This window comes from Dromiciops gliroides, chromosome 2 (genome assembly GCF_019393635.1).
Source record: "Dromiciops gliroides isolate mDroGli1 chromosome 2, mDroGli1.pri, whole genome shotgun sequence".
Classification (NCBI taxonomy): Eukaryota; Metazoa; Chordata; class Mammalia; order Microbiotheria; family Microbiotheriidae; genus Dromiciops; species Dromiciops gliroides.
In genome coordinates this window covers 638,049,593-638,334,597 of record NC_057862.1, presented here as the reverse complement: position 1 = coordinate 638,334,597, position 285,005 = coordinate 638,049,593, and the positions used below count along the sequence as shown (strand labels likewise).

At 45.0% G+C, this 285,005-nt stretch overlaps 7 protein-coding genes across 14 annotated transcripts; 2 read left to right on the top strand and 5 right to left on the bottom strand.

Annotated features, from left to right (window-relative positions):
• Window positions 1-13,427: 13,427 nt before the first annotated feature.
• NRN1L (neuritin 1 like) lies at window positions 13,428-17,523 on the bottom strand. Its single transcript, XM_043988171.1, has 3 exons — window positions 17,399-17,523; window positions 14,803-14,965; window positions 13,428-14,510 (listed from the first exon to the last, which is right to left on the bottom strand). The coding sequence occupies exons 1-3, from the start codon at window positions 17,472-17,474 to the stop codon at window positions 14,216-14,218; spliced, it is 534 nt and encodes a 177-aa protein (XP_043844106.1). The 5' UTR covers window positions 17,475-17,523; the 3' UTR covers window positions 13,428-14,215.
• Window positions 17,524-18,787: 1,264 nt separating this feature from the next.
• Window positions 18,788-37,742, bottom strand: EDC4 (enhancer of mRNA decapping 4). 4 transcript variants are annotated; one of them, XM_043985344.1, is made up of 29 exons: window positions 37,453-37,742; window positions 33,858-34,014; window positions 32,463-32,574; window positions 31,818-31,917; window positions 31,110-31,299; window positions 30,678-30,825; window positions 30,006-30,110; window positions 28,531-28,640; window positions 28,259-28,342; window positions 27,954-28,067; window positions 27,763-27,865; window positions 27,419-27,599; window positions 27,242-27,314; window positions 27,052-27,143; window positions 26,584-26,780; window positions 26,347-26,435; window positions 25,895-26,048; window positions 25,378-25,811; window positions 25,059-25,160; window positions 24,678-24,830; window positions 24,493-24,529; window positions 24,097-24,274; window positions 23,401-23,556; window positions 23,184-23,299; window positions 22,914-23,079; window positions 22,612-22,798; window positions 20,343-20,562; window positions 19,802-19,965; window positions 18,788-19,457 (listed from the first exon to the last, which is right to left on the bottom strand). In XM_043985344.1, the coding sequence occupies exons 1-29, from the start codon at window positions 37,535-37,537 to the stop codon at window positions 19,265-19,267; spliced, it is 4,200 nt and encodes a 1,399-aa protein (XP_043841279.1). In that variant the 5' UTR covers window positions 37,538-37,742; the 3' UTR covers window positions 18,788-19,264. The 4 variants fall into 4 exon arrangements, with proteins under 4 accessions (XP_043841279.1, XP_043841282.1, XP_043841280.1 ...); XM_043985347.1 differs by having other exon boundaries at window positions 25,378-25,772; XM_043985345.1 differs by having other exon boundaries at window positions 27,954-28,049.
• Window positions 37,743-42,768: 5,026 nt separating this feature from the next.
• On the bottom strand, window positions 42,769-68,031 carry NUTF2 (nuclear transport factor 2). 2 transcript variants are annotated; one of them, XM_043987555.1, is made up of 6 exons: window positions 67,937-68,026; window positions 67,195-67,243; window positions 49,043-49,167; window positions 46,784-46,855; window positions 46,598-46,696; window positions 42,769-43,304 (listed from the first exon to the last, which is right to left on the bottom strand). In XM_043987555.1, exons 3-6 carry the CDS (start codon window positions 49,139-49,141, stop codon window positions 43,191-43,193), a joined length of 384 nt encoding a protein of 127 aa, XP_043843490.1. In that variant the 5' UTR covers window positions 49,142-49,167; window positions 67,195-67,243; window positions 67,937-68,026; the 3' UTR covers window positions 42,769-43,190. The 2 variants fall into 2 exon arrangements, with proteins under 2 accessions (XP_043843490.1, XP_043843489.1); XM_043987554.1 differs by lacking the exon at window positions 67,195-67,243 and having other exon boundaries at window positions 67,937-68,031.
• A 6,291-nt stretch (window positions 68,032-74,322) lies between these two features.
• THAP11 (THAP domain containing 11) lies at window positions 74,323-76,293 on the bottom strand. Its single transcript, XM_043989555.1, has one exon. The coding sequence runs from the start codon at window positions 76,144-76,146 to the stop codon at window positions 75,247-75,249; it is 900 nt and encodes a 299-aa protein (XP_043845490.1). The 5' UTR covers window positions 76,147-76,293; the 3' UTR covers window positions 74,323-75,246.
• Window positions 76,294-100,070: 23,777 nt separating this feature from the next.
• On the top strand, window positions 100,071-109,125 carry CENPT (centromere protein T). Of its 3 annotated transcripts, XM_043981367.1 has the most exons (14): window positions 100,071-100,137; window positions 101,111-101,237; window positions 102,731-102,818; window positions 103,609-103,711; window positions 104,020-104,107; window positions 104,184-104,323; window positions 104,509-104,557; window positions 104,806-104,954; window positions 105,794-105,940; window positions 106,205-106,486; window positions 107,092-107,194; window positions 108,004-108,171; window positions 108,352-108,456; window positions 108,638-109,125. In XM_043981367.1, exons 2-14 carry the CDS (start codon window positions 101,134-101,136, stop codon window positions 108,759-108,761), a joined length of 1,650 nt encoding a protein of 549 aa, XP_043837302.1. In that variant the 5' UTR covers window positions 100,071-100,137; window positions 101,111-101,133; the 3' UTR covers window positions 108,762-109,125. The 3 variants fall into 3 exon arrangements, with proteins under 3 accessions (XP_043837302.1, XP_043837301.1, XP_043837303.1); XM_043981366.1 differs by lacking the exon at window positions 100,071-100,137 and having other exon boundaries at window positions 101,061-101,237; XM_043981368.1 differs by lacking the exons at window positions 100,071-100,137; window positions 105,794-105,940 and having other exon boundaries at window positions 101,061-101,237.
• Window positions 109,126-109,730: 605 nt separating this feature from the next.
• On the bottom strand, window positions 109,731-143,728 carry TSNAXIP1 (translin associated factor X interacting protein 1). Its single transcript, XM_043985343.1, has 16 exons — window positions 143,325-143,728; window positions 128,990-129,089; window positions 126,864-126,970; window positions 126,123-126,249; window positions 123,355-123,448; window positions 118,152-118,348; window positions 117,539-117,674; window positions 116,717-116,886; window positions 116,007-116,166; window positions 114,938-115,068; window positions 114,551-114,676; window positions 113,856-114,017; window positions 112,924-113,033; window positions 112,179-112,305; window positions 111,503-111,609; window positions 109,731-110,046 (listed from the first exon to the last, which is right to left on the bottom strand). The coding sequence occupies exons 1-16, from the start codon at window positions 143,375-143,377 to the stop codon at window positions 109,827-109,829; spliced, it is 2,127 nt and encodes a 708-aa protein (XP_043841278.1). The 5' UTR covers window positions 143,378-143,728; the 3' UTR covers window positions 109,731-109,826.
• Window positions 143,729-144,088: 360 nt separating this feature from the next.
• On the top strand, window positions 144,089-273,435 carry RANBP10 (RAN binding protein 10). 2 transcript variants are annotated; one of them, XM_043981034.1, is made up of 14 exons: window positions 144,089-144,344; window positions 145,905-146,016; window positions 166,226-166,278; window positions 234,149-234,316; window positions 249,655-249,677; window positions 253,410-253,594; window positions 259,208-259,320; window positions 263,077-263,185; window positions 263,357-263,505; window positions 264,718-264,913; window positions 266,381-266,505; window positions 267,435-267,580; window positions 268,270-268,381; window positions 270,087-273,435. In XM_043981034.1, exons 1-14 carry the CDS (start codon window positions 144,104-144,106, stop codon window positions 270,215-270,217), a joined length of 1,863 nt encoding a protein of 620 aa, XP_043836969.1. In that variant the 5' UTR covers window positions 144,089-144,103; the 3' UTR covers window positions 270,218-273,435. The 2 variants fall into 2 exon arrangements, with proteins under 2 accessions (XP_043836969.1, XP_043836968.1); XM_043981033.1 differs by lacking the exon at window positions 144,089-144,344 and adding an exon at window positions 151,325-151,423 and having other exon boundaries at window positions 145,921-146,016.
• The last annotated feature ends 11,570 nt before the right edge of the window (window positions 273,436-285,005 follow it).

The following is a 285,005-nucleotide window of genomic DNA, read 5'->3' as shown; positions in this document are numbered from 1 at the left end:
ATAATTAATCACTGATAATTATTATTTACAAGTTCACCCTTTCCCCCAGGACACGTTCACAGGAATTTTTCAGAAATAATGAAATATTTTCATTCACATTACTCTCAAAAGCACAAAACCATTTTTAAAATGTTAGTAAGTGGGGCAGCTAGATGGCACAGTGGATAGAGCACTGGCCGTGGAGTCAGGAGTACCTGAGTTCAAATCTGGCCTCAGACAGTTGACACTTATAGCTGTGTGACCCAGGGCAAGTCACTTAACCCTAATTGCCTCACCAAAAAAAAAAAAAAGGAAGGAAAGAAACATCCATTTACAAATATACATATATTGATTACATGCTTAAACTTGTTGTCATTGATGGGGGTATCAAAAAGTTTGGAGATCACTGACTTGATGACCAAATTCTGTGATTCTATGAAATCCCACCCCCGACACTTAATAGCCACGTGATCCCATAGTCTCCCCTCTCTGAACCTATTTCCTTATTTGTAAAATAGGGATCTCACTGGTAGAAGATCAAATGAAATAATGTATGTAAACTACTTTGCAAAGTTTGATGTGGTATATAAATTTATTCTAGAGATCCCATTTTCTTCCTCTATCTATCCAAATTCTACACATCTTTTAAAGTCCTCAAAAGCTGCTCCTTCCCTGATCACCCCCAGCTAAAAGTTACCTCTCCCTTTTCTGAATTCTGATAACATCCATACTGCTTACTTGGCATTTATAACATACTGCCTGCATATCTACATGTATCTGTGTCAAGCTTCTTCTCAGGATCACCTCCCTCCCCATCCTCTCCTCCTTTGGTCCAACCTCAGAAGATGAAGTGGCTCTTCTCCTTGCTACTATAAATGGCTTAGCTTGTACCCTTGAGCCCATCCCTTCCCATTTCCTCCAGAAGCTTGCCTTTGCAATCATCCACCCTTGTTCTAATTTTCAACTTCTAATCTGTTGGCTGCCTCCTTCCATAGAAAGCATACAAGCAAGCCCATATCCACCCCTGTCCTTAAAAACCCCTTTAATTGATCTAACCCTGGAACTATCACCTTATATCTCTCCTCCCTTTCACAAACCTTTAGAAAAACCTGACTCTAGTCTTTGCCTTCTCACTTCTTGGGTCTTTAAAATCTGTGTTCTGGGGACAGCTAAGTAGCTAAGTGGATAAAGCACTGGCCCTGGAATCAGCCCTGAAAAAAAAAAATCTGTGTTACAACATGTATGAATTAATGAGGGTGAAATGACCAGAACCGGGAAAACGATTTATACAATAATCTACAAAATTATAAAGACAAACAGCTTTAAAAGACTTTACTCTGCTCAACCCAATGACTAATTACATGATAAAGTATGAGACCACCAACAGCCGACAGGAATCAATTGTCAAATCTTGTTGACTGCAGCTCCTGGATATAATTTGTCCCCTTCTCACCACTGGCTCAGCCACTAGCCCTAATCATCACCTCTTATGTGGAGTACTACAGTAGTCAACTGGTGTCCTTGAGTCAAACCAATCCTTTCTACAATCCATAGAGCTGCCAAATGGATATTCTTAATATTCAGGTCCTATTATATCACTCCTCTGCTCAAGAAGGTAAATGACAAATTATTTATAGCCATACAAAGCAAGCAGGTAGATAGAGTGTCAGGCCTGGAATAAAGAAGACCTGAGTTCAAATCTAACCTCAGACACTTACTAGCCATGTGACCCTTGGGCAAGTCACTTAACTTCTGTTTGTCTTAATCCCCTAAAGAAGGAAATGGCAAACCACTTGAGTATCTTTGTGAAGAAAACCCTGTTAAGGGTTAAAATTCTAGCTAAACTGTCTAAAATATCTAATGAGTGGTCGCCAATAAATTATAAGCTTTAGCAAGAGTTAGACTTTTAAGCATTTATTAAGGAGAATAAGAATTTGGTAAAGAGAGAGAGAAAGGCCTAGATTTCTATCTATTAAAGGGAGAGCACATTTTTAGCTCCTTTCTCCGCCAGCGTCCCCAGGAAAAAAACAGGGAGACTGAGCGCCAGTCTCTTCCTTCCTCCTCCCACTAGCTCGCGTCACTTCCTGACTCCTGGTCTTGCCCTCAAAGACCTTCCCTTCATGGGCAGAACTCTTCTACAGTAAGTATCCAGCAGGTGGCGTTATTCCAATCGTTACAACCCCATGGGCAAGCATTGGTGTGCTGTTCACCAGGTCACAAAGAATCTGACATGACTGAATGACTGACTACACAACATCAACAATACAAGGCAAAGACTGCCCAAGAGGGAAAAGGTAGAGGGAAAGATCCCATATGTATGAAAATATTTATTGTTGCCCTTTTTGTGATAGCAAAGACCTGGAAGCAAAATATGTGCCCATCAACTGGGGAAAGGCTAAACAAGCAATTACAAATAAGAACATTTTAGAGAAACTTCGGAAGTCTTGTAAGAACTGATACAGAGCAAAATAAGAACTAGCATTTGATAATGGATGTTCAAATAAGAGGTTCTGGAGACATCTCAAACTGAGGGTGTCTGAACCTGAACTCATTACCTTTGGCACCAAACCCACCACTTTTCCAAACTTCCCAATTTCTGTCCAGGATCCAGGGTCCAGGGTTCATAACCTTGACATTATCCTGTAGTTTAAACTCCCTCATTCATCTATCCAGTCAGCTGCCCAATCTTTGGGTTTCTACATTTACAACGTCTCTCATATCCAAACCCTTTGCTGCATAGCCACCCCCTCAGGTCGGGCCTTTACCATCTCTTACTTAGATTATTGCACTAGCCTCTTAATGATTTTCCCTGTCTGTCTCTCCCCACTGCAGTCCATCTTACACTCTGTGGCCAAAGTACTTTCCTTAAGTGCAAATCTGACCTCATGATCCCCCTTCTCTATCAGCTCCACTGTATTCTTGTGGCTTCTGGGACCAAACATAAATTCCTGTTTGGCTTTTTTTTGTGTTTTTTTTGTGTGTGTGTGTGTGTGGTTTTTTTTAGTGAGGCAATTGGGGTTAAGTGACTTGCCCAGGGTCACACAGCTAGTAAATGTTAAGTGTCTGAGGCCGGATTTGAACTCAGGTACTCCTGACTCCAGGGCCGGTGCTCTATCCACTGCGCCACCTAGCTGCCCCCTGTTTGACTTTTAAAGCCTTTCACAACCTGGCCCCAAACTTATCTTGTTATCCTCTACTTGTCTTCCCATACTCTGCCATCCAGCCAGATTGGCTGCCTCTGTTCTACATGTGCTCTAGCACACACACACACACACACACACACACACACACCCCATGCCTGGAACATACTCCATCCTTACTTCTCTGCCTCATAGAGTCCCTCTTCACCCTTAAGTTGCAATTCAAGCATGATGCCTTTCCTGTCCCACCCCCAACTGAGTAGTGCCCTTGCTCCCAAACTACCTTCTTCTATTTAACCACTGTTGAGTAAAGGGAGGAGTCCTCCCTCTCAAAGCCAAGTTGGCCACATCTATACCCCTCAAGGGTCCCTGAGAGTTTGGGGGTATTCTCTTCTTTAAGGTTCAAGTTATTGCTGGCTGTTTTGCCCCAATGTGAGGCATCAGTGACTAGTGCCCCAGTTCCATTTAACTAAACAAATTAATTTTTACAAAGAGATATTTATTTACTTTGTATTTAAAGCAAGAACAAAACCATAAACATTTCCTCCAGCACCTTGGACAGGTACACACTCTCTCCTGTACCAACGAAGGTAGGGAAAGGGGAAGGTAGGGAGAGGGAAGGGGAGAGGAATAAACTCATAATTTAGTTCAATTCCTCCACAGCATTGGTCCCACCAAGTTCATGTCCAAACAAGTCCTCATCTCAGCTTCTAGTGGCCTGGATCCAGAAGGTCACTCCCTACTCCTTGAAGCATCAGTGAGAGGTTGGCTACAAAGTCCAGTCTGGATTCTGTGACTCACTCCCTTGACCTTTCACAATTCACAAGGTTGAAGATTCCACTCCCTTCCCTTACAATGGAAAAGAATAAACACAGAGGCCAAAGACCAAAGCCAATTTCTCAAAGTCACACAGCCTTGGTGGGGAGAAGTCCCCAAGATCTCTTTCCTTCAGCATGGTCTCTTCATGAAGAGGTCAGAGGTAGCAGAAGCTGATCTGCCTTTCTGTAAATGTCTCCCATTGCAGCTACACAGCCAGTCAGGGAAGAAAGCAAAACATTTTCTCTCCATCATGTGGTTCACAGAAGGGAACCAGGGACAGAATGCTAGGTAGGCTTCCTACTTCCCCTTCATAGTGGCCCAAAGCACTTTACTTCTAGGTATGTCATCCTGATTCTTATGGAAAGAGGCCTCCCAGCTGTTTCCCCATGGGGAAGTTGCATCAGTTTGAGCAACTTGATGGTATCTGTGTGGAATCCAGACCCAGGTTACATTATGTCGTATTTATTTCTATTGAATCACTTGGTATTTATGCAATATGTATTTTCATATGTAATTGTCTCTCCTATTAGAATGGAAGTCCTTGTCAAGAAGTACAGATTTTCATTCTTTGTACTTGTGTCCCCAGCATGCCTAACACATAACAAAGTGCTTAATAATTGCTACTGATTGGTAGAGAAAAGAACAAGTAACTAAAGGAAAGCAAGACTGAACGACTTCAGACCTCTGATTAATGCACTAACCAATCATGATTTTGGAAGGAAAATGAAGCATTCCTCCCTCCTCTGCTTCTCAGGAGAGAGATCAGTGAGTCAGCAAGTATTTAAGTGTTTACTCATACACTGTACCAATCACTGGGGATGCAGAAAAAGGCAAAAACAGGGACCCTGCCCTCAGTGGGTTCATGTTTTAATCTGGGGAGACAACATACAAACAACCACGTTCAGAGAAGATAGTCAAGGGGAAAGGACTGGTGGGAGGAGGAAAGGCATAAGGAAAGGTTTCCTATAAAAGGGTGCCTTTTAGGGGCAGCTAGGTGGTGCAATGGATAAAGCATCAGCCCTAGATTCAGAAGGACCTGAGTTCAAATCCGGACTCAGACGCTTGACATTAGCTGTGTAACCCTGGGCAAGTCACTTGACCCTCGTTGCCCTGCCCAAAAAAAAAAAAAATTGCCTTTTAGCTAAATCTTGAAGGAAGTCAGAGGAACCAGGAGGCAGAGGTGAAGAGGACAAACTTTCCAGGTACAGAGAGCCAGGACACCAAGTTGGGAGTGGTGTCCTGTGTGAAATATTGAGTAAGTCAGTGTGGCTGGAGAAGGCTGAGTCTAGAGAGAACAGTCAAGTGTGGGGAAGGAACCAGGCTATGGAGAAAGCCTCAAATGTCAAACAGGAAAAAAGTTGTCATCTAGAGGCAAGGAATGAGACCTACATCAGGCATGGCCAGTGAGTTGATTTATTTTGCTTAATTACATTTACTAGCTACAAAGAAGGGGTCATGTGTGGAGTGAGTTAAGGTGAGGTAACAGAGATGTAAAACAAAAGAAGTATCAATAAATTTTAAAATATAAAGAGGAAAATAAAAAGGGTCAGAGAAACAGGTCAATTTTGTTTAATATAATTTTTTAAGCCACACAAGAAGTTTTCTCTTTTGTTTGTTTGCATGGATTTGAATGAGTTTGTGCTGGTTAAGATTATAATAAAAGGGGCAGCTAGGTGGTGCAGTGGATAGAGCACTGGCCCTGGAATCAGGAGTACCTGAGTTCAAATCCGACCTCAGACACATAACACTTACTAGCTATGTGACCCTGGGCAAGTCACTTAACCCCAATTGCCTCACTTAAAAAAAAAAAGATTATAATAAAAAAGAAAATATTCCAGAATAAAACTAATAACCTGTAAACTAATAAGCTGCACAGGTTCTCCATATCTTTATTTATTTATTTTGTGTGTGTATGTGTGTGTGTGTGTGAGAGAGAGAGAGAGGCAATTGAGGTTAAGTGACTTGCCCAGGGTTACACAGCTAGTAAGGATCAAGTGTCTGAGGCCAGATTTGAACTCAGGCACTCCTGAATCCAGGGCCGGTGCTCTATCCACTATGCCACCTAGTTGCCCTCTCCATATCTTTATGATAAAATAAAAACTCCTCTTCAGGCTATTGAAGGCTCTTTAACTCTGGTTCCAGACTCTCTTTCTAAGCTGATGACATTACTCCCCTCATCTACTCTACATTCCAGCCAAACTGACCTACTTGCTATGCCACGTAATCTCCCACCTTTGCTCCTTTGCCCAAGCTGTCCCTGTTGCCTGGAATGCTTTTCCTACCCCTTTACCTCTTGGGTCCCCTAGCTCCCTTCAAAGTTTAACTCAAGAAGATGGTGGAGGAAAGGCTGTAACTTTCAGAGCTCCCAACACGATCCATCCACATATCTTCAAAAAAAAATGCCATAATGGGCAGCTAGATGGCACAGTGGTAAAGCACCAGCCCTGGATTCAGGAGTACCTGAGTTCAAATCTGTCCTCAGACACTTGACACTTACTAGCTGTGTGACCCTGGGCAAGTCACTTAACCCTCATTGCCCTGCAAAAAACCCCAACAACAACAACAAAAATGCCACAAGATAATCCTTGAAGCAGCAGAACCCGCAAAAGAACAGAGTAAAACCATTTTCCAGTGAAAGACAGCTGAAAAGGGTGGCAGGGAAGGTCTGCAAAGTTCAGCTCAAGTGTCACTTCTCTCAAGTACCCTTTCATGATTCCCCCATATGTTAGTCCTACCCATTCCAAATGACCATGTCTTTATACCATATATTCCCTACATTTACTTATCTCTAAATATTTTGTTGTATGAGGTAGCTAGATGGCTCAGTGGATAGAGTGCCAGTCCTAGGGTCAGGAAGACCTGAGTTCAAATCTGACCTCAGCCATTTACTAGCTCTGTGAACCTGGGAAAGTCACTTAACCTCTGTTTACCTTAATCCACCATGAAAGGAAACGGCAAACTACTCCAGTATCTTTTCCAAGAAAACTTCAGCAGCAGCATGATCCATGAGGTCGCAATGAGTCAGACATGACTGAACAACAACATGACCATGTTGTATCCCCTTAAAGTATAATCTCTCTGAGGTCAGGGACCATTTCATCTCTGCATTTGGATCTCCAATGCCTGGCACACAGTATGTGCTTGTAAATGCTAGTTTGATCACACAGATTCATAGAAACAGATTTGGAAGAGATTTCACACGCCTTCTAATCAAACCCATGCCTAAAACAAAGATCCTTTTCCTTCAACATCCCAAATGATCAGTTATCTGATGTATTGTTTGAAAACACCCAGTTTTCAGGTGCAGCGAGGTGGCGCAGTGGATAAAGCACTGGCCCTGGATTCAGGAGGACCTGAGTTCAAATACAACCTCAGACACTTGACACCTACTAGCTGTGTGACCCTGGGAAAGTCACTTAACCCTTATTGCCCCACAAAAGAAAAAAAAGAAAACACCCAGTTTTCAAGAATGAAGTTAGGGTGGTGAACAGTACCCCATACTTCTTTTTTTTTTAATTTTTTTTTTAGTGCCCCATACTTCTTGAGGCAATGACCACTGTATTCCACTTTAGGATAACTAGTATTAGAATTTTCCCTTACATTTCCCCTAAGTCTGCCTTACTGCAACCTCCACATATTGCTATTTCTGGCCTCTGGAATCAAGCAGAATGAGTTTCATTTGCCCTCCTGTATGTGATAGTCTTTCAAATACTGGAATCCAGTTATCCTGTGCCCTGCTGTCTTCTCTTCTCCAGGCTAAATGTCCCCAGTTTCTTCATAAGATCTCCAGTAACTCCTGACCCCCTCTTCCCATTATACCATCCTGTCTTTTTATGAGTGATGTCATATTGTCATTTTGTTTAGATTGGGTTAGACTAGGTGTCATTTACTTCCCTGAGTATAAGCTAATTGAGGGCAGGGACCCTTTGGTTTCTGCCTTTGAATCTCTAGCATTCAACACAGTACCTTTCACATAGTTGGTGCTTAATAAATGCCTTTTTTTTTTTTTTTAGTGAGGCAATTGGGGTTAAGTGACTTGCCCAGGGTCACACAGCTAGTAAGTGTCAAGTGTCTGAGGCCGGATTTGAACTCAGGTACTCCTGAATCCAGGGCCGGTGCTTTAACCACTGCGCCATCTAGCTGCCCCAATAAATGCCTTTTAAATTAAATTGAAGGGTATTTTATGTTTTCCCCTAAGGGTTCTGTGGACTATAATTAGGCTACTTTCATTTCCCTGGGGAGACATAAGTTTTTATTTTTGAAAGAGTTTCGGGGACACAGTGGATAAAGCACTGGCCCTGGATTCAGGAGGACCTGAGTTCAAATCCAACCTCAGACACTTGACACTAGCTGTGTGACCCTGGGTAAGTCACTTAACCCTCATTGCCCCGCCAAAAAGAAAAAAACAATAAAACAAACAAACAAAAACCCTCATCTAGCTCACCCCCTTCATTTTACAGATAAGGAAACAGGCCAAATAACCTGCTCTCAAAGTCATATACATAATACTTGGCAAAGCTAGAATTTGAACCTAGTATTGCTGACCCCTCATTTTCCCCATCATACCATGCTCTGACTTTTTATTGTATGAATTATATCATATTGTCATTTTTCTTTTTCTTTTTTTAAATCATAAAAGTATTTTATTAGTTTCTAGTTACATGTAGAGATAGTTTTCAACATTCGTTTTTATAAGATTTCTAGTTCCAAATTTTTCTCCCTTCCTCCCCTCCCTCCCCCTCCCCAAGACAGAAAGCAATCTGATATAGGTTATATATTTATAATCATATTAAACATATTTCTGCATTAGTCATGCTGTGAAAGAAGAATCAGAACAAAAGGGAAAAAGCTCAAAAAAGAAAAATAAAAAAGTTCAATCTGTAACTGTGATTCCACAGTTCTTTTTTCTGGATTTGGAAAGAATTTTCCATAATGAGACCTTTGGAACTATCTTGGACCATTGTATTGCTGAGAAGAGTCAAGTCCATCACAAATGATCAAAACATAATGTTGTTGATACTATGTACAATGTTCCCCTGGTTCTGTTCATGTCATTCAGCATCAGTTCATGTAAGTCTTTCCATGTTTCTCTGAAATCCTCTTGCTCATCATTTCTTACAGCACAATAGTATTCCATTACATTCATAAACCACAGCTTGTTCAGCCATTCCCCAATTGATGGGCATTCCCTCAATTTCCAATTCCTTGCCACCACAAAAAGAGCAGCTAAAGGACATGTGGGTGCTTTTCCCTCTTCTATGATCTTTTTGGGATACAGACCTAGTAGTGGTATTACTGGGTCAAAGGGTATGTATAGTCCCATAGCCCTTTGGGCATAGTTCCAAGTTGCTCTCCAGAATGGTTGGATCAGTTCACAACTCCAGCAACAATGCATTAGTGTTCCAATTTTTCCACATCTTCTCCAACATTTATCATTTTCCTTTTTTGTAATTTTAGCCAATCTGATAGGTGTGAGGTGGTACCTCAGAGTTGTTTTAATTTGCACTTCTCTAATCAACAGTGAGTTAGTGCATTTTTTATATGGCTATAGATACCTTTGATTTCTTCATCTGAAAACTGCCTGTTCATATCCTTTGACCATTTCTCAATTGGGGAATGACTTGCATTCTTCTAAATTTGATTTCATTCCCTCTATATTTTAGAAATGAGGCCTTTATCAGAAATACTGGCTATAAAAATTGTTTCCCAGCTTTCTGCCTCCCTTCTGATTTTGGCTGCATTGCTTCTGTTTGTCCAAAACTTTTAAATTTAATGTAATCAAAATCATCCATTTTGCATTTCATAATATTCTCTATTTTTTGTTTTGTCATAAACTGTTCTCCTTTCCATAAATCTTAGAGGTAAACTATACCTTCCTCTCTTAATTTACCTATGGTATCAGCTTTTATGTCCAAATCATGTACCCATATTAACCTTATTTTAGTATAAGGTGTAAAATGTTTGTCTATGCCAGTTTCTGCCATACTATCTTTCAGTTTTCCCAACAGTTTTTGTCAAATACTGAGTTCCTATCCTAGAAGCTGGAGTCTTTGGGTTTATCAAACAGTATATTGCTAAAGTCATTTACTACTGTGTCTCCTGCATATTGCCATTTTTCAGTTTTGATTTGGTCTAAGAGCCATTCACTTCCCTGAATAATTTTTTTTGACCAGAGAAGTTAAATGCAGATGGACAAACCAAAGCTCCACAAAGATCCAACTACCTTCTGGAAAATGTTGAAATGCAAGAGCAGGAGACACCCCTCCCCCAGACCATAACTGGTCACTGGTTTGCCACCAAACAAACCTACTCACCTTCATAGAATACTTGAGGATTTCCTACCTCCCTCTATGGACCCACAGCTACTAGAGTACAGACAGACATGCTGTCCCTTAGTCCCAGACTCAGTTGGCTTATCTCCCCTGGAAGCAAGTGGGTTAGGGTCAAAGATCTCAAGCCAAGCCTACTTGAGATTTGCCTACTGTGACCCTAGGCAAGTTACTTAATCCTTATCATCCTGAAAAAAAAAAAAAAGATTTTCCTAAATGGTCGCAGAGAAAGGGATGTGACCAAATTAGTCTCCATTCCCTAAGCCCTCTACCCTCCTGGTCTTTATGTGTTTGAGAGCAGAGCCTGGAAACTCTTGAACGATGGGGCCAGCCAGTCTGGAGTCTTGTAGAACAGGGGTTCCAGCACCAAATTGAAATTGGGATGGGTGTGTATTTGAACCAATCAGGAGCCAATGTACTGAGCTGAGGGTCCTCTACAGGAGCCTTCTCTTAGGATCAGGGATCCTAATCTGTTGTAGTCTGGTATGATGGATTTTGAGTAAGAGGACCTGGGTTTGAATCCTGACTGTGCCACTTATTACCTGTGATACCTTGGATAAGTCATCTATTGTCTCTGGGTCTTGATTTCTTTGTCCTTTTTTTTTTTTTTTTTTGGAAGGGCAATGAGAGTTAAGTAACTTGCCTAGGGTCACATAGCTAGTATGTGTCAAGTGTCTGAGGTTAGATTTGAACTCAGGTCCTCCTGAATCTAGGGCCATTGCTTTATCTGCTGAGCCACCTATCTGCCCCCTTCATCTTTAAAAATGAGAGGGTTGTCCAGCAATATCACCGCTAGGTCTATATCCCAAAGACATAAAAAAAAGTGTGGGGGTGGGGAGGGAAGGACCTATTTATACAAAAATATTTATAGCAGCTCTTTCTGTGGTGGCTAAGAATTGGAAATTGAGAGGATGCCCATCAATTGGAGAATGGCTAAAAAAACTGTGGTGTATGATTGTAATGGAATATTATTTGTGTTATAAGAAATAACAAAAAAAAGGAGAAAAAAAGAAATAACAAGCAAAATGATTTCAGAAAAACCTGGACAGACTTAAAAGAACTGATGCAAAGTGAAGTGAACAGAACCAAGAGAATGTTATACACAATAACAGCAATGCTGTACGATGAAGAACTGCAAATGATTTAGCCATTCTCAACAATACAATGATCTAAGACAATCCCAAAGGACTAATGAAGCATGCTCTCTGCCTGCAAAGAAAGAACTAATATTGTTTAAATACAGACTGAAACAAGCTATTTTCACTTTCTTTCATTCCTTTCCTTTTATTCATGTCTTCTTGTACAAAATGACTAATATGGAAACATTTTTCATGATTGCATTTGTATAACTTATATCTGATTGCTTACTGCAATAGAATTTGGAACTCAAAACTTTAAAAAAAAACAAATGTTTTAACATGTAATTGGGATATATAAATACACAAACACACACACATATATAAAATATGTTATAAAAATAGTGACAAAGAATTGGGGCGGAAATGGGATACTTGTGCTAGATGGTGATGATAAGCTGGCATTTATGTAGTGCTTTAAGGTTTGCAAAGCACTTGACATATATTCTCATTTGATTCTCATAACAACTGAGAGGGAGGTGCTCTTATTACCCCATTTTATAGATGAGGAAAGGCTGAGAAAGGTTAAGTGCCTTGCTCAGGGTCTCACACCTAATAGTGTCTGAATCAGAATTGGAACTCAGGTCTTCCTGACTCCAGGTTAGGCACACTATCTACTATGCTATCTAGCTTAGATCATTTCTAGGGTCTATTACAGACCTGGTTTCTTCCAGCATTCTCATCTCCAGACCAGAAATTGTGATGAGGGCTATAGGCTAGGACCCCTGTGGAAGTTAGGGCCATAATCAAAATATTTAATGACTAGACAGGCTTCACTTCCCCAACCTCTCAGACATCAGAAAAATCAGATTTATAGTAGGAGCAAGGAGATCCCTGGGAACTTTAGTTCCAGACTGCAGGTTGTCCAGCCAATAGCAGGGGCACTGAACCATGCAGTGGCCCTAAAGCCAGAGGTCCCTGTGAGCCTAGCAGGGCTGTGTCTATTTGGTTATATTCCCCTAGTACAGAGGCTCCAGAGGGTATTCATTCCTTTCTCTAGCACAGAAAGTCAGTTCTCTAAAAACCATCTCAGCTAATGGACTATTGATAAATAATTAGCTTTTGTTGATTGTATTGATCTAGGTGGGCCCATCCTCATTAGCATTTTCCCTGAGCCTGGGCTGTTGTTATTCCTGCCTTCCTTCTTCCCCTCTTTCACCCAACAGAAAGAGGAAAATCGTTTAGAGTGGACCAGATGTGATGTCAGAAAACAGTCCCTTCCCCTCCTTTGCTCTGGGGACAAGCAAAAAGCACACAGCAAGTGACTTCCACCCAGTTATATTCACTCAGCAGCCCTCATCCTCCTTAGCAACCTGGGCCAGTTTATTGGGGGGTATGAGGAACACAGCCTGCCCCATCCTGTTCAGCCAAGCCTTTGTACATCCTGGCTGAGGGAGGATTCATGAAATGGAGCCAGGGAGGTTCCCAGGGGTACTCTTGTTTGTCAGTGGAAAATGCTGAGTTCACAGTCCCAGCTCTGGGGAGCTAGCTGCAGGCCCCAGACACATTCCTGTCCATCCCTAACAGGGAATTTTTCTTCAGCTTTTCATGTCCTTCCCCAACCCAGGACAGGGTAGATCAAGGCCAAGGTCAGAACTGAGCACAGCTAGGACCCTTCTTGCTTCTCCTCACCACACTCCAGCTAAGTGTAGCACCATGTTCTCTGCTTCTCATCTCCACCACAGCACCTGGCACAAGGATGGGCAGCCTCAAGGCAGAAGGGGCCCCTCTAAGATTATCTTATAGACAGGAGAATGAGGCATGTAGCCGGTCAGTGTCTTAATCAAGGTCGAACAGGGAGTAGGCAAGAGATGGCATTGAAACCCTGGATCTTTGACCTACTCTCTCCCTTCTGCTCCAACTCCAGACCTCACTCTCTTGCTCTCTCTGCAGGCTGCATGTTGGGAAATAGCAGTTGCCCTCGCAGTCCCATTCAGTCAAGCCGTTCCAGCGGTAGAGGCCTTAGAGCAGGCATCTCCTCAGAGTCCTGCCCACAGGTACTCTGGGCAGCAAGTGCTCTCGGCAGGTGGTCAGAGGCTGCATACCTCAGGCATCTTAGACTAGACATATCTTTGAGCCAGACAGGCCCAGTCATAGGTCAGACAGATGCCCCAGACAGGTCATGGACCAGATGCTCCAGACCAGGGACCAGTTCTAAGGCTAGCACTGGAAGGAGACGACCGTTAGTACAAATATAGATCTTTTTTAATGAAACCAGGACAGAGACTGGATAGAGGGAGGGATGTTATTGGTGTGGGACAGTGTCCAGTTCTGGTCCAAGCGTCCCCAGGCTTTGTGGAATTCAGGGATCCCTCAACAGAGGCAAGGACTATAGACAGAACAGGGCCTGGGGGAGAGGAGGGCTAGCAAGCCCTTGCTTTGGAGAGGTCTCTGCAGCTCCCTACCCTGCTGCTGGAGTCAGAGCTGTCCTTGGTGAGCTGAGGGAGCCCTAGAGAACTAGGGGATTCCTGTTCTCCCCTCTAAATGGGTACCAAGGATAGGGGCATGGGACGTGGAGATGCCCTTCCCCCATGAGTGCCAGGAGCTCTGGGAGGTATTCCTTCCCATAGTTTCCTTGGATAGGACAAGGAAGGGAGGACATGAGCAGCTCCTCAAGACCAGGAGGACCCAGGACCAAGTGGAGAAAAGGAAGGGCCGGACTCAAGAAAGGGGATTTGGTCTTTGTAGCCCTGGCCCCAGCACAGTGCTCTGCACACATTGGTGTTTAATCCAATCATTGGACTGGATGGGAGTAGGTCTCGGGCTTCTCCTTGGGGATGGATTGTGAGGGTTAGGCTCTCTCCTGGGAGAGCTAAGCCAGGGGCCCCAGGATGCAGGCAAGGGCCAGTGCTGCAGCCAACAGCACTGGGGCTGGGGCAGGAGAGCCAGGAGCTGGAGACCCTTGGAGAGTCTCCTGGTTGGTTTCCTCACTGGGCACACCCCTGACATTGCTTGGGGGGAAGGGCTGAGAGCTGCACAGGTCATGTAGGTTGCCCGGGTATTGGACCTTGCGGGATTCTTCTGTCAGTGACTCCCAGATGGCAGTTGCTTCCTGAGGGCAGTTGGCCAGGACCCCGTTGGCACAGGTCTGAAAGTTTTCCCATGACCTGGAAGGAGATGAGGAGGGTCATGAGTGAGCCATGCCAGAAGGCCTTGGGCTGGGGGGGCAGGGGCGACAGTTACTATATTGTATATACATGGTGGGATGACAAAGAGAAGCTGAGTCAAACTTGGTGGGAGTTAGGTCAGTTGGGGATGGGGATGGAATAAGGCAGTGGGGGCTCACACTTGGGAATGAGGGCAGCACCGGAGGACCAAGTGGAGAATGGAATGATTGGAGGGTGGAGGTGGAGATGGAGTCAGCAGTGAGGGACTCCTGTCCAGAACCTTGCCTCTCACCTGCAGATAGATTTGAGCTCGGGGGGTGTGAGGCTGGCCCCCTTGTCAGGCTGCCCACTCTGGACCATACTGTTCCCAAGTTTGATGAGACAGTCAGCAAAGCCCTTGTAAATAGTATCACATCTGTTAGAGGTGGCAGCCATCCCAGGACCTGGGGCCAGAACTGCAGAAAGAAGAAGAAGAGAGGCATTCAGCTGGGCACACACCCTCAACTCCCCCAGGAGCCAGCCCTGTTTACCAGTGCAACCGCTCAGCCCAGGGGATGCAACTCAGGTAGAGTCCTTGTGGCAGAGTCGCTGGTGAATTGCTCAGGGAAGTCGCTTCACAAACCCCTGGGTCCCCCTCTCAATTCAACAAACACTAATCACTTGTCATGTGCACTGTGCTGGGAGTGTTGGGGAAGGTATGAAGATAAAATTGAGTGGTCTCTTCTTTCAAGGAGCTGACAATGAAATAGGGTACCCCAGTGTAACACACACACCACACACACACACACACACACACACACACGCACACATACACATAAGGCAAGATTGACGGAGGCAAAGCAGAGACCCAACAAACTAAGAAAATTTTAGGGGGAAATCACTTCCAGTTGCGGGGAGTGGCTCATGGAAACTTCATAGAGATGTCTAAGGTGAGATCTGAAGGCAAAGGATTTCCAGTAGGAGATGAGGTGGGAATTGGGGCAGCCTCCCAAGAGGGGCCCCTAAAACCTCAATGGGAAGCTGTGTATACCATTCAGGCCATGGGGCTGAGGACTGCCTGGGAGAGTAAGGGAAAAGCTATTTCTTCGTGTCTCTACCGCTCAACCTTCCAGGCTCAGTTGACTTTCCAAATAGAGGGAGAGGGTGGCAAAAACAGTGCCAAGTCATTCTTCTGGTTCTTCTTACATCACTCCTGCTCCTTATACTGTCTGAGTTCTCCCCCAGCTAACTAGGGGGACATGATCCTGAAGCCCAGAAGGACACTTTGGGCAACTTCTGCCTATGGAGTCGGTGTCCCTGTTCCAGAGACACAGTTCAAAATCCTCCCACCCTCAGGCATCCACGAAATGGGTTGGGGCAGGACAGGATCCCCCCTAAGTGGGCTATCTTCAAGCAGAGAGTGACCCAACCCCCTTCCCCAACACAGCCTGAGTGTTGATGGATTCCAGGCAAAGGATACATCCAGGCCTGGGGGTGGGGAGAAGACCTCCACCTCCCCAGAGGACTGAAAACCTTATTCCTGAACCCTTGTCTGATCTCGGCCAGGCCTCCCTCCCCCCTGTACCTCCTCCCACCCCAGTTTGGCCAGGTCATCTGGCTTGCTGGTTAGACTTAGACTAAGGCTCTATAGACCCCTCCCCTCCTGCCCTCTTCCTCCAGAGGGGCTGGGTGGGGAAAGAACAGAGGGGTTTGTCTTGCTGCAGCAAGCAACCACTGGGGCTCCCCAGAGCACAAGCTGGCTATATCCCTTCCCCGCCGCCCCCCTTCTAAACTAGAATCTATTCCCAACCCTGTTCAGGAATACCATGTAGAGGCTGAGCTGGGAAAGGTCATCATGCCCAGCTGTGGCCAGGAATGGATGGAAGCCTTGGGGGTGCGGTTCACCACAAAACTTGCTCGTTACCAAGCTTAGTCCCAGAGGAGAGATAAGGTATCTTCCTCCCTGCTTTGCAGTGGTAGGAGACTAGGGGCCCCTATCATTGCACCCACTGTGGAGCCCCTTAACATGCCAATTAGTTTTGCTGAACTCTCTCCTTACAAGGGCTGGCTAACTGGGGCAGGGGAGAAGAGGGAATGAAGGTGATGTTAAAACAAAAGATATTAATAAAAACTACTTAAAAAAATAATGGTACTCCCTAACCCCTTGGGGAGACCTCCTCCAACTCTATCCCAAACCCAGCCACCAGTCCTTCTACGCTCCCCTCTAACCCCTTTCTCTTCAGATTACCAGTCAACGCGGGGGAAGGGGAATCTGGTGGGGAGGTGGGGCTTTGGGCCTGGATAATAGTAGGTGGGGGGGGGGTAGAGGCTCCTCTTCTGAACTAGAAGAATGGTACCTTCCTCAATCCTTAGGGATCAGCCCAAGCTGTAGACTGGGGAGCAGAGGGAGACTGGAACTGGGCATGGGTGGTGATGGAACGTGTTGAAAACTGGTATGAAGCCATAGCAAAAAAGGCGATACAGGATCCCCTTCTCTGGAGCACCTTTTAAACAGTCCCATCGCCTTGAGACACACCCCGGTGAGATCCCTGAACTTTGGCGGGGAGAGGGTGGGGCAGGGACCACCCAGGGAACCCTAAAGGATGGAGGCGCTGTAAAGGTCTGCGGGATGCGAGATCCTAGAACCACTGATTTAGAGACCTTCCAAAGAGGCTGTGTGACTCCCCCAACGTCACACAGTGGCACGTTGGGGATTTGAATTCCATTCCAGCACTCTTCAAAATGTGGCCAGGGCAGGGAATGCCCAGAACTCTCATGTCCCACAGCCCCTCCTGCCTTCCCCCCAGAGACCATGGCCCCCCACCTCCCTAAGGATAAGTCGGGCACCAGGGGACCAGAAAGAGGGACCCCCTTCTTCAGTGCTCGGCTCGTAGTTCCCCAGGACTTACTGAGCTGCAGGAGCAGGAACCCCGGGAAGGGGAGTGGTCTCCAACAGCTGCGGCGGCGGCGGCAGCAGGAGCTCATCGTCCCGGGGCACGGCAGCGCCGGGAGCCCGCTCCCACCTCAGTCCCAGCGGCTCCAAAGCTCGAGTGCCGAGCCTGCGATCTGCGGTTGGGGAAGCACCACGGCCCCGCCCCGCCCCGCCCCTCTCGCTCCTCCCCCAACCTCCCCGCTCCACGCCCCCTCCTACCGGTCCTCATCTAGACACGCATCCCTGACTAGCTTCTGCTAGTCTATTTCCCAAAGTAATCGAATTCCGGACCCAGGCGTCCTCAACACCACCCCACTACTGGCCCCAGGAAATGTCAATTGGGGGGATCCCCAGCCCCATGGATAATAATACTGCCTCACACCTCTGGCCCCACAAAAGATATTCTCCCCACTCCCACCGAATATCAATGATGCCCCCCCACTCCTGGTCCCACCCCCATGTACATTAATGCTGCTCCACTTCCCCATGATGTCAATTCTGTTCCCCCCCAACCTCAGCCCCACAGATCTCAAAAGGCTGTCTCCCACTCCCACTCCCCCCCCTCACACCCGCCCCCCCACCCCAGGACAGGATGTCTATGCTGGTCCATCACTCCATCTCCATAGGATGTCAATACTACCTGCCCTGCCCCGCCTACCCCCCCACCAGGTCCCATCTCCCTCTGGTCCACACAAGAGCTGAGAAACTTAAATTATGCGCAGGCATCTGGAATTTGTCAGAAGAGCAGAGGTTGAAGCAGGAGGGTGGTTGCCCCAGCAGGTTGGAAAGTAGGGCAAAAGTGCCCTGAGCTCCATCCTGCTGCTAATTGGCAGACGCCAGATACAAGAGACTGACCACCCCCATCAAAAGGACCAAGTTGGGGGCAGCTAGGTGGCGCAGTGGATAAAGCACCGGCCCTGGATTCAGGAGTTCCTGAGTTCAAATCCGGCCTCAGACACTTAACACTTACTAGCTGTGTGACCCTGGGCAAGTCACTTAACCCTGTTGCCCCGTTAAAAAAAAAAAAAAGGACCAAGTTGTCTTATGAAAAGATGTGCCTTCTAAATATACCCCCCCATCCCCCCCCCCTCCCCCGACAGTCAGTGTGCTCAGGTTCCAACTGGTCTAAGTGAAGGTTCTGCCAGGGTCCTGACAGGACAGTGTGGAGGGCCCAGGATAGTGGAGGGGAGAGACAGCAGCCACTCAGGAACTCCAGCTCTGGGAGAACTGCAGGCCCCTTCCCTACCTCAGTTCAATCTTAAAGGAACCAGTCCCCCATCCTGGGGGATGACAGCCTAGGTTTGGCCTACCGTGGCTAAAGCACAGCAAGGAGAGAAACATAGGACACCCTAGCAGAAGGTTTTATCTAAAAAGCATTTAATTGATTTTTCAAGGTTTTTCAAAAACAGAAAGATCCAAATTGGAGGTAAAAAGGAACGTGTAAAATCCAACTCAAGTTATAATAGTTGATTCCGGAAACATGCTCCCTAGCAGATGGAGCCCCGGAGGGGCGTGCCCAGATTCCCCAACCTCCCTAGTCAGAGCCGGAAGCCACAGTCCCTTAGGCCTGAGGGAACAGCAGGGAGAACCCTGCTGCTCTGGAGGCATCACCAGAGCCATATCCCCAAGGTCAGTCAGGGTCAACCAGCTCATGGCTTCTCTAGGAGAGGAGGGGAGAGGAAGGGCTGGCAAAGTTCTGGCTTTGGACTTCTCTTTATCACCAAGTTCCAGACAAAGAAACTCAGTGTTCGTTCCCTCAGTCCCCAAGGCCTGGAGTCACCAGAGTTGAGGACTCCACCCCATCTCCCTCCTCTGGTGGGTGACTGAAGATGCCTGTGTCCACCTAGTTGAGCCCAGGGACAGCCAGGCCCTGCAGCATGATGGTGAGACGCCGGGCGGACTTGCTGAGTGAGTTGTGAGGCTCAGCCTGGAGAAACTGGAATAGCTTCTGCCGCACCTGGGCCATGACTGAGCCCATATGGTCCCTGGTGATGGGGTCACTGTGGTCCAGGTGCATCACAGCTTCCTCCAAGTAGCTATGGGTGAAGAAGAGATTCAGGAGTCAGACGGAAGGGAGGCTCTCCTCGGCAGTGCATGGCCTCAGAGAGCCCATGTGTTCTATGAAGGGAGTATTCTAACCTCCTAGGAGCTCTAAGGTCCCCTGTGCTGGGAGTACGGGAGGCGGAAGACCATAGGCATGCTAACCTCTACCATTCCCCAGTTGGTTCCTGGGGCAAGATGAGCAGTCCAGTTCACTCTGTTCCTGAGGCAGTGCCCAAACAGGGCCCTGACCTGCACGCACGCACACGCACACACACACACACACACACACACACACACACACACATGCACACGCACCCCCCCCCATGCCCACACTGACCTGAATTTGAGCTCTGTGCGGGTTCCCAGGTCAGAGGAGAGCTGCTGGATGAGGGAAAGCAGGACAGGCTGGGACAGGGGACAAGGTGGCTGGCCAAAGACCTGCTGTGGATCCACAGTCTCACACACAAAGAGCACCAGGTTCAGGTCAGCTGCTGTCAGGGCCTGAGGAGGCAGGAAGGACGGTGAGAAAAGATGAGAAAAGTGTTGGGAGGAGGCATGAGGGAAGATACCTGAGGAGAGAATAGTGGAGTGGGAAGAAGGTTGGGGGAGGGGGGGCTGGTACTCGGAGATGCGGGAGAGCAGACAGGTGGTGACAGAGGCCGGGGAAGCAGTGAGTGAACCAGAAGAGGGGGCAAGAGCAGGGAGGAGGGGACCTGGGGTAACGAGGGAGAAGGACAAGAGAGGGCTGGGGTCTGCGCACACATAGCAGAGGATACAGGGAAGGGTTGAGGCCCTGAGCTCAGTGCAGGTCTTCCTGCCCCCCCTGCTGGCAGACCGTGGCACAGTCCCCAGCCAGGAAGGAGGGTGGGTCCCGGTACCTGTTGGAAAGCCTGGTTGAGGTGGCCCTGCTGGAGCATCTGCAGGATGTGTGCCTGCTGGGCCTGGCAGTCAAGGTGGGCGGCTGGGATGGGTGTGCCAGCTGCAGAACGCATGGCCTGCATGATGCTGGAAGTGACCGCCGCCTGCTGCTCCTTCATGGCCAGACTCACTTCCCCCTTGATGATGCGCTGGACCTGGGAGAGGATCGACTCCTGCATGCTGGGAGAAGAGGAAGAAGAGGAAGAAGGCTGAGCATGAAGGCACAGACCCAGGGCTTTCTGCCTTCTTCCAAGGCCGCAGTGACCCACAGATGCCAGGGTTAGCCCTAACATCGTCCAGTCCAAACTTGGATTGCATAAAATTAAAAAGGTTTTATATACATAAAACCAATGGAACTAAAATTAGAAGGGAAAGTTAAGGAAAAAATCTTTGCAACAAGTTCCTCTGATAAAAGTCTCATTTCCAAGATGTATAAAGAACAGGTTTAGATTCAAATTTCTAAGAGCCTTTCCCCAAGTGATAAGAGCTAAAATAAAGTGATACAAATAAGCAGTTTTTAGAGGAAGAAATCCAAACTACCACCAGTAACATGAAAAACTGCTGCAGATCACTAATAATTAGAGAAATGAAAGTAAAAGTAAGTACGAGGTTCTACCTCACATCCACCAAATTGTCGGATGATTAAAAAAAAGAAAATGACAAATTTCGGGGGGACTGCAGGAAAACAGGCACATTAATGAATGCCGTGTTACCAAAAGTTATTACACTGTGCATAGCCTGTGACCCAGAAGTCTTCGGTTTATAACCCAAAGAGATCAGAGAACAAGGAGAAAGAGGACCTCTACGGATGGAAATAGTTACAGCAGCTCTTTCTGTGGCAGCAAAGAATTGGAGGCTGAAAGGATTCCTATCAATTGGAGAATGGCTGAGCAAACTGCGCTTGTTTTGTTGTGGTGGGGTATCACTGTGCTATAAGAAATGATGAAGGGAAGGGCTTCAAAGAAGACTGGGAAGAGTCGCATGAATTGATTTAGAGTGGAGTAGAGCGGGGGAAGTCAGAGTAACAAAAGCATCATCAAGACAAACAACTTTCAAAGACTTAAGATTCTGGTTAATGGGGTGGCTGAGTGGTGCAGTGGGTAGAGCACCGGCCCTGGAGTCAGGAGGACCTGAGTTCAAATCCAGCCTCAGACACTTGACACTTACTAGCTGTGTGACCCTGGGCAAGTCACTTCACCCCCATTGCCCCGCCCCCCCATATTCTGGTTAATGAAATGACCCAGCACAATTCCAGGGGATTACTAAAGAACCTGCTAGAGAGGTGATAGATTCATGATGCATGAAAAAACATACTTTTGGATATGGTTAACACAGTAATTTGCTTTGTCTCACTATACATATTTGTTAGAAGCATTTGGGGTTTTTTATTTTTAATCAGAGGCAGGAGAAAGGTGGGAGGGAAGAGAAATTAAATGCTTGTTAATTGAGGAAAAAAAAGAGTTAAAAAAGATTTAGCCTGGGGCAGCTAGATGGCGCAGTGGATAGGGCACCGGCCCTGGAGTCAGGAGTACATGAGTTCAAATCTGGCCTCAGACACTTAACACTTACTAGCTGTGTGACCCTGGGCAAGTCATTTAACCCCAACTGCCTCACTAAAAAAAAAAAAGATTTAGCCCCAACTTCTCATTTGACACGTGGGGAAAGGGAATGAGCATTTGTTAAGTGATAAATTTACTCTGTACCAGGCCCTGTACTAATAAGCACTTTACAAGTATGATCTCATTTGATCCTCACAACAGCCTGGGGAGAGAGGTGCTATTACTATCCCCATTTTATATATAGTTAAGGGAACTGAGGCACCCAGAGGTTAAGTGACTTGCCCAGGGTCACCTATGGGTAGTAAGCAGCTGGGACTAGATTTGAACTTAGGTCTTCTTGACTCCAGGCCCAGCACTCTAGCCACTGGGCCACTAGCTGCCTGTGGAAGCCTAAGGAAACTGAGGCCCAGAGAGGGGACGTGGCAAGTACCCCAAATCACTCAGCTAGTCTTCTCCAGAGTTGGAAGAGAAATAAATATAAATTTTCCTTCCTACCAGGCACAAAAGCCTCCTTAGCTGGTTCCTCCCTGTGGCCCAGGGTGACTTTAGGCACATCCTTTCACTTGTCAGCCTCCTGGCTCCTCCCCCTCAGGCCACCACAATGGGTCGCCAAAGGCTACGGCATCCGAACCCCCTTGCTTCTCCACAGGGAGTCCTTTCCCCAACTCACTTGCTCACAGCAATGTGGAGCTGGTGCTGGACCTCGGCCCGAACACTGCTGCTCACGGTGGCCGCCATCTGCTCGGTGGCACTCTGCAAGGTGCTCACCAGTCCTCGAAGCTGGGCCAGTACTGGCTCTCGTGCTTCCTGTTCTCTCACCTTCCGACTCTTCATGTGGCTCTCTAACTGCTGCAGGTCTGAAGCGGGATGGAGAGGGAGATTGGTCATGGCTGAAACTCCAGCCTGGGAGGACCCAGACCCCACTGGGGTAGATTCCCTCAGGACAGGGGCCAGACTCTGGCCGTCACTCACACTCCTGGGTCCCCAGCTTGAAGCTGTCATTGATCTGCTGGAACATGGCCTGGCAGCTCTTCTCAAAAGTGGGTAGCACGATGCTCTGGAAGGCCTCTCGGTAGGCAGCCTGCATGGGTCCCTGCAGTGTATCCGCTGCTGCACGGGCGATTGCATCAGTCAGGTTCTGGGGGAAGCGTCAGATGGGTGGCAGTGTGTGTGAATCCCACGAAGGGAAACAAGGCCCCTCCCCGACCCCCAGCTGCAGAACCCCTGGAACAGGCTCCGTACCTTGGACTTGACCAGCTTGGTGACATTTTCCTTGAGGGTGCCTTCCACTGCCGTCAGCTTGGCCGCCACAGTGCCACTGAGCTGGCTTGTCACGGGCTCCAAACTTTTGGAAATGCCTGTGCCAGGGCAGAGAAAGCAAAGGAAGGGCCCCGGAGTTGCTAGATCCCTTTGTCCGTGCACCTCCCTCTGTCATGCCCACAAACACCACTGTACTCACACTGGGGAATGGTCTTCTTCATCTCCTCTCTAACTGTGCGCTCCAGGCGGCCTGCCACAGCTGAGGACAGAGACTGAGACAGCTGCTGGGACAAGTGTTCCTGCAGCTGTCCGCTGCGCTGCTGCCCTTCTGTCAGAGCCCGTTCTAACCGTCTCTCTGAATTGCTGGCTAAGGAACTCAGCCAGCCCAACACAGGTCATGGAGCTTTTTTTTTTTATGGGACAATGAGGGTTAAGTGACTCGCCCAGGGTCACATAGATAGTAAGTGTCAAGTGTCTGAGGCTGGATTTGAACTCAGGCCCTCCTGACTCCAGGGTTGGTGCTTTATCCACTGCGCCACCTAGCTGCTCCCCAAGCCACGGAGCTTCTACCGCCATCCTTCCCAGTCTCTTGTAGAGACTGTGGAAGAAGCCCCCAGGAAGGTGTGTTCAGGGTCCCCTAAAACCTTCTAAGAATGAGCTTTGGGCCACTGGACATTCCCCAAACAACCCTGTGCTATGTGAAGGGCAGATTATTATTCCCATTTTACAGAGGAGGAGAACAGAGGCTCATGGGGTCAAAATGACTTGCTGGAGTGTCTCGGCTGGTACCACCGCTAAGTCTCCAGAGCTTCCTTTGCCATAACTGCTGGCAGCTCCTGGTCCCTGCCAACCCCCCCTTACTGGCCCCATAGTCCAGACCCTGCCGCAAGGATACGCTCATGTTCTTGACGAGACTCCAGGACTCTCTCCACATGGCCCATGATGGAGCTCTGCACCGAGTCCAGCTGGTCCGTCAGTCGCTGCAGCAGCTCGGCGTGACTTTGCCGCAGCTCGGCAAGCTCCTGCTGCTGCCCTCGAACCAGGGCCAGCCACTCTTCGGGAGGTTCTGCTGCCTGGCAGGGGGACATGCATATCACCCTGGGCTCTTCTGGCTGACTGCTCCAGCTCAGGCATGAACTAGGAGGTCTCAGAATCCAGCCCTGCTTGGAAGGCTGCCTTCCGAGACCTCCCAGGGCAAGAGGGAAGTCTTGGCCCAAGAGGCTGCCCAGTTAGGCAGGGAAGGAGACAAGAGGGTCTGGTGAGAGGAAGGCTGGGGAAACTCTGAGCTCACCTGGTGCTCTACAAGCCGGGGACCTTGGGCCAAGTCCCTACAACAAGAAAAGAACGATGAGACCCAATGGCGGGGAACCTACAGCAGATGGGTGGCCGGGAAAGGCAAGAAGACGAGGCCAGGGTTTGGGCCGGGATTTTTTGATCCCCTTGGGGCCCTACCTGCTGCCCTACGGCTCCACCTACCCATCATCCTTCTTGCCCTTTCTCTTCAGCTTGGGTGAGGCCCTGGGAGACCCCTTGGCTTTCCAATCCTTCACGGGTAGTCGTGGGGCCGTTGCTTTGGCCACAAAGCCACCTGAGGTCGAGGCCAAGCTGGCCACCTCATCGTCATGGTCACTAGTGGGGTGGGAAAAGGCAGTGAGCGCCCGCCTGCTTTTACAGGTCCCTGCCCACGCCACCCAACAGCCCCCCTGGACAAGCTGGAGAGAGTAAGCAAGGAGGAGGGTCAGGACTCTCAACAAAACCCAGCCATGGGGCCCAGGGCCTGACACTGACACCAAAGTGAGGTCACTGTGGAGATGGGACGAGAGAGGGGAGGTTGGGGAGGGGCGGGGGGGGCAGCACCTCTGCTCAGCACTGGCATCTTGACTGTCTTGTTGTAGCAGACGGTAGGCATGCCGGTGGTAGCAAGAGCCTTTGTGCTTCTCCTGAACATCATCCCGGGGACTGTGTGGGAAGTTGAGGGTGAGGGAGGCCAGAGAGCAAAGGATCACCCCCACGCCCCATTCATTGGCCCTGTGCCGGGGGCATGAGTGGGTATGAAACAGAAGCCCCCATGCCCCATTGCAGGCCTGTTCTGGGGGCAGTGTGGGGGAGAAGGGCCAAGGCTAGGGACAGGAAGGGGGAGGCAGAGAAGAGCAGGCCACTGCACCTGGGCCTTTACCTGTCTGCCAGGCTGTTGCGGGTTTCCCGGGTGATGTCAGGTGCAGCAGGCCAGGCCTTACTGTCAGGAGCACTGGTGTCCTGGCTCAGCGCAGTCTCCAGCAGGGAAGGCGTGCTCCGCCTCTCCCCCTCCCCAGGGCTCCCATCCAGGCTGTGCTGGGGGCCGTGCTCGGGGCCGGGCCGGGGCCGGGGGGATAGTAAGTGTAGGGCCGAGGCAGCAGATGCCATGCTGTCGGGCTCTGGGCCCTCTGGAGCCGTGGTGCCAAACCCTCGGGGGAGAGCCTCTGAGGCAATCTCAGGGATGTCCTGGGACAAGGCTGTGGAGGCTGAGGAGATGACGTCGGGGGAGCGGGCCCGGGTCGGAGAGGCCTGTGGCACCACCAGGGGCTCTACCTCCTGCAGCTCCAGGGACAGTGATGGGTTCCCTTGTGGGACCTGCCCAGAGAGCTCCCACTTAAGCGTTGCCCATCTCCCTCCTAAGTCCCAGCCATTCCACTTCCCACAAGCTGCTAACCCACCTGGCTGGGCCCCTTGGGAGCTAGCTTATCAGAGAGGCCTGGGATGAGGACGCTGTGGCCGCGGGGACTGGCCTGAAGGCTGCTGCTGCTGCTGCTGAGGGTCAGACTGCTGTCTAGCTGCAGCTTGGGGCTCAGGGTCAGCTCCTCGGGTGGTCTGGGTGAGGGGAAAAAGGCCACTGTGTAGAGAAGTCCTCTGACCCCTATCTCTGGATCCTCAAATGGCACGCTCGCTCGCTCGCTCTCTCTCTCTCTCTCTCTCTCTCTCTCTCTCTCTCTTTTTAAGGAAGAAGCTCCTTTATTGAGGGGATGAGCACCTCTCCCCTGGGCCAGGCCAACCCCACTCCTCCCCGCTACTGCCCCTGGAAGGATGGAGCAGCTAAGGCCAGGGGCTGGGGAAGCCACAAGTAGGAGACGGGAGAGGGTTAGCAGTATGGAACAGCCCTTTCTCTTACCTGGGCATGGTTGTGTCCGTGGCAGAAGTGGTATTCAAAGATGTCACGGCTGTTAAAGAGCTCCCACTGCTTCCTGGGGACACTGTGATCTAGAGAGACATGACATGAGGATGGTACAACAGTTGGCTTGAGAGCCCGAGGGCCAAGAAAGGTCCAAAGTTCTGTGACTTTGGACAAGTTCCTCATTTTTCCTGCAGGCAGCACTGGGCCAGCCCTTCCCTCTGCCCCGCAGCCTACCTGTTGCAGAGAGGCGCTCGGGGTCATGAAGGCATCAGGAGTCATGAGCTTGGGCTTGACCTCATTAGTCAGACTGAGAAAGTCGGAAGGGACAGGCAAGTCGGCGATGCGCCGAAGGTCAGGCTGCGAGCCTTGGCCGGAGCCCTGGCCAGAGGCCAGACTCTCCGAGTTCATCTCTGGCAGGTGTTCTCCAAACCCTGGCAGAGGAAAGAGCACCCCTGAAGCCTGATCCAATCTGAGAACGAAGCTGGACCCCTCTCCCTTGTGCTCTCCTGCAAGAAGGCATGCCCTGGGGCAGCTAGGTGGCACGGTGGATAAAGCACCAGCCCTGGAGTCAGGAGGGCCTGAGTTCAAATCCAGCCTCAGACACTTGACACTTACTAGCCATGTGACCCTGGGCAAGTCACTTAACCCTCACTGCCCCACAAAAAAAACAAACCAAAAAGAAGGCCAAGCCCTACCACTCACCAAAGGCTTCTCGGGCTGAGTGGGAAGGCAGCGGAGCCACCACATCAGGGCTCTGCTGGGGCTGGAAACGTATCTGTACATCCTGCAAGGCCCTGTCAGGGAAGGAGAGCTCAGTCTCACCAGGGCTAGCCCTCTGGAGGAGGCCCCTCAGCTGGGACTGGCCCAAAGGCTTCTGTGGGGAGGCACTTACTTGGTGTGGACACAGAATAGCTTGATAAGTACACCAGCCGCTGACTCCACTGCCCCAGAGCCATGGGAGCCCTCTGCAAAGACAGTGACATGGCCTGAGGTCTGGCTTTTGTGGCTCCCAGAGCTGAGCCAGAGCAGGTGGTGGGCCTCAGTGGGGCAGATGTTAAATCAGTCTCACCTGTGCTCAAGCCATCGCCCTCCTCCTCGGCTGGGAGAACCTCCGTGTGCCGGAGCCGGCAGCGGCTCACAACCTGAATGCCAAAGCTCAGCACCGGGTGGGTAAGCAGGAACTCGGAGATGGAGCTGAAGTAGGCCCTGCCCTCCTCCTGGTTCTGCAGCAGCTCCATGACATACAGCACCTGTGCACGGTAGCCAAGGGCTGACTCAGACTGGGTCTGGGAACCTAGACCTTCCCCAGATCAGGTCAATTCCAGAGAGGAGGTTCTCAGGTGGCCACATCAGGAAGCCACCCCTTGGGAGGTGCCACCTAATTACTGGATCACTTCCCCACCTATCTCCTACCTTTCTCTGCACATCACTGAGGATCAGGTATTCTGCTGAGAGGTCCAGACAGGCCTTGAGGCTGGGAGGCACACTCACAGAGCTAAATATATCTGGACAGAAGCTAGGAGGGTGCAGAGGAGACAAGCATTAGTGCAAAGGGACGCCTGTTCGAGAGGGCAGGGCCCCTTGTCAACACCCTAGCCTCTCACCGGATGGTCTGCAGACAGGTCCAGGACACTGTGCACCACATCTTCAGTTCTCGGTTCTGGTCGGCTCCTGTGATGAGGAACCTCCAGAAGGGGACTCTGCGGAACGAGGAGGAGCTTGGGGGCAGGGCAAGGGAGCAGGCGTGGGCTGTTGGCCTTCTCTGCCATTATCCGCTCACCCTCCCCCAAGGGGCTCACCCAGGGTGACCCTCCCCCCAGCTTCCAGGACCCGCTCACTGCCCCCCAACGACGCTGGCCTGGATCTCCTGGAGGCCCAAAGTAAAGGGGTGGGGGGGGGGGCGGCTCACTCAGGGTCTTGTTTCTTGTGGTTGTCACAGAACAGGAGGCAGGAGAGAGGCCTGCCGTCGTGGGGCTTCCATTCATGGAGACACCTGCAGCCAAGATGGTGGGGAGATGGGCCTGGCCCACAGGCTGTCGCCAGAGCCCCAGCCTCAGCCCCGCCTCGTCCCCAGCTCAGTCCCAGTCCCAGCCTGATCACATTCACCCCTACTCCTCCATACCCAAACAGGAAGCCAGTCTTTACACACCAATCCCCTTCCACTCAGCCAGCTCGCCTTACCTCGGCTCATCTTGGCCCTCTATGTAGATCTGCCAGAACTTGACAAAGCCGTCATGACTCGCAGTGGCTAAGACGGTCCCATCAGGGGAGAGAGCTCCTTCACTCAGGCACTAGGAGGAAGAAGACCCAACCCTTCAGCATCCAAGAGGAGAAGGGGGGGCAGCTAGGTGGCGCAGTGGATAGAGCACCGGCCCTGGAGTCAGGAGGACCTGAGTTCAAATCCGACCTCAGACACTTAACACTTACTAGCTGTGTGACCCTGGGCAAGTCACTTAACCCCAATTGCCTCACTAAAAAAAAAAAAAAGAGGAGAAGGAGGGGATCGCCAACATTCAGCACCATCCTGGGCACACAGCACCAGGAGATGCATCACAGCACACAAGGAAAAGGTGGACTGCATGGACCACTTGTCAGGGCAGAAACTGGACCCTCCCCCCACAGTTTTATATGCATAACCAACAGTAAATGCTAAGAGGGGAATGAATGCCTCTGGCTGGGATGAGTTCATTAGGAGATTAAAAGAAGTTCCAGGTTCTTCCTGGGCAGAGCAGCATTTTCATATTCTCCTTAAGGACCTTTAACTCTTATGAGGTACAGATTCTGTTTTCAAAGAGGCCATGAGCAGAACTAAGATGCAACACTTTCATTAATAACTCAGATGATGAGAGGCAGCTAGGTGGCACAGTGAATAAAGCACTGGCCCTGGATTCAGGAGTACCTGAGTTCAAAGCCAGCCTCAGACACTTGACACTTACTAGCTGTGTGACCCTGGGCAAGTCACTTAACCCCCATTGCCCCGCAAAAAAACCAAAAAAAATTATGATCAGATAAAAGAAATATTAAAAAATAAATAAATAAAAATAACTCAGATGATGGGGGCAGCTAGGTGGTACAGCAGATAAAGCACTGGCCATGGATTCAGGATGACCCGAGTTCAAATCTGACCTTAGACACTTGACACTTACTAGCTGTGTGACCCTGAGCAAGTCACTTAGCCCTCATTGCCCCAGAAAAACCAAAAAACAAAAAATTGGGTTGGGAGGGAGGGAGGGGTGGAGGAAGACCAAGTCCAAAGAGCTAACAGGGTCCAGGCGTGCATTCGAGGGGAAGCGTCTTGAAGGAGATGTGAGCGCTCTCTGGAGCACTGTCCTGGTCAGAGCACCACGGAATCTTACGTTCAGAGAGTTCTGGAAAGACACTGAGGGAAGCCCAGTTCTACCAGTCGCCTTCTTTATCCCTACCTCACAGTACAAGGCCTGGCCCACAGCAGACACTCCAGAATGGGCTCAGCACAGGTACAAGTCCTACCACACACCAGCCAGTTGAGAGAGGGGTATTTCTGGGCCACGCTCACATTTGGGCTTGTGAGTCTACATTGAAAAGAGGTGACAGAGGCTCTGTCCTCACCAATGGCACTGCCCAGGACCCCTGGAAGAGAAGCTCCTCCCACTAGGAAAAGGGCTCTGAGTTCTCACCGTGCTATGGCCCTTCACCACGATGAAGCCCTCCTTGATGTGGCTGACGTCTACAGGCCAAGAGCTGTTGTTGGCTCGGAGAATGTCCAGGTCCCACACCTCAGCCTAAGCAAAGGAAGAATGGGTGAGCCCTCAGAGAAATGGGAAGCGGCAGGCCTTGAAAGCCAGAGAGCAGCCAGGAACATTCTGTAGGTTGTTTCAGAGAACTCTGAGGCTGTCAGCCTGATGTGAGAGGGGAGGCAAGAAGGGAGAAGGAGAGGGAAAGACAGAGAGTGGGGAGAGAGAGAGAGAGGAAGAGGGAGAGAAAGAAATCAAGAAAGAGCAACATGGAGTGGGGGGGGGGAGATGGAGAGAGAGAGAGAGCGAGCAATAGGGAGAAAAGGAGGCGGGGGGGGGGGGGAGAGTGAGACTGTACACAAGCACTAGCTCTCGAGTGAGAGAGTGAGACAAGAAAGAAAGATTATGGCCATCGAAACAAGTCCTGAAGTCCCCAATCCAGCAGAAAACAAAATAAACTGAAAGGCCTGATACCTAAACAATGGAGGTGCTTGGCTGCTGGGAATCCCTGAGAGAGGTCTTGCTAAGCCCTCCATGCTGACAGGCCCTCTCTCTCCCTCCCTCCTCTTCCCACCCCCAGTGGCCTCTAGGCTCTTCCCAGTCCAGGCCCCTTACCCTGTCTTCGTGCAGCAGTGCCAGAGTCTGGCTGCCCTCCTCACTGCTCTCCTCGTTCTCCTCTGGGATATATGGACACCAGATGATCCTTCGGAAGTGATTCAATGGCGTGCCTTCTGAACGCTTAATGTTCACCACAATCTCCTCTCTGGAACAAAGCTAAGGGCCTGGCAGATGCCTGACTCAAACCCAGGCTCCTGGCTCGGAGCACAGGAGATCTCTGAGGAGGTCGGAGCCCCTGGGTGTTCCTACCACCCTCCACACTGAACCCAGCAGGCAAAACCCAGGAGGTGGGAGGTCCTCAGGGAGCTATAGCAGATTATGTGAGAACAGCAGGACCTTTAAATCTGCCAAGTTCACCCAGTTTCAGCTCCCTTAGCCACATGAGAGAGCAAGTCCCAAGCAGAACCCCACCCGCTCATGGAAGGATACTGGATCTTGTTGTTCTCCATAGCCAGGCGCCACACAAAAAGGCTGCCAGATTCATCTAGACAGGCCAACTGGGGTGAGTTGAGGTGAGCAAAGGCTAAGTCGGCCACGCTTCCTGTGAAGCCCTTCAGCAGTGTGCGCTCTGCTGTGCTAACGCTGATCACCCGCACCATGGCCGAGCCATTGCTGGCACCTATGGATACCAGAGGGCATAACTCCTGGCTGGGCCCCACAAGCACCCTCCAGTGCTCCCCGAGCACGGGGCCCAAAGATGAATGACACCAGTCACAGTCTGATTCCAACTCTGCAGGTCCCCAGCAAACACCCCACTTGGTCCCGTGAAAAGCCCCCTGTGCCACACCAACAACAGGTCTCTAGTCTGTCCACTCAACAATGTTCCCCCGCCCCTGCCCTCTCAGACAATTCCTCCAGTGTGTCCTAAAAGGTCAGAGCTAGGATGGGTGGACGGAGCTTGGGGTGTTTCCTGCAGTCAAGCCCTTCTCAGGAATCTTCTTGGGGTAAGCAACAGCCTGACTTCCCAGGCAGAGGAAATCAAGGGCTCAGAGGGGCTGCCTAGGGTCCTGGGGCCTAAGAAAAAAGCCCAGGCGTCCTGCCCGCCCCACTGCTGCCAGATCCCAGGAGCACCTGGCCATGACAAAGCTGGGGAAAGTTCTTGCTGAGGGAGTCTCTGGTGCCGGGGCAGAAGCTCACCTCGGATGGCATACGCCAAGAAGGAATTAGACACAGCGATCAGGTTGCCATAATAGTATTTCTGTTCCCAGTCGTACTTGGCCACTGGCTGGATTTTTACCTGAGATTAAGAGTGAAAAAGGTCCAAGGTCCTGAATAGGGACCCCCCCCCCCACGGAAAGCTTGTTCTCGGGTCTCAGTCACTCCTATTCCCTTATCTCCATAAGGAGAACAGAGAGAGGCCTTCCCAGGCTCCAACCTTTGCCTCTCCCTGGTCACAAGGGGTCTACCAGTTCCCAACATGTCCAGGGAGGTCAGATGCAGGAGGGAAGGGACAGAGGCTAACTGAGTCATGGTGAGGCCCTGGACACCCCCACAGGACCCTTTAATCTTGCAGAAGGAAAAGGAGATGTCACAAGCAAGAATGCAGGCACTCATCACCCCAGGTTTCCTCCCCTGAGGTCAGAACTAGAGGAGAGGGGAGAAACAGGGAAGAGCATTAGGGGTGACCCAAGAGGTAGGCCCCTCAAAGATGGGAGAGCTAGTAGGGATGGAAGAGAGACTGGTGACATCATCGAAGCAGTTCTTACAGGAGGCAGCCCAGTGGCCTCTGACCCCCATTCCTCCCTCTCATGCCTTTTAGGCTCAAATGCCCCCATTCTGTACCTTGTTGCTCCCCCGAGCCTTGCTTGATATGTTGGAGTCACTGCTAGCCACTATCTCCACCTCCTTTGCTGAAATCCCAATGCAAGTTGAGCTGTCATCTCCAGAAAGGCAACTAGATGGGGAAAGACAAAGGAGAGGCCCCACAGCTGTCTCAGACACAGAACTCGACTGTGGGTAGGGCCACCTGCTTTCACCAAGGAAAGGGAGGCCAACCATTTAACCCACCCCACACCTCTGCTCCCACCTCCAGGACCAGCTGCACCTGGGCTGGCCTCAAGGACTGTCCTATCTGTTCCCTACTCCTCAGTGTATCTCATAGTCATCCATTCCTAACACTCCAGGGAGGGGGAGAGGGAAGCAGAGTGGACATGCATCGTCTATCCCCCACCCTGATTGTGTGGGGACTTGGGCAGCACAAATAACAACAGAGCAGCCACTGTAAGCTGGCTCTGCCCCGCTAACTTCCCCTCCCTATGGTCTTTGAAAGTTTCCCAAACAATCTTATGTTAGGCAGTACAAGTGCTATTAACCCTGCTATAGAGCAGAGGTAACTGGCTCAAAGCAATGGGGGCAGGAACAGTTCCTACCTCCCAGGGCTGCTGTGAGGATCAAAGAACATCTGGAAAGCATGCAGCACAGTGCTTGGCACATAGTAAGTGCCATTATGAAGTTTCCAGTGACGCCATTAGCCATGCCATACTTACATGGGGTGGTGTGGGATAGAAGAGGAAGTCAATCACCTTGGTTTATACATGAAGGTCCCAATAGACAAGGCCAGCCCACTGTCTATCTAGCAAGCACTGGCCCAAATACAAACAAACAGCCCCCTTAAAATGAGTTCTCTCTAAAAAACCCCAATACTGATAAATGCCACGCTAGCCACTATTATCACTCTTGTGGCTAATGACATTATCATGCCAGTAGAGGTCACACTCGGGTTTTGATGTGAGCCAGATTTTGGAGGGAAAAGGTGGCTGATATTTGGGTTCACAGTGTACATATACTCTAGTCTGCACTAAATTCTAACACTCCTCCTAACTTTGTCAAAGCGTAAATGAAATTTTAAAACGTATCTTGGTGCTATACTTTGTCCCCTCACTGCAGAGAAGCAAATTCTCAAGAAACCTGAGTTCTAGATACAATATAACTGTAATGAGGTTACCGTGTAGCATTGTACAGTACAGCTGTCTGTGTTGGTGTCTTATTCACCCACTGTCAGTTGCAGGAGGGAAAGATTGTTTCTTATCTAAGCTCTGTACATAGCACAGTGCCTAACCCAGTGCTCTGGCCTCGGGATACGTTTAATCGATGTTCTCTGTACTGGATCAAAGCCCAAGAGGGAGGGAGCCCACTCCCGAGCCCTCCCACCAACTCCTCACTGCCCAAGGCACTTACATGACCTGCTTCTCCTCTAGGCTGGCCAAGGGGGCTACTCTGTGACTTGGCTTGGCCAGTACAGTTCCGTCTCCGGAGGAAAGGGGGTCTGGCACCAGAAGTCCATTTAGATCCCCATTGTAGGAGCTGGACGTCCGCTGGCTCTCTGTGCCTGAGCCTAATGCCAGAGGAAAAGGAAGATCTCAGCTCTGAACTGCTCCAAGGAGGCCAGAGTCCTTAACGTCTCCCCACCTCGCAGCTCTCTGCTTTTGCTCATGCTGCTCCCACCTGGAGTGCAGCTCCTCTCCATCGCTCACCCTTTGAGAGCCAGCTGAAATGCCTTCTCTCCCACAAGCCTGCCCTCAGGCCCAGGTGATGCTTCTGCCCTCTAAATTCCCTTGGCATTTCTTGTCAGTTCTACCACTCACTTTCCTGCCTGGCATTCTCATTTCATTTTTTATGTCTCAATCTCTCTTTTAGAACTCTATATACTCCTTGAGGGTAGGGATGATGTCTCACGCACAGGATTACAAACGGGAGCATAGGTTGAGAGATAGAAGGGACAACATGGGATGTAAAAGACTGAGCTGAGATCTGAACCAAAGACCTCCGACTCAAACCCAGCACACAATTTTCACAATATGAGCCCTCCCAGGAACATCTGTCTGGCACAGAATAGGCACTTGGGAAATATTTATGTCAATTTAGAGAAGATAAGGGCCCTGCCACAAAAGACTGTGACAAATGGTTACTTGATCAAATTAGTGACACTGCTGTTTGATCTCTCTGTAAGTACCACCCTGGGCTGGACAGCTACCAGTCTGGGGGCCTGGCTTTCTCCCTTACTATATTACCTGTTCCTGTGTTCTCATATCACAACTCTCCTCCCTAACACGTAAGACAAAACAAAACAAAATCCCAGATCTCATGGAAATAGCATGAGGAAGGGAACCTTGACTGAGAGAGAGCTCAGGACAAATGAACAGGAAGAAACTGGGAATAAATGAGGAGAGGGAACAGGATGAGTTTACTTGGGGAAACAGGACTCGGGGAAGAAGTGACTGAGAAGCTCAGTGGCTGGCTATGGAGATGCACACACATTCATGGAAACTCTTGGGTAATTTGCCATAGCTGTTTCCTAGACACTAAGCATCTCTAACCGGCTTAGAGCCAAGTCAGGGACGCAGGGCGCCCAGGAGGATTTAGGCACCTGCTCACCTAATTTCAAGGGATAGAAGAAAAGGAAGTAAATGTTACCTATTTTCATGAACAGAAAATCATCTTAACTAGAGCACGGCTTAGCGTTTAACTGCAGAATGAAAGAGGGGAAAGGCTCAAACGACAATAAATACAGGTCCTGAGGAGGAAACTCCTTGACAGGAAGGGAGAGATTAAAGGTGACTACTTCTCATTTTTTTCTGTAGCAAAAAAAAGATAAAAGGGACATAAAGAATTCTGGTTCCTCTGAAATCTTACTTGTAAACTTTCATACAGTTGGAAGAAACGTTTACAGATGAGCCTGTTCCTCTAACAACTGGCTGCCTCATACAAACAAACACAAAAGTCGGTTCCTTCGACAGAAACTCAAGCCCACCTACTCCTGGTAGTACCCAGGATAAACACCAACTGACAGGGATGATAGGGTAGCCAAATTTGGGCTCCACAAAACCACCGTAGGTACTAGTAGTACCCTATGTGAAAGTCAGCCTACAACAACCAGGAAAAGCAAATCAAGCAAACTGAATGGGAGTGAGAGGAGTTCTGCCTGGTATTCCATAGATCCCTCAAGTCAGTAAAATCTCGGACCCCTAGAAGGAAGAGGACCCCACCTAACTAGCCCAGAACAAGGTGAAGCCAAAGACAGACTTGTCAGTGCTGCCTCCAGTGTTCCTCAGGAAGAGGAGAAGATACCTGAGCTCCAACGAGGTATGTTCCTGTCCATCTCCAGGTATGCCTGTCCCCCCAGTAAGACAAGGAAGAAATGCTCAACAGGGATTATTGGAGGATCTTCTGAGAGAAATGAGTATATTTAATCAGCTGAGGGAGGGAGTGGGAAGCCCCATTCCTATGGTCCTTGCCTGATTAATAAGAGGGGCTGTTAGGCCCGAGGATGCTTCTTGTCTGGGCCATGTTAATCAGCTGGTCTGCAGAACCTGAAACAGTTTGCACTTCGTGATCTGGCCACCTCCTGGTTAACATCCAAGATGAATCTATAAAGCTGACCACCCCCTTTCCTCCTCCACCTGCTTCAGTTGGCCTCCAGGAAACACAGGAGTGTTGTCTGTGGCTCCACAGGAAGAGATGAAAGCTCCAAGAAGATGGGAGGAGGCGGAAGAGGGGAGGAAGGAGAGGAAAAGCTCCAGTTCAGTCTGCTTATCCATTTTTGGCTTCCCTGAACAGGCTGTCTTTTCAAAAAGAGAGAATGGGGGTGGGTGGAGATGGAATGGAATGGTAAATACTGCCTGCTAAGGACCACCATGCCTTCTGCCGCAGAAACAACTCACACCAGATGTTCACAAACACCAAGTGGCTGAAGGCTACACACAGCTAGTTGCCCTGGCATATAGGCACGATGGCCTAGAGCTGACCCTCAGAGGCCCAAGAATTCTGTGGATACAAGACAAACCTCTGAATAGCAGTAAGAAATGAAAAAGCAGCAAAAAAACGGAGAAACTCTCCAAGCTCCAAGGGCATCTATGACTTAGGACCTGCAAAACTACTGGATAAAAGGGAACACTTCTTTCCCCTCCACAGGGAACAAGAGGGTCCTTTCACTCCCCAGGGCTCTTCAACACAGCAGGGGCTTAATAAATGCTTGTCCGTTCTATTCCATTCCCAGAGATTAGACGACTGAGATCAACCCTAGAAGGGGATGGAGGTGACTGGAAGAAAAAACTAAGAGTCAGAAAAGGCACCTGAAGAGATCATCTAATCCAGTGCACTCGGTTTTTGCAGGTGAGAAACCCAGAAGCCCGATTTTACAATTTATAGTAGGAAAGCAATAACTCCTGGGCACATAATGCTTTAAGCTTTACAAAGGGCTTTTAACTGTATCTACGGGTATCTCTATCTTATCTGTAAAATTTAATTGAATCCTCACAACTTTGGGAGGTCACTGGCTTGAGAATTATCGTCCCCATTCTGCAGATGGGGAAACTGAAGGATGACAGGCTAGGAGGCTAAGACAAGATTCCAGAGACGCTCCTTCTGCCCAGCTCTCACGGAGGGGGAGGGGCCGGCGGGGTGTCGTGGAACCCCGCGTTGGACCGGGGGTGGGGGGGGAAAGGGGCGCAGGCACCGTCTTCTTGCCTTTCTTTATATCCCCCACCCTACCCCCCGCGCTCAAACCGTGTCTGGTACACAGCGGGTGCTTAATCAATGCTTATTGACCACAGCCTTGGAAGACCCGGGTGAGCATCCCTGCTGTTTCTCTTAGCCGCTGTGTGACCTTGGCCTGGTCACTTCGCCTCTGGAGGCCTCAACTTTCTCATCTGCAAAACGAGGGGCCGGCACGGATGGTCTTCCAACCCGAGGTCCCGGCCTCGCCCCTCGAGAGGCCGGGGTCCTTCCCCCATCTCCTCCCCCTCATCCCTTTCCTCCGCGCGTGCCCCCTGACCTCCGGGTGGTCGGTCCAGCTTCAGGATGTCCCGAAGATGCTGCGTGGCGTCCTCGATGTCGATGCTGGTGCAGGACGAGGCCATGGGGCCGGGCTGCGGGGCCTCGGCTCCGCGAGGGCGTCACCGTCACCGTCCTCTTCCTCCTCTGCCTTCACGTCCTCCCCGCTGGGCCGGGCCAGGCCGGACCGGGCCGCAGGACCGCCGCCACTCCTCCTCCACCTCCTCCCTCCTCCGCAGCTGCAGCGGCTGCCGAGGCTGCACCGTCCGCTCGCTCGCTCGGCGATCTCTCCGCCCCGCCAACCCCACCAACCGCCTCCACTTCCGGTCCGCCGCACGCCGAGCTCCCCCCTCCGCCCTCGGAGCCCGCGCCGCCCCACGAAGGTTCCGGGTTGCGCAGGTTCCGGCTCTGAGGCTGCGCTGACTCGCGCTGCCGCCGCTGCCCTGGGGAAGCCGAAGAAGGCGCTTGCTTCGCCCTGACCCCTGGGCCCTACGATTTGAAGCAGTCTTATCTCAGAGAAGGAGTAGCCTCAGTCAAGTTAAAAATGACAGACCGTGGCAACACGGAGCGACAAGGGTCCTTAAAGCGGTCCAAGGTCACCCAGTCAGTCCAGGGGAAACGACACTGACCTTGGGTTTGAATCCTAGATCCACTGCTATGCCCCTGTGGTCTTGGGCAAGCCACTTCTCCTCTGAGCCTCAGTTTCCTCATCTGTAGGATACGGGTGGTCTCTGAATCCTGATCCTAAGGGATCCTTGATATGGCTTTGGGGCCAAGTGCCTGGGACAGAAAACGATCCCTCGGCCCAAGCACAGCAGTCCTGTCTGTCTGGGGAAGTCTCGTGAAGGCCAGGGCAAAGAACGGGCCTGGACCAACAAAAGACCCTCCAAATTGAAATGGTGCCTTTTAAAAGATTCTAATTCAACAAGAGGAAAATCACAAAGTTTGAAGCCCAGGAACACAGGAAAAGTTTCTTGAAAAGAGCATGGTAGGGGCAGCTAGGTGGTGCAGTGGATAGACACCGGCCCTGGAGTCAGGAGGATCTGAGTTCAAATCCGGCCTCAGACACTTAACACTTACTAGCTGTGTGACCCTGGGCAAGTCACTTAACCCCAATTGCCTCACTAAAAAAAAGAAAAGAGCATGGTAGAGAGCCCAGGATTTGGGATCAGAAGTCCTGGGTCAATCAGTAATTGCATTCCACATTTACTAGCTCGAAGTAGGGGCTCAATAAATGCTTATTCCCTTCCCTTTATATAGCGCTATAGGGTTTACAAAGGACCTTCCCCCAACCCTGAGATTGTTCAAGCTTTTGTACATGAGGAAACAGTCTGTGAAGTGAAAACTTTAAACTTGCCAAGGGCCAGGTGGATAAATGTGATGGAGCCAGATCCTTCTGACTTACAACTTAGTCCTCTTTCCATTATAACATGCGGTCCATCATTCTGAGGGGCAGGGAGGCTTATGTCACCTACTGCCCCTCCGCATATGAATACTAATGAGGCTGTTTTTTCCATACATCTATTTTTGGTTTTGTTTTTTTTTTTTTAGTGAGGCAATTGGGGTTAAGTGACTTGCCCAGGGTCACACAGCTAGTAAGTGTGTGTTAAGTGTCTGAGGCCGGATTTGAACTCAGATACTCCCGACTCCAGGGCTGGTGCTCTATCCACTGCGCCATCTAGCTGCCCCTCCATACATCTATAAAGGACAGAAAGGCAGACCAGACTCATTGGTAGTCACAGAGATGAAAGACTTTATTAATCATCTACCTAATCTAATACCTTATTTTTCATATGGGTAACCTGAGGAGCAGATTAGGGAAATAACTAGCCTGGTCATGGTCACACCAATGGAAGAGCTGATTCAAACAGAGCGACAGACTTTCTTCTACAAGCAGTATGACAGAATATTGTGGCTTAGAGGAACCTTAGGGATCTCCTCCAAAATACTCATTTTACAGGTTGAAGGCCCTGCAGCCCTAAGGGGAGAGGTCACTTGCTCCAAGCCATATAGTTAGTAACAGTAAAGACTGACACTAAAGTCTTTTGATTCCAAATGCAACATCCTTTCCACTATGCCCAGTAACAGTCAAAGGCCAGATGCCCATTGGGGAGTTTCACCTAATTATCCAAGCCCCAAGGCCTGAAAAAGGGAAACTGTAGGTACAGAGAGCAGCCCAATTCTAACTTCTGCTAGATAAGTCTTACTCCTGTACCCAAGACGCTTTCCACCATCCTTTCCATCTGGCACAAAACAAAACCAAACCCAGAATAAATTTTAGAGTTAGGAGACTACAGGGCTTGGAACTTGGTTATCTGAAGCTGGTCTCTAAAGTACTGTATTGGGCATCTAAAGGATTGACATCTGTTTCCAGCAGCACTGTAATCCTCTGCTTCCTCCCCTGAAAAGTGGGATGGTCAACGCCAGTGGTTTCCAAGTCTACAGAAAGGAAAAGGCAAACCAGAGAAAGAGATCCAGAAAACTCAAAAGCAAAGATAAAGGACCACAAGGCCCTTTGACCTCCTACACTGCTACATGCTGGTTATGGTACATGCCTGAAGAAGGTGGCCCCCAAGCAGGGGGACTCAAGTCTCCAAAGAGGGACCTGCCTGGAATGGAATTTCCTAGGGATAAGAGAGGCTCCTGGGTAGCCCAGGTTTGGAGGTTCCATTGGCAACTCTTCTCCCAAGCCTGGATATTCCTCTGCCTTATCAAGTAAGACACAGTTTTGTTTAAAAAACCCACAACACAACACAACTCTTTATTGATTATACATTTCAGGCACAGGTACATCATCGCAGCTGTCATATATAGTTTACAAAGTGACTGTATCGGGTCAGTTCAAAGTAACCAGGCACCCGGTTTCTCCTCTCTGTGTCAAATAGTATCTACAGCCCCAAGTTCTTCAGAGGCATCTTTGTATCAAAGTATACAGCATGTCTGTTTAGATGAGCAACATGCAAGAGCCCACACAACTCAAGAAACTTGTTATCCTAGAAAAGATGACAGTACTCAGCCAAATACAGAAGGGAAACCATGTTATAGAAATGTATGACTTTGTTTTACATCACAGGAATTTGGGGGCAGAGGTTAGTGGTATATTCCAGGAAAGGGTCCCCCTCGCCTCCCCAGAGTTAGGAGAGGATCTAAGTCTGAGGAAGAATCAAGTCAGTTGGTAATTGTTCTACAAAGGACCAGCACAACGTTGGCTTCCACCAATGCTAATGCATTGGGAACTAGCTACATTAAATTGGACCTGAAAGGTCCTTTGAGAGGCAGTGTGGTGGTGTAGAAAGATCACTTGCTTGGGAGTTCTAGGCTAGGCTCTGCCACCAGCCATCTGTGTGGATTGACCTTAGATAGCAAATTTCACATCTCCGAAAAATGAGGGAATCAGACGAGATGACCTGAGGGCCCTTCTGACTTTACAACTGTATAAAATGGGAGACCCATTCAAGTCCTAGGGTGGAGAAAGGAATTGAGGTCGGTTCTGGTCCTAAAAAATCGTCCTGCCATCCAAGCTTGCCCTTCCATTCTCCTAGTTTAGTAGGGGATTTACCATTTAATCAACTTAACAGTTTGGGCTGACTACAGGGACTATTGATTAGAAAACAGAAGCACAGAGGCCTTAATTTGTATCCTCTTGTGGCTACAAATGTCTTCCCCATCTTCCCAAGGATAATGGACTGAGGAATGTCTGGGTTATGCAGTGGTACAATGGGAGTGGCATAAAATGAATAGAAACCAGCCTAGCAGAGAGAATGTGTTTTAAGAATTTCAAAAGTATAAAGCTGCTTTCTACTTCCTTACATGTCTTCAAAATGAAGCTAGAAGCCAACAAAGTAATTAAGCTTCTGTTGCCATCAGAAGGGTATTTTAGGGACAGGCACACAACACTGGGTAACAGGGCCAATGATGTATTGTGTCTCACTGCAAGGAAAAGGAGGAGAGGAAGAAGACAAGAGAGCAAACGACCCCAGGTTGCCTCAAGTCTCCCACAATCCCCAGGCTCACCCCTTAGAGATTTCCTCTCCTAAATCAATCCTGTGCTGGTCTATTCACTATGTAGCCTAGATGTTGCAGTATCCTGAGGATATACTTAGATAGGACTAACCAGCAAGGGCATAGGGTCACTTGTAGCTTAGGGGAAAAAAAAAAATCACAACATGGGCTTTCTCCCTTCACCCAGCTCCAAATTAGAATGGAAAAGGAATTGTTAAAGAATCTGAGCTAAAGAAGCAAAGTCAGCCGACTTCAGAAATGCCTGGGGGTGGATGGAGCTAGGTGGTGCAGTGGATAAAGCACCTGCCCTGGATTCAGGAGGACCTGAGTTCAAATCCATCCTCAGACACTTGACACTTACTAGCTGTGTGACCCTGGGCAAGTCATTTAATCCCCATTGCTCTGAAAAAAAAATGCCCAGGAGTCAAGAGATTCATAGGCTTTTCACTCAGGTAGCCAACTAGGCCAGGACATTACTGGAGACAACAAAGGGGACCCTGGCTGGCAAAACCCAAAGAGGTCTGTTTGGGGATGGAAGAGTAGCTTATAGAACTATCCCCAGATTTATTATGGGAAATGATTTAACCAGTCCTCTGCCCAGGATGACCCCTCAAGAAGCACCTCTGGAGATGTGGCCTTCTAACAGCAATCCTCATCCCTGTTCTGACCCTTTTGCCTTTCGGATGAATGGAAGGGATCCTGATTCTCTCCCTTTTAATCCCTTCCCCAAGGGTTCTCTTACATGCCCAATGAGACTGGGTGACCACTTCAAGCCCATGAGAAACCACCAAAGTCCTTTCTGTAAGGCACTGACCATTAGGACCTACTGGGAGGCATGGCCACAGAGCAGCCCTCCTGGTACCAAGATCTTGACCTTGGGAGGACAATGTGCAGAGTAAAGAGAAGAGACATGTTGGAAACAGCGGGGAAATGCTGGGGAGGCTACATTTATGGGTGCAGGGTAAAGGGAGAGGCCTTTACTCAAATCAGGACCCCCTCCTTCCTGTGCCATCCTGACTCCCCAAACAAGGGTGTACCCTTCCATCATCCCACTCCATGAGGAGTTCCAGGCCTTGGGGATTGGTGTTTCTGGCCTCCCAGAAGGGGGAAGGAATTTCCCCTCAGACATCCTCAGTTTCCAGTGCTTTGGGAAGAGGCAAAGCAGAGGGAAGCTCAGTGTTATGGAGGTTTTCTCTTTGTAAACATTGTTCAGGGGAAAATCAAATAAGAGAAAAACAAAATCAGAGTATGACCTGTTGGGATGTTTATGCCCTGAACAGTCAACTAGTTAAACTAATTAAAACAATTTAAACTGTTAAGAAAATTTTCATGGTTTTATTGTATAATGAGGCATTGGAACATCTGAACAAATCAAGATCTGGGCTGCACACGCAGCTGCTGCTTTCTCCTTCGTTTCTTTGGGTTACTAGAGCAACTTGTCAGTACATTAAAAAAAAAGACAACCTTTTGCATTACTTAGTCTTTCTAAGGCATGCGCTGGTACAACACAAACTTCTCCTGTCAGATGCGGCTAGTCTAACGTCCAAACATCATGCACAACACACTCAAACAGTGATGCCACTGCCACCACACCACGGTGGTGTCCACCCACCGTGGCCTTGTGGGCTTGTGTATGATATTTGGAGTGTTCTGAGGGGCTGGGGGGAGAGGAAGTGTGAATAATATCAGGAAGAGGAGAGAGAAGGAAACAGCGTGGGTGCCTTGGGAAGACGAAGTTCAGCCGAAGTTGTGCAGCGCTAGCCTGAACATGTCATTGGTGCACACCCAAGCATCATTGATGTTCTTTAATAGAAATATCTGGTGGAATCCCATGATGGGGTCTTCATCAGCCTGTGAGGAGAGAGGAAATACAGCTTGGATCAGTACGGTTGGGAATCAGAACCAGCCAGTTCTGAGTTTTCAGAACAAACACCACAATTATGCCACGCTGCCTCCAGGCAAGAGAAAGGTCAGTTGGTGGATTTAGAGTCCAAAGATGAGCAGTGCTGCTTAATACCTACGTACCCAGGGGTCAAGACACTTCTACTTTCTGGGCTTCGGTTCCCAAAGCTGAGGTCCCAGGGGCCTAGGACCAGGTGTTTTCTCAGGTCCTCCTCTAGCTCTAAGTGCCAGGATCCTATTAAATAAGAAATTCAAGGCTTTGCTAAAAGGAGCACATGCCACAAAACCCCTGGCTTTCTGTTTGCCTGAGAGCACGTTATCCACTACCACTACTAGTACTGGTGCAGCCACCCTTGGAGGCAAGGTTCTCTGTGAGAATTGGAGACAACTCCTTGGAAGGAGGGCTTTTCATTCAAACTCAGTCCAGCTTCTGGCTCCAAGTCGATTCACTTAGAAAGAACAATCAGAGACTGAGTATAAATCCCTACGGGATGGAGGGATGAAGGGCCTGAAATTTACTGGTCTAGGGCAGCATGAACTGTCAGATACAGGGAACCACACCTCATGGAAAAGCAAAGCGACAGCATCAGAAGAGAAAACAAGAGGCCAGAAGCAACACATACCCACTTGGGAGCTTGGGAAGGGGGGGGGGGTAGGCTTCCCTTCAGCAGGGCTTCCTTCGACTGTGTCAGGGGAAACAAGTACCGACCCAACAGACAGGCCTCTGGGGAAAGGGCAAGGAGAGGATGGGCACGATCAGTGCATGGGGAAAACAGCCAGGAAGCAGGCCCCTCACAGCCGTCTGGCAGCAAAGGCTGAAGGAAAGAAACTTGGATGTTCCAAATGGTTTTATAAAGAATGCCCTTTGCAAAGGGCCCCCTGGCCCTCTTATTCTTCTGAGGGATCCTGAGTAACACAGGCTTCCTCGGGATTTCGAGCAATCAGCGTAGTTCAGACACTGCCTCCAAACGTGTCTGAAGTGACGCGGCAGGCTGTTTGTATGGACACAGCCTCTACCCCAACTCTTAGACATAAGCTTGGCCCTGCTGCCTGGGCATGGAAAACCCAGAGAGCATATGAGTGGCTCAGAGCTGGTGCTAATGGGGAGGGGAGGGAAAGTAACAGTCACTCCATTTTTTGTTTGTTTGTTTGATTGGCCTGGGAAGGGAAGCAGCGCTCTGAGCTGAGGGAGGGTGGCACATCACTGCCACTTGATATCAGAGTAAAAGGCAGGAAGGTACACAGAGGTCCACCAAGTTCAATAAGCAACTTTGTTTTCAGACTAGTTTGATGTGAGCACCACAAAATCCGAGACAAATCACTCATAGAAGCAGCTCAGGGACATCTGCTGGGAGACTGAGGGCAATGGATGAAGGCTGATCAGGAAGTCCTTTCCAGATCAGAGAAGAGAGAGAGGGGAAGACCTGGACTAGAAAAAGAAGCCAAGCAGGAAGCGAAGAACAAGCTATTTAAAGGGGGTCAAATGGCTAGCAAGTCCCTGCATGAGAAGTGAAGGAGCAGAAGGGACAAGAACGAGGTGCCCCCAGAGCAGCCAAGCACTGACAGCCTAACAATGGGGCACTGCTCCCACGACGGAGGGGGTGAGTCCTCTTTTACAGATGAGTGAATAGACAGGGAGAGGCTAAATAACTTGCCCACAGTCATCCAGACAGGACACGAGTCAGTCTAGACTGCAGCCTCCTGACATCAGACCCAGTGCCCTCCATGGGCTGGGCCAGCACTGTCACAGGCCCGCAGGGGCACAAGCCCCTTCCCCCCAAGCTCTGCTCAAGCTTTCACACGTCTGATCCAAGAGGCCTAGGCCTCTTCCAGTGTCAGCTCCAGAGGCTTTCAGAGATGCTCAAGCAAGTCAACCCTGAGCCTGGCTCCTTGGCAGTCCCCAAGCACCCACAGGTGGAATTCCACTTGGACTTCTTGGGCATTCCTTCTCCTTCAAGACGGCCCTGACTGCTCATTTTGCCCCCATCTCACCTAAATAACTAAGAAACACATCAGGTACCCAGATGCCCAACTAGAACAGGCTGGGGGATGTGTGATTAGACAACATAACTTATGAAAAAGCCCTGGGGATTTTAGTGGAATACTAAACTTATTGAATCAATGGTGTGACATGACCTCCCCACAAACAACTTAGACTGGACTGAAAAAACGAATATCCAGCCTGAGAGGGAGCTAAGAGCCCCACTGTGCTCTGCCCTGATCAGAGCACACTTCAGAAAGGCCATTGCCAAGCCAGAGTTAGTCTAGAGCAGGAGGACCAGGACGGAGAGTCAGTGAGAGAATGTCCTCTAAGGATTAGTTGCAGGAATGGGAGATGATGCATAGCACAGAGAAAAGAAGGCCTGGGGGCTGGGGGCAGAAGGAGAGCTGTCTCTTTAAATCCGAGTGGTTGTTTTCATGTGGAAGGGATAGTCACCTGTGCTCTCTGGGAGCTGAGGCTAGAAGTTGCAGAGAGGTCAATTTCAGCTCTGAGTGTAACCTCCTCCCCGTGAGAGCCTTCTAAAATGGGAATGGACTGCCCAAGTGGGGGCCTTCCAATGGAGAGGACATCGTAAAGGGGGATGAAATCTGAGTTAGACTAGAGAGGCATTGAGGTCCCTTCTGACTCTGGGCATCTGTGATTCTGAAAGACAGCCCTCCAGCCTAGATGCCCAGTGCTCAGTGGGGATGCTCTGCTCAGCCAAGACTCCTAGGACGGCTGTGAAGACAGAGGTATAGAGAGGGAGACATGCCCATAGCAAGCTTTTGAGAAAGTCTGACAAGAGCCCCCAAAACGGCAGCTGTTCATTCTATGTACCTCTGAAGCAGGAAACAATGGAGGGCAGGAGACAGAATAACCCTTATGCCTGTTATCCACAGGCAGCGGCAAGATGTAGCAGAAAGAACGCTGGACTGGAGTCAGGAGACACCTGGATTCGAATCCTGCCTCCGACACTTACTTGCGATGTGACTATGGGCAAGTCACTTAACCTCTCTGAGCCTCAGTTTCTTCATCTGTAAAATGGGGATAACAACACCTGTAGTACCTACCTCACAGGGTTGTTGTGAAGATCAACTGAGATACTGGGCAGAAAAGGCCTCAGAGGCCTATAGACAGCTCTCATCACACAAGGCTGGAGTGTGGACTAACAAAGCCCAGAGCCACTCCAGACACCGCTTCCCACTTTGGGCCCACAAGTCACCAGGAAGGTTCCCATCTGCTATCTAGGTGGCCTGCTCACCTTTAGCTGTCCCACCACCATGCTGAGTATACAGCTGTCAGGGGTGGGCTGGTGGTCCTGAGCTGTGATACTGTGCTGGATTTTCTGAAACGGAAGGCTCTGAAAGAGAAGGAGAAGCAAAGGTGAGCCCCCCAGCCAGGAGTGCAGCCATCTCGGAGCCTCAGCCAGAGAGGGGCCCATACTTACAGACAATTTCTCCACAATGGCTGCTTTGCCTTGGAATTGCTGCCCTTCCCATGTAAGGCAAGAGGCATCAATCTGGGGGGGAAAAAGGCAGAAAAGTCTAGGATTAGGGCCCGAGTGGGTGAGGGTCAGGGGTCTCAGGACTGATGACTGAGGAAACACCATCTCCTCACCACAGCCCCTGTAAGACTCAGTCTAATTTTTGTTCCCCGATGGAATCACAAAGGAATGGGAGCTGTACCCGAGTCATTGTGGCCTGGGGAAAGAAGAGACTGGCTTAGCCCAGCCCCACAGACATCCTGCGCCACCCTTGCTTTAGCGCTGGGCCTGCCATCTGCCCCAAGCCCTTGCAATCCCCAGCCTTCTGGCCGGTGTCCCCACCCCCCAAACAAGACATTCCACCTCTGTTATCCAACAAGTTCAAGTTCTGGGAATCCTTTCAGGGCCATCGTGTTAGTCTTATCTTTCCATTTCACGCGGCTTCCTAAACCTCCCTCGTGGGAATCTGTCTGGGGCTTCCCTTTCCTAAAGAGTTTTTTTCCTAATTTCACACAGATGTTTGGGAAGGACTCCACTACTGAACAAGGAGAGATTCTGCACAATTATAAGAACAAGAAAAGACAAAATTCTCACAGAAATGCTAACAATGCCATAGTCTATAAATTTGCCAATTTAGTTGTGACATATTCAACAGTGTTTTTAAAAAAATCATAGGATCACACTTAATAGCTGTGTGACCCTGGGCAAGTCACTTAAGCCTCATTACCCAGCCCCCTACCCCCCCACCCCCAGTCATAGGATCCTAAATTTGGAACTGGACAGGAGCTTGTGGCTCTCTCGCTCCATCCATTCCCTCATTTTACAGAGGAAGAACATTGGGGCAAAGCGGTTAAGTGCCTGGGAGTCCGTGGTGAACCCAGATCTCGTGCCCACAAAGCCAAAGCTCTTTTCCTTGGAAGCCTGTGTGCTTTGCCAATTCTCCCACCCACCAGAAAGACTCTGTCAATGAAATTGCTGGCCTGACAGTCGGCACTGACATCCAGCTCAAATGTAATCTATCCCACAACCAGCCCCCAAGAGCAGCGACAGCAACAGTTCCTAGTTTTCTAACTCTCGCTGGCTTACAAAGCGCTTTCCTCACATCAACCCTCCAGGGGTAAGCAGTAAGCCAGCAGTTTGGCATTTGGCAAACATCTCCCCACAGAAACAATGTTATAACTGGCAATTAGATTCCTGGACTACCCACAGAAAAAGCTCATTTAACCCATGATGCTCCTGAAGTATCCAACTACTTCATTTAACCATAACTTACTACATTGTTTCCATGGGAAAATGTGTGAAGCTCTTCTCAGCAGAGGGTGTTGGGGGGGGGGGTGTCTTGTGAGCTACATAGGGTAAGTGCTTACTAAATGTTTGCTGAACCTGGGACAGAGAGTATTCCTCTGCACTTCTGAAGCATCTGGGGGTAAAGATGCAGAATTCTGGATGTAAATGACTTGTTCCTTCTTTTTAGTCCCATCGGAAAAGGGAGCTCCTTGGTACCCCTTTACATTTCCATAAGAGGCCCATGTCTCTAGATCAATTACTCAGTAGGTGTTCTAGAGTGTAAGGAAGGGAAGCTGAGGTCAGGGAGCAGGCCGTTATATTCGGATCGTTTCCCCATCAAGACCAGAAGTAACTACAATTTTAGAATGTGAGAGGCCTTTCGTAAGGGGAGCGGGGAGAGATTAGGAGGCTAGAAAACAGTGTGTAGATATTCAATAAAAATTATGCTAAGTCACAGAAGCACAGACATGAAAGAGATATTTATTCAATCCTCTCCTTTTACAGAAGGAGAAAATAGCCCCAAGGACTTCCCCAAGGGCATAGAAGAACTTGGCTGAGTAAGGGGCAATGCCAAGATCAGAACCTGTTTCTCCTTACACTCCAATCTGGGCATCCTGCAGCCTCTGGTAAAACTGATTAACAAGGAGCAGCTAGGTGGCACAGTGGATAGAGCACTGGCCCTGGAGGCAAGAAGACCTGAGTTCAAATTCCGCCTCAGACACTTAACACTTACTGGCTGTGTGACCCTGGGCAAGTTAATCCCAATTGCCTCACAAAAAACTGATTAACATACAATTCTACCTGTCTGGAACTTGGTGCCAAGGGAGGGTGGAGGGGGGGGGGGGGGAGAAGCAGCAGCACCAATGGCTAATGCTAGAGCAAGTTAGCCATCCCCACCCTCAGGAACCCCAATTATCCCACTCCCCAAGCACTTACATATATTGCTCCTAATTGGGTTCTGTCATTATCAAATAACTGGTAGTAATGTTGCACAAAGCTGGATCCAATCTGCTCCCAAATCGGCTTGTCTCCCATTCTGGATCCTCACCTAGCAGCAGAAACTGCAAAAGCAGCAAGACAAGAGAGAATTACATTGGTACCAAAGACCGGACACAAAAGTTTGAAAAGCTCATCACATCTAACCCTGGGCTCCTCTGCCTTCTCCTACACTGGTTACAGAACAGACTCTGATCAAAGATCCCACTCCAAGCCCAGCATCAGAGTGGCTGGTGGATGGTCCTTTTGGAAGCTTCTGCTCATCGTACACAGATTTTTCTCATGTGTATAAACCTACATTCGTGGAACATTTGTTAAGGGGTAATATTTTGGGCTGGGGAGAGAAGGAAAGACTATACAATCAGAAAACATCTCCTGCCGTTGGTGGTCTTACAATGCAGCAGGGAACCCATCTGCTAGTAGGAGTACTCTGGGGGAGGTTCCGGAGGACATCCTCATCAGGACTACATGCAAGGGTAGCTTCTAATATTTTGGTTACAGGACTATCTCATACAGCAACCAGAACCTTCTCTGTTACCCCTGCTAGGACTAATGAACTGCATTCAGAGCCAGCCCACTAAAGGGCTGAGATGAGAAACACCCTATTTGGGAGGCGGCTAGGTGGCAAAGTGGATAAAGCACCAGCCCTGGATTCAGAAGGACCTGAGTTCAAATTCGGCCTCAGACACTTAACACTTACTAGCTGTGTGACCCTGGGCAAGTCACAAAAAACCAAAACAGAAACACCCTATTCGAGACACTTCCAGGGCAGAGCCAAGATGGCGGAGTAAAGGCAGTGAGCTCTCAAACAATCACTCCAAAAAAACATCCAAATAATGCCATAGGACAATTCTTGGAGCAGCAAAACCCACAGAAGAATGTGCTGAAATCATCTTCCAACCAAGGACAGCTTGGAAGGTCAGAAGGAGGGAGATGCTGTGCTAACACAGGAGTCGAGCCCAACCCCACAGTCACCCTGACACAGATCCAGTCCCAGGAAGGCTTCACCAGAGGAGACCCCCAGAGCCTCTGAATCAGCTGCAGCGGCAGTACAGTCTGGAACTAAGCTCATAGTCTGGTGAGAGGGCTGAGTGCTTGGCAGGGGAGAGACTACAGGGGTCTATGCTGGTGTTGAGATAGAACTTCAGTTTTTCACCCCTGCTGAGAACCAGAAGGTAGGCTTGAGTAGCAGTGGCCCAGGTGAGGGAGGGGCACAGACTCCTCAGAGCTGACAACCACAACACACAAAGCTGGTTGATTAGCAAGTTGGTCTGGGGTCATCTACAGACCAGGGAACAGGCCAGGCAACAGGCCAGGCTAGTGAAGAACCTGATGATCCTCCTTAAATCATACCACCTGGGACCTTCTGAAGCTTGGCATAGTGCAGCCTGGAAACAGTCCCCCACTTTAAGGAGCTAAAAGTCAAGTAAAAGAAAGGCAAGATGAGCAGAGAAAGGTGAGGACCATAGAAAGTTTCTTTAGTGACAAGAAAGATTGAGATGCACCCTCAGAGGAAGATGTCAACGTCAGGGCCCCCATATCTAAAGCTTCCAAGAAAAATGAATTGGGGGCAGCTAGATAGTGCAGTGGATAGAGCACCAGCCCTGGAGTCAGGAGTACCTGAGTTCAAATCCAGCCTCAGACACTTAACACTTACTAGCTGTGTGACCCTGGGCAAGTCACTTAACCCCAATTGCCTCACTAAAAAAAAAAAAAAAAAAGAATTGGTCTTAGGCCATAGAGGCACTCAAAAAGGAATTTGATAAAGTTAGAGAGGTAGAGGAAAAAATGGAAAGAGAAATGAGGGTGATGCAAGAAAGACATGAGAAAAAAGTCAACAGCTTGGAAAGCCAAATTAGCCAAATGGAAAAGGAGGTACAAAAGCTCTTGGATGAAAATAATTGCCAGGGGCAGCTAGGTGGCGCAGTGGATAGAGCACCGGCCCTGGATTCAGGAGGACCTGAGTTCAAATCCAGTCTCAGACACTTGACACCTACTAGCTGTGTGACCCTGGGCAAGTCACTTAACCCCCATTGCCCCGCCCCCCCCAAAAAAATTGCCTAAGAATTAGGATTGAACAAACGGAAGCTAGTGACTTTATGAGAAACCAAGACACAATAAAGCAATCCAAATGAATAAAAAAATAGAGGGCAATGTGAAATATCTTCTTGGAAAAAACTGCTGACCTGGAAAATAGGTCCAGGAGAGATAATTTGAAAATTATTGGTCTACCTGAAAACCATGATCAAGGAAAGAGCTTAGACATCATCTTCCAAGAAATTGTCAGGAAAAATTGCCCTGATATTCTAGAAGCAGAAGGTAAAATAGAAATTGAAAGAATCCACCAATCACCTCCTGAAAGAGATCCCAAAAGGAAAACTCCTAGGAATATTATAGCCAAATTCCAGAGCTCTCAGATCAAGGAGAAAATATTGCAAGCTGCCAAAAAGAAAGAATTCAAGTACTGTGGAGCCCCAGTCAGGATAGCACAAGATCTAGCAGCTTCTACATTAAAGGAATGGAGGGCATGGAATATGGTATTCCAGAGGGCAAAGGAACTGTGATTACAACCAAGAATCGTGCACCCAGCAAAACTGATTTTCATCTTTCAGAGGAAAAAATGGAACTTCAATGAAAAAGAGGACTTTCAGGTATTCATGATGAAAATACCTGAACTGAATGGCAAATCTGACTTTCAAATACAAGACCCTAGAGAACCATAAAAAATTGGAGTTGGGGGACATACCTAGGGTCGTGCAGTGGGTGACTGTCTTATGTCTGAGGCTGGGTTTTGACTGGGATCCCCCTGGGTCCAGGGGTGATGCTTTGTCCACTGTGTCACCTAGCTGCCCCATGATGACATCTTTAGGGTTAAATTGAGGGGTATGGGGAATGCACTGGGGGAGGGGGAAGGGCAGAGGTAACATATCATAAAATCCCACATGAAAGAAACAGGAAAGGACTTATGGAGTGGGGGAAGAAATGGGGGGGGGGGAGCAGGGCAATAAATGAATTTTACACTCTTCAGAATAAACTCAAAGACCTTAATCTCATCAGAGTTGCCTCAAGGAGGGATTAACTCATACACACCAATTGGGTGGAGTAATCTATCTAACCCTGCAGGAAAATAGGAGGGGAAGGGGATAAAGAGAGGGGGGCAAAAGAAGGGAGGGCAGATTGGGGGAGGGTACAGACAAAAATGAAAGAAAATAGATAATAGAGTAAATACCATGGGGAAGGAAATAGGATGGAGGGAAACAGTTAACAATAGTAATCATGAAAAAGAGAAAAGGGGTAAAATTGTACAAAAAAATCTTTATAGCAATTCTTTGGGGTGGCTAAGAATTGGGAATGAAGGAAATGTCCATCAATTGAGGAATGACTGAAGAAGCTGTGGTATATGATTGTAGTGGAATGGTATTGTGCTATAGGAAATGACAAACAGGATGATCCCAGAAAAACCTAGACAGACTCATAAGAACTGATGTATAGCAAAACTAGGAGGACACTGTGCATAGTGACAGCAGTATTGTTCAATGAGCAATTGTGAATGACTTAACTATTCTTAGCAATGCAATGATCTAAGACAATACCAAGGGACTAATGATGAAGTATACTATCCACTACCATAGAAAGAACTGATAAAAAGAGCACTGGTGGATTGTACATATATAACCTGGTTGATGTCTTGTGGAGGGGGGAGGAAAGGGAGAGGGAGGGAGAAAAATTTGGAACTCTAAATTTTATGAAAATGAATTTTGAAAACTATCCTTACATGTAACTGAAAAAAATAAAATAAATGTGTGTTGCAAAAAACCCCCAAACAAACAAACAAAAGAAGCACCCTATTCACCAAGCTACTGGAGGCCCCACAGCATGACCTAGCCCTTTCCTGCTTCGAGAAAAGCTATGGTCATTTTTCAGGGAGACAGGTCAGAAGGCAGAAACTATGGCCAACCCCACTAGGTCCCAAGGCCTCTATAGAGGAAGCTGTCTCTTCTATGCTGACTTTCACAAGGAAGACCAAAAATCTATATAAGAGCATTAAGCAAGCTACCCCTAGAATGAGGTTCCCCTTAGGGAAGAGCTGAAGGGCTGGTAGCCAGAAGAGGAGAGGCCTGTGCCAGCCTGCTCGGTAGTCTCTGCTAGTCTGAGGCAAGTTCCCTGGTCCAATAGGCTACAGACCTTTCCTTGTAGTTCTGGCTTGGGTAACTTTCTCCCATCATGCCCCATGGGGATAAGGGAGGCGGCACTATGTCAATGTCCCAGCAGACAATGGAACTTCAATCCTAATAGGCAAGAGATGAGAAAGGGACCCATAAGCCCATCCTGAGCCACAATAAGTGGTTATACTGGCAGCTACAGCCGTCATGAAGCAAATATAATCAGTAAATACCAGGTATGAACAGCCAGGGGAGGGGGGTAGAATGGCTAAAAGACAAGTGGGGGGGCGGTGCTCAGTGGTCTCCCTTTTCCCAGGCCGCAGGCCTGCTGCCACTGCCTTGTTAAGTAGAGTGGAACTGGAAAGAGGCTTTTTCCATGAGCATCTAAGTTTGCCTGGGGGTGGGGAGAGGGGAAAGGTCTGGACGCCTCCCCTTTTCACATTCATTTGTACATAAGTATGATTCCTAAGAGTGGACTATATAAAGTTGATGGATGGAATCCTTAAACTTGGGGCAGGAAGGGCTGGGGGAGCAAAAGGTGGATCTCCTTGTTGACTGCCTGCCTTCCAACACTTCTGGTGGATTCATTTCAGGCCGTCAGGGACGAGGGCCTGGACCAGAGTGAGCCCAGGGTATTTAGCTTAGCCCTGGTCATCCCTGGGTCCCAAGCCCTAGACCCAGTAACCACTTGATGTGAACTTAAGTTGCTTGAGAGGAGACTGGTCCTTTGGCTCCTGGACAAAGAAGGCAGAATACTGCAGCTCACAGGATGCACGGTTTGCTATTCCTCAGTGAGATTTCTAAAAGTAGGTGGCAGCTGTAGGGTGGGGGATCCCCAAAAACCACCTGGCTCAGGGTTCTGTTCTGTGGAAGCACGGGCTAACACACGGCAACTTTTCTCCAAGAGCTGAAGGAAACAGCGCCTGGGCAGCCGCCCGGCCAGCCTGATTTTCCCTAAGCTGGCTGTGCTATTTGCTATGGAGACCACAGGGGGGAGCTGGCTACATTTTACAGGCAGGTCGCTGGCTGCAGACAGGCATGGTTCCTCAGACTTAAATAGGAATAGCCAACAATCCTGCCTGCTCATTTTATAGTTATGGAAACTGAGGCACTGATAACAAACTGCAGAGTCCAGATTTCAGCCCAGATGACTTTTCTGCTGAACCAAGTTCTCAAATCTCCCTCCCCACCGAAGTGGCTGAGGGTTAGCTGGGAGGACAGTTTTATTTTTAGCCAACATGAAAGTATTTTACCAAGCTGGCTGTTCTAAAAATAGGCCCTCCATGCTTGGATAACCAATAAAGCCATGTCTAGGAAGCCTAAAACTGGCCACTATTGAGCAGGATTGCGTAAGCTTTGTTTTAGCTAGCTCACCCACTGGTGAACAAGAAGGAAAAGGCTTAAGATCTATTCAGGTGAATACTATAGACCACTGGATGCCAAGTCCTATCTCCCCTGATCTGACCAGCTCAACAAGTGCCAGGGCCAGGCCACCCACGGGCAACTACAATGGAATCCCAAGCCACCGGGTAAACATGATGGCCTGAAGCACTTCCTATTCAAAGTGGGCACTGGCTCAACCTTCACTGGCAGCCAGGGCTCCCAGACCAGAAAGGCAGGCATCTGTAAGGGAAGGAGAGATGCACGGGGGTCTTTCAGACTGAACATGGCCACCTCCTTTCAAATCTCTCTCTCCCTCTCCCTCTCTCCCCCTAACCCTTCCCCAGGGTAATTCCATCAATTGGGGGAGGGATAACTCTTTCAAGGAGACCTACACTGCTGGACCCAGGGGCACAGCTCCTCATGGCTATATTTATGTCCCCTCTGATATCCAAGCAACATGACTTCCTGAAGAGTGACAGTTTATGACAGCCCATTAGGGCAGCATCTCAAAAGGACTACTTTTAAAAGTACAAGTATGGGGCAGCTAGGTGGCGCAGTGGATAGAGCACCGGCCCTGGAGTCAGGAGTACCTGGGTTCAAATCCGGCCTCAGACACTTAACACTTACTAGCTGTGTGACCCTGGGCAAGTCACTTAACCCCAATTGCCTCACTAAAAAAACAAACAAACAAACAAACAAAAGTACAAGTACTTGGGAAAGGAGGATAAAAGAAAACCCTAAGTATTATCTTTGATCATGTAAAAGAACTTCACCTTCTATTGCACAGTTGTGTGAAGAACTTGAGGTGACAGCCCTAGTCTGTATTACAACTAGAGCTGAGCCAATGCAACATTGTGGGGGGTAGCTGGGCAGCATCACCTGCATCCCACCCAAAGGGGCCTTTTTTAACTGCGCCTGAATTATAGTCACCAAGGAAACATTCAGACAGTGAAGAAAGATCCCAGAGAAAAGCTGCCAGAATAACAAGCAGAACTGTAAAAGTGGAGAGAAGTCTATAAGCCTGATAGATAACTAAGTCCAGCAACCAACAACATTGTGCCAAATAATGGAAATGACAAGTGCTTCAGAGGCAAATGGCTTAATGTGAAAAGGGGACAGGATGGGAAACAATGATTTTTTAAAATCTTATTTGATACTTTTATAGATTAAAAAAAAGATGAGATTGAAGGCCAAATAACAATAAAAAAAAGAGAAAAAAAATGTAATTAGGGAAAAACTTAACAAAATAGAGATATAATAAAACATATAATATTAATGTGTTTTTCTAAAAAAAAAAGATGAGACACCTTTTGGTGGTGGCTAAGAATTGGAAATCAAAGGAATGCTCATCACTTGGGGAATGGCTAAACAAACTGATATATGACGGTGATGGAATATTATTGTACTATAAGAAATTACAAGCCGGATAATTTCAGAAAGATATGGAAAGACTTGTAAGAACTGATGTATAGTGAAGTGAGCAGAACCAAGAGAACATTGTGCATAGAGACAGCGATACTGTTTGATGAAGAACTGTGAATGACTTAACTTTTCTCCACAATACAAGGATCCAAGACAATTCCAAAGGACTGTTGATGAAACATACCAGCCACCTCCAAAGAAAGAACTGATTTTGATGGAACAGACTGAAGCATCATGCCATTTTCCACTCTCTTTTTTTTCCTTTTAATCAACTTTTCTTGTACAAAATAACAAATATGGTAATACTTTGCATAATCATACATATGTAACCCATATCTGATTTCTTGCCACCTCAGGGAGGGGGGAGGGAAAGAGGGATAAAAATTAGAACCCAAAACTATAGATAAAAATGTTTAATACACTAAATATTTTTAGGTTTGTTTTTTGAAAGAACCTGAAACATCAAAGCACAAGTACATTAATGTGGAATGGAGATCATCGCTTCACACTTTTCTAAAAGGGCCATGTTATTGTCTACAGCCTCAAGTAGCACAGGAACAGAACAAGTATGCCAGCTATTTTCTTTTCTTTTTTTTTTTTTTAAGTGGGGCAATGAGGGTTAAGTGACTTGCCCAGGGTCACACAGCTAGTAAGTGTCAAGTGTCTGAGGCTGGATTTGAACTCAGGTACTCCTGAATCCAGAGCCGGTGCACTGCGCCACCTAGCTGCCCCTATGCCAACTATTTTCAAAGGTCCTGTTAGCAAAACCTGGGTTTGCCTCTTAGGGATAAGGCATTTGTTAACAATCACATATGGAGAGGAAAGGTAACAGGACTGATCAATTTAGATATCCAGGGAAGTGTGTGCAGAGAGCCAAGCCTTCGCCTTTTCGTAAAAGCACACTATTTTTTTTTTAATTGTTTGTGGGCCAATGAGGGTTAAGTGACTTGCCCAGGGTCACACAGCTACTAAGCATCAAGTGTCTGAGGCCAGATTTGAACTCAGGTCCTCCTGAATTTAGGGCCGGAGCTTTATCCACTGTGCCACCTAGCTGCCCCAAAAGCGCACTATTTTAAGAAAATAAATGAATTGAACAAGAAGGAAAATGAACTTCCAAACCAAAAGAGCTGGGATGGAACAGCCCTTACTGACAGCAGTACCCAGGACAGGCGTCTTCAGAGGGGCTCAGAAAGGAGTCAATAATCTCCTCAGACAGAAGGCAGAGGGCAACTTTCACAACTGCCGTCACCTCCCTTACTTCATTACTTGGACTGCATGAAATGGTAACCTACTCTGGGTGAAGGGGGCGGGGGAGAGAGGAAGATTTCCCTGTTAATATGCTTAATCTGTAAAAAATCCTGGGGACAACCAAAGAATGAAGAGTGAGGTCTCAAACCCAAGCCAAGCAGCCAGAGAACTATATGTTTTGTAACTTTTAAAAGGCATCATCTCATCGCTTCTCAAAACCTTCAAAGTCAGACTAGTCAAATTACACAGCTAAAAGCCCTTGATCTGATTGTCAGTGAGAGAGGAAGAAATAGGAAGGCACTTAATCCAACTCCTTTTTCCCAAATGACACGATGGATCTACAAAACCCATGGAACTCAGTAAGATCAGAGGCCAAGTCTAGCAGTGTGGCTAGGAACATATAGAAGCAAAACTCAGAATCAGGAGATAGGTCTTCCAAACCCAAAGTCCAAAGGAAAGAGGAAGGCCAAGTCTTTGGAGACATTCAGAATCAACCATGTACCTTTAATTAATAAAGGCCCAGTATTCTATTACTCAGAAAGAAAGGAAATGCTTATTGACCATTAAGTCAGAGAACAAAAATCTGCCTATCTGAGCCAAAAGGTGCCTTACTGTGCTGGAATGGGCTGGTGCTCACCCAGCCTCCTGCAGGACAGCTTGTATTTCCCACTTCCAGAAATACCAACAAGCAAAATAAGAAACAAGACATGAAAAGTGATTTAACCTCATCAAGAGGGCTAGACTAAGTGACAATCGATCAACCAACTAATTTTTTTTTAAGTGAGGCAATTGGGGTTAAGTGACTTGCCCAGGGTCACACAGCTAGTAAGTGTTAAGTGTCTGAGGCCGGATTTGAACTCAGGTCCTCCTGAATCCAGGGCCGGTGCTCTATCCACTGCGCCACCTAGCTACCCCCAAACCAACTAATTTTTAAGAAGCGTATTAGCGGGGCAGCTAGGTGGGACAGTGGATAAAGTACCAGCCCTGGATTCAGGAGGACCTGAGTTCAAATCCAGTCTCAGACACTTAACACTTACTGCCTGTGTGACCCTGGGCAAGTCACTTAACCCTCATTGCCTCACCCAAAAAAAAAAAAAAAAGATTATAGAAAGGACTTTGTTGAATCATTTCAGTCATGTGTGACTCTTTCTGACCCCATTTGGGTTTTCTTGGCAAAGATATTGCAGTGGATTGCCATTTCCTTCTCCAGTTCATTTTACAGATGAGGAAACTGAGGCAAACAAGGTTAAGTGACTTGCCCAGGGTCACATAGCTAGGAAATATCTGAGACTAGATTTGAACTCAGGTGTTCCTAACTCCAGGCCTGGCACTCTATTCACTGCACCACCTAGTTTAGGATCTTAGGGATCATCAAAATTAATCTCCTCATTTTACAGATGGGCAAACTGAAGTTCAAAGTTAAAGCTGTTCTCAGGAGGATATTTCTGGGGAAGGCTGGGATTAAAGGCAAAAATGCAAATGAAGGGAGTTGTGCCTTCCTGGGAGAAGCCTGGGAAGCTAAGTCTAGTTTGGGGAAGACAAGCCCTGCTCATCCCTCTGTGGCAGGAACAATCTTCTCACTTAACCAAATGGTTTTCACAGATAAGACCGGTAGGGGACTTGGCTTTCTACATACTGGAGTCAAAATGAGGAGATGTGAAAACAGGCTACAACATCACTAAACCGCATCCCCACCCCCACAATGGGATTGAAACAAAATGTCTATTTTAAACCCTATCTACAATACACCCTACCATGAAAACCCAGGCTCTTATTAAACTTGGTCAGGTTGCTGCAGAAGCGAGATCCTGCTGACGGTTCACCCAGACCGGCAAAAGAAGATTTAAAGAAACGCTTCCTCCACCGCCCCTTAGCCTATGACACAGCACCCCATGACAGGTATCTGAAAGACCCACAAAGCCCCAGATAATGATGCCTCTGGTGGTGGATCATAGGTAGACAATTCCAATCACCAAAGGAATACTCCTCCTTTTCCACTGTTATACCTGGCAAAAGCACAAGGCCTGAACCAGAATATTCATCTGGCATCTCCAACCCTTCTGTGGATGACTTGTCAGCCCAATTTCTGGTACTTCTAGTATTTACTTCCCTAATACTATCTAAAATTGAAACTTGAGAAACCTATTCATCAAGAAGATCCTTGAAATTTACTTGAATTTAGGACTGTAAGAACCCTTAGGGATCATCTAGTCCAATCTTTCAATTTACAAATAATAAAGCTGAGGCACAGAAAAGTGACATGCTTGAAATGAAGCATAGCCAGAAGGAGAAAGTCTCCCCCAGGTGAGACCCTTGCAGAACCTATGGATCTGGGCTTGGTTTTGTGGTTGTGGGTGGAGTACAAGTGTGGAGAGCCACCCTGCTAATGAACAAGGACCCAACACAGAACAGAATCTTATGCTGAGTGAAACGAGTAGAACCAGGACAACATTGTCCACAGTAACAGCAACATTGTGTGATGACCCACTGTGATGGACTTGGCTCTTCTCAGCAATACAATGATCCAATACAATTCCAAAGGACTCATGATGGGAAATGCTCTCCCCATCCAGAAAAAGAGCTGTGGGATCTGAATGCAGATGGAAGCAGACTATTTTCACTTGGGGGTTTTCCCCCTTTTGTTCTGATTCTTCTTTCACAACATGACTAAATGGAAATATGTTGAACATGATTGTACATATATAACCTATATGAGGTTGCTTGCTGGCTTTGAAAAGGGGAAGGGAAGGGAGGGAGGCAGGGAGAAAAATTTGGAACTCAGAATCTTTTTAAAAAAATGAATGTTGGGGCAGCTAGGTGGCGCAGTGGATAAAGCACCAGCCCTGGATTCAGGAGGACCTGAGTTCAAATTCGACCTCAGACACTTGACACTTAGCTGTGTGACCCTGGGCAAGTCACTTAATCCCCACTGCCCCGTGCAAAAAAAAAAAAAAAGTGTCTGAGGCCAGATTTTAACACAAGAGGATAAGTCTTCCTGATTTCAGGCCAGGTGTTCTATCTACTGTACCGCCTAGTAGCCATTGAAAAATGGAAAGGAAACCAGGATAGTCCCAGTGATCAGCACTAAAGTGTAAGGGAGCAACACAGATGATCAAAAAAACACTTTCATTTGGTTTTAGAAACAACTGTTTACAGGCAAACCACCTCTGCTGTGCTGAGGCTGACAAAATCTGTACCCTCCCCAGGTCACCTGATGGGTGATGGAAAAGCATTCTGGAGTTGGTGGGAAGCTCACTTGGGGTGATTTTGTAATGAGTCTTCCCATACTCTGGGGTTGTGTCACTGATGTAAAAACAAAATCCACATGAATCTTTTTTTTAAAGGAACAGTCAAAGACAATTCACATCATGGACAGTTTGTCCTTATGTTGGATCCCCAAAAGCTGCCTCTGCTGGCCACCAGGCAAGCTTGCTAACAGTAAGGGCTGCTCCAAAGTGCAATAGGCTGCTTCAGGACAGGGTGAGTTTGCATCACTGGAGTTCTTCCCTCCCAGGCTGGACAACCCTTTATTATGGAAGCAATACCAGCTCAGGCAGGGATTGGGCTCAGTGACCTCTGGGGGCACAGGTTCTAGAGTTGGAAGAGACCTTTGCACCCACCTAGTCCAACCCTTCATTTTATGGATTTGGAAAGTGGCCCAGTGAGCAGGAGAGGCTTGCTCGGGATCACCTATGGTCAGCAGCCACCATGGGAAATGCAACCGAGCCCTGTCAATCTACAGACTGAGTCCCTGCTATTATACCGAGCTGCAGATCCTGGCTAACATCGCACACTTCTGTGGTGCCGCTGTAGATAAGATAGAAAATCCAGTACCCTCTGGATTTCTCTAGGGGAAAAAGGACAATAGAAATTCCAAGTTTAACCCCTGTTATACTTACCAAACATAAAAAAGAATCCAGGAGTACCCTAAGCTAAGGTCAGGTTCCTGCTCTACTTGGTCTGCATATATGCAGAAGAAGCAGCATCTCCAAACCAAGGATTCTTAGCCTTTTGTGGTTCACAGATCTCTCTGCTCAGAGTGACTTTAAATAATTGAAGGAAATGCTAAATTTCCGTTAGAGCTGTGTGAAAATAAAGGTGCAACCTTTTTTCAATCCACACAAGTTAACAAAGCCCCTGAAATATATATCCACGGACTCTTTGGAGGTCCAAAGATGCCAGGTTAAGAACCCCTGCTCCAAAATGATGTGGCTCTTCACTCTTAATCTTCACTCAATCTGAGGGTATAGGAGGCATCTGCATTATCCAACACTCATTTCTTCTCCTTTCACATTAATTTCAGAAACCACAATCACAGCAGCAATGTGACTCAGCAGGCCATATAAAAAGCTAAGAGTTCCATTCCTGAAGGGGTGAGGCTTAGCAATCTGTCTATAAAGTAGGGTTCTTCCCACTAGCTAGGTCAGAGAACACTCTACTTATCAAGGGAGGCAGCGATCGGTCAATCCCTGTTCAGTAACAAAGAGGCATTTGGGGAAACATGGAAGGGATAGGTGGATATTAGGAAAGATAGAAACAGCAAACCCAAGATTAGCCCAGAATGAGAGGAGAAAGAGATAAAAGGACAACAGATTCAAGAGCAGGGTAAAAAGCTAACCTTTCTAGTTACAATTAGAAAACACTGGAGAGGGGTTAGCTAGGTGGCACAGTGGATAAAGCACCAGATTCAGGAGGACCTGAGTTCAAATCCAGCCTCAGACACTTGACGCTTACTAGCTGTGCGACCCTGAGCAAATCACTTAACCTTTACTGCCCCCCCAATAGAATGATAGAAAACACTGGAGAGAAAAAACAGTTGCAAATTTAAAAGCGGATACCTAAACCATAATCCAGAGAAGAGAGATGAAAATGTCTTGACTTTCCAATAATGATAGCAATTTTAAATGACTGAGAAATGCTCACTAAAACTATGGGATTAAAAAGGTGGCAAAGTAGGGGGCAGCAAGGTGGCACATTGGATAAAGCACCAGCCCTGGATTCAGGAAGACCTGAGTTCAAATTCGGGCTCTGACACTTGACACTTACTAGCTGTGTGACCCTGGACAAGTCACTTAACCCCAATTGCCTCGCTAAAAAAAAAAAAAAGTAAAAAGAACTGATCCTGGTCTTTTCTTAGGTGGATACCTGACAGAAACTTACAGTCCCAGATCAAGGGCAGCATTCTTCACCCTCCTCCCCCAGATTAAACCTGGAGCTACCATCCATCTTCAACCCCTTCTCATTCCCCGGGCCAATGACCAATGAGAACAAAACTGACCAAACACTCACTAAGCTCTTTTTTCCCAGCCAACACTTGGCAAAGGCCACTTGAGAGGACTTCCTGCCTTGCTCTAACATGGAAAGAGACTGGAAAGAAAGCATGGTGGTCATAAAGGGAAGGGAATAAGAATTTATTAAGTACCTACTTATATGTCAGACACTGTACTAAATGTTTTACAGATATTCTCTCATCGGATCCTTACAGCAACACTGGGAAGTAGGTGCTGTTATTATTACCTCTATTTTACAGTTGAGGGAACTGAGGCAGGCAAAAGTTAAGTGATTTGCCAGGGTGACACAGCTAATGCATATCTGAGATAGGATTTGAACTCAGGTCTTTCTGACTCCAGGCCCAGAGGGTGCAACTGAGAGTTCTCCATTGCACCATCTAGTTTACCCAATGGTAAGAAACTCCCCTACAAATTTTAGACATAAAGGCTTCTTAGGGAAGGAATCTGAATTCATTCTATCCTGAAGCCTGAATAAAATCATGTGCTCACTGTCATAAAATTTAGAGAGGGCCCTGGAATTTGGACAGCAAAGGACTGCAGAACTGGGAGCAGCTGGAAGGGACCCTTACAGGCCATCTAGTCTCCTGGTTCTTAGCCTAGAGTTTGTGAACTTTGAAAACTCTATTTCAATTTCGTTGGTTTCTTTTATCTGTGCTGTTACAAGAAGGGGTCTCCAGGCTTCAGCAGGCTGCCAAAGGCTTCAGCAGGCTGCCAAAGGCTTCAGCAGGCTGCCAAAGGCTTCAGCAGGCTGCCAAAGGCTTCAGCAGGCTGCCAAAGGCTTCCAGGACACACACCAGGTTAAGAGGCCCCGATCTAATCCAACTGTCCTTTTACGGACAAGCGCACTGTACAGAAGAGACCTGCCCCAACTCAAAGACCAAGAAACAAAGAAGGGATTCCAACCAGGGTCCTCTAGCTCCAAAACTTGTGTGATTTTCACTGTGCCATACTCCCCTCTTTATTCCTGACAGGTCGGGGCCAGCCAGATTGCTCTGTGGATGTCCGATGTCCTGAATGACTAGGTAGGGTGGCAGATAAAGCATGGATGGGACAGCACATGTCATCAGGAAGACCTGCTTTCAAATTCTGCCCCTGCCCCTGACAATGACTAGCTGTGGGATGCTGGGCAAGTCACTTCTCGATGCCTCAGTTTCCTCATCTGTAAAATGAGGATAATAATCTCATCTCCCTCCCAGGACTGTTGTGAGGATCTAATCAGCAAGCACATGGAAAATGCTCTGCAAATGTTAAAAGCGTTAGCAGTGCTAGCTATGACTATTACCTCATGGGGCTAGACAGACTCAATAATCAATCAGTGAGAAGGCTTAGTAACAAAAGAAGCATTTCATCTGGTGAAACACTGAGGACAAAGTCTACCTTTAATTGGAAAGCTAAGATATACCTGGGGCTCACAAGAAGGTTCTATGTCCTAGAACATATCCCAGAGAGGATGAGTTGGCAAGGGTCTGAGAAAAAGCTTTCAGCCCCAAAGGATCCCGGTCTTTCTTCCCTAGCATCTTCCAATTTCAGGAGTTGTGTGCATAGCAGCCCCACGTCCAAGGCCTCCTATGCCAGACTCCTCAACGGCTACTGCAATGCACAGCCACCGGCCTCTCTGGAGAACAAGCAGAACTGGCTGATGTTGCCTCCCTAGCCCAGAGAATGAGCCTAACCTGCCCTCTGTTTAGAGGGGGAACTGAAACACTGGGGACAAATGCAAGTTCCCAATGAATCCCCAACAGTTTCCTTTCTTGGTCTCCTGGCCTGAAGTGTGAATTAGACCCTCTGACATTAAACGCCAATAAAAACAATCTGAGTCTTTTTAGCCTGTTTGACACCTCTGGAGTCTTCAAGGTAGTCAGAGGGGGAAAAAATCATTGTAACTACAGTAAAACTGTCCTAGTTGGGACTGATACCAAGAAAAAACAGCACACGAAAGAAAACAAAAACTGGCGGAAAGTTTCTTCTGGAGAATTCACAGCACTTCAGACTCGGATAACACAGCATCCCTATGGCCATGTAGGGATTGTGATCCTTATTTAGCAGATGAATTAAACTGAGGTAGAAAAAAGTGGAATGACTTGGTCATACATGTTGAGACCAGTGGGACCAGCTCGAACCCACCAGTGTTCTCCTCTACACTGGCCTAGCTGGTACCAGCAACACAAAAGACTTTCCATTAAGTGCTTATCTTTTTAGGGCTGGTGTTCATTTCAATCAGAGCAAACTCCAACCTGTGCCAGAGGAGCCATTTCATTCTAAGTAGAAATCAGGAGATTTTATAATGTTGAACAGATAGACTCAAAGAACAAAAGACAATAGGCCAATGACTAAAGCCAGTCACCACATCGAGAAGGATGATGAGCCAGGATGGTCAGGGCCAGCTCTCCAAAGCTAATCTTGTAAATAAGGAAGCTCGCCCATGCCCAGAGGGAACAAATCCAACCAATCAATGAAAAACAGTGAGTATAAGGAACTTAGGGTCCAATAGATTTAGAGCTAGGAGGGACTATGCATACAAACTCATTTTGTTAATGGGGAAACTGAGTTCCAGAAGTGATGTGCCCACCACCAGTCACACAAGCAGTTAAGTAGCAGCAGCACCTGGATTGGGACATAGGTCCTCTAACTTTAAATACAGTACTCTTCTTCCTATACCAAGGAAGTCTTTTAAAAAATTAAGTGTAGAGGGGGCGGCTAGGTGGCGAAGTGGATAAAGCATAGGCCCTGGATTCAGGAGGACCTGAGTTCAAATCTGGCCTCAGACACTTGACACTAGCTGTGTAACCCTGGGCAAGTCACTTAACCCTCATTACCCACAAAAAAGAAAACTTAAGTGTAGAAACTACACTGGCTCCTAAGGCCACATAAGACATTCTGGTGAAATTAAAGGGACCAAATACTTATGCATGCCTAGTATTTACCTGGTCTTAGCTGAACCAAGTGGCCTCCTTCACTACAGAACTCAGGGACACCACCCAGAAAGATATGAACAGTAAGGGTACCCTAACTGGTTATAGCAGAGAGACCTTGCCCAACTTTAGAAGAACTGTTGAAATTCAGTCACCACAAGCCCAAGAAGGGGAAAGCATGGCTTCAATCCTTCCATCAAGCCACAGTGGAGAAAGCAATGTAAAAGATCACCTTAACAGGCACAGAGAGTGTGATGTGCATATAACCCTTTAACAATTACTTTGTTAGATAAATACCAAGTGGGAACAGGATTCTGCAGGTCAAAATGACAATGTCTGGTATGCAAATGGATAAAATCAGTGAGGGTCAGAGTCAAAGATCCAGTTCCATCCCATAAGCACTTATTAAGCACCTACTATGTATGAGGAAGGCAGGGTAGCTAGGTGTCAGAATGAATAGAGATAGCACTGAGCCTAGAGTCAGGAAGATCTGAGTTCAAAATCTGACCTCAGACAATCACTAGCTGCATGACCCTGAACAAGTCACTTCATTCTATTGGACAAGTCACTTCATCCTATTTGCCTCAGTTTCTTCTTCTGTCAAATGAGCTAGAGAAGGAAATGACAAACCACTCCAGTATCTTTGCCAAGAAAACTCCAAATGGGATTACAGACTTAGACAAGAGCAAAGCCACTGAGCAACAACTTCTTGTTGTTTGTCCTTCGTTCTTTTTTTTTTGCAGGGCAATGAGGGTTAAGTGACTTACCCAGAGTCACACAGCTAGTGTCAAGTGTCTGAAGTCATATTTGAACTCAGGTCCTCCCAAATCCAGGGCCGGTGCTTTATCCACTTCACCACCTAGCTGCTTCATTCTTGAAGAGGACCATGGCATCAGAGAGATGTCATGACTTTCACTGAATTGGATTTAAGTGAGGGAGGGCTGTGCAAGGTCACCAACCTCACTCTCTTTCTTCAGAGTCATCTGGGTCCAGTGGCAAGATATACATGGGGATGACTGGGGATGGCCCCAGATGTTCAAGGCAACGGGGGTTAAGCGATTTGCTCAGGGTCACACAGCTAGTAAGTGTCTGAGGTGAGATTTGGACTCAGGTCCTCCTAACTTCAGGGCCAGTGCACTGAACACTACTGCTAAGTAGGCTCCAGGGATCTAACCTCTAAATGAAAAACAGTGATACCAGCAACATTTTAAAAATGGGATACTGACTAAATAGTAAGTTCCAAGCAGGAATAGCGAAGTCTGAAAGAAAAACAGTCTGAGGGGGAAAGATAATTTCTGGAAAGCTGTATCATGAATCAGGAGATTTAGATCCTAGTCCTATTCTGCTACTAACAAGTCCAGAAACCTTGGAGAAGGACCTCTATCAGCCTCAGTTTCCCAACTGTAAAATGAGATAGGTCTCTAGATAATCTCTAAAGTGTCTTCCAGGCCTAATTATTATGATTCCACTTCAAATCCTGGCTCTGCACCCCAAACTGCATGACTTCACCTCTCCAGGGTCTATAAAGTTAGGGAGTAGGCCTAGAAGATGTCTGAGGCCCCTTCCAGCTCTACGGCCTATGAAATTCCCACAGAACTTGGGTTTGAATCTTGGCTCTGCTTCTTTATTAAATTGTGGAATCAGAGAAACTGGGTTTGAACCCCAGATCTGACCTGCGTGACCTTGGGTCAAGCCTCCCTCTCTGGGCCTCAGTTTCCTCACCTGTAAAATGACGAGGTTGAATTAAAAGATGTTTAAGGTCTCTTCCAGCCCTTAAGCTCTGTAATTAATATTGGGCTCCTGGGGTAAGGTTGGGGTCGGATGTCTGCAAACACACACACACACACTCACTCACTCACTCATTCACTCACACACACACACACACACACACGAGAGCGCGCGCCCACACACACACACAACTAGGGACAGGATTAAAGGGAAACCCCCACCCCATGGCCTTGGCCCCACCCCCACCCCGGTTTGCCTGGCGGGAGCGGCGTGCGCCCGGAATGCACGAGGAGGTCCGGCCGAGGGGGGTCTCGGCTCGCTCGGAAGGAAGTGGGGACCCCAGACTGGGTCTCTCCTGCGCCCCCGCTCCAGCACCCGGACCCCGGGCCGCCCCCGCCCAGGCCGCGTGACTTTTTTCCTTCTCCCCAAGACCCGCCTCTGCCCCCCAGGACCTCAGCCCCTCCCCGGCCAGAGCGAGCCTGGCCTCCCCGGCAGCCCCGAAGCCTGAAGCGAGCGGCCAGCCGAGCCCCGGGAGCCTGGGGAGGGCGGGGGCCTGGCCAGGCCCGGCCAGCCCGGGACACAGGTCTCAAACAAGCGCTGCGGCGGGCGTGAGCCAGTCCCGGCAAGAGGAAGCGGGCGGTTCCCCAGGGCCTGGCCCCGTGCGGCCGGACAACGCGTTGCACTCACCCTACAGGCTGGCACGATGGCAGCGGCGGCAGCGGTGGCGGCAACCGAGCGCGGTCCCGGACCGACTGTCTTCCCCCCCCCACCCCCCACCCACCTTCCCTCTCCCGCCCCGAGCCCGCTGCACTCTGGGAAATGCAGTGCGGCCATGCTAGACTGCAGTCGCGGCTGCAGCAACAGAACTACAACTCCCGACGTACCCAGCGGCGTGGTCCGAACGCAGTCTCCCTGACCAGGAGAGCCGGAAGAGATGGGGCCTGGCCCGACCCCTGAGCATTGTGGGCTAGCGGAGGACCTCGGGAACTTTATGCCTTGGCGCCTTCCAGGAGTTCAATCCAAACTCTTCGTCTCTCAGAGAGTTCGATCATTCTATAGCCCTGGCACCCCCCACCTCGGATCAGAAACCTTCCCGGCCCTAGCCCCTCCAGGGAAAATCCAAATTCTAGCCCTTTGTGTTAGAGCTGTAAGGGGTATTAGAGATCTTTCATTCAGGTCCCCCACTTCACAGATAAGGAAACTGAGCCCAGATAGGTAAATGTCTTCAAGTTCACCTGGCTAGTAAATTGTAGGACTGTGGTTCAAACCCTATGATATGTTTCCACTTCACTAACAAACTGTAGTGAAACCCCACCTGGAATTGTGTTCAATGCTGCCAAAGAGGGTTTGGGGGTGTTTTGTTTTTGGTTTTTTTCTTAAAAACACTGGGAGGGGCAGCTAGGTGGCACAGTGGATAGAGCACCGGCCCTGGAGTCAGGAGTACCTGAGTTCAAATGCGACCTCAGACACTTAACACTTACTAGCTGTGTGACCGTGGGCAAGTCACTTAACCCCAATTGCCTCCCTTAAAAAACAAAAAAATTAAAAAAAAAAAAGAACACTGGGAAACTTAGAACATAATAAAGGAGGGTCGCCTAGATGGGGAATGGCCTTGGGATGGGTGATGACAAACTGAAGGAAGTGGAGGCGGGGTGTTTTCCCTGAAGAGAAAGATTGGGTGAGGTGGGAGCAGATCCTATTTCCCCTCCTAGAATCACATCTTATGCTGAAGAAAACTTAGACTTAAGTCTGTGTGGCTCTTACAGGGATAACGAGAAGCAAAAACTCTTCAGGCTTCCCTGCAAATACAAACTTTATAACAATTAGGGCTTCTTACAGTGCAACCTTGGGAAATGGAGGCCTAGGAAGGGAATAAGCATTTCTACAGGGCCTGCTACAAAACAGGCATGTGCTAAGTAAGCATTTTCTTTTACTCGTATTATCTCAAGGGAGCCTCACACAAACCCTGGGAAGTAGATGCTATTATTCCTATTTTATGGTTGAGAAAAACGTGAGGTTAAGTGACTGCCCAAGATCACAGAGCTATCATCTAAGGCCAGATTTGAATTCAGGTCTTCCTGACCCCAGGCTCTATCCACTGTCACCTAACTGCCTGGCAACAGATTGAGCTTTCTAGGACAAAGCTTCTTAACTGAATGTGGGGGTTGCGAAAAATTTGGCAGTGAATGTTTGATTTGCATCCGTATTTTGTATACCTATATACCTGGGCCCATGTAAAAAGTTCTTGGGTGAAAAAGGTTCATGAGTGGAAAAACTTTAAGAAGCTCTGCTCTGGGACAGCATGTTAACCTGAGATCCATAGAGAGTTATCAGGGAGTCCATGGACTTGCATAGGGAAAAAAAAAATAATTGCATCTATTTTCACTAATCTCTAAATGAAATTTAGCATTTCTTTCCATTATGATTCTAAAAAGATATTTATAGAAGGGACCCATAGACTTTACCAGCCTACCAAAGAGCCCATCACACACAAAAAGGCAAAGAATCCCTGCATTGGGAGATTTTACTCCTATGTGAATTAGGGTAGCTTGTGAATCAGAAATAAGTGAAGTCAGATGGTCACCACTTCCTAAAAAACAAATAGAGGCTTTCTTCCCCCCATTTTGTAAGCTGGTATAACCAAACAGATCTAGGGAGTTTCCCTATAATCTTCACCAGGAAAGGAGATGAGCCTAAAGATACCCAATGGGAAAAACTAATACCAACTCATGAGTAACGCTAGTTCTTTGTAAAGAGAATTCTCCATCTCACTAAGTCAGAAAGAATGCAAAGGACAGCCTTATAATTTGAGATAAAGGGTAAAGAAGAGAATTTCTCCCATTTCCCCTCTGAGAATCAGTAATTTTTTAGTGCTAAAAGGTACTTCGGAGAGAATTTGATCTAAATTCCTAATGTTACATCCAATAGCACAATTCATAAGTCACTTCAAAGTTTACAAATGTTTTCTCCACAACTCAGGGAGGCAAATACGGTAATTCGAGTGTTATCACAAGTGAGGAAACAAGATCTGAGGGAAGAGATGATTTGTTCCAAGTCACTAAAGGCAAAGAAGAAACCAAAAAAATCCCAGGTCTCCCTATTCTGAGCCCAGGGTGTCTTCTGCTTTATCTGCCTCCTACTTTTCCTTGGTAATATCAACATCCATATAAGCTAGGCCTCGAGGTCACAGCTATATTAAGGTAACAGCTGTGGTGTTTATATCCTTCACTTGGTGCAAAAGAACAAGGAGTGGTCTCATCCAGAGAGTTGTCCTGATGAAGCCATGGTGTAGGAGAGCAGGCCAATCAAATCCCAAGAGGGGTATGTACACAGGGAAGTGACAGGGAATTTAAACAGACTGAACTGGGACTATCTACTCCTTTCTATCATCCATACCATTCCTTTCCTCTCCAAATTTCAGAAGAGTTTGACTTCAGAGAGCTCAGGATTCTGTGGCACCAAACAGTTGGGCCACTAGCAATCCTTGAGTCCTGGCCTCAGTTTTCTTCCCTTTACTATCTATGCAGAGAAAAGGAGGGCTGTTGGCAAAGGCAAAGCTAGTGAAGGGAAATGGCCAAAGATATAGATCAGTCTCTGGAGGCCCAAGAGTAGCAGAGCCTCATTCAATCCTTCCCTGGGTACTTCTCCCCTCCAGAAGGATGGGGTGCCAAGGCTTCTCACAGTCACAGAACATCAGAATTGGAAAGTACCTTGGAACATGAAGATTGGAACAGAGAATGTTAGATTTGAAAAGAACTAGAAGGCAAGGCAGTATTTTTACAGCAAAGGGCTAGATCTGGATCCAGAGAACACAATTTGGGGTTATTTTGCTTCCTCACACTTCCTTTGGCTCAACCTGACCCACCATGAGGAGGAGCTACTGAGTGGAAAATAGCCCCCCCAAAACCATCTTTAGAACAGAAGCATCTCAGGGGCCTAGAAAAAGCCAACAGCAAAGGGAACCATAAAACTGATCAAGGGAGCAGAGACAGAGAGGACAGGCTTGTAACATTTGGACACCCAGTCTGACCAGAAAACACCAGCAGCTCTTCTTACTTATCCATGGGGATGGGAATGAGAGTACAGAACAGAATAGAGGTGTCGAACAAGAAGATGGATTTCCACCTCTTGCCCTGACTCCTTTCCCTCATCTCCCCTTTTTTGAGCACCACGAAAAGGCAGAAGCCAACTTGTATTAAAACCGATGGGAAAAGGGCAGCTAGATGGTTCAGTGGATAAAAGCACCAGCCCTGGAGTCAGCAGTACCTGAGTTCAAATCTGGCCTCAGACACTTAACACTTACTAGCCGTGTGACCCTGGGCAAGTCACTTAACCCCAGTTGCCTCACTAAAATTAATTAATTAATTAAAAACCAATGGGAAGGTCCCTCCCTCTGTGAGACTGAGCCAAAGCCCAACAGCACAGAGTGAAGACATCACCCACCAGGCAGTGCCTACGTCTTTTGATTTAAAATACAGAAAGGGCCTCAGAAGTCTGCTCTGCTCGACATCCTGGGCAAACAATTATCCAGATTCTGCTTAGATACCTCTAAAGTTCTCTCCACACTGGCATCCCAAAGGCAAGGACAGACCTATAATGTGGGGTAAGGAACTCTGCCCATGAAAGGGTGAAAAATTATCATGTCCTCTCTTCTTCTACTGAGTCACTGCTTAGCTGTGTGAATGTGCACATATGAGCCATAAACAGGTTTCCCAACTAGAACTGAAAAAGACAGAATGAGGAAAGGCTAGCAGAGACACAAGAGCCTAAGATGAGGCTTTAGAGTAGCCACCACAGCTCAAGAACCCTTCAAACTGGTTTGAGGCTACCCCTCACTGCCCCACCCAATATCCCAAGTACCAAAGGCTGGACACATTCTACAAGATTAAAGAGCTGGAAGAGTACCTGGAGGTCATCTAGCCAATCTCTCTCATTTTTAGATGAGGAAACTGAGACCAAAAGAGGGGAAGGGAAGAGCCAGGATTCAAAACTAGGTGCTCTACAACAGAGGTTTCAAACACACAATAGTGTAGCAGGAACCAGATTAAAATGTAACTGGAAAATATTTAACAAAATAAAAACACAATAAAACATGGATAACATTAATATGTGGTTTTCTAGGGGGCAGCTAGATGGTGCAGTGGGTAAAACACCAGCCCTAGATTCTGTTCAGTTGTTTTTCTTTTTTTGTTTGTTTTTGTGAGGCAATGAGGGTTAAGTGACTTGCCCAGGGTCACACAGCTAGTAAGTGTCAAGTGTCTGAGGTTGGATTTGAACTCAGGTCCTCCTGAATCCAAGGCCAGTGCTTTATCCACTGCACCACCTAGCTGCTTCTAGCCCTAGATTCTGGAGGACCTGAGTTCAAATCCAGCCTCAGATACTTGACACTTATTAGCTGTGTGACCCTGGGCAAGTCACTTAACCCTCATTGCCCAGCAAACAAACATGTGGTTTTCTAAGAAAACCTGTGGTTTGTAGAGATCTTTCAGTAGTTTAGTGACCCCATTTCTATTTGAGTTGGAGGCCACTGCTCAACAGTACCCTGCCTGGATTCTCTCCTAACACAGTGTTATTCTCACTATACCTGACATTGTGCCCTTCATGTTACAGAGGTCCACATTCAGATTTGCAGAGTCAAAAGAAGAGTCCAAAACAAAAGGAATTTAACCCTCACCCATTTGGGATTTTCACAGTATTGATTTCTCTTTTTAAGATTAGAAACGAGAGAAAGCATTCTTGGTTTCTTCTGTTTTTCCTTACCAAGACAAGAGACATGGGACTCACATTCAAAATGACTTACTCCTAAGGCCTATCTCAGATTTGGTGAGGGTCAAAAGGGAATAAAAAAGGATGTGACAATATTTTGGAACTGATAAAGTCTTATAAAAATGCAAGGAACTGGGGCAGCTGGGTGGCACAGTGGATAGAGCACTGGCCCTGGAGTCAGGAGTACCTGAGTTCAAATCCGGCCTCAGACGATGTGTGACCCTGGGCAAGTCACTTAAATGCCTCACCAAAAATAAATAAATAAATAAATAAATAAATGCAAAAAATTGCTGAAAAAAAATACCCTTGCCCCCAAAAGATGAACCAGGTTTTTCTAAATGCAAATCCAGTACAAATTCCAGTTCTGACACTAAATGTATGATTGGGTCCGTTTTCTCCTCTGTTAAATGGGGAGAATGCTTACAGTTCATGCCTCCCAGACAAGATTACAGGGAGTATCTTAATCAAGGCCTTTTCACTCAGCCAGGGAAAGCAGCCAAGATCAGGACCACCAATCTGTCATAAAGGGCTGAAAGAAAATCTACAACCATTTTGAACTGGCTCTCCAGCCCCAAGAGTTTTTCATTGAACAGATAGCCAAAAGCTCAATTCAAAGACCTTTCAGATCTAGGCTTACAGGTCTTCAGTCTTGGCTTCATTTGATCTTTCCTGTGGACTCTTCTCTGCTATAGGAAGAACATAGGGAGAGTGTTTGAACAGGACATACATCTGTTAAGGGTTCGGCTTTGAGTATACCTCCCCACAGAAGACTCTGATGAATGAGTAGAGCCTGGAGTTTTGAGGAAAAACCACATTTAGAATTCCAACAAGTAAAAGAAGCCACAGTGCTGACTACTGATTCGCTGGGTAAGTCAACTCCTAAGAATAACTCACACTTCTGTAGTACTTTATGGTTTACAAACCACCTTCCTCACAACAACCTTATGCAAATATTACTAAACTGAGACTCAGAGGGGAAGTAACTTGCTCTGTGGCCACACATCTAGGGTCAAAGCTGGGAGTTTTAACCTAACACTGGCTGACTTCCAGTCCAATGCTGTGGCAAGCATTCTTTCCTTCTTAACTTTTACCAAGATACTTCCTCCTCACTTCTAGTGGAGTTTTCTGGTCTGCAATTTCCCCATTCCCCACTCCCCCAAGATCTAATAAGAATTCTGCTTCCTATGACAACAACCTAGACCTTTGGTATCTCTATGTAATATTTAGGGCCCTAGTTTAGGGACTTTTGTGGAAAGACTCATCTCTCTTGGAAAATAAGAACCCCCAAACCCAAATAAAAACCTTACATTTTAATTTGCTTTGCCAAACAGGACACAGTGAAAACTTTAGTCTAATTGTACAGAAAATATAATTTTTGTAACCAGTAGCAAACATATCACCAGGATGGGGGGGTTTGTTTGGGTTTGTTTAAAAAAAACAAACCCAAGTCCCTGGCAAATTGGGTCAACCTCATAAGAGTTACCCAGCTCCCCCTCAACGACACACTGCCAGACAAGAGACAGAGAGAACATCCTGCTCACACCACCCAGAAAAACTTCATAGAGCTGACTCCAGTTCATCACATTCCCCCTCTATTGGAATCACAGTCCAAAACTGGGATAGGGAAAGGAAAAGCTGAAGGGTGGAGGGACAGAAGGAAGAGGGAATAAGCATCAGAGACTTCTTGGGACCTGGGTCCCAACTCTGCCTTTATCACTACACAGTAAAGGACTGTCTCTGATGATCAGCTCCAAGGTCATGTCCCCCAGATATGGTTTCCTGGAGGCTGCCTCCCCACCCATAACCCTAAGGGATGAGTTCCAAACAGTGATCACTTTAAATCCTATGGTCATAAAAAGAGTTCCAAACAGAAACAGTGAACAAGTTCTGGTCACACCAGCTGGTATGACAAATGCACAAAACTGTGGGGGCCCCAGCCACCCCAGGCGCCTGCCTCAAGAAGGTATTTGGGCTAAGTACAGTAACGTCAGAGAGTCTGAGGAGAAGAGGCAACAAGTGAGGGTGCCCGGGCTCGTTCTGTCTGCAGTCAAGGATGGTGGATGCCAGGCCAGGAGTCCAACTGCAGAAGAAGGGGGGCGGGTGACATCCAGGAGTCCAACTGTGTCAAAGGCAGGAGCTACCCCTACCCCAGCACCAGGCAGAGCTGGCAGGCGGGTAAGGGGGTAACCAAGTGTCTAGTACAGGGGGCGGGCAGGACACAGGAGCCTTCCTCACATCCCGTGCTTCTTGCGGATGACAGCCATGGCTAGCAGCCGGTCCTTCTCTCGGAGCTCCTCCCGAAGCTTGGCCTCCGTGAGCCGCAGGTGGCGGATGCTGCCTTTCATCTCCTTCATCTTCACCTCCATCAAGGCCAGGATATCTCGCTGTTCGTTCAGCTTCCGCAACAGCTCTTCCTCGGTGGTGCCCGAGGACAGCGAATAGGAGTGGTCCGAGCCCGTGTCCGGGAAGCCCTCCTCGCCCACCACCACCAGCCTGGGCCCCGAGGCCGCGGCGGGTACCGCGGGGACGCCGAGCTCTGGGGCGGGGCCCCCCTCTGCCGAGGCAAACTCCACCTGCACTGTCAGGTCGATGGGCTTCACGTCGTCCCCGGTCGGGGGTTGCGGGGGGGCGGCAGCGGCCGCGGCGGGGCCGCCCTCCACGGCCGCCTGCAGGGTGAGCAGCACGGCGGCCGAGGCGGACACCAGGGACGCCTGCGACGGGGCCGGAAGCGCGGCGGGCTGCGGCTGCTGCTGAGGCTGGGCCGGCTGCTGCTGCTGCTGCTGCTGCTGCTGTTGCAGCTGCTGCTGCTGCTGCCTCCGTCGGGCGGCCGCCCCCGCCGCCCCGCCGCCCCCGGGCCGCCGAGCCTTGCGCTCGTTGACGCCGCGCAGCGGGAAGATGGTGGGGACGCGCACCGTGTAGGTCTTGCGGCCGCCCTGGAAGTGGACGCTGCACAGGCGGTGGCCGGCCGTGGGCTGGAAGGTGGAGAAGCAGCCGCTGACGCCGGCCCGGGACACGTTCTTGAGCCACTGGCGCCGCAGCTCCGCGTCCTTGGGGAAGGTGTAGAAGTGCAGCGCCTTGTCCCGGTGCGAGTTGTTGTAGCAGCCCGGCACGCAGCACGTGAAGCCCGGCATCGCGGCGGCCCCGGACCGCCGACGGCCCCGGCCTCGGGCCTCGGCCGCCGCTGCCCCGGCCGCCGCCGGACCGCTCGAGCCCGGAAAGCTCGGAGGGCCTCGGCCGAGACCCGGGCCTCCGGTTCCGCCGCGGGACCCGGCCTCACTCCCGGGCCCGGGCCTCGGGACCCCGGGACCCCCACCGACGGGCGAGGCCTCGGCGCCCGCCCGGACCCCTTACGCCCCCCACCGGCCGGGCGTCGGCGTCTCGCCCCGCCCCGAGCGGAGCCGGGCCTCGCCTCGCTCGATTGCTCTCCTGGGGACGCTCCCCGACGGCCCCCGTGCCGTCCACCCGCCCGCCGGCAGTCCCAGCCGCCACCAGAGCCTGTCAGTCAGTCAGTCAGTCCCGGGGCCGCGACGAAGAAGCGCCCGGGAAGTCGGACTACGCCCCCCACAATGCACCGCGCCGCGCGCTTCCGCCGTTGGCCGCACTGCTTCCTGGGTCAAGGCTGGAGGTGCGGTCAGAATGATTCGGCTTTCGTCCGGGAATAACCATCCGTGTAGTGTTCCAATGGGGCGACACTCCAGCTCTGGCGGGCGAAACAAGAGATGTTTCTGGATGGATGAACTTAAAATTCCTGGCGGACAGCCGTGCTCCATTCGGAGAACTGCGTTTCCCATCATGCGCTGCTTCCCTCGCGCCCCGCCCCCCCACTCCAGGGAGAGGAACTACAATTCTCGGCGTTCACTGCGCGTGGCCGAGGCCCCGCCTCTACCCTGGGGAGCGCATCCCCATCGTCAACAAGCCCACGCCTAGAGGTGGCGGGCCAGCACCCCGCCGGGGGCTGGGCGGGAAGAATTCCCAGATCCGAGCCCTCCCGGGCCCCTCGCCCGCCTGTTCCCCCATCCGTAGGGCTTAGAAACCATCCTGGGCAGAGTGAGTCCCGGAGGGGAGAAGCGATTTGCAGTCACCCAGTCACCAAGTAACAAGCATTTATTAAACGCCTGCTGAGCGCCAGAGGCGAGTTAAGGGTAGAACTCAGGTGTTCGAACCCAGGCCGGGTTCCGCCTTGTAGTCCGGGGCCCCGCGCACCGCCCCTCCCCCACCGCCCCTCGTCTTCATCCCTCCTTTCTTCCTCTCAGTTTCCTGCCCCTTCCCATCTCTCTCCGCCCCACCCCCATCCCAGCTGTGGCTCCCCAAAGTCTTCGGGCCGCATCCTCAGCCTCCCACTCCCCATCTCTCTCCTTTCACATGGATAATTTCAGGATTGATGGCCTGAGGTGGGGGGCAAGAGTTTAGGAGCCAGGTCCGCAAGATGAGAACAAAAGTTAAGCTAAATCGAGATCCTGGCCCGGATGGAGCCTGCGGTCCTAGTAAACACAAAGGAATTGTTATAATATGCGACCTTGCATGAGAATAGAATTAGAAAGGAGCCCGGGAGAATGCTGCCAAAGATCAGGCCGCCGGTTCTTCCTCGGGTAGCCTTGGTCAGACCATAGTCCCTGCCCAAAAGAAGATTTAAGTCTAGTAGGACGCAAAGGTAGCTATAATACACAAGATTTGAGAGGAGGAAGACGAGGTCCGAAAGCTCAAGGTCATACTACCGGACTGAATACTTACAGCCCTCAGCTCACCCATAGGAGACAAATTTAGTAACTTGTGGCTAGTCTAGTGCCTTGAATACAAAAGGACATGTTCGAATTGGGATTTTTTAAACCGTAAGAGATCTTGGATTGATTTTAATTGGTTTAATGCAATATTGACAAGCAGCTAAAATGGGTCGTGAAGAAGGAGACACAACGGGAGAAAGTTAAAACACTCATTCTGGATGACTAAGAGATAATTATCCAATTCTCTGTGGTCTGAACACTGTGGTGTTTCGTTTATTTATTTCATTATTCGTTCATTCATTTAGTTATTTTTTAACGGTAAGGAACTATCCCTGACCCCACAGTGCTGGGGTGCTTGATCCTCTTCCTTTTTCAGTAAGGGACCCCTCTCTTTTGGATTCAAGCACTCAGTCCATACAGGGCTCATTTCTAGGGGAATGTAGCCTCTAATGAAAGGATTTAGGTTCTCATTTTTATTTCATTATTATTCATTAAATATTTCTCAGTAACAGAAAATTTTTTTTGTTTTTTTATTTTTTGTTTTGTTTTTTTGTGGGGCAATGAGGGTTAAGTGACTTGCCCAGGGTCACACAGCTAGTAAGTGTCAAGTGTCTGAGGCTGGATTTGAACTCAGGTCCTCCTGAATCCAGGGCCGGTGCTTTAACCACTGTGCCACCTAGCTGCCCCCAGAAAATTTTTTAAACATTAATTATTTTAAAATTTTGAGTTCCAAATTCTCTCCTTCCTTTCCCTTTCCCATCCCTTAAGAAGACAAGTAATATAATATTGATTATGCATGTGAAGTCATGCAAAACATTTCTTCATTAGATATGTTGTAAAAGAAACACAAAATTTTAAAAATAAATAAAGTAAAAAGCATGCTTAAATCTTCACTCAGAGTTCATCAGTTCTCTCCCAGAAGATGGATGGCATTTTTCATCATGGGTCCTGTTATGGGCTCAGGGTACCTCAGAAGTTTTCTGGGGTAAATCAAAGAACCTTCTCCTTGAGAAACTAAAGGACAGACACACCTAAAAGAGATAAGTAGAACTGAGCTCCTGGACCACCACCCTTCATTCCAGTCTCCCCCACACTTTGGGGAGATAAGATTAGGTGTGGCTGCTCCCCTTATGGCATGAGGGGGAGAGAGATGGCTTTAGAAATCCTGACGATTCTCACCCAACTTTCCCCAGCCACCACCAGTGGGGGATGGTTCTCTCCCAGTAAGGGAACTTTGCACAAGTCAGATGGGCAACTCATGGGACCACCATTGGTCCTCTATAAAAGTATCTACCTAATGTGGGATGGGTTTAGGGTCAAATTGATGGTGAGTAGTCCCAAAAGAATTACAAGTCTCAGTGACTCAGTTTCCAAAGTTTTATTGCAATACTGTGAGTGAACACAGGGAGAGAACCAGAGAAGTGGAAAGGTATCTCTTGAATGGGGAAAGAAAAGACAGTTATATTTATAGTATGGATAAAGTAATTATCAGTCTCATTATAATAATCTCCACTTTAGGGAGGTACAGGGGAGGCTCATCCTAATCTGGAGTTCCTGGGGACTTCAACCGACCCCCAAGATGGGTACCTTTTTCAGTGGAGATGTGTTTTAGGGGTTTACACATCATAAGATGAATCTGGGGACACATGTGACCTTTTCTGTGCATGCCACTTTTTTATTCCCATGCCTGGTTTCAAAATATCTTCATTTATCAGTTTGAATTTCTATACCCTGTCATTGTATCATTGTAATAGTTAAGGTCTCTATGACCTGCTTCTTTATGTTCTTGTTATGAGTGGTGATTAATTCGGGGATAACAAGAACCTAGGCCCTGACTTGTATAATGGAGACTCAAGTCTTAAGTTACCCATTAATCCCTTTCAGAACTGGGGCCTGTAAGTTATAACCCCTCTTGGAGCTCAGATCTAAATTAGAGCTTGGGTCTTAGGTTTTTCTGTTAACCCCTTTTTTGCCTCCTACATCATGCCTATCTCCTGCTGCAGGAGAAAGATATCTCAGAGCCACGCCTCTGTGCCTTGCCTTCTCCCCATGAGAAGAAGTCCAAGGATTTCTCTCTTGGTTTCCTTTCCCTAGCACCTAAATAAACTATTATTTTACTCTAATTGGATTTCTGTGCAAGAGGGTGTCATTCTTGAGTGTAGATGTGCATTTTCTGAGTTTGTGAAAGGGAAGATGGTGACAGGAGGATCAGAGAGCTAGAGTTGGGGTTTTTTTGTTTTTGTTGGGGTTTTTTTGTTTGTTTTTTCTGCAGGGCAATGGGGGTTAAGTGATTTGCCCAGGGTCACACAGCTAGTAAGTGTCATGTGTCTGAGGCCGGATTTGAATTCAGGTCCTCCTGAATCCAGGGCTGGTGCTTTGTCCACTGTGCCACCTAGCTACCCCCCTAGAGGGTGTAATTCTTTAAAGAGGAATTCCTAAGGACCCCAACCCCAAACCCCCACTCATTTCCCCCATAACAGGTCCTTTGGAATTGCCTTGGAATTATTGTCTTGATCAGAGGCTCTCCTTCTTAAAAAAAAAAAAACCCAAAAACTTTTTTTTCTATTAACCAAAAAAAATATTATTTTCCCCTCCTTCCTCTTACCCAATTAAAAAAGAAAGAAAGAACATCCCTTGAAACAAATAAGGATAGTCAAGCAAAACAAATTGCCACATTGACTATATCTAAGAATGTAGGACTCATTCTGAGTGTTAAGTTCATCACCTTTCATTCAGGAGGTAAGTAGCAATGGTTCCTCACCGATTCTCTGTAGTAACAATTGTTCACTGCATTGATTGGAAAAACTGAAGTCTTTCAAAGTTGTTTGCCTTACAACGTTCTATGTTGTATAAATTGTTCTCCTGATTCTACCCTCTCCCCTATGGATCATTTCATACAAGTCTTCACAGGTGTCTCTGAAATTGCCTCTTTCATAATTTTTCCAACAATGATACTGTTAAACTTTTTCTCACACTGACACTCCGGAGAAAACTCGTTTAAGGCTTAGGATGTGGCTCCTGTCTATTGTCTGTTCAAGGTGGGAAGTAGAGAAAGTAATCCATTTACAATATGTTTCAGATATGGGAAAAGTATTTATTTCAAGTCAGCACACAAGGCTGGAATCAGGAGGGGAAGGTTTTTTTTAAAATAATAAACATTTTTATTTCAAGTTTTTGGTTCCAAATTCTATACCTCCTATCCCCCTGCCCTGAGGCAGTGAGAAATCAGATATGGGCTATAAATGTGTGATTATTTAAAACATGACCTATTGGTCATTTTGTATCAGAAAAGTGAATAAAAGAAAAAATGAAACAAAGTGAAAAACAGCATGCTTCAGTCTGCATTTAGTCAATATCAGTTTTTTTTTTTTTAGTGAGGCAATTGGGGTTAAGTGACTTGCCCAGGGTCACACAGCTAGTAAGTGTTAAGTGTCTGAGGTTGGATTTGAACTCAGGTACTCCTGAATCCAGGGCCGGTGCTCTATCCACTGCGCCACCTAGCTGCCCTTTTTTTTTTTTTCAATATCAGTTCTTTATTTGGAGGTGGATAGTATGCCTCATCATTAGTCCTTTGGGATTGTCTTGGATCATTGTATTGCTGAGAATAAAGTCATTCACAGTTAGGAAGGGAAGCTTTTTCATATGCCCTGATTACACATTAATTAAATCAACAATCATTAATTACTTGTTTAGTATGTGTTAGTAATATGATTATTATTTAAATAGTTGCAAAGGGAAAGTATAGATAGCACAGATTCTCCAAAGATACAAAGACAAAATAAAATTTAAACAAAGTACCTGACTTCAAGAAACTTATAGAATAATGAGTTCTGGAAGGATACTTTGAATTGTTGGGGTAATTTTCACTGTGGTGATTCACAAAGCAGCCTTCATGCATTTATCATGAAAATGGTTATTCACCGAGTCAGAAGATTGTGTTGTCACAAGAAACAGGAAGCAGAGTCTGTGTCTGGTTTTGTTTCAGTCCCTCAAGATTCAGAAGAGAACCTAATGTAATTTTAAAAGAATCTTGGTGAATCCAGTGGAGTTGTTGGAACCATCTCTGTCAGTCCTTCCAGAATGCTCAGAAGAAACTCCTTGAAGTTCTGGTGGGTATTTTTCCTCCAAAGTCCATTGTCTAGATTCTAAACCCAAATTTAAGTCCAATACTTATATCATCCACAACACAAATTGTTTTACCACCCCACAATTGCTTTGCTCGGTGGGAACTCCATATCAGATCTCATTATGCATGCAACTTTCTTAATTTTCCACCCCTAAAAATCTCCCTTTCAATTACTGATGAAACAAACTATCCACCTGCAGAGAAAGAACTGATGTTGATTGAATACCGACTGAAGCAGGCTATTTTTCACTTTCTTTCATTCTTTTTCTTTTGTACAAAATGACTAATATGGAAATTTTAATGTAATTGCACATGTATTAACCATATCTGATTGTTTACCACCTCAGGGAGGGATGGAATTTGAAACTCAATAATTTTTTTTTTAATCTCCCTTTCCCCGAATTACTACTGAGTACTTCCTAAATAAAAGGATCTGTGGGGACTGTAAGAAAAATGAAGAACCTCATACATACTACCTTCAGACTGATTTCACTGGTCCCAGAAGTTGCTGCTGCTGCTAGAACCACAGAAACCAGGAATTTTCATTAGAAGGCACTTGGAGATCATCTGCTCTCATTGGTCAGAGACAGGTAACTAAAACCCTGGTCCCCAGACTCTTCCATCATACAAAGGTATCCTCCCTGAGCCAGATTTCTCCTCTGAAAAGAATCAAATCCATTGGAGGGCTAAAAATTGGATTTAATTGGTTAATTAGCATTCAAACATAACTCCCAGAAGCCCTTGATGCCAAAGAATAGAAGAGAAGGGGCAACTAGGTGGCGCAGTGGATAAAGCACCGGTACTGGATTCAGGAGGATCTGAGTTCAAATCCAGCCTCAGACACTTGACACTTACTAGCTGTGTGACCCTGGGCAAGTCACTTAACCCCCATAGCCCTGCCAAAAAAAAAAAAAAGAAGAAGAAGAGAGTAGGGACAACTTACCTCAAGTCCTCTCACCTCAGAATTGAGTTGTTCTCCCATCAGGGTGGGCAGTGAGTTACAACGAAAAGAGCACTGTGCCAAGAGGACTTGATTTCAAACTGTGCCTCTGATGTGACCTCAGGAACCTCCTGGGCCTCAGTTTCTTCAAGTGAAAAATGAGGAGGATCCAACTAAATGGTATCTGAGGTTCCAAGTGAAGTCTTACCAAGAATTTTCTTCCCTGATCAATCCATTTAGTTATCCTGGTTCACATCTTCTGGATCATCACTCTACCTACAAATCCTCGATGTTGCCAAGTCATCACCCTAATTCAGGACCTCATTACCTCTGGCCTGTACTATTGTTATTGTCTTCTAATTGCACCTTTCAGTCTGTCCCCAAAACATTCTGTTCTTCACTCAGCAGCCAAGATAATCTTCCTAAAGCACAGGGCTGACCACGTCACTTCCTGGTGAAGAAACCTTAGTGTCTCCCTATTACCTAGAAGCCTTTAAAGCCTTTCACGATCTACTTCCAACTTACAATGGAAAGCAGACAAAGGCCACCTAGCTCCCTCTTCTCAAACTGATTTCAGAAAATATTTTAAAATGATAACTTTTATATTATGTATTTATAAACTTTGGCATGTAATTATGTAACTACATAATTATGAACTTCATAAATGGTTAAGAATGGAAGCTAAAGTCCCTGAAAATGGATTAAGGTAACCAGACTTAGAATGGAAAATACCTCAGTCTAGTTAAGATGATTATCTAGCCCCATACCAGAAAAGATTAGGGCAACTATACATACTCATCAGTTGTGGAATGGCCAAACATGTTATGGTATATGGAAGTGATAGAATGCCATTGTGCCCTAAGAAATGATGGAGAGAGTTTCAGGGAAGACTTGTAGGAACTGATGCAAGGTGAAGTCAGCAGAATTGGGAGAACAGTTTATATATATATATAACTTGAGCCCTAAAGTCCATTGGTATAGGATTCTCTCTTTGTTGGTACAGATCAGTGTCTGTGGCCTGCTTAGACTGAGTTGGCAAGATGGAGAAAGAAGAGAGATCTGATTTCTTCAGTCTTTTCTGGTTCTTTCCACTTCCAGCTGCCCAGAAAAAGACTGGGAAAAAACTGACGTGTGAAACTTTGCTCAGGTCTCTCCAATAGACACTCTGGGAAATTTTCTCCTTAGGTGAGGTCTGGGACTCTAGTTGGACTGTTATCTTGCTCCCTGGAGAGCTCTTTTACATGTAGGTCTGGTATATATTCTCTTTTTTTTCTTTTTTTTTGTGAGGCAATTGGGGTTAAGTGACTTGCCCAGGGTCACACAGCTAGTAAGTGTTAAGTGTCTGAGACCGGATTTGAACTCAGGTACTCCTGACTCCAGGGCTGGTGCTCTATTCACTGTGTCATCTAGCTGCCCCTGGTATATATTCTCATAGGTATACTTTCTCTGGTTTCTCTTTTGCTATCGACTTGGATAAATGTGTTTATTTGCTATTTCCTATTTCTGTTCATCATGGGACTGGCATTTGTCAGGAAGGAAGCATTGGATATAAAGTTTGAGGTCCTGGTAAAGAAATACAAAACCAAGAACTGTAGCTTGAACCTAAACATTTCATCCCCTAGCCTAATAATATTTAAGGGAACAGATAAATTTAGTTCCACTCTGTTATTCCCTCTCTCTGAGGAGAGGAGAGTGGCCAGCCTCTGGAGCCAACCACTTGCTTTCCCTCTTGTAAGTGTGATAAAATAATGGGATTTAGTAGATACTCAAAGGCCCACCTGGAGATTAATCTAAACTGAATTAAGTGAGACAGGCAGGATGGAGAAAATCTGTACACAAAAATAAAATTTTTTAAAGAAAAAGTTAGGTTCTTTAGTCTTTTTTTTTTTGGTGAGGCAATTGGGGTTAAGTGACTTGTCCAAGGTCACTAGCTAGTAAGTGTTAAGTGTCTGAGGCTGGATTTGAACTCAGGTCCTCCTGACTCCAGGGCCAGTGCTCTATCCACTGCTCCACCTAGCTGCTCCTAGGTTCTTCAGTCTTAATAATAATAATAACTAATATTTATTTAGCATTTTAAGGTTTGCAAAATACTTTATAAGTACTATAAGTATTGATCCTCACAACAATCTTGGTGATGTAGGATGAAATTAAAGTGATCAAATTGATCCTGAGGCATCCCAAAGGAATGATAAGACTCAGTGACTCAGTTTCCCAAGTTTTATGGCAATACTGTGAGTGACCACAGGGAGAGCACCATAGAGGTGTCTCAAGTAGGGGGATGAAAATGGTTATATTTATAATCAGAAAATAATTGATCATCTCCTCATGATCCTAATCACCTTAGGGAAGTACAAGGGAGGACCTATCCTAATTTGGAGTTCCTGGGTGCTTAAGCCAACCCTTTTTCCCTGGAGGTGTGTTTTGGGGCTTTACAGGTCATAAGGTGAACCTACGGACACATTCCGTCCTTTCTGGGCATGTTCCTAAAAACATACCTCAACTTGCCAAGGTCAGAGTGTCTCTGTGTTTTTGATCTCTCTTTACTTAGGATCTGGTTTCTAGGTGTCCTGTCATCTAATTGAAACATTTCAATTGTTGATTACCAGTCAGGGTCCCTGTTGATGGTGACGGTTGATAGGGACAGACCCTCTTGGTTACTGTAAGAACACAAACCTTAATTTCTCTGTTAATCCTTTTAGGTACTATGTTTTTGCAGGGCAATGAGGGTTAAGTGACTTGCCCAGGGTCACACAGCTAGTTAAGTGTCAAGTGTCTGAGGCTGGATTTGAATTTAGGTCCTCCTGAGTCCAATGCCATTGCTTTATCTACTTCGCCACCTAGCTGCCCTAACCCTTTTGGGTACCATGGATAAGGACTCAAGCCTCAGTTTATCTGTTAACCCCTTTTTGCCTCCTCCATCACTGGGACATAAGTGTTATTATTATCCTCATTTTACAGATGAGGAAACTAGCTGAGTTAAGTGACCTGCCCAGGGTTGTACTAATAGTAAGTAATAGTAAGTGTCTAAGGCAGGGTTTGAACTCAGATCTTCCTAATTCTGGGGCAGCTAGGTGGTACAGTGGTTAGAATGCCAGGCCTGGAGTCAGGAAGATTCATCTTCATGAGCTTAAATCCAGCCTCAGACACTTACTAGCAACTGACCTAGGTAGGTATACCTATTTGCTTCAGTTTCCTCATTTTTAAAATGTCATGCACTGTGCTACGTACTGGGGATACAAAATGAGGCAAAAGACAGTCCATGCCCTCAGAGATCTTACAATCTAATGATAATTATCATTGGAGAAAGATTCCATGAGATGAAGGAGCTGTTTAATGTGTTTCTTGGTAGAGTCCTATAACTTGATGTCATCTATCCAATACCTATAAGATCTTTTGGTTCATTTGAGAGCCATGCTTTCTTTGATCTATTTAGGAGAGCTGATAATGGTGTTTTTTCGTTTGGTTGGTTTTTTGCGTATTTTTTGCGGGGCAGTGAGGGTTAAGTGACTTGCCCAGGGTCACACAGCTAGTAAGGGTCAAGTGTCTGAGGCCGGATTTGAACTCAGGTCCTCTTGAATCCAGGGCTGGCGCTTTATCTACTGTACCACTTGGCTGCCCCGCTGATAATGTTTTTAAGGTTAGGAAGAACCATAATGAGCTTAAACTATCTCCCTGATGAACGCCACACTTTATGCCATTTGTTCTTGACATCATCATGTTAGTGATGTGTTAGGAAACAGTTTTCCGTGTGAACATCCTCACTACTACTGATCCATTTTTATGTATCTGCAGGACATGGAAGAAGAGCATGGCTTTGTGATCCTTAAAGGCAGTCTAAGTGTTATGACACTCTCAGGCAGCTTATTCAGTAATTAGTGGATTAATCAGTTGGCCTGGTACTTTCTGGCACCCCTTTTTTTGTATGTCAGCCAACATACTGGGACTTTGGTGATATGACCTGCATTCTTCCTTCTTCCCAATAAACTGAAGTCCACAAAGGAATTCCAGTTTGTATATTCCTGCAACCAATTTGGTTCAATTCAATTCGACATTTCAATTTAACAATTCAACATGCTTTGTAGGTGCTGTGCTGGGGCAGACACAAAGACAAAAATAAAACACTCCTTGCCTTTAAGAAACTCCCCAGCTAGGATCATAAGACTTCTCAGGCTCTAGAGAGGGAACTTAAAAGGTTATCTGGGCCAGAGCAGCTCTCTTCATTTACACATGAGGAAACTGAGACAATTACCTTTCTGTGATTTGCTCAAGGTAACAAAGGTTACCAAAAAAGGTTAACAAAGCAGAAGAACCAGTATTTAAATCCAGATCTTTTGACTAGAAATCTATTGGATAGATGTGTTGTTTTAACATGGGAATTCTGAGCTTTTTTAGGGACTTTGATGCCCTGACTTGTTTGGTTTTGTTACATTCATTAACTTATTTATTGAATTTACTAGGTGTAGGGCACTGAGGTATAAGGCAGAGTTTAGAATGAACTTCTAGGGGCAGCTAGGTGGCGCAATGGATAAAGCACAGGCCCTGGATTCAGGAGGACTGAGTTCAAATTTGGACTCAGACACTTGACACTTAGTAGCTGTGTGACCCTGGGCAAGTCATTTAACCTCCATTGCCCTGCAAAAAAAAAAATGAACTTCTTGAAACCAAAATGAAAAGATACAATATTAAATTCCCAGCTGCTCCTCACTCTGATAAAGATCTGAAAACCTTCATTTTTCCTGTTCCCAGTTTTTAGCTATGTTTTCCCAGCAGACAAAAGTGAATTATAGGGAACCACATTACCCTTCTCCACTTTCAAAGTTAATGGAGGCAAAGGGCAGAGGTTGAGTTGTCCTTGGGTGGAAGATCTGCTGGGAGAGATTGCAGAGATATAACCTCAGAGCATTACATTTGCCTATGGTTGAAACTCTGGTACTTCAAGATAGGTTGCTTAGAATTTAGAGTAAGTGAACTCTCCTTATCCTTATTACATTTTCTTGCTTTGCCTGGGTTCTGATGACACCTTTCTCTGAGACTGTTTCTCTACTCTCCTATGTTGTTTATTTTTTCTCCTAACCTAGTTTTATTTCTCAAGCACACCTGTGGTCAACTGTCATGGGGTGCAGAGCACCCCAGAAATTCTCTGGGGCACATCAAGGAAACTTCTCCTTGAGAAACTAAACCAGAGGACAGATAACACCTAGAGAGACAAGCTGAACAACGAAATCGAAATCGGACTGAGCTAGCTTCGGATTCCTACCCTTCATTCTGGTCTCCCTTACCCTGAGGAGATAAATTTGGGTATGGCTATGGCCTTTGTGTTCTGAAGAGGGATCCTGTAGCCACCCCTCACCCAATTCCTCTAGTCACTACTAGTGGGGGATGGTCCTCCCTCACTAAAGGAACTTTTCAGGGCAGATGGTCCACCCCCATCAGTCCTCTATAAAAGTACCTTCCAGTCTCCTGTTCGAGGAGATTTAGTACCTCTGAGCCATGTGCTTTGTGCCATTCTCCCCATGAAAAGTCCAAGGATTTCTTTCATGGTCTCCCTCCCCCCACCTTTCCCTTCCCTTGCTCCTAAATAAACTATGACCTTATTCTAAGTACTTTTGTGTGCAAGAGGGTGTTATTCTTTTTTTTTTCTTTTTTAGTGAGGCAATTGGGGTTAAGTGACTTGCCCAGGGTCACACAGCTAGTAAGTGTTAAGTGTCTGAGGCCTGATTTGAACTCAGGTACTCCTGACTCCAGGGCCAGTGCTCTATCCACTGCGCCATCTAGCTGCCCCGGGTGTAATTCTTTAAAGAGGAATTCCTAAGAACCCCATCCCCTAACCCAACCATACCCCATTTCCCCCCATATCATCAACCCACTCATGTTTTTCTTGGGTCTATTTATTCACTACATTTGTGTCCAGTTGGATAGCTCTGGTGGTTCTAGCTACACAGGATATTTATTTATTTATTTATCCATTCATTCATTTATTTATTTATTGTTTGTTTGTTTGTTTTGGTTTTTTGGATTTTTTTCGGGGCAATGGGGGTTAAGTGACTTGCCCAGGGTCACACAGCTAGTAAGTGTCAAGTGTTTGAGGCCGGATTTGAACTCAGGTCTTCCTGAATCCAGGGCTGGTGCTTTATCCACTGTGCCACCTAGCCGCCCCTTATTTATTCATTCATTCATTCATTCATTCATTTATTTATTTATTGCTGGGCAGTGAGGGTTAAGTGACTTGCCCAGGGTCACACAGCTAGTGTCAAGTGTCTGAGGCTGGATTTGAACTCAGGTCCTCCTGAATCCAAGGCCAGAGCTTTATCCACTGTGCCACCTAGCTGCCCCACCCCTTATTTATTTTTAAAATAGTATTTCCCCCAATTACATGTTAAAACAATTTGTAACATTTGGGGTTTTGTTTTTTAAGTTTTGAGTTCCAAATTCTATCCCTCCCTTCCTCCCCCCCAAGCAATCTGATTTGGTTATACATATGTAATCATGGAAAACATTTCCATGTTAGTCACTTTGTATAAGAAAACTAGAAGGAAGAAAGAAAGAGAAAGGGAGAGAAATAAAAGAAAGAAAGGAAGTGTCATGGGGCGCAGAGCACCCCAGAATTTCTCTGGGGCACACCGAGGAATCTTCTCCTTGAGAAACTAAACCAGAGGACAGATAACGCCTAGAGGAACCAAATCAGACTGAGCTAGCTTGGGATTCCTACCCTTCATTCCGGTCTCCCTTATCCTGGGGAGATAAGTTTGGGTGTGGCTTCGGCCTTTGTGTCCTGAAGAGGGATCCATAGCCACCCCTCACCCAATTCCTTTAGTCACTACCAGTGGGGGATGGTCCTCCACTGCTCACCCAATTCCCCCAGCTACCACCAGTGGGGGATGGTCCTCTCTCACTAAAGGAACTTTTCACGGGCAGATGGGCCACCCCCACCAGTCCCCTATAAAAGTACCTTCCGGTTTCCTGTTCGAGGAGATTTGGTACCTCTGAGCCATGTGCTTTATGCCAAATCTCCCCATGAAAAGTCTAAGGATTTCTTTCATGGTTTCCCTCCCCCCACCCTTCCCTTCCCTTGCTCCTAAATAAACTATCACCTTGATTTAACTAAGTTTTGTGTGCAAGAGGGTGTAATTCTTTAAAGAGGAATTCCCAAGAACCCCAACCCCAACCCGTACCCATTTTCCCACTATATCAGAAGGAAGAAAGAAAGAAAATGTTTCAGTCTGTATTCAGATAATATCAGTTCTTTCTCTGGAGGTGGATAGCATTTTTCATTATGGGTCCTTTGGGATTATCTTGCATCATTGTATTGCTGAGAATAGCTAAATCATTCACAGTTCTTCATCATACAATATTACTGTTATTGTGTAACATTCTCCTGGTTCTGCTTGCTTCACTTTGCATCAATTCATGTAAGTTGTGAGAAAATGGGTAGTTGTCTCCTCTCAATGAGTCAATGAGTACTCCTCCTGACCTGTTTTTAGGACAAAGATGCCCTCCTCCCCCCTCTGGCTAACAAAATCACATGGTTCAAGGAGCCCTGGTCTCAATAAGGTCCACTCTGGAGTTGTGTCCATATAAGGAAGAATAAGGTCCACTCCTGAGTTATGCCCATATAAGGAAGAACTGATTAGGCACAGGAATTCTGCGTTCTGATTAGCTACTTTTAAAGGGGAGGGTCCATTCACATTAGGGACTAGGGTTTAAAACAGGGCCTGTGAGCCCCCATTCTTGGCACCCACTAGCTGCATACTAGGGTGCCTCCTCATGAGGAGGAAATAGATGAGCCTTTGTCACAGTGCTGCTGAGTTCCAGAGGATTATTAAGAAGAGGATTATTTTCCCCCACATAAGTCTTTCCAGGTTTTTCTGAAATCATCCTGCTTGTCATTTTTGTGTGTGTGGGGGGGCAATGGGGGTTAAGTGACTTGCCCAGGGTCACACACCTAGTAAGTGTCTAAGGCTGGATTTGAACTCAGGTCCTCCTGAATCCAGGGCTGGTGCTTTATCCACTGCGCCACCTAGCTGCCCCCTGCTTGTCATTTCTTATAGCACAATAATATTCCATTATAACCATATATCACAACTTATTTGGCCATTCCCCAGTGGATGGGTATCCCCTCAATTTCCAATTCTTTTTTTTTTGCAGGGCAATTGGGGTTAAGTGACTTGCCCAGGGTCACACAGCTAGTAAGTGTCAAGTGTCTGAGGCCAGATTTGAACTCAGGTATTCCTGAATCCAGCTGCCCCCAATTTCCAATTCTTAGCTACCATAAAAAGAGATTGTGAGGAAATGGGGATTGGTATCCTCTCAAGAATACAATCGTCACCATTCAAATTACACTCCTCAGGACCCAGACCATTTGAGGAAAAAGGCCTCCTTCTCCACCCCCCCCCCCCAACAAAATCATATGATTCAGGGAAACCCTGGGCTGGTCGAAATAAGGTCTGCTCCTGAGCTGTGTCCATATAAGGGAGGAATGGAAGAATGGTCCCTTTATCACCTCCTCCATTTACTAAGAAATACTGCATTCCAATTAGCTAGTTTTTGGGCCTGTAGATTGTAACCCTCTGAGTAATCAAAATAATGGTGAAAAGCTGGAGGGTCCATTTCTTGTTAGGGATGAGAGGAGATAAAAACTGGCCTTCGAACCTCCATTTTTTGGTCACCCACCAGCTGGATACAGGGTGGCCCATTCTCATGAGAATGACGATAAATGAGCCTTTGACACATCACCAACGCCAAGTTTCAGAAGTTATTGGAGTGATATTTCTCACAGAGATGCTATAAATATTTTTGTGTAAATAGGTCCTTTTCTCTTTTAAAAAAAAATCTCTTTGGGGGCAGCTAGGTGCTGCAGTGGATAGAGCACTGGCCCTGAATTCAGGAGGACCTGAGTTCAAATTCGGCTTCAGACACTTGACACATACTAGCAAATCACTTAACCCTCATTGCCCTTAAAAAAAATCTCTTTGGGGTTGTGTGAAAATAATTATTAATAATGGATTTCTTGGGGCACCCAGAGATCAGTTTCTCAGTCCTTTCTCCCTCCTCCTTCCCCTCCTCCACTCCAGAAAGTCCAATTCTCCTTGATTTGGACAAACCCAAGAGAACAAAAGAAATGGAGATAGATTCTTCAGTCTAACTCAGTGAAGGTCTGATGTCATTAAACCACAACTAGATAATGAACTTTGCCTTGAGCAACTTCAGTGAGGGTCTTTTGCATTCTTTTCCCTGATATCATCTCTAGAGTTCATTTTAATGAAGACCACTTTCAAATCATGTCAGCCAATGGAATTGAATGATGCTAACCAATTAACTTTGATCAATGTATAATGACCCCCATCTATCAAAAGAGGATTACAAATCCTTGGAAGACACCATTAGAGTCTTTTTCGAGTTTTAAAGGTCTTCTGGGTCTTCTAGGCCTTTGAACTCTTAGGTCTCCCTGAGACCACATGTTGTCTCTCTGGGAGAAAGCGTGGATCTTTTGGGGTTTTTCTCCTGCTCCAGCTAACTGGCATGCTAAAGCTCTCTCCCTGCTTTTTCTACCATGTGGCCTGAGAGCATGAGAAGTTAGGGAGACTAATAGTCAATCTTTTACTTATATAATATTAATAAATTAATATATGCACACTGCCAAAACTGATATCTATAGAAATTGTAATTATTTAAAAAAAAAACCACACAGGATAGGCGGCAGCTAGGTGGCGCAGTGGATAAAGCACCGGCCCTGGATTCAGGAGTACCTGAGTTCAAGTCCAGCCTCAGATACTTGACACTTACTAGCTGTGTGACCCTGGGCAAATCACTTAACCCCCATTGCTCCGTGCAAAAATAAATAAATAAATAAAAAATAAAACAAAAAATAAAACACAGGATATAGACCTAGTAATGGTAGTGCTGGATCAAAAGGTGCGCACAGTTTTATAGCCCTTTGGGCATAGTACCAAATTGCTTTCCAGAGTGATTGAAACTGTTCACAACTCCACCAACAATGCATTAGTGTCTCATTTCCCCTCATATTCTCTCCAACATTTATCATTTTCCTTTTTTGTCATATAAGCCAATCTGATAGATGTGAGAGGTGGTACCTCAGAGTTGTTTTTATTTGCATTTCTCAAATCAATACTGACTTAGAGCATTTTTCATGACTATAGATAGCTTTGATTTCTTCATCTGAAAACTGCTTTTTCATATCCTTTGACCATTTAGCAATTGGGAATGGCTTGTATTCTTAGAAATTTGACTCAGTTCTATATATATTTGAGAAATTAAGCTTTTGTCAGAGATACTTGCTACAAAAATTTTCCCCCAGTTTTCTGCTTACAGAAGAAAATTTATTAACAATCTTTCTTCCTAGTTTGGTGTGCTAGAGAATCTTTGGAGGGAGAGACACTCAATAAATTATATTGGAACTGGCTATTATTTGATCAGATAGACCAATAGACCCAACTCTTATATAACTGGACATAACATACATAAAATTATTCGTTGTTGAGTTGTATCTGCTTCTTGCTGACTCCATCTGGGATTTTCTTGGCAAGGATATATATTAAAGAGGTTTGCCATTTCCTTTCCCAGCTTATTTGACAGATGAGGAAACTGAGGCAAAAAAGGTTGAGTGACTTGCCCAGGGTCACAGCTAGTAAGTGTCTGAGGCTAGATTTGAACTCAGGTCTTCCTGAACTTGAGGCCCAACACTCTATTCACTGCACCATCTACCTGCCTAAATATATGTAATAGATGTTGCTGTGAAAATGGATTCCTTGATTTGCTTGAGTCCCCCCAGTTATTCAGGTAACCAGAACAACCACTTGAGGATTGGATGCATTGGCTAATTTACCAACAATCCCTTTGGGTAAGCCTAGCTGGACTGCAGGGAATCAGTAACTCTGAAGTCAATCAAAGACTTATCTGACTACAGGATATACGACTGAGGATATTTCCTGTTTATGGTCTTTTTGGAGAAAAACTTATCTTTAGGGACTCCTTTAACTTTGAAATAATACTTTTTTTTTTGAGAGAACTTCTTATTTTGTTTGTTTATTTTTGTGAGGCAATTGGGGTTAAGTGACTTGCCTAAAGTCACACAGCTAGTAAGTGTTAAGTGTCTGAGGTCAGATTTGAACTCAGGTCCTCCTGAATCCAGGGCCAGTGCTCTATCCACTGCACCACCTAGCTGCCCTGAGAACTTCTTATCAAGAAGTTGTGTCCTTCATGGACACAACTTCATATTGGACCTTATTGAGACCAGGGCTCCTTGAACCATGATTGACTGTTATATCCTCAGTGAGAGGAGACAACTACCCATTTTCTCACAAATGTAATGGAATACTATTGTACTATGAGAAATGATGAGCAGGCAGATTTCAGATAAACCTGGAAAGACTTAGGTGGACTGATTATGATTGAAGCAAGCAGAATCAGGAGAACATTGTACACAGTAATAGCAATGTTGTATGATGATCGGCTGTGATAGACTTAGCTCTTCTCAGCAATACAATGATCCAAGACAATTCCAAAGGACACACATGATAGAAAATGCTCTCTACATCCAGAAAAAGAACTGTGGAATCTGAATGCAGGTTGAACCATACTATTTTCATTAAAATTTTTTTTTCTTTCTTGAGGTTTTCCCCTTTTGTTCAGATTCTTCTTTCACAACATTGATGTGGGATGGAATTAGGGTCAAATTGATTGTGTCATCCCAAAAGAATTACAAGACTCAGTGACTCAGTTTCCCAAGTTTTATTGCAATACTATGAATGAAAACAGAGAGAGAACCAGAAAAGTGGAAAGGTATCTCTTGAATGGGGAAAGAAAAGACAGTTATATTTATAGTATGGATAAATTGAAGATCAGTCTCATTATAATAATCTCCACTTTAGGGAGGTACAGGGGAGGGCTTATCCTAATTTGGAGTTCCTGGGGGCTTAAGCCAACCTCTGAGGTGGGTACCTTTTTCCTGGGGGTGTGTCTTGGGGGTTTACACATCATAAGGTGAATCTAGGAACAAATTTAGCCTTTTCTGCGCATGTCTCTTTTTTATTCCCATGCTTAGTTTTCAAAATATCTTCATTTATCAGTAGAATTTCTATACCCTGTCAGTATATCATTGTTATTGTTAAAGTCTTTATGACCTGGGGCTGCTAGGTGGCACAGTGAATAGAGCACCGGCCCTGGAGTCAGGAGGAACTGAGTTCAAATGCAACCTCAGACACTTAACACTTACTAGCTGTGTGACCCTGGGCAAGTCACTTAACCCCAATTGCCTCACCAAAAAAAAAAAAAGTCTTTATGACCTGCCTCTGTATGTTCTTGTTATGGGTGCTGATTTATGTGGGTACAGGAAAACCTAGGCCTTGACTTCTATTAATGAAGACTCAAGTCTTAAGTTATCCATTAACTGGGGTCTGAATCTCTCTTAGAGCTCAGATCTGAATTAGAGCTTGGGTCTTAGGTTTTTCTGTTAACCCTTTTTTTGCCTCCTACATCAACATGACTAATGTGGAAATATGGTTAATGTAATTGTACATATATAACCTATATCAGATTGCTTTCTCTATCTCTCTGTGCCCTTATTCATTCCTGTTTACTTTGCAGCATCTCTCCAATGCACTTTCTTTTCTCTTCTGACACTTCTGACAACCCACTGCCCCTACCTTGGTGCAAGACTTCATTCATCACCTACACACCTGAACCATGGTAATAGTCAGCTGGTGGATCAGCCTGTCTCAGGTTGTCTCCAATCCATTCTCTATTCAGCCAACAAAGTGATTTTCCTAAAACTAAGATCACACCCTGTTACCCACCTACTCAGTAAACTACAATGGCTCCCTATGGCCTCCAGGATCAAATACAAATAGCTGTATTTGGCTGGCATCCAAAGCCCTTCATAACCTAGCTCCCTCCCTTTCCAGGCTACTTACATCTTACACCCCCACCCCCTACCCCCCCACTGCATACTCTTCAATTCAGTGATCCCGACCTTCTGGATGTTTCACATATGCAAAGGTATACTTCCTCTTTACCTTATCCCACCTCCGGAAATTCTTTTGTTTGACATTCAACTTAATCACCATCTTCTGCATGAAGCCTTTTCTTATCCTCCCCTCCCCAGGCTAATGCCCTCTCTCCCCAGCTTCCTCCAATTTAACTGCTTTGCATGTATTTATATTTATGCTCTGTGTACTAATGCCTTCTCTCCCCAGCTTCCTCCAATTTAACTGCTTTGCATGTATTTATATTTATGCTCTGTGTGTGTATATATTATATATACATATATATGTATACATATTTATATATATATATATGTGATGTCTTCTTTTTTTTGTTTGTTTTTTTAAAATTTTTGTAGGGCAATGAGGGTTAAGTGACTTGCCCAGGGTCACACAGCTAGTTAACTGTCAAGTGTCTGAGGCTGTATTTGAACTCGGGTACTCCTGAATCCAAGGCCAGTGCTTTATCCACTGCGCCACCAAGCTGCCTCCTTATGTCTTCTTTATTACATTGTAAGCTATTATTATTATTATTATTAATTTTTTTTTTAGTGAGGCAATTGGGGTTAAGTGACTTGCCCAGGGTCACACAGCTAGTAAGTGTTAAGTGTCTGAGGCTGGCTTTGAACTCAGGTACTCCTGACTCCAGGGCCAGTGCTCTATCCACTGTGACACCTAGCTGCCCCACATTGTAAGCTATTTATGAGTAGGGACTGCTGTATCCCTAGCATCTGGTGCACAGTAGACTTTTTTTAAGTAATAAACTATTTTATTTATAGTTTTGAGTTCCAATTCTTTTCCCTCTTCCCTCCTTGCCCTCCCCCTTCCCTGAGGCAGTCAGCAATCAGATATGGGTTGTACATGTACAATTATGTAAAACATTACCATATTAGCCATTTTGTACAAGAAGACTTGAATAAGAGAAAAAAAATGAAAGAAAGTGAAAAATAGCAATGCTTCGGTCTGTGTTCCATCAATATCAGTTCTTTCTTTGGAGGTGGATACTATGTTTCATCAGTAGTCCTTTGGGATTGTCTTGGATCATTGTATTGTTGAGAATAGTTAAGTCATTCATAGTTCTACATCAAACAATATCACTGTCTCTGTGCACAATGTTCTCTTGGTTCTGCTCACTTCACTATCCATCAGTTCATACAAGTCTTTCCAGGCCTTTCTGAAATCATCCTGCTTGTCATTTCTTAAAGCACAATAATATTCCATTACCACAGCTTGTTTAGCTATTCCCCAATTGATGGGCATTCCTTTGATTTCCAGTTCTTAGCCACCACAAAAAGAGCTGGTATAAATATTTTTGTACATATAGGTCTTTTTCTTTTTGGAGATCACAGGGTAGACTTTTAATAAATGCTTGTTGATTAATACTATATGCAGGGCACTGAGTTAGGCATTAGGGGTAGAAAGATAAAATAAGAAACAGTCCCATCCTCAAAGAGATTATGTTCTGCTGTGGAGGAAGGTGATACAACATATAAACAGATAAGCATCTTCTATATGATTACCTGAGTCTAGAGAAAGCACTGTCAACAGGTGTGTGTGTGTTTGTGTGTGTGGGTTGAGAGGAGTAATGTGAGCGGGTATCATGGGGTTGGAAGAATTTTATAGGCTGAACCTTGAAGAAAACTAGGGATTATAACAGGTGAAGAGGAAGAGTTTTCTAGCCATGGAGAAAAGCCGATGAAAACAGAAGAGCAGTCAGTCTGGCTAGGAGTTAGTGTGAGATAAGCCTGGAAATGTTGTGTCAAGGAAAATTCTGTTCTCTTGATTTAGGAATAAGCCTAGCAGGAAACTATTTTTATTGATTTGTGATTATCCTAATTCAAAGCATTTTTCCACTTAGAGAAATATCCAAAGTAACCAGAGTTGCCTCATGTCTTTGGACATTTCTTTAACACAAGTCATTTTGAAGTCCCAATTTATAGGATTCTGGGACAAGGAATATTTCACAATATGGTAAAATTTGGTTACAGGCAGTTTGACCTAAGGGTATCATAGAAAGAACACTAGACCTGGATTTTGGTTCACATCCTGACTGTGCTACTAGTAACCTTTATTCAGCCATTTCCTCTCTCTTGGCCTCAGTTTCCTCATTTGTAAAATAGGCAGTTGGACTAGATCTCTAAGATACCTTCCAATTCTATGTATGTAAGGGCTTATGATAAAAGATTATTTTTTTTTAAGTGAGGCAATTGGGGTTAAGTGACTTGCCCAGGGTCACACAGCTAGTAAGTGTCAAGTGTCTGAGGCCGGATTTGAACTCAGGTCCTCCTGACTCCAGGGCTGATGCTCTATCCACTGCACCACCTAGCTGCCCCTAAAAGGTTATTTTTTTTAAATCATAAAAAAGTATTTTATTATTTTCCTGTTACATGTAAAGATAGTTTTCAATATCTGTTTTCATAAGATTTTTAGTTCCAAATTTTTTTCCCTCCCTCCCTTCCCTTCCCTCTCCCCAAGACAGAAAGCAATCTGATACAGGTTATATATATACAATCACATTAAATATATTTCTGCATTAGTCATGCTATGAAAGAAGAATCAGAGCTAAAGGGAAAAACATCAAAAAAAAAAAAAGTAAAAATAGTATGGTTCAATCTGCAGACAGATTCCACGTTCTTTTTTTCTGGATGTGGAGAGCATTTTCCATCATGAGTCCTTTGAAATTGTCTTGGATCATTGTATTACTGAGAAGAGCTAAGTCTATCACAGTTGATCATCACACAATGTTGCTGTTCCTGTTCCTGTGTACAATGTGCTGGTTCTGCTCACTTTACTCAGCATTAGTCCACTTAAGTGTTTCCAGGTTTTTTTTAAATCTGCCTGCTCATCATTTCTTATAGCACAATAGTATTCCATTACATTCATATACCACAACTTGTTCAGTCATTCCCCAATTGATGGGCATTCCCTGGATTTCCAATTCTTTGCCAAAACGATTATATTTTTAAAGACCTTTAAAGTTAACAAAGTATTTGACATTTATCTCGTCTGAAACTCAAGACAGTTCTCTGGGGTACATATTGAAAATATTATTATTCCCACTTGCCCACAGCTAGGTGGTACTGTGGATAGAGCTTTGGGTTGGGAGTCAGGAAGAATTCCATTCAAATTCAGCCTCAGATTCTCAGATTCTATGTGATCCTAGGCAAGTCATTTAACTTCTTTCTGACTCAGTTTCTTTAATTGTAAGATGAGGATAATAATAGCACCTTCCTCCTAGGGCTGTGTGAGGATCAAATGAGATAATATTTGTTAAGTGCTTAGCACAGTGCCTGGCACATATGTTTAGAGAGTGGTGGAGATGGGACAAAAGTACCTTTGGATGACAAATGCAGAACTCCTTCCACTACAACATGATGCATCCTTTGCTGTCCTGGTCACTGAGGGAGATGGGAAGATAAATAAGGCAGTCCACTAAGGAAAGTGTACGCAAATAATAATGCAAAGTACCCGGGACAAGTGCATGGAAGAAACGGAAAATGTTAGCAGAGTTGGAAGAGATCGCTTATAGCTGGAGAGGATGAGGTTAGGATTTGTGGATGTAGCATTAATTGATTAATCAACAAACATTTGTTAAGTGTTTATTGTGGGTCAGGCACTGAACTAAGTAAGAAATTAATCAGTAAACATTTATTAAGTGCCTAGTAGGTGGTAGGCACTTGTCTAAGGTGAGGATACAAAAAGAGGTGGAAGACTGACTGTGTGTCCTCGGGAGCTTGAAATCTAATGAGACAGGGGCAGCTAGGTGGTGCAGTGGATAGAGCACCATCCCTGGATTCAGGAGGACCTGAGTTCAAATACGGCCTCAGACACTTAACACTTACTAGCTGTGCAACCCCGGGCATGTCACTTAACCCAATTGCCTCACCAAAAAAAAAAAGAAAGAAAAGAAAAGAAATCTAATGAGACAACATGGAAACCGATAATACAAAAACAGTGTATTATTGGAGAGACAGAGAGAGAGAGGAGGGAGGGATGGGGAGGAGAGAGGAGACGGAGGACTAATAGGAAACAATTCCTAGAGGAAAGAGCCTTGTACAGCTCAGAGCCCCCAGAAATGCGGTGAGAAGAGGCAATGGCTGCGACATCCCGATTTCTCCTACATCTGCAAGAACCTTTCCCGCCCCAGCAGCCAATCTCGAAAGTAAGCGGGGCCGTGACTGAGAACTACATTTCCCGTGGGGCTGTGCGCCCGCCTTCGCGATATTTGGCTCAAATTGAAGGCGGGAGCGGGAGCGCTAGTGAGGCGGCGGGGCTCGGGGAGAGGGGCGGGCTGGGCTGGGCTCCGCGGAATCCGTGACTTCCGTCTGGCCTCCCCGGTAAGACCGCCCCGGGTTCCACTCGCCCCCTCCTCCCAGGCTTTCGCCCGCCCTCCAGTGATGGAGGCGCGAGCCGACGACCTGCGGCCTTACTGGGGGGTGGGGTGGCGGGCGCTGTCCCCGTTCTTGGGCCCCATCTCCCCGCCCCAGGCCCCTCCATCTCCCGAGGTCCCGTGAACCCCCCTTCCCCATGGGCCTCCCGCACGCCTCCCCTGGACTGGGGGGAGCACCTCCTCCCTAATCCCCCCCATGCCCCAGTCCACGGTTTCCCGGCGTACTCCCATTGAGCCCACCCACGGGCTTGCAACCTCAGGGGGCATCTTCACTCCAAGAGGGCACCCTCGTCCCACCCCACGGGCCCCATCCCAGTAGGACCCATTGATCCCACCCACTGACTCCCAGAATGCCCCTATGGGGCCCACTCCACCTGAGCCCCAACCTGCGGGGCGGCACCTCCACCCCAGGGGTCCCCGCTGTTCCCCCTCCAATGGGGCAACAGCCCTGTGCCACCATGGATTCCCCTCCCTCCCCCACACCCATCTTGTCCATGACTATCACCCACCCAGGAAAGGCCCCATCCCACGAGATCTCCAACCCTGGTCATTCCCACAGCCTTCTCCCCTCCCCCTCCCCGCCTCTGCCCCTCCCCTCCACTTCAGGGTGACCCCAGTGTTCCCATTCCACTGGCTCCTTCCCCAGAGCCTCCTCCCCTGGGCTGGGCAGCCCTCCCCTGGCTCTTTTACACCATTCTGCCCCAGAGGGTACTTTGTGCTACTAGCCTCCCCACACTATCCTAGTTCCTGCCCTCCCCTGTCAACCCTTGTTTTTTCATTCTATCATGAAGGCTCATTCCAATGTCCTGCTACTTCCATACTCTCCTGCTCATTTATTTTCCTGTTCTTTGTCCTTACTTCTTACTCCCAATGAAGGAGGCTTTCTGAGGACCCTGCCCCTCAAATTTGATCCTTTCCAGGTGATCCCATCCAGGTGAAGAACATGGAGTTTCTCTCTGAGAATGATGGGACCACTAGGACTCTGCTTCATCGGGTGCTGGAGTTGCATCCTTTAAGCTCCCCAGTCTCATCTAATACTAGGCTAAGGTTGGTCCATCATCCCTTCAGCTCTGACACTTAGCCCAGGGTCACTTAAAGGGCTCCCTCTTTCCACAACTTGTGGATGTTGTGGCTTTGGGATTGGCTAAGGTCAGTCAGCAAGTACAGATGGCCTTACTGGACATTGGGAGGGATGCATTTAAAAAAAAAAAAAATTTCCATATAATGCACGTGGGGGACTGGGCTCAACTAGCTTGAGTGTAGTTTATAATTCACTAGGGGCTACATGTGAAATTTAGGACAGTAAGGCCTCATGATTGTTGTTGAGTTCTGTCCAACTCTTGGTGACCCCATCTGGGTTTTTCTTGCCAAAGATACTAGAGTGGTCTGCTATTTCCTTCTCCAGCTCATTTGACAGGTGAGGAAACTGAGGTGAACAAGGTTAAGTGACTTTTCTCACAGTCACACAGCTATTAAGTATTTGAGGTCAAATTTGAACTCAGGTCTTCTGGACTCCAGGCCCAGCCCACTGCATGCTACCTAGCTGCCCCATAGTTTAATGGAAAGAATGTCAAATTTGGACTCAGGAGAGATCTTTGTTGAAATACTGCTTCTGAAGCTGGCTCTAGTGGTTACATGAAGTCACTACCCCCTGTAGACCTGTTTTTTTTTCTGTAATGTAGGCATAATAATACCTCCTTCCACAAGGCTAATGGGGATCCATGGGACAGTGTACTGAAAGTTCTGATTACACCTTTTAAGTTATAGATAAATGTGGTAGCCTAGCCTTTTTTTGTTTTGTTTTGTTTTTTGTTTTTGTGGGGCAATGGGGGTTAAGTGACTTGCCCAGGGTCACACAGCTAGTAAGTGTCAAGTGTCTGAGACCAGATTTGAACTCAGGTCCTCCTGAATCCAGGGCCGGTGCTTTAACCACTGCGCCACCTAGCCTTCTGACCTCCCTTTTATCTTATTTTTAAGAATACCTCTCACCATTTACCTGTAGAAGTTAATCACCATAGGACTGAAAGGTTTTACATCTAGAAGGCATCTTAGAAATCACCTAATCCAACCTTATTCTGCGGATGAAGAGCATTGAAGAACAGAGGCTTGAAATGATTTGTTGAAAGTCACAAGGAAGTATGCTTAGGCTTACTCCGAGTGTGCCCTGCAAAATTAAGAAATATGTTAAGGGCCTAAGCTTTAGCTTAAAAGAGAAAGCATTTATTAAATACCTACTGTGTGCTAGGCAGGCAAGATTACCCTCAAGGACCTTACATTCTAATTGGGAAAGACCATAATGGAGAGCTAGAAGAACGGAAGGGCTTTGTGTCGTTTCCTGGGTATCTGAAGGTGAGCCTCATTCTCCCTGAGATAAGGTGAAAGGTCACCTATGACTGCCCAAGACAGTTCCAGGGATGGAGATTTTAAGAGTTTTTGTGACATACCTGTGGACAGGTATAGAATTGGCCTAATTAAAACAAGACCCCTCTAGTAATAGCCTTATTGCTGGGTCTTCTTAAATTACCTGAATTCTTTTTCAGCAAGAGAAGTCTTTCCTCATCTGTGAAACGTCCACGCCGCAACTTACGTGACACTCTGACTGGCTCAGACCTGAGTAAGCAAACAAAGGTAAACATTGAAGGTTCCCTTATCATCTATTTGAGAGACATGGAATGACCAGGATGGGGGAGAGGTATACCATGAAACCTGGAGGTTCTCTGGCCTGGAAATTGAGGATATAAGCCCACCTTTCCTTTGTTGTTGTTGAGTTGTTTCAGTCATGTTCAACTCTCCATCACCCCATTTTGTTTTTTTGGCAGAGATACTGGAGTGATTTGCCATTTCCTTCTCCAGTTTATTTTATAGATGAAGAAACTGAGGCAAACAGGGTTAAATTACTTTAATAGGGTTGCCCAACTAGTAAGTGTCTGAGGCCAGTTTGAACTCAGGTTTTCCTGAATCCAGGCCTGGTCCTCTATCCATTGTGTCACTTAGTAGCCCAAAGGTCTTGGGGACTTGGCCTGGCTAAGCAGAACCTTCAAGCCTATAAAAGTGTTGTAAGATCATGAGACTTGGAGGGAGAAGACCTGGGTATGCATTTCTTCTCTAGCCGTGAAGCTAAGACCAAATAGGTTTAGCTTTACTTATCTTTAAAATGAGGATAGTAATTCTTGTAATACCTACCTCATAGAGTTGTCTTGAAAGAATTTTATAAACCTTAATGGTACAGAATTGTGAGTTGTGATTATTGGGGTTGTATGATCTTGGTTGGAATGATAAGAAGAAGGGTTTCTAAAAATTGGATCCATGGGTGACTGATTAGTGGGCCTACTAATCCCAGACTTGTAAGGAATAGTTCTGCCCAAAATAGGTACCATGGTATTGACATACTTGTTTATTCCTTGTATGCCCTCTGTAGACTGCATCTGCCCAGCCAAAGGATGCTGGAGCTAATGGTCAGCTCTATGACTTCTTGGAAGAAGGAACACCCAGGATTCTTCTGAAGAAAATCCTGCAGACTGGTGAGCCAGGGTCTGGGCATGCAGGTGTAAGGTCACCACTGCTTGAACCCTGTGGCACAAGTGGCCCACATGGATGTGCAGCCTCAGGGTGGTCCAACCTGAGGTGTGGGTGATTGGCTCTTCAGTGAAAGATCCCTGTTTTCCCTAGAGGTAGCTTGCTGCTTCCCAGAGCAGGACAACATGGGGTCAGAGGCTGCTGAAAGAGAAGAGATGGATTCCTCTTGACCCTTGCTCCCCAGAACTCATTTCCATGCCTGGGTGTCGCAGCCCCATTTTGTGCTCCCTTCCAATGAATGTCCTCTTTGCAGCTTCAGAAGCCTCTGTCCTGATGCCAGCGCTGGTGAATTCACAGGAGCCAGAACCTGTACAGTCACAGGAGGAAAGCAAGTGGAACAGGTCTGAGGCATTTTGAGCATTAGAAGGGTCTAGGGAGGCTGTCCATTTGGCTCAAATTGGCTTGCTTTCCTTTCAGTCTGGACTTGCAGGATCCCGAGCCAGAGCACTCTGTGACTGTGGCTCCACGGTTGCTGGTCCATAGCAGGAAGAAGCGCTGCCTTCGAGTATCTGAGTTTGAGCAGGAAGTGGACCAAGGACTTGCCCTTGCTTCTTCAGGTGAGGTTTCTAGGGTCCCGACCTCTTCCTTGGAACTCTGGTGGAGCCTGCCCACTGAACTTTGAGAATACCTGGAACTGCCTGAGCCGCAGTCCACAGGGATGAATACCTGTTTGTGCCTCTTCCCCCATCTTCCTGCACTAATAATCAGGATTTCTTCTGTTTCTCTTGTTTTGGGACAAAAGATCTCACTGGAGAGCAGCCAGCTTCAGCCAACAAGTCCTCTGTGACCAGGTGCCTAAGAAAATACTTGTATTGCCATGTATTACCATGAAGGGGGCGTGGACAGAACCTGAAGACTGGAAGAGGGACAGATTATGGAATGTAGCGGGAAGTCATCCAGCCACTGGAAGAGAGCTTTTTGGAGATACTAAGAGATGGTTTCTCCAAGGAAATAAGCCAGAGACAGGGGAAAGTGCTAGCTAATGGCCTGGGGGGGGGGGGGTAGGTGTCTAATTCAGAGCAAACTTCCCTTTTGCCAGGTCCTTCAACCTGACCTTGGCCACAGTTGTGCCCCCTGAGTCTGTAGAGAAGCCTGGCTTGGCCCGAAGGCCCCGGACCCGTAAGACAGTTGACGTGAAAGCATTTGAACAAGGACTAAAGGACATCCCACCTACTCATCGCCTCCCATGTAAGGCCACCTTGTCCTGGGCTCTGTGAGGAGAGAGTCTAGCCTTTATCACAAAAAAGCCGCCTTTTCTCCTTTCTCCTTCTCCCATCAACACCTGGGCATTTTGGCCTCAGGGGTGTTTCAGGATCCCCAATTTTTTCCTTTTAAAGTCTATTTTGATTTTCCCAAGCCATATAATTGATGTGAGAAGGAAGTGACTAAGAGCTGGCTATTCTTACCTCCTTCTTGGAAATTTGTGTGAAAGCTGGACAGGAGGTGTTGTAACAGTAATGAGCTTGAAGATTTTCAGTTAAGAGTCAAAGATAAAATTAGAATGAAGCTCTTATTGAAACAGTCCCCTGCAGAAGGCAGCCACTTGTAGCTGGACCCCTTGGCAGAAAAGGAGCCCCCTCTAATGTGCTATTGTGCCTGAGGTCGCCACCCAGCCTTTCCTTTAGCTGGGACTATGCAGGGTGGCTGAGAGAGCCGGCTGAATTAGACTAGGAGCAGCAGAGAAGGCGAGTGCTGAAGTATCTAGCATTGGGGGCAGCAAGGTGGCACAGTGGTTAAAGCGCCAGCCCTGGAGTCAGGAGGACCTGAGTTCAAATCCAGCCTCAGACACTTGGCACTTACTAGCTGTGTGACCCTGGGCAAGTCACTTAACCCCCATTACCCTGGCCCGGGGCGGGGAGAAGAAGTGTCTGGCATGAGGATCCTCTTAGCCCTTGAGGTTCTTCCCTAAGAGGTGGTTGAGTAGAGATGACTGGTGTTGTTTGTGGCATTAGCCAGAGACCCTTCTTCAGTGCTGAGCTCAGCCTTGTGACAGTCCTCTCCTTTGCCTTTCTTTCCTTCATGTTCAGATCATCACACTGATCACAGTGCCACTCCTGTGGATGTGGACGGGCCCTTCCAGGCGAGTCCTGACTCCATGGGCTTCAGGAGAAGCTTATCAAAGGAGCAGGAGCAGAGGGCTGTGACCCTGAAGGCTAACCAAAGAACAGAGAAGGGTAGAGGGGTCAGGGTAGGGCAGAGGGCTGGCCATAGTCAGAAGGAACCCAAGTGCTTGGTGCTGTGGGTAGCAAGTGGGTGCTTTCTAGACGTCTTAGGATGTGGTGACGGTGGGTGTCATCCATAGCCCTTGTGTGACCACATGATGCTTTTCCATTCTGGGGACCTGGTTGGGGATTAGAAGTGGGATAGGCTTGAGGTGCCAGAGAGGATTAGAGAGAACTCACCCACCTCTTTGTTTGATTTTCTTCTTTGGTGCCCAGGTCCTGGGAGGCCAACCAAGTCTTACACAAAACGTCCAAGTCAAAACACTCCCCTCTCCACCAGCTCCACGTCTACAGGAAAACGAAGCCGAACTTGGGCAGGAACACCAGGTCACAACAGCCGCCTCTCTGCTCCCTCTGGGCCTGCTGGGAGCAGCATTTTCAGGGAGGCCAGAGATGAGGCGGCTGTGGCTCGTCAAGGAGAAGAGGAGGAAGAAGAGAGTGGCATGGATGATGAAGCAAAAGAACCAGAAGAGGACACAGAAATCCTTCAAAGGACTGGTACTGTCAGGGTTCAGCCAAGACCAGGGATGACTAGGCCAATCCAAGTTGATTCGCCTCGCCCCTACAAGGGCCCCAGAAACATACACTACACCCAGTCTCATTCCATTATAGGGAGGGGAGACCTACTTAGGTTTTGGCTGGGAGTCAATGGCTCCTTAGATTTGTTTTGGTTTGGTGAGGCAATTGGGGTTAAGTGACTTGCCCAGGGTCACACAGCTAGTAAGTGTCAAGTGTCTGAGGCCGCATTTGAACTCAGGTCCTCCTGAATCCAGGGCTGGTGCTCTATCCACTGCGCCACCGAGCTGCCCCTGCTCCTTAGATTTCCGAGCTGCTTAACCCAATTGAATGTGGGGAGTGTAGAAGGAAAGATTCCTTGGGATTAATAGTCAGTACATCATTTAGGCATTCAAACATAGGGAAAGGGATTTTCCCGTTGAGCTAGGGCCTCAATTGTAGATACTCTAAGAACTGTGTTGGGTTGTTGGCCCGTGATAACCAAGTCTTCCTAGGTGTTGGGGAGAGGCAGACTTTCAGGGGACAACTCGGTTCCCACCTGGCCAGTGGGTGGAATCAGTCATTTCTGATCTCTTTCTTTTTGGTAGCCTCAGAGAGTAGCATGGAGACACCAGAATTTCTTCGGGCCAAGCGAAACGAGAGACGTTCAAGGCCTACCTCCCCAGCACCTCCTATTACTAACACTACACTGTAAGTATCTAGTATGTTGCTCTGACACATCCTGTCTTTTTCCCTGTATTATTCACCTGAGAGGGAATAGGGCCCTGGAAAAGCTGATGCTCACCATCCCTACCTAGTCCATGGTTCAGTTTCAGTGGGAGGTGTTTAGATCTATTTCCCTGTAGCTATTGAGGGCCTCTGGCCTCCCGTCCTTTCCAGAGGGTTTCAGAGGCATAGAATGCTCTCTGAACCTCACCCTTTGTTTCTTTTGTGTCTTCCCTTAGGAAGACTCTTGATGGAGGGAGATGTCCTTTGGTCAGGTTTCTCCTGGGGCTTAGAGATATGAGCTACCTGGCCCCCAGGGGAGAAGGATGGGCTTTCTCAGCACAGGCCTGGCTCTGGATGTGTAAGGGATTTTGTTTCTAAATACCCAACAGCCACAAAGCTGCTGTGTGAGGTACAAATGTGAATAGGACCCACCCCTCAAGAAAGTTAGGGAAGTTTTAGAGGACAGAGACACGAAAGGTTTTCTGGAGGAGCCTGGATTTAAGCAGCTGGGAACTGGGAGAGGCAGCAAGAGCCGGATGACTAGTCTCAAATGGTCCAGCTGAGCTGAAGCCCGAAGCTGGAGACGCAGGTTGGCACTGTCTACTAAAGGACCGCCAGGTGATGAGCAGAGACATGGTGAACATTGCGCTCCACATAGCCTGGGCCCTCTTCAGTACTTATACCATGTCATGATGGAGGTGCTAAAGGGGATTAGGAGCCTGGCCTGGGCTCCTGCCAGGCCCCTGCCAGATTGGCAGGACCTTCTTCCTTCTGTTCTTCCTGATTCCTAGGTTGCCCGCCAAGCCCACCCAAGCCAAACATGCCCCCAAGCGCCGCGCCCCACGCCCTAGGCAACCCTGTGATCCAGACAAAGCCAGCCTGAAAAATTACTGCAACGTCTTCAGCTACTATGCCAAAATTCCTATGGAGAAGTCAGCCTCTGAGACCCTGGTGAAGTGGTGAGTTGGTGGGTTTGGCAAAGGTCCTAGGTCACCTTCCTTCCACACACATACACACCTAGGAACGGAGACTTGCATATTTGTGTGTCGAGCTAATAGACCTACTTCACAGGGCGGAATACTGGGCTCTGACTTTGTGTGTTTCTGGGCTTCTAACTCTTGCCTTACCTTCCCTTGTAGCCTGGACCAGTATTTCAGGACACTTTGTGATGACCTGGAGACCTTTGCTCACCATGCAGGCCGAAAAACTGTGCTGCTGGACGACTTGGAGCTGTTGATGAGGCGGTCAGTAGGCCTGCACCTGAGCCTTTTCTGCCCATCACCCAACTTTAGGAAAGCCAGGGGTGGGGGAGGGTTAGAAGGATCCTCCAGGGAGAGTGTCTTGTGCTGACATTTCAGGGGGATCCCTTACATATGATATAACCATTCTCTTCCCATCTTCCTCCCTCCACCTTCCCTATTCTAGGCAGGGCCTAGTGACTGATGATGTTTCCCTCTATGTGCTTGTGGAGAGATACCTGCCCTTGGAGTACCGGAGGCTGCTCATTCCTTGTGCAGCGAGTGGCAATTCCGTCTTCCCTGATGGGTAGGGATGGTGGCATCCCAGCTTCTCTAAGTCTGGGGACAAACCCAGTAAAGAAGTGGGCTGGAGCCTGAGGCTCCTTGGAGGCCTCCAGGTAAGGCCTTTCCAGGAGTAGACTCTTCATGTGCTACCGTCAGTGTCAATAAAATGTGATAAAGCCACTTTAAAGAAGATCCTGATGTGGCCAAGCCAGGGACCAAAAGCAAAAGTCAACCTTTCCCCTCCACCCCAGATGGAAATCTCATTCCCTTTCAGTCTGTGCAGATGCATGTAGTTGTCAGGGAGGATGAGTAAGCGGCACAATTGTAGAACCTTAGAACTCGGAGCTTAGTGATCAGCCAGTCCGGCATCTCTGCTGGCCTCCTGCCCATGTCCCTGCCTGTGAGCAGGCCTCCCTGGCCTCCCTGCCTCTACTTTAATCTTCCTAATGAACAGGTGTGACCCCATCCTTCTTCTGCTCTAAAACCTTCATGGGCTCCCTCCTGCATGCATAGGAAATCACAGCCCTCCTGGTCCTGGCATCTCAGGTTCTCTGCCCTCTGGCTGGAACCCCAGCAAGCAGCTGTTTTGGTTGACAGTCTCCCACCTCTGTTCCTCCAGGTGATTCTGGCTATGGGGAGTGTGCTCTGTCCCTGTCTCTCCTGGAGACTTTCCTTTGCCCCAACAGCCTTCTACCTACATGTGGTGTGTCCTATGATAGGCTGAGGAACTGTGAGGGTGTCGCTGTCGCCCCAGCCAGGACCAAGGGCATGACCCGTAGTAAGAAAGTGCTCGTAGGATTCACACCCAGGACTTTAGACTTCAAGGCCAGGTCTCCAGGTACTTCTCTTCCTGATTCCCACCTTGGAAGCTTGGTTTCCCTTGTAGTCACCCATGTTTCTTTCTCCTCTCCTCCCTGTGCGCGCCACACACTCATAGGACGCAGATTCTTACAAATGATATATTTGTTTTCAAAATTAAGGAATCTTTGCTTTCGTGATGGGGGTAGAGGGAGGGAAGGGAAACAAGAATGTGGTTTGGAGCGGCTTTCGACCCTCTGCTCCTGCTTCCGTGGACGGAGGCAGGAGAAGGTCTAGCTGCTTGGCTCAAGCTCTCGAGGGCCCATGCGCTTCACAGCTCCATTTTGTAAGTTTGCCAGCAGGACTCCTTCTTCCTCGACACACTCTGGCTCCAGGTCTTCTATAGAAGTCTTGAAGGCTTGGCTCACATAGTTGTCCAGGGTTTGTTCATCCAGAGAAGGGTCAATGGAAATCAGGGCCTGGCGCAGCTGTCCTGGGGTTATCTCAGCCATCCTAGCCCCAAATAAACAGTTAGACCTCAGTTGTGCTCACCTCTTCCCAGCCCTCACCAGGTACTGCCCCATCAGCTGGTCAATGAGAGGAAGAAAACTCTGTGGAGAGTACATGGCATTGGGAGGGGAGTGCAGGCCCAGGGAGCAGGGCACAGAGAGCATCAGTTCTGCAGGGCCCTGAGTCAGGTCCTGTGTAGTACACATGAGTTCTGCTTACAGCCTTCAAGGAGCCTGGTTTGCTCAGTGGTGGAAGCAAGAGCATCTGCATTCAATAGGGAACATTTGTTAAACAGCCAAGGCAAAGCATGGTGCAAAGATCAAAAGGGTGACTAGGGCCTTGTCTTCCGGGAGCTGACATTCTTTTAATCATAGCTACCAGAGATGTAGTACTTTTTAATTTTTTTTATCTTTTGTTTTTGTTTTTTTGTGGGGGCAATGAGGGTTAAGTGACTTGTGCAGGGTCACACAGCTAGTAAGTGTCAAGTGTCTGAGGCTACATTTGAACTCAGGTCCTCCTGAATCCAGGGCCGGTGCTTTAACCACTGGGCCACCTAGCTGCCCCCAGATGTACTTTTTTTTTTTTTTAAGTGAGGCAATTGGGGTTAAGTGACTTGCCCAGGGTCACACAGCTAGTAAGTGTTAAGTGTCTGAGGCCGGATTTGAACTCAGGTCCTCCTGACTCCAGGGCCGGTGCTCTATCCACTGCGCCACCTAGCTGCCCCCAGATGTAGTACTTTAAATAGAGTTTCTTATGGGATCCTCACAACAGCCCTGGGAGGTAGGTACTATTATCCCATTTTTATAGAGGAGGAAACTAAGGCAGACCAAGCTTTAAGTGACTTGTCCAGGGTTGCACAACTAGTAAGCTTCTGAGGCAGGAAGTGAACTTGGGTGTTCCTGACTCTGAGTCCGGAACAACATCCCTGGTGCCACTTAGTTAAATATAAAGTGTGTATGGCTGGAGATGGTGGTGACTGGCCAAGGAGGAAATGTGGACAAGGTACCAGAGGAAAATTTAAGAAAGTGGAGAACAACAACAACAAAAAAAACAAAAAACAAAAAAGGGGAGCAGCTGGGTGGTGCAGTGGATAAAACACCGGCCCTGGATTCGGGAGGAATTGAGTTCCAATCTGCCCTCTGACACTTGACACTTACTAGCTGTGTGGCCCTGGGCAAGTCACTTATCCCTCATTGCCCCGCAAAAGAAAAAGAAAAAAGTGGAGAACACAGGATTTTAGTCCTGGTTCTAGCACTCAGGCTGTGACCATAGGCAAGTCATTTTTCTGAACCTGTTTCCTTATCTATAAAAAGGAGGTCCGCATTATCCACATCACAGGGAGAAAACCACTTTATAAACCCTAAAACACTGTATAAATGTGAACTGTTATGTTGCTTTTCTGGATAGAGAAGAACAGAGAGAGCAGAAAAGTATTGATTTGGGTCATGGGAGTACTCACTTGTTAGGCCCAAGTTCTGTCTCCAGGTCCATCAGATAGGCCTGCTTCTCATTTTGAGCCTGGCTCCACAGTTTATGAATGAAAGGCCTTGAGGTACCCAATTCATCCTGGGAGAGGGCATAGACCCTAGTTAGGGTTCAGTGTAACAAACCTGGGTCATAGGTGAGGGCCCTAGACTGGGAGAAATCACTCATTCCACTCATTTTTTGTAAGGAATCCTATACTGGAGCTCAGGAGGAGGGAGATTGGAATGAAGACAGATCCCTTACCTTTAGGCTTAGAGGAAGGCTCCTATTGAACAAAAAGTCCTTCCTCAATGCTCAACCAAGCTTTGCTGTCTCCCATCCCATCCCCGGCCTGTCCATTTTGCTGCTAAAGTTCAGTTTGCAAGATCAGCCCAGACATCCCAGTGACAATGTTTCTTTTTGTTTTTGGTGAGGCAATTGGGGTTAAGTGACTTGCCTACGGTCACACAGCTAGTAAGTTAAGTGTCTGAGGCCGGATTTGAACTCAGGTCCTCCTGACTCCAGGGCCGGTGCTCTATCCACCAGTGACAATGTTTCAAACCTGGAAGCCTGGGGCTGAGCTTTTTGAGGAAAGTAGCCCTGGCTGGAGTGATCGCCCTTGAAAGATGGGACCCAGGGCAAAGGCAAAGAGCAGGCCATTGGTGCGTTACCTCAGCAAACAAAAGTCGGTAGTGGACCACGTCATGAGGGATGCCCTCCAACTGGACCTTGGCCAACTCCAACAACTCCTGAATCTGTTCCTCTGTCTTGAGGGGGAAGGTGTTCTTGAGCACTGTGCTGTATAGTGAGAGAAGACACCAGGAAGAAAGTGGGAGAGGAACCAACCCAATGGCTGCTTTCAATACAGCAAACCATAAGTACCCGCTGGGACCCTGGCTGAGGAAGAGAGTCCTGCTGGCTCCGGGAGCCAGGATGACCAGGTCTTTCCCTTCTCCCAAATCTGGCTGTGGTTCTGGATGAAGGGTGGTGGGAGCTGGGTGATAAACAATGGCGAATGGAGTGTAGTAGTGACGGACCAGGTGTGCGATTTATTATGGACTTTTTTTTCAGCTTTTATTTTGGCAACCCTGGGGGGAACTAGACTCAGACCTCTCCTCCCTGCCTTTACTTAGGGCTTCTATGAGACTGGGCACAACCCCCAGGGTATTCTGAGAGCAGGTGAAGCACTAACATGTGGTCTGTCTCTGTGCTTCCTCTTCATGTATGGCCCTCAAGTTTTAGTGGAAGACCAGTTCAACAAATCAGCCAATACCATCAAGGGTCTCAGTGTTAGGTATCAGTGACACTGAGGCAAAAAACAAAAAGGGTCCCGTCCTCCATTTTGTCTCATGGGGCTACTATTCCTAAGCCCCAATCGTGAATGCTCAGGGGCAGGGCCCCACTGGCTTTTCCAACCTGAACTGATCTAAGGTGAGGTTTCCCTCATTCTGGCTGTCAGTGGTGTTCAGCTCCTTCAGCAGATTGGACACGAGTTCTTTCTGGCCAAGGTACACGTTTTCGTTCACCTGGAGAGAAAAGCCTGGTCTGTGGCAGCAGGGATTGGGGTCATTCACTCTGTTGCTAGCCTACAGGAGCCTGCCCAGGTATTAGTGGGGAAAACTAAGTCCCAGAGGGGCAGACCCTTGGGATCCACAGGGCAAAGGAGAGGTAGGAAGGATAGAAAAAGGTGATGATATTGGCTGCCCAGGAGTGACCAAGCCCCTTCCTCCTCTGTGGGTGGGATAGAGATTTTTATGGAAGGGAATTCTATAGAGGCCATTTCAGAGCCCATAGGACCATAGATCAGATCTGGAAGGTCCAGCCTGCATTTTTTTTTTTTTTTTTGGATGGGGCAATGAGGGTTAAGTGACTTGCCCAGGGTCACACAGCTAGTGTCAAGCATCTGAGGCTGGATTTGAACTCAGGTCCCCCTGACTCCAGGGCTGGTGCTTTATCCACTGCGCCACCTAGCTGCCCCCAGGCCTTTTTTCTTTCTTTCTTTTTTTTTTTTAAAGTGAGGCAATTGGGGTTAAGTGACTTGCCCAGGGTCACACAGCTAGTAAGTGTTAAGTGTCTGAGGCCGGATTTGAACTCAGGTACTCCTGACTCCAGGGCCGGTGCTCTAGCCACTGTGCCACCTAGCTGCCCCCAGGCCTTTCTTTTTACTCCTCTTTACATCAGTGCCTTTTCATATCATGGCAGCTTTAGAGAATCTCTAAGATTCCTTCCAGGTCTGAAATGATTCATTGTTCTTAGACCTTTTCCCTTCTTCTACTTATTCCACTTCAGGCAATTTGGATTCTCTTTTGGTGACCCTCCTCTTTCTGGGGTGTTTGGGTTAAGCGCACCTTTCCTGTCAGGACATCATGGAATTGCTTCATGACCTCACTGGAGTGAAAGAGTTTGACATTTTCAAAAATGGTGTAGGACCAGTCCATGGCAGAGACATCCCCAAAGCGTTTTTTCAGGTAGTTCAGGAAAAACTGGGACATGGTGGACGTCTTCTCTTTCTGCAAGAAAATGATGGGGTGAGGTTGGAGGTCAGAGAGTTGGTGGGATGGCTGCCAAGCCTGCTTCATCATCTGCCTCTCTCATTGGGCCCCTTAAGAATTCTATCCTCCCAAGCCCATAGGACTTTTTTTTGGGGGGGGGGGCAGGGCAATGGGGGTTAAGTGACTTGCCCGGGGTCACACAGCTAGTAAGTGTCAAGTGTCTGAGGCCGGATTTGAACTCAGGTACTCCTGAATCCAGGGCTGGTGCTTTATCCACTGCGGCACCTAGCCGCCCCCAAGCCCATAGGACTTTCATCTTAGATGAACTCTTCATACCATTTTCCAAAAAAGACTGTGTCTACCCTGTCCCCACCACCCTGCTACCAGAACCCTGGCAGGCCTTATAAATGCCAATTCCCTTTATCTCCCCATTCCCTTGGCCTTGGAGTGGGGGCCTCTCTCCCTCTCCCTCTCCAGTCTGACTCTGCTGAAGTATTAGTACCACCCACCAATTTGTCCCATCATTTGCCCTCCCACCAACCACAATCAACCTGATCTTCAGCCATCCGCTCTTTCCAGACATCTTTGATGATGTCCACCACTTCCTTTTTGCTTAGCTTTTTGTTTCGGGCAAACCCTCCGGACCGAAGGAATTCAGGGATGTCTTCAGTGGAGCCCTGGAAAAGGGGATATGTTCCTACCAGCCATGGAGTTCTGAGCCAATGTGCTTTTATTAATTCATGTTAACAGACATTTACTAAGCACCGATTGTATGCTGACTTGCTGAGCTCAGGCCAGTTTTCACTAGGATTTGAAAGCCTTTCTAAAGCCATAGGGTGTAAATGGTACTTCCAGAGAGGCAAAATCAGGAGTTGCCCCTCAAAAAGCTTAGAGGGCAGGGGATATGTGTGTTGACCAATCCCAGGGAAAGGTCCTACCAGCCCTTGGAAGGTCTCCCTTTCTCGGAGAAGTCCTGAACCAATCTCTTCTAGTAGCACATCAACAAGCTGGTCACTGCTTTTCCCTTGAGACAACAAGTTCCAGCGTTCTTGTCCCCCAGATATCACACCTGTGAGAGGAAAAGCAAGGGAAGACGCTGGAGGCTGATGAACCTGACAAGAAAGAGGGGGCGGGGTTCCTAGAATCAGAATTCTAAGTGGTCATCTAGTCTAGCCATAACCAAACAAGAATTCCATCTGTATTATCCCTAACAAGCAGTCTTTTGCTCCTAATGGATCAACCTTTGGATCCTTAGGAAATTTTTTTAACATGGAATGTTACTTATTTATGATTTCCACCCATTCCACTGCTTGGCCTAAGCTCTAGGGCCAAACAACCTAAGTTTAATATTTCTTCTCTATAGTAGCCCTTCAATACTGGGAGACAGCTATCATGTCCCATTCTTGGCCCCCAAGTTTTATCTTTTCTAGGCTAAACACACATTGGGCACTTTATGAATCTTTGTCGTTTCCCCCATCATGATGGGTCCTGTTCTGAATGGGCTCCAGCTTATCCTAAGATATGGTACTCTGAATACAATGTGCCAGATGTGGCTGAACAGGGGCCTGGACTCTGAAGACCTCCCTCATTTTTTAAAATTTATTTTCATTTCGTTTCTTTTTTCTTTCTTTTTTTTTTTTGTGGGGCAATGAGGATTAAGTGACTTGCCCAGGGTCACACAGCTAGCGTCAAGTGTCTGATGTCAGGTTTGAACTGAGGTCCTCCTGAATCCAGGGCCAGTGCTTTATCCACTGCACCACCTAGCTGCCCCCTCCCTCATTTTTTATATCACGGTTTTGTTACTTCAGCACAAGACGTTATCACTGCCATCACCCACTGATGACTCATTGAACTTCTAAAGACCCTAGAATGTTCTACTTAGGAGGGTCTTCCTCCCCAATCCACCAAGCCCTGCACCAAAGGGGCAAGATCTAATCCTGCAACTTGGTCTTTATTTTAGAGTGGGTTTTCCCTGGATCTTGGTCCCAGTATTGCCCCTCTCCCCACCTTCACACTTGGCCCAGTTGGGCCTGGGAGTGGAGGTCCGTTGTATCTCCTGCAGCTCACTGTAGAATTCATCCCTATCTCTTACAATTGTCATGTGAACCTGTAACAGTGTGTCGTACTCCTTCCGTATCTCTTCGAAGTCAGTTTTTAAGCTTTCCACCTGGAAGACAGGTATAGTTCAGGTCAAACACCAGAGGACCCTATGGAAGTATGGAGTGGTGGTATTGTGGAAAGAGTACTAGGTTTTTGAGGACATTTGGTGAGTTCCTGCTTACTTCCAAACAACTTTTGTTGGATAATAATAGTAACAACTAGCATTTATATAGCACTTGAGGGTTTACAAAATGCTTTATAATGATTTCATTTTATCTTAACAACATTGGGAAGTATGTATTATTATTATTCCCATTTTATAGATAAGGAAACTGAAGCACAAAGGTTAAATGACCTGCCCAGGATCACAAAGCTGGTGAGTGTCTGAATCTAGATTTGAACTTAGGTCTTACTGACTGCAGGTCTATCTCCTGAACCACCTACTTCCCTCTGGCCTTAATCGAATGAGGCCTAGGTCATAGTGGAGGTCCATCCTAATTCTAAATCATATAATAAAATGAACTCCCCCTTCCAACACTGGGCTGTGAAGTAAGAATGTCTCTCTCTAGTCCATCTCCCCACCACATGCAGCTCCACAGTGGGGGAAATAATCTTACCATTTCGAATAATGCCTTGTTTCTTTTCTCCTGCATTTCAAAGTCCCTTCTGGGGACAACATCACCAAAATTTGCCTTCATTGTGTTCAGCTCCTTCTGAGTTCTGGTGAGGTCTTGACGAGCCATTTTCAAAGCCAGGGTTAACTTTACAGGGTCTTCTCCCCATACATCTTGAAAAATAATCAGCCCCATTAGTGCCCTGGGCTTACTTCTTTCTGAGTTCCAGCAAAAACAAAACAAACATCTAAGGCCTTTTCTCCCTTGATGCAGCCTTCTGAGGTTGCTCCAGCCACTAGGTGGTTCAATTTAACCGAGTCCCTAACTTTGTGCAAGGGCTTGAGGGGTAAATACAGGGAGAGATCGATCATATACTGCCCACCTCAAACCTACCCTATAGAGGGGGAGATAAACTACCACAACTAAAATACAAAGGGAGGGACAGGGAAGGAAAGATCATTTTTGATTGATCAGTGAGGGAAACCTTAGAGATCATCTCATTCAATTTCCTTTAAAGAATTTGAGGCTTGGAGACATTAAATAATTTGCCCAGAGTCACACAGGTAAAAAGAGGCAAAATCAGGATTGGAACCTAGGTGAGGGCGTTCCAGTCCATTGCTTTTTCCCTTATGGAGAACTTACAAGTTCAGATCTGAGACTCCTCTCTTTGATCACCAACATTCCTCAGTCCGTACTACCAAAGCCCTTTAGGCAGAAGTCCCTATAGAATAATACTCCAGACTGGTGCCTTCTTTTGTTTCTGACTACTCAGTTAAGAAACTCTAGAGGAGATGCCTTTGGAGGCTTAAAAACTACATTATCTACCTGGAGACTGGGCAAGAGACATGTCCTCCCGCTGATATCGAAGCTCATTAAGATCAGCAGTTAGGATCCTTCGGGCATCTCGTTCATTAAGGAAATGAAGATATTCTTCTGCCAAGTTTTTCCGTAAGTTGGTCACCTGTAGGACAGACAAGTTCAGCTTGGACCATACTCAGGGGCAGCTATAAATTTTCTGACCTTACCTGGACCAGATGAGAGGCTAACAGGGCATGGTCTGCCTGGGAAGGTTTTAATGTAATTAGTGATGCTCCTGCTTACCAGATGTGTACATCTGGAAGAATAAGACATGTATGACCATTGTGGGGACTTAGAAGTGATTCAGTTAGGATCGAGGAAGAGAAGGAAGGGAAAATTTAGCTGTTTCCAAGACCCAGAAGAGAAAGGTGTTCACAGGGAGAAAGTTGGAGCACTGAGGGGACACATTTTTCTCATCTTGACCCATGGACTATGAGTGTGATCTAGAAGGGAGGTTTCAGTGTATGCTTTCAGGTAGGGCTGGACACCCTTTGTTAGGTGTTTCCTAAGATGCAGGTTCCTCTTTGCACCCCCTTGTCAGCAGGGAAGGAAGAGATTTGGCAGACTACATCAGACCCACTTGAGTTTGCAGAGAGATCTTCTCTTCGTTCTTCTTGTCAATGAGCTTTAATAAATTAATTTTCTCTTTCCTCAACATTTTGATTTCATATCTTTCTTCTGCCCTGATAGCCAGGATTTTTTCATTGCAGTCTTCAGATACATTAACTAGCATAGCTTTCAGTGGCTCCAGAGACCGAATCTTCTCCCTAAAGTGAGCTGATCAAAGCCAGAAAATATGAGAGGAGTCCTTCAGTCCAGGGGTGTATTGGCTGGGGTGGGGGTTGGGCAGTTCTGCAGGTCACTGAACAAGTGGTCTGGGTAAAAACCATTTCAAGAAGGACTGAAGGGGCAGCTAGGTGGTGCAGTGGATAGAGCACCAGTCCTAGATTCAGGAGGACCTGAGTTCAAATCCCGCCTCAGACACTTAACACTTTCTAGCTGTGTGACCCTGGGCAAGTCACTTAACCCTGAATGCCTCACAAAAAAAAAAAAAAAAGAATACTAGATTTCTAGGGGGCAGCTAGGTGGCTCAGTGGATAAAGCACTGGCCCTGGATTCAGGAGGACCTGATTTCAAATCCAGCCTCAGACACTTGACACTAGCTGTGTGACTCTGGGTAAATCACTTAACCCTCATTGCCCTGTCAGGGAGGGGAAAAAAAAAGCTGCTCAAGAAGGACTGGACTAGTTGGTGGTGACTCTAGGTGTTTAAAAGATTATAGAAGTGGGGGCAGCTAGGTGGCGCAGTGGATAGAGCACTCCTGGAGTCAGGAGTACCTGAGTTCAAATCCAGCCTCAGACACATAACACTAGCTGTGTGACCCTGGACAAGTCACTTAACCCCAATTGCCTCACTAAAAAAAAAAAAAAAAGATTATAGAAATAAAATCCAGTCCAATCCTGTTTTATAGATTAGGAAGCAGATCCATAGAAATCCAGATCCAGTGACTTGCCTAAAGTCACATAATCACTTAATAACTCAGATATTATTTGAACCTAAATTGTCTGACTGAATGCAGGGCTCCTCCCATGATATCACTTGGTTTACTTACCTAGAGTCTAGAAACTCATATCTTAAGGCTTCAGGGCTGAAACAAAAACCTACCCAGAGAAATTCAGAGCAATATTCTTGAGTTAGTATCCTGGGTGTAAGAAGTTTAGGACTACAAAAGGCTATAAAATTGTGCATGCCCTTTGTTCCAACAATAGCATGATTAGGTCTGTATCCCAAAGAGATCAAAGGAAAAGGACCTATCTGTACAAAAAATTTATAGCAGCTCTTTTTTTTTTTTTTTTTGTGGTGGCAAAGAATTGGAAATTGAGGGGATGGCTGAACAAGTTGTGGTATATAGTTGGGATGGAATACTACTGTGCTATAAGAAATGAGCAGGATGCTTTCAGAAAAACATGGACATTTACATAACTGATGCAAAGCGAAGTGAGCAGAACCAGGACAACATTGTACATAGTAACAGCAGTATTGTACAATGAGCAACTGTGAATGACTTTGCTTTTCTCAGCAATATGTGAGCTAAGACAATTCTGAAGGACTCATGATGAAAAAAACGCTATCTACTTCCAGAGAAACAATTGATAGACTCTGGATGCAGATCAAAGCATACTTTTAAATAGCTTTCTTTTTTATTTTGCTCTATGTTTTTTAAAATTTGACTAATACAGAGATTTTTTTTTTTTGCATGGCTGCACATGTAATAACCTGTATCAAATTGCTTGCCTTCTCAATGTGGGGGGAGGAGAAAAAAGGAAGTCATTTGAAACTCAAATTTTTTTAAATGAATGCTAAAATAATAAACAAAATAAACTTGGGGGCAGCTAGGTGGCACAGTGGATAAAGCACCAGCCCTAGAGTCAGGAGGACCTGAGTTCAAATGTGACTTTAAACACTTGGCACTTACTAGCTGTGTGACCTTGGGCAAGTCACTTAATCCTCTTGCCCCACAAAAATAAATAAATAACTAAATGAATGAATAAATAAATGCTAAAATTTTTTTACATGTAACTGGGAAAAAATAAAATATTTGGGAAAAAAGCAGCAGCAGCTTAGGGCTGGCTGGCATACTTGATTTAACTATATGGGGTTTTCCTCAAAGTCTTAGTAAAGCTTAAAACTCTACTAAGATTTTTGGGAAAACCTGTATAATATAGATACTGATTTTTTTCTGGACATACCAAAGTAAAGGTCTAAAAAAGTAGTGACTTTCAAAAATAGTCCCCTTGGAAGGCTTATGTTTATTCTAATGATACTGACATTACTCTGCATATGAATCTCTTTGGGGTCTCTAGAACTTAAAGCATCTTCTTCTGAATATCCTCAATCATAGAAAATTGAACTTTGAGAGTAGATTTGATTTTTTTGAAACCGTTTGGAGTGTTGTCTGGTGAATAAGGTGAGTAAATTCAGGCCGGAGAATATGTGTTGGGAAAGAGACAGAAAAAGATAGAATAAGAGGGAAGATGAGGATGGGAGGGCGAGAATGGGAAATAGGAGGAGAGAATGAGGGGGAGAGAAGGGTGGCTAGAATACTAGAATGAGATTTGGAAGGGACAATGGGGTTCATCTTGCCAGCCTCTCAACAATATTGCTAATAAATTATCATCTAACCTCTGTTTGAATCATCCCAGTGATAGGCAACTAATGCACAAAACAGGTCATTTCTATTTTTAGATAAATCTAATGGCTCAGAGGGTCTTCTGCTGAGACAAAAAGTAGCTTATTTACTGTTTCTGAAGGCTTTTAAAAAAATTGTAATAAAGTATTTTATTTTTTCCCCTGTTACATGTAAAGATAGTTCTCAACTTTTGTTTATACAAGCTTTCCAATTTCAGATTTTTCTCCCTCCCTCCCCTCCCCCCCTCCCCTAGACAGCAGGCAATCTGATATAGATTTTATATATATATACACACACACATACATACATAATAACATTAAACATATTTCTGCATTAGTCATATTATAAGAGAAAAATCAGAGCAATGACGAAAAACCTCAAAATAGAAAAACATCAGCACCAAAGACAAAAGAAATAGCATGGTTCATTCAGCATCTATACTCCACAGTTCTTTCTTTCTTTTTTTTTCTTGGATTTGGAGATCCTCTTCTATCATGAGTTCCCTGCAACTCTTCTGTACCATTGCACTGGTGAGAAGAATATAGTCCATCACAGTAGATCAACACACAATGTTGATGATACTGTGTACAATGTTCTTCTGGTTCTGGTCATCTTACTCATCATCAGCTCATGCAAGACCCTCCAGGTTTCTCTGAACTCCTCCTGCTCATCGTTTCTTACAGCACAATAGTATTCCATTACATTCATATACCACAACTTGTCCAGCCATTCCCCAATTGATGGGCATCCCCTCAACTTCCAATTCCTTGCCATCATGTAAAGAGCAGCTATAGTGCATACCCTTTGACCCAGCAATTCCACTTTTAGGTCTTTTGCCCAAAGAAATCACGGAAGGGGGAAAGGGACCCACATGTACAAAAATATTTATAGCTGCTCTTTACGTGGTAGCAAGGAATTGGAAGTTGAGGGGGTGCCCATCAATTGGGGAATGGCTGGACAAGTTGTGGTATATGAATACAATGGAATACTATTGTACTATAAGAAATGATGAGCAGGAAGAGTTCAGAGAAACCTGGAGGGTCTTACGTGAGCTGATGATGAGTGAGATGAGCAGAACCAGAAGAACATTGTACACAGTATCATCAACATTGAGTGTTGACCTACTGTGACGGACTATATTCTTCTCACCAATGCAATGGTACAGAAGAGTTCCAGGGAACTCATGATAGAAGAGGATCTCCAAATCCAAGAAAAAAAAAGAAAGAAAGAACTGTGGAGTATAGATGCTGATTGAACCATATTATTTCTTTTGTTTTGGGTGCTGTTGTTATTTTTTTCTATTTTGAGGTTTTGCATCACTGCTCTGATTTTTTCTCTTGTAACAGGATTAATGCAGAAATAGGATTAATGTTATTATGTGTATATATATGTGTGTGTATATATCTATATCTATATGTATATGTATAGAGATATATAGATATAACCTATATCAGATTACCTGCTGTCTAGGGGAGGGGGGAGGGAGGGGAGGGAGGGGAGGGAGGGAGAAAAATCTGAAATTGTAAAGCTTGTATAAACAAAAGTTGAGAACTATCTTTACATGTAACGGAAAAAATAAAATACCTTATACATTAAAAAAAAAAAGAGCAGCTATAAATATTTTTGTACATGTGGGTCCCTCTCCCCTTTCCATGATCCCTACTGCTTTAGCCATTCATTACTGGTCAGATTCTTTTGTGAAACCACTTTTGAGTATGGGATGGACATCCTCTGTTCAGCTCAGCCTAACCTAGTCTATAAGAATCTGAGAGTTCCAGGAATCTAAGTGGGTGTCAGTGTTGAGCAGTGGGAAAAGGCCTGGGTTGAGTCAGAAGACAGCCCAGTTATTGCTCTGCATCTCCCACCAGCTAGTCATAGGACCTCCTGGAGACTTTGTCTCTTCATCCATCTGCAAAATGAAGAGGCCAGGCTAAGTGATCTTTAAAGTCCCTACCAATTCTAAGAAACTACTAGGCTTTCCCCACCCCCAACCCCTTTTAAACTCTTTGAATGACAAGTCATCATCTCTTTACTTGTGAAGGGAGGACCCACCCCCCACCCCTTCCCTGTTCTAAAAAGAATCCCAACCCTGTCTTGTTTTCTATGGGAAGAGTGAAAAGAGGAGCTTGGGGAAAAAATAAAGTTCTTTGTGGATAGCAGGATAGCAGTGTCCTAAAAGATGTGACCTCCTTTTCTACTCTACAGTTCTTATTCTTGTGATGAGCAGCAGTCCAGAAGTATAGTGAGAGACAGCCTGCTAACAGGGGAAAGACACAGGACTTATGGGTCAGAAAACCAAATCTTGGCTCAGAAATTTAGTAGCTGTGTGATCACAAGCAAATTGCTCAGTCTCACTCAATTTCCTCTTCTACAAAATGAAGATAGGAAATGCCTGCATTACCTACCTCACAGGGTGGTTGAGAAGAGAGTACCCGCAAAGACCCTTCCAGGAATTACAGGACCACAGAGTCGGCAGCCGAGGGAGCTGATCAGTTTGCCATGGGAGGCAGCACTCACATGCTCTCTCACTCATTCACGCACACATTCACACATGCACGCATACAGGCTGGAGGGTCTGAACCCAAGGTCTTACCTAGTGTGACTTCATACGCGTTCTTTATGGAAGACAACAAGGGTCTGTAGGTTTTGAAATCCTCTATAAAGAATTCAAAGATTTCTCGGTAAGGCTAGTGAAAAAAGGAGAGAAACAAACCATGGAGGGAAAGCTGAGGGAAGAAGCCCTTTTGTTGTCCTATTTCTACCTCCCTGAAATGCTCTTCCTGGGCACTTAGTGGGTATAGGAGAGCTGAGGAGGTAACTTTTGGGGGCAGAGCCAAGATGGCAGAGATAAGGCAGGAAGTTGCCTGAGCTTTCCCAAATTTCCCTTGGAAACAACATTAAATCAAGCCTCTAAATGAATTCTGGAGCTACAGAACCTACAAAAAGCTGTAGTGAAACAATCTTCCAGCTTAAAATAATTTAGAAGAATTTCAGGAAAGATCTGTTTCACTTAGGTTAATAGTGCAGAGGGTGTCTGGGCAAGCCAGCAGGAGGCTCTTAGCCACAGCACAGATCAGCAGCTGAGGCCCCTCAGTCCTGGACCAGCAGATTAGTGGCACAGCAGGCCAGTTGTGAGGCCTCCAGCCCCGAAGCAGAAGGCAAACTATCAGGTGGTGTATCCCATACACAACAGGTGCAGCTAGGCTGGAACACCTGAGTGCAGTAAGCAAGGCAAGCCCCTGAGGCCTCAAAGCAGAAAGCCAGTGATCAGATCACTGGCCCCTAGCTCAAGAAGCTTGGGACAGTGCCCCCTATTCTCCAGGAGCAGAGGTCAACTTTAAGAGTCACGAAATAGGCTAAAGTATGAGTAAGAAATAGAAAAGAACCCTCACCATAGAAAGCTACTATAGTGACAGGGAAGACCAAAACAAACTCAGGATAACATTGTCAAAATACCTATGTTCAAAGCCTCAAAGGGGAGATGAATTTGTCTCAGGACCAAAAAGCCTTGAAAGAGCTCAAAAAGGATTTTATACATCAAGTATGAGAGGTAGAAGAAAAATTAGGAAAAGAAATGAGAGTTATATAAGAGAGTCAATAGCTTGAAAAAAGGACAAAAAATTGACTGGGGAAAACAATTCTTTTTAAAAAAATACAATTGTCCAAATGGAAATGGAGGCGCAAAAACTGACTAAAGAAAATAGTTTCTAATTAGAATTGAGAAGATGGAAGCTAATGATTCTATGAGACATCAGGAATCAGACAGAGTAAAAAATGTAAAAATAGAAGAAAATATAAAATACCTTCTTGGAAAAAGTAACTGACCTGGAAAATAGATCCAGGAGGGGCCTTATTATTGTTCTGTTTGATGAAATTATTGTTTCTATGATTTGTTATTTGACCCATTCATTCTTTAGAATGAGATTATTTAGTTTCCAATTAATTTTTATTTTCCTGCAGGGTTAGATTACTCCACCCAATTGAGTGTATATGTTATTCCCTCCTTGAGCCAATTCTGATGAGATTGAAGTCTTTGAGCCAATTCTGATGAATATTAGGCTCATTTACTGCCCAGATTAAATAGATTACTCCATCCAATTGGGTATGTGTGTTAATCCCTCCTTGAGGCAACTCCAATTAATTTTTGATCTATCTTTCCTTGGTCCTTTTTTACATGTAATTTTTATTGCATCATGATGTGAAAAGGTTGCATTTATTATTTATGCCTTTCTGCATTTGACTGTGAGGATTTTATGTCCTAATACATGGTCAATTTTTGTATAGGTACCTTGTACGTCTGAAAAAAAAGGTATATTCCTTTCTATCTCCATTCAGTTTTCTCCAGAGGTCTATCATATCTAACTTTTCTAAAATCCTATTTACCCCCTTAATTTCCTTCTGATTTTATGGTTTGATTTATCTAGTTCTGAGAGGGAGAGGCTGAGGTCCCCCATTAGTATAGTTTTGTTATCTATTTCTTCCCGTAACTCACTTAACTTCTCCTCTAAGAATTTGGTACACAAATCAAACATTTACTGCCAAATTCTTTGTGACCCCCATATTCAGTTACATGACCCCATATGGGGCTGTAACCCATAGTTGAAGAAGCTTGGTCTCGACTATCACAACAGCCTCCTAATTAGACTTCTGGACTCCAGCCTGTCCCCCTCTTCATTCTCCACACAGCTGCCAAAGTGACTCTCCTGAAGCAGAGACCTTGCCCTATCACTCCCCTATTCCAAGGAGATCCAATGGTTCCCTAATTCCTTAAAGATCTAGACTCCTCTGTGTGGCATTCAACGTGCTTCACAGTCTGGCCTCGGCCTTTATGTCCTTTCATGTCTGCTATAATCCAGCCAAATGGGCCAACTTGCTCTTCCATGAGCTCAGTACTCTTTTTCCCACCTCCAGGCTTTTACCCAGTTTTGCTCACATATGGAATGCACTCTCCATCCTTTCTCCAAGGCTCAGCTCATGTGCATTCCTGGGGATGCCTCTCCTGGTCCCTCTATTGGTTAATGCTCTTTCCCTCCTCAATTGATCACTTATATGCTTAGCTACCTTCTGCCATTAGAGGGCAAGCTCTCTGAGGGCAGGGATTGCTTTTGGCTTTGGTTTTGTATCCCCTGTACCCAGCAGGGTAGTAATGAATTGGACCTTCCCAGCCAATGATTTGTAGGCTTTTTCCTGGAGTCAATAGCTTCTCTGACCTGAGGGTTTGAGTCCAAGCTAACCCACTGTCCACCTTGTGCAGACAACAGGGCTCGGGCAACTGCTCCCTCAAGGTCAATTGCTGCTTCTCAGCCCCAGGCTCCCTCCCACAGGGGCCCCCTTCTCTAGGCCTGACTGGAGCAGACGCACCTGGAGTTTGAGCTCCTGAGCATTGTCTTTTGTCATGTCCAGAAGCAGCAGCTCTTTCCTCAGGTAGTTCTCTAGTTGTTCCAGGTATCGGGGCTTTGCAATGGTGAGCGCAGGCTTGTCTCTGGCCCTACGAGGAACATCAGGAAGAAGGTTGGTTCTTCACTGCAGAGAGAAGCCTAGATCAATTTACTTTTTGGGAAGGGATATTTCTCATCTGTGGAACAATTCTGTCTTCCCAGAACTCCCTGGTCCCCAGGCCCTCAGGAGAGTCCACTCCTCCAAGGAAGCTCAGCTGTGTTCATGTGCAGAGTATTTAGAAACAATCACTTGGATGAAGTGGCCACAAAACCACCCCAGCCATCTGGCAGGAAGAGAGAGTAGAAAGGCTGGGGTCACCTTGGAAAAATCTGCTCTGCCATATGGACCACCTATTCCATATGGTGACAGCCATACCTGTTCTAGAGAGTTCCGGATACAGAAAGAGTTCAAGAACTCACATCAGGCTGCCCTGATTGGAATGGAGGAGCGCGCGCGCGCGCGCGCGCACACACACACACACACACACGCACACGTGTGTGAGCACGTGCATGTGTATGTATAAGCACTTGTATGCGTGAGCATTACTGTGCACGCATACACAAGTGCATGCATGGGCATGTGTGTACATGTACATGGGTATGATGTGAATGCACATGAATGTTGAGTGTGAGTGCATGTGTGTGCTTGATCCCACATACTTACCCTGTTTTGTCGGTGGTTGAGCAGGGTTTGCGGTTCTGCAAGATAGCTTGTGCGCTGGCATACGCAGGCCAGGAGGAGAGACGGCCACCCACAGAAAAATGAAGTGGCTGAGAAAGAGGTTCAAGAGAGAGAGAGAGAGAGAGAGAGAGAGAGAGAGAGAGAGAGAGAGAGAGAGAGAGCTCACTTTGCTGAGCCTCTTCCCCCACCTCCACCCCCACCCCAAGGGCTCTCTAGGTTTCCTAACTTCCACCTTCCCAGGCACTGACTTGGCCTGTGTCTTGTGAGTACATGGCTGCTAGGTGTTCCCCCACCCCCTCCCACTGGACTGTAAGCTCCGGTGAGCAGGGATGTCAGGGATGTAGTTCTGCTTGGCCCAGTGCCTGGCATGGAGCACACCTTAATAAATGCTCATTGGCCAATGGACTGTGAGGAAGTATGGTTTCATGGAAATACTGCTGCATTCAGAGCCCAAGACCTGGCTTAGAGTTCTCACTCTCACCCTGTCTGGTTTGTGACTGTGGGCATAACACTTAACCTCTGGGCATGGGGGCTGGCCAACATAGATGCCAGGAGCCACCTGAATAAAACACAGGGAGCCTCTTGCTCTGTGGTCAGACTGCACTGTTGGAGGGTCCCTATACCTTTCGCATCCCATCCTCCTCATTTTGTCCCATGGAGGGGTCAAAAATATGAACAGGCAGTTTTCAGATGAAGAAACCAAAGCTATCTATTGCCATATGCTCTAATCTATTGATTAGAGAAATGCATATTAAAACAAGTCTGGGGGCAGCTAGGTGGCGCAGTGGATAGAGCACCAGCCCTGGAGTCAGGAGTACCTGAGTTCAAATCTGACCTCAGACAGTTAACACTTACTAGCTGTGTGACCTTGGGCAAGTCACTTAACCCCAATTGCCTCACTAAAAAAACCAAAAAACACAACAACAACAAAAAAAACAAGTCTGAGGTACTACCTCATACCTATCAGATTGGCTAATGTGACGAAAAAGGAAAATAATAAATGTTGGAGAAGCTGTGGAAAAATTGGAACACTAATGCATTGTTGGTAGAGTTGTGAACTGATCTAACCATTCTGGAGAGCAATTTGGAACTATTCCCAAAGGGCTATAAAACTGTGCATACCTTTTGACCCAATAATACCACCACTAGATCTGTATCCGAAAGAGATCATAAAAAAGGGAAAAGAACCCACATGTACAAAAATATTTATAGCAGCCATCTTTGTGATGGCAAAGAATTGGAAATCAAGGGAATGCTCATCAGTTGGGGAATGGCTGAATATGAATATAGTGGAATACTATTGTGCTATAAGAAATGATGAGCAGGCAGATTTCAGAAAAAACTTGAAAAGACTTAAATGGACTGATGCTGAGTAAAGTGAGCAGAACCAGGAGAACATTGTACACAGTAACAGCAGTGTTGTATGATGATCAACTGATAGTCTTAGCTCTTCTCAGCAATACAATGATCAAAGACAGTTCCAAAGAATTCATAATGCAAAATGCTCTCCACATCCAGAAAAAAGAACTATGAAGTCTGAATGCAGATTGAACCATACTGTTTCTACCTTTACTTTTGTTTTTTCTTTTTTGAGGTTTTCCCTTTTTGTTCTGATTCTTCTTTCTCTCCTTTTTCCCCTTTTCCTTCTCTCCCCCACCCCCCAGGGCAATGAGGGTTAAGTGATTTGCCCAGGGTCACAGAGCTAGTTAAGTGTCAAGTGTCTGAGGCTGGATTTGAACTCAGGTACTCCTGAATCCAGGGCCAGTGCTTTAACCACTGCACCACCTAGCTGCCCCTGATTCTTCTTTCACAACATGACTAATACAGAAATATGCTTAATGTGATTGTACATATATATAACCTATATCAGATTGCTTTCTTTCTTGGGGAGGGGGGAGGGAGAAAAATTTGGAACTCAAAATCTTATAAAAACAAATGTTGAAAAGTATCTTTACATATAACTAGAAAATAATAAAATACTTTTAAGATTAAAAAAAGAGACAGAAAAGGGAAATAGTTCAGTGGGTCCAGGAAGTGAAATGAGATGCCAGCTGAGGCCTCCTAGCCTGTCAGCTACCTTCAGAAGGATGCCAATGGGAAATACTCACCGGAGTTTTTCGGTTCTGAAAGATCTTACGTTTATGCAGAGTCCTAGCTTCTGAGAGAGGGCTGGATGTTGTGCTTCCTATTGGAAGAGCAGGATATTCTCTGAATGTGAGAAGAAAAACAAGAGACTGTCATTGGGTGCAGGATAGCCTGGGGCCTTTGTTGAGAGAAGAACTATAGAACCACCAATGGGATCCACCCCTTCCCTTCCTAAGGGAGACTAATGGAGAACAACACAGTGTCTGGGGCATCTCGCTTTCTCTCCCCACTTCATCCTTTCCTGGAAACCCCTTCTTCTCCACTAGCACTGTCTAGCCTGGAGGTCTGCCCAGCACAAGTACAACAGGAGAAGGAGCTCATTTGCCCTTCATTTCCAAGTGCTTTACCTTCCAAATAAAAGGGGACAAAAAAAAGATACCAACTGGGCATGGTAGGAAGATGTGGTTGTAGTGATGGGACAGCCTCTGGGAGGCAGGAAGGAGGAAAGTGGATCTTTCCAGTGTTTCCTAAAGCCTCTCTGGCAGTCCCTGGCCCATCAGTGAAGGAAGGACCGTGGGGTGAGAGGTTATGGACCTGGATGGAACTTGGGAGGGTTATTCTACAGCTGAAGAGCTTGGAGTCTGAGGTGCCATGCTTTGGTACTGGGTCTGTTTCTTTCTAGTCCTGTAATCACGCCCATTGCTTGTCTCTCAGCATTAGGTAAATAGCTAGAGCCTCTCAGAGCGTAATGCCTGGCACACAATAAGTGCTTAATAAATGCTTAGTGCCTGCCAAGAGCTGAGCAGGACAGCTAGTGGGGGCAGATGTGCTTAGGATGATTTTTGTGAAAGGAAAAGAAAACACCCTGGCCTTGGGAGTTTTGGAAGACCTAGGCTTGTGCCCTGGTTCTCTTCCTAAGTAGCTATGTGACCTTGAGCAAAGTCCCTTGACCTCCATTTCCTCATATGTAAAATGGGATGATAATTCTTGTTCTTTCTCACAGGGTTTGTAAGGAAAGTGCTTTGTAATCTGTAAAGCAATTTTTAAGATGAATGGTCAACATTGATAATAACTAGAAATTTCCCTCATAGAATCCTGCTCTGATGCCTCATCAAGGTTCCCCAAGGCCAGTGTAGAACAGCCCAAGTCTTGGCAGTTTCTACCATCTTGGAAAAGTTCTCTGCATGGTCCCAACCACAGACCATCTCTCCTTTCTGAGGACCAGCCTCACTAAGTGTGCAGCGGCTCCTCACCCCGTGAAACCTTTTCTCTTTCTTCAGAGACATTGGCAGAATAACAAAGTGCTAATAATCCCTCTCTATGAACATCCCCTCAGCTATTAGTCCTGTATGAGAGACGAGTGGATCGTAATAAGACCACAGGTCTAGTGGTGGAAGGGGCTTGGGACACCATTTAGCCTAACCCTTTCATTTTACAGGCAAGGAAACTGAGGCCCAGGGAAGTCAAAGGACTTCTCTGAGGTCACAGAGGTACAAAACATCGGGGCACTCCACAAAACCAAGCCTTTGACTTTAATCAGCGCTCTCTTGATCCAGTCAGGCTCAGTTATCTTACTGGAGAAATCCCCAGCTCATTTGAGTGTTGTTGTACTTACTATAAATGAAGTTAGAAGACAAAAGGAAGTTGCAGCTCAATGGAAGGAGGGCCCAGAGGTTCTCACTGGAGAGCTAAATAAAGCCAGAGGGCCTGGTTATATTATACATCCAGAGCTATCCAAAAACATCATTTCATGGGTCGTTTGGTTTTCTTGTATGGCAATGCTCACAATAAACATTTGTAAAAAATATCACTTAGGAAATGAGAGGCAGAATGGCTTAGAGGATAGAGAAAGAGCTGGCCTCAGAGCTAGGAAGATCCTGGACAAGTTATTTAACCTCTCAGTGCTATAATAACAACAACATGTCAATAGTGCATACTATGTGCCAGGAACTTTACACATATTATCTTATTTGATTCTCACAACAGCCTTGGTTGGTAGGTGCTATTATTATCCCTGTTTTTACCATTGAGGAAACTGAGGCAGGCAGAGGTTAAGTGACTGGCCCAGGTGAGATATAAACTCAAGTCCTCCTGACTCCAGGCCCTATGCTCAATCTACATATACTTTTTTGGGGGGGAGGAGGGCAGGGCAATGAGGGTTAAGTGACTTGCCCAGGGTCACACAGCTAGTAAGTGTCAAGTGTCTGAGGCCAGATTTGAACTCAGGTCCTCCTGAATCCAGGGCTGGTGCTTTATCCACTATGCCACCTAGCTGACCCTACATATACTTTTTTTTGGGGGGGGGGTGGTTTTTTTTGCAGTGTAGTAAGGGTTAAGTGACTTGCCCACAGTCACACAGCTAGTACATGTCATGTGTCTGAGGCCAGATTTGAACTCAGGTCCTCCTGAATCCAGGCTGGTGCTTTATCCACTATGCCACCTAGCTGACCCTACATATACTTTTTTTTTGGGGGGGGGTGGTTTTTTTTGCAGTGCAGTAAGGGTTAAGTGACTTGCCCACAGTCACACAAGCTAGTACATGTCATGTGTCTGAGGCCAGATTTGAACTCAGGTCCTCTTGAATCCAGGGCTGGTACTTTATCCACTGTGCCACCTAGCTGCACCCCCTACATATACTTTTTTTTTTTTTTTGCAGGGCAATGGGGGTTGTGACTTGCCCAGGGTCACACAGCAAGTAAGTGTCAAGTGTCTGAGGCCGGATTTGAACTCAGGAACTCCTGAATCCAGGGCCGGTGCTTTATCCACTGCACCACCTAGCTGCCCCCCCTACATATACTTTTGATGTCTGATCACTTTGTTGCAAAGGAGGCATACAGGACTTCAGTGAAAAAGGAGATATAAGAGAGGATGGCAAAAGCTATTTTGGAAAATATGGCTCAGGAGGAAGCCAGTATATGGGTATAGGAAGCCAAGAAGGAGGAATATAGGCAGCAACCCAGCTGAACTTTCCCAACATTCCCCTCAAAACATTACAATAACTTAAATCAAATTCTGGAGCAGCAGGGCCAACGATGTCAGAGGGAGTCATTTTTCAAGCCTAAGACAAACTAAGAGGTTGGAAAGAGAGATCTCTGACATTGGAATGGGAGTTGGCCTAGAGTTAGATAGGTAGTGGCAGCAGCAGCAGCAGCTTTGGGAATGCCCAGTCTGGAAACAGTAAGGGGGTTGACCCACTAGTTAGAAAAAGATTATAGGGCACCCTTGGATGGCACTAAGGTACAGCTTTGCTGACTGGCAATTGATTGGCATATTGTACATATGCAATTTTGGGTTGTAGTTCCAGGACAGAGAGGAGTGCTTACAGTTGGTCATAAAGGAGCTGGCTCCTTGGTCACAGTTCCAAGGTAAGTGGGAGCACTGGCACTTGTGGCTGCAGGAAAGCTGGGGCCCTTCCTGGGTAAAGACCAGAACGCAGACCAGGAGAATAGTGACTATTCCTCTCTTCAGACCTTGGAAGCACAACTCGCAGATCCTTATAACTAGCTCTGAAAAGAGTAGAATGAAAAAGCCTGAAGTTTGGCGCATAGTGCCTCCTCACCCCCAGGTGCAGAGAGCCCAACTTTAACATAAAGCCAAGTAATTGGTTTGGAAAATGAGAAAATAACAACACACACACACACACACAAGCAATTTGACCATCAAAAGCTACTATGGTGGCCAAAAAAACCTAGATATAAACTCAGAAGACAACAATATAAAAACAGCTACAAGCAAGGTCTCAAAGAAAAATGCTAATTGGACCCAAGGACAGTAAGAATTCTTAGAAGCATTAAAGAAAGAGATGAGTAGCAGAGGAAGACTTGGTAAAGGAAATGAGGGTGATATAAAAAATATTATGAAAAGGAATTAGCAGCTTGGTAAAAAGAGGCACCAAAAATACTGAAGAAAATAACACCTTAAAAAAATAGGGGACAGCTAGGTGGCGCAGTGGATAAAGCACCGGCCCTGGATTCAGGAGTACCTGAGTTCAAATCTGGTCTCAGACACTTGACACTTACTAGCTTTGTGATCCTGGGAAAGTCACTTAACCCCCATTGCCCCACACACACAAAAAAAGAATAGACCAAATGGAAAAGGAGGCATAAAATTTCACTGAAGAAAATAATTCCTTAAAAAGTAAAATTGGAAGCTAATGACTATCAAAAAACCAATAAGAACAAAGTCAAAAGAATGAAAAAATAGAAGAAAATGTGAAATACTGGAAAAACAACTTGGAAAATGGACCTAGGAATGATAATTATTGTACTACCTGAAAGTCATGATAAAAAAGAGATATCATATTTCAAGTAATTATACAGGAAAACTACCCTGATATCTTAGATTCAAGGAGTAAAGCAGAAAGTGAAAAAATTCACCAATCACCTCCTAAAAGAGATCCCAAAATGAAAACTCCCAGGAATATCATAGCCAAATTCAAGAGCTCCGAGGTCAAGGAGAAAATGTTGCAAGTAGTCAGAAAGAAATAATTTATATATTATGCAGCCATAGTCAGGTCACATAAGATTCAGTGGCCTCCAAGTTAAAGGATCAGAAGGCTTGAAAAATGACATTCTGGAAAGCAAAGGAGCTAGGATTATTTTTGTTTTTGTTTTTTTTGGTGGAGCTAGGATTATAACAAGGAATCATTTACCCAGCAAAACTGAGTATAATCCTTCAGGGGGAAAAATGGATATTTAACAAAATAGAGGATTTTTATGCATTCTTGGTGAAAAGACCAGAGTTGAATAGAAAATCTGACATTCAAACACAAGATTCAAGAGAAGCATAAAAAGGTGAACATGAAAGAGCAACCAGAAGGGACTCAATGAAGTAAAACTGTTTACATTCCTCTATGGGAAAATGATACATGCAGTGCCTAAGGACTTTGTCATAATTAGGACATTTAGAAGGAGTCTACATAAGCAGAAGGCTTTATAAATGCGAGTTGATGTTGGGATGATCTAAAAAAAATGAAGGGATGAAAAAGAGAGATGCACTGGGAGAAGGTGGGAGAAGTGAAATGAGAAAAATTTTCTCACATAAAAGAGGAAGGACTTCAAGGAAGAACTTTTATAGTGGAAGAGAAAATGGGGAGGTGGTGAAAAATGCTTGGGCATGCAAGAGCAAGCTTTTATAGTATCGGAGAAAATGGAGGGTGTGGAGCAGGCAATGTTTGAACCTCACTATCATCAGAAATTGCTTCAAAGAGGGAAGAATACACACATACACATACACACTTAGTTGGGTATAGAAATCTAACACCTGGGGCAGCTAGGTGGCGCAGTGGATAGAGCACTGTCCCTGGAGTCAGGAGTACCTGAGTTCAAATCTGGCCTCAGACGGTTAACACTTACTAGCTGTGTGACCCTGGGCAAGTCACTTAACCCCAACTGCCTCACTTTAAAAAAAAAAAAAAAAGAAATCTATCACCCAATAAGGAGAAAAAAGGGGAACAGAACTAGGGATGGGGGGGGCAGGGAGAGATGATAAAAGGGAGTGGTCAGAAGCAAAACAGACTTTTGAGGATAAACAGGGCAAAAAAAGAGAGGCTAGACAGAAGAAAATAGAATGGAGGGAAATACAAAGTTAATAATTGTAACTGTGGGGGCAGCTAGGTGGCACAGTGGATAGAGCACTGGCCCTGGAGTCAGGAGGACCTGAGTTCAAATCTGGCCTCAGACACTTAACACTTACTTGCTGTGTGACCCTGGGCAAGTCACTTAACCCCAATTGCCTCACACACACACAAAAAATTGTAACTGTGAATGTGGATGGGATAAACTCACCCATAAAATGGAAGCAGATAGAATGGATTAGAAACTAGCATCTAACAATATGTTGTTTATAAGAGGCACACTTGAAACAGAAAGACACACACCACAGAGTTAATATAAAAGGCTGGAACAGAATCTATTATGCTTTAGCTGAAGTTAAAAAAAAAAAGGCAGGGTAGCAATCATGATTTCAGACAAAGCAAAAGCAAAATAGACCTCATTTTAAAAGATACTGGGGTGGGGGGGTGGGGGGAGTGGGGGGGTGGGCAGCTAGATGGCGCAGTGGATAGAGCACCAGCCCTGGAGTCAGGAGTACCTGAGTTCAAATCCGGCCTCAGACACTTAACACTTACTAGCTGTGTGACCCTGGGCAAGTCACTTAACCCTAATTGCCTCACTAAAAAAAAAAAAAGATACTGGGGAAAGTGTTTTGCTAAAAGGTACCATAGACAATGGAGTAATATAAAAAAACAATTTACAGCAAGTTTATCTGATAAAGGCCTCATTTTTGAAATATATATTTGGAACTGAGACAAATTTATTTTTAAAAAGAGCCATTTTCCCTGTTGGCAAATAATCGAAGGTACCACCTCACACCTATCAGATTATCAGATTAGTTCATATGATAGAAAAGGAAAATGATAAATGCTGGAGGGGATATAGAAAAATAGGGACATTCATGCACTGTTGGTGGAGTTGTGAACTGATCCAACCATTCTGGAGACCAATTTAGAACTATGTCCAAAGGGGTATAAAACAGCATACCCTTTGACCCAGCAATACTATTATTACCAGGTCTGTATCCCAAAGATTTTTTTTTTTTAGTGAGGCAATTGGGGTTAAGTGACTTGCCCAGGGTCACACAGCTAGTAAGTGTTAAGTCCAAAGAGATTTTTTAAAGGGGAAAAGGACCTATTTGTACAAAAATATTTCTAGCAACTCTTTTTTTGGTGGCAAAGAATTAGAAATTGAGGGGATGTTCAACAATTGTGGAATGACCTAACAGGTTGTGGCATATGATCGTGACAGTACTGTTGTACTATAAGAAGTGGCCAAGGGGGTGGTTTCAGAAAAACTCGGGAAGATCTATGTGAACTGTTGCAAAGTGAAGTGAGAAGAACTGGGAGATCATTGTGCACAGTAACATCAATGTAATGATGACCAACTGTGAAAGACTCAGCTAATCTGATCAATACAATGATCCATCATTGTCATTCCAAATGACTTATGATGAAAAAATGCTCTTTACCTCCTGAGAGAAAACTGATGAACTCTGAGTGCAAACTCAGATATTCTAGCTTTTTTTTTTTTGCCCTTTTTTGTGTGATATGGCTAATATGGAAAGATGTTTTGCGTGATTTCACATGTATAATTAATTGATATCACTTCACTTGTCTTCTCAGCAGGTGGGAGGAAGAGAATTTGGAACCCCAAATTAAAAAAAAATAAAAGAATATTAAAAATAAATTAATGATACGTTAAAAAAACCCAAAACCTCCAACTGTGTGGAGCCAAGTAACTCTCAGTGCTCCTCCAGCAGTCATCCCTTGGAGGCTGAGTTCATTAGTTCTCTCTTAGGGGCAGGTAGGACAGGGGCCATACTTTCAGGGACCAAAGAGAATAGATGTCCTCTAGGTGGCGCTGTTCCTCTATATTCAGCGGTCCACTAAAGTGTCTGCTGGCCAAGGTCTTTGGGTTGGTTGTCTCCATTGAAGTCAGGTTGTTCTGAAGCAATTACACTTTGTTCTTGCACCCCCACCCCCAGTCTTTCCACGCCCCTTCCCCGATGGAAGGGATTTCAGGGTCCATTCTGGACTTGTCTTGCCTTAGGGCAGAGGGTACAACCATTCCCACCCTATTATCAGCTGGTAACTTCCTTCACTGCTCAGAATTTCATCTAGAAAGGGATACCATGAGAATGGGTCATGATACCACTTCTCAGCATTTCACACTCTTCTGGAGGGCTTCGAAAGTTCCAAGCAAAACAAAGGGGAATTCAGCCGGTGCCAGTACAAATACCTGTGGCCAGGTTTCCCTCCCCCCCCCCCCATAAGAAATCCCAAGGATTATGGGTAGCAGAGGATATACTTTGAGATGGGGCCTTAGGAATCACCTCGTTCTAGCCTCTCATTTTTCATTTGCCCAGGTTTGAAGCAGTAATTTCAGAGTCAATATCTGGACTCTGGTCCTAGTGGATTATCCCAATTGATCTAGTACAGATCTTCTCTGTACAGGCTTGTTGGCATGCTGTCTTCCTAATTAGACAATGAGCTTCTACTTTGTTCCAGGCATTTGACAAATATCTCATCTGACCCTCACAACAATCCTAGTAAGTAACTGCTATTATTATCCCCATTTCACAGTTAAGGAAAACTGAGGCAAACAGTCCTAGGTCCATAAGGGGAAGGATTCTCTATGAAGAAGCTCTGATTCAGGTCCTCAACCTTAGCAACAGCATTCACTTTATAAGACTTCTTTGTTCAGCAGCTACAAAAATACACCCATCCCTCTGCCAATGGCTGATATCAAAGATGACTTCATGGGTTTTATTTTGCAGGTGAGGAACAGTGACTTGACAAGATCATAAAGGTTTCTGGGTTGGGATTTGTATATAGGCTCTCTGACTGCAAATGCCTTGTGTTTTACCTTACCTATGCTGCCTTAATTATTTTTTGGGGGGAGGGGTGGGGAAATAAGGGTTAAGTGACTTTTTGCCCAGGGTCACACAGCTAATAAGTGTCATGTCAGAGACTGGATTTGAACTCAGGTCCTCCTGAATCCAGGGCCAGTGCTTTATCCACTGCCCTAATTCTCTGAATGTAGGTGTTAGTTCAATGGGTGTCTGAACTGTCTCTGAATCCTTATTACTTCCCTCTTAGGGCCCCAGAGGCCAGGAGCAGTATCAATTTAATGAATTTTGTGCAGTTCATGAACTTCAAAAAGGGATCGTTGGATTTTAGAACTGGGAAGGTCCTTGGAGATAGATAATCTAGTCCAAACTCCTAATTTTGCAGATGAAGGGAGCTGAAACCTAGAGAAAAGAAAAGATCTGCCCAAGGATGCACAGATGAGTGGTGACAGTTAAGATTGGAACTGAGGGGGAAGTGTGCTAGAATGTGAGAAGTAGGGGAAAAGACAGGAGGTTTAGGGTCAGAACACCTCTCTCTCTCTGTCTCTCTTCCCACCTATGTGATCCTGGGCAAGTCTCTTAACTATTCTGGGACTCAATTTATTCCTTTGTAAAACAGAGGGCTTTGACTGTATTGATACCCAAGGTCATCTCCAGTTCTAAACCTTCAGTGCATACAAGCATGAGTTATTTATTATTGGTGAATCTCTCCACCAAATAGGACTGTACTTTGCATTTAACCTGTATGATCTGGAGCAAATCGTCATTTTCTCCAGGTCCTAATTTCCTTCTCTGTTTTTAAGTCTAGAGATCTATTCTTGGCTCTGTCACCTGTGTGACTTGGTAAAAAATCACTTCCCTACTGTGGGGCTCAGTTTTCTCCTCTGTAAAGTGGGGGACTGGACTAAATCTCTAAGGTCTCTTCCAGCTCTAAGTAGTATGGTGGAATACGGCAACCTTCTATCCAAATCAGCCTCTGACACCTTACTGTTCCCCTAGGGAAATCATCTCAGCTTCGAAGTCCCACTTTTGTTATCCTGAAATATGAGGAAGGATAATATTGGTAGGGATTATAAATACTTCACAGGGCTGTTGAGAGGAAGTTCTTTGTAAACCTTAAGACACCATGGAAATGGGTGTTATTCCATGACTCCAAACTAATGGAGTGGTCACTAGGTGTCAGTAGTAGATACAGTGTATACTTGGAGTTCAAATCTTGGCCTCAGCCACTTACTGTCTGTGTGATCCTGGGCAAGTTCCTTGACCTAGCAAGCACAGTCTCAAGTCAAGTCAACAAGCTTTTTTTTTTTTTGGCAAGGCAATGAGGGTTAAGTGACTTGCCCAGGGTCACACAATTAGTAGATGTCAAGTGTCTGAGGCAGGATTTGAACTCAGGTCCTCCTGAATCCAGGGGATTCAATCCACCGTGCCACCTAGCTGCCCCCAACAAGCATTCTTAAAGTACCTACTATGTGTCAGGCACTATGCTAAGCACTGGGGTACAAAGAAAGGCAAAAACAGATCCTACTTGCAAGAAGGCAGCAAGGTGGTCCAGTGCATAGAGAGATGGGCCTCAAGTCAGGAAGAACTGAGTTCAAATCTGTCCTCACATGCTGGCTGTGTGACCTTGTACAAATCACTTAACCTCAGTTTCCTCAACTGTAGAATGGGGATTATAATAGTACTTGGTACATAGTCACTGTTATTTTTAAACTATTCATCTCTTTCCTTTATTTAATGTTTTATTTATTTATTTATTTTTTGCAACAAACATTTATTTTATTTTTTCCAGTTACATGTAAGGGTAGTTTTCAACATTCATTTTCATAAGATTTAGAGTTCCACATTTTTCTCCCTCCCTCCCTTTCCTTCCCCATCCACAAGATCGCAAACAGGTTACATATGTATAATCCACAAGTGCTCTTTTTATCAGTTCTTTCTATAGGGGTGCATAGTAAGCTTCCTCATTAGTTCCTTGGGATTGTCTTGGATCATTGCACTGCTGAGAGTAGTTAAGTCATCCACAATTGCTCATTGAACAATACTGCTGTCACTACACACAATGTCCTCTCGGCTCTGCTCACTTCACTATACATCGATGTTCATTAGTCTTTCCAGGTTTTGGGGGGATCATCCTGTTTATCATTTCATGTAGCACAAGACCATTCCACCACAATCATATAGCACAGCTTTTTCCATCATTCCTCAATTGATGGACATTCCCTTGATTCTCAATTCTTAGCCTCCACCAAGAGTTGCTATCAATATTTTTTGTACAATTTTTCCCCCTTTTCTCTTTTTCATGATTACTATTGTTAACTGTTTCCCTTCCATCCTATTCCCTTCCCCATGATATTTATTCTATTATCCATCTTCTTTCATCCTATCACTCTTCAAAAGGGATTTGCTTCTGTCTGTCCCCTCCCCCACTCTGCCCTTCCTTCTTTTTCCCTTCTCTCTCTTTATCCCCTTCCCCTCCTATTTTCCTGCAGGGTTAGAGAGATTACTCCACCCAATTGAGTGTGTCCATTATTCCCTCTTAGAGCCAATTCTAATTAGATTGGGGTCTTTGAGCCAATTCTGAAGAGTGTTAGACTCATTTACTGCCCAGATTAAATAGATTACCCCACCCAGTTGGGTGTGTGTTAGTCCCTATTTGAGGCAGCTCTGATAAGTTTAAGGTCTTTGAGCCTTTTCTGATGAGTGTAAAATTAATTTACTGCCCTGCTCTTCTCCCATCTCTTCCCTGACTCCATAAGCCTTTTCCTGTTTCTTTCTTGTAGGATTTCACCTCTGCCCTTCCCTCTCCCCCAGTGCATTCCCTTCACCCCTCAATTTAACCCTAAAGATTTCATCACCTAGCTAGGTGACATAGTGGACAAAGCATCACCCCTGGACCCAGGGGGATCCCAGCCAAAACCCCGGCCTCAGACACAAGACAGTTGCCCACTGTATGACCCCAGGTATGTCCCCCCTCCAGTTTTTTATGGTTCTCTAGGGTCTTGTGTTTGAAAATCAAATTTGCCATTCAGTTCAGGTCTTTTCATCACAAATATCTGAAAGTCTTTTTCATTAACGTCCTATTTTTTCCGCTGAAAGATAATGCTGAGTTTTGCTGGGTAGGTGATTCTTGGTTGTAATCCCATTTCCTTTGCCCTCTGGAATATCATATTCCATGCCCTCTGATCCTTTAATGTAGAAGCTGCTAGATCTTGTGCTATCCTGACTGGGGCTCCACAGTACTTGAATTCTTTCTTTTAGGCAGCTTGCAATATTTTCTCCTTGACCTGAGAGCTCTGGAATTTGGCTATAATATTCCTAGGAGTTTTCCTTTTGGGATCCCTTTCTGGAGGTAATTGGTGGATTCTTTCAATTTCTATTTTAGCTTCTAGAATTTCAGGGCAATTTTCCCTGAGAATATCTTAGAAGATGATGTCTAAGCTCTTTTCTTGATCATGGTTTTCAGGTAGGCCAATAATTTTCCAATTATCTCTCCTGGACCTATTTTCCAGGTCAGCAGTTTTTCCCAGAAGATATTTCACATTGCCCTCTATTTTTTTATTCATTTGGATTTGCTTGATTGTGTCTTGGTTTCTCATAAAGTCACTGGCTTCCGTTTGTTCAATCTTCTTTCTTAGGCAATTATTTTCATCAGAGAGCTTTTGTACCTCCTTTTCCATTTGGCCAATTTGACTTTTAAAGCTGTTGACTTTTTTCTCATATCTTTCTGGAATCACCCTCATTTCTTTTTCCATTTTTTCTTCTACCTCTCTAACTTTATCTTCAAAGTCCTTTTTGAGCACCTCTATGGCCTGAGACCAATTCATATTTTTCTTGGAAGCTTTAGATATAGGGGCCCTGATGTTGACATCTTCCTCTGAGGGTGCACCTCGGTCTTCCTTGTTCCTGAAGAAACTTTCTATGGTCCTCACCTTTCTCTGCTCATCTTGCCTTTCTTTTACTTGACTTTTAGCTCCTTAAAGTGGGGCACTGTTTCCAAGCTGCACTATACCAAACTTCAGAAGGTCCCAGGTGGTATGATTTAAGGAGGATCATCAGGTTCTTCACTCACCTGGCCTGTTGCCTGGCCTGTTCCCTGGTCTGTAGATGACCCTAGACCAACTTGCTAATCACCAGCTTTGTGTGTTGTAGTTGTTAGCTCTGATGAGCCTGTGCCCCTCCCCCACTTGGGCCACTGCTACTCAAGCCTACCTCCTAGTTCTCAGTAGGGGTGAAAAACCCAAGTTATGTCTCAGCACCAGTGTAGACCCCTGTAGTCTCTCCCCTGCCAAGGGCTCAGCCCTCTCACCAGAGTGGGAGCTTAGTTCCAGACTATACTGCTGCTGCAGCTGATTCAGAGGCTCTGGGGGGGTCTCCTTCTCTGGTGAGGCCTTCCTGGGACTGGATCTGTGTCAGGGTGACTGTGGGTTGGGCTAGACTCCTGTATAAGCACAGCAGCTCCCTCCTTCTGATCTTCCAAGCCGTTCCTGGTTAGAAGATGATTTCAGCATATTCTTCTGTGAGTTCTGCTGCTCCAAGCATTTTCCTATGGTGTTATTTGGATGTGGTTTTTTTTTGAGCAATCGTGTCATGAGTTTGAGAGCTCACTGCCTTTCTAATGTTTATTTTTTTAAATTTTGAATTTCGGGGTGGCTAGGTGGCACCGGCCCTGGAGTCAGGAGTACCTGGGTTCAAATCCTGCCTCAGACACTTAACACTTATTAGCTGTGTGACCCTGGGCAAGTCACTTAACCCCAATTGCCTCACTTAAAAAAAAATAAAAAAGAAAATTTTGAGTTCCAAATTCTTTCCTTCTCTTCTGCCCCTCCCCACCCAATGAGAGGGCAAACAATATGATATTGATTATACATTCAGAGTCAAGCAAAACTAATTTCCATGTCAGCTGTGTTGCAAAAAAAAAAAGCAAGAAAAATAAAGGAAATAAAAAATAAATAGAATAAAGTGCTTCAATCTGCACTCAGTGTTTATCAGTTCTCTTCCTGTAGGTGGATAAATGCTATTATTAAGGAGCTTACAATCTAATGGGGGAGACAATATGCCAACAACTTTGTACAAAGAAAATATATACTAGATAAATTGGAGGGAAGGTACTAGAAATAAGGAAGGCCCCCCCCCAAAACAAAACAAAACAAAACAAAACAAAACAAAGGGGCAGCTAGGTGGTGAAGTGGATAGAGCACCGGCCCTGGATTCAGGAAGACCTGAGTTCAAATCCGGCCTCATACACTTAACATTCACTAGCTGTGTGACCCTTGGCAAGTCACTTAACCCCAATTGCCCCACAAAAAACAAAGACAAAAAAAAAAAAGAAAAGAAATAAGGAAGCCTGGAAAGACTTTTTGCAGGAAATGGGGTTCAGAAGCTTGAAAGAAGCTAAGAGGTGGGGATGAGGAGCATAGAGCCCCAGGGGAACATCCAGTGAAAATGCTGAGTAGGCAGACAAACAGCAAAGAGTTCAGTGTCAATAGGCAGCAGAATTCGAAGATGGAGGAGGAGGTAAGATGTCGAATTTAAAGGTAGGAAAAAGCAGATCATAAAGGACTTTAAACGCCAAACACAGAATTTTATAGTTGTTCTGGATTTCTTGAATAATCTATTGAGTTTATTGAATCAGGGGATGCCTCAATTTCCTCATTTATAAAATGGGAATAAATAACTACCCACCTCACAGGGCTGTAAGGGCCAAATCATCTACTGTGGTACAAAGCTTTGGAAACCATAAAGCGTTTTGTAAATGCTAGTTATTATTATTTATCACTGTTATTCTAATAAACTTGGACACTTTTACAGACAGTGCCAGTCTCTAGAAGGCAGGGGACAAGTTCTGCCCGCCTGCAGCTGAACCCAGCTTCTCTTGGTTCACCCAAACCGGGATGGAGCTGTCCCGGAAGGAGAAAGCGAGAAAAGGGCATCAACCTTCTGCCCAAGCCATACCTCACTGTTGCTTGGGAGAAGGTAACATCGCCTCTTGGCCGAGGGAGAGCCATAGTCCGGGGGCCCGTCCCTCTCCTAGGGCACCAACCGTTCGCCCGCAGCTCACAGCGGCTGCCTCCAGGAGCCTCAGCTGGTATTTGTTTACAGTCTGTCGCTGTGGAAACACTGCCTCCAGAAGACCTCCACGGACAGGGGTGGCCGAGATACTGCCTGAGTTGCGCGGTGCACAGCGTAGGTCAGGGTTCCTGCCCCGTACTAGAGGCAGCTCTGGCCCCTTATATCGAAGGTCTTGGAGGTAGAGACAAATGTAATCGCCTGGAGAAACTCACATTTGCTTGGGGGTAGACTTCCCTAGGACACCCTCGCACAGGTGACAAGTAGTAATTAGAGACCAACAAGTTAACACGCTCCGAGGCAAAGAATGACTGGGACTTCGGGGGTGTGGCGAAGGCGGAGAGGCCAAAGCCCCTTTCCTATAGGGGAATTGTAGTTTCTACCCTCCGAAAGTCTCGCTTGACAAGGTTCCAACTGAAGAGATGCGGACTACCACTCCCAGCAAGCCTTGTGCGACTGCCCTACCGAACGAATTTGGGCCGCCCCCGAGACCGCGGGCACTGTGGGACAGGTAGTCAGTCCGATGGGAAGACACGCGTGTAGACACGGAAGTCGAACTCAGTTTCCCTGCGGCCTCCGCGGGCGCGCAGCTTATTGGCTGGGCGCGACGGATCTGGTGCCTGTCTCCCCCGCCTCTCTGTGACACAATAGCGGCTCCCTCCAAGATGGCGGCAGCGGCGGCGGATCCGGGAGCGGGGAGCCCCCCAGCTGGCGAGTCTTGCGGCGGGGGCGGCAGCGGCGCTGGCGGGCTCCCCTCTCCCGGGGAGCAGGAGCTGACCCGGCGCCTGCAGCGCCTCTACCCGGCTGTCAACCAGCACGAGACACCGCTGCCCCGCTCGTGGAGCCCCAAGGACAAGTACAACTACATCGGCCTCTCCCAGAGCAACCTCCGCGTCCACTACAAAGGTGCCGGGGTCGGGGCCGTGGGGGACCAGGGGGTTGTGCGGGGCCGCGGGGCTGGGCCTCCCTTGAACAGGGCTCGTGGGATCTAGAGAGAGCTCAGAGACTGCCTAGCGCACCGCCCCCTCCACCATCCCCCCGGTTCACAGGTGAGGAAACTGAGGCTCAGAGAGGGAAAGGGACTGGCTCAAGGTCACACAGCTTCCAGGTACCGGGGCCGGGATTCGAACCCGGGCCTTCTGATTGCCCGATCCGGGACTTTTCCCACTACACCTCGCAGCTGAGTCTCCTCCCTGCTGTCCGAGCCTGCCGCTGATATTTGGGGAGGGGAGTTGAGGGTGGGGGAAGGCCTGCGGTCCCTTCCTCTTCCCCCCACCCCCCTTCCCGCGCCAGTTCCTGTCCTTCATTTCCCAACCTCATTCCTTCCCTTTCAGGCCTTTCCATGATCAGAGAGGGCTTTTTCTCTTTCCGCGTGTGTGTGTGTGTGTGTGTGTGTGTGTGTGTGTGTGTGTGTGTGTGTAAGTGTGTAAGTGTGCCCTACCTCATAGCTTTGTCCCTCACCCCTATTTAATCGTAAATAGACATAGGCCATAGATGTTTGGGGTTAGGGTTAGCGATCATCTAGTCTTAGCCCTTTCTTTTTTTGGGGGGGAAGTGGAGAAGGGAAACTGAGGCCCAAGAAGCCCAAGTGACTCGAGCTACAACTGAAACTGAAGCCTTTGAACTCCCCACTTAATGCTCTTTGCATTTCCTTTTTGTTTCTCTCCCTGTCTGGCTTCTCTGAATTCATCCTGATTCAGTGTGGGGTCGGTCCCCCCCCACCTCTTTCCCCAGGGAAGGTTGTCCTGATGGCTTGCTGAAACCTCCCTGAGTCACAGCAGGTGTCCCCTATTTTGTGCTGACACCTTACATAATGCACTGGGCCCTCAGGGCGCCCTGCACTTCCTGTACTTCAGACTCCCTGAGAAGGTGCCAAACCATTTCTAGTTTTCCTGATGTCAACCCATTGGTGGTGACCTCCCCAACTAAGAGCCTTTGTTGTTGGCTATTGGCACATCCCCCTGCTAGACCTTCTCAGGAAGCCCCTGTTTCTGCTTTTAAGGGGAAACATTTAGGTACATAGAACAGGCTATCATCCTCTCCCACCTCCACACCTTCAGGTGGCTGCCTTAATTTCCTGAGAGGCCTGACAAACATCAGCTCCTTATCTTTAGAAGTCACATAGACACACAGCCTTTTAGGAGGGAACATTGTTGCCTAGTTTTCATCTGTCTTGCTGCCAGAATTTCTCGGTCAGTGTTGTCTCTGTCTCTCCAAGCCCTGGAAGAGGTGAGACAAAGGAGAACCTGCAGCAGCAGTTTATTTCCGTAGGGCATTTACAGGCCACAGTGTAGGGGGTCATACTTGTTACTGATTGAATTGTCATTCAATTCCTCTTTCTGCTGGGTGGGAAATAGCAGTGATGAGGCCTTTCTTGGGCTCCACTGCAACAATCACCGAACAGGAAGGAGGGAGCCTGCTCTTGGCATTTCCTTCTCCTCAAGCTTCCCTGTCCCTTTCTTCCAGGTCATGGCAAAAATCACAAAGACGCTGCCTCAGTTCGCGCAACGCACCCCATACCTGCTGCCTGTGGCATTTATTACTTTGAAGTGAAGATCGTCAGTAAAGGCAGAGATGGGTAAGTCACCTCTCACACTGTTCTACCCTGTGTCCTCAGAGATGAGCTTTCCTGGTCAGTCTGGCCTGGAGGTCACCCAATTAATGCTTGTGAGCCCTAGCTAAGGAGCTAACAGGTGGTAAACTAATAATGTATGCTGGAAGAGGAGGCCCCAGGAGCTGCCCTCGGACTAGTTGATTGTGGGTTTAGCGCCATTTATTTAGCACTATTGTCTCCTCAGCTGAAGGAGAGGACTTTGCTGGGCATGATGTAAGAAGTGTGTAACCACAAGGGGATTGTTGGCTGCTCATTCTTTTGGATGGGGAGTTTACAAAACTGTCTCACATTCATGTATTGGGCTTTCCCAACGGTCATGCTGGGAATACGCTTGGTCACTCCTCCATCCGCCCACCCCCTGCCGTTAGAGCTTTTACCACATTTAAGTCTTTTTCTTATAGCTTATAATCACTTGCAGGCTTCGGGGGGAGGGAGCATTCATAAAAGCAGTAAGAGAAGACTTAGAGTTAGGGAGTACTTGGAGAAATGTCATGTGGACAGGGAGAGATTGGGCTTGTTTTCTTGGTGGTAGAGGGTGGACCTTGGGCATTGGCCGGGGGGGAGGTGGTGGAGGGACAGTATAACTTCAAACTCCCAGCAGTTAGACCTGTTTAAAAGTAGAATGAGCTGATGAGGTGGTGAGCTTCCCAGAGGTAGCAGCCGGATGACCCGTTGTTAGAGATGTCATTGAGGGGATTTCTTTTTCTTTTTTTTTTTTGGTGAGGCAGTTGGGGTTAAGTGACTTAACCAGAGTCACACAGCTAGTAAGTGTCAAATGTCTGAGGCCAGATTTGAACACAGGTCCTCCAGACTCCAGGCCCGTGCTCTATTCACTGCGCCACCTAGCTGCCCCCATGAGGGGATTTTCTATTCATTGCTAGATCACTTCTGAGGTGGCCTCCATGACTGTGCATCTTTGATTGGTGTCTCCAGGGAAACAATGAGTACAGGTGTTGGCCTTGCTGCACCTAGAGGTGTTTTTTAAGGGGAGGCACTGGAACACCATCTGACAAACTTAGAGGGGGCCTAATTAAAGTAAGCAGGGTTGAGGCACACTAATTCAGGGTAATTCAGAACTAAATACAGAGGAACTGTCCAAGTTGTTACTGGGGAGAAATGTTTTTCCTTTATTTCCTCCCTGCTCCCAACCCCATCTGCAGCAACCGTCTTTCTCTAATGGCTAGAGCCAAGCAGGTGTTTAGGTTGTGAAAGAACATGAAAGCAAATGCATTGGAAATCCGTCCCCATCAGCCTAGGGCCATTTCGGGAAATAGGCCGTCCCTTGCTAATGATCTGAGCTCTCCAGTTGGTTGTTCTCTGTGCTCTTGGGGTAACTTCTTCCATGTTGCAGCCCTCTCAGGGATGATCTGCCCACTCCAGCATGCAGGGAGAGATCTGCTAAGTGCTTTACCCCTGGGAGAGCTGGCCGGCAGAGCCAGAGGCTCAATTACCTTTGTCCTCAGTAGGATTGAGTGAGCCCAGGTAGAAGCCAGGCTTCTTGTTCTTGAGTCTCAGATTACATGTGAGTTGGAGCACTGTGGTATTGTGGAAAGAGGGCTGAATCGGGACTCGAGAGAGTTGGGTTCAAATCCCAATCCCAGCATTTAGTTACTATGTGACCTTGTGCGAGCGACCTCATCTCTTTGAGCCTCTGGTTCCTCATTTGTAAAGTGGTGATGATAACACTTGTAATACCCACCTCAGAGGGTGGCTGTGAAGGAAGAAGCCCTTGTTAACTTTAAAAGACCATAGAAATGTGAGCTGCTTATCACTCAGAGTAAAGGTTTAGAAAAGATCTGTGCTGATTTGAATGTGAAGTCACTGTCTGGGGTCATCTTACTTCAGGGGTTTCCAGACTGTTCAGAAAGTCAGGCATCCTTTTTCAACTTAAAAGTCTCAGGGTACTCTGTAGTAGTAGTGGTGGTAGTGGTAGTGGTAGTGGTAGCGGCAGTGGTAGTAGCAGTAGTAGCAGCAGTAGTAGTAGCAGCAGCAGTAGTAGTAGTACCAGCAGTAGTAGTAATGTGGTGGTAGTGAATTTGGCTCTTGGACAGCCCAGAGGAGTGACTTTGACAAAGGACTCAGATGAGCCAAGCCTAGATTGAGACTCAGCTGACAACTCCCCAGTGACCAGGGCCTCATAAACAACCCAGGTAGGTGTGCTCTGAAGGAGAGGACAGTGCTGCTATGATATGAGCCCTGGTGAGTGGCATGCCCTTTCCCCCACCTTCTCCTGACATGTGGGCGAGTGGGCCATCTGGCCACATTCAGGACTGGAGGCAGTCACCCAGCAGGAATACTCTGGCAGTCCCAAGTCACCATCCTGATTTGATCTGGGGCACACCTGTGAAAGATCCCCTCCCCCCATTTTGCCTAGTGCTTACAGTTTGCAAAGTGCTCGTACATTTATTATCTCATTTGATGTTAGACAGCCTCAGTGAAATAGATGGGGCTGGTGGCCCCATTATTCATGTTCTGTAGATGAGGACACTGAGGCATTGGGAGATTAAATGATTTACCTCAGGTCACTCGGTAAATCATGATGAAGGTTCCATGACTCCTAGACTATATCATGTTGTCTTGTGTTGGTATGCATCATGAGCATCCCTCCCACCCCCGATAGCCCACCCCAATTATTGGCTCATCTCTTTCCCCCAACCCCATTTAAGAGAGACCTAGAACTATGTCAACACCACTTTAAGTTGGCAGATAGCACAGTCATCACACATATTGTACCTCCTACAATTTTTCTCACAAGAATTTGGCGGGGGTAGGTGTGGGGGGGGGGTCAGGGTCTCCAGGTTGTTGCTGTTTTTTGGTTTTGTTTTTTCATGTCCCATGCTCTGGTTGGTAAACTCTTGAGCCAGAGCATTTTAGATGAAAAATGCAGATGTTTAGGGGATGTGGTTTTTCTGTCAGCGCTGTGTTGTAGCTGAACATTGGTCTTAACTTCTCGCCCACTGAGATTGTAACTTCTGATTTGCAAATTTGAGAATTGTCATTTTGCAGTGTGCTTATAAATAAAAATATAACGATCAGTATCATCGTTCACAAAAAAATGTTCTGTATTTCAGTGTTGGGATTATGGAGGAATGTGGTAAAACACCATAGTGGTTGTTTCAGAATGTCTCTTGGGGGCAATGGGCCAGTTCTCAGTTAAGAACTGGACCTTTGGTCATGTGACTGAGTAATCATCAGTGATCAGCTTGTCAGGAATTCCAGCCCTAGACATGTGTGGTCAGTGTGAAGGCCTTAACTGGAAACCTGCGCTTAGCATACAATTTAGGGAATTCGGATGGTGGTGGTCTTTGGTACCTTTGGCCCCATTACCATGAGTTGATGATATTTCATGGAGTCCAAGCTAACCAGAGTGTGGGTTTGGGAGGAATACTGTCTGACAAGAAGAGATCAGTGTTCTCCTAGTGGTGTCAGAGGACCTTTAACTGACATTCAGGTTTATCTTGCTAGAAAGCTCCAGAGGCACCAAAATGGAGTTTTCTCTGTGATGAGTTGTGTCCTGGGATGGCAGCATGCAACCCTGCTGGAGTCCACAGTTGTCTGTGATGACACACTGAGGTGGGGCTGGCAAACAGATACTATAATATTACTCTCAAAATAGATTGTAACCTCATCCAGGCTATGGCCTCCTGATGCATCATGTGTGGACATACCTAAGCTTGTGGGACATTGGAGTGAGCCGTCTCTGAGAACCTCCCCCTTTATCCTCCCCCCCACCCCACTTTGGACTTGCGAACTCATCTCTCCTCTCATTGTTGTTTCAGTCTGTGAGGTCCTGGTATAGGACCTCTGAATGGTGCTGGACTTCTCTGCTGATGCTGACTCTATTGCACTCTGTCTAGAGAACAGTGACTTAATTTTTACCCAGGCAGCAGGGCATTGTCAGAGGGGCTGTGTAAGCAGGAAAGCAGTTAACTTTGGTTGTGTGAAGTTTTTGAGGAACTAAAGGGAGCCAAGCCTGTGTAGTTCTGTTCCAGAGGCCCAGTGGAGTGAGGCTCTAGTTCCTTATTAATATAAAGTGTTTAGGGCATTTGAGAACCTGTAGCCTGGCTAAATAAAGACGGGGTAGTAAGGGAGGCCCCCTCAGAGGGTAACCATCTTGTAGATTGCTTCAGTTCTCAGTTGTTATCTTGTCTGAACACCATACGTCTAGGCCAGATGTTGTCCTGCCTCAGCAGCCAAGGCCAGAAAGTGAATTCAAGGGTGTGTTGTACCTTAGAGTCCAGCTCAGTGAATAAGACTTCATGAAGCATCAGCTTAGTTAGACGTCAGAGAATGGTGACACTTGAATAATGGTCTTACTGGCCTTTCTTTGTAGACACTAGCGTCTCCAGCTTAGTATAGTTGCCATGATCATTAAGTCTCTTCTTGCTGCTTCTATACTGGTTCTACTCTTCAGTCCGGTTTATGGGTTGTCTTTAACCTGCAAGCCAATGGAAGGATTGAGTCTTTTTTTTTTTTTTGGCAGGGCAATGGGGTTAAGTGACTTTCCCAGGGTCACACAGCTAGTAAGTGTCAAGTGTCCTGAGGTCGAATTTTGAACTCAGGTACTCCTGAATTCAGGGGGCCAGTCGCTTATCCACTGCGCCACCTAGCCGCCCCAGGATTGAGTCTTAACCACCCCTGCATCACAATCGCCCCACCAAAGGCCATTCATGGCACCTGCAGCACTCTGATTGACTGCCCCCTGGCAGTACTTCTGGAATCTGAGGAGTGATTTTTTTTCAGGGAATTAGGGGAATTTTGGGGCATCCTGAAGTGCTCTTTCTGCTTCATATTCGAATTCATGGTCCGTTTGGGGGGCTTTGAGCAAGGGAGACTGGCGAGGTTCAGGATTGATGTTTGGCCTCTCTGATACGACTTTGGTCTACTGTGGGCCCCCAGGTCCTCCTCCTTCTCTCCTCCTCTTTTCCATCACAGTATTGCTGAGTGGTGTGTAAACATTGAACCCAGCCTTCCTCACCCTCACAGCACAAACCAGCTTCCTCCCTCTGGATGCAGAATTCCAGGAGCTGTGGCTTCAGGCTTGCTGCGGGAGGGTTTGCCAGAGCTCATCACATGAGTCCGAAGTCTCAGCCTCTATTTTCACTCTCCATTGGCCTTTACAGTTCTTTGAAATGACCCTCATCCCAAAGCAGAGTATTGAGAGAGGTCTTGACAGGTAGAGAGAGTAGCCAGATAGATAGACGTTCAGGCACGCCCTGGAAAAGGCAAGAGGTCACGGCCCCAGCTTAAGGCAGGTTCGGCTCCTTTGCAGAGTCTCCATGTGCCAGGAACAGTTGCACCATCACCATCCTGAAGCCATTCGGGAGGAGATCCAGGGCCCTGAGATCGGAGTGTGGATCCCTTGAAGAGGGTAAGGAACTGTTGGTGGGGGAGGTGTAAGGAAATAAGAACATGGAAGACTGGGAATAAGAGTGGGTGATGCTGTGTCCAAGTGGGAAGAATGACTCCTTCTAGGCCTTTCCTGAAAATCTGTTTCAAGTTCAGGTAAAGTCTCTTTGTATAGCTTGAGGGGGCTATCCATGTTGTTTTGATGTATTGGAATTTAGTTATTATGGATACGTTGCTCAAAATCACATCCTTGCTCTGTAGAACCTGATGTGGATAAGAGGTGGTACTCTACAGAGAGAATCTCTGTGGTGAATTAGCTGTTGATAGTGATGCTTTGAGCGTGTGAGCGAACATGTGTGTCTGTCCATATATGTGTGTCCTTCACTTTTCCTTTCCTTCTCCTTCTCTTCCCACATTCTTCCTTTTCTCATCTACTGTCCCCTTCCCTTTCTACTCTTTCCACTTTTCCTTTTTCCCCTCCCAGCTCTTGTACAGTTTTTGTGGTGTTGGAGTGGGTGACTGGGGAATTGTTTTGTTTAGATCTTTGAGGTGGGAGGAGTGAGAAGAGTTAAATTTAATTCTGCCGGCATTTATGAAATGCCGTCACTGTGCAATGTACTATATATAGCATCGGGCATGAAGAAAGACAAGTTACTGCCCTCAAGGAGGTTATGGTCTAACAGGGGAATGTAACATGTATGTAGATAATAAGTATAATACAAGGTGAAGTGGGATAGACCCTGAAGAGAGATCTAGACAAAATGTTCTAGGAAGATTTCAAAAGGAAGGGAATACTTTTCATTTGGAGGTATTGGAGAATGCTTCATGGAGGAAGTGGATGAGCAGAGCCTTTAAGGGGAAGGGTAGAAATGCGGGGGGAGGGGAGGGGGTCTGGCTTGTGCAAAGAATGGAGGTTGGAGAGAGAGCATCCTGGAGATGGACACTGGAGCTGTAGGAACCCAGAGCTGGGTGAGGGGCATAATGCGAAATGAAGGTGGCAAGAGAGTGGAGACAGTTTGTCCATCCCGGGCTAAGGGTTTTAATTCTATTCTAAAGGCCATAGGGAGCCCCCGGAGGGTTTTGAGCGGTTAAGCCTTTTTTTGCATCAGGAAGACTTTTGAAGTGAAGGAGTGATTAATCTTGACGGGACAGGAGCTCTGCTGTCTTCTCTTTTGAATGGAACAAGCACTATTATAGAGAAGAGAGTGACTGTTATGGGCAGTGACCAGAGAAAGCACCTGTATACATGAGATAGAGCATCTCTTGTATGAAATTTGTTAGTCAGCTCAATGAAGCCATGCTTTCTGTAGGTTTCTGCTAGTGTCCTGGGAAGGTATTTATAGAGTATGACTTTGGTATTCATTGGAATGGGAGTTTACCTTCAGATCGAGGGATCTTGGTTCTGGGTAATGGTGGAGTGGTGATGTTACCTGTTATTTATGATCAAAGGATAGTGGTGAGTTGCCCTCTCCCCTTTTCTCTGGTCATTCCTTCAGGGGTGGACCTTTGCAGCATGATGTTATTTCAATCCTGGGGAAGGGGGGGGGGGTGGTGTAGCAGGGAAATAGACAAAGAAACTTGACTCCACCTGGTGATGTTTTAGACCTAATGCAGTTCACTGGGTTATGAGCAAAATTCCCTGGCTCAGATTATTGACTTGTTTCACACTTCAAAGCCAGGGGCTGCTTTTCTGAGATATTTCCATTCTTGGTCCTAAAGACTTTCCAGGTTTTTTCCCTACTTTTTTGTGGCCTTCTGCCTCCTAGAGCAGTCTCTGAGATTGCTGTGACAAGGTCCTGTCTGGGTGAGAGGTGGCCAGCTCTTTTGGTGTCTGGTAGAATTAGGGGGTCTTTAGTGGGTATTTAGTCAGATGAGCAAACTGGACTCTAGAGAAGACGTACTTTCTTCTGATATTGTTATTGATGATAGCGGTAAATCCAAGAAGCAAAATTGTTTTGTGCCCCAGTGCCCAAGACCAGGGTTTGAGTTATTAGAAAGAGCCATTTTTGGGTTCTTGTTACCTTATACCTCTCCTTCTTGAAGTTGTGAAAGTGTAGATCCTTCTCATGGATAGTAGGATGGTAACGTGAGATAGGCCACAGATGAAAATCTCTTCTAGGCCCTGAACATCACACTTCTCTTACCTTAATAAATGACTAGTCATTTATTAAAGAAAATCACTGGAAGGAACGAGTTGTGACATAACTCGTTCTAGGCCTCACCTGGTTTGTTTGTGTACAATTGCTCTATTCTTGGGTTAGAGATTTCATTGGGTTTGGTTCAGACAACAATGGGAATCAGCTATCTTGTTTGCTCTGGTACAGTGCAGGTCACTCAAGCTGCCTGGGCCCAACTGAATAATCCTGTGTGACACAGAGCCATGTTTTTATTCATTGGATCATCACTAGTATTTGTTGAGTGTTTACTGTCTGTTGCCACAGTACTCATTGAGGTGCTTGTGTAGATAGGAAGTTTGTCCCTTCAGTAGTGCTCTGGTGGGGGGGGGGGGGGGGGGAGGTATTGATTTACCCTTTCCTTGTGTTTTCTGACCTTTCTTTCTTTCTTTCTTTCTTTTTTTTTGTGTGTGAGGCAATTGGGGTTAAGTGACTTGCCCAGGGTCACACAGCTAGTAAGTGTCAAGTGTCTGAGGCTGGATTTGAACTCAGGTCCTCCTGACTCCAGGGCCGGTGCTCTATCCACGTGCACCACCTATCTGCCCCATTTTCTGACCTTTCTTAAGGTGCACTGTAAATTACCTGTCATTGACGCATCCATCTCCTTGTTGTACCCAGGAGATTGTGATATGTGTTAGGATGGCTACCAACATGCACAGTATGACTCTTGTGTTTGCTTTGTGACCATGGCAGGTGATGTAACCTCTTAAGGCCTCAGTTTCTTCATCTGTAAAATAGGGATAAAATAGCACTTACCCCACAGTGTTGTTGAAAGGGTCAAGTGACATAATAATATCTGTCAAGCTCTTTGCAGACCTTAAAGCTTTGTAAAATGTTAGTTTCTTATCATCCCCAACCCTCTCATCTATCCTGATGTGGTCTAGTAGAAAAAGAGCATTGGGCACTGAGTCAGAAGAGCCAAACCCCCTTTCTGCTTTTGATTGTCCACATAAGCTTGAGCAACTTATTTTCTTTCTTTGGAGCTGATTTCTTGTCTATGAAATGACAATTTCTAGGTAGCTTTTAAGACCCGTGTACTCAGGATTTTGAACATGTTTGCTATCCCAGCCTGCAACAGCCGTTTGTCAAAACATGTTTGTGTCTGTTTGGCACTTCTGGGCAGATGTGGCAGAGAACACAGTATGTGCTTTGTCCTGTGGCATCTACGTGTTCTGAGGCAGTGAGCTTCCTGGGGCCCTGCTTACCCTTTCCATAGTGCCAGGACTCCAGCATCTGTGTGCTTGTTGTTCTGGTGTTCTTTGTCATCTTTCAGAAAGCATCTTTTGGGTTCCTCTGCAATGCTCCCTCCTTCACTGAGGGGATGGTGTTCCTGCATAAACAGACACCACTTAGAGACCCTTGTACCTCTCAGGCCCAGGATAACCCACCTGCCTAGACAGTAGCACAAACACAGGAGGAGTTCGTGGTACCCCTCTCCCTAGCTCAGGCCTATGCCATCCCTGCTGGCCGGCCAAGGTCTCCACAGTCAGTTTCACTTTGGGTTACTTTTCAGCTTTTTCTGGGGAAAGTTTTGCTCTGGTAAGGGCTTACTAGGAGTTTTTAAGCCCATTCACGACTTCACTGTAAGCAAGGTCTTTCTTCATTCTCATTCTTATTCTGTATTCACTCCTAAACTTGTCTGGCAGATCATTTTCTGTCTTGTGACCAAACTAAAGAAAGATGTGAATCATGATTGTTTCCAGTACCTTCCCCACGGCTGTGGCGGGAGGGATTCTTTCCTTGAGTTCTGAAGAAGTTGTGACACATTGGTAGAAGACTAGACTCTTGAGAAAAGTTTCTCTGCCAAGAATGAACTCCCAAGATAGAAACTTGGTGGAGCTTGAGCTCTGTCTCCTTATACAGAATGTCCCCAGCCCTCAGCAGCTGGAGGCTCTGCTGACTCTGTGGAGTGGTCAGCTCGTGGTCTCTCCAGGAGCAGGTTCAGACTGAATAATTCTGGTATCCTCCTGCTGAGTGATCATGTGTGTGTGTGTACACACAAAATCAGACAGACACACACACACACAATCTCCCTCATCTGGTAGCATTTGGGGAATAGATTTGTTACCAATGAGAAAGCTGCTCAAACAATCCTTAGCAAACAAGCATTTGATCTGTCAGGATCCTTCTGAAGACTACAGTGTAGACTTTTGAACTGCAATGTATTTCTTTTAAACCAATAGCTAGAGATGCCTCTGTAGACTCTGTTTATTCTGATTGAAAAACTACCCCCCCACATACCCCCTCCCCCGCAAACTTTTTTCTTTTTGTATTTACCTGTCTTGCCATAGATTAGATTTAAACTTTCTAAAGCATTGATGGAAAGAATAGACAACAGTCAGTCACTTTCTGAAGATTCTGAATTTGTTTAGAAGATGACATCATTCCTGGTGATTAGAGTGAAGTTTTAGAAAATATTATTTTTATTGTTATCCCTGATTTTCACATTACCTTCATTTCCAAATATTTCCTTTCTTCTCCATTTTGTTGTAACAAAGATTTAAAAAAGAGAAAATAAGACAGTTCGGCAAAACTAACTCACATTTCTACCCTCTCTGATAGCATATACAATGTTCCATACCCTAGCTCTTCTCTGGCTGGGGCCAGGCTTGATAATCATAATTACACAGGTTTAATTTATTTATTTTTTTCCCCATTTACACTGTTGACAGTTGTCATGCATATTGTTTTCTTTTATTTCACTTCGCATCAGTTTATTCACGCCTTCCTGCCCTTCTCTGAATTCTTCCAATTCAGCCTTTGTTGTGGCTCACCAATATCCCATTACATTGACATACCTTAAACTTGGAGAGTGAATTGTCTTTAATCATTCCCTTCTTAAAGGAATCATCTAGATTTAGCCATGGATACCATAGCTCTGAAAATTCTGAGATTAAATTGGAGGTGAAGAGCTCACAGCTTTACTTTAGCTTAGTGGTTAAACATGAAACTTTTTCTTATTGTAATTTGAGGTTTTTGTAACACAAACCCCAAAACACAAACCCATTTACTCATTTCTTGGCTTCTCAGTCTAGGGTTTGGATTGATCTTGATGGCCAGCTGACCTACTCTCTTCACAGTGACTTAATTCTTGGACGAAAGTCTTGTTTTTTAATTAAAGTTCTTTTTTTTTTTTTGCTGTTTCTGTAATTGACAAACATGAGAAAACACGAGTATTTCCATGTCTACAGAAGCAGAAGAAAAAAGAGGAATGTATGTAAAACCGTGACTGTTACATAGAGCAAGCATTAAAAAAGGGAATATAATAAATTCAGCATGTTAATTTCAAAGATACCCTGCTTGTTTGTCTTGAAAATACTGTGAGCCATCTCCATGTAGAAATATTTGTAGTGCATTGGGGGCACTTCTAGCTTTTTGACATTGTATCCAGAACTTCTTGACTATTCAGCAGCATGTGTTTTTCTGCCTACTGCTTTCATAACCAATACACAGTATTGAGATTTGACGTTTTTGCCCCTTGTTTTAGCACTTTATGCCAGTTTTGCTTGATCTTGGCACTTCTAACCTGACCATTGCTAGATGAACCTCTAGCTTCTCTTCTTGACAGTTTTAGGCTTCTTGAGCACAGGCATACTGAGAGATCAAGAGAGCCTTCTAAGAGTGGAACTCTCTTCAAGTTAGCTCTCTTCTTACCCCTCTCCCCTGCACTTATCCTTGATTATCAATGGATCATAGTTTTTAGAACTAAGTGAACTTTAGGGTTTTGTAGTCCAGTGATGTCCAGCTCTAATAGATATGGATCCCTGTCAAGCACAGTGACTTAAAAAATCAGAAATTAACATTATCTAGGTTGTATGATATTTTTGTTTATTTTGTGAAACATTTCCCAATTTTATATATATGTGTGTGTGTGTGTGTGTGTGTGTGTGTGTGTGTGTATATATATGGTTTGGGTTTTTTGGGGGGTCAGGGCAATGGGGGTTAAGTGACTTGCCCAGGGTCATACAGCTAGTAAGTTTCAAGTGTCTGAGGTCAGATTTGAACTCAGGTGCTCCTGAATCCAGGGCTGGTGCTTTATCCACTGTGCCATCTAACTGCCCCCTCCTCCCCCAATTATATTTTTTTTATCTCATTTGGGCTGTACCCAGGAATTAGGTGAAGATAAGTTCAACACCTCTGATGGAGGTGTGCCACACTCACCCCCTCCCATTTCCCTCCCCATTTTACAAATAAGAAAACTGAGTCTCATAGGTAAGTGAAGGTTCTTTTGTTGTTTCAGTGTGTCCAACTCTTCCTGACCCCATTTGGGGTTTTCTTGGCAAAGATAATAGAATCGTTTGCCATTTCCTTCTCCAGCTTATTTTATAGTTGAGGAAACTGAGGCAAACAGGGTGAAGTGACTTCCTGGAGTCACAAAACTAGCAAGTGTCTGAGGTCAGATTTGAACTCAGGAGGATGAGTTTTCCTGACTCTAGCCTGACACTCTGTCTGCTGTGCTACCCAGCTGCCCCAAGCTTTTAACTGGGGGTCTTCATAAGCTGAGATTAGACAGTTGATCTTGCCTAAGACAACACAGGCAGTACATGACAGGGCCAGGACTTCCACCCCTGTCCAGTACATGTTTCCTCCCAAAGGTCTCCACTTCGAAAGCAAGCTGTGCGATCTAACCTGTTTTTTCCTCAAGTTACTGTGTCCAGTATTTACTTATCCATGTACTTGTTGAATTTAAGCTGGTCCTCTAACCCCCAGATCCAGTGGTGTCTCACCACACCCATGCTTGTATTGGGTCTTCTCTATTTCCTTAACTTTTTTCATCATTGTAGTCTCTGTAAGCTCCGAGAGAACTGGGACTGAGTAGCCTACAACTTTGGCTCTCCTCACTTGGGTATTCAGTGCTTGCTGTTTGTAGAGGGGACACAAGGCCCACTCTCTGCCCTCGTGGAGATTTTACAGTCTGGTTAGGGAATCACACACAGATGACAGATAGAAAATCTAACTCGAGTGTGCTTATGGAGTGCCTTTTTGGAGGATGTTTCAAGGCAGCACTTGAGTAACAAAAACTGATTGATGGAGGGATGAAATGATGGACAAGGCCCGGTTCTGCTGCTGGATATGTGCCTTGGACAAGACCTTTCCCCTGTTAGTACCTAAGATGACCTGCCCACCTCTGGAGGGTATTGTGTGATAGGTCTTTCTTCAGAGCCTGCCTGTGGAAACAGCATTGCCAAACTGAAAGGACCTTAGAGCAGCACTTGTTTGAGATGGATGGGACCTTGGAAGTCCTCAGGTCCCACTCTCCAGTTCTTTTCAGAGACAAGAAGCTAATAAAGCCTCTCAGGAAAAGTACTGGTAGCTTCCTGACACCACACCGGTAGTCAGTGAGCATATGGATCCTTGTCTTTTCTTAAGGAATCCTGGGAATTCCTCCATGGAGGTCGAGGTTACTGGAGAACTTGGCTTTTTTCTGCTCCTGCTCCCTGGCCCTGAAAGCTTGGGCTTAGAGTATAATTTTGACCATCACGACTTGTGTTAGATATTGAGGCTCAGTTTGTTGTAATGGAAAGAACACAAATTTGTTTCAAGGACCAGCCTTCAGACCTCAGGCCTGCTTCTTACTAGTCATATGACATGAAGGAAGTCACAATCTCTCTGGACCTTGGCTTTCTCATGTATAAAATAAGGAGGTTGGATTAGTTCTCTCAAGTTCTTTCTAGCTTCAGAGCCAGGGATCCTGGGATAGGGATTGTTTGCTGTGCCTTAGACTGCCATGCAACACTTGGAGCCTCAGTGCACTTATATCCCTGTTCATTTACCTGAGAACACAGAAGGGCTTGAGATGCAGGTAGACCTGCAGAAGGAAGTTGACACCTACACCTATGAGCCTTCCCAGACCTCAGGTTTCAGTTACACAAGGAGCAGTTCAAAACAAGAGGCCAGGTGACATAGGAACATAAAGTTAGAAGTTATTTTAGCCTTTGTATTTGAGTCCAAGATGATAAAATACCAGTGGTTATATTAACAGCCCTTATCAATAGCCTGGCTTTCCAACATGCAAAAAAGACTACTTTTTAATTGTGAGCAAATTTTAAAGCCCTTCAGGAAAGGGTTGCTCTCACTTTCTGAACACAAGAGACCATGTTAAGATCCAAGCCAACATATCCAGTACCTTGCATATGGAAAATGTGAATGATTTTTTTCGGAGGATGAGTGAGTGAATGAATGTAACAGTTAAGTGGCTCCATTTGTAAAGAACTGTGCCTAGGATCTGAAATACCAAATCAAAAATGAAAAACAGTTCAGCTCTCATGGGATTTAGGAATGTATTTGATCCCAAGATCCAAAGCTCTAATGAAGCCGCATGCTCTAGGAGCAAGAATCAAACCCTTTTCAATTTTGTAAATTATTGAAGGATATATATATAAAACTTTCACTATGCTGACATGTCCAAAAGAGGAATGAATGCCTCAGGAAGTGGTAATTCCCCCATAACTGGAGGTATTCCAATGGAAGCTGAATGATTGCTTGCTGGGGATGACCTAGAGGAGTTTTCCTGGCCATAGGTGGGGTGGGTGGACTAAGTGGCTTTGTGTTGTCTGCCTACAACAGAGCCCTGATGATGCAGTTCAGTTGAATTCACTAAACATTAAGTTTGTCTACCCGCCCTGGCACTGAGACTGCAGAGAGAAAAGCTCCCAAGCATGCATCCTCCAAGTGGAGAAGTAGGAGAAGATAGCCATGAAACCCGCAACTTGCTCTAAAATTGGAGAGCTTGGGGAGGACCCGCATATTGGGTGGGAGTCAGAGGCCTGACCTGTAGGCCTGACCCTGCCATCTGCTGCTTGTGTGGTCTTAGGCAGGTCCTGGGGGCTCTCTGGGCCTCAGTTTCCTCATCTGAAGACAAGAAGTAGGCTGAGCTTGATGGTCCATCATTGGTCACTGGACATTGCCTCTTTTGGGCTTCTTTGACTGTGGGAAGGGCCTTAGGGTGAATGCCATTTCCAAGTAAGGGATCTTCAGGTATTTCTCTTTCCTAAACAAACATCCTCATCAGTGACATGTGTGAGGTGTAACCCTGGAGTGATGGAGACTTGCCCTTTCAGTGGTCATCCTGGCTCCAGCCAACCAAGGAAGAGGTTTGTACAGAGAGGGTTATCTGGTAGAATAAGCCCATGGAGCTTATTTCTCTTATTAGCAAGAACAGACTTTGGATCTTGTCTAATCTATCTCTCTCTCTCTCTCTCTCCCCAGCATTTCTCTAGGACAGTAGAAAGTTTATAAAAGTTCATCTTCTTTTGCCTATTCTTACAGTAGAGTCCACATTTCCTTCAGGTGAGGGCATGTCTTAGCAGATCTGTTTGGAGGACAGTGGCTTATAATCATAAATGTGACTTTGAGTCACCCACCACCTTGGCTAATATCAAACAAGCCAGGATCTCAGAGAACTCCTGAAGTGAAAAAGAGGACCTATGTTATTTTCTTTCTTTCTCATTAAGAGTACTCAGTGGGAAGGGAGAAATCGATTGAAAAGTGGAAATCTTATTTCCAAGGTCCCATGTGGGTGATGTGGAGATGATCAGAATTTCCTCCCCTTGCCCAGCCTTCCCTTGTTGATTCAGCTGGCCTTGTGTCTGGTAACCGGACTAGTAGAAAGAGAACTTATCTGAGGGTCTTTTGTGCACTAACCTTCCTGGGCTCTTCTCCACCCCCTCTAGTTCTAGCTGTCTAGGACTTCCAGAAAACTCGTTTTTCATGTACTTCCTCTAGTATCTTTTTTTTTTTTTTTGGCGGGGCAATGGGGGTTAAGTGACTTGCCCAGGGTCACACAGCTAGTGTCAAGTGTCTGAGGCTGGATTTGAACTCAGGTACTCCTGAATCCAGGGCTGGTGCTTTATCCACTGCGCCACCTAGCTGCCCCCCTCCTCTAGTATCTTTACACATAGAATAGGACAACTCCTGCTTTTTGAGTCTAAGGTTTCGGTGAAGATGGTGAATGGATGAGTGATTTTCATAGGTTTGAGGAACTTCCCTCTACTTAGCTGTACTAGTACATTCAGAGATTTGCCCAGGGTGTTGAGAAGTTAAGTGGCTTGCCCAGTGTTTTTATAGCCAGGATGCATCACAGGCTGGATTTGAATCCAGAGCTCCCTGACCTTCCTTTATTATGGTTTTCAAAATGCTTGGATCAGCTAATGGTGGTTGCTGCTACTCTTGTTTTTTATTTTGAAATTTTTTGTTTTAAGGAATGGTTCTCCAGGGGAATGGAAGGATGAAGTGGGAACATAAAAACAAAAGATAAGATGAAAAATCTAAATTTGGGGAGGGGGGTGTGGGGTAATGAGGGTGAAGTGACTTGCTCAGGGTCACACAGTGTCAGGTGTCTGAGGTTGGATTTGAACTCAGGTCTTCCTGAATCCAGGGCTGGGTGCTTATCCACTGAAAAATCTAAATTTAAAAAATGCTTTGGATCAAGTAGGGGAGGCTGAGTTATTGATAACCCCAGTAATGGTCTTGGACAAATTATGTAACTTCTGTGGACCTTAAGTTTCTTCATCTGTAAAATTAATCATCACTAAACATTTGTGCCTGCTGTGTCAGGCAGTCTGTTGGGGGGTGGGGTACAAAAAGCAGCAAAGTCCCTGCCCTCAAGGAGTTCACAATCACAAACAAATACACACAAAGCAGGCTCTACACAGGTAAAATGAACATAATTAGCAGAGGGAAGGCATTAGAACTGGAGGTGGGAAAGGCTTCCTGTAGAAGATGGGATTTTAGTTGGCACTAAAGGAAGTCAGGGAGGTCAGGAGGCAGAGTGGGAGTGGGAGAGGGAGAGCATTCCAGGCATGGAATGTCTGGGGCCCAGAAAATTCTGGGAGCTGAGATGGGGAGAAACAGCCTTCTACGAGAAAGATCCCAGAGGCCACTGTGCCTGGATCAAGGGGAGTAAGGTAAATTAGGGAAGAGAGAGAGCGAGCGAGTTGTGTGTGCATGTGTAAAAGGTGGAGAAACATATTTGTATTACTATTTTTCCTGGGACAAAAGGTTCTGGCTGTAACCTAATAGGAAATCTGCCAGCATTACTAATTTCCCCTTGTAACTGGGCAGTTGGCAATGTTTGCGTCTCTTATTTAAGCAGGGCATAGTCTGGTTAGGTACTGTGGCATATGCATATTCTGTAGACTTGAAGAAACCAATTGTGCATCCCACGGACTGCTACAGAAAATAAGCCTACTTGGCTTTCTACAGTAGGAAATACTCATCAGAATTCTGTTTATCTTTCTTTAACTTTCTGCATTTGTTAAATTCAGTGACACACTGTCAGAATTCCTTGTCAGGGCCCCCCATGCTGAGTAGGTCATAGGACTTTTTAGTCCCTGGGCAGTGTCCTGGCTCAGATTGAGAGAGTGGGTTTTGGAGCAGTTTAGGGAGACTCCCTTCACCACCATGTTCTAGTTCTGGAGAAGGCATCCATCCTCTGATTGCCGCACAATCTGACGCACAGCACAACCTGCCTTTCAGAAAAGAAGCCAGATTCCCCGAAGTCTAGTTCCCTGTAGTTAAGTACTGTTGTTCTCCAAAACAGCACGCTAATCTAGTGCCCCATGAAGACTGCTTTTGAATTGATTGGCGAGAGAGAGTTGCATTGTTGAGCAGTGAAGTGTTCCTAGAGAAACAAATTTTACAAATAAATAAAGTTTATTCCTTTGAGTGCAAAAGCTTTTTAAAAATTTTAACTCTTTTGAATGGAAATCTCTCTAAAATGTATTGCATAAATCTGGTTTTTAAAAAGTTTTTTGATAACTTTTGTTTTATGTACAGGTAATTTTCCAATAGATTCTCCTAGATTCCTTCTTTGTTAACAATAAAAACAGTTAAACAAAACCAACTAATACATTTGGAACTGACAACTTATGCAACATTTGATAACTATAGTACTTGGCCTCTTTACTGAGAGGAGAAAGATGTGTTTTATCACTTGTCCTCCTGAAATAAAATTGGTTGTAGTAGTTAAACTGAGACTAGGCTACCTCTTAGTATAGTTTTCATTTCTATTTCTGTAGTTATTGTGCATATCATTCTTTGATTTCTGCTGCCTTAAACAATATAAATGAAAATGACTGTATCATCATGAACAGTATTATCATTATGTGCTGTAATGCAAGGCTTGGGGGGGAGGTGTTTCTCCACTCAAATCTTCTTTGACTTAGGTACTTTACATTCTTGCTTTCTCTTAGTACTGTGGGCAGTGAACCTGCATCTAGCAGTGTCCTGTTCCTCGCGCCTCTAATTTGATTCCAATCTCTTATAGGCTATGAAACCAAAAAACTATACTGGTTAGAATTATTTGTAAAGCTAGAGTAAAAAGTCCTTGAGTGAGAATGTAAAGGGCTTACCGAGTCTGTGGCCTTTGTGATAAAGTGTCATCATCTAGGAAAGTGCTCATATGTAAGTTCTCAGCGGCTTTTGTGTGTGTTGTGTTGTGTGTTTTTTTTTGGGGGGGGGAACAATAGTGCTGATGTATTGTCACTATTTGGAGGGTTTTTTTATTTTCTTCTTAGTTTTGACTGTTTTGAATGATTGAGATTGCTGCTGCCTGTGAGATTTAGTTAATCCATTATTTCCTCATCTGCTTGCCTAATGGACTAATAGAGAGAGAGAGAGAGAGTGTGTGTGTGTGTGTGTGTATGATGGAGTTTTAACTGTAAAACTTAGCTGGAGGGTAATTCAATGTTCAGCCTTTAATAGAATCACAGAATCTCAAGCTTGAAAGCAATAGTCAACCATCTAGTCCATTGCATGCCTGAATCAAGCAGTCACCTCACACATCTTAAGGCACAGATATGATCACGGAAACTCTTCTTACAAGAGTCTTTTCTTGCTCATTGAGCTCCAGGGGTAGCATTGGTGGGGGCCTTGTGGAGAGACACTGGGGCCTGGCCCTGCCCCTTATCAGCTTTGTGAGTTTGGCAAATCATATAACCTTTTACCTTCTTTTAGCTTGGACATTTCTTGAGGGCCATGAATGACTACAGATTTTGTCAACTTTTCATACCTAATGTTTAGCATGTAGTAGGTACTTCATAAATATTATTGAATTTTGGAAGAATCTCTTTGAACTTCATTCCTTCATCTGTCAAATGAGTGCTTACACTGCCTACCTTACAGGGTTATTGTGAGGTTCAGATGAGTTTGTAGAATGCTTGTTAAATTTTACTTGGAGAAGACTTATGTCCAAGACATTCATTATCCTTAGGCAAACCAAACTTAATTAACTGGGCCTGTTCTCAGAGGACAGACATAAAGAGTCTGGCCCATTTTCAGAGCCCTTCCAGTTTGTGTTCTTCTGGAAGTCTTTGTGAACCCCTGATTGCTTGAGTTGGTGCCACAGTGACTCAGTAAAAAGGTACTTAAGTGGGTTGATTCAGTAGAGAGATAACAGATTTACAAATGTAGCTGTGTTCTTCTGGGACTTTCCTCAAAGGAAAGGAAGAATGGGCAGCTAGGTGGCGCAGTGGATAGAGCACTGGCCCTGGATTCAGGAGGACCTGAGTTCAGATTCAGCCTCAGACACTTGACACTTACTAGCTGTGTGACCCTGGGCAAGTCACTTAACCCACATTGCCCAGCAAAAACCAAAAACCAACCAAACAAACAAAAATGTTTTGGGGCAGCTACGTGGTGCGGTTGATAAAGCACTGGCCCTGGATTCAGGAGTACCTGAGTTCAAATCCGACCTCAGACACTTGAGACTTACTAGCTATGTGACCCTGGGCAAGTCACTTAATCTCCATTGCCCTGCCAAAAAAAAAAAAAGAGAGAGAGAGAGAAGCAAAGAAAAAGAAAGGAAGAACCTTGGTATCATAGTGAAACTTAGCTGTTTTCTAGGTCTTTGGAACTGTTGCTTAGTAAAGCTTAGACTCTGAATTGACAAGCCATGCGATCATGTGCTAAGGGGCAGGAGGGGGGCTCTGCTCTCAAGGACCATTATATTTGAAAGGGAAGGGAAGCAGTCACATTATCCTCTTTAAGCCTTTTAAAAATGTTGGCAGTGTCTCCCCATCAAGCTGAATGCTGTAGATGGTGAGTGGGCTCATGAAGGAGGATAACTTTGCTCTTGTAGCCTTCAGCAGGGTCTTTGACAGGGTTGGAAGGTTAAACCAAACCTCAGGCCTTTGAATATCTAGAATAGTAGGGATGCCAGAGAGCCCAGAGTACCCACATGGGGGAGAGGGGGCCATGAGTGTTGTGGAAAAAGCATGGCCATGTGATCGATACCCAGTTAGGTTGTGTCCTTATTTTCCTATGTCAAATCTGGGTCACTTCTGCAAAACCACTTTCCTGGGGGGGTACTCAGTCTTTTGTATTGCTCTGCCAGTAAGTACAATACTACTTCTTATTGGCGTTCATTTTTGTCAGCTCCGGGGAGCTACCTGTGCTGGCATTTAAAAACCAAGATTAGTTGTCGATTACTTGAAGCTGGTTAGCCCTGAAAAGAGAGCTTGGTAGACTGCTTTAAGATACTTTTCATTTAAAAATTAGAATTCAAAGACTCCTCCCCACAAAGCCTTGATGCTTTAACCATTTTCTCTAGTTTGTTGTTCTTTCTGTTGTTCTCCTTCCTGTCTTCCCCCATGAAACTTTCAGGAGGGGGAAGGATAATTGTATGCTAACCAACATTATTTTTTTTTAAGGTACATGGGAATAGGACTCTCAGCCCAAGGTGTCAACATGAACAGACTGCCTGGTGAGTCACTAGTCAAAAGAACATTTGTTCTGCTCTCTAGATCTATTATGGGAAGGGAATCCTCTTAGTATAAAGCCATGATAGGATTCCTGTCTATCTATGAGGTTGTAATCTAGAATACAGTTGGAGGGAGAATGGCATATTGGAGATGCACTCATTGGGTTGTGATTTTGTTATTTTGGGGACCAGTCAATGATCTGGAATTTCTGGTCTTTGTGGGATTCAGTTGCAAAAATGAATTTGCGTTTGCTTTGCATTAGTGGAACTTGAACTGTTGGTGTTTTTAGCCAAGTGACCTGGGCCTTTTTCCAGTGTGATACGCCTCAGTAACCAAAAATTCCCATTGGCTTTCATTAACTAAACTGGGGCTTGGGACACAGACCTTCTGCAGGTGTGTTGCCAACACCTGCCTCCTTTGTTATTCCACAGTGTTCAAGATCAAAGTCTTTAAGTTACTGAAGCACGTGGAACTGAGTTGTTGAGGCTTCTTAGTAAATGAGATGGCATTAATAAGTAGGCTATAGGGCACCAAGGCAACTGCTGTCCACAACACCAAGCCATTCAGAGTTTTGGTCTTAATGATTGACTTGACATGCAAATCACTGGAAGTATCTTTTCAGCCATTTGGGAAAACTTAGACTGTTTGTTATAAATCCTGAAGTACTTTGAAAGATAGGGTCAGCTACATGGTACAGCGGATAGAGTGCTGGGCTTGGAGTCAGGAAGACTCATCTCCCAGAATTTAAATCTGGCCACAGACTAGCTGTATGACTCTGGACAAGTCACTTAACCCTGTTTGCTTCATCCGTAAAATGAGTTGGGGAAGGAAATGGCAAACTGTTAACTTTGCCAAGAAAACTCCAAATGGGATTACAAAGAATCAGACATGACTGGACAACAATAAAACACTTTGAAAGATGGGTGATTGATTACTTTGATGTGGGATAAAGAATACAGCTATTCCACACCTGATTTAGCTTCTGTACCTTTGGTGGCCAGATGTCTGGGGCTGAGCTTCTCCCCACACAGTGAGCTAGGCTGTCCCTGGGATGAAACACATACACAGTCAGGAGCTGGGTCCAGTTTTGAAGGCCCAGACACATTGATGGTCCATTGACAGAGCTGTTAAGAACAGCTGTGTATTGTGATGAGGCCTTGGAGAAGAACTTTGATGGAAATGGTTATAAATAATAAGCAATGTAAGTGTAGCTAGAAGAAAAAAATGCGTGTGTGTGTAAACCTAGAAAAAAAATAATTAGCTACAAGACCAGTCTGATAACTGAGCAGTCGGGATCCAAATGTATGTAGAGAAGCAGATGGCAGACCGACATTTTTTATTTTAATGTAGTTCTATAACTTTTCCATTTGAAAAGATGAAAATGAAAAGTTGAAGACCTGTCCATCTTCTTATGTGCAAAGACTGAGGTGTGAAAAGGAGAATCCTTTAAAAATGATGTGACCTTGGGGGCAGCTAGGTAGCACAGTGGATAGAGCACTGGCCCTGGAGTCAGGAGGACCTGAGTTCAAATCCGGCCTCAGACACTTAACACTTACTAGCTGTGTGACCCTAGGCAAGTCACTTAATCCCAATTGCCTCACCAAAAAAAAAAAAATGATGTGACCTCAAATTTCAAAGGGTAAAGACTGAGTTGTTATAGTCAGCAGAATGCATGATGTGAAAAGATCCCCCTAAAACAGAAGCCCCCAAATTACCCTTAAACTGCTTGGCAAAAATCACTTGATGGTATTGGTCTGTAGCATGTAGACGCTCTAGTAGAGAAGGTGTGTGTGTGTGTGTGTGTGTGTGTGTGTGTGTGTAAGGAAAGGCTCTTTTCTTTTAAGAAAGTCACCCTCTGACTCTGTGGTCTGCTAGGCTCCATAGCCTTTTCTCTCTCCTTGGCCTATGTTCCTTGGTCCAGTGGTTGTACACTTCCTTGGAACAAACTGCTGGAGAGCAGGCTAGTAGTGGTTTTATCTTGGACTGCTTTGGGATTTGCTCCCCTGTGCATGATCTCCTGCCCATCTCTGGCTTGCTTTAAGGTGAGGGGTTTGGTTTAAGTGGCCTCTCAGGTTCCTTCCATCTCTACCTTTACAGTCTGATGACTTTTTTCATCCTCTTGTCTGTCCCTGTCTCTTGCCCCATCTCTTGTCTGGCTGCCTGCCTATGCCTATCTGTCTGTCTCTCTTTTTCTCATACATTGGGTGGGCTGTGGGAAGAGGGGCATAAGGTTTTCTCCATAGAAACAGAGACGGCCTCTCTGTTCCATCCTTTCCCTCCATACTGACATTCATCCCAGGCAGCTTATTACAGTCAAAGCCGGGCTAATTAGAACTCACTAAAATGTAAACACCTGCCTGGAGAGCAGCCTGGTGTCATGTGGAAAGAAGGCTGACCGGAGCCCTGCTTTGACTCTGGCTGGGCAAGTGCCTTTAGTTTTGTAATCTCCTGTCCTGCCTCTGACTCCCAGGGGCTGTGAGGAAAGAGCTTTGTAAACATTAGAAAGCCATAAAGATAGGAGCTGCTGTTTGGCCATCACGAGCCATGGCAGGTGTTAGGTGATGGAGTCCAGCTAGAAGCATCTAACTCCAAGGATCACAGGATCACAGATTTAGAACTACGTGAGACCTCAGAAGACATCGAGGCCAGCTTGTTTGCATGGGGATTTTGAAAGTCTTCAATCATGTATTCTAAAGGACATTTCATCTCCTTCTTTGGGCATTGTCACTGGCCATCCCCATGCATGGGGCTCTCTCCCTCCTCATCTCCACCTCCTGTCCGGCCTGCCTGGCTTCCTTCTATTAGATGCCCTGCTGCCTCCTCTCCTCTTGGAGACTACCCTGAATTTGTCTTCTCTTTTATTTGTTTTTGTTTGTTCGTTTGTTTTTTTTTTTTTAATTTTTGCAGGGCAATGAGGGTTAAGTGACTTGCCCAGGGTCACACAGCTAGTTAAGTGTCAAGTGTCTGAGGCTGGATTTGAACTCGGGTACTCCTGAATCCAAGGCCAGTGCTTGATCCACTGCGCCACCTAGCTGCCCCCCTTTCTCTTTTATTTGTACAGTTGTTTGTGATCTCCTCAATTAGACTGTGAGCTCCTTGAGAGCAGGGTTTTTTGCCTTTCTTTTGTTAGTATATTCTCACTGCTTAGCACAGTGTCTGGCACTTAGTAAGTGATTAATTAATGCTTCTTGAATTAAAACAGGATTTGATAGAATCTGATTTAAAGACTCACAGCCCCCTGCCTGGGGGGTGCCCTTTTTTGTCTTTGTGAATTCTTACAAGTGGTGGTTCTGCAGGCCTCTTGTTCCTTCTCCGTAGTGAACTCTCCACTCAGTTAATTTCCTGGAAATGTTTGATTCCTCTTTTTTGTGGCCCAGTTATACTGAAACTTAAGTACTGATTAAGCAGTAGGGATAAAGGGATTGCTTGAGGTTTGCAGAAAAAGGAACCTCCCTCACAGTGGATAAAGCACTGGCACTGGATTCAGGAGGACCTGAGTTCAAATCCAGCCTCAGACACTTAACACTTACTAGCTTTGTGACCCTGGGCAGGTCACTGAGAAAATAATGGGATTTGGCCGATGCCCAGGAGCCCCACCTGAAGATTTGGAATTGGTTGAATTGGGTGAGACTGACTGATAGAATTGCTGAGAACCTACTTAAGGTTGATTAAATCAAGACCACACCTGGCTGGCCCTGAGTGAGGTGGTGTTCTCAAAGGCTGTGGACTACACATCAACAGGAGACCACCCTCAACCAATCAGTTTGAAGGACCTCCCCTTGGGCGGGGAGGGGACAGGAAGTGGGAGGTGAGGCTGGCTCCCTTTTTGTTCTGGGACTTCTGGTTGGTGGCAGAGAGAGGAAAGGCTTTTCTTGCTTTACTTTCTGTATTCCATGTGTTGTTCTCTTTTCTCTTTAATAAATGCTTAATGCCCAAAACTAGTGCTGACATTTCTAGCTTATAAGTAAACCGTAGCTAGTTCTCCCTCTACACTCGGGGCTACAAGAAACAAGGCGACCACACATTGGATTTTAAACTTCACATCACTTAACCCCCGTTGCCCTGGAAAAAAAAAAGTAATCTCCCTACCACAATAATGGAGTGACAGTTTAAATACTAAGAAAAATGAACTTTTAACAACTGAGGAGCTCCTGCCAGGGCTCTGTCAGCCCATCCTGGGGTATTAGGTAGTGTGCTCCTAAACCTAGGTTGGCCTTAAGTGGTTGTTTCCTAAGGAGTAGAGACTATTTTTACTTGTTCCTTTGCTGCCTCCTAGATAATTCCGTTTCCTATTTGATTGTTTGCTCCTTAATTGTAGTAGCCAGTCTTGATCATTATAACAATCAGGAAAACATGCCTCTCTCCTCGTTGCCGTTTGCAGGCCTCTGAGTCACTTGACTGCTTGTTTTGCCTCTTTTGCTGTTGGTGGTGGTAGTATAATGGGGAGCTCAGTGAGGGGAGGGGTAAGGGTGTATTTAGAAAGGCCTATGACCTGAAAACAAAAGGCATCTAGAATATTTGTTGTAGCTGTTTTCTTGTAAGCTCCTTGAGGGCAGGAATATGTGTTTGTCCTTCCAGGCACTTGTGTGTTGAATAACAAAAATAAACAAATTTTAAGTGCTTCCTCAACAACTAAAAAAAAAAAAGCTGACCAGGAGAGCAACTAACTGCCTTATGGAAAGGCAGAGAATAAAACCCATCTACAGAAATGCCTAATATGCTTGAGAACTAAGGATAGCGCGCTCTCCTAGGAAGGGAGAGCCCCTTGAGCTTCCGGGTATTAGGGAGGGCTCCTCGGAGGACTGACCCCTCTGTAGCACCTGAAGGAGGCAGATTCCAATCCTACTGCTACTATTGCAGCATTAGCAGCCCATCTATTGGAAGGTGTTTGCTGTTCCAGGTATGGGGGTTGGTAGGAAGTAGCAGGCAGGTAAAGCCCAGGACCAGCTAGTAGGCCAGTTTGGCAGCAGTGGGAAGAACTAGTTAGGTGAAGTAAGGCCGAAGAAGTGGTCTGAGTAGTCTGGACCCAGCTTTTGGACCTGGCTTTTGTCTTTTGGGGGATCATAAGCCCCTATCAGGTGTTGAACTTGAAATGAATTTTTCTTCAATAAAATACTTTGCAGTAGTATAGATTTTCTTTATTTGAACTTTGCAGTGTCTTCCCTTGTGATTCAGGATAAGTTGCATCATCTTGTGCCTTTGGTTCTTTGTTTATAAGTGGGGTTGTTTACTCATCAGGGCCAGGCTAACGCTGTCAAATGCTTTGAAATCATCCTTTTGAAGTTGCCACACTAGAATAGCTGGATACAGCCTGGTATGAAGCAAGAATATTAGGCCAGTTACTACCAATTAAGTTTTGTAGGGAACGAAGGATATGAGTGAAGAGGGGAGGATGTTTTGAAAACAATTTATAACATTGCACATCCCTTCAGTCATCGGGAAATTTAGCTTCCTTTTCCTACTCCCACTGACTATTGGCTTTTCAGGTATATCTATGGGATCATTTCATTCAGATCTGAAAGGATGCTTATAAATAATCCAGTCCATTCCCTCATTTTACGGATAAGGAAATTGAGGCCCCAAAAGGTTAAATTACATGTTATAAGTCACACAACTAACAAGTATCAGAGTTGGAATTTGAACCCTGTCCATACCTCTGAAATTGGTGTTCTTTCTGCTACAACTATTCCTTACTCAGTTTTTGTTTGTTTGTTTTTGGTAGATGAGAAGGGAAAAAGGTACTGCAGGCAGGTAAGGTTGTTCTCATCATTTTTTAATTTACCAACTTAGCAGGCTTCCTTTCTTTTACATAGTATCCTCCTTTCCCTAGCTTTTAAAGATTAAAAATGGAAAATAGGGATCAGATTTCATCTGGATAAGAGTTTTTTCCTTGAAGATACTAAGATGAAGAATGAGTTTTCCTACTTAATAGAGTAGCTCCCTCAGCCCCTGAGAACCATTTTACTGTGGTCTAGCCCCACACAGGTAAGCTTTCCTGTTAGGGTGTCAGTACAGTTTCCTTTGGAGACACCAATTCCTTGTTACTTTCTTTTGTGCAGGACACTATAGCCTTCCTAGCTTAGCGGCTTCAGCAGTAGTGCTTAGCATTAGTGGCAAATTTATTAATGAATTACATTGACACTGAACAAGGCAGTTGCTCTCCTGGTCCGTAAGATAAATATCACATTTCGTACTTTTCCTTTTCTTCTGGGATTAGTAAGAATAACTATGTGTTTAAATGATCATTTTGGGGACATTAAATCAAAAGGCTAAATAATAATAGTGTGACTTGTAAATCTTGCCAGTTACTTAAGTTAGGTTTTTGGCCAGTGTGTTGCTAAAGCCCCCTTTCATTGTCTCATCGTGGTGTGGGCCTGACCCTCGGTTCTCTGAGAGTTGTAAGGCTTCTGGTACAGGCTGATGACACTTCCTGTCTGTTGTCTGAGGACAGGCTTAACCAAGTTTGGAGAGTCTTGTCACTAGGTTGGTGGTAGGATGATGATTTTTGCCCATATCCATCTCCAAGATGATATACTAAACTGTAGAAGAGTGTGGTCTGCATCGGTGGAGACAAAATCCACATGTTGATAAAAATCACAGATGCTTGAGTTTCTCTCCCAGATTTCTAGGGGGTGAGTTATATTTCTCTAACTCAGTTAGATCAGTGGTTCTTACCCTGAGTCTATGGATAGATTTCAGGGGGAGCTGTGAGCTTGGATAGGAAAAGAATTAGATCTTTATTTTCACTATCTCTATCTGAAATTTAGAATTTCCTTCTGTTATTTAAAAACATATTTCTGAGAAGGTGTCCAGAGGCTTCCCCAGACTGATTTCTATCATTTATTTGTGTGTGTGTGTGTGTGTGTGTGTGTGTGTGTGTGTGTGGCAATTGGGTACCCATACTTCTCAAATTATTCTCAAAAATTGAGAAAGCATCCTACCAGAATCCTTTTATGAGACAAATATAGTTCTTTTTTTTTTTTTTTTTTTTTTTGCGGGGCAATGAGGGTTAAGTGACTTGCCCAGGGTCACACAGCTAGTGTCAAGTGTCTGAGTCTGGATTTGAACTCAGATCCTCCTGAATCCAGGGCTGATGCTTTATCCACTGTGCCACCTACCTGCCCTGCCCTGGCTTATAAGATTTAGAGCTTTAGATCATCTGGCCCAAATCCTTCGTTTCCACCTGAGGAAACTGAAGTCCAAAGAGATGTCCAGTGACTTGTTCAAAGTCACACAGAAAGTAAGTAGTAGAGCTGGCATTTGAACTGAAAATTTCTGGCTGCTTCTGCTGTAGCTCATAGCCTTCTTCTAACCTGGATGCTTGCTGATCTCAGTTTTCGCTTTAGAGTGTTTATTTTCTCTTGGTTGAAGAGATCCAGAAACATTTTCTCTCCCAAGGCATGGAGAACTCCACACTCCTATGAGGTGGGCTGTTACAAACAACTTGGTGTTTCTGTTTCTGGGAGCTCAGCTTTTGTTCAAATGCACATGTCCACCTCTGATGGGAATGTTTACTTGAAATGTTCTTTGCCTTCTGTTGCTCTGGTGGACATTGTACAGGATCAGGAGTTCTAAATTTCTACAAATGGGTCAGGGTAGCTGCCCTTCCTCAGCTTTTTTTCTTTCTGAAATATCATTTGAATCTTTAACTTTATGTTGAACGGAAGAGTGAGAAGTATGGGTAGGAAGCCAGAAAATTAGAAACGCATGAGGTATTATTTCCATAGTATCAAGAATGTTGTAGCACAGTGTCTGGAACACATAGTAGGCCTTTAATTAAAATTTGTTGTAATTTGGCCAATATTTTAAGTTGGGGCTTTAATTTAGATTTCAATTTTAAGGTTCACTTAGCAATTTCCTATGGAATATTCACCTCTCTAACTTTCATAATTTTGTATTGCTTTCATTACATTTTTGGATCAATATCTTTTTTTTTTTTTTTGCTGGACAATGAGGGTTAAGTGACTTGCCCAGGGTCACACAGCTAGTAAGTGTCAAGTGTCTGAGGCTGGATTTGAACTCAGGTCCTCCTGAATCCAGGGCCAGTGCTCTATCCACTGTGCCACCTAGCTGCCCACCCCTTTTTTTTTTTACTTGTTAAAAATTTTTTTTTGCAGGGCAATGGGGGTTAAGTGACTTGCCCAGGGTCACACAGCCAGTAAGTGTCAAGTGTCTGAGGCCGGATTTGAACTCAGGAACTCCTGAATCCAGGGCTGGTGCTTTATCCACTGCGCCACCTAGCCGCCCTCTCTTTTTTTTTTAGTGAGGCAATTGGGGTTAAGTGACTTGCCCACGGTCACACAGCTAGTGTTAAGTGTCTGAGGCTGGATTTGAACTCAGGTCCTCCTGACTCCAGGGCAAGTGCTCTATCCACTGTGCCACCTAGCTGCCCACCCCTTTTTTTTTTTTTAGTGAGGCAATTGGGGTTAAGTGACTTGCCCAGGGTCACACAGCTAGTAAGTATTAAGTATCTGAGGCCAGATTTGAACTCAGGTACTCCTGAATCCAGGGCTGGTGCTCTATCCACTGCACCACCTAGCTGCCCCCCAATATCTTTTTAATGCCAAGTATTAACAATGTTTTCCCTGTGCAGGAATTCTTGGATTGTTAGAATTGGGAGGGACCTAAAAGGTCATTTTATTTTATTTTATTTTATTTTATTATTATTAATTATTTATTTTATTTTAGTTGAGTTAAACTGAGGCCTAGAGAATGAAAGTGATTTTTCCAACATTATACAGGAGTAAATGGAACAGGTCTGGGGTTCAAACCCAGGTTTTCTAACTCTGATTCGTGTGCTTTATCAGCATTCTAGTTGGGTACATTTGCTTTTTTCCCCTCCAGGTTGGCAAATTTAAAATACATTTTTGAGTCCTCATATTAAGGAGGCATTGAACATGTTTGCCTGAGGAAGAAGGGAAAGAGGTGGAATTGAGAAAAGTCAAGTAGGGAAGAATTTTGAAATGGAGGACCCTGCTAGTGGCCAGTTCTGCATGGTGACATATCTCATGGTCAGAGAACATGGGGAAGCTAGAACAGGGTTATCCCCCGAGGAAGTGATACTACAGGTGTTGCAGCAGCCACAATCTGGAGAGATTGCCCAGTCTGTTCTGCCTGCCTGTCTGCATGGGGACCAAACCACCTGGCTCACTTGGCTTCAGCTTCTTCATTGGAAATGAAGACCATGTCTCAGGGTCCTCAGGCACCTTTTGGTCACCTTCAGGGTACACAGAGAAAGGTCTTTCTCCGTTTCCCTTCAGAAAACATGGTAAGAGGAACCAGGGGTGTCTGGGGAGGAATAGTCAGCAGTCAGAGTACCTGAGCATTCATTGACTTTTCAGGTTTGCAAGCTCATGGGTGGTAAGTGGGCATTTCCATATCCAGTTTGATCCTGCCTCTGCTTTTTTGGGTGTATTTTTGACATTTTTTCCTAATATTTGATAGTCAAAATCATCATGTGTTGTAAAACCACAATTTGTATGATTTCTTTAGAGTGAATATCAAAGTAAATATGCTTTGAGAGCAGTAGGACTTTATCAGTATTGGTTCAGACTTAAATTTTCATTTGAATTCTTCCTGGTTGAATTGTTATCTTGCTTTCTCAGTTTTCTTAGTCCCTTGTTTGGCTCTCTCCTTTGCCTCCATCACATTCACCCTATATTTACTTACCTAGTTACTGGTCACATCCCTCAGTAGCATGCGTGATGTGCCTCAGGGTCGAGATGCCATTTTTACCTTTGCATGCCTAGTGCCTAGCCCAGTGAGAGCGGACACTTAATGATGTTTATTCAGTTGAATTCCGTGTCAGTCCACGGAGTAATTTATTTTGATGGCTCATTCCTGAGGAAAAGATAAACTCAGCACAGGGTTTTGCTTTGGCTTTTTGCTTCTCTTTAGATATGGAGGACACTATCAGACTGAAGGAGGGGGTGTTTATGCTTTTTCAGGGGAAAAAATGAGTTCATGATGGAGTCAGTGGTGGCCAGACCCTCTATTCTTTTGATTTAATGAGCTCCCATGGCTTGAATTAATCATCTTTGTGCAGGTAACATCTAGATCTATTTATCCAGCCCTGGTGTCTCTTCTGGGCACCAGAACTTCTTCACCAACTGAACAACTTCATCAAAATGGCAGACATTTTGAAAGGGATGTCTTGTAGGTAGTTCAAGCTCAACATACCTAAATCTAAACCAGCTCATTTTCTTGCTCCCCAAACCTACTTCTGAGTTGTCTTATTTTTTCTAGAGGGTACCACCATCCTTCTTTTTACCACCTGGGTTGACAACTCCTCCCTCCCCTTCTCCCCACACATATGCAATCATTGTTGAGCCTTGTCAATTATATTCCAACAATGTCTCTTGCATGTGTCCCTGTCTTTCCCTTCACATAGCCACCACCGTAGTTCTGCCCCATGGGACCTCCTGCCCCCACTACTTCAGTATCTTGGGCTCCCAGTCTTCCTTCTCCAAACCATTCTCTACTAAGTCCCTAAAATGATATTTTTAAATGCATAGGCCTAACCATGTAATTCCCACGAATAGCTCCCGACTCCTTATAGAATCAAATACAGACTTACATTAAAAATCCTACTTTTTCCAGCCTTATTCTGCATTCCTCCTTTACGACATTTCATTTCTTCCCCTATTCATGCCTTTTCACAGGTTGTCCTTGTGACAAGTTTCCTTCAAAGTGCAGCTCAAATGCCCCCTCTCACAGGAGGTGTTTCCTTGTTCTCCTAGCTGCTAGTGCCTTCTCTCTCAAACTATCTCAGATTTATTTTATATCTACTTACTTGTATATGTGTTGTGTATGTTGTCTCCTCTAGGGGATGTAAACTCCCTGAAGATGGGGACTGTTTCATTTTTATGTTTATCTGCGTCCCCCCCCCCCCAACCCCCTCAGCTGGTACAGTGCCTGCTATTGTATAATGGGCACTTAACAAGTACTTGTTGATTGATTGGACGGATGCCCTTTTACTCCAGTGTGATATGGGATATGCTTGTAGAACCATCTCAGTAGGAAGGGACAATGGGAATAGTGGGAGGATTCATCCCAATTTCTGGAGAGACTAGATGTCTAGGTCTGAATGACCCTGGCTGAGAGAGTGTGCCAGAAGGGAAGCTCTGCATTGATGGGTTTACAACCTCCCTGAGCCGTCCCTGTTCTCCATGGGCTTTTGGGGGGATCTCTGGTTGTTTGACTGTCCCTTATGGTGACTGTAGATAACAGAAGATGGAATCTGTAACTGCCGCCCTAAATAGCAGAGCGGGGCTGCAGCAGGTTCAGAGCCATTGGCCCTGCACTTGTCACGCATCCTGATGAACGTCTCTGTCCTGCTTCTGGAAAGACAGCTAGAAAGGGGCAGCCTTGCTGCTCTAGGTTCTGTTCTTTAAGATAACGCTTTCCAGCTTCCTGGGAAACTGTTCTCCCGCCCCGGGGTCTTTTCTTGAGAAGTTTGTTTTCTTCAGGGCTCTAGCTGATAGCGCTGTATGGTGAGCTGATGTACCCAAGTGCTTCTGCAGGGCGAAGATACTTCTTTAAGATATTCAGAAACAGATATTTTGGTATCTGTGTCACTCACTCATGTTACCAAGCCTACAGCTGATTCATCTATTGTGAAACTAAGTGTTTCATCCAGGTTGATCCAAAAGTATGTAAGCTGCTTGAGAGCAGGGGCTGCTTGATTTCACGTTTGTATCTCACCTCACTCAGTGCTGTCTCAGATGCATTAGCAGCACTTTGATTGACCCAGGGGGTTTTTCAGGGTTTTTGGCTTGCAGGAAGGAATGTTTGTGATTTGGGTGTTCTTTGACTTTTGCTCTTTGCAGAAGAGATTGGGCAACATCTGTTTTTGGAAAGTTTACCTTCTCATTGGAAGTCAAGTTTTGTTAAGGACTGATAACCTTGTTTTCTTAGTGTTCTGTACCCAGTGCTGAGGTTCTGGAGAATTGGGCTATAAAATTTAAGTAGCAAATCAGAGGAGGGCTTGAGATTCACTTATTCAGCTGTCTCTTGTCTGTGCATTATTCTTCCACCTTCAGTAGTCATACACTGTTACTGGGGAAATCGTATAAGAATGTGAAATAGCTCCATGTGAGCAGATGTGTGGTAGCACTGCATAGGCCATACATACAAACTTGGATGGATCAAAAATCTCCTTAATGTAGGCAGTTCCTCTTCCAGTGCAGGCAGCAAACTAACCGTCCCTTTTCATTCTGTTCATCAAGTCTCCTTAGAGGGTCGGCTATGCACAAATAATGCTGCAGCAATTAAAAGACCAGCATGGTGTTAAATATGGCTTCATCGAAGAAGTGTGCTATAAGCTAACCTTGATCAAGATGGAGATTTTAGGAAAGAAGGGCAGGATGGGGTAGGCCACGAACACGGCACCCAAATAAGCAGAGGGTGGTTAGGGGTCTTGTCTAACTAGAGCAGAGTCATGACTGGGGGGAGTGGAAGGGAATTTGGGAGTAATGGCTTTGAGGCTAACCGAGGAACCTTCCCTTGGGCCTCTTAGGTTGGTTAGCATTCAGAAGCAGTGGCACGGACCTACATATGTATTTACTACATACCATGTCTTTAGTTGAGGTGGGGTCAAGGGTGACATGGAACATTTCAGTTTACACCAGGAGGTTCTTAACTTTTTTTGTGTTGTAGGTGCCTTTGGTAGTCTGGTGATACCTACGAGCCTATCCTCAGAATGTTTTTAAATGCATAAAATGAAATAAATACAGGGTGTATCAAAAGTCTTTAATAACTTCAGACATATAAAGGCTATACAGAATTACAAAAAACATTTGAAGTGGTGATTATTTAAAATGTTCGAATATTATGTTTCACATTAACATTCAACATACCCACTGTCTTGTGCTACAGGTTACTCTAGCTGATTTTTGACATTTGTAAAAACTTTCATCAGCTGCTTTTTAATTTTTTTTTTTTAGTGAGACAATTGGGGTTAAGTGACTTGCCCAGGGTCACACAGCTAGTAAGTGTTAAGTGTCTGAGGCTGGATTTGAACTCAGGTCCTCCTGAATCCAAGGCCAGTGCTCTATCCACTGCGCCACCTAGCTGCCCCGATCAGCTGCTTTTTAGTGGCTAAAATTATTGTATTTGTAATCTTGGCCTTAAGATCATTCAAAGGGGGCAGCTAGATGGCGCAGTGGATAAAGCACCAGCCTTTGATTCGGGAGGACTTGAGTTCAAATTTGGCCTCAGACACTTGACACTTACTAGCTATGTGACCCCGGGCAAGTCACTTAATCTTTATTGCCCCGCCCCCCAAAAAAATCATTCAAAGAATGAGGTTTTGATGTGACCCTATAAGAAGGAGTCCAGTGGAGGTAGATCAGGCGACCAAAGTGGCCAAGCAAGAGGAGACCTCCTTTACCCATCCCCTGGTCTGAGAAAGTCACATCCAGAACATGTCACACATACAATATATAATGACAAAGTTACCCATCTTGTTAAAATTATAATAAAAAACAACTAGGTGTACAAGATATTAAACTTTCAAATGATATTTTTGTAAGCTTGTGGCCTTTATATTTTTGAAGTTATTAAAGCTTAAAACTGCACTAACACTTGTGGAACACCTTGTAGGATCACAAAAGAAATAAATTTATTGAAATAGTTATTAAAGTGTTTTTAAAAAATTATTCATGGATCCCAGAATAAGAACCCTGGTTTACTTGAATGTGGGAATCTTTGTTTTTGATCAGCCTAGGAAATTCCTGGCATGATTATAAGCTCAGTAAAAAGACATCAGTTGCATACTTGAATTTCTTGAGTTACCTAGTAGACGTTAAAAGTGATTTGCCAAAAAAAAAAAAAAGAAGAAAGAAAAGAAAAGGGGCAGCTAGATGGTGCAGTGGATAGAACATTGGCCCTGGAGTCAGGAGTACCTGAGTTCAAATCTGGCCTCAGACACTTAATACTTACTAGCTGTGTGACCCTGGGCAAGTCACTTAACCCCAATTGCCTCACCTTAAAAAAAAAAAGTGATTTGCCTATGCTTACATAGCTAGTGAATTTGGGAGTTGAACCCAGGTCTCCCTGACAACAAGCCTCATATTGTCTTCCCTATTACTTGGTAACTCTGTTTATTCTTTGAAAACTTAATGGTCTTGGAAAGTCAAGACAAAGCTCATGTTGGTCTCCTTGTGTGTTTACAGCTAGGGTTTCTCTCTCTCATATTGAAATCTTTCCTTTTATTCTGGCTTCCTGCTTTTTTGCTCTTGTGTATTCTGCTTCCATCACCTCAAAACAGAAAACCCTTCCAGAAGCAATCATGGCGACAAAGTACAACCGGGAAAGAAGATAGCTGTCACCTTGCTCTGTGGGTAGCTCCTTCATGCTTTAGTCTCCTTGTGGCATCATGTGCCTCCTGACGCATCACAGAAATCTTCTGAGGTCAGACCACTTGCTTTGAAAAAATACTATTTTCTCTTCAGGCCATTGGTATATCATGTTGTCAGTAAAGGGCAGTCGTATGCTTGTTCAGTGTTGACAGTAGGAGAATTTAAGTCTTGGACTCATTCAAGAAGCAAAGATTCTTTCGTGATGGCCCCTATTAATGATTCACTGGACTCAACCTGGTGCGCACTTTGTCCTGTCTTCTCAGAGAGCCAAGAGAAGGCATGCCTAAGAAGTGAAGGGTCTGTGTAGTGTAACTTGAAGAGAACATTTCTTATGGTTCTTGGGACACCAGCATGTATATGATAACAGCAGGTAATGGATGGCAAAGAACATGGAAACTTCTCACTGGTGGAGCAGAAACTTGGGAGTTGTCAGTACGTGGAGACAACCTGGTTTTAGTGTACACAATCATAGGATTTAGAGCTCAGAGCAACCTTGGAAATAATCTAGTTGCACAGAAACTCAAAATTGTAGGGAAACTCTGAGGTCATCTAGTTCCACTCAGCCCCCTCTGTCTGACATTGCTGACAGGTGTTCTTCCAATCTCTAGGCCTATGAGTGAATTTGACGCCTTCTGAGGCAGCTCATTACACTTCTGGACAGGTGTAATTATTAATAAAAATTTTAATTTAGGCAAAGCCAGAAACCTTTTTCATTGCAGTTTCTACTTTACTCCAAGTTCCAGCCTCTGGCAGCAAATTGAACAATAACTCCTCTCTATGTGGCAGCCCTTCACCAAGTACTTAATCCTCTCTCTCCCCCATGTCTGAGTCTTCTCTTGTTTTCATTTTTATTTTCTTTTATTTTGGGGGGGGTCAGGGCAATGAGGGTTAAGTGACTTGCCCAAGGTCACACAGCTAGTAAGTGGCAAGTGTCTGAGGCCGGATTTGGACTCAGGTCCTCCTGAATCCAGGGTGGGTGCTTTATCCACTTCACCACCTAGCTGCCCCCTGCTATAACTATTTTAGAAAATATAGAATCTTTTCTTTTTTTTCTGATCACCTTGCAAAACAGACCTAATTGTGGCATTGCTGGGTCAAAGGGTAGACAGTTTTATAACTCTTTAGGCATGATTCCATATAGCTCTACAAAATAGTTGGATTGGTACACAGTTCCACCAACAGTGTATTAGTGGCTCAATTTTTCCACATCTTCTCCAACATTTGTCATTATTCCCTTCCTGTCATTTTAGCCAATCTGATAGGTATGAGATCATACCTCAACATTGTTTTAATTTGCAAGTAGATGAGGTTCATAGAGGTTAGCCGACTTTTCTGGAGTTACATAGGGTTTGAAGTAATAGGGAATACAATTCATATTCAGCTTCACCTTACCCTTTTAGGCTTTTCTATTTCTGGTCATATGGGACAAGTTAGTGCCTAGAGACATGTAGTAAGTCATACTGGAGATATATGTTGCTTTGATTTCATAAGTGTGGAACTTTTCTCTGTTGATAGAGTACAGTCATTTATATCTTCTAATTTTATGTGATTCTTGTCCATATTCTCCTCTATATCCTTTATAGAATATCCAATGGATGTCATAAAAGACTTCCCTGCTCTGATAATTTCTCATTCTTGCTATCTGACTGCTCCATGTTGTTTTTTGCCTTACTTCTCCTACTTGTACTATTCTTGAAAAATCTTTGGGAATCACATGCAATTTCTTTTGTAAAATATTCATTTTAAAATTTTGTTTTTGTTTTTGTTTTGGCGGGGCAGTGGGGGTTAAGTAACTTGCCCAGGGTCACATAGCTAGTGTCAAGTGTCTGAGGCTGGATTTGAACTCAGGTACTCCTGAATCCAGGGCCAGCGCTTTAACCACTGTACCATCTAGCTGCCCCCCATTTTTAAATTTGAATTCCAAATTCTCTCCCTACCCATTGAGGAGGCAAGCAATATGATATCCATTTTACGTGTGAAGTCATGCAAAACATTTTCATATTAGCCATCTTGCAAAAAAAAAAAAAGGCAAGAAAAATTCAATTTCAAGAAATATTTAAAAAGTAAAAATTTGGACTGAAGTGTTAAAGGAGAGGACCTTGACCTATGGCCAGGGCTGTGAACTCTGCCATTTCCTGCACTTCAGGTTTTTCCTGACAAGTTGTACTGGATTGGCAGGATCACCTTTTCCTGTTCTCCTAGGCCTAGATCATACCAGGAGAGGTGTTGTATGTGTCCTGTGGGTGTAGGGTACAAACGAGTGGCTTCAGTGATTCCATCTTACCATTGAGATAGAAGCTTAATCTGGTCCTCTTGGGAGGTTTTGACCTTCCCAGATATCTGGAATAGGAGAGTTATTGTAGGATTCTAGTTTCCCGGAGGAAATCTAGGTGTGTTTTAGATCGTTTTGGTTTCCTCTAAGTGTGGAGCTGGGAAATAGGTGGCATGGTGATTGGGCGTGGCCCAGAGCCAGGAACAACAAAATAATTGACTAAAGGGCATGGAAGCAGAACTGGAGGAAATTCAGCTGAGTGTACCAGTTGTCCTACCTCCTGTGGGTTGTTGAGAAAGGGCCAGGTGAGGAGGATCCCATAATCCTTGGAGTTTGATGAGGCAAGCACATACATCTGGTGAAGGTGATGACTTGTATTAAGTAGAGTGGGATAAACTGGCTGCCTTGCAGGTGAGGGAATCAATGGATGATTTGGTGTATTCTGACATTAGAGCAGATTTAGGGTCTGATGACATGACGAAGATGAGAGGTAGAGGTTGGACTCTGGGCTTGTGAGGCAGTTACCCATTTGTTTTGTTTTGTTTTGTTGGCGGGGCAATAAGGGTTAAGTGACTTGCCCAAGGGTCACACAGCTAGTAAGTATCAAGTGTCTGAGGCTAGATTTGAACTCAGGTCCTCCTGAATCCAGGGCCGGTACCCTATCCACTGCACCACCTAGCTGCCCCTTACCCATTTGTTTTCATGGGGACTTGCTCCCCTTTTCTGTATCTTCAGCTTCTCCTAATGCTTACCCTAAAGACTTTGCCACCAAGATATTGTTAGAAATACTAGCAGGAAAACTGCAAACAGCTCAGTTTTGGAGATCTGAGACCCTTCTGCCACCTGAGTTTAGGACTTTTTGATGTTACAGCAATGGGGAGCTACCTTTGTAAGAAACTGGGCCATCCAGTTGGAAGATGTAGCAGCTTTTCCTGGAACAGATTCAGTTACCATAAATCAAAAAGAAAAACATCTAATGAGTTTCAGGTTTATTTCCTGTGTGACATTCTCGATTGCATTTTATTAGGTAAATAACTAGATACCATCATGAGCGTAAACAAAAACCACATATTTGTCTGCAGATAGCTTGCTCTGGTTGTATACTCTGGTCGGGGCATCAGGTTTGAGCAATAGCTTGGTTGTCTAAGTCAAGTCCTGCAAGAGAAATTCAGGTCTTGAGGATGGTCAGTGTGGAACTAGCACTTTGTCCTCAACCTCTGCTTATGCTACCTATCGGGGCTCACTTTAAGTGACTTGTTGGTAGGTGTCCTTCCAGGTGTGACTGGAATTTCTGTCTTATCACATTGGCTGGGGCCTAGTCAGGAGACATTTTTGGGGGCGGGGAGTTTTCTGCAACCAGCTGATATTTGCCATTTGCATCAGCTTTGGGAAGAGGATAGGAAGATATCTTAGGTCAGTACGGGACACAAGGCCATTGACAGTTGTTTGTGCTAGGTTAATTAAAACTGTACACACTAGTTTTGACTTGTGCCCGAACTTCATGAGACTGCATGCATCAAGATCTAGAGTAGCAGGGTTATACAAGTGCCCTTCTTACTTTTCAGCTTCTCTATAAGACAAGGCCGTATGAATGAAAGTCATATTACTGATGAAAGTAATTATACTTGGTAAAATTACAGATGGAAAGATCAGTAGAAATAGTATTTCATATTCCACTTAATCTTCAACTGTTTGCATTTTAGGGGCACCTAGGTGGCGCAGTGGATTAATAACACCAGCCCTGGAGTCAGGAGGACCTGAGTTCAAATCTGGCTTCAGACACTTGACACTTCCTGTCTATGTGATAGGGGCAGCTAGATGGCTCATTGGATAAAGCACTGGCCCTGAATTCAGGAGGACCTGAGTTCAAATTTGCCCTCAGACACTTAACACTTACCAGCTGTGTGACCCTGGGCAAGTCACTTAACCCCCATTGCATTTTAGATATACTGGAGTTCAGAGATTAATATCTTTGAATTAATATCATAGAATAGAGAGAACTTCTAATTTATATCATGTCACAAGTAATATATTCATGACCTTTTGAGAAAAGTTTCAGACGTAAGTCAAAATATACCATTCACTACTCCAACTCATTTTCTCACCAATATTCTGAATATTTTAGTATTATAACCAGTCCTAAATATAATTATAAAAGAGTTGGTTATATTTGAATGACTATCATTCATCTTCCCTGTCACACAAAGTCTAATGTATTTCTGGGTTGTGGCTAAACCATTGAAGCTGGCCATTTGCTGATGAGCTTTTCAACAAGACTTTCAGCAAAATGTTATTGAGGATCTTTATGAGTGAGGTACTTTTACAGAAAGTTCTACTAAGAAACTGATGGAAATCACTTGGCTCCCTCTAGCTGGGACTGTGGTAGTGCTACCTCCTCTTTCTTCCTGGCTGTCCTTGCTCCCTCTTACTTTCCAGCTCTGAAACTGTGTTTATTCTCTATCTGCTCCTGGAAGGTATAAATTTTTTTGTCCCCAAAGTAATTATTACTGTTTCTTGCATATAGTAACCACTTAGTAAATGTTTGTTTAGGGGCAGCTAGGTGGTGCAGTGGATAGAGCACCGGCCCTGGAGTCAGGAGGACCTGAGTTCAAATCCAGCCTCAGACCCTTAACCACTTACTAGCTGTGTGACCCTGGGCAAGTCACTTAACCCCAATTGCCTCACCACAATACAAAAAAAAACCCCCAAAAAACAAATGTTTGTTTAATGGCAATGATTGATGTTCTCATGTATGTTTGCAAAGTTATACTACAAATATCTATCATTTGTTGATTTGGAACTGGCTTATCCATTAAAACAGTAGTTCTTTTTTGGGGGGGGGAGGCAATTGGGGTTAAGTGACTTGCCCAGGATCACACAGCTAGAAAGTGTTAAGTGTCTGAGGTTGGATTTGAACTCAGGTCCTCCTGACTCCAGGGCCGGTGCTCTATCCACTGCGCCACCTAGCTGCCCCAAAACAGTAGTTCTTAACTTTTTTTTTTTTCCATCCTTGACTCTTTGGGCAGTTTGGAGCCTATGGACCTTTTCTCAGAATGTTAAAAGTAAATGCACAAAACAAAATACGTGGAGTTATATGGGAAACCAATTACATTTATACATACACACACACACATATACATACATACATACATATATATAACCCTTTTGCAGGGCAAGAGGGTTAAGTGTCTTGCCCAGGGTCACACAAGCTAGTAGGTGTCAAGGGTCTGAGTTTGGATTTGAACTTAGATCCTCCTGAATCCAGGGCCAGTGCTTTGTCCACTAGGCCACCTAGCTGCCCCCTAAATATTTAAATATATATATATATATATATATATATATATATTTTAAACACAAAGTTCATGGACTCCTATGTTAAGAACTCTTAAAAAAATAAATAGATCAAATTGAAGCTTATAACTCTGTGAGACAACAATAAATATTAAAGTCAAAACCTGAAAAAATAGAAGAAAATGTGAGATATTTCATAGCAAAAACAACTGAGCTTGTTGTAGTGGTAATTTAAGGATCATTGTACTACTTATTTTAAGAATTCTTAAAAGAAAACTGCCCTGATCTCTTAGAATTAGAGAGCAACATAAAAATTGAAAGAATCCATTGGTCATCACCTGAAAGAAACTCCAAAAACCTCCTCCAAGGAATCTTAAAGCTAAAATCCACATCTCCCAGGTCAAAGAAAGAATACATCAAGCAGTCAGAACAAATTTAAGTACTGAGGAGGTGCTACAGTCAGAATCATACAAGAGTTAGCATTCTACCATTATAAAGGAGTGGAGAGCTTGGAATATGGTGTTCTAGAAGGCAAAGGTTTTAGCTTACCACCAAGAATAACTTACCCAGCAAAACTGAGTATAACCCTACTGAGGAAAAAATAGACCTTTAACGAAATAGAAGATTTCTAAGCTTTCTTGATGAAAAAGACCAGAGCTAAGTAGAAAATACAAATATAGGAATTAAGTGACACACAAATAGAGGAGTTAAGAGAAGCATAAAAGGTAAACATTATCCAGCAATCTTAAGGGTCTAAACAAGGTTAAATTGTTTACATTCTTATATGGGAAAATGATCCATATGGTCCCTCAGAACTCCATTTAAATTAGGGATCATAGAGGGAGTCTAATTAGATAAGGCCTGGGAATGATTCTTATTATGTCTCAATCATAAAAAGAAGAAAAGAAAGAGAAGAGAAATTTAAAAGAGACAGGGAAGGAAGAGGAAGAATGAGGAAAATTATCTCACATAAATGGGATGGGCAAGTAGAAGTCTGTACAACAAGAGGAATTAAGAGGCACCTCACTGGTTTGAACTTGTCACAGGAAGGGAAAAATACACATCCAGATGCAGAATTGGGTACAGAAATATATTTCACCCAGCAGGGAACTGGGAGGGGATAAATGGGAGAATAGGTTATGGGAAGGATTAGTTTAGAAGCAAAATAAGCTCTTAAATGTTCTTGAAAACAAAGAGAAGAAAAAGTATAAGTAAATAGGATGGAGGAAAATACACAATTAATAATCATAACTGAATGAAATGAGCTCATCCATAAAATGGGAGATAGCAGAATGGATTAGAAAACAGAACCAGAAATGTTATTTACAAGAAACACATTTGAGACAGGAAGATGCATATAGTTAAAATAAGGGGCTGAAACAATCCATTACGTTTTGGCTGAAGTAAAAAAGTCAGGGGTAGCAATCATGTTCTCAGATGAAGTAAAAGCAAAAATAGACCTAATTTAAAGAGATAAATAAGGAAACTATATTTTGCTGAAAGGTACCATAGACAATGGGGCAGCTAGATAGCGCAATAGAATGTGGGGCCTGGAGTCAGGAAGACTCATCTTCCTGAGTTGAAATCTGGCCTCACACACTAGCTGGGTGATACTGGACAAGTCACTTAACACTGTTTGCCTAGGCTTTGTCATCTATAAAATGAGCTGGAGAAGGAAATGGCAAACCATTCCAATAGAGAGGAAGAAATTGATGATGATTAAGGGAAAGGGGGGAGGGGGAGAAAGAGAGAGAGAGAGTGTGTGTGTGAGAGAATGAGAATGAAGGAACAATAGCAATAGGGGCCATATGTTAGAGACAAAGGGAAGGAGCTGAAATCAAAGCTGAATGTAGAAGGTGTTGACCTTGGAAAAGGAAAATGACCACTTCATTAGAGCCTGGAGGGAAGGAGAAGATAGCACAGTGGAGGTTGATGTCAGAAGTATATGAAATAAGAGCCTCAGCTTTTTCAGGGAAGTGGGAGGCAAGATTCTCAGCTGAGATGAGGGAGGCGTGCCTTGAGGGTGGAACAGAGGGAAAGGGAATATGCATTTATTAAGCATGCCCACCATGTGCCAGGCACTAAGCTAACTAAGCACTTAATAAATATTAACCCGTTTGATCTTCATAACACTAGCCTGTGAGATAGGTACTATTTCCCCATGAGAGGCTTGAGGACAGATGCAAATGTTTGGAGAGGAGTAAAAGGCTTGCCTTTCTGAAGTAAGGGACCATTTGTATTTAAATAATGAACATGTGTAGTAAACCCAATTGGTATGGTTTCTTGGCTTCCTCTCTTCAGTAGCAGGAGAACAGGAGCAAAGGGGGCAGGTGGTGAGCATAATTCAGGTATGGGATTTGGCATGGTCTGATTGGTAATAGGACAAGTGGCAAAGGATTGAAGAATAGAGGCTATTGTAGAGTTGGGCTGGTTTAGCATAGGGGTTGAGATGAATGAGATAGTAAAATATATAAATTACTGAGGAGTGGTAGAGGGAATAAAAGTCACAGGGAGGCTGAAATACAAGGTGGGGGTCACAAGACATAGAGAATTATGGGATTATGAAAGATTATGATCAAATAAAGGAATTTCAGAGTTCATGACCATGGGAGGGGAACCTTCGTGGAAGATGGTAGGATTGAGGGCATGGCTATCACTGTGTAGCTCAGGCAGTGGAGGAGTATACTGCTCAGGTGACTAGATTGAGAAACTGGGAAGTTTTGGCTTTTGATGCGGTATCATTATGGATCTTGACCTTCCCCAGTAGAAGGGCAGGAGCTTTTGAAGAAATTAATTTTTTTTTTTGTTCAAAACCTTTCTAAGAGTTTTCCAAGATCCTTTTGTCAAACCCCCAATTATTTCTATTCCCCATTTGCCTGATGGTTAACCTTCATTAATCAGGATGATAAGAGTCAGTGGCAGGTCCTCTCCTGTCACAGATCCCCTATCTGTTTTGGAAGGAGGAGCCTGGAAAACAGTCAGAATTAACAAGGATGGAGCCCCCTTCCTTATACAACCACTTGCTATTTGAAAATTTATGGTTATTATTTAGTGACTTTTTTTTTCTAATTTACTGCCCTGGCTTAGACAGTTTAGGAAAGAAAAGGTGAGCTTTTCTTGAGGAACTTAGTCTCCCTGAAGAGACACCAGACTAAACCTAGTTGAATAAAATTGGTAGAAGCTGTTGCCAGGATCCTAGGAGTGATTGCATGGCACACACTTTAAAATTAAGATGGGAGTTCAGAGAAATGAAGACATCTTGGGAGGATCTGAATTGTGAGTAAGTGAAGTGGAGAGGGCTGAACAGATATGGAAGTGAGAAAATAAGCATGAGAGAGTATGAATCTGGTAGGGGGTAGAATGGGACAGGGAGGAGATGAACATTGCTGAAGACAGCAGGAGGAAAGTGGTAGGCAAGCTTCAGATACATTATTGGAGGGAATTTACTGTTGTGATTGACGAGAGAGGCATTGGGAAAGGAACAGGGCATCCTCAATTTTTAGCCACACCTTTGAATTCAATGTAACAAACTTTGTAAAAGTTTCTGTATATGAAAGGTAATAGTTCCTGCCCTTTTAGGAGGCGGAGGGAGAATTGTTTGTGTCTCAGCACCTTCTTCTCCCTGTCCTTGGTCCTATTGTTTAATTCAAACTTCTTGAAAGAAAAGCAGTGATAATCATAACATCTTTCTTCCTGTTTGCATTCTTGTTGCAGGTATAGGCTAGCACCCTGAGCTTTGATTTGTTTGGGACACACACAGTTAGGAAGCTTGGCATATCCTGAACAACAAAGTGCAATGAATTTCTTGAAAATAAAAATGAGCATGTGTTTCCACTGGACTATAAATATAAAGTGGCTGTAACCACTTAATAGGGTCACTCTTTTGAGACTGTACCCATGACACATTCCATGGAACTGTGCTGTGCTCATCACTGACACATCCATGTATTCATAGCTGCCCTGTTCTGTCACTCCCATTGTAATTATCCCTCATTATAAAGGGTAATAATGCCCTGTTTCTGTAGCACCTTTCATCCCATAATCTTACAACACTTCACAGATGTTTATTAAGGAAGACTCACACTCTTTGATACAAACAGATACAAACAGAAGCACCCTTGGTACTTCAAGAAAATGTTCCTTCTGTCTGATGGTAGTTGGGCAGAAGGCAGAGCAAGGCCAAGTTAGAGTGAATTTCAGTGATGGCTTAAGTAGTTGCCACTTAGATAAAAAAAAGTATCACGGTCTAGGAAAGAGTGGGTCAGTGAATAGCAATTGGGGTTATGGGAGGTTTTGTGGGGTGACTTAGGAGACAATCCTGACTTGAAGGACACTTTCCTTGACTTCTTTTTCGCAGTTGGAAGCCCACCCATGAGGTGTTTTGTTTTTGTTTTTGTTTTGGGTTTTTTTTTGTTTGTTTTCGGTGAGGCAATTGGGGTTAAGTGACTTGCCCAGGGTCACACAGCTAGTAAGTATCAAGTGTCTGAGGTCGAATTTGAACTCAGATCCTCCTGAATCCAGGGCCGGTGCTTTATCCACTGCACCACCTAGCTGCCCCCATCCATGAGATTTTAAGATCAGGAATTGCAGGGATTTTGTTTTAGGCTTTGGATTAGAGCTTATATTTGACTCCTGCTCTGTGGTGTGAATAAATGAAAATGCAATTACTTCATAGAAAGCTTTGGGAACACAAGACAGCCCTTGCTCTCAAGGAACTCACATTCTGATAGGGGACACAGCACACACAAATGTTTGCTGCAAGTCTGAGGGAAAGACCCAGTAATCTTGATGTACAAAGGCAAAGAAGGTGGTCATGCCTCTTCTTTACAGTCATTTACATTGATAGGACTTTATTTTTTGATGGTGTTGAATCATCTGATGGTGGGCAAGGACTTAGGTAGGAAATTTTGCCTTTTCTTGATCATAAAGTATCTCCAGCCTCTTTGGTGGCAGTTTGCTAGCTCACAACCCTACAAGGGCAGCCCTTCTAGAAGTGATTATTGATGGCTTTGATTTCTTTGTCTGAAAACTGCCTGTTCAAATCCTTTGACCATTCAATTGAGGAATGACTTGTATTTTTATAAATTTGATGCAGTTCTTTATATATATTTGAGATATGAGGCCTCTGAGATATTTGTTTCAAAAATTATTTTCTGGTTTTTTACTTCCCTTGTAATCTTGGTCACATTAGGTTTTGTTTTGTTTTTGCTAAAGCTTTTTAATTTTATATAATCAAAATGATCTATTTTACATTTAATTTTATTCTTTATATCTTCTTTTGTCCTAAATTCTTCCCTTGTCCATAAATCTGACAGACTGGCAGTATTATTGATGGTGATTGGGGTGGGGTGGGGGTGGGGAGATGTATGCTACAATTGCCAGGGTTCTTGGGTTTACTTGCCTATGGTGGCAGTGGACATTGGTTGATATTGGCATGATGGTAAGTATAGCCAGGCCCCTGTGTGACTTAGTTTTATTGCCCTTCCTCTTGCCTTAGGTTTCTTCTGTCTATTGAATGAGCTTGAGTCCTAGCTTGTAGAACCAATTATGAACTATCATCATAGGGACAAATAATAAGGTGCATTCTGGCTCAGGTGTTGGGTGCTATAATCCAAAACCGAAGCAGAAAATGCTTTGCCTAGCCCATGAAGAGCATACACATTTATAAAAGTACATCCTCACCCTAATGCTTATGTTTTGGGGAGAGCACAGCACAGCTTAGTAATATTTTCTTTATTGTTCAAGAGCCCTTTCATATTAGTAAAGTATGTCCTCGTGTCTATTCCAGAGTAACCATGAATTTTTCTCTAGTACCTGTTGGCTAATGGGTAGGTTCTTTCTTAAAGGATTGTTTCCCCTGGCATTCGTTTTTTTCTTAGGGAAACAGGATGCTAGTAGTGGTGTGAATGAAAAGTTCAAGTGATAAAGTTTCTGGGTAATTATTAATCAGTTTATTAATTAGGCTAGCAAATAATCAATAAATGGATGGTCAGAGGTTTCTCTGGGTAACCAAAGACAAAAGACCAGCGAGATCATCAAATGCTTAAAGACCATGAACAATCACTGAGGAGGTGGGCCAAAAGCCTTCCACTCTCTTGCTCAGAACTTGACTGGATCTGGACAAAAGAATCCTTCTCCACCCATACCACTTAAGTTGAACAATGAGGGACTTATAAGGGTGTGAGCCTAATGCTTTTTATGGCCAGCCAGAATTCAACTACATTAGGGTTGCTTAACCTTCTCCCCCCCCCCCCCCCCACACACACACTTCAGGATGTATGTAGGTATATAAAGTAGTTATACAAATGAAACATTTACTGCCAAATATTTCCCGACTCCCACATTCAGTTATGGGGTCTCGACCCACAGTTTAAGAAGCTAGGACCTAGATTAGATTCTCCCACAGTGGGGTCCCTCCCAAGATTGAGGAGGTGAAACTATTTTATCAGCCTTGTTCTTCAGAGACTGACTGAATGACTTACAAGGGCTGGCTGGTATTTGAATGAGGAAGTAAAAAGGGAAAAAAACTCAACTGGTTATTTTTTTTTTATTTTTTTATTTTTTAGTGAGGCAATTGGTGTTAAGTGACTTGCCCAGGGTCACACAGCTAGTAAGTGTTAAGTGTCTAAGGCTGGATTTGAACTCAGGTACTCCTGACTCCAGGGCCGGTGCTCTATCCACTGTGCCACCTAGCTGCCCCTCAATTGGTTATTAACAGAAAAATAACAATTTCAGAAGGAATAGAAACCTGTTTTCTGCTCCAGGTTTCTTGCTTCTTTTTCTTTCCAGTAATAACCAGAACTTCAAACTTGGAAGGGACCTCCGAGGTGATCTAGTCTTTCCTCTGATGCCCCTGACATGTTTTCATATCGACCTCAAGCAATAGATAGTGTCAAAAATGAAATATAGTTTTGTTATAGGGGAAATGGAGTATGGGGTTTGGGTTAGGGGGAGGGGTTCTTAGGAATTCCTCTTTAAAGAATTACACCCTCTTGCACACAAAAGCAGGTAGAATAAGATGGTAGTTTATTTAGGGGCAAGGGAAGGGAAAGGGGGAGGGAAGGGAAACCATGAAAGAAATCCTTGGACTTCTCATGGGGAGATAGGTATGGAACAAAGCATGTGGCTCTGAGGTACCAATCTCCTTGAGCCGGGAGACCGGCAGGTACTTTTATAGGGGACTGATGGGGGTATGACCATCTGCCTGTGGAAAGTTCCTTTAGTGAGGGAGAGCTACAGATCTCTGAAGCCATCTCTCTCTTCAGGACACAAAGGCCACAGCCATACCCAAAGTTATCTCCCCAGGGGTAAGGGAGATCAGAATGAAGGGTGGAGGTCCCGAAGCTAGCTCAGTCCGATTTGGTTCTGCTTATCTCTCTAGGTGTATCTGTCCTCTGGTTTAGTTTCTCAAGGAGAAAATTCCTCAATGTGCCCCAGAGAACTTCTGGGGGACTTTAGGCCCACAACAGTTTTTATTTGCCTGTCTCCTACAAAAAAATAATAAACAGATCAATATCTCCTACAATTTGTTTCCATACCTGTCCTACCAAAAATACGGATTAGAGAACATGTATAAAAACCAGATTAGAGGGGCAGCTAGGTGGAGCAGTGGATAAAGCACCAGCCCTAGATTCAGGAGAACCTGAGTTCAAATCTGGCCTCAGACACTTGACACTTACTAGCTGTGTGACCCTGGGCAAGTCACTTAACCCCCATTGCCCTGCAAAAAAAAACAAACAAAACCAAACCAGAAACAGACAGGAAAAACGTAGAACCAGTTTGTTTTGTCCCAAGAAGAAGGAAACTTGATCGTGTGGAGACCCCTTCCAAAAGGGGCCGGGAGACTCCCTCTTTCTGAGGTTACAGGGTATTGTCTGTTTCATTAGCATGATACAAATCAATCCAAAAGCAAATACTATAACGAGAACGGATGTCATGCAAAGCAGTTTTAGCAATTTCAGATGTAAGTATGGAGGAAATATGGAAGCACCATGATAAGATGACAGGATTCCAAAAAAGAAGTTGGGCAAGAATGAGGACACCCAGATGTCCCCATAATATAGGGACTTACTATCCTGAGGGAAGAGAAGTCACCAGGTAGGGACTTAGCAGCTGGCCATCTGGGTTCAGTTTGGAATTAAGCTGGAGGACATTTTGCTCCCCCATTAACGCAGGCTTTCATAAAAAATACTTTTGGATGATAAGGCACCTCCATCAAATCCAGGTGATCCATGCATTCATGTTAACAATAGCCTCCTACCTCCCAATAAATGGATGGATGAGTGAATGGATAAATTATGTGCAAAGCACTAGGGAATCCAGCTGTGTGTGTATGTGTGTATGTATATGCATGCATGCATACATGCTTGGGGATTGCTAGCTGTAATCTGTTCTTTCAGTCAGTCTGAAATCTCACCCTTTGCAACTTCTACCCATTTCTCCTAGTTCTCAAGGAATAAGCAAATCAAGTTTAATCCTTTTGTCCCACAATAGCCCATCAAATATTCAATTACAGTTATCACATCAAGCTTTCCTTTTTCTTTTTTCCCAAGCTGAACATTCCTTCAACTAATCATCCCCTCCACCCTCTTCTGTGACCAAATGAGAATGATTTTTAATTGCCTTGTAAACCTTAAAAAAGTCTTATAGACCTATCTCTTAATCTGAGTATGTTCCATCTTGCTTATGTCCTTCCAAAAACAGTGCCCCAAACCAAATATGTTGTCTGATCGGAGCCAAGGATAGTGGGTTCCTAAGTTCCTAATGCACATGCAGTAAGTTCTAAATGCTATGTCTCTATTAATGTGACCTAAGGTTATATCAATAAGCAATGTCCTATCAATAGGCCCAGTTAGGGAGGCATAGTAAATAGTCCCATGTGTGACATATTCTCTATTTCCCTGGGCAAATCCTTTAACCTCCTAGTACCCGCTATCTCAGACCATACAGGGAAGAGAAGGGCCAGCTGAGTTTCATTGGTGTAGGAAGTTCCTCGCCAGGAGCTACCATATCATACCATTGACATATCAGTATCAGGAGTTTGTAGAATAGTCAAATTAAGTCAAATTCTCCAAAGAGTTTCAACTGGCTTTTCTGCTATGTTGGTATTAAGAAAAACCGAGCTTGCTTATTTCATCATCTCTCTGCTCCTGTCAAGAATTCCTTTCATCTTCCAGTCATGCAGGAACTCTGGATTGTTTTTGCCACTGTTGTTGACAGTCATAACAACTCTTAATTCTTTTGTGATTATTGAAGACATTAAGGTGTCTAATTTATATCATGGATGTTTTATTTTTTAAATCAATTATGGGTTTCTCTGCATAGAACAAAAGACCTTTGCTGATGTTTTTACTTCCTTGGTGCTCAGTGTCTAGCAGTATACATGTCTGTAGGACTGTATTTGCTTCCTCTTGCGTTCACAGGATCCAGACCAAACTGTGGTTTTTCAGACTCAAGAGCTTTTTTCAGTTGACCTCCAGGCTAGTCTTGTGCCCACAGCCCCTGCAGATTCCAGTTCCTTCTTGTCTCTAAGCATATAGGTTATAAAGTTTTGAGTTCAGGGGCTTTTCAGGACATTCTTGAATGCTTTGAAAATGGACAACAGATAAGGCAGAACTTACTTAGCTCTTTTTGCCTTTTCCAAAGAGAATAATTTTGGAATAGAAAGAGTAGAGGGGCGGCTAGGTGGTGCAGTGGATAAAGCACTGGCCCTGGATTCAGGAGTACCTGAGTTCAAATCCGGTCTCAGACACTTGACACTTACTAGCTGTGTGACCCTGGGCAAGTCACTTAACCCCCATTGCCCCACCAAAAAAAAAAAAAGAAAGAAAAAGAAAGAGTAGAACAAAATGACCAAAAAATCAATAGGCCCCCCCCTCACCTCCCACCCCCCCCAAAAAATAAATGAGGCTAGTAAGAGCTCACCTAGCTGCCCTTGATAAGTTTGAGTCACTGGCCCATAAAAATAAATCCCAGACTGCTGAAAACTGGAAAGGCAGGTATGATGGCTTAGCTACTGTCAGTCAGGATCTTTGAAAGGTTATGGAGAATAGGGCTGGTCTGCCAGAGATGGAGAAGGGAACATGTCCCATTGAAAGAAAGAGGAGGGGCAGTTTCTGGGAGAATGGAATCTGCAAAGACCAGTGAGCATGACTTTGATTCCCGGCAAAATTCTAGAAGATATTATTAGATGGTTGGTTTGTGCTCATCTAGAAAAGAAGGCATTCATCACTGGGCTAAGAGGCCTTGGTCCCCAACATCCACTGGAAGTGCCTCTTTAAGCATCAGGTGGATTTTGACTATGCAAATGATCTATCCTTTTCACCTATTTCATTTCTTAAAACATAGCAATGCTCCATTACATTCATGTTCCAGAATTTGTCCATCCATTCCTCATTTGATGGACATCTACTTTGTTTTCAGTTCTTGGCAGCCACAAAAAGTGCTGCTGCAAACATTTTGGGGTATTATGGGGCTTTTCTTTCTGTCAATGACCTCCTTGGAATATATGCTTAGCAGTGGAATTCCTGGATCAGAGAGGAGGGACATTTAGTCACTTTATTTGCGTAATTCTTAGTGCTTTCCAGAATAAATTCATTAATGTTCTTGTTTTTCCACAGCCCTTGCAACACTGACTAGTCTTATCTTTTGTCCATCTGTTGGGTGTAAGGTATAACCTCCGGGTTGTTTTGATTTATATTTCTCTTGTTATTAGTTATTTGAAGCATTCTTCCTCTTGATTGCTAATACTTTGTAATTCTTTTGAGGCTTGTTTTTTCATGTCCTTTGATTGCCTCTCTATTAGAGAATGGCTTTTTTTGGTCTCCTGTATTTCTCTTAGTTATCTTTTAGGTAGCAGACAGTTCTAGAAATGCTAGCAATAACTGTGACAAGGGAAAGCTATTAAAGGCATAAAAATTAGGCAAAGAGAAGACAAAACTATCCTTATTTGTTAATGACATGGTTTACTTAGAAAATCCTAGGGAATTAGCAGAGACTTAGAGACAGTAGCTGCAGTAAAGGAACAGTTTATGAACTTGACCCACAAAAACCAACATTTATGTAAAATAATAACAAAATTCTGGAGGAAATAATCAGGAATCTACAAAACTCCTGTATGTAAAAAGTAGGAATCAGCCTACCAAAGTACATTTATTGTTTATTTATTTATTATTGTATAGATAAAATTGCAAAAGGCTAAAGAGCAGCTTTAGTAGCAGGAGCAGAGTAATCAGTGCTCATGGCTGGCTTATGCCAATATAACAAAAATAATAATATTAATTTACAAAGTTAGTGCTATCTCCAGCAGACTGCCAAAGGGACACCAACCCCCTCATCACTTTTCCCCTTTCCTTAGATTTTATTTTTAATTTAAAAAATTTTTTTATTTTTGGTGAGGCATTTGGGGGTTAAGTGACTTGCCCAGGGTCACACAGCTAGTAAGTGTCAAGTGTCTGAGGCCGGATTTGAACTCAGGTCCTCCTGAATTCAGGGCCAGTGCCCTATCCACTGTGCCATCTAGCTTCCCCCTCCTTAGATTTTAGGATCCTCTGATAATGGTAGTACTTCTTTTTCTCTCCTGCTCCCCAGTTTTAGACACTTGATCCTAGGTTGTAGATCTTAGTCTTAGCTGTCAAGTGTCCATTATCTTCTGAGAAGGCACTAACCATTCTGTGGTGACGGCTTCCCCCAAGCCAGTGCTAATTGCCACTTTTTTTGCTTTCTTTTTTCTCCCCTTTCTCTTAGACCCCACTGATAGCAGAAGCCTACAGTTTGTGTGACCTAGTTTACCCCTTCTTCAGATCCTAGTGTGTCATTTCCACTGATGTTCTACTTAAGTGTTAAGCCACATCTTCAAAAACTCCAGTCTTCTGTATCTTTCTTCCCTTCTCTTTTCCTTCCTTGTCTTATCTCCTCTAACCAAGTGCACAGGGACAATGGAATGGAGAGGACGTGTGAGGTCATTTAGACCCACCTTTTACCCAGGGAAGAACAAGAACTCATCCTTGAGTAACACTGAGCTTTAAGAAACACTTTCCTTGCAGCTGGCCTTGGAGATCAGCAGTACAAGCATTTTTGTGCTGGTTTTTTAGGGAGAAGAAATGTCTCATATCTGGTCACCCAGCTCATTTGAGTGTTAGAGCCAGATATTTGGTCCTAGGTTTCTAGACTCTAGGTCCAGCTTCCTTTTTCCTATGTCATGCCCACATTTTGTCTTTCTGACTTACTGGCCTCCAACCTTTTATTAAGCTTCCATCCTGTATAATTTTTGGCCTCTGGTCACTAAGCATCAAAAGCATGGACTGCTTTTCCTCCTTCCTCCCTCCCCCATCCCTTACCTACATCATGGCAATTTCCATCCACCCTCTGACCCATCTGGCTCAGACACAGAATGGCCCAGAAAGGAGAGCTGGAGCAGCAGTAGCTTCTGCTTGAAGCAGTGACCACTGTTCATGATACTCAAAGAATGACAGTTTTACCACAGTCTCTATGTTAGACTAAACCAAATAAGTCCTCTGGCTTCTGCAGTGGGCAAGGAACTGTTTTACAAACCAGAACGGGGAAATGAAGGTCCAACAGGTACCTAAATATTCAGAGCAGCTCTTTGAGTGGGACAAAAAACCGGAAGCAAAACCAGTGACCATCACTCAGTCAGTCACCAAGTATTTATAAAGTGCCTGCTATGTGCCAGGTCCTGTACTGGGTACTGGGGTTACAGGGACAAAAGGGAAACGGCTCCATTTACGTGGAGAGAGGGACATATAAAATACTGGGGGGAAGCATTCGCAACTAAAGGAAACAGAGTATGTTGTTCCAGGCCTCAGGTCGGCTCTTAGGGAGACATGCATAGAGATGGAGAATCTAGGACTACGGTGAGCAGTGTGACTGGACTGCTGTGTGTCTGCGGGGCCTAGGGACGTTCATACCTGTGCTTTAAAGGAATAACAGCTATGTGAGGGATTCACTGAAGTCAGGGGGAGGCCATTTGGGAGGTTATTGTGACAGTCAAGGCAAAAGAGATTAAGAACTTTAATGAGGGTGGTTCTCTTGTGAAGGAAGAGAAGGTTATTGATTTGGGGATAGTGGTGATGAGATTTGGCCAACGAACGGGATATTTGTGGGGAGGTAGATTGAGAAATGGAGGATGACCCTAAGGTTGGGAGCCTGGGTGACTAGAAAGGTCGTGATAGTGCCTTTGGCAGAAGCAAGGCATTGAAAAGATAAGTGGATTTTGCTGAAAAGCTGAGCTATCATAGACTGTTGAGCTGGAGATATTTCTGGGTCATCTGGTTTGAAATGTCCGCCCCAGGGCTCAGGACAGAAGCTAGGCCTGACTACACAGTCAGAATCAGAGCACTAGAGCCAGAAGGACCTCAGAGATCATCTAGTCTGGTCTCTTCATTTTTCAGATGAGGAAACTGAGGCAGAGGCTAAACAGCTTGTCCCGCCTCATGTGGAAATGGCAGAGCTGAGATTCACACTTGGTCCTGTGACTCCGAGTTCAGATTCAGAGTTGACGAGGTCACTGAGTTGAGAAAAGAGAGGTCCCAGGAGTGAGGGTGGTTAATAATGAGGATCACTGATAACTCATTTTTATAGAGCACTTTAGCATTTGCAAAGAGCCTTCTATGCTCTGCTGCTTCTGACCTCGGCAGCCCTGTGAGTTAAGTGCTGTTATTAGAGGCCGAGTGGCTTGGCCAAGGTCACCCTGTTGGGGGGTATCTGAGGAGAGACTTGAACCCAGATTGTCTTGACTCTGAGCTCACTTTTATCTACTATGCCATACTGCTCATTGGTGTCAAATGCTGCAGGGAGGCCAGTAAATGAGCAGTGGAATAAAAATGCATTTATTAAATGCTTACTGCATGCCTTGACTGTCCCTAACCTCACCAAGCTTACGCTCCAGTCAGGGAATACAGGGTTCTTTGGTTTTGACAATTAGAGAGATGGTCAATAGAAGCCTAAACAGAATAGCTTTCAGAACTGAAAAGTTGATGGGGCTTAGCGAGGAGGGTGTGTGTGTGTGTGTGTGTGTGTGTGTGTGTGTGTGTGTATACACATGCTCCTGCAAGGTGACTGATGAAAAGGCATCTGGGAAATAAAGTGAAGGATGGAAGGGTCCTTCAGGACATGGTGTGTTTCTGGTGCAGAGAGATGAATGAGATGTGAGAAAAGGTGGGGGGGGGGAGTAAAGTCAAGAAGGATGAGTATTGGGAAAAGGCCAAGGAGCTCCATTTGAACTTTGAAGACAGGTCTAAGTTGAGTGATGAAGTCAGGAGCCAGATTGCACAGGGTGGGTGCTGTGGTGAAGAGAGACTTTAAGTATGGGAGACTTGGGAGGGGCTTTACAGGCTGGAAGGATCCTGTAGATGGAGAGTGTTGGGGAGCAGCTGTAGAACAGAGATAGCAAACTGAGAGTCCACAGCGACTTTGTGGCTGCTACTGCCTGAACCAGATTAGAAGGTCATTGGGAAATGTTGAGCACAACAAATAAAAAAGGACGATACTACATAGATAGTGTTAATTTTTGATTTTCCAAATCAATATGCCGTCCACAGGGATCCATCCTTATTTGAATTTGAATTTAACACCTCTGCTGCAGAAGACAAGCTGCAAAGGAGGTGGGCCGGGGTGGGGTTAGGAGGAGGGGTGGCATTGACTAGAGAAAGAGGAGACTAGGCTTCAAGAGGAAGGAGTGGGAATGATGTTTAAGGGGTTGTGAAATGTAGAGAAAGGAGTAAAGGGTGAATTGATTTTGAATGTAAAGTATGAGGTGAGGTCCTTAAGTGTGGGAGTGGGGGAAGAATATTGTGGGAGGCTAGAAGAGAGAAGGAAGGGCTTGGAAAAGCAGATGTGGGCAGTGAGAGAGGCTCAGTTAGGAAGAAGTGAAAAGAACTGTCTGAAAAAACTAAAGCATAGGAATAAAAGAAACAATTGTGTGGTGGAAAACATGATGAATTTGAGGAATTCAGAAAAAAAGGGAAGGTTTGTATCAGTTTGCAGAGCAAAATAAGAATAAATAAATGAAAAGGTAGGTAGCACCTACTATGTGCCAGGCACTGCTGAGTGTTTTATGATTATTATCTCATGTTATGATAACCTCACAACATCCCTGAGAGTGCTGTCATTATCCCTATTTGACAGATGAGAAAACCGAGACAGAGGTTGAGTGACATGTGTAGGGATACATAGGGTTACATCTGAGACTAAATTTGAACTCGTGTCTTCTTGACTCCAGATCCAGCACTCCATACACTGTGCCACCTAACTACCTCTAAAAAAATAATCTTAAGGAATTTTGAATGACTGAAAAACCAATGAAGGTTCCTTAAAATAGTTTATGAAGCCTACCTTCCTCTTTACTGCAAGGGCAGGGGCCTACTGTGAAAGAAAATGTGTCTATTGTCAGATGTATCCACCGTATTGGACTTTTTAGGTTTTTAGTTAATTGTTTTTCTCTGTCACAAGGGGCAGTTTATTCTGGAGAGAGTTGAAATGACTGTTATATAAAGACAAAAGGCTTCAATAAAACGTATTTTTAAAAAGAAAGGGGCGGCCTTCTGGAAAAGAACAAGAGAATCGGTCATGTTTTCATTGTGACTTCTTTTCTGTGAGAGCCTGCTTGGTTGGAGCCCAGCACTGTCTGGTGCTGGGAGAGATGCAAGACTTGACAAAACATTGGTCTTGGCTGATGATGGGACAAGACCTAGGCACGTGTGTGTTCTGTTTGAACATTGCTTGTATCCACCTGCTCTTTTCTGCCCACATGATCACTAGCTTAGTTCATTCCCTCCCCACCTCTTGTCTACCACAGCTTTCAAATAACAAGAACAGCAACAACAACAATGGCACCTACTCACTGTCTAAGCACAGAGAGGTGTGTGTCTGCACAAGGCAGATTCCACCGCTCTGCCCTGGACCCTCTGATAAGAAGGATGATTTCTGGCATCTCCCTGGGAGGGAGGTGCTATTAGGATCCTCATCTTACAGCTGAGGCAGACAGAGCTTCAGTGACTTGCCCCACATAGCTAATAAATGTCAGGGGTGGAATTTAAATTCAGGTCTTCCGGACTCCAGGCCCAGGGCCCACCCTGCCCACTGAGCCACCTAGCTGCTTTCAATTGATCTCCCTGCTTCCAAGTATGTTCCATCTCTGGTCCATCATCAACCCAACTGCTAATTGACATTTCCACAGAGTTCTTCTCTGGTTCTCATTCCTGACTTTGGCATTCCACAGCAGCCTTCTTTCTCTGGAAGTTCTCTCTGCCTGAGGCTTCTTCATCCTGGACTTTAACCATGCCCTTGGTCTTCTCAAACTGGAAATATACCTTACCTTTGTAGTCCTTTTTTCTAATTGGTTACTTCCTCCCAGAACTTGAATCTGAAGGAAAGTGCCCAGGCCAACCTTGTCTCCATTCCATTCTGGGTTCTACCCTTTGTTCTGTTCTGGGTTCTCTGGGTTTTTTTCCACCACGGGGGAGGGGGAGACCTGCCCTATCTCCATCCTTCCTTTTTGGCTTCCTTTGTTGGATGATGTCTCCCCCTGTTAGAATGGAAGCTCCTTGAGGGCAGAAACTGCCTCCTTGTATTTATATTCCTATCCATTACTTCAGTGCCTAAATTTAGTAAACACCTTAATAAATTTGGTTTGCCTTGATTCTGCGACACCAAACCCAGCTAGTTCTCTGTGTGTTAAAGGAGGTGGCATTTTAGTTGTGCTGTAAAGCAAAACTTCTTAAAATATGGGGTTGTGTAACTGAACGTGGGGGTCACGAAACATTTAGCCTATCTTCTGTGCCTAGATACCAGGGGTCATGAGTGGAACTAGTTTCAGAAGCCCTGCTGTAAAGGATAAGAGGGAGTTCAGTTAGTGGAGTGAGAAGGAGACGCGTTCTGATCATAGGAAATGGTGTGACCCAGAGGCCCAGCTTGGGGCAAGTGCCAGGAAGGTTCAAGGGCTGGTTGTGAAGGCAGCCAGTTCCTTACCACATGAGAGAAGGCCTTGAATGTCAGGTAAGGCATTGGAGCTTTTGTCAGTTGGAAGCCACTTAAAAGCCTTAGAGCCTCAGATGAATGACATGACCCCTCTTTTAAGAATCATTATTCTGTGTGCAGTATTCTGTAGATTTGCAGTTGTAACGATTGGAATGACGCCACCTGCTGGATACTTACTGTAGAAGAGTTCTGCCCATGAAGCGAAGGTCTTTGAGGGCAAGACCAGTAGTCTTTTCTTTGGCGGGGAGGAAGTGACGCAGACTAGTGGGAGGAGGAAGGAAGAGACTGGCGCTCGGTCTGGCTCTCTTTCCTCTGGACTCTGGCGGAGAAGGGAGCTAGAAATGTGCTCTCCCTTTAATAGATAGGAATCTAGACCTTTCTCTCTCTCTTTACCAAATTCTTATTCTCCTTAATAAATGCTTAAAAGTCTAACTCTTGCTAAAGCTTATAATTTATTGGCGACCAGTCATTAAATATTTTAGACAGACTAGCTAGAATTTTAGCCCTTAACACAGTTTTATATATAGCCACTTTAAAAAAATTGTACTGTTATGGAAATGCTTGTTTTATTCCATAAATTTTTAAAAATGCATAAAACAGACCCCCCCCCCCCAAGAAAAAAGGATTATCCTGGCAGACTGTATGTTTAAGTGACAGATTTTCTGTCTCTGGAGAGTGGGTGTTAATAAGCAGCAAAGAAAAGTCCCTAATAGTGTTTAGTTTATTTTCTCAACTTAATCACCCTTCCCTAGAAGAACATTCCAAATGACATCACTGGGTCAGGTGACTCTTCAGGTACTTCACTCATTTTTGGGGGGGGGGGGGAACAGTAAGGGTTAAGTGACTTGCCCAGAGTCACACAGCTAGCAAGTATCAAGTGTCCGAGGCTGGATTTGAACTCAGGTCCTCCTGAATCCAAGGCCAGTGCTTTATCCATGGTGCCACCTAGCTGCCCATCTATCACTTTTAAGATTCTGTTCATTTGCTGACTGATAAGCAGCAAAATGCATTTCTAGAAAGAGGACTTTAGAAAAGGCAGGAAAAGAAGATATGGTCTCTGACCTAGCTTCTTAAGGAGGGCAGCCCCATATGATCAACTAACTCCCCTGGGGACTTGCCTCAGTTGCTGAGTAATCAGCAGCCCCACCTGGTCCTATAGCTGGGAGGAGTTTTCCAAACAGACTAAGCAGTTAGGCCTGACTAGCCAGATACCCATTCCTGGTTTGGGTCATCATTTAATAGCTTGGGTGGGTGGGGAGAAGAGGGGAGGGGATTATCTGGGAATGTAAACGTTAGTTAGAGGGGATGCAAATGTCCAAAGTCCCCTCCCTGTGGCAGTGTTGGGAGTGAAATCTCTGAGGAGGTTGCACTGAAGTTGTTTTTTTAAAATTTAAATAGTTCCCCTGCTTTCTGTAGTATGTGGGGGTACCAAACAAGGTACCTTAAGGTCAAACTTGAGAGCTTGTGCCTTTTGGAATACAAAGAGAGAGGGAAGCAGTCCTGGCCTGGCCTTGCATGGCCTTTAAGGGGCTCACATTTCAGTAGGTTTCACTACCTCCGTTGGGCCCTTGACTTTGTAAGGCAAACCTCCTATTAGTCCTTTATTGATTGTCTGACACATTTTCATCTTACATGTTACATACCTTCCTTTTCTCCTCAAGCCTCCGGTTCCGCCCACCTGTCCCTCCTTCTCAACCAAATGAAGTTGCTTCCTACTTTATTTAGAACATTAAAGTCACCTGATTCACAACCTTCTTGTGTTTCCTCCCATTTTCTTTCCCTCTAGTCTCAGTATGCTCCATCATCCACCCTTTCTTCTCTTCTTCATTTTTCCAGTTACACTTATATGATGCTGTGGGACAAGTGTGATGCTTTATAAGCCTTATTGACATATCTTGGCTTGTCCATGATTCCACAGCCAGTGTCAGAAGGAGGATTCAGATCCAGGTCTAATGACTTCAGATCCAGCACTCTTTACTTTACCACATTGCCTCTAAAGACTTGCAAGACATTTGAAACATCTCAGTAGAGAAAGGTTAAATTGAAAAGTGCAGCTCATAGATAAAAAAAAGTTTTCAGTATTGTATTTTTTAAAAATCTAAATAGTATTTTTTACAATTACATGTAAAGATAGTTTTTAACATTCATTTTTGTAAGATTTTTCCAAATTTTTCTCTTTTCCTCCCCCCTTGTGAAGCCAACAAGCAATCTGATAATGGGTTACAATCATGTAAACCGTATTTCCACATTAGTCATGTCGTGAGAGAAGAATCAGAACAAAAGGGACAAACTGCAAGAAAAAAGAAAAAACAGCAACAAAAGTGAAAATCATATGTTTCAATCTGCATTCAGACTCCACAGTTCTTTTTCTGGATGTGAGGAGCTTTTTCCATCATGAGTCCTTTAGCTGTCTTCGATCATTGTATTGCTGAGAAGAGCTAAGTCCATCACAGTGGATCATCACACAATATTGATGTAACTGTGGACAGTGTTCTCTGGGTTTAGTTTGCAGTATCTTAGACAATTGAAAAATAGCCTGACTCCATTCAAACAGATGGCAATGGGAACAGAGACCCAAGACCTTGGATAAAGCTTTGCAAATAATTGATGTTTGATAAATGTGAAATTGAATTTTCATAACATTTTATCATTTTTCTCCCCGTATAGCAAGCTAGTCTCTGTATGTGTGTTGTCACTGGAGGTGACTATGACTTACTAGTGAGTGTGAAATGCTGAGATATCCTACTAATGAGCTTGTTTTTATAAATGGAAAATTAGCTTGTCACATATTTGATTGATTGCATTCATAGCCATGATGCTTGGTCACATCATAAACATCATTCTGGAAATGGGAATTAGAATGCTTTTCTTTAAAGTGCTGTTTGGGTGAGATGAAAAGATGGTGTCAATTTGATATTCATCAGAATGCTAATAATAACTTTGAGCTTATATATAGCACTTTTATTCCAACAGACTCAACATTTCTCATAGATGCCTCATTTACCCTCAGTACCGCCCTGTAAGGGAAGGCAGAAGCGAGATAATTATTCATTATTTTTTTATAGATGACAGAGTATCTGAGTTCTAGAGCAAGAGGAAGTGACTTGTTCATGGTCACCTGGCATATTTAGGGTATAATTAGAACTAAAATCAGTCTCCCTTCTTGTCCTTCCCTGGATAATGCTGTTTTCCCAGTGTTATGCAACTCTTATTATTTCTCCTAAAATGACTTTGAATGAGTGAATGAAAAATGTACTGACTGTATGCCAGGCATTGTGCTAAGTGCTGGGGATATAAAGACAGAAGAGAGATACTTCATCTTAAGGAGCTTAATTCTAGTAGGAGAAAAGTATTTAAATGAATTTAACTATTGAAAATCTAAAACTTTAAAACCAGAGTTCTAAGCAATTAGGAGATTATGTAAATAAAGCTCTATCCTGGAGAGGACTTTGAAATGAGATTCTGAACTACCATGACCCCTACAGTCCTTCTAAAGGAACAGGAGAGAAACACCTTGCCCCCTTAAAGCAGTTTAATCTACACTAGTGGGATCATTTCTCACTCCATAAACAAACCAGAGGTTTACTGTAGAAACATGAGCTTTGTTCCTTTAGAGGTGAATTTGAGCAATCCAAGCTCTCTTAATTTATGCATTTAGCCTCAAGTTTATTGGAGATGGGCTGATGAATACAGTCAACACCACCTCAAAGGGAAGTTAATGTGAAAAGCTGAATTTCTAAAAGTCTCTTCAGTAAAAATCTGCCTTTTGCCCTCCCTTCCCCGGCCCTGCTTAGAAGGGGCAAAAAAACCTCTTACAAATATGCATAGTTAAGTAAAACAAATTTCTATGTTGACCACGACCAAAAAACCCCCAAAAACCGATGTGTCATTCTGCATTTCGAGTCTTTTCATTTCTTTAACAGGAGGTGGGGGGTAGCATGATTGATCTGGAATCATGGTTGGTCATTACACTGATCAGGGTTTCCAAGCCTTTCATAGTTGTTTGTCTTTACAGCATTGTCATTGTATAAATTGTCCTCTTGGTTCTGCTGATTTTGCTCTGTATCAGTTCACACGTGTCTTCCCAGGGTCCTTTGAAACCATCCCCTTCATAGTTTCTTACAACACTATAATATTTCATTGCATTCATGTACTATAACTTGTTCAGCCATTCCCCAATTGATGGACATCCCTTCAGTTTCCCATTCTTTGCTTCTGTAAAAAGAGCTATTAAAAACATTTTTGTACATCCTTAGAGTTTGTTTTGCTTAGGACTAATATTTTCCTTTAGTGTATTCTCCCTTTTATTTGCCCTTAGACTATAGGCAGTTTGTTGTTGTGTAGCTCCTTATGATTGCTTGCTTGTGTTTATTTACATTTTTATGATTCTCTTGACTCCTCTGCATGTCACATTTTCTACTGAGCTCTTGAGTTTTTCATGAGAAATGCTTGGCAGTGTCCTGTTTCATTAAATCTATATTTTCCCCCCTGTAGGGATTATACTCAGTTTTGCTGGGTAAGATATTCTTAGTTGTAAAATCCTGTGCTTTCTGGATTATCCTAGTCTCTCCTTTAAATGATGGTGGTTGCTAAATACAGTATGTTCTTGTGTGGTTCCTTGATATATGAATTCTTTCTTTCTGCCTTTTTCTTTAACATGGAAGCATGATATTCCTAGGAGTTTTCATTTTTTTTTACCCACAGGAGGTGGCTGGTAGGTTCTGTTTATACATTCATTGCCCTCTGGTTCTAAGACATCCAGGTCATTTTCTTTTATTTTTTGAAATATGGTGGGGCAGGAAGGAGGTTATGACTTTCAGGTACTTTAGTAATTCTTTTTTGGGGGGAAGGGTTGGTGAGGCAATTGGGGTCAAGTGACTTGCCTAGGGTCACACACCTAGTAAGTGTAAAGTGTCTGAGGTGGGATTTGAACTCAGGTCCTCCTGAATCCAGGGCTGGTGCTCTATCCACTGCGCCACCTAGCTGCACCTACTCTAGTAATTCTCTCTTTCTCTCTTTTTTTTTTAAAATAGTGAGGCATTTGGGGTTAAGTGACTTGCCCAGGGTCACACAGCTAGTAAGTGTTAAGCGTCTGAGGCTAGATTTGAACTCAGGTACTCCTGACTCCAGGGCCAGTGCTTTTATCCACTGTGCCACCTAGCTGCCCCCTACTGTAGTAATTCTTAAATTTTTTTTTTTTTAGTTATTTGTTTTTGCTGTGAGATACCTTATATTTGTTTCTATTTTTTCAGTCTTCTGACTTTGTTTTAATTCTTGTCTCATGGAGTCATTAATTTTTGTTTAATCCATTTTAATCTTCAGAAAATTTGATTAAGCAAGGTTTCATTTTTATATCTCTTGGGCAAGGCTATTAATTTTTTTTGTTTGTTTTATAGCTCTCATTATTTCCTCTAGCATTCTCTTGTCTGTTCTCTCATTGAAACTCTAGTTGCCTTTGTTCCCAAGCTGTGTTTTTCTTTAAGGCTTTGCTTGTAGATGTTTGGGAGTCATTCTTTTCTTTGGAGTTTGTGTCTTGAGCATTCTTGTGATCATAATAGCTTTTGTGGTGGGATTCTTTTTTTTTGTTCAATCATTGGTCCAACCTTTTTCCTGACTTCAGGCTTTATGTAAATGTCAGGTTTTTCCCCACTTCTGGACAGAACATCTGGGCTGTTCCCCTGCTGCTTTTTTTTTTTTTAAAGGATATTGAATATTGTGTTTTTCCGGGCTCTCAGGAACAACCCAGACTGGGCATCTGCAAGTTTTCAGTGTTCCAAAAGTGGTCTCATCTAGGGCAAGTCTTATTTCTGCTTTCCTTTTTTCATGATTTCTTTTTTATCATTTCCCAGCCTGTTTCTTGATTTTTAACTTTATATTAAAGTTCCTGGGGTGGCAAGGATGCTGTCCCAAGCTTCAAGTTTTTCAGGCTGCTGTTTTCAGAGTTAATTCTGGGGATCTGTTAGTTTTCAGTTCTTTCAAGGTGGCATGATCTAAGAAGAGGTGCGGTCACTGCTCAATTCAATACACAAACGGTCACCTTATAGACACTTTTACAACAACATGTTTCCTAACCACACATCAGTATCACCCAGCATTTTTTGGAAGATGTAACAACAGAAATAACCCTGTTTGGTGACCCTCTGATAGGACCCCCCCCCCCCCAATGATAAAACCCCAGGGTAATGTATTCTTTTTTTGGTTTGTTTGTTTGTTTGTTTTTAATTTTAGTGAGGCAATTGGGGTTAAGTGACTTGCCCAGGGTCACACAGCTAGTGAGTGTTAAGTGTCTGAGGTCGGATTTGAACTCAGGTACTCCTGACTCCAGGGCCAGTGCTCTATCCACTGGCCATCTAGCTGCCCCAGGGTAATGTATTCTTGCCAAAGGCAAGACTCTGGTTCAGGTTGAGGAAGGATTTCTCTATGGATGGTATGTTCCTGTTCCATATGTTCCTGTTGATAAAATCAAACATTGATTTGGTATTTTTGTCTTTGATTCCACTCTGTGGTTGATCTTATTCTCCAATTCTATTCTGTACTTAATATAACAACCTCTAAGCCCTTTTCTCTGTCTCTGAGTGAATAAGCTCATGAATTCAAAAGTTCAGTTTTCCTCTCAGGTTAGTTGCAAAAGTTTAGTTTACCTGTTGATCACTTAAAAAAAAAACAACAATGAAACTCTGTGCTAAGTTTAGGGGTTTAGTGCTCACATAAAATATTTTAATTCAAAGGGAATTGTTATCTTACCCCATCACCTACAGATCACTTTCTGCCAAGGGAATGTATTATCGCTCACATTCAGCTCTTAAAAAATCTATGACATTTGTGTGCAATCTTTGAAGGCCTACAGGCTGACCTACTACATTCCCAGTTGTATTATTTTCCTCACCTATACTGTTCTGTCTGTTCAGTGCTTATAAAAAGGGGTTATATCTCCTTTGCAGTCTTTTGGCTTGAGGTAGCCAGTTGACTCAGTAAATTAACAGGTTTTCATCCCAGTATTAAATGCTTATCTTGCTCAGAGGAAACATGTCTCAGTTTTTATCTTTGTTGAATTTCATTTTCACCATGGTATGCGTGACATTGTATTGGAGGCATCAAGATTTAGAACTGTTACAAAGCTTCCTAGAAGAGATCTGTTAATTACTCACAGGAGTTTGATTTGTTCATTTACATAGGAAGAATGTCTATTTCACAGATAAACCTGCATCTGAATGGACACCCTATTGAGCTTGTCCAAATGTATGTATATGTGGGACAGACAAGATAAATGAGCTATGAGAAGGGCCCAGAATTGAAATGGAGGAGTGTGGGCTGGATTGCTTTCTGGAAATTGCAAAGCTTCTTTACTGACCCCTATGAAAACAAATGTCCATCTTTCCAAAACTAGCATTTTACCAGGGTGCTATATTACAACCAAATGTTGAACACCATTTCCTCTGAAGAACTAATGACAAGTCTCACACAAAGAGACAGACTCATAATAGATGTGAGTAGGTGGCAACATAACCCACAAGGAATTCCAAAGGGCAGTAGTGAAGATCATCAAGGAATTGTGGCAGGAAGAAATGACGAGCTGGCTGTGTAGCTGGGTGAGGGATGACAGGCAGATAGCTAAGGGAGCTCTGCTGGCCCCTTCACAGAATGTTGGGGAAACTGCTGTAGCAGACTTTTGTGAGAACATGCACACAAGGACAGGGAAACAAGCACGGGTTGGAATATTTTACTGGAGGAAACTCCCTGAGTGATGAGATCACAGATCCGGGCTGGGAATGAGTTATTATTTAAGTGTTTTGCTCTTTGTCTGCAATCGCATTAACTATTTATGCTTTCTAACCATTCCTTTGTAAGAAGATAATGAGCCACAGTACATTTGTGAAGGCTGAGATTGGACCTTTAGAAAGGCAATACAACTATAGCTGTCTCTTTAGCCAATCAGGATCCCTTCCAGGAAGGCTAATATATATAGTCTTCCATCCTGTGACCCCAGCTGTGGCAGCATTATCAACACGACTTTGCAGTATGTAAAGAAATCTCTGTTCAGGAGTTCAAGACTTAACAGAGTAAAAGTTCTCTTGGCAGCAAACCATCCAGGTTGACTTCTAACCTGGAATATCAATCAGTAAGTGATCATAATTGGTCTAGGAAGAAGCCATTTTAAGGAAGAATACCTCCAGTACTTCTCACTGCTGGCTCTTTATTGTGTTGCCTTCCTTTGGTTAACAATCAAATTTATTCATTAAACAATATTCACTAAGTTCCTATTTGTGCAAGCCACCATGCAGGACAAAAAGGTACCGACCGCTCTGTCCAACTGAAATTAGTTCATTCACTCATTCATTGGCAAGCAGTTTAAATAAAGTTCCTGCTTCATGCAAAGCACTGAGCTAGGTGCTAGGGAAGGTAAACTGTCCAGATTAAGGTGTGGAGGGATGGCACATACACAGCTAAGTATAATAGACAGTGCTTACATACTCAGGTACTTGAATGAATCTATGTCACTGATTTGGATGTTCCAGCTGTGTGTGCTTGCAGTCCCTCTGTACCTATCCATCTTGTTTAGCTTGCCCATATTCTCAGATAACTTTGCTATGGGCTTCTGCCCCTCCTGCTGAAGGCTGTCCTCACTTTGTGGGTTTTGTTTTTCTTAAAGTTTCTCATTGGTTATGTATTGCAGCCTACTCATACCCTTGTTTTATCCATTACCCTAATGTGACTTTCATTTTCACTTCATAGGAGACTTGTGTTGCATATCTTGCAGGCACACAACAGCACTGGTAGAATATTGGTAATAAAAACACATGCCTTTGTTTCCAGGAGAAGCTTGGGGTCATTAGAAGAGCTTTGTCGGGCACTGTGCTAAGTGATAGGGTTACAAATACAAAGAAACGACAATCCCTGCTCTCAAAGACCTTACAGACTAATGGGGGGAGATATTACACACAAGCAGAATGGGAGGTGGGATGGTAGACATTGTTGTTCTTGTTTGTCCTTTGTTCAGAAGAGGACCATGACATGGGGGTGAGGTCATGACTTGCACTGAATTAGGTTTAAGAGAGGCAGGGCAGTGCAAGGTCACCAAGCTCACTCTCTCCTCCAGAGCCATCTGGTCCAGTAGCAAGATAGAGGATGACCGGAGATGGCCCCAGATGTTTAAGGCAATTGGGGTTAAGTGACTTGCCTACAGAGTGTCTGAGGTGAGATTTGAACTCAGGTCCTCCAGACTTCAGGGCCAGTTGTGGAAAAGTCAGAGAAGTATAGGAGTAGTTCAGCCAGGATAACAATGAGGAGATGGCTGAGCTAGGTTCCACCCTCCAATTGAAGGGAGCAGGACTGTGATGAGTCCCAAGGCCTTGGGGATCTTGCAAGATGATAAGATTTTCCCAATAACGAGCTTCCTCTGGGGTATGGTAGAGCACAAGCAGGTGAGAAGTCATGTTAAGACAGTGACTATAAGGACCATACCTTTTGACCCAGCAGTCCCACTGTTAGGTAGATATACTCCAAGACAGAAAAGAATGGTCTAATGTATAACAAAACATTCATAGCATAATCTCAACTGGGCCCTCACTGTAGCAACACTTCCTTTTATACTCCCCTAATCGATTCTCTGTCTCACTTCCTATGCCTCCCCTTCTCCTTCCCTTTCATCTGGAAACATAACCTCAAAAAAGCTGAGGCCATTCCCTGAGAGCCCCCTCTTCTCCCTTCTTCCTCATCTCCCAGATACCTTCTTTTGTTATATTACACAAAGGGAAACTCTTCTTGGCAGAGCAAACCTCTCTAAATGCACACGATCCTATTCCATCCTGTCTTCTCCATCAGATTGTTCCCTCACTCTCTTAATTCTTAATATCTTCAGTCTCTCCCTGTCTTCTCTTTGCTTTCTTGCTGCCTACAAACACTCCCATCTCTCCTGTGTCCTCAGTAAACCTTCACTTGATCCTCCATCTTCACTATCTGTGGTCCCATCTCTCTCCTCCCTTTTGTTGCTAAACTCCTTGAGAAGGCCATCTAGAATTGGTGCCTCTGTGTCCTCTCACTCTCTTCTTAACTCTCCGAAGACCTCATTCTTTCAAATGAAGCTTCCCTCTCCCAAGTTACCAGTGATTTCTTCTTGTTGTTGTTGGGGCAATTGGGGTTAAGGGACTTGCCCAGGGTCACACAGCTAGTAAGTGTTAAGTGTCTGAGGTCAGATTTGAACTCAGGTACTCCTGACTCCAGGGTCGGTGCTCTATCCACTGCGTCACCTAGCTGCCCCAACCAGTGATTTCTTAATGAATCTAATGGCCCTTTCTCAATCCTCATGCTTCTTGATCTCTCTGCAGCAGCCTCTGACACTGTCAGTCACTTTTCCTTGAACTCTCTTCTCTAGGTTTCCATGACACTAAGTTTCCTGAATCTCCTTCTGCTTATCCAAGTGTTTCTCAAGCTCCTTTTATGTGTCTTGATCAGAATCATGCCCACTAACTGTGGTTGCCCCCCAGAGCTTTGTCTAGGATCCTCTTCTATCTATATGCAATTTTCCTTAATGATCTCATCAGCCTTAAAGGTTCGGTTAGCTTTATGCTGCTGATTCCCAGATCTGCTTATCTAGTCCTAACTCTTCTCCTGCCTTCCAGTATCACATCTCCAGCTCCCTATTAGATAATCTTGAACCGGATGTCGTATAGGCTTCTAAAATTCAACATGTCTAAAACTGAACTCATTATCTTTACTTTCATAATTATCTCTTTCCCTTACAGGGAGGGGTCCCCCTATAGGGACCAATTTAGTAATAGGGAGAGTTAATTGGGTGGGTGGCTTGCCGTAATATTGGGGTAAGAAAGGAGATTAACAGCCTCTTTTCAATAAACAAACAGGGTTTATTAATGGGAACAAATTTAAAACACAAGTGAGGTTAATAAACCTAGGGACAATGAAAAAGGGAATAGGGGAAGGAAAAAAATATACAACCTGCCAACTCACCACCACTCAGAATCAGCAGTTTCAAAGAGAACCAGCTGCGCAGTGTCCCTCTCCCTCTCTCGTGCGTGCCAAAGTGAACTGTCTCCTCCCTTCTCTCTCCCCAAAGCCCCCTCTCCCACAGGAAACAGGGCAGTCCACATACACAGCCCCAAGCTAATTGGCCAGCAGCCCTGATTGACAGAACTAACAAGTGGCTCTACAGAGATGAGTTCCTGGATGCCAAAGACCACCTGACTTGTCCTCACCAGACTTCTTGTCACGGTGGGGCTTCCCTACAGTATCTCTACAGCAGGGGCATCATTCCAATTCTCACACCCCTTACTTTCCTATTACTGCCGTCTTTTCAGTCTAATAACCCAGGTGTCATCCTAGATTCCTCATTCTCTCTCCCTGCCGCCACCCCCACCGCCCCCACCCCGGCTGAGCCAGTCTTTTGCTAAGGCCTGTCAGTTCCACCTTCACAATATTTCTCATATATACCTTCTTTCCTCTGCCACCATGGTTCTAGACCTTCATCACTGGACTCCTACACCATTGCAAAACATAATCGGACTTGTTTCCCAGGAAGATGAATTTGTCAACTTTGTGGAGAAAAGGATCAAAGATGAGGGATAACAGAAGCAGAGAGATCAGTTAGGAAGCTCTTACAGTAGTTTAGGTGAAAGGTGATGGAAAGTTCTTCCATGAGGAGAAGGTGCCTGACAGCAAGCCATGTGGTCAGTTCCTTGGCCTCAGGAAGTGACGCTTGCTCGTGGGTGCTGTCTATCAAAGCTACCAGCCAATGAACTTGAGGAGCCTCCCATCTCTGGGAGGAGAACACAAAGTAGGATGCTGGTGGAGGGCTTCTTCCTCTTTCTGTTCCTGACCTTGCCAAGGGGGTGTCATATGATGGGGTCTCTTGGAAATAGTTAGATTTTTACCTTTCTCTCTTATCCTAATGCTCTTTAATAAATACTTAAACACTCTTGCTAAAGCTTATAATTTATTGGTGACCATGCATTAGATTTTAGATAGTATAGCTAGAATTTTACAGAGATACAGTGTCTGAGTAGAGAAAAGGGGGAAGAAGCAAAAAATGTTGTTGATATAGACCTGACAAGACTGGGCAAGAGATTGGATGTGTGAGATGAAAGAGTGATGGATGAGTCATGACTAATCTAGAATTTATGAACTTTGGTGCCTGAGAAGATGGTGGCGCCCCTGAGAGAAATGGGGTAGTCAGGAAGAAAGGGTGGCTTGAAGAAAAGATAATGAATTCTGTTTTGTCGAGTTGTACATGTTCAGGAGGATAGACTTTTGGCTATTTATGTAGAGTTTTGGAGACAGATTAGTCTCATACATAGTTTTGGAGGTCACCTGCATGAGAATGACAACTAAACTGATGAAATCACTGAGAGAGAAGTCAGAGGTCTAGGGGATACCCACATTAACTAGGTGGGAAATAGATGGATCCAACAAAAGAGACAGATAAGAAGTGGTCATATCGGTGGGAGGAGAAGCAAGAAAGTGGCATGGAAGCCAGCAGTGTGAGAAGGCCACAGGTATCTGAGAGACAGAATTAACAAGGTTCTAAATTAGGCATCATTTCCTCCTCATATGTGAGCCCTTGGTCGAGGTGACATTCTGGCAGCAACCTTAGCAGTTACCAGACCATTTTGAGTCTTAGCCCTCTCAGTTTCCCTCTTTTGGCTATGATCCCCTTCCCAAATAAGAAGAAATTGGACTGGGGAGAGCCCAGAAGAATTGCTGGCATTGATAACACATCTCTCATGACAGGCAGCACCAAGAACTGTAACACCATAAACTTAGCAGCTTTTTATAAATTGCTTTCTGGGGAAATCATTCAGACCCTGGGAATACTGACAAAGTGCCCAAGGGACATGCATTTGCTTTCAGAATGGGAGTTTTGAGGTTTTTCATCTTGGCAGCCCTGCAAGGGCTGCCAGAAGCTAATCTTAGCAGAGACAATCTAAAAACAACTATTTCTAGGAAGAGTTCCTCTGACTGTATGTGGAAGGTCTGTTCTGGGTTCTTACCAAACATAGCTTTCAGAATTATCATTCAGATATGTATTCCTATAATCTTATAGCGCTACAACCTTTTTCTCAGTTCAGACAGGTAGGAGGAAACCCAGGAAAGAAAAGCTAGAGAGGAGAGAATACAAACTGGTTGATTAACAGTATCAGAGGCTGCTGAGAGGTCAAGAAAGATGAGGTTTGAGAAAAGAGCCCTTAAATTTGTTGATTTAGAGATCTGTTAGTTTTGGAAGGGGTGGTTTAATTTGAATGATGAGGTCAGAAGCCCCAAACTTCAGAGAGTTCTGAAGAGAGTAAGAGAAGAGGAAGTGGGGGCACCTATTATAGGTAGCCTTCTTAAGGAGTTTAGCCAGAAAAAGGAGAGATGGAACCAAAGTTAGTGAGGACAGAAGGTCAAGATAATTATTGAATAAATGAAGCCTTTCTTAAGCACTTACTCTATTGGAGGTACTAGGGATACTCACTAAGATGTGAGACAGCTCTTGCTCTCTGGGAGCTCATAGTCAAATGAAAGAGACAACACATACATTAGGTTTTAGCTGCAAGTCACATGGAAAGGCCCCCCATGTTCCTTTAGGGTGCCCCAGAAAAGCAAATGTTAATCCCACTTTTTTAGTGTCATTTCCCCTGGTAAAATCCTATCAGTTCCTGATGTTGAACCATTGACAATGTCAGGGACTTTGATGGCAAAACCTTTCTCTTTTGAGTCTTCTGTAGCAATGACTGTAGTATCTGGAGGAGCAGTTGCCAGGCTTCATTCATCTCTACAAGGGTTACCCTCCAGGATGGTGGCAGAAGGCATTGGCCCAGATACATTGGTATTCCAAAGGCTCTTGGGTTCAGGATACTAGCTTGTCTCCATTAGGGTCTATGGGGAGATAGTGATCAGGGTGATGGGAGGGGTGTGGGATGGGTTTGACTTGCCTGGCACATACTACCTCTTCTCTCTCCCCCTCAGTATGTCTTTTTCCTTCAGCTAGGCTAGTTTACCTGTCTGGTAGAATGGCATTTAGCTGCCCCCTTCTCAACAGGAATTGTGTGTGTGTGTGTGTGTGTGTGTGTGTGTGTGTGTGTGTGTGTGTGTGTGTGTGTGACAGACAGACAGACAGACACACACACACACAGAGAAAATGAGAATATGAATGTCAGGAAGTTTCTGAGTTGACTCAAGTGAGTCACCCTAGCCCATTTCTAGGGCATACCTATAAATTATGATGCCTGCGATGAGTGACACCATGAATTACTTCCTTTGGTTACTTTTGATCCTCAGTCCATGTGCCTTCATTGTTGTAGAGTGAAGGAGAAAGAGTTGGTGTTGCCAAAAATTCCAAGCCAAGCAGGTGGTACTCTTCCCTTCTCCCTGCCCAGAGATTTGCTTTGTTTTCTACTGTCATTGAGGACCAACAGCTACCAAACATGGTCTCAGATTCACTTGTTGGAATACTTCTCTGGTGTGACCTTCTTAAGTGGTTTCTGGTTGGTTTCCTTTGAAGAGGGGGCAAATCTCTTGCCACACTCAGCCATATAATAATAATAATAATCACGACGAATCATTGCTGGAATGCTTTCTGCTTTCCAAAGCAAAACAAACTATGAATGATGTAGGTGAGTTGTAATATTTTCCTCCATTTTAGAGGTGAGGAAGTGGAAACATCAGGGTACTGAAGAGCCTTGCCCAGGGACAGGCAGCTTGTACCAGCATGGCTGGAATTTGAGCATAGATCAATCAACACCCATTTTGTTTCCTGTTCTTTCCTGTTACAGGAAGAATGCTACGACCAATATTGTACATATTGAACCTTCCCCTGACTTCTCTGAATCAGAGTGTGTGGACTTTTGTGACTGAGTATCATCCAAATTTCCAAAATTTCAGTTCATTTCTGTTTTTGTTTTTTTGGTTTTGCAGGGCAGTGGGGTTAAGTGACTTGCCCAGGGTCACACAGCTAGTAAGTGTCAAGTGTCTGAGGTCAGATTTGAACCCAGGCCCTTCTGAATCCAGGGCAGGTACTTTATCCACTGCCACCTACCTGCCCCCTCAGTTCATTTCTATTTCTAATGAGGAGCTGGGGGCCTTGACTTTGATTGTGTTACTCTTACTCCCAAACCACCCCGGACAAAGGATCTGGAGGGGGTGGGGTAGCAAGCCTGAGTAGAACTTAATGGGCTGAATTCACCTAGGCTAAAATCATCAGCAGTGTCCTTTAGATGCTGGTTGAATCACCTACAAGGGTTTGATTTCTGAATGAGGAAATAGGAAGAAAAAATTAGTCCTAATTCAATAATTGGTTATTGAAATAATAATTTCTGTCATTATAATTGCCTTCCCTGCATGGGAAAGTTTTTCAGTGGGACCCCTTCAAACCATTGTTCTCATATACCCCCTTCCTGAGAGACTATAGGATTTATTTTACTTCCATTGTAACTGTCTGTAATTTTTTGGGACATCTCTGCCTTCCCCCATTGTGGCATATTCGTTTTTCACCAGCCTGTGCCCCAGGTGACTTCTGGGAGGGCAAGACTGACCTCAGCTTGATGCCAGTGCTCTTTTCCTTAGGCTTGTTGGGGCTCTCCACCCTGTCCCAATTCCCTCTGTTTCTGAGCTTTTCTGCTACTGTATGACTTGTGATCACACTGCTACCCTAGCAGAATTAGCTTGCCCCTTTTCCTCCAACTCAGCCTGCAGGGTGGGCAGAGCTGAGTTCTGTTGGGAGGGAGGTGGGAGTGATGGACAGAGATGAGCAGCAAGAGGATTAGTTTTCCCTGCTGTTAGTTTATTGAAAGGTTGCCTCCTTAGGTTCTTAGTGCCTTAGACTATGGAGACGAAGTTATTTATCTCTCCTAAATAGTTCTTATTTTGGAGAAATTGGAAAGAAAAATGTCTTTATCTTGTTGATCAGATGACCCAGGAAACTTCACCTCCATTATTTATTGAAACCTACTGTGTGGGAATACAAAAACGTATGACAATTCCTGCTTTCCAGAAACTTAGAATCTAAATGTGGAGGCAGAGTTTAAACACTTAAAAGGTTAACAATAGAATTAGTTTACATATATGATATCACAAAGCAGTACATGACTAATGGTGGCACCTGGGGGTGCAGTGGATAGGGTGCTGAGCCTGGAGTCCAGAAGACCTGAATTCAGATATGACCTCAAACATTTATCAGCTGTGTCACCTTGGGCAAGTCACTTCACCTTTGACTCTGTTTTCTCAGCTGTAAAATAGGAGCAATAACAGTATCTACCTGCCAGGGTTATTTGAAGGTCAGATGAGATATTTGTAAAGCACTTAGCACCATGCCTGGCACATAGTAGGGGCTATAGAAATGCTTATCCCCTTTCCTTTCTAATCACCAGTTGAAGTGATGTGAATCCAGTGAATATAGAGATAATATTTGTTATTTGTTATTATTAAGCCAGTTTGGTGGCACAGTGGAAATGTGACCTGCGGAACTTGCAACCTGGTGGGGGGGGGGCTAAGATCACCCAAAGAATTGGAGACTCACTGTGAATCTTGTAAAATATGAATAAATTTTTTGGTCCCCTGAATCCTTTGTTTCATCAGGAACTTCCCCTGTCCAAAAATGAGATGGTATTTTCATCCTTGCTCTGTTGATTTCATTATGTTGCCCATTTTTTTGTATACAGGTCATTTATCCATTTGAAGGTAATCTTTGTATATTGTGTGAGATGTTGGTCTTTTCTAATTTTTGACAGACTGCTTTCTATTTTCCCAGCAGTTTTTGTCAAAATAGTGAATCCTTTCCCCTGGATCTGGGTCTTATCAAACACTGCTACTGTCTGCTTGTTTCTGTATATTGTGTTCCTTCTGTTCCATCAATCATCCTATTTTTTAACCAGGACTAGTAATTTTGAGGATTACTACTTTGTAGTATAAATTGAAACCTGCCACTTCCAGTCTCCCTTCTCTTCTTCCCCCCCCCCCCCAATTTTCATTATTTCTCTTGAGATTCTTTACTTCCGGTTCCTTCAGATGAATTTCATAGGTGTTTTTTCTAACTCTGTAATAGAAGTTTTTAATTGGAGTTCCATGACATTGTTTCTAAAATATATTTTGATAACTGCATTTCAATATAATTTTCCTTTGAGCTCCTATGTAGTTTTTTTTAAACATATGCAAACATTATTTTGAGGAGGGATCGCTAGCCTTTACCAGGCAGTTGAAGGGGCCTGTGACAAAGAAAGATTAAAAGGTGTCTACTCCAGAGCTTTAATCCTGTCATAGCCAAGTATCTACTAAGTGTGGCTCTGATTAAGCATCCTGCATACAGGCCTCTGCCTGCTCCCTTGCCTCCCCCTTGTCATAGTCTCTACTTCATGTAAGGCAACCTTCCTAAAAGGCATGGTGATGCAATGGATTGAATTCTGGGCCTGGAATTCAAATATACCTGTAGACGTTTATTAGCTGTATGCTAGTCACCTAACTTATGTTTGCCTGTTTCCTCATCAGGAACATGAGGGTAATGATAATACCTATTTCCCAGGATCATTCTGAGGGTCAAATGAAATAATAATTGCAAAATGCAAAGTGCCTAGAACATAGTATCAGTAGCTAGTCTTCTTTTCTTTTCTTTCTTTCTTTCTTTCTTTTTTTTTGAGGGGCAATGAGGGTTAAGTGACTTGCCCAGGGTCACACAGCTAGTAAGTGTCAAGTGTCTGAGGCTGGATTTGAACTCAGGTCCTCCTGAATCCAGGGCCAGTGTTTTATCCACTGTGCCACCTAGCTGCCCCCATCAGTAGCTATTATTGTTGTTATTTATATTTTTATTATCATTTGACATTCACCATGGATTTTAGTAGAGAGATTCCCAAAGATTCAGAGGGAGAACAGGTAAAGATCCAGTTATCTAAAATGTTACTAAGAAGTGTGAGAGTTGGAACAACGCCCCCTGCTTGGAGGAACATTTTGTGAGCTCTGGCCTGAGGACATAGCCTTGTGGCCTTGGCATCAGGAAGTGATATTTGCTTGTGGGTACTGTCAATCAAAGCTATCAGCCAATTAACTTGGAGCTGTGTGTGTAGACGGCCCTTTTTCCTGTTTCAGGAGAGGTTTCTGGAGGAGGAAGGAGTGAGGGGGTCGCTCTTTAGGACCTCTTGTGGAGTGGAGCAGAGATGCTGCCTCCCTTAGATAGATAGATGAAGGCATCTTGGCCTCTTTCTCCTCACCAAATTCTTATGCTCCTTAATAAATGCTTAAAAGTCTAAACTCTTGCTAAAGCTTCTAATTTATAGCGACCACTCATTAGATTTTTAGACAGTTTAGCTAGAATTTTAGCCACCTTACAGATAGCAACTTTACAGAAGTCATTCCAGAAGGGGTTGGAAGCTGTCCAGAACCATGTTTTGAACTCAAAAGAAAAGTAATTGCTAAGAGAGACCAGTGTGGTTCACATTAACCATCTTAGATTTTAGAAGTTTAGAAGATGGAAACAAGGGGGGCATGATTACAAATTCATGGAATGGAGGGTCAGGATCTCTGATGCTCACAATGAGCTGATGCTGTGGAGAGAAGAGACACAGTACAACAAAAAGGATTTTTTAAAAAGTTATATTAAGAGAAAGTGAGGGGGCAGCTAGATGGCGCAGTGGTTAAAGCACCGGCCCTGGATTCAGGAGGACCTGAGTTCAAATCCGGCCTCAGACACTTGACACTTACTAGCTGTGTGACTCTGGGCAAGTCACTTAACCCCCATTGCCTTAAAAAAAAAAAAAAGAGAGAAAGTGAATCAGTGAAAGGATGAGGACCATTGCTCAAAGTGAATGTGATAACACGAGAGAGAAGATATAAATATGTATAAATAGAAAAACCAAAACAAAAAAATGAGCTTTTTCAAAAAGAAAAATTGTGGAGAAAAGGAGAGGTGCTGCATTGCATGACTGGCAAAAGGCAACTACAGATATTGAAGGAGAGAAGGAAGAACTTGCTAGCTAGGTGCTAGTATGTTTGGTTTTGATTCTTAGCAAAATGCTAGAGTGTATATCATGAAAGCCACTGTAAACATCCAGAAAAGGAAACCCAGAGCCCGTATGGCTTTTTCAAGAGTTCATGCCTGCGAGGACAGAATGTTACATGCATTGTGAAATATGTTCATTCTGGCCTTTGGTGGGGCTTGTGGGATAAATCTATCTAGAAGTGACTATGAAAACTTAATAAGATCAAGAACAGGAGACGCTCTGCTTAACCTCATTTTCTTTTGTGATAGGATTACTAAACTAATTGAAAACTAATCTTTTAGCTTCTCATACTGTTCTTGTGGAAAAGATGGAGAGATGTGACTTAGATGTTAGTTCAGTTAAGTGGAGTTGGAATTGGTTGAAGATCTGCATCCAAAAAATAGTCATTAAATGTTCATGTTGAGTAAAGAGGAGTGCACTGGTGGATTGCCTCAAGGATCTTTTGTGTTTGATTCTTTGCTATTGAACATTTTTGTCAGTTACTTGGATATAAGCATGGATAGTGTGAGGAAGGGAGTTATGGTCTCCTCTCAGTAGGACAAGTACAAAGTAGAGAAAGCCTGGCTAGATAGTAGATAGTCTAAAAAGATTTGGGGGTTTAGTGGGTTCCCTGTTTTTTGTTTTTTGTTTTTGCGGGGCAATGGGGGTTAAGTGACTTGCCCAGGGTCACACAGCTAGTAAGTGTTAAGTGTCTGAGGCCGGATTTGAACTCAGGTCCTCCTGAATCCAGGGCCGGTGCTCTATCCACTGCGCCACCTAGCTGCCCAGGTTCCCTGTTTTAAGAAGAATTTTGATGAAGATGGAAAGTGTTCTGAGGTTGGTGAAGAGGATGGCTCTAGAATTCAAGATATATGAAGATCAGCTGAAGGAGTTGGGGGTATTCTCTCCATTTTCCAATGATCTACTTGGTTGCAACTCCAGGCCCTGCCCTGGCGGTACCCCTTGTTGGTGCCCCAACCCTCATTCCAGCTTCCTTTTGTGTTTTGTCTCCCCCATCGTCAGCTCCTTAAGGGCAGGGGCTGTTTTTCTTTGTATCCCCAGGACTTAGCACAATGCACATGGTAGGCATTGAATTGACCTAGAAAAGAGGAGACCTGTGAGGTGAAGATGGGGTTAGGGAAAAGGTGTTGGTTTCCTTCTGTATTATGTAAAAGAAGAATTAGGCTTGTTTTGTTTGGTCCCAGAGCTTAGAGCAGGAGCAGCTGGTGGATGTGCCAGAGACATGAGGTCTAATATGAGGGAAGATTCCTAACAATGAGAACTGGTCACACTTGGGACAGGCCACTTTGGAAAGTGGTGGGGTCTCTTTCATTAAAGGTCCTCAAGAAAACACTAGGTGATAGCTAGTTTGTATGTGTGTGTGTCAGGGGATTCTTGTGCAGAGTATTCCAAGTCGGGGACTGATTCCCTGTATTCGATGGCATCAGAAGCCCCCTCTACCTTTGAGATCGGGTGATTTTATGCAGGTTTGCTGGAAACATGGATTATGGAATGTTGATATCCTATGCCCTGTCTTTGGCTGCAAAGAAACTGCCGATAGCAATAAGATCCCCCTGCCCTGTTACTGCTGTTCCAGCCCCTGAAAGGAAAAACTTCCATATGGTCTGTGGAGCTCATTTCCTGGAGAATATGAAAACCCTCAGAATTAGGCTTCAGAAGCTTCATGTATTCATTTTGTTTCTCAGTCTGGATGGTTTTAAGCATTAAGAGAAACTTTGCCCCCTTAGATAATCTTAATAATTGGACAAAATTGCATCAAACAACATAGGAATTCTCTTAATTCTTTTGATGTCTCCCTCAGCCCCCGCAGTAGGATATAGTGGGATTGGGGGAGCCCATTGTGGGGTGAGGTGGAAGAGTCAGGAGTGGAGCCCGAAGAGAAATGAGAAGGGGTGTTCGCAGGCATGAACTCATCAATCTGAGGTGGATTGATTCCCAGCTCTGCTACTTTATTCCCTGTATTGAATTGAGAAAAGCACTTCCTCAATGCAGACCTCATTTTCTACACCGGTAGAGGTTTAGACTAGATAAGCCCTTCCAGGGCTAGATTCTAAGATCTCATCACTGTCAAGGCATATTTCAGATTATTATCATCAAGGTAACTACTCTGTGGACCTCCCATTTCCTAATCTAAAAAATGAGGTAGGCACCTGAATGATCTCTGAGGGCCGTCTAAATCTGTGACTCTTTGATTGTTATCAGAACACTTGCTTTGGAAACCCCAAGTAAAGCCCTTGAACTCCCTACAGACTGTCCCAGCTTTAAAAGGGATCTCAGAGATCAGGTAGTTCTCGTCTGTTGAGTTAGGAAGTTCAGCCTTGGGGAGGGGGAAGGGAACTTACCCAAGGCCACAGAGCCTGTTACAGGCAGAGATGAAACAAGAACCAGTGTATCTGGACTCCAATTCCTGGTCTTTTCCCTAGACCTGTTGACCTACCCAGAAATGTGGTGAGCCCCAGCCATGTTGTGAGTATTTGGTCTTTGGCCTCCATTCCTTCTGTCAGACTGGCATCAATTCCCCCTGCTTTTTAGGAATCTGGCAGGCAGGATAATCCATGTAAAATGGTTTTGATCCTCCCTTCATACCAGAGAAGAAGTCTGAATTATTATGGTATTAAAAAAATAAAATATGTTGATATATATAACATTATACATATATTTCATGCATTTCTGAGTTCTAAACTTTTTCTGTGTCATTTGGTGTGGCCTTTATGTGTTGTCTGTGGCTTCTGCAAAACTCCCCCCAAATTTCCTTTAATTTCTTATGCTGACCCATGATATATCAAAACCTCAATAGGTAAAGTTGTGATATAGAAGGGATAACTGTACCTGACTGCTGCTGACTTATCATCACTGGGTCTCTTGCCCACCAGGATTGTGTTCTGGTGTGGGGCAACTGGCAAAGGAAATAGGCAGGTCCAAAGTCAGGCCTGAGCCTTCTTTTTTGGTTTAATTTTTTCCTTTCTTTTTCTTTTCTTTCTTTCTTTCTTTCTTTTTTTTGCAAGGCAATAAGGGTGAAGTGACTTGTCCAGGGTCACACAGTTAGTAAAGTGTAGTAGTGTAAAGTGTCTGAGACTGAATTTGAACTCAGGTCCTCCTGAATCCAGGGCTGGTGCTTTATATACTGCACCACCTACCTAGCTGCCCCCTTTGCTTTAAGTTTTATTGATAACCTTTTGTTTATTAAAAGACAGCCAAACCAGGAGTTTGGCTGTCTTTTAATGTTGCTTTCATTTATCATTTTTTATATAAAACACCCAAATTATATATGTATTTATACAATGTATATTTATATATTTTATATATCAATTTACACCAGAGGTAACAAAACTCCTTAGTGCTACCTGAATCAGGTTAAAATGTAATTGGGCATATTTAACAAAAAAGTAAAAATGCAGTTCATATTACTTTGTGGTTTTTGAAGTCCATATATGGCCCGCAGGAATCTATTTCTGTTTAAGTTTGACACCACTGTTATTGTAGCTATTGTCTATATTGTTCTCTGGATTTTACTTCATTGTGCATCAGGTCTTGCAAAGTTTTGTATGTCTTTCTATCAGTCAACCAGTATTTGTGAGGCTCTGTCTGTGCTGGTGCCCGGTACACAAAGACAAAATGAAACAATCTCTGCCCTCAAGGAGTTTACACTTTTTTGAGGAGACATGTATGTCCATAAGTATTAATGAACACATGCATTTATTAAGTGGCTGCCATGTGCTAAGCACCAGATGTATAGATACAAAAGCAAAGAGCCCCTGCCTTCAAGGAGCTTATCTTCACAGGGGAGACAGTACACATAGGAGGCTGAGGGCCAGAGAGAGTGACTTTGGTCCAGAGCTTGACAGGGTGGTGAGTGTGGCCGGAGGAGGCTAGATTAATATACTACTTCTCTAGGTAGTGGCAGAATAGGATCTGATCACGGCTCCATCGTCACACTGAATACTAACCTGTTTCTGTCTTACAAAAACCTTTAACTTGAGCATCAGTCCAGTCCAACCCTGACTGGTCCATGCAGCTTCCTTGTAAGCTCACGTGGCCTGCTGGCACCTCAACAGAACCACAGATCATGTTTAAGAGCCAAAGAAGGACAAAGGAACCAAGCTAGTGGTCCAGTAATGTTGGAGGGGTAAAAGTGAAGTGGCTTGAGAACATTTGATGACTCAGACTCATGGTTGACAGCATAACATTGAGAAAATCCTCCTGAATGTGGGTGGAAAAACACATGTTCCCAGTCCATCCAGCTGAGGAAAAGACCCCTCCCCAGATTCTTGGTGGGGTATATGTGTGTAGAGAGCATAAACTTCAGGGAAATGAGGACTGAAAGCAGTCTGTTGGCTGTTCAGCTCAGGAAGCAGATTGTACTAGAGCAGACTCTCAATCAGTTAGCAGTTACCCTCTGAATTCCTGGAGGCCATATTTCCCTTATATATGTTGGTCTGTAATCTCGTGGCCCACATTGATTCCCCAAACTGGAGGATATGAAGGGGGAGTGTTGTAGCTGAATAAGGAGGTTGGTATAGGTGAGAGCATTGTTCCTGGCTAGGAATCAAAGGATCACTCTAGACTGGAAAATATTCTGCCTACCCCCTAGTTCCTTCCTCATCTCCCTCCTTTTAACTCTAAACCTCCTATACTACAGAGGGCTACCCCTTCTAAAACTCTAAAAGGCTCTTCTTATTAAAGACAGCAAGTAAGTTAGTTCAGAGAGAATACATGCTCACATGTCATTTACGAGTGAAAGATGTTCAGTGTTGAAAGCCCACAGTGCTCTGAGGGTGATGAGAAAGATTTTCCCGGATGTAGTCTTTGAAGTGGGTTTAAAGTTGAAATTCTGCATCCAAATGGGTTGTTCTGAATGTTGGCAGGCAGTCAACAAACATTTATTAAAGCATCTACTGTGTGCTAGATCCTGATATGCACCTGAGCGCCCTGAAGAACAGGAGGCTGGTGGAGCCCTTACTGCCTGTGCCCCCTTCCCTGTCTGCACTTTTGTCTGGAGGGAGGGAACTCTGATCACCAGTTCCACCACAGCCCTTGATCATGGGCTGAGTCTCTCTAGCCTCACATCCTCTACCTCCCTCACCACCCTTACCTGCAGGAGGACATCACCACTCACTCGATTGGTTGCCCAGAGAGTCAGTGATAAAATCCTTCTGATAAGATGGAGGACCACTAGACTCCCTTACCATCTGCCTTGTTGCTAGGTCCTCCGGACCTCCAGGCATTTCCATCTGACTTGCCAATGTGTACCCTAAGGACTTCTTGACCTTTCCATCTGTCCTGCAGCCAAAGCCACATATGTGTTGTATGGCTCACTTTTCTTTTTGGTGCATAATCAGTGCTAACAGATGCTTTTTCATTCATTTACTCATATACCTATATGAGCAGATACAACATATGTACAAAGTAAATACAAGATGATTTCTTTGGGTGGGGAGATGCAACTTTGTGGGGATCAGGAAAGGTTTCAAGAGGTGACACTTGAACTGAGTTTTGATGAAAGCTAATGGGGAGCACCTACAAAATATCTAACTTAACATAACCTGGTGGCTTGGATCATATTTGAGAAGCACTATTGGTCACGGCCTGACAGAGAGCATATTTCCATACCACAACTATGGACTTGAAAATAACCTGGAAAATTCAATTAACTGTATTGGTACCAAATTATCATTGCCAACAATTACCCAGACCTAGTATTGATCCATAAAAACCCATGAGATTGGATTTTCAGTCGTCACTTGCTGTTTTTGGTGGGTATCCACCCACCTCTGTACTGTGACTTCATTTGAAATGTTGACTAATACTTTTCCTCATAGTTAGCAGACCCTTTACACTACCTCGTCCATGGGTCCCAGTGTTTATTTCGTAGTCACAGGACTCCATGAAAGTTCAGTTTCTGCACAGGCCAACCATCCCATTTCTAAACAGTTCTGGTTGTTAGGCTCTTCCCTCATATCCAGTCTTAAGGTGTCCTCTTTGTAACTTCTTTCCATTTACATTTATAGTTGCTCCTGATTCTACCATTGGGTCCAAGTAGAACAAACCTCTCTTTCACATAACAGCCCTTTAAATACTTGAAGATGGATATAATGTCCCCACTGAGTCTTCTCCAGGTTAAATCTCCCTGGTTCCTTTAACTGATTCTCACAGGACTTGGACTTGGTTGAGGCTCTTTGGCATCAAGGTTACCTGAATTCGGTCCAGTTTGTCGATATCCTTCTTAAATTATAGTAGCCAGAACCAGACACCCATTCCAGATGTGGCCTAACCAGGGCCAAGGGCAAAGGGACTCTCACCTCTTTATTCTTTGAATTGAGTATAGGGCTTTTTTTTTTTTTACTTCATTGTGTTGTCCAGGCACCCTGCATTGGGGCCATTTAAAAGGTCATTAAAAAGATGCAGCCTTAGCTGCATCTCTTAATTCAGTGCATGTTCCCTTAGGCCTTTTTTTTTTGGTGAGGCAATTGGTGTTAAGTGACTTGCCCAGGGTCACACAGCTAATAAGTGTCAAGTGTCTGAGGTCAGATTTGAACTCAGGTCCTCCTGAATCCAGGGTCAGTGCTTTATCCACTGCGCCACCTAGCTGCCCCCTCCCATATGCTTTTTTGACTGCCACATCACTTTGAGCTTGCAGTCCACTAAAATCCCCAGATTTTGTTCAGATGAATTGCTTCCTGGCCATGCCTCCCCCACTCCGCCCCATATTAGTGTCTTTATACCAGTATAATGTTTCCAGGGAGAAGCAAGGAGTTGCTGAGCTTTAGTTGTCCTTGTGTTCTCAGTTGTGGGAATAGCCCCTCAGCTCTACAGCATTTCATTTTCCTCTTGTCCCTGGGACTTGAGCCTCACTCTGTTCTCCCTAACCCCAGGCACATCGCTTCATGAACTCCTTCCCCCATTCCCTGATTCTTCCCTACTTCAATACGTGTGCCCAGCAGAGGCTGTTTACAAATCAGAACAGCCTGTCCCAGAGATGTTTCCCAGGGCTGGGTAATTTCTTACCGACAACTCAGACCCCATAGCTTTACATTGAGGCAATGTTTGTACTTTTGGCTCTTGGGTCACCGCACGCGTGCTTTGGGATGTGGATTGTGGGATTGACTGTGGAATTTCCCCGGCTGTTTCTTTGAGAAAGCTTCCTCCCTCTCTTCCAAGCAGCCAGGCAGTCTTCCCAAATGAAATGAGCTGGAACAAAGGTTGGGGAGGGGTGGGGGAGACTTCATTTGGAGAGCTTTGTGTGAAGGGAGTGTTTAGGGAAGACCAAACCCTAGACCTGGCTCCTATAGGCTCCAGGACCTCTAACACCCAGGGGCTGCCTTTTTCCTCCAGCTCTGACAAGAGATTAGCTTTAGTTGGGGCTCCTGTTTATCCTTCTGCTGTCCAGCTTTTTTTTTTTTCTTTTTTCATAAAGGTCTAGACCAGAGTTTGTCAGCCTTTTAACAGCCTTTGGCAAAACCCTGACCTCTTTTCTTCTGTCCCGACTAGCCTTGGGGTGTGCATCATGAGGATACTGTTCACCTGTCAGTCACCATTTCAAAAGTGCAGAAGAAAAATTTGGGTCCTCTAACTCACAGGCAGGCAGGGCAGTACAACCCAGGCTGGGTGGACAGCTTACAGCCTTCCCATGTGCTAAAAAATTGACTCATGAATCTTACTCATTTATCACTATTTTTGCAATTATAAACTAGAAATTCAGCAAATAGAAGCAAGCAAATCAAATATGGAGTTACCAAGTAAAACCCTCAGATTTAAACTATTACTATTTTGAATTTTTAAAGTCACTCTTTTTTTTTTTTTTTTTTTTGGTGAGGCAATTGGGGTTAAGTGACTTGCCTAGTAATTGTTAAGTGTCTGAGGTCACATTTGAACTCAGGTCCTCCTGAATCCAGGGCCGGTGCTCTATCCACCGTGCCACCTAGCTGCCCCCTTATTTTGAATTTTTAAGATGAGTAAATGGAGAAAACAAAAAGTGAAACTGAATGGTCTGTAATGATAGTGTCTGAGCTTGCACCTAGAGAACATGGCCCCTCCTTGGAAGAGATGGGGGCCTGTGGGTATAGAACATTGCATAGACATCAGATTCATAGATGTGCTTTTCAGTTTTGCTGAACCATTTTCCCCTTTTTATTCTTTTAGGTTGGGTAATGAATATGATATAAAAACAAAGTATCAATAAAATATTTTAAAAGGAGAAACATGAAATATAGAAATATAGGGGACACCCTGTCCTCTAAAGGTTCTCATGATGCTTATATGGGTACAGTTCTTCCTCTAAGAAGGACACTGTGATATCATGCATGTGTGTAGTGCTGTACTGGAGAGTCAGGAACACCTGGGTTCAGATCCTGCTTCTGATGTTAGCTGTGTGAATATAGGTAAATCATTTAACCTGTCTGAGCCTCAGTTACTTTAAAACAGGCTCAAATGTGATTATGTATTTAAACCACTTGTACTACTTCAATGTCAGCTATTGTTACTGTTATGGCACTTAACTTACTACATCTCTCCCTCTAGTAAAAGGAAAACTTGAGGACTAGGGTGGTTTAATTTTCATCTCCATATCCCCAGCACCTAAGAAGCTTATGAAGTGTCTTACACATAAATGCTTGTTGAAATAACGCACATTTTCACAACATTAGAACAGTAACAGTATTTCCCCAATGTTCCCTTACAAATCTTTCTGTGGACTTTTAAAAATCTGTTTCTCTTGTTGCTATATTTTTTAAAAACAGGATTGTAGTCAGTGTGTGTACTTTCATCATTTGGTTGACCTTGTTTTGAATCTTCTTGCATTGGACTTTAAATATTTCTTTATATTCTTCATCTTTGTCATTTAAAAATTATACATCACCATCTTTAGCACACATACCTAGGGTTGCCAAATCCTGCCCTTATCTGTTGGGGTTTGGTTTTCCTGCTTTTTCTCTGTATCCCCAGTGCTTAGCACAATGTTCAGCATGTAGTTTGGACTTGATAAATGTTTTTGTTGTTCATTCATTCATGCCTAAAACAGAACTCACCTCCCCCTCAACCCCACCCTTTTCTAACCTTCCCTGTTACCATCTTTCTTTCCATTTGCATGTTTGTAAGACTTGGCTCACCAACTTGCTGTATTTCTACCACTATGGTGGCTCTCATCGGTTCCCTTTTCACCACTCATGAAGTTACCACTTTAGCTCAGGGCACTTCTCATCTAAACCATTGTGGTGGCCTTCATAGTTGGCCTTCCTGCCTCCGTTTTCTCCCCATCCCAATCCATTCTGTACACAGTTGCCAAAATGCCGCTCTGACCATATTATTTCTCCACTCAATGGCTCCCAATTGCCTGCAGGATAAAATACAAATTCAATTTGGCACCCTTCAATATTTGGCACCACTCTGCCTTTCTAGCCTCATTATACATTCATTCTTCCCTTCCTGCCCTGTAGAGTTTAGCTAAACTGACTTCTGTTGTTCCTCGCACATACATAATTCTTCCTTTCCTCCCTCTGTGCTTTTGCGTTGGCCCTCCCCATGCCTGGAATGCACTCTCTGCCCACCTCTGCCTTGTAGAGTCCCTTTCTGCCTTCAAGACTCAGCCCAAGAACTCTCTTACAGGAAGTTTCTCAAGAACCGGGATGGTTTAGTTTTTGTCTTTTGTTTAGGATTGAGATACGTAAGAGATTCTTCTTGATTGATTGATTACCAAAATCACTGTATTTAGGGCTATCAAGAGCCTTAAAAGTCATCTGGTCCAACTCCTTCATTTTAGCCCTGAAAAGCAGGGAGGAGAAGAGTAAAGGGTGGCATCCAGCATCAGCTCTTCCAGGACAAGGCAGAGGAAAGAACAGTGAGGTGACAGCACCTCAGGTTTCCTTTCTGTAAAAGAAAAGGACCAGCCTCTGAGGTCCAGAGGTGCTTGGCTTATGTGCCAAGGCCAGCCCCGGACTTAAACTCAGGGGCGCTGGGGTCGTAATCCCTTTGCAGAAATTTTGATTTTTTGTGTCTTGGGGAAGTAATTGGGTTCTAGCTTTTGCTTCCCCTTCTAGTTTACAAATTTGCCCCCAAGTTTGGTCTGTCTTGTCTGTTTGCTTCTTGCTCTGAACCTTCCTGAAAGCTGTCATCTGAATATTAGCACTCTTAAGGAGATAACTGTTAACTAATCCCACTCCTTTGCAGGCCTCATTCCACACCTAGAGTCCAACACGCCTGCCAAGAGCAGGAAGGTGTATTTTACCTTCAGTCAGCTGGAGTCAAAAGATGCCTTCAGTGTTGTTTTTCTTTGCATCTTTGAGATCATTGTATAAATTGTTTTCTTGGTTTGCCTTATTTCACGTTGTACCAGTACAAACAAAGGGGAAGTGACCTTCCAAAGGCCACACAGGGAATACCAGATGATCTTTAAGGTCTCTTTCACTTCCAGCATTCTAGAATGAAAACTTCTGTTTTTATAAACCTCAGACCAAGGAAAAGCCTGGGCCTAGTAAAGGCTATTTGACCATAAGCAGTTGGTGAAGATTCTCTGTGAGATTTTTTTTTTAAAGCTACATTTTGCATTTTCTATCACATGGAATTAATTATAGAAACTGTTAATTTGCCTTAATTGACATCTAGTATCCTATTCTCTGGCATGATCTCCCCCAATTGGTATGACTTATGTACTTCTTCCTTCATTGGCCTGGACACTAATATAAATACATGGCATGAGATGTGAAGCAGGAATTTGACCCTTCCAGAAAACTCTGCTTTTGAGGAAATAGAAGCTTTTCTCACTGTTTACTGGGAACCAGGAGTCATATTGTAGGACAAGGAGAGAGGAGATTGCAGAGCCTTCCTCTTTGTTTCATTTTTATATCCTGATTTCTTCAGGAATCAGTGATTTTATAGGTATAGGTATTACTTTTTCTGTGAATCTTCTTTTTTTTTTTTTTTTTACCCCTTGGGGCGGGGCAGGGCAATGAGGGTTAAGTGACTTGCCCAGGGTCACACAGCTAGTAAGTGTCAAGTGTCTGAGGCCAAATTTGAACTCAGGTCCTCTTAAATCCAGGGCTGGTGCTTTATCCACTGTGCCATCTAGCTGCCCCCCCTGTTTTTGTGTATGAATCTTTTTAAAAATTTTTTTTATTATTTATGCCCATTGGCACTTAGTAGAGGTTTTTAAGAGTTGCTGTGGGGGCAGCTAGATGGCGCAGTGGATAGAGCACTGACCCTGGAGTCAGGAGTACCTGAGTTCAAATGCGGCCTCAGACACTTAACACTTACTAGCTGTGTGACCCTGGGCAAGTCACTTCTCTCTCTCTCTTTTTTTTTTTTAAAGTGAGGCAGTTGGGGTTAAGTGACTTGCCCAGGGTCACACAGCTAGTAAGTGTTAAGTGTCTGAGGCCCCATTTGAACTCAGGTACTCCTGACTCCAGGGCCGGTGCTCTATCCACTGCGCCATCTAGCTGCCCCTGGGCAAGTCACTTAACCCCAATTGCCTTACTTTAAAAAAAAAAAAGAGTTGCTATGGCCAGAAAAATGAATCACCCTGTGGTCAGTCTGGGGATGAACTTCGTCCAACTTAACTAGTCAGTCCTATCCTCAAACAATAGACATAAAATCTGTAAGAGAGAGAGAGAGAGAGAGAGAGAGAGAGAGAGAGAGTGTGTGTGTATGTGTGTGATGTTGTCATTTAGACAAAACCTCTTGGAGGACATAAACTAGGCTTTAGGTGTATTTCACTGATTCCACTCCCAGTGTATAGCATAGCATTATACCTAATAGGTATTCTTTGAAATCCTTTTGAGATAATGAAGTGAACCATGGAGCTCTGTGGTGATGCACACAGAATGGTAGGTTTGGAAAGAGGCAGGCCAGGCCGCCTGTGAGATAGCTTTAAGCAATTGAGTTGCTTTCTCAGAATATTTATTTCTCTATAGCTTTCTTCTGATGCTTCTTGGGCTCTACTTCTTCCTTGTTCCCTTTACTCAGTTGATGTTATTCTCTCCTCCCTTAGGTTGGGACAAACATTCATATGGTTATCATGGCGATGATGGACATTCATTCTGTTCTTCTGGGACTGGGCAACCTTATGGCCCAACCTTTACTACTGGAGATGTGATTGGCTGCTGCGTCAACCTCATCAACAATACTTGCTTCTATACAAAGAATGGACACAGCTTAGGTAAGTGAATGAGGGACATTGGGTAAGGGCAGCTTTTTCTGGCCTCAGACTTGGACTAACTGAGATGTCACACCCGACCTGATTAGTGGCAAAGTGCAGGGCTTCTTGCTGGAATAGCATGGGAATAATGTTTTAGGCACCACATCCTTTTTTCCCCTTTTCTCACTTTTATTTGTCTGTTTGTTTGTAATATGCGTCTTTATAAATTTAGAGTTCCAGATTCTCTTCCTTCAGCCCTTACCTAGTGCACTGAGAAAGCAAGCAGTATGATAGGTCAGTTTTCTATGCAAAACATTTCCCTATTAGACATATTGTACCCCCTACCCCCCAAACAAAAGGGAAGAAAAATAAAGAAAGTGGAAAAAAATATGTTTATTCTTCACCCATGTAAGGGGGCTAAAATTCTAGCTATACTATTTAAAATCTAATGAGTGGTCACCAATAAATTATAAGCTTTAGCAAGAGTCAGACTTTTAAGCATTTATTAAGGAGAATAAGAATTTGGTGAAGAGAGAGAAAGAGGCCTAGATTCAACTATCTATCTTGGGGAACTACAGTTTTCCTGCTCCGCTCTCCATGAGTGTCCTGGTGAAAAAGAGTAAGAGAGCCAGCCTCACCCCTTCTTCCTCTCACAAGCAAATGTCACTTTTTGATGCCAAAGAAAAGCCACATGGCTTGCCCTCAGATGCCTTCTCCTCATTGCAGAGCTTTCCTACAGTAGCTCTCCAGCAGGTGGCGATATTCCAGTCATTAGACCCACTTCTCTCACTGGAGATATGGATAGCATTTTTCATTATGAGTCCTTTGGAATTGTCATGGATCATTGTATTGATCAGAATAACTAAGTCTTTCACAGATGATCATTGTTGCGATTTTGCTGTTACTATGTACAGTGTTCTCCTGGTTCTGCTTACTTCAATTTACATCAATTCATATGTCTTCCTAGGTTTTTCTGAAGCCATCCTGTCTGTAGGTTTTTGTTTGTTTGTTTGTTTGTTTGTTTTTTAGTGAGGCAATTGGGGTTAAGTGACTTGCCCAGGGTCACACAGCTAGTAAGTGTGAAGTGTCTGAGGCTGGATTTGAACTCAGGTACTCCTGATTCCAGGGCCGGTGCTCTATTCACTGCGCCACCTAGCTGCCCCCTGCCTGTAGTTTCTTATAGCACAATAGTATTCCATCATAATCATATGCCACAGCTTGTTTAACCATTGCCCTATGATGTGCATCCCTTCAGTTTTTAGTCCTTTGTCACCACAAAAAGAGCTGCTATGAATATTTTCATACGTATAGTTCCTTTTCCTTTAAAAAGAAAATCTTTGGGATATAAACCTCATAGTGGTATTGCTGGGTCAAAGAGTATGCACACTTTTATAGCCCTTTGACCATTATTCCAAATTGTTTTCCAGAATGGCTGAACCAGTTTACAGCTCCACAAACAGTGCATTAATGTCCCTATTTTTCCATAGCTGCTGCAGTATTTATAATTTTCTTTTTCTGTCATGTTAGCCAAACTGAGAGGTATATGAGGGTGGTACTTCCAAGTTGTTTTAATTTGCATTTCTATAAACAATAGTGATTTTGAACAATTTCTTATAATTATTAATAACTTCAATTTTTTTTTCTTTTGAAAATTGTTCATGTCCTTTGACCATTCATCAACTGGAGAATGGCTCTTATTTGTATATATTTGACTTATTCACCTCTGTTTGAGAAATTAGGCTTTTATCAGAAACTTTTGTCACCACATCTTTAACATAGCTCTATGTGTTCACGTTGATCAGATCGGTCCCTTGGAACATCTTGGTGATGAGAATGCCACCTCACCTCATAGGGACCACTTCTTTGCCCTAGTGGGAGACCACAAAGCCCATGACGAGGATCACTTCCGTCTTTTCTTGTTTTGTTTTGGTTTTGGTTTTGCAAGGCAATGAGGGGTTAAGTGACTTGCCCAGGGTCACATAGCCAGTAAGTGTCAAGTGTCTGAGGCCTGATTGAACTCAGGTACTCCTGAATTCAAGGCCAGTGCTTTATCCATTGTGCCACCTAGCGGCCCCTCTTCCCTCTTTTCTTGAGCAGAAGTTCAGTCCTGTTGAAACAGAGTATGCTGAGCTCTGTGGGGACAAGAGCAGTTTATATTACTACATGTATCCTCTTGTCAGCCCTCCTCCTTGCTAGATGTCTTGGGTGTGGGAACTTGGAGGTAAGGGGGACATGGCATTAAGAGAATGCCTTTGGAGAAGGGTTACTGTCTATTCAAACCCGATGACTTCTCTTACCTGAAGGAGACAACTCTCTGGTTTTAGAGACATATGAGAAAATGGTGGTGGGGTAGAGATGTTGGGGAGGAAAGAACTTGGACAGCCACACCCTTCTTTAAATTGCCAGCTGGAGGAGATTGGTACCTCTGAGCCACGTGCTTTGTGCCTGTCTCCCCATGAGAAGTCCAAGGATTTCTTTCATGGTTTCCCTCCCCCCACCGTTCCCTTCCCTTGCTCCTAAATAAACTACCACCTTATTCTAACTTAAAAAAAAAAATTGTCAGCTGGAGCCATAGACAAGGGCAGTGTCCCTTGTGAAATGACTTCCAAGTGACAGCTTTCAGTGTAGTGAATGATTCCTTGCTACCTAGGGTTTGAGACATAGTCTTTTCCATCTTATGAATTTGGGAGAGAGAGGAGAGATGCTGAAGCCCAAGTAGAAAATTATCTGAATCCTTAAGAACTTAAGTAGGCTTTTAGTCTAGGGAAGATTGTCATCTTTGCAAGTGAGAAAGGAATGTACTTAGGATCACATAAAAATTTTTCTGGTGAAAAGGGGTCATGAGTGGAAAAAGTTTAAGAAGCCCTGATTTAGGGCATGGAGCGTAAAGAGGCATTCATTGATCTGAAGTCTTAAGAGCTGAACAAAGGAGCTGCTCAATAGGACTGGTACAGAAACCCACCTTTGTCACCTCTGTACACAGCCGGAGAGAATCCCCACCATTGTCTGCTGCATAGAAGTGGGGAGTCAGGACTTTCTCAATAATGCTTCCCCAAAGAATGCTAGTGTTTTTGTTTTGTTTTGCTTTTTTTGCAGGGCAGTGGGGGTTAAGTGACTTGCCCAGGGTCACACAGCTAGTAAGTGTCAAGTGTCTGAGGCCGCATTTGAACTCAGGTCCTCCTGAATCCAGGGCCGGTGCTCTATCCACTGCGCCACCTAGCCGCCCCCAAATGCTGGTGTTTTTTAAAACCAGGAACCCATTGAGTTCCTTTCTGGGACCCCGGGTGCAGACATTTTCCTCTAAGGAAATTTGTATGATCTAGCATTCTGGGTGCATTTGAAAGAGAGAGTTGACTTCTCCAGATCCTGTTTCTAGGCCTAGAATCCCTTGAGGGCCAGAGGCGGTCTGAATCCCAGGCCCTTACCAGAATCCAGTCACAGGACACTGGCACTGGAAGGCATCTTAGATAGCAACTAGTCTAATACCTTCATTTTATTTAGACGGAAAATGAGCTTCAGGAACTTGCCCAGAGTCATGCAAGTAGCAGAGCCAGAATTCAAATCCAGTCCTTGGTTTTACACCCAGTCCTCTTCTCCTGCCCAGTGTTGGAAGATAAAGGGTTTTTAGAAAAGACCCAATACTCAGATAGAGGCCATCCATGTCTTGTAACACATAGGCTTCTCTGAAATGGAGGACCTGGAATCTGGGCCCTACCTCATGAGAAATCTCACAGGGCCCACCGTATGATCTTCTCAATTCTAGCTTGCTTGAGCTTTCCCAGAAAATAATTAACATTTCCCTTTGTTATGACTTTAAAAGTTGTCTTCTAGGTTCAATCTTTCTTATTCCCCCTCTTGGGCCTTGGTTCTTTCTTTTATTTATTTATTTTTCTAGATAGTATTTTCTTTTTCTTTTTTTCCCCAGTTACACGTAAAGATAGTTTTCAACATTTGTTTTTATAAGATTTTGAATTCCAAATTTTTCTTCCTCCCTCCCCAAGACAGCAAGCTATCTGATATAGGTTATATGTGTACAATTACATTAAACATATTTACACATTAGTCATGTTGTGAAAGAAGAATCAGAACAAAAGAAAAAACCTCAAGAAAGAAAGAAAAATTTAAAGTGAAAATATTATGGTTCAATCTGCATGCAAATTGCACAGTTCTTTTTCTGGATGTGGAGAGCATTTTCCATCATGAGTCCTTTAGAAATGTCTTGGATCGTTGTATTGCCGAGAAAAGTTAAGTCTATCACAGTTGATCATCATACAATGTTGCTGTTACTGTGTACAATGTTCTCCTGGTTCTGCTCAATTCACTCAGCTTCAGTTCACTTAAGTCTTTCCAGATTTTTCAGAAATCTTCCCGCTCATCATTTCTTTCTTTTGGGGGGTTAGGGGTTGGGGGCAGGCAATGAGGGTTAAGTGACTTGCCCAGGGTCACACAGCCAGTAAGTGTCAAGTGTCTGAGGTCAGATGTGAACTCAGGTCCTCCTGAATCCAGGGCCGGTGCTTTATCTACTGCACCACCTAGCTGACCCCCTGCTCATCATTTCTTATCACACAATAGTATTCCACTACATTCATATACCACAACTTGTTCATAGGCATTTCTTTGATTTCCAATTCTTTGCCCCCACAAAGAGAGCTACTATAAATATTTTTGTACATATGTGGGTAAAAGTTTTCTTTTAGGTTCAGTCTCAACAGAACCTGCCAGAGCCTTTATGTCTCCTGATTAAATTCTTTTGTGTCTTTTGGACACAAATAAGGTCAGTATTGGACAATTACAAAGAAACTGGGGTAATGCCATTTTGTGTCCAGCAGGTAGTCTTCCCTTTTTTCCCTTCATGTCATTGACTGGAAGCTTAGTCTGACGTGATAATATCTTTAGAGTTGGAAAAGCCCATACAAGTCATCTTGTCCAATATCTGAGAGAAGATAAGTGACTTCTTTGCTCAGGGTAGTAGGTAGCAGAGCAAGGATCAAACCTAGCTCGTCTAGCTCCAAATCGAGTGTGTTTCCACCACTTATCTTTAGACAGAGAAGACCTTGGGCGGCTGTGCCGCCCAGTGTCCTTACCAGAAGTGTCCGCCTTGGAAATAGACCAGAGTGCCGGCTTTCTTCATTCAGCCAGGCAGTCCCTGGTTCTTCCAGTCTCTTGGGCTTTCCAGAGGAAGCAGCAAACAAGGATTATTGGAGGGCAGATCAGGAGTTAGGAAGAAGCTACTGCTCCCTCCCTGCCACCTCGATCATTCCTCTTCCCAAGGTTAGGGTCCAAAGCTGCTCACAGGCGTCTGTGGGACAGAATCTTTCTCCCTGGCTTCTCAGCCTTGCCACTGTGGTCATCTCATATATACTGAGAAGAAAGTTTCCCATGTGCCCTGCCTGGTCCTGGCAGACACACTATGTATTGCTAGAAGGTGATAGAAGTCATCAGAACATTTAAGTGTCCAACCCTTTATCTGGCTAATGGAGGGTTGACCATATAGGATTCATCCCTAGGTTAGACATGTTTCCATAGGATAATTCCCCTGACTCTCAGGCTACATAGAGTACCTTCTCCATGCCCAGTGTACATTCAGATGACATGTGGTAGTTGGAATGGCTCCTGGAGGGCAGTTTCCTGGGCAGTGTAGGAAGCCTTTTAGGTAGAAGGTTTTAGCTGTGGCTCAACCCACAGTATGGGGCCCCTAGTTAAGTAAAACATATTTTAGAGGTAGAGATAGAAATTGTTTTCTGTGAATAAACCTTGACACTTCTCATGTGATTAGTGTGCTGTCATCTTCTTCATCCCTCCACCCGTGAGCCCTTCCTCATCTTTCTGTGTCTTTCCTATGCACACAGTGGTCCCGAGTAGAGTCCTAGGTGGATTGTTAACAGGGGCAGCTGCTCCCACCTTTGGGAAGCAGGAGGGATTAGAGAGAATCCTTTGCTTTGTATGTTTTCAGCTTTTCTCTTGACTTCTCAGTGGCCCATCAGGTCACCAGGCCATAGTAGTTGTTCTAAGAGCACAGCGTGTTGCACCTGTTCTGTCCCCATGCAGCCAGGGAGTAGTATATGGTTTCATAAAATGTTAGCACTCTAGTGGTCAGGAGGAAAGGGAAGCCCTTGGGAACAGTCATGAAGCGAATTTGGGGCAGCTGCAGAGCCAGAAGTGGGAGAAGAATAAGTGAGGCAGAGGCTCTCTAAGGGAAAGCAGTTCAAAAAATCTGAATTTCTTACAGTAGGGTCAGAAATGATTTCAGTGAGGAAAAAAAGAGAGAGGTATCAGAAGAAACCAATGTGTTTTCAATGTTGACCTTTCCAATGTGCTCACATTGGGAGAAGACATATAACCAAAAGCCAATAGCAATGACCATTGTGCATCTGTAAGAATAGGTCTGCGAAACCAGAGCCCAGAACAGCCTTTCCTTCCTTCCTTCCTTCCTTCCTTCCTTCCTTCCTTCCTTCCTTCCTTCCTTCCTTCCTTCCTTCCTTCCTTCCTTCCTTCCTTCCTTCCTTCCTTCCTTCCTTCCTTCCTTCCTTCCTTCCTTCAAGTGACTTGTCCAGCGTCACACAGCTAATAAGTGTCAAGTGTCTGAGGCTGGATTTTCAACTCAGGTCCTCCTGCATCCAGGCCTGTTGCTTTATCCACTGCACCACCCAGCTGCCCCTACGTCTCCGCTTCTTAAAAGGAAGAAAGGATAGTTTTCAGAAACTCCATACTCTTGAGTTTGATGTCCCTTTCAAGTTCTCCAAGTAATTGTGAGCAAATAGCTTGTGAGCATTTAGAAAGGAAAGCAGTAAGTGATTACTAGATCCATTCAGAAAAGTCTGGCCAGGCTAAGTTCACCTTCTTTCTGTGTAAGGTTTTAGCACCATTCTCTGGGGATGGCACAAGATAATCTTAAAGACAGCGTAGAACTTTGGGGTTTTAGCCATAGCTGGGGAAGGAACATGGCACGATGGGGCTGTTACTCAGAACAAAGAGATTAGGGGACTAGCATATGACAGGCAGAACTGTTCAACCCTCTTCTGCCTTTGACTGCTCTGAAGAAGATAAAGGACAGGACCAAAAGACTTTTATCCCATACCTGATGTGTGCCCTTCACTCTTTTTTTGTGAGGCAATTGGGGTTAAGTGACTTGCCCAGGGTCACATAGCTAGTAAGTATTAAGTGTCTGAGATCGAATTTGAACTCAGGTACTCCTGACTCCAGGGCCAGTGCTCTATCCAGTGCACTACCTAGCTGCCCCTGCCCTTCACTCTTTTTTTTTTTTTTTTGGTGGGGGGGCAATGAGGGTTAAGTGACTTGCCCAGGGCCACACAGCTAGTAAGTGTCAAGTGTCTGAGGCCGGACTTGAACTCAGGTCCTCCTGAATCCAGGGCTAGCGCTCTATCCATTGCTCCACCTAGCTGCCCCCTGCCCTTTACTCTTGTAGGCACTGGACATACAAACATGAAAGGGGGAAATGCCCTTCCCCCCAAGGAGCTTAAATTCTACTAGGTAGCTACAGTGTGTTCACAAAGAAATGCTGATGAAATTCAAGAAATCCAAGGAAAATGAATGAATAAATGGAGAGCATTTATTACACACTTACTGAATGCAAAGCACTGTGATAGCAACAATAATATTCCTAATAGCTAGCATTTATATAAAGCTTTAAGGTTTCTAAAGTGCTTGGCCTGTGTAGTTACCTACTTTAATCCTCACAACATCTCTAAGAGATAGATGCTTTTATTATCCCCGTTTTACAGGTCAGGAAACTGAGATAAAGAGGTAAATGACCTTCCCAGAGTTATTCATCTAAGTGACTGAGGCTGGATTTAAACCTGGGTCTTCCTGATTTTAAACTCTCACATTCTCCATCGTGGCATCTACCTGCCTCAGTGCTAAACACTGGGGATAAAAACAGAAAAGACAGTCCGTGTTTTCAAGGAGCTTACATTTTATAGTGGAAAACCAAAAATTGTTTGTGTGTGTGTGTGTGTGTGTGTGCACACGCACGCGCGCGTGTGTTTGTAGATATAGATATATAGATAGTTAAATACATATTTGTATATGTGTTTATATGCATGTATGTAGATATAGATCTTGTTTCAACTGCAAATCCAGTGGAAAGGCTTTGGGATTCAGCAGCAAAGCATATGGCAATGTGTCCTTTTAAATGTTATTGCCATTTATAAAACCATTATTTTTCTTATACTGAACAACTTTAAAATGCCCAAGAGCCAAGAGATATGTAGTACTTGTTCATGTAACATCCAGGAAGCCTGTGTCACCAATTTGAAACGTACACGGTGGGCAATAAAATATAAGAAGACTGGAAAGGTAGGGGGGTCTAGGTTGTGAAGGATTTTGGACACCAGGAGATTTTGCATTTGAGTCTGCAGGTGATAGGGAACCATTGGAGTTTATTGAGCTGGGGGTGGCGGTGGGGGTGGGGAATAGGCTCTGAGTACATTTTAGGAAAATCACATACACTTGAGGCTGAATGGAGGATGGATTGGAGTGGGGAGAGACTAGAGGCAGGCAGACTCACCAGCAGACTACTGTAATAGTTAGAAGGAGGCAGACTTTTACTTAATAAAAAGAAATTACATCCTAAAAATAAAATAACCCAGTCTTGGAATTCTTTTTTACAAAGTAGTGGAGTCCCTGTCACAAAGTGTTAGGGGCAGAAGCTGCAGTCACATCTCCCAGGGGTGGAGTCTTTTGATCTTACTGCTTTTTTGCATTGAATAGGAAACTTGACTAGATGACCTTTTAAAGGCTCACTATTTTGCTTGTACTAATTATTTTTTTTAAATAAACATTTTTTATTTAAAGCTTATTTATTTATTTATCTACCTACTTATTGATCCATTTATTTATTTGTTTGCTTGTGGGGCAGTGAAGGTTAAGTGACTTGCCTAGAGTCACTTAAAGTTTTGAGATGTAGGTTATACATGTGCATTTGTGTAAAACGTTATCATGCACTTAACACTTACTAACTGTGTGACCCTGGGCAAGTCACTTAACCCCAAATGCCTCACTACAAAACAAACAAACAAAACCCATTATCATGTTAGTCATTTTGTGCAAGAAAACTTGAATTAAAGAAAAAGTGAACGAAAGGAAAAAAAGTAAAAAAATAGCATGCTTTAGCCTGTGTTGTCAGTAGTTCTGTGTTCAGTGGATAGTATGCTTCATCATTATTCCTTTGGGATTGCCTTGGATCCTTGTATTGCTGAGAATAGTTCTGTCATTCAGAGTTATTCATCAAACAATATTGCTGTCACTGTGCACAGCATTCTCCTGGTTCTGCTCACTTCACTATATATCAATTCATACAAGTCTTTCTAGGGCTTTCTGGAATCATCCTGCTTGTCATTTATTATAGCACAGTAATATTCCATCACCATTATATACCACAGCTTGGTTAGCCATTCTGCAATTGATGGACATCCTTGTGATTTCCAATATTTAGCCACCACAAAAAGAACTGCTATAAATAGGTCTTTTCCCCCTTTTTGGAATGTCTTTGGCATATAAACCTAGCAGTGGTATTGCTGGATCCAAGGGTATGCACAGTTTTATAACCCTTTGAACACACTTCCAAATTGTTCTCCAAAATGATTGGATCCATTCACACACAATTCCAGCAGCAGTAGATTAGTGTCCCAGTTTTCCCACATCCAGCATTTTCCCTTTTTGTTCTATTTGTCACTCTGATAGGTGTGAGTAATATCTCACAGTTGTTTTAATTTGCATTTCTCTGATCAAAAGTGATTTAGAGCATTTTTTTCATCTGACTATGACTAGCTTTGATTTCTTTGTCTGAAGACTGCCTGTTCATATCCTTTGACCATTTATCAATTGGGGATACTTGTACTAATTATTGATCCTTCTGTGTACAGCCCCTCCACTTTATTCACTCTCCAGGAAAGAGACTCCAGGTTAAAACCTGAGGCTGCTTCTGGCTACTACTGGAGAGAATATTTGTAGACACTTTACATTTGTAGGTGCTGTTTTAGCCTTTTGGCTGAGACTACAAGGAGAAGTTACTATCAGGAAGAAAGAATTTGTGTGGAGTAGTCAAAGCCATTAATATCAGTGTCTCCTGATGAAAGTAAATCCATAGAATAGAAGGGACATGGGCAAAGCATGCCTGGATAATCCCTGCCATTATCTGGGGAAGTCCTATTTTACTGTTCACAAGAAGATGGGAGTAAGCTAGCTGAGTTTTGGTAAATTTGGCATCAAAGTCATTACAATTCCCTGGTTTAACTGTGATTTCAGAGTACACATGTTAAAGCATGTTACCCACCTTCTAACAGAGAGGTGACAGTGATGTAGACTGAAACATACACTTTTGGACCTATTTGTTTTGCTTGATTATGCATGTTTGTTACAAGGGTTTTGTTTTTAAAGTAGAAGAAAAAGTGGGAAGAAGAGTGGGCCTAGGAATAAGCTTCTTCTCCCCCCAACCTCCCACCCCAGCAATGAGAAGAGAACAGAAGGAAGACCAGAAGGAGTAACAGACAAAACAGGACAGCTTTGAAAATTATGTATTGAATTTATTATATACTTTTTAAAAAATGAATTCTACATAATAGACATGCAAAGTTTCATGTACATTCCTCTTCTGTAATGTATACAGAAATGCTCATTTTATTTGGTGTTAAGCTGAGAATAACAAAAAAAGATAAAGACTAGAAAAAGCATCCCTGAGATAGACAGCTTGGTATAGTTATATTAAAGCATCTCTTCATTTCCCCCTCTTCCTCTTCACCCCAAGATTTCATCACTACTGCCTCTCAGGCCATTTTTCTCCTATTCAAAGCCACTTACTATTCCTTTTCCTGGCGGGGGGGGGTGTGTTTGGGGGTTTGCCAGGCAATGGGGGTTAAGTGACTTGCCCAGGGTCACACAGCTAGTAAGTGTCAAGTGTCTGAGGTCAGATTTGAACTCAGGTCCTCCTGAATCTAGGGCTAGTGCTTTATCCACTGCGCCACCCAGCTGCCCCCGATAGCCTTGTTTTAAAGCCATTTTATGGATGAGAAAACTGAACTTCAGTGATTAAATGGCATTTTAATTTAACCACCATGATATAACTAAGTTAGAGCTCAGGATCAAACTCCTAGTCAGCCGTGTACTCTAGATTTGAAATGGGGAAATGGTTCCAGAGAAATGTGGAGTGGAGGAGGTCTAAAAAATGAAGTTTTGACTATATTCACTCACCTGATACCAATAAGGAAGAAAGAAAAGGAAGCATCTTTTTTTTTTTTTTAAGTGAGGCAATTGGGGTTAAGTGACTTGCCCAGGGTCACACAGCTAGTAAGTGTTAAGTGTCTGAGGCCAGATTTGAACTCAGGTCCTCCTGAATCCAGGGCCGGTGCTCTATCCACCTTCCACCTAGCTGCCCCAGGAAGCATCTTTAAGAAGAGTTTCTGGGAACCTAGAGCCTAGAATGGCTGGAGGCTTTAGAAAAAATGCCAAGGACTACACAAAGGCCCTTAAAAACTGTTTTTGCTATGAGAACAAAAAAGGAATAAAGCCAGTCCTTAGGAATAGATACTGTACTGTTAGCAGAGGTCAGAGAGGAAGAACTGAACTCTTGCTTTTGTCTTTTGGCAATGTTCTTCCAGAAATGATAGAATTCTAGGAGTTAACCTCTAAGACAGGTAGATGGGAGAGCACTTAGCTACTTTTAAAAAATAATGTTTTAGGGGGCAGCTAGGCGGCGCAGTGGATAAAGCACCAGCCCTGGATTCAGGAGTTCCTGAGTTCAAATCCGGCCTCAGACACTTGACACTTACTGGTTGTGTGTCCCTGGGCAAGTCACTTAACCGCCATTGCCCCGCAAAACAAAAAACAAAAAATAACGTTTTATTTTACCCCAATTGCATGTAAAAACAATTTTTAACATTTTAAAAAAAATTTTTAGGGGCAGCTAGATGGCGCAGTGGATAGAGCACTGGCCCTGGAGTCAGGAGTACCTGAGTTCAAATCCGGCCTCAGACACTTAACACTTACTGGCTGTGTGACCCTGGGCAAGTCACTTAACCCCAATTGCCTAACCAAAAAACAAACAAAAAAACAAAACAAAACAAAACAAAAAAAGGTTTTAGTTCTAAATTCTACCCTTCCCTCTCTTCCCCCCTACCTGAGACAATATAAGTTATACATTTACAATCATGTAAAACATTTCTATATTAGTCATTTTGTGCAACAAAACTCCAACAACAAAAAAGTGAAAAATAATTCAGTCTGCATTCAGATGACATCAGTTCTTTCTCTGGAGGCAGATAGCACTTTTCATTGTGAGTCCTTCAGATCTAGTCTTGGATCATTGTATTACTGAGAATAGCTAATACATTCACAGTTCTTCATCATACAGTATTGATGTTACTGTGTACAACGTTCTCTTGGTTTTGCTCATTTCACTTTGTAAATCTTTTCATGTAAGTCTTTCCCGTTTTTTCCTGAATTGATCCTGCTTGTCAGTTCTTATAGCACAATAGTATTCCATCACAATCATATACCACAGCTTGTTTTGCCATTCCCCAGTTGATGGGCATCCCCTCAATTTCTAGTTCTTAGCTGCCGTAGAAAGAGGTGCTATAAATATTTTTGTACAAATAGGTTCTTTTCCCTTTTCTTACCTCTTTGACACACAGACCTAATAGTGGTATTGCTGGATCAAAGGGTATGCACAGTTTATGGCCCTTTGGGCAAAGTTCCAAATTGCTCTTCAGAATGGTTGGGTCAGTTCACAGCTCAACTAAGAACACATAGCTACTTTAAATGAGTTCAGTAGTATTTGCCCAGTAGAGTTTTAGTCCAAAAGATACTGAAAGAAAGACTGTGGAGATGTGGTAGCTAAACTACTACTGTCAGTAGTGATCCCTGAGGAGTTGTAGAGATTGGTAGAAGTACACAAGGACTGAAGATGGGCAAATATGAGCCTCATTTTCAGAGATCAAATTAAAAAACTACTTACCAGTGAGCTTGGCATTGTTCTCTTCACAGACAGCAGGGTGGAATCTCAGGTTGTTTGTAAACACTTTGAGGGAAGTAGTGAGCCCACACTTGGAGCAGTTCTCTGCTGCTTTCTCGAGCGTCCCTGCCTACTGGACATTGTCATCCCCAGCCCAAATGAAGAAGATGGGGCAGAGAGGGAGAGCTAATATGCGGGATGACAAAATCAGAATCCAGAAAGATTCTAAAAACCTGGAGTTAAGAGCCCAGGCTAATTAGCTCAGATTGAATAAAGATAAATGCCAGGTGCTACGTTTTGATTTCTAAAAATCAGTCACACATAGTCAGTCAGTGGAGAAGCACTTATTAAGTGCTATACTGAGCACTCGGGATACCAGACAATCCCTGCCTTCACAGAGCTTTCATTCTAATTCTAATGGAATTGGACAATTTTAATGTCGTCATTGGTACATCTCAAACAAACAGGCTTGGAAAGGAACCTCATGAAGAAGGTGGCATTTGAGCTGAAGGAAGCTGAGAGAATGAAGAGACACAGGTCAGAAAGGAACAAATTCCAGGCATGAGAGATGGCCAAAAAATGTCATGAGACAGGAGGAACAGAAAGTAGCTCAATAGTAGGTTGGGATTGTGGGATCACAAAGTATGTGGATGGGGGACTAAAGTGTCAGAAGACTGGACCACTAGGAACAGAGACTTCTGTTTAAGTCCACATGGAAAAGAGGACTTAATATTATTCTTAAAGGTAATAGGGAGCCACTGCAGTTAATATTAAGTGTGTGGAGGGTGGGGCCAGGGATAGATAATATGGAAGATAAAATTGGCATATCTCTACTTGAGGAAAATCATTTTGGTAGCTGAGTTGGAGGATGGTTTGGAGTAGGGAACAGCTACAGGTTGTTGTTGTTGAGTCATTTCAGTTGCAGCTAACTCTTCATGACCCTTTTTGGGGTTTTCTTGTTAGAGATACTGCAGTGGTTTGCCTTTTCCTTCTCTGGCTCATTTTACAGAGTAGGAAATAGGCAAACAAGGTGAAGTGACTTGCCCAGGGTCACACAGCTAGTAAGTGTCTGAGGCTGGATTTGAATTCTCTTCCTGATTCCAGGCTTGGAGCTCTTTCCACTGCTTCACCTAGCTGCCCCTAGAAAGCTATTGCAATTAGATACTTCCAGAGTGTCCTAGTGTCTTCAACATCCCGTGAATGGTATTGTAGAAGAAAGCAGTGGTCCATGGAGTTTTCAGTGTTGTACCTTAAATGATGTTGGAGAAATGCTTCTAAGCACAACAGAATGTCCCTCAAGAAGAGAGGGATTAGATTATGATGCCAAGACCTCTATCCCTTCAAGAAAGGTTTATACAGTATTTTGAATAAATTGGTAATACCAAAACAACCCTAGAAGGCTTTTATAATAGTCCAGGAAAAAGGTGATTAAGGCCTGATTAGGGTAGAAGTTGAATGAGTGAGAGAGAATGACATGTCTGTGAGAGGCATCATGGAGACAGAAACGATGAGATTTGGCCGCTGGTGGGATGTGTGCAGTGAATAAGAAGTCTGGGGCCAGTGATAGGGAAGTTTGGAAGGAGTAAATAACTAATAGACCAAAAGGCTGAACTTTCCTAAGGAGGTCTTGAAAAGCAGTTAACTGGGGTAGGGCAACTAGGTGGTGCAGTGGATAGAGCACCGGCCCTGGATTCAGGAGGATCTGAGTTCAAATCCGACCTCGGACACTTGACACTGACTAGCTGTGTGACCTGGGCAAGCCACTTAATCCTCACTGCCCCCCCCCCCCCCCAAAAGTGGAGTAGCATTCTTGCGTTTCTTCTCTATTCTGGACAAATGGTACCTTACCCCAAACCAGTCTGACAGACAGTATAACACAGGTAATTGAGCACCTTTTAGTAGCAAACAGCTGCATACTTCCCAGCTTTCCTATTTTTTTCCTATTTCCTCACCTTTGTAAGTGGCTCTGCACTCCATGAGGCTTAGTAAAAATGTTCTCTCTCCCTTGTATGTTTTTCTTAGGAGCATAAAGCTGTTTTCTCTTTTCATTCACAGGACCTTGAACAATAGCAGGCACTTAATAATTGCTTGATGGACTTAGGGTTAATAAGGAGAAATAAAGGGAAGCAGGGATTCTCTTGAGGATCTGAAAAACCAGGTGGAGAAAGGCCTGAACAGGAATGATTGATTCCTCTTCCCTTTCAGACTACTAGTATGAGGACCCCATTTCCTCCTCTTCCCTTCCTCCACCTTTTTACTAATCACAGATCCACAGTCATTATATATGTGTGTGCATGTGTCTTCTGTACACACACATATGACCTTTTCAGACCTCAGTCAGTGTCTCCTCCCCTCAAGCCTCTGTGTAACGATTCTTATTCTCTCCTTACAGGTATAGCTTTTACGGACCTCCCGGTAAGTACCAGCCTTTCTTTGCTTTCTGACAAGTGGTGTGGGAGGAGAGGGCATCCACGCCTGCAGGTAGAAAGGGGTAGTGACTAGAGATAGAAATGTCTTATGTTCACCCAGCCTCTTACGCTGCTCTGCTGTAGGGCAGATCTCTGTCACACTGTGAAACATAGAGTTAACTTCATCAAATACAGGGAGTCTGAAACATTGGCTTAGAATGGAGAGAAGGAGATGAGAAGGATGCCAAATAAGAAAGGAGAAAGTGATGGAGTCCCATGTGTCATTCCGAGTACTTTGAATATTGAGCAAAGTACTGTGACCACATTCATTCTAGCTTGGCAAGAGGGGAGGAAGGTCAGAGATCTCGTTTCATGGAAGAGATGTGAGTGCAGCTGAAAGGGCAGGGGAGAATCCTGGCTGAACGTGGGGCTTCATGCTGGAGGGCAAAGCAGGTGGTCCTGGAAGAGGCTCATGATAGACTAAGGGAAGAAGGATGTACGAAGAGATTGTTTAGGTCCAATGAAGACAAAGGGAGGGAACAGCATGGAGGGCATGAAAGGAATATGTGGTCAGAGGGGGGACATTTTGAAACAATTACAGGAATAAGAATACAGAAGGTAAAGCCACACTGGGGTGCTAGGAACCGAGGAGCATCACACAGCTAATGACGAGAGACAGGGTGCAAGGGAAGGCTGTGAGCCAAGAGCCGCAGAATTTGATAGCATGAACTAGAGGCTGACCAAAAAAAAAAGCCTGATGTTATGATGGTCTGCAGACAACAGGGAGGAGCAAGGAAGATTCAGACTCCTGTGAGTTGGGGGAATGGGAGGGAATAGCCCTCCTCACTGAAGAGAGGCGGGATCTTGACAATGTGTACCTGACTTTCCTTCTGAGCCTTTTTTACAACTATTTCACTCTAAATAAAATCGCCATTGAACCTAATGAATCTCACCAGGAATGGAGGATGAATTTTGCCTTTCTCTTGTGTTTCTCCCTCCCCCTGTCATAGGCTTCAGTAAATATTTGCTGATTGCTTAATATTCTCCAAAAGGAAATAGACTGAGAGGGAAAAGAAACTGGATTACCAGTGAGCCGAATTAGGGAGTTTTCTTTCTTTCCTTTGCTGTATGTTTCTTCTATCAAGAGTCTTTGGGGCAAGGATTCCTCTGTTCTGCTAGCAAGCAACAAGACAGTTGACCTCACTAACCTACTAATGATAAGGCAGAAGTCAAGAAAAAGGAACTTATTTCTTCTTTGTCTCTAGCATTGACCTAAGCCTTCCTGGATCCTATTACCTGTTTAGATTGCACTGTGGCCCCCTTTGTTGTGACTATCAAAGACATTGCCCCTCAACCTCAGTTTGATTTATGAAGTTGCTCCTTTCTCCTGAGTCCCATTGGGATTGCCTGGCCAGTTGGCATAGAAACCAGCATGCTGTTTGCAAAAACGAGTATTGATTTTAGGTGAGGAATGAGCAAAGAAGAAATCTTAAGAAGGGAGGAAAGCGGGGGCAGCTAGGTGGCCCAGTGGATAAAGCACCAGCCCTGGATTCAGGAGGACCTGAGTTCAAATCTGCCCTCAGACACTTAACACTTAACTAGCTGTGTGACCTTGGGCAAGTCACTTAACCCTCATTGCCCCACTAAAAAATTAAAAAAAAATAAAGAAGGGAGGAAAGCTCACTGAGTTCACCTTGGATGTCCCCAAACAGCATATTTATTTTCATTCTCCCATATCCTTTTCCCAGTTTCTTACTTTCATCCATCCATAAGACCCTGAGATGTTAAGAACTGATGGGGGGCAGCAAGGTAGCGCAGTGGATAAAGCACCGGCCCTGGATTCAGAAGGACTTGAGTTCAAGTCCAGCCGTAGACACTTGACACTAGCCATGTGACCTTGGGCAAGTCACTTAACCCTCATTGCCCCACCCCCCAAAAAAGAGCTGATGAGGATCCAACTCCCTCTCAATTTAAAAATGAGAAACCCTGGGGCCCAGAGGAAGAGAATGAATTGCTCAAAGCCATACAGAGTTATTCTTATGGCCCAGTAGAGGTTACTGGTCAGGTTTCTTTATTTTACTTATTTTTTCATACTCACTTTTCACTCTTGGTTTACTACCTTGTGAGTGGAGGTAGCACATTCTTTCTAGGGTCTTCTTAATCAAAGCAACCCATGTTCCTTAAGTTTTGAGGGAGAGGCTGTTGTAGAGATGACAGAGCAATAGAAAGCGCTGTCCCCACGCCATTTACAGTCTGACAGGGAGCCGCAGGGAAGGAACAGCGCAGAATGTGTCGGACAGCTGGAGAGTTTGTATAAGATAAATGTAATTCAGTGTTTGATGTGTGGTGTGCATGATAAACGCCATAGGGATTGAGAAGCGGGAAAGATCACTGTGGACTTGGGGTACGTTGGGGCTTCGTGTTATGAAAAGATTCTGAGAATGGTCCGGAAGGAAGCACAAGGATTAGGTGCATGAAAGAGAAGGAGAAGGTGTTTTTGCTGGAGTCAGTAACATGAAGAAAAGCGTCGAGTCGTTTGGAGAAATAAGCAGGGCTGAGGAGATCGGAGAGTTCTCCTGAGAAATGTCCTAAGTTTTCAGAAGGTGGGGTAGGGGCGGCCTTGACAAAAGCCATGTAATGCCTGGCTAAAGAGTTTGGGCTTCACCTGATAGACAGGAAGGAGCTACTGAAAGTCTTTGTGCTGATAAAAGGTTTATTTTAAGAAGATTAGTCTGACTGAGGTCTTTCAAAAAGAGAGTTTGGAGACTATTGTGATCTTGGTGTGAAGGGATTTGGCTCAGTAAGGCTGTTCTATAAGCAAATGGAAATAGGAATGACTCTCAGCTGGCTAGTCTGTGCAATAAATGCAGGTTTTCTAGACAGCAGCACAGGATGATCATTGAAACAATCAGTGGGGAGGGGATCTTAAGACCGAGCCTTGGACCCCCATTTATCAGGCATAGCAAGGAGATGGTTGAATAAGTAAGGCTAAGTTGAACACCCATGGACATTCTTCCTTCTTTTCCCAAACAGCCTGGAGTTGGGGGTGGGGGTGCTGCTCACTCAGCTTTATTCAGTTTTTCTTCTTTTTCTTCTCATCCCCCACTCCCCACCCCCTTCCAGAGAGTCTTACATCAAGTGTCATCCTCTGAGCTAACTTGGGAATCCAATATGCTTGAGGTCCCTGAGAAGCGCTGTTAGGGGTGGGAGAGGGGATCGTAACTGCGCGTTCCTTTCCTTCTCTGGCTAACTTAGTCTCTCCTTTCTCCCTTTGTGACACCGTGGGCTCTAGAGTGCAAAGAAACCTTGTAATCATCCAGTACAATCCCTCATGTTACAGGCAAGGAACCTGAGGCCCAGCGTAGAGGTGGTTGCTGTTGGCTTCCTAAGTTATGGCACTTTCTTGGCTGCCAGTCAGCATGACCTGGCCTTTCTGGTCTTATTGGGCTACCACAGCTCCCTGGAGCCAGAGACTCTGGACTCCTCTCCCTTAGAGCTCTCTCCCTCCCTTTGTTCTCCTAGTAAGGTGACCAAGCACTTCGGGGAAGTAGGGCACAAGTGCCTCATGTGTCCTGCCTTCAGGCCGAGGTCGCTTCTCCTAGCTCCATGGCATTAAGACACCTGCCCCCAGAGTGTCACTCATCCTTCACAGACCACTTCACCCTGTTGCTTGGGGTATCAGCCTGTTTTGCTCTCCCATGAGGCCAGTTTTCTAACCAGTGTTCCTTTTTCTTTCCAGGCAAACTTATACCCCACGGTGGGCTTGCAGACGCCTGGGGAGATCGTAGACGCCAACTTTGGGCAGCAGCCCTTTGTGTTTGACATTGAGGACTACATGAGGGAATGGAGAGCAAAGATTCAGGGAACCATTAAGCGTTTTCCCATTGGTGACAGGCTCGGGGAGTGGCAGGCCATGCTGCAGAAGTGAGTCCTTGTTCCCTCATCCTGTTTTGGGCCCAGCCAGCTGCTCTCATGTCATCCCTCCCAACCCCAACCCCAACCCCACACCTTCTTGTCTTTGTTGTCATCGACACAGCCTGAGAGCCTCTTGGCTCTTAAGAGGACAAAACTTGGGCCTATCCCCATCCATGGTTCTCTCTAACTTTGACCAAGCTACTTGCGCCAAGAATCTCCAGGGAATGACTCAAGTAATGAAGGAACTTTGGGCTGAATGTTGCCCAAAGGGGGCCCTTGTCAGTATTTGGATCCTCTTTGTGGAGGGGGTGAGAATATTCTGGTTCCCTCTTTGACTTCTCTCCTCTAAGAATCTGTGAAGCCTGTAAGGTCTAGAATTCTAGCTGTGATGTCTAAAATCTAATGAATGGTCACTTTAAATTAGAAATGGACAGCACCAGTCTTTGGGAAACCTGAGTCTGACGACCACCCACTTGAAACCAGATCTTTCTAGCATCTAGCAAAACAGTGAAAGAGACCTTGTTCTTATTATTGTGCATTTGAAATCTTGCCTGTGTAAGGACACAGCAGGCTCCGGCCCAGGCTGCCTGCTTAGCTGTGTCCTACCTTAACTGACACTTCAAGGCTTTGGAGCCAAAGGATCGAGTCATCGTGATCAGATGGTGAAGCTTTAGGGAAAGGCCCATAATCTCAGCTTGATTTGTAGCGCCATTCTCTGTTGTAGAGCTTGATTTTGGCTAGGTCCCCATTTTCTGCTTCTGTGTACATGTTCATCCTCATTTCCTATGGCCTTTCACTGTTCTTACAGGTTAGTCTAAGAAAGAAAGGGTTTAATTGGCCTAGTCAGTGACTTCAGAGTCTTAGTATTCAATAGCTATGTGAACGAGTTGTCTCGGAGTCCTGTGGCAGAAGTAGGGGGCCTCACCCGAGGGCCTTTGAGGGGACAGTGTGCGACTTGCCAGCCTGTCAGACCTTCCCTGAGCCTCAGAACCTCCTGAGCCCTGTTTGACCTCACATTTTAAAAAAAGCAGCTGAGGGTTCTTTTGATCTCCTTGGGGTATTGTGGCCTCCAGTAGCAGATAAGAAGCTCTTATTACCCAGAGCTGCTCGCTTTGTTTGAAGCTGCCAAAGGTATTGAATGAGCCTGGTGAATGGACCTAGAGCTGACCAGGGACTGGGGATAAAGTCCTCACTGGTCAGAGTCCCCTGTGCTTGTTGCTTTTCTCTTGACTCAGACTCTCACTGCCTCCCTGTATGACCATGGGCACAGAGGTTCACTTCTCAACTTCTACCAAAGGGAGGTAATAATACTTGTGTTACCTCCCTCATGGGGCAGTTGTGAGGAAAGGAACTTATAAACCTCCAAACTCCATAAAAACGAGAGCATTTTTGTTCCCTACCAAACAGAGAGCAGAGGAGAAATCAGTGTGCTGTCTAGCAGGCAGAGGGGGTTGGGGGGGGCGGGTGGAGTAGATTCACCCTTGCTGAGCTAATAGACTGTATGTGTTCCCTGCTCTCTGCCCTCAGGAAACTTGTTCATGGCTTCCTGACACACATCACACTCTCATGCTCCAGAGTAGCACAGAGACACCACACAAATCTGAGGCACAACATCTGTAGGACTCTAGCATTGCTTTATTAGAAGAGTTAACTGTTTTTAAAATGTTGGTTCATCTGAACACAGATGTTTTCTACAAATTTCCTGGTCCCCTTGAATTTTTATTTTATATCACTGATTCATATATATCTATATATCTCCTATATTGTATATATACGTGTAATGTGTGTATATATACATAGACACAATATATACGTGTGTGTGTGTGTGTGTGTGTGTGTGATTTTATATCACTGTGTCTTGGAATTGGCTGGATCTTAGAAATGATCTGTAGCACTCCTGAGCTCCAGGGCTACAGAATTCACTGTCTCCCTCATAAGGCAGCCTGTGCCATTTTTAATACCTCTTAACATTAGAAAGTTTCTGCTGTTGGAAATCAGCCTCCTATATACTATACTTTAAACACTTTAAAAAAAAACAAACCCCAAAACTAATTAAGAATCTTAGCTTTGAAAAAAGATTAATTCTTGGGCGGAGCGAAGATGGCAGAGGAAAGACAAACGCACAGAGCTCCTGACACAATTACCCAAAAAACAACCCCTGGAGCATCAAAACCCACAAAAAGATGGGCTGAGGTTATTTTTCCAACCAAAGACAGCTTAGAGGGGGCCATGCTGGGCTGTGAGCGGAGTCCAGCCCCGCAATTGTGCCTCCACAGTCCCCAGGCACGCTGCCCCAGCGAAACTTACCCCCGAGCCCTGAATCAACTACAGCACCAGCTTCTTCTGGAACGGCTGGCTGGGGCGGGGGGGGGGCATGGAAAATACAGGGGTGTCTGCAGGACCTAAGGAGGAATTTGGCTGTCCTGCCCCAGCAGGGAACCAGGAGGAAATCTTGAATGGCAGGAGGCCTAGGTAGGGGAGGGGCACAGGCTTGTTGAGTTAAGAACCACAGCACACAAAGTTTTGCTGGCTGGTTAATTAGCAAGTTGGCTTGAGGTTATCTTTGGACCAGAGAACAAGCCAGGCGAGAGAAAAACCTGCCCTTCCTCAAACCGAAACACCTGGGACCCTCTGAAGTTCAGGACAGTGTAGCTTGGAAGTAGGGCCCCACTGTAAGAGGGAGTTAAAAGTCAAGTAAAAGACAGCAAGATGAGCAAGCAAAGAAAGTTGAGAATTATAGAAAGTTTCTTTTTAGAGACAAGGAAGATCAAGGTGCACCCTCAGAAGAGGATAGCAACCTCAGGGCCCCTACATCCAAAGCTTCCAAGAAAGATATGAATCAGTCTCAGGCCATGGAAGTGCTCAAAAGAGACTTTGAAGAGAAAGTAGGAGAGATAGAAGGAAGATTTAGAGAGGTGGAGGAAAGAATTAGAAAGAGAAATGAGCAATGCAGGAGAGTCATGAGAAAAAGTCAACAGCTTGAAAAGCCAAATGGAAAAGAATCTTAGCTTTGATTTTCTAGAGCAAAGTGATCCTAGGACCTGAGGCTTGATAAGTGAGTAAGGCCTTTTCCCACCCTGCTAGCCTGGGCCCCTCCTCAAACCAAGGGAGAAGGGGGAATGTTGGGCTGATAAAGCAGGGGGACTTGGCATGTAGAAGATGGACCCATTCTTGGTCTTGGGGAGAGGAGGCTGAGCCGTAATAAAACCTCCTTGTGTCCTCAGAGTTCAGGGGTGAGCAGCATCAGGCCATCTCCTTTCCTGCCCTGTTTTGCTGGTGGGGAGAGTGTGTAGGTGTAAGCATCCGCATGCACGTGTGTGCGTGCACGCGCACATGCACACACACACACGCACACACACCCTTGATGTGCTTTGCCCACAGAGCTGTCTAAGTGGAAACCAAGAACTTGTTTATTTTACACAGAAAGACACATGAAAATAATCCCCAATTACTGAACCTGGAGGTTTCTGCCTGCCATTTACTTTGGCAGTGAGTCTGCTTGTGCATTGAGTGAACGTGATTATTCCAAGCCACACTGAACTCTAGCTCCCTCAACCCAACGGTAACTAATAGAGTGTTTGCATATGAAGTCTTTGGGTGCTGAATTTCTGGAAGCTGGTGTGAGTGGGGAAGGCTGGGTCAAGGAGCTGTCATTTGTAGTCTGTCTCCAAGAAAGGAGCGTGTATACACTCCTAAACAGAGACACACTCACGGGCACAGACCTGCATAAGAATGCCCACAAACCTGCACATGGAGGACCAGACACTCTTAGAGGGAGGTCAGCAGATCCAGCGTCCCACCCAGTGCAAGAAACTGGCTCCTCCCACTCCCTCGCTCTGCCAGTTTTCATCCAGCCTGTGTTTGAATCTTTCTAGTGATGAGGAACTTACTACCTGACAAAGGATCCAGTGTTAGTGCTGATTGTTTAAAATTTTTAAAAAGTTCTTTCTTTATTATGCTAAGCTGAATAGTGATAGTAGTAGTTGCCATTTCTGCAGTATTTTAAGATTTATAGGGCATTTTCCTTATAACAACCTCATGCACAAGTGTTGTTGCCCCTATTTTGCACATGAGCGTCTGTGTCCTTGGTCACCAAGCTAATAGGCTTCAGAGCTAGAATTCAGACTCCTGTCTGCTGACTCAAGGTCCAGCTCCCTCTCTGCTGTGCCTCACTGCCTCTCATCTCTCTCCTCCTTTATAAGGTCCACCCTTTGGTCTTCATTCTTCCCTCTCCTCCATGGCAACCCTTTAGATTCTTGAAATCATTCTAATACTTTACTCACATCTTCATGAATACGAAAGGCCTACAGAGCTGGATCTGGGTGCACGCACAGTTGCACATGCACAGGGCACGCATGTAGGTCCTCTCTGACCTTTCACAGCCCTGTGGAGGTGAGGTAGACTTGGGAATGCAGCTTCTTAGCCAGCGGCCTTTCAGAAGCTCTTTGTCTCTGTACGCTGTTCTCTCTGGTTGCTTCCACGGTTGGTTTTAGAAGATCCAGCCTGTGACAAGCAGAGTAGATGGTTTCTCAGATAGGGGCGGAGCCAGCATTGCTGAAGCCTTCCTAGAGCCTAATGAGAGTGATGTGTCTGCAAGAACTCAGCACAGCCAGCCTGGCCCATGATGGGGCGGGCAGCGAGAGGAAAGATGTAAGTGTCTCCTGAAAACATGCTTGCGCTGCAGACTTTCTCAAGCCAAGTGATAGTAAGGCTGCTTCTCAGCCCCATTTCAGGAAGGAGGCAGCAGCCAAATCAGCTCCCTTTCTGGTTGCTCGTGTCTCTGAGGTTCCACCCAGAAGCTGCTCCGGGGGCGATTTTCTTGGCTTTGTAAGTGTGCCTGTGAAGATCACACCAATAAGTAGCAGTCTGTGCATCCACTGTAATTAGCCGCCTGCTTCACCACCAACTGTGGCCATGCTCTCCCTTCTGCAACCCACCGGAATCAAACCCGATGATTTGGACGGGGAATAGGTCATAGAGTGTTAGAACTAGGAGGAGCCTTAAAGATCATCTCACAGAGGAGACTGGCCTGAGAAGGTGAAGGTCCTGCCCCCTCCATGCTGTCTCAGGGAGTAAAGAACAAGCCCAGGGCCTCTGGCTAGCTGTAGCCACCGCTTCCTGCGCTCACATTGGCTTCTGGTGTATGCCAAGGATTCTTATCATTTTTGTGTTGCACATTCCTCTGGCTGGCTGGTGAAGCCTAGGGACCCTATCTCAGAATACTGTTTCTAAATTCACGAAATAAAATATAGAGGATTGCAACACATTTAACCATTTTCTTAAAAACAGGTTATTAGATCCTGGGTCACAAGCTCCTGATCTAGTCCTACCCTCATTTTATAGATGACAAAAGTGGGGTCCCTAGTGGCCGAGCCAGAATTCGAACCCAGTTCTCCTGACTGCTAAGCATCCAGGGCTTTTTTCTTCTCTGTGAGCTGGATTCAAGTGCTTGAGCCCCTTTTCAATGCAACAGTAAAAATTGTATGTCCAAAGTCTCCCCCATGGGTACATTTTGGGGGAAGCTTGAATGAAGAGTATGGTTCAAATAGACGGTATTTCAAGTCACATCCTATTTTGCAAAGTGGCTTCTTTTGACTGTCAATATTTTTCTGTCTTTTTTAGCATGGTCTCTTCCTACCTGGTGCATCATGGGTATTGTGCTACTGCCACCGCTTTTGCCCGTATGACAGAAACTACAATTCAGGAAGAACAGGCCTCCATCAAGAACAGACAAAGTAAGACCAAGACTCTTTCTCAGTCTCCCATTGCCCTCCCCACTTCTCTTGGTCCTCCCAACCTTCTTTATCTCCCTGGGGTCACTGGTGCTAGCCTTAGTCAGCCTAAGCGGGAAGTCGTCAGAACCTCAAAAGTTCAGGCATTGGTCCTCCTTTTGGTTGGATGCCTCTCACGGGGGGGAGGAGGGGGTGGCTCAAACCATCCCCCTTTCCTTGTGACAGGGTGAGTTTCAAATTTTTCTCTCCCTCCCCTTCCCTCCCTCTTCACCAATACATAAAGCATCTTATTTAGGCTCTATATGTACACCGATTCTTCTCTTGATGTGGACAATGCTCACTTCTTCCATTATGTTCTAGCTGCTGGTCTAGGACCCAGAGCCCTGGCAAGCTTGGATTGAGAGCCTTCCCTGTGTGGACTTTTTATTCCCTTAAAAATTGGATCCCTTTGAGCTTCATTGTCTCAGTCAAATCACTCTGAGGTCATCTGAGTGCCCTGATTCCTTCTGAGATAACAGCAGCTGTCTAAGACCTTCCATCCTCATTTAATCAAGCAGCTATTCATGGGGACTGAAGGAAGGACCAAAGGACTCAAGATTACTGCTCAGTAGCCTGGGAGAAGGGTATTGCCTTCCTCTCCTTGGCCTTCCTGCCTTCCCCGGGGTCCAGGCAAAGTCCTGCCTGGCCAGCTCTAAGAGACCCGCCAAGAGTTCGGTTGACAGAGCCCTGTGCTTCCCTAGATCCCTCTTCATAGCAAAATGTTCAAGTTGTAGATAGTCCGTCTAGAGGATCAGCTGTAGAAAGTAAATGCTGGAGAGGAAGGATTAAGTTGCATCCCTGCCAATGGGTTTCCTTCCTTCTCTGGTTTCCCCTAACTGAGGTGGGTGGGCAGTTGGTATTTGTGGACATGTTTGTGCTTGGGTCTCCCAGAATAGCAGACAGTCAGCCAGGTGGGCAGTATGCATGGGAGTGGCAGCTGAGCAAGTCCCAGGCCTGGGACCTGCACCTGAGAAAGACCCAACTGGAGATAACTTCCCAGCAGGCAGACAGGATTGGGGGAAGCCTAAGAAAATCAGAGGTTCAGGGATAAGAGAGAAGGAAAAGGTGTGTGGTGGGGGAAGGACACAGCCCCCCACTACCTGCTCTGACTTGCAGTCCTTATGTCTGCTCATTTGATTTGATTTGATTTTTTTTAAACATTTATTTATTATTATTATTATTATTATTTTTTTTTTTTAGTGAGGCAATTGGGGTTAAGTGACCTGCCCAGAGTCACACAGCTAGTAAGTGTTAAGTGTCTGAGGCTAGATTTGAACTCAGGTACTCCTGACTCTAGGGCCGGTGCTCTATCCACTGCGCCATCTAGCTGCCCCCCATAGATGGGCTTTATTTTTATTTTTATTTATTTATTTTTTGGTGGGGCAATGAGGGTTAAGTGACTTGCCCAAGGTCACACAGCTAGTAAGTGTCAAGTGTCTGAGGCTAGATTTGAACTCAGGTTCTCCTGAATTCAGAGCCACTGAGCCACCTAGCTGCCCTGCTCATTTGATGTGAATAATCCCAGTAGTCGTTTGCATATCTCTGAGATTTACAGGGCACTTCCCTCACAACCACCCATGGACCAGGTGATGTGATCATTCTGTCTCCGTTTTATAGTTGAGGAAAATGAGGCATGGGTGACTGGCTCTAACAACACTTGTAGTGAGTATCCAACCTGGGCTTCACAAAATCGTGACTCTGCACCCAGGAGGGAGCTCGGGGCTCCTTTGGCTAATTCAGCCCTAGGCACTAGGAAGCTAAACCCCAGCAGGGTGAATCAGGATTTCTGCATGTGGCAGCAGAGCCAGGTGCAGAGGTGTACATTGTTCTGGTTCCCTTGCTTTGCCCTTGAGTCTTGAGGAGGCCCCACTGACTGTTGCTTGATTTCTCAGTCTGAGGGCCCTTCAGCACAAAGTCCTCCCCAACAGCAGGTGCCAAGAGCCTGCTTTCCTGCCTTTTGCCTGAGACTTAGACTCCCTAGTTTTCTCTTATCCACCCTTAAAAATTCCTGCACTCCATTCACAGTGGATAAAAGGCCAGAGGATAGGAACAGTGTCCAGAGAGAAAACTAAAACTTCTAAATGATGACTTGAAAAATGCTCAAACTCTTTGAGCACAGAGATGGTGGTTAAAACAGCCTTGAGGCACCCCCTCACCCCTCAAATGAGGATAAATGGCCAGAGGCATAAGGAGAACAGCTATGCCCATTCTTTGGGGAAGAATTATAAACTTGGAGTGCGGTCTGGCAGCATATACCAGAAGATGCAAAAATGGATAGAGCACCAGCCCTAGAGTCAGGAGTACCTGAATTCAAATCCAGCCTCAGAACATTGACCCTTACTAGCTGTGTGACCCTGGGCAAGTCACTTAAGCCCCAATTGCCTCACCAAAAAAAAAAGAGAGAGAGTGAGTACAAGAGAAATCTGGAAAAACCATATTTGCAAGAAATAATGCTTTGTGAAAAAACAGCCCCCCAAACCCCAAAATGCATTGAAAACGTAGAGAATAAAAGGGAATGAGAACAAATGTACAAAGAATCCTGGTGGGAACTTAGAGGGGAGGGATGGAAAAGGTAGGATAACTTAGGAAGAGTTACTATGCAATATTGATGTTAAAAGTTTAGTTTTTAATAGTTTAAAATTGGAAGACAAAAAAGATTCGTCAGCACTTTGCAGAAGGAACAAGCAAAATTCTGCCTCGGTGCATTTGCCCAAGTCCCTTTACTGGGTCTCCTTCTGTGTGGCTTACTTGTGACTCCACCATGCTGCCCCTTTCTTCAGGCTGCAGCTCAATGGGTCTGTATGGCACTGACCTGTCATTGGACATCTCCCAAGAGCCTGAGCAAGTGCTGTCCTTGGTGGCCAGGCTACTGGGATCTCCCAACCAGTCTTCCTCCCACCAGGTTTTTTCCCTTTCTGGATTAATCTCCCCCTACCCAGATCTTCTGTTAGAAGGCAGGAGTTCAAAACCTGGCTCCGCATGTCCTCGTGGATAGAGCACTAGACTTGGAGTCAAAAGGACCTGGGTTCTAATCCTGTCTCAGATGCTTAACTGGCTGTGTGACCCTCTGTTTCCTCCTGTGTGACCTGCGCAACTTGTACTGGCTGCTTGCTAAGGTCCCTTCAGCTCTAAACCCTGTGGTCCTCTCCCTCCTCCATTCAGTAAACCTCCCCGGCTCCCCAGGGAATGCTGAGTGGTATAAGAAATCCTCATGCTGGCACACAGGCCAATGGGCTGGCTTCAGACCTTCCACCTCCATCATCTACTGTTTCCTGCACAGATTCTTTATCCTGCGTGTTTGTCCTGCCTTGTGTGTGTGTGTCTGTCTGTCTGTCTGTCTGTCTGTCTGTCTGTCTGTCTGTCTCTCCTCTACTTCCTCCACCCTTCACCCCTACACTGGCTTTCATCTTTGCCTCTTAGAGTACCTCCATTTCCTCTGCTTTACCTGTTTCTTTCCTTTGCACTTCTCTGTATGTTTATGGATTGTGTCTGTGTCTCTTCCTGGTCCCTTAGATCTTAAACTCGGCGAGGGCAGGGGCAGTCTTGGTGCCAGAGCTTTCTCCCTGTGGTGCCGAGCATGAGACTTTGCACCAGCAGATCTTCCAATGGACGGTTGTGTCGTTGGTTTCTCAGGCACTGAGAGGGGCTTGGTGCTCAGGGTCTCAAGGTTCTTCTTCTCCTTTGTCGTTGGAGTCCTCACTGCTGTGCTCTCGCTTGTAGGAATACAGAAGCTTATGCTGGCTGGCCGAGTAGGGGAAGCCATTGAGGCCACCCAGCAGCTCTACCCTGGTCTCCTGGAGCACAACCCCAACCTGCTCTTCATGTTGAAGTAAGTTGGCAGCGCATGGGACTCCCCCCATGGCCTCAGCCTGTACAGTCTGGGACTTTGGCCCCAACCCCCTTCCCCCATTGACACAGACTCTTGGGAACAAACCAAAGTATTTGCTTAAAGCATTTTCCCTCTGCTCCTTTCCTGACGTCCCCCCACCCCACCTCCCAGGTGCCGGCAGTTTGTGGAGATGGTGAACGGAACAGATAGTGAGGTTCGTTGTTTCAGCGCTCGAAGCCCCAAATCCCAAGACAGCTACCCAGGGTCCCCCAGCCTCAGCCCTCGACACGGACCCAGCAATTCCCATCTGCACAGCACTGGTAAGCCCATGCTTTTTGACATCCATGAGAGGGGGTACAGTGAAAAGTGTTATGGAATCTCTCTTCAGAACCTCTTGGCCCAGATTGGGACCCGGTCTCTTTCAGGAACGTTGCTCACTCTAGCCATACTCTACCCATTCAAGAGCTGTGTGATTCTAGGCAAACCCTTTTCCTTCCTTTCTGAATCTTAGGCTCCTCATCTGTAAAATGGGGATCATAAACATGCACTATCTGCTTCACAGGATTGGGTTGAAAAAAATGTATAAATCCTAAAACACTAGAGCAGGGGCAGCTAGGTGGTGCAGTGGATAGAGCACCGGCCCTGAATTCAGGAGGACCTGAGTTCAAAACCGGCTTCAGACACTTGACACTTACTAGCTGTGTGACCCCGGGCAAGTCACTTAACTCCCACTGCCCTGCAAAAAACAAACAAACAAACAAAAAAGCACTAGAGCAATCTGGACTGTCGCCATTCTTGCTGGTGTGGGGCTGTTCTAGAACGTCACCCTTTTAGAGACGTATGTTTATAGTTACTAGGGTCCCTGATGGCTCATTCACAAGATGGGATGGCCCAAAGCACAGTGCAGTTGGGCAGATGTGGAGTGTACGAGAGCGTCTGTGTCAGAGGCTTAGAGATTCAGTGGAGCATGGTTACACTTGGGGAGGTTGGAGAACAGGTGTGAAGAAGAGGCCGATTAGAGCTGATGAGGCTAGTTTTCTAACTTCTCCCAGGAACAGCTTGTAGAAGAGAGTAGGGATTTCTGAATTCCTTGAGGGATGGCGTGAGATGTAGTTGCTTTACATGAGGTCTTGGCAGAAATGCTGCTAGACAGGAAATACCCAGTGCAGCAATGATGTTATTAGTTTTATTGAAGCCCATGTCCATCCCACTCCCTGAAGTTCTCTTCCAGGGAAGCCTCAGTCCTCAGGACAGCCTGGAGCGGAGATACCTTACCCACATTTGTGCCAGAATAAAACCCAGGTGTCTCTGACACGGCTGTTCCAGTCTCTTGTGCCGTGGCATTGAGGAAATCAGTAGTCAACAACTTTTAGGATCCCCTCTCTCTCTCTCCTGTATCTCTTTGTGGGCTCATGCTGCCACGCCAGCAGGGAGGGGATCAGTAGGTTGCATTTTCCACTTTCTTATTTGGGCCACGTTTTCTGCCACATGCCGCCCATCCAGCCTTTTGACTCTGTTCTCTTGGCTTTCAGGAGCAGAAAGCCCAAGCTGTAGCAACGGGGTCACATCCACCAAAAGCAAACAGAGTCACAGTAAATACCCAGCCCTGAGCTCCTCATCATCGTCGTCATCCTCCTCCTCCCCTTCGTCAGTCAACTACTCTGAGTCCAACTCCACAGACTCCACCAAGTCCCAGCAGCACAGTAGCACAAGTAATCAAGAGACCAGGTACCTTGCTTCCCTTCTCTGTTCTCGGGGCAGGCCGAGAGGCAGAAGCGGTGGCCACTCCGTGGGCCTTGCCCCCGGCAGCACTGTGCTCTAACCAACGACCAACTCCCCTCTGCTTTTCCCCTCATCTCTGCCACTCCTTGCACAGTCAGTCCACCTTGATCCCTGGTAACGATTGGAACCTGAGCCCGAAGCCCTTGGATCAGCTTGTTGATGTGACCCTCTCTCCCAGAGAAGGCCCTGCCTTAGGCCAGTCACCTCTGGGCCACAGGCTCTCTTATTCTTTTCAGCTCTCGACACCACCTCCCATACTCTAGTGACAGTTCTATATTGTATGACGGAGGAGAATGTTCTTTTTAGCTTGTGGGGCATTTCTGGCCTCCTGGTTGATGCTGCTGAAAGGGACGGGACTCTTAAGATGACCAAACACCCAAGAACGCTGCTCACTTGTTGCCACTGCCTGGCTGGGCTAGACTAGACTCGAGCTGAAGGTGCAGAGAGGACAGTTCTCAGGCAGTTCTTTGGGTTCAGCAGCCTGTGAATGAGCCCATGGAATAGAATTTGTCTTCATTAACAAACACACAAACTTCACTGCCAGCCTGACTCAGACTGCTGTAAGCCCAGTCCCTTGTCCGGGGCAGATACTAATGTGGACAGGGTACTCTGGTCATCAAGATGCTGGAACTGGCGTCTCCGCTTAGCCGTCAGAGACTCAGGGTTTCTCTCTCCTAGTTAAGCCCGCCCTTCCTGCTCTTGTCAAGATGGCCCTTCCCATCAAAGCTGACTAAGAGCCTGAGGTCCACCTGGGGAGGCCCACAACTTAAGGGGAAGTCTAACTTCATGGTGCAGCAGATGGAGGGTCAGGGAGGAAAGGACCCCTAGGAAAAGGGAAGGGAATCTAAAAGTGAAAACCGGCAGTTAGGCGCCAGCTTCGCAGGACGTCAGAGGGAGTTTGAGTTTTGTGAAAAGCATGCTGAGTCAGAGTCTCCAAAACCCGCCCTCTGATTCTACCATGTCTTTCTAACCTTCTCTCTGGTCCTGTTTCTTCCTTGGCAAAAATGAAGGAATTTGGCTGGGTGATCTCAAAGGTCCCTGGGGGGCCCTCATTATAGGAGGGGGAATAGCCAGCCTTTGGTTAGCATGAGAGCAGGGATGGAAGGAGAGACGACAGAACTGGGAAGGCGGGATGATGGGAAATGGGGAAATTAGGCCCCAGCCCTTCATGGAACATTGGGTAAATAGGAGGTGCTCACCAAACACAATGAAACAAAAGTGATAGGTGGAGATGACTTTCTGGCCTCACAAGTGAAGACTCCCTAGAAAGCCACCTCAGTTCCTCCCAGCAGTTCAGGGCCAGGCTTCAGGAGGACAGGAAGCCCAGGCTCAAGCTCTAGAGCCCCACCACGTGCAAGCATCTTTTCTTCCCTGACCTGCTTTGGCCAACATCTTCTCTTCCCTCTTTCTCAGTGATAGTGAGATGGAGATGGAAGCAGAACATTATCCCAATGGAGTGCTGGAGAACTCATCCACCCGGATTGTAAATGGTGCCTACAAACATGAAGAAATCCTGCAGACAGATGAATCTAGTATGGGTAAGGGTCTTCCCACTGGCCCCAGAACTTCCCCAGGAATACGCCATCTAAGGATGTAGCTCTCACTCTGTCATTCTCAACCTATGTTGTTGGGGCTTCAGTCCCCAACAAGACTGAAGCCTTGAGAATGGCTGGAGCCAGAAACTGAGCAAGTGAAGTCTGGTGGGAATTTAAGACCCCAGTTAGTCTTGAGAAGCCTCTGGTCTGCCCCTGGCCAGATTTTCTTTAACAGTTCAGGGGCATGGAAAAACTCCATGCTCCATGGGGGAAAAAATAAATATTAAAAATACCCCAAAAATGGGGCAGCTAGGTGGCGCAGTGGATAGAGCACCAGCCCTGGAGTCAGGAGGACCTGAGTTCAAATCCGGCCTCAGACACTTAACACTTACTAGCTGTGTGACCCTGGGCAAGTCACTTAACCCCAATTACCTCACTAAAAAAACAAACAAAATGCCCCAAAAAGCAGTTCAGGGGGCTGGCTCCCTGTATTCCTCCCAGGGAAATTGTGTACTGGAGTATTTCAAGAGTCAAATGAATGTCTAGATTTATTTTCAGGCCTAGCATGCCATTTGGGGCTTGCAGGAGATCCCGGTTTAGTAGTCAGAGAATATGGAATGTGTCTGAAGAGAGCATGCTAAGTCAGAATAGAGTTGTTGGCTCTAAGGTGGTCTTCCCAAGCCTGCCAGCTGGCTTCTCCCACTTCCTGACATGTGGCCATGTAGATAGACCTGACCACAGATCATCCAGAAGCAGCCTCAGCCTTAGGTCATCGAGGGGCCCCACATCACACAACTATATCAATCACCTCTTTTGGCTTGAGCCTTCTTTCCTTAAAGCCTTGGGTTGGGAAAACAGCGTCATAAGCAACCACTGGGATTCCTGCTAGCCCTTTCTCCACGTATATTTTATGTCTCTTCTCCTTGACACAGAAGATGGGCGTCCTCGGCGACAGCTCTGTGGAGGCAACCAGGCTGCCACAGAGAGAATTATCTTGTTTGGCCGGGAGCTGCAGACCCTCAGTGAACAGCTGTGCCGAGAGTACGGCAAGAATCTGGCCCATAAAGAGATGCTGCAGGTAACTCCAGGACTGCCTCGGGGCCTGAGGGCTAGGGACTGGGCAGCACTCAGGTCTGACAGTGAGCGCACCTTCGTCTGTCCCTGAAGCCTGTAGGAAAGGCCCTGGCCAAGGGTGAGGAGTATCTCGAGAGCAGGAGCAGAGAGGCCTTGGGTCATGAGGTGGAGCCAGGCCCCAGCCCGGAGTTAAGGGGGTGACAGGACTGGCTCGGCAGGCAGCTTCCAGGAGGACTGATTTGGTAGCCGCCATGGGGGGAGAGGGGAGACGAGGGGCAGCAGCAGCTTGTTATGTCGGGAGTAGCCCCTTCAGGGGATTCGAGGATCCTACTTCATGTTTCAGCCCCAACAAAACAGTCACCTCCTCTGCGGTTCAGCTCCAGAAACTCCCGCTGCAGGAGAAGCCCCTGAGCTCCTTTCCAGCTGCTGCCCGGGGCTCCAGGAATAAGGCCGGGCCAGCAGGCTCAGGGGGTTGGGCTGGGAGCCTTCACGAAGAGGACAGCTTTTTACTCTGCCTGAAGGGGAGCTCCTTGGAGACGGGGAGGAAAGCAGGTCTGTTGGAGCTCGTAGGCTCGGCCCCAGTGCTCCCCAGCGCTCCAGCTGAGGAGGGGGAGGGCGGTGAGGGAGGGGAGGGCTTCCCGGGAAGGGGTCCTCCTTTCTCACCGACTCTCCCCTCTGCTTTCTTCCATCCAGGACGCGTTCAGCTTGTTAGCGTACTCCGACCCGTGGAACTGCCCCGTTGGTCAGCAGCTAGACCCTATCCAGAGGGAGCCTGTGTGCGCAGCTCTCAATAGTGCTATTTTAGGTAGGAAACAAGCCCCATTCCTGCCCCAGGCTCAGGCAGAGCCTCCTTCCTCTCCTGCTCTGCTCACAGATAGGCTCTGGTGTCTTTGAAAGGGGAGCAGGGTTATGCCGGACTCAGGCCCACTGAGGACCTGGAGACCACACAGAGTTGTTGGCTGCCTGTAGGGCCCAGGAAGGATGCGGGTCGCTCTTTAGCATCTAATTGGGAAGGGAGGCACTAAGTGGGTGCACACCAATGGGGAGGTCCCTTCTGAACTCTCTTCCACCCCTCCTTTAGCCACCCTCGCCCATGTGCTGCTTCATGTCACTGTCCCCCATCTCCCCTTCCCCCCCCCCCCGGCTGTTTCTTTGAGACATCTGGGCCTGGGGACCCCTCTTTCCTTTTTTTTTGAGGCACTTGGGGTTAAGTGGCTTGCCCAGGGTCACACAGCTAATAAGTGTAAAGTGTCTGAGATTTGAACTCAGGTCCTCCTGAATCCAGGGCCGGTGCTCTATGCACTGTGCCACCCAGCTGCCCCATTCCCTTTCCTTCTGAAGGATCAGTAGACCCTAGTCGTTATTATGCCCCTCCTGGGACAGTCAGGTCACTGAGGCTGCCCCAATTCTACTGAGGTTTGTTCCATAGACTATTCCATAATCCTAGCCATGGACTGAGTCCCAATTCCTAGCCAACCCTAACACCAGGCTGACTCTCAATCTGCTCGTGGAGGGACCCATAGCTCTCATCAAACTGAGCTTCAGCCTTGGTCACAGATGGGCCTTTGGGTGTGTTCCCTAACTCACGTGACGAGGACCCTCAACTCCGACCTCAGACTGACTCCACTCTGATGATAGATTTGTGCCTCGCCCTAGACATGGACCCTGATGCTCCAGACTGGCTCCCTAACTGCAGTGATAGATTGAACTGTAACCCTGACCACACACTGACCCTTTCCCCAGCCCTGTTTACAGAAGGGTGTTTTCACTGTCGTCACAGACTCTGCAGCCTTTACCCTTGTCTCAGACTGATCTCTAACCCTGGACACAGATCAAGCACCAGAATAATCATCTAACTCTTGCCCTAGTTTGAGTCTTTCTTAACTCTGGGCCCTGATTTAGCTTAAGCCTAATACCCTAACCACAGATTGACGCCCTCGTGCAGATCATGGTCTGACCCTTTTTCCCTAGCCCCACGCTGACTTCCTAACTGTAACCCTCAATCCAGATTGGCCTCTGACCCCAGCCACAGACGAAGCCTTCACTTTGATCCCAGACTGACCCCTCCCCCCAACCTTAACCCAACTTCCTAAACCTGACCACAGACCAACCTCTTAATTCAGACTAGAAATTGATCTCTCACAAGTCTTCCCTAAGCTTAGCTACATAGGGATTCTATCAAGGTCAGTCCCCTGACCCTTGCCATAGGCTACATCCCTGTCACTAAGCCAACTGTCTCATATGCCCTTGGTCACAAGAAATTGGACAAGAGCCTGTGTGTAGCCTACTCTCCTCCTGACCCCATGGACCCTGTCCTCCCAAATTAAGTTCTTGGGGAGCATTTTCCTATGCTCTGGGGTTCCTGTCTTTCCCTGAAAGGGCTTTGCTGCACAGGAAGCAAACATTAAGCTCCCAGCCCTCCCAAACCTGATGATGGTGTGTGCTTAGACAACGACATGGAGGGCTAAGGCCTTCGAGAGAATCACCTGCTCTTCTCTTTCTCCCTGCAGAATCTCAGAACCTGCCAAAGCAGCCCCCCCTGATGCTCGCCTTGGGCCAAGCCTCCGAGTGTCTTCGGCTTATGGCCCGAGTTGGTCTGGGCTCCTGTTCATTTGCCAGAGTCGATGACTATTTGCACTAGCCACATGAGTAAGAGGGGAGCACCGTCCCACCAAGCTGCCCCAGCCTGGCCCGGGCTCTACCTGGCCTTCTCCATGCTGCCCCTCTTCACCCTGACCCGCTCATTATCACCATGACCCTTTCTCACACATCTGTCTCAGAGACCCGGAAGCTGCTGGCAGAGTTAGATCTTCCCCTCTCTCTCTCTCTCTCTTCCTCCCTTCCTCCCTTTTCCATTCCCTTTCTCCATCCTTCTCTCAGCCTCTCCTTGACTCTTTCTTCCATCATGTGCAGCAACAGCAGGGACAACACACACAGTATTTGGCTGGTTACCCTAATGTAGCGCCTTCCACTCTTAGGGGACATTGTTGGGGGGAGGAGAGGGAGTTGGTTGTTTTTTGGTTTTTTTAATCTATATTTTTTCTGACTGAGCCACCAGTATTTATCTCTGGAGAGTTTGTGCTGAGCTGGTTTCTGCTAATTTAGTGATGATAAAGCTCATCCAAGTTGGTGATAGCTTATTATTTTCTTAAGTAAAAAAAAAAATGAGATTATATATAAATATATATATATAAACAAACACAGTATTTATCGTAGTGCTAGTTGTCTGGACACTTTGGGGAGAGGCAGTCCAGACAGTGTATGTTTTTAGGGGAGGGGGAGGTCCCACTCACTAAAAAGAAACCATCTCTATTGCCTCAGCCTCGTTGTTCATTTCTTTCTACCACATCCCCAGCTGAACTTCCAAACCATAAAGTCAGTTGAAGAAAACACATGAGGAACTTTGTTGTGTTGGATGTGGCCAGAATTAGGGAAGAAGATGGTGGGAGCAGGGGGCGGTTGGGCACCAGATCATGCAGTTTAGAGGTATTTTCCTCATTTTACATTGTACAGGTGAGGAGGAAACAGTCCCTGGAAGAGAATGGGAATTATCTAAAGTCACACAATAAGTAGCAGATCCAGCACTGACCTGGGTCTCCTGACTGTAAGTCAGGGCTGCCCTGTCCACCATACCAGCTCACCTCTCTGAAAGTGTCAGTGAGGATGCCTTGGGTTCAGGCAGACAGAGCAGGGAGAACTGGGCCCTGGAGAAGTTGGTTTAGCTGTTGAGGCCAATGAGACCCCCTTTGTAAGAGGTAGAAACTTCAAGACCTTTCCTGAGACAGGGTTCTGAGCTCTTGGGGGTGCTGATGTTCTAGTGCCAAGCCCAGGCTTCAAAGCACTGCCAATTTGTGGGACAGTGCTTTATGAGGAGCGGCAGAGTTGTCTTAGCCTGGTTGATGGTTTACCTTTTTCTTTCTTTCTTTCTTTTTTTTTTTTTTGGTCTTGATTTTTTTAATGGCTGTTCTTGGCAAAGTGAGACTTTGAGAGCATGGCTTTTTTTTGCAGAACCATCAGTTGGTCTGTGTGGGGTAGAGTCACTGAATTCTGGATGAGGAGGTCTTGTTCAGTAGTTCGGCACGGGCCTTTGTTGTGCTGGAGAGGCCAACAGGAAGTATGGAGTCCAGGGGATTCCCACGTGTATGGGTAAGCTTCAGCCCTTGCTTCTTCAGTCAGCAGAAGAGTTGTTGGCATTTAAAACAGTGCAAGAAAAGAAAAAGGTTCTTCTTACTGAGCTGCTGGTGCCAAGACAGAGCTGGCCATAGTCTGAGGCTCCCTAGGAAGACAAGAGAGGATGATTTTTCAGGCGGACAAGACCTTCCCACTTATTAGCCAAGGAAAAAACCTGTGCCTAGAAAGGAGATGTGATTTGCCCTAGTTCTGTTGCCTTTGTAAATGAGAGCTTTCTCCTTCTGGGCCAGGGATGACAGTAGTTCAGCATCAGGAATTAGGGGTTTCAGGCCCAGACAGGAAGGGCGCGAGACCACCTCCCAAGGGGCTCCTTGATGGAGAGGCCAGCCCAATCCCCAGGTATCAGAGCCTGTGGAGTTGTCTTTTCCCAGAAGCCAGCTGCAGTAGCTCTGCCCCCCCGGGGACCAGTGTCAGGTTTCATGATCCATCCCTCCTCCCGCTCCTCGGAATGCTCCCCCAGCAGATCCCGGGGCCTGAGTCTGCTCTGGACCACCTGCCAACGTTGTGCCTCCCATCTTGTCAGCGTGCTCCTGGGGCCCATTCGAGCTGCCTCCTTAGGACAGCTGCAGAAGCTCCTGTTCCTGCCTGTCCTTTCTCACCTCTTGTTCTGCCATGGCCTTCTAGTGAACTCTGGTGACCTTTTGGTGAGGGCTCTGCACATGATCTGATCAGTCATCCTGGTATAGACGTAGAGAGGGAAGAGACTTGAGAAGTCGTCCAGCCCCTCAAGCTTTGAAACTGGGTTCTCTGAGATCTAGGATTTGTTCTACTCTGCCCTACCTGGATAAAGACAGGCAGTGTCATGGAGTGGAAAGGGCACTGACTTTGGAGTTAGAGGAACCAGGAAAGCATGCACAAGTCACTTATCTTCTCCAGGACTCAGTTTCTTCATCTGTAAAATGAAAGAGTTCAACTAAATGATCTCAAAGCTGCCTTCTAGATCCGAAGTCTGGGATTCTATGAGAATATGAATGATGAGTTATTGATTTAGTGGTAACCAGCAGGCATGGGTAGGTATTACTAGGTAGCAGAAATGAACAATTCTCATACACCCTCAGGGTTGTCCTGGTGAGTGTGACAGGGTCAACACCTTCCAGAAAACAGTTGTTTACAGATTCCCAGCTCTAGCAGCATCTCTTCATTCATTTCTGAAGTCACAGCCTTCACAAAGTTCAAGGTTACCCGATTCTCAGAGCTCGATCACCCTTCTTGTTTCTGCTCCTCTTCAGTCTTTGGAATTTATGGTAAAGATCTGAATTCCAAAATGGGTTGGGGCTCCCCCTGGGTCCCTGTGCAGTCTTTAAGAGGCAGCACTGAGTTGAGTGGGAGCCTGTCTTAAGCGCTCAAAGACAGCAGCAGAAACATGTTCTAGAAACTGGCTAAGATTCACCAGCTTGGTATTTCTTAGGTTTGTTCTTGCTCGTCACAGTCAGTCGATTGGAAATGCAGCCTGTACCCCTTAAGCATCAGCTTGACTTGTAAACCAAGGAAGGAGACCTGACAGGAAGATCTATTCTTGGCTCTTAAGTTTTAGACCCAGGAACGGATTTCTGGAGATTTGTAGCCAAATTCTATCTATAAGAGCCCTGTAATTGGAGAAGTGTAAGAAAGGGCGCTGGGGGTCGCCTGTAGGAGTGATGTGGAAGTTAGGTTGGGGAGTTGTCTAAAGGAATGGAAGAAATGATACTCGGGGTGTGAGCTGGAGCAGTACAGGAAATCCGACCTGCCTTCTACTGTGGCCTCACTCAGCCCAAAGAGCCTGTGAACCGTATAGGATAGTGTTAGAAAGGAAGAGGAATTAGCTTCCCCGGCCTATGTAGGAAAAGGCTCAGGCCCCGAGAAGCTTAGGTGTGTGTAGCCAGTTGCCTGGTAATAGGGGTTAGAATTCAAACGTGGAATCCCTTACTCTAGACTTCCAGGACTGCTCAGCCCCTTGGCCTGGGAGAGCTTCCTGTGGTATTCTGCATGTAAACAAGCACTAAGTTGGATTCCTAGATTCCTTAGAGATCATCTGATTCAGTCCTCTAATTTTACAGTTGAAGAAGTGTAAATCCCTGAGAGATGACCTGACCAAAGTCACAGTGGCAGATCTGAGGTCTGAACCTTGACCTCCTGACCCTTGTCCAGTGTTCTTTTCAATACACCGCGCTACCTCCCAATACAATTGACAGACAGAGTACAAGCTCACAGCTCTCAAGGGAGGCTAAGATTTTTTTAAACTTTTTTGGTCCCTTTTTTTAAAGAGTAAAAATGACAGTATAACTGGAGGAGGGAGAAGGAAGGAGAAGTCTTTTTTTTTTTAGTGCCTTGATGTCTCAAATGGACATCAGGGAGGCCAGGCTACGCTACCTCCTCCTCCCAGCAACTTTTCCACACCCACACGTGTGTGTATGGTGAAAACAATTTTGCTTTTTGAAAGTCAATAGCATCTGACATCCGGTGCCCAAGAGCTGAGGATGCTGAGCTGTTTTCTCAGTCGGGTACCAGCTGGCTTCAGGAATCCAGAGCCCAGCTTGTTGTGATAAGTGAAGCCAGGAGAGCTGGGTTACAGGATAGAGTCACCAAATGACAAACTGGCTGGAAGAAGAGGGAGGCACCGCACCCCACAGGTGTCCTATGAGATGCCCTGATGGACACGGAGCTGTTGGTTCGGGTTTGACATTGGGTGGGAATGGCTAGCTTGAAGGTCAGTGAAGACCCCAGGAGAGTCAGCAGAGCAGGAGATGGGGATCCTTCTCCATTGGCCACTCCCTATACAAGGTTTCCTCTTTGTTTTCTGTGCCTTATCTCAATTTTTCAACTGACTCCAAGTTGTTTACATTTCTTGTCCTTGCCCAGGGAGGGGGCACCTTCAGTCCCAGGTGGAACATCTGCACCTCTTAAAATCTATAGGTAACCAGCACCACGGTCCTGTGGGCTCTCTGTCTTCAGGGAGGCTTGCCCATGCCATGTCTGACCATCTCTGGGGGCCCCTTAAGCTACAGGAGGCCACAACTGATGTTGAATCAGGTTTTCTGTGGGTCCTCACAGAGCCGCTAAAGGGAGATCCCAACCCTTCCCCTCCAGGAAGGTAAAATAAGAGGCAGGGCCTTCCTTCGTTTCTTCCAGGCTTTCCTCACCTCACCTGTGGTGCTGAAGAGGGTTGTCACATCACCAAGAGGTGTGGTCAGGAAGGTCATTTCTAGGAGAGGCATCCATGTTACTTGGCAGCTGGGTGTTCTCTGGGACAGCCATAAACTGAGAGACCCTTTCTCTCGCCTTGTAATGCCATGATCTAGGGGAAGCAAACATCCAGGCAGATTCACAGGAACCAGCTCCCAGGCCCAGGCTCTCTGCAGCTTTTGCTGGGTTGGCCCTTTCAGTCCCAGCCCGCTGGGGTTCCTGGAGATGGGGCCAAAGGTTCTGAGTTTGGAGTAGTGTGATGATAGGAAGCAGGGAGCAGTTCTCCATAATAGCAGGAAGTGAACCCCGGGGGGGGGCATTCCCTTTACCTCATCCTCTCCTTTGGAAGCGCTGGCTTTCTGTGGATGGGGGAAGGGAATTCAAGAGGCCTTTGCCCACTCTACCCCCATACCCCCAGCCATGCTTGTTGGTCCCTGCTAGACTTATTCTCCAGATCCTCCAATGGGTGGGTGTGTTTGGTTGTGTTTGCTGTTTGGGAGACAGGGAATCTCTCTGTCCCCTCCCTTGGAGATAGAGGAGGAGCAAAAAGTCTGTTGATCTTGGGACACTGATGCTCCTGGGTCAAGCACAAAATAAGATAGAAACTGTTCAAATGGAGAGTTTTCTTTTGGACACTCAAAACTCAGGTATGAAAAGCTACATCTCAGCATGAAACCAGAGAAAAATGTGTACTTTGCCAGCACCATCCGTAGAACATCCAACAGCCCCCATCCGCTCCTGATTGACACAGAGATGGCGACTCCAACTCTCAGCTTTCTAGGCCTCCTCATTAAAAAAGAGTGTTTCCTCTTTGTGAATAACTTCCACAAAACGGACATTATCAGAGTTGTGCACACTGGGTCTGCCTCTGCTTTGTATTTGTGAGTTGAGTTACCTGGCACTAGCATGAAGCCTTGAAGAAGGGGTGGGAGGAGGGGGGGGGGGGACATTTTAACTAAGGAAAAAAAAAACTATTCAAATGTACTCAAGATATGATAAAGATGAAACTTTCTGTTGTATTTTGACAGAATTATTTTTATTAAAATATACATCCATGTGTAAGTATGTGCGTCAGCCTCTGCCTTTGTTGGTTTTTGTTGGGTTGTTCATTTCTCAGCGGAACCATGTGAACCCCAGGCCTTATTTCCCTTCTCAACCCCTCTTTACTGGACCGACCTTTGCCTTCCCAGCTTCTCCTATTACAGATAGAAATAACCTCTTCCTCCCCTCAACCTCAAAGGAAATTTCTAGATCGTTAGGTCCTTCTCCTTTAATGACACGGTCAGTGACCTGCAGGAAAGACAGCAGTAACAGGAAGGACCTGGGGCTGTGAGAACTTGTTTATGCACGTCGGATGTTTCTTATGTCATCACCTGCCAGGATTTCAAATTTAAAAAACAAAAAGGCACTCAGACTATAGATATATCATAAAATAGCAATCATCAACTATTCAGCACCAGTTAAAAAAATGGAAGAAGCTCAATGTAACACACACTAGATGAGGAAGAATCAGAAATAACTCAATATCCCAGCCAGTGTTTGAGAAACCTGAAAATACAAATTATGTGGGAAAGAACTCCCTGTTTGACGGAAACTTCTAGGAAAATGAAAAGTAGTCTGACAGACATTAGATTTAGACTAACATACCGTATTCCACAATAAATTCAAAATGGATACATGACATGAACAGTAAAGGTCAGGCCATGAAGAAAAATTATACATCTTTTGTAGTGGTAGAAGGGGGAGATCTTAACCAAATGAACAGAAGTAGCCACAAAAATAATAAAACATTGTTTCTATTATGTGAAGTTGAAAAGCTTTTGCATGAAAAAACGCAAATAGAGGATAGTAATGGAAGTGGTTTGATGGTTTAAAAAACTCACAATTTTGTATTATTCAAATATTTCTGAAGGATCTTCTAGTTGGCAGCCAACTTGTAGGTAAATGATCAAAAGAAATGCAAATTATTAGCAACCACTCAATAATGCTTTATTGTCTCTAATAACAAAAAATACAAATCAAAACAGCACTGAGCTTCGCTTTACTTCGCCTCTAGCAGATTGGCAAGTATGATGAAAGGTGGGGATAGTCAGTGTTGGAACAACTGTAAAGAGAAGCATGGGCCTCCTGCATCACTGGTGGAGCTGTGATGTCAGTACTAGTCTGGCTCCTGTGACATCACTCTGAAGTACTGCCAAGGTGTGAATTTCTGCTCGAAACAATAGGGCTAAAGGATGAACAAGCCCAGTTGTAGGATTGGACCTCATTTCCAAAGTCCATATGTGCCAAATAATTCACAGTGGCACTTTTCATAGTAGTGGATAATTGGGTGACAGTGTTGGTGCCCAACATTTGCGAAATAGCTAATTGTGGTCAATGGATGTAATAAGGTATTGCTGAGCCAAAGGAAACGGTAAATAAAGATTTCAGAGAACCGTGAAGAAATGAACTGAAGCAGAGTAAAGGAAGCAGTACCAGGAAGTCTTACATGACTGCAGAAGAAATAGAAACAAAAAACCTGAATGAAATGTGATTATAACAACCAAGCTTAGGGGGCAGCTAGGTGGTGCAGTGGGAAACGCACCAGCCCTGAATTCAGGAGGACCCTGAGTTCAAATCCAAGCTCAGACACTTATACTTACTAGCTGTGTAACCCTGGGCAAGTCACTTAACCCTCATTGACCTGCAAAAAGAGGAAAAAAAAAACACCAAAAAAACGATAACCAAGCTTGGCCTCAAAGAAAGATGAGAAAATGCACCTCCCTCCCCTTGCAGAAATGGGAGACAATGTGTACAATAGGGGTTAGCAAACTTCTGTAAAAGGCCAGTGTTTTCGGTTTTTTGAACTAAGAAGCAAAATGAAAGTTTGTAAGTACTTCTATAACAGGATAAAACACATTTCTGCACATTTTTACCACATTTAAAATATAATGAATAATTGAGCACAGGTTTTTTTTTGAAATACAGGTCTACAAATGAGAAGAATGACATTATTTTGCGATAACATTTCACTTAATTGGGGGGGTCTAAGTGTTCCCCATTATCAAAATTGATTTCAAATGTTCATCTGTTAATATTTCATCTAGAATGAGATTTTGCATATTTAATGTCCTTTCTCACAGACAAGTACTGTCAAATACTGATATCAATCCACAAACATATAATTTCAATTGAACATGTTAACCAATTGGAAAACTGAGAACTTGGGAAGATTCAGAGCTCCTCGCCTCCCCCACCCCCTCCAAAGCTTTGCTTTTTCAAGATCCAGTTTCTTATTGATAAAATTGCATTAACTTCATCTTGGTCAGTCCCTACCCAACCTGCTAGGAATTAAATCTAGGACAGGAAGCTCATTCTACTCAAGCTTGGGTGGAGACAGATCCTTTTGTCTAGATAGCTAGGCTTCTCATTCCCTGTGCAGCCCACCCATTGAAAAGGGTATACATTCTTTGAGCTGAAAGCCTGAGGCTGGGGATGGTCTGGTAGAAGCCTTCATTTTAATATAGCCTACCTTGCAATAATATTAACCAAATAGATTTGATTGCTGTTTGATGAACCACATGTTTCAAGGGTATAAAGCTGTGAGTCCTACCTCCATGATTGCCTTTGGCCTAAGAGAGATGGCCAAATGACCATGCTTTTATTAATAACCTGCCAGCCTTTTTAATAAAATTATTAAATTACCCAGAAACTATGTCTCATGTTTTTATTCATCACAAAAAAGAAATCTATTAATTTCTTCTCTTGATAGTCACCTTTTAACATATCATTACGCTGCAGATTAATTACTTCCAATTGAAGGGTAGGTAGAAAGTCCTCAATTGCACAATTAAATGGAATTTTAAATAAATTCACACTCATATCAAGGTCTGAAAAAATGCTGTTGGAACTGTAGTTTGAACCTGGAAAATAGATGCACTGAAAATTTGTATGGAAATGGAGATCTTGCTTCTCTAACACGGCATTACTGGGAATTTATAAAGCTGCTTGACATTATTTAGAATTCAAACAACGTTAGTTGTCATTGAATCGACTTTACCACAGTATAAGTTTCGCATAGAAGTGCTGGTTTGCCTTACAATGTTAGATTGAATTCATTAAGAAATATTATCAACTGCAGCAAAAGCTAATTTCCAAAGCCATCCAGTGTTCTTTAATAGTGGTTGAGGGTAATTCTTGTTATAGAAAAATTTCAATCTTGACCCTGAGCTCAAAAAATCATTATCTTTGCCTTTTTTTATGATGGTTATGCATTGGTGTTTAAAAAATAAAATGAGATGTTGAGCTACAGCACACACATGGCGCTCAAAACTGTCAAGCTCACTGATTTTGCACCAAGCAGCAGCCCAAAGCAATAGCAATGAGTGCTATATAGGTGTTGTGTCTACCCAGCTCTGCCATGAACAATGTATAAATGAATGGGCTTGGCTGTGTTCCAATAAAACTATAAATATAAAAGCTATCCTTAGTTTGAGGGCTGTACAAAAACAGGTGATGTGCCAGATATGGCCTACAAGTCATAGTTTGCCAACCCCTGGTATACGACTTTGCATATTCTGTTAAACTTGATGTATGGTTAATTTTGCAAAACTACTTTATCTTTTTAAAAAATTCTTTATTATAAGAGATGGTTCATGGTGTGATGAAGGAAGAATATATTTAGAAATCAAAAGTGATATTAAAAGCAATAAAAATGAAATAAAAGTACTATAGCTCCTAAAAATAGCAATAGTGTCTTGTAACCCTTTCTGTTTGGATTTTGAGGTAGTGATTTTCTTGAAAATATAGTATCATTATTGTAACTTTTGTTTGAAATCTTACTGTGCAGGCTTTGCTCCCACCCACCCCCTTTAAGATCATAATAGCTTTCGTCAAGGTCATTCTCAGAATTGACACTGGGCAAGGCTGCCCACCATGAGATAATAGTTGCCTCACAAGGTTACTGAGTGTGGACTATCCTTATAAAAAACTGCCCAGTATAGAGGCTCCAACAAGGATAATAACCACCTGTGCATCTATTGCCAATGATTGGATCGAATGTGTCAAAGGTTAATAAAGGTATCCAAAAACCTAATTATGAGCTCAAAAAGACTGTCCACAAGTTCTGCCACTTGTACCCTGGCAAAGCCATGTTCCTTAAGCCTTCAAAGCCAGATACAAGGTGACATTTGGATGGTAAGCCATACCAGAAGCAAGGATTTTTCCTGCCTATATAAGCAAGAACAAGCCAGCCTCAAATTGCCCTACCAAAGAGCATTGCTGCCTGCCTTGTGTCTCTGGACATAATGGGAATTGACCAAACATGAGGACTCATCACAGACGCAAGACTAACATCAGAGGCAATTCCAAAGCTTTATCATTTGAGGCCGACCTCCTTTTCTTTCAGTAAGCCCTGTTTAAACTGTTAAGTTATGCATTAGGATCTCCTTTCATTTTTTAGTGTGCTATTAACTCTTACACCATAACCATCCACATGAAAGCCATTTGTTTCTAAATGTTAAAAGAAAAGGAGATAATACCCATCCCCTTTCCAGCCTCAGAAATTAGCCTCTCAAACCCAGGACATAACCAAAAAAGCATATTTATCAACTACGATAAATAAAATTCCTCTTTCCATATTCCTTGAATATGTAATCTAAAACCATTGTCTCCACCCCTGCAATCTGGCCTCTGCCCCTACCCCTGTCTAAGAATTACTTGAATGTGCCTTATTCAGCAGCATTTTCTGTCCTGCTAGTCTCCAAAATCTTTCTAGTGTTTGACACTGTCGATTCTTTCTTTCTTTCTTTCTTTTTTTTTGGCGGGGCAATGGGGGTTAAGTGACTTGCCTAGGGTCACACAACTAGTAAGTGTCAAGTGTGAGGCCGGATTTGAACTCAGGCACTCCTGAATCCAGGGCCAGTGCTTTATCCACTGCGCCACCTAGCCACCCCCCCCCCATTTTTTCTTATTGTCTACAAACACATCCAATTTTTCGTGTCCTTAAAAGAAACCCTAATTAGACCCTACCATCTCCTTAAGCTACACCCCAATTTCTCTATTTTTGTAACCAAATCATCCATACTTTTGCCTTGACTTCTTTCCTTCCTTTGCTTCTCAACCTTCTGACTTCTGACCTCATTACTTAACTAAAAGAACCTTCTTCCACATTACCAATGACTTGTTAATTGCCCATTGGCTTTTTCTCTGATCTCTTTTCAGTGTTTGACACTTGAACGCCCTCTTCTCTGGGTTTTAGTGATGCTGCTCTCTGTTGGTTCTGCTACCCGTCTGACCTTTCTTCATCTCTTTGGCTGGTTTATCATCCATCTCCAACAATAGAAATGCTCCAAGGTTCAGTCCTACAGCTCTTCTCTCAACACCAGGAATTCTTAACCTTTTCTGCGCCAGGGACTCCCTTTGACAGTCTGGTAAAAACCAATAAATTCCTCAGGGAGGAAAAAAGGTTTCTAAATGCATAAAATAAAATTAGGAGCTTAGAAAGAAAACCAATTATATTGAAATATAGTTATCATCAAATTTTTTAAAAAAACATCTTCAGAAGCCCTGCTCCAGAATGTCTCATTTGGTGACCTCATTAGTTTAATTATCTCTATGCAGATGGCTCCAGATCTATATAGGCAGCACTAGTCTCTCTCCTGAACTCCCAGCAGGCATCTCCAACTACCTCCTGAATATTTCAAACTGGAGATCCTGGGGGTGGCTAGGTGGCGCAGTGGATAAAGCACCGGCCCTGGATTGAGGAGTACCTGAGTTCAAATCCGGCCTCAGATACTTGACCCTTACTAGCTGTGTGACCCTGGGCAAGTCACTTAACCCCCATTGCCCCACCAAAAAAACCCAAAAAACTGGAGGTCCCACAGGCATCTCAAACTCAATATGTCCAAAACAGAACTCAGTTTTCCTTCTAAAATCTACCCCTCTTCCAAACTTCCCTATTCCTATCGAAGGTACCACCATCCTTCTAGTCACCCTGATTTGGATCTTTGGTGTTATCTTTTATTCCGTCCTTCCCCTTACCCCACAAAGTCAGCTGCTAAAATTTATCATGTCAGTAGCTAGGTAATACAGTGAATTAGAGGGCTGGACTTGGAATCAGGAAAACCTGACTCAAATCTAACCTCAGATACTTACTAGCTGTATGGCCCTGAGCAAGTCACTTAATTTCTGCCTCCCTCAGTTTCCTCATCTGTAAAATGAAGATAACATGAGCAACTACCTCAAGGATCATTGTGAGGATCAAATGAGATAATATTTGTAAAATGCACTGCAAATCTTAGAACTTAATTTAAGGGCAGCTGGGTGGTGTAGTGGATAAAAGCACTGGCCCTGAATTCAGGAGGACCTGAGTTCAAATCCAGCCTCAGACACTTGACACTTACTAGCTGTGTGACCCTGGGCAAGTCACTTAGCCCTCAATGCCCCACCAAAAAAAAAAAAGGAGAAAAAAAAAAGAACTCAATTTAAATGCTTTTATTATCATTATTTTTGACTCAACATTTGTCCTATGCACTCCCTTCTCCATATTCACATAACCATTATTCTAGTTCAGGCCCTCTTCAACTCTCTTCTGTACTATTGCAATAGCCTCCTTACAAGTCTCTGCTTTGAGATCTTCTCCACTCTAATCCATCTGCCCCTTGACACATAAAGTGATTTTCTGAAAGAATGGGTCTCAGGGGACAGCTAAGTGGCACAGTGGATAAAGCACCGGCCCTGGATTCAGGAGGACTTGAGTTCAAATGTGGCCTCAGACACTTGACACTTACTAGCTGTGTGACTCTGGGCAAATCACTTAACCCTCATTGCCTTGAAAAAGAAAAAGAAAAAGAAGAATTGGTCTGAGAAGCAGGTAGGTGGTGCAGTGGATAGAGCAGCAGCCTTGGAGTCAGGAGGACCTGAGTTCAAATCCAGCCTCAGACACTGTGTGACCTTGGGCAAGTCACTTAACCCCAATTGCCTTCCCACCAAAATAAAATAAATCAATGAAGAACAGGTCTGACCATGTCACTCCTCACTCCATGGTTCTTACAGGGTGTGCCTTGGCACAGCCAGTGTGCTGGGAGTTTTGTCATGCTTGCAGCAAAATTCTCCACACCCCAAGACTCTCCCATTCCTGAGTTTCTGCTTTGGGCTTCAGTTTGCTGACTGCTCTCTCAGGCTGAACTTCAGGACCGTCACAATAGCAGCTCTATCCATGGCAGCATAAAGCAGCTTCCTCTGCTGTGACTCCTGAGGATGAAAAGAAAAGATGTTTGTTGTTGTTTGTTTGTTTTTCTGCAGGGCAATGAGGGTTAAGTGACTTGCCGAGGGTCACACAGCTAGTAAATGTCTGAGGTTGGATTTGAACTCAGGTCCTCCTGAATTCAGGGCCAGTGCTTTATCCACTGCACCACCTAGTGGCCCCCAGAAAAAATGTTTTAAAAAGAGGTAGAGAAATTGTAAGTCCCAGACAGGGGGCCTGGAGGCCAGACTACCCAAGGACCCTTCATTGTTGCCAATTTAAATGTTAAATATGTGAGAGAGAAGAAAAAAAAAAGGTTGAGAAGCATTGCCTTAATTCTAACTCTAATCCATCCTCCATACAAAGCGATTTTCCTGACCATGACCTTCCTCTACTCATTGAATACCAGTGATTCCCTATTACCTCTAGAATCAAATCGAAAGTATTTATTTAGCTTTATCATCTGGCTCCAACCCAACTCCAACCTTGTTGTATATTACTTCCCTTCCCAAACTCTTATGTCTAGCTATATTGCCCTTATGAGGGAGTTTGGTGGTGCAGTGGATGGAGCACTGGGCCTTGAGGCAGGAAGACCTGAGTTCAAATCCAACCCCAGGCATTTATTAGTTATGTGGTGGTGGGCAAATCATTCAACCTCTGTTAGCTCCGTTTCTTTATCTATGAAATAAGGATAATCACGGTGCCTATCTCCCAGTGTTGTTTTGAGGACCAAATGCTAGAATGTTTGTAAAGTGCTTAGCACTGCCTGGCATACAGTAGACATTTAATAAATGCCTGTTTCCTTTCCTTTCTTCCTCCCCCCTCCCTCCTTCCCCCCCTTCCCCCTTTCCTCCTTCCCTTCCTTTTTTTTTTTTTTTTGGTTGGTTTTTTGTTTTGTTTTGTTTTGTTTTTTTGTGGGCCAAATGAGAGTTAAGTGACTTACCCAGGGTCATACAGCTAGTGTCAAGTGTCTGAGGCCAGATTTGAACTCAGGTCCTCCTGAATCCAGGGCAGGCGCTTTATCCACTGTGCCACCTAGCTGCCCCCCCCCTTTGCTTCTTGCTGTTCCTTACACATGACATTCCCTTTTCTGTCTCCGTGACTTTGCACTTGCTGCTCCTCAGGTTTAATGCACTCTCTCTTCCCTCCCTTTTTAAGAATGCCTCGTATCTTTCCACCCTCATCTCTATGTCATCTTTTAGATTAAGCTTTCCCTGATCTCCCCAGCAGTGCCCCCTCTTCATTAACTTGTATTTATTTCATGTTTATTCAGCATATACTTAGACACATCTCAAGTCCCTTGAGGGCAGGGACTCTTACTTTGGTGCTTGCTGATTGATTGATTGATTGATTGCTCTTCAACTTTACAGTCATTCCGATACTTTAAGACAGCTATTCTGATCTCCTTAGGTCTAACCATCCCCAGTTCCTTCAACCAATCCTCATATAGCATGACCTCAGAGCCTTTCACCATCCTTGTCACCCTCCTTTGGACATAGTAAAGCTCATCATGTTGTAAAAGATCATCATTGGGGCAGCAAGGTGGCGCAGTGGATAAGGCACCAGCCCTGGATTCGGGAGGACCTGAGTTCAAATCTGGCCTCAGACACTTGACACCTACTAGCCGTGTGACCCTGGGCAAGTCACTTAACCCAATTGCCTCACCCCCAAAAAAATCATCATCATAGATGAGTTCACAGACGAATTTATCTTCCCTTCAAAATCATCTCTCCTTCCCAACAAGCTCATTTCTGTCAGTGGTACCACTATCCATTCTGTCATGCTTCTTCCTGGGCTAGGAGTCATGAATGAATGAGTGAACACTTATTAAGCACTTACTACTTACAAAGCA

Excerpts from the sequence above, each read along its gene's own strand:
- NRN1L (XM_043988171.1), bottom strand. The coding sequence starts at position 17,474 with ATGAGCTCCTGCTGCCGCCGCCGCCGCAGCTGTTGGAGACCACTCCCC. Across the intron at positions 14,966-17,398 it reads GTTCCTGCTCCTGCAGCTCA|TTCTGGCCCCAGGTCCTGGG; the intron begins GTAAGTCCTGGG and ends TTCTTTCTGCAG. Across the intron at positions 14,511-14,802 it reads GAGCTCAAATCTATCTGCAG|GTCATGGGAAAACTTTCAGA; the intron begins GTGAGAGGCAAG and ends ATCTCCTTCCAG.
- EDC4 (XM_043985344.1), bottom strand. The coding sequence starts at position 37,537 with ATGGCCTCGTCCTGCACCAGCATCGACATCGAGGACGCCACGCAGCAT. Across the intron at positions 24,831-25,058 it reads GATGCCAGTGCTGAGCAGAG|TGACCATGACGATGAGGTGG; the intron begins GTGCTGCCCCCC and ends CCACCCCACTAG. Across the intron at positions 19,966-20,342 it reads TCAACCAGGCTTTCCAACAG|GCCCTGACAGCAGCTGACCT; the intron begins GTACCGGGACCC and ends CTGCCTCCTCAG.
- NUTF2 (XM_043987554.1), bottom strand. The coding sequence starts at position 49,141 with ATGGGAGACAAGCCGATTTGGGAGCAGATTGGATCCAGCTTTGTGCAA. Across the intron at positions 46,697-46,783 it reads CCATTGTGGAGAAATTGTCT|AGCCTTCCGTTTCAGAAAAT; the intron begins GTAAGTATGGGC and ends CTTCTCTTTCAG. Across the intron at positions 43,305-46,597 it reads TGGTGGTGGGACAGCTAAAG|GCTGATGAAGACCCCATCAT; the intron begins GTGAGCAGGCCA and ends CTCTCCTCACAG.
- THAP11 (XM_043989555.1), bottom strand. The coding sequence starts at position 76,146 with ATGCCGGGCTTCACGTGCTGCGTGCCGGGCTGCTACAACAACTCGCAC.
- CENPT (XM_043981367.1), top strand. The coding sequence starts at position 101,134 with ATGGAGTTTCTCTCTGAGAATGATGGGACCACTAGGACTCTGCTTCAT. Across the intron at positions 106,487-107,091 it reads AGAAATCCTTCAAAGGACTG|CCTCAGAGAGTAGCATGGAG; the intron begins GTACTGTCAGGG and ends TCTTTTTGGTAG. Across the intron at positions 108,457-108,637 it reads TTGGAGCTGTTGATGAGGCG|GCAGGGCCTAGTGACTGATG; the intron begins GTCAGTAGGCCT and ends TCCCTATTCTAG.
- TSNAXIP1 (XM_043985343.1), bottom strand. The coding sequence starts at position 143,377 with ATGGCTCTCCCTCGGCCAAGAGGCGATGTTACCTTCTCCCAAGCAACA. Across the intron at positions 118,349-123,354 it reads CGCGTATGAAGTCACACTAG|CTCACTTTAGGGAGAAGATT; the intron begins GTAAGACCTTGG and ends GGCTTTGATCAG. Across the intron at positions 116,167-116,716 it reads ACAAGGCATTATTCGAAATG|GTGGAAAGCTTAAAAACTGA; the intron begins GTAAGATTATTT and ends CCTGTCTTCCAG.
- RANBP10 (XM_043981034.1), top strand. The coding sequence starts at position 144,104 with ATGGCGGCAGCGGCGGCGGATCCGGGAGCGGGGAGCCCCCCAGCTGGC. Across the intron at positions 166,279-234,148 it reads CAACATGAACAGACTGCCTG|GTTGGGACAAACATTCATAT; the intron begins GTGAGTCACTAG and ends CTCCTCCCTTAG. Across the intron at positions 253,595-259,207 it reads TGGCAGGCCATGCTGCAGAA|CATGGTCTCTTCCTACCTGG; the intron begins GTGAGTCCTTGT and ends TGTCTTTTTTAG.